We start from the raw sequence: 281,173 nt of genomic DNA, 5'->3' as shown, positions 1-281,173 counted from the left end.
CCAAAGAGAACACGGATTGTTTTATCTGTTTTGTAATATGACTCACCATTTCATCATCATCATGTCGCTGCAGCCACAGTTGTTTATCTTGAGCCAGTCTTTTCAACTCTGCGTAGGTGTTGCACTTCATCCTCAGAAGCAGGTTCTTGAAGTAAGACACTCTGAGTCATCCTCTTCCTCTTTTTCCAGCAATTCTTTCTTCAGTGATATTACAAAGGAACTCCTCATGCGGCAGAATGTGACCAATAAATTTTTTTTTCCGTTTTTCAATTTCAGTTATCAGATTCCATTCTTCCCTTATCTCTCTGAGGACTTTGGTATTGCTCTTCATTTCCGTCCAACTTATCTTCTGCATTCTTCTCCACATCAACATTTCAACTGCCTCTAGTTTTTTCTTTTCTTGCATTCCTAATGTCCAGCTTTCACAACGATACAAAAGCACGCTCCATACAAAGGTTTTTGCAAAGGCCTTCTGAGTTTGAATATCTATATGTTTGTTGGCCAGCAGATGCTTTTTATCTTGGAATGCTCTCTTTGCCATGGCTATCCTCTTCGTGACTTCTGATATGCTCCGATTATCAGTCGTGATCAGGGTTCCTAGGTAGCAAAACTGTTTCACTTGTTCTATTTTATCAGGGCCAATTTTTAAGTGTGTTACAGGTGTTTTCTTGTCTTTACATACTGTCATGGTTTTTGTTTTCCTTGTATTAATTTTGAGGTTCCATTTGCCTAAAGTTTCTGTTAATATGTTGATCATTCTCTGCATACTTTTACCTGTTTCTGCTAGCATGGCAATATCATCAGCAAATCTTATAGAGTGTACTTGTTTGCCATTAATTTTGATCCCAGTTGTTTTCTCCTTCATGACAGCGATGGCTTCTTTGATGAGCATATTGAAGAGATAAGGAGACAGTGGACATCCTTGCCTAACTCCTCTTCTTATTTTGGCATTTTCCTTTGTCCCACTGATTTCTAAATCAGTGTTCTGCATTCTGTATAAATTTAGTATGGGGCATCTATTCTTCAATCAATTCCTCCTTTTTTCATGGTAAGGAACAGTTGTTCCCAGTCTACTTGATCAAAAGCTTTCTCTAAATCGACAAAGGTCACGTATACTTTCCTATTCTCATTTCTTCTCTCCAGAATTAAACATAATGCCAGAATTGCTTCCCTAGTACCCATCCCTGATCGAAATCCAAAGTGGTCATTATCGATATAGTGTTCTAACTTCCCTTTAATTTTATTCTTGATGATGTTGAGCAGTATTTTTGAAGCATGAGACAGGAGAGTGACAGTTCGATAATCTGAACAGTCCATGGCATTCCTCTCTTTTGGTATTGCAACAGTTCTGGTTTTAGTAAAGTCAAGTGGAACTATGCCATTCTCATAGCAGTCTGACACCAGCTGATTTACCATTTAGCCACCAATTATCCCGAAACAAAAGTCTGCACTGTCATTAAAATTGCATCCATATTTCAATGTTTTCCAGGGCCAAAAATTATATATTTGTATAACTTGGAATTTTTTCTCAAAGAAGAGAGTTTCCAGGCTTCAGGATTAGCACTCCCATACATATGGAGTAATTAAGAAAGAAAGTAATACAGTTAAGAAAGTTGAAATTAATAGAAAATAGGATTATATCTGAGGACAGCCTGATAGGACAAATATGTATATACCAAGTGGATATATAGGAAAATCAAATGTCCCTCAATAAATTATGAAGGTATGAGTTACCGATATAAGACAGTGGTAACACAGGAGACATTTAGGCGCAGAGATTCTTAGGTAAACGGATAAGAAGATGACTTGTGGTGTTATTACTTAAGCTATTCGAGGACGGTTATAACCTCCAACGATATTCCGCCAATTTCCTGCAGAATGGCTGATTGACGTCTCTCTTGCTTTCTATGCAGGGAAAAAACCATAAGTTTAGAGGAATGATGGTGAAAATGGCAATACGTCACTTCCCTGCTGGCAAGCAGTCAGAGACATTGTCATGGTAACCTGTAGATTCATTTTTGGTCTGTCGGTCACTCAATGCAGAGCATAAAACCTGCAGAAAATAGTAATTTTCTTCTTCATTTGAAGAATAATATAAATTATGAACATAACAAAAGTAGTTTATAATGAAGAGACTTTTCACATGCAGTCCACGGATTTTACAGAAAATCAGTAATATAAGGAAAAATGGAAAAAAAACTGTTCTCGTTTTCCTATAAACGGAACCTTCCCCGGGATGAGTATACTCTAAATGTGACATTTGGTCGAGAACTATTGAGCCGTTTCGTCGTGATGGTGGAACAGACAAACATACACGAAAAATAAAAACCACAGATTTGGTCTTGAGTTGACTTAAAACAGATATCAGAAAAGTTGGCAAAACAAATGACATTACAGACAGTGGAACAACTTTATTTATATAAATTAAACCAACTCCTGCATTTCCCCTGTTTGATTTTGTGTTGATAATTCTGTAGTTGCCTGACCAAAAATCCTGATCTTCATGCCAACTTACTTCAATTACACCAATTACATCTAACTTTAGTCTATCCATCTCCTTTTTCAGATTCTCTAACCTACCAGAATGATTCAAACTTCTAACATTCCATGCTCTGACTCACAGAATGTCAGTATCCATCTTCCTGATGATTGCCTCCTCTCGTGTAGTCGCCACCCGGAGATCCGAATGTGGGACTATTTTACCTCTGGAATATTTTACACAGGGGGAAGCCATCATCAGTATATCATTCATACAGAGAGAGCTACAAGTCTTCGGGAGTTAGTTACGGCAGTAGTTTCCCGTTGCTTTCAGCCGTGTAGCAGTATCAACATACCTAAGCCATGTTAAGTAATATTACAAGACCATATCAGTCAAACATCTAGACTGCTGACCTTTCAACTTCCGAAAGGTTGCTACCCCCCTTTCGATGAACCATTCATTAGTCTGGTCTCTTGAGAGATACCCATCCGATATGGTTGCACCTACTGCTCGGCTACCTGCTTCATTGGGGCACGCAAGCCTCCCCACCATGGCAAGGTCACATGGTTCACAGGGGAGGACATCAGTGTTAACAAAACATATACACTGATGTAGTTCAATCATTATTTATTTATTTAAACATAATATCAGCAGATACATCCTCCATACGTCAGTCTTATGTCGGTAGATTTACTGACATGTTAAAGCTCCTGCGGGACTAAGTCCGGGACCTCGGCTTCTCCGAAAACCATAAAAGTAGTTACTGGAACGTAAAGCAAATAAGTAAGAGAAATGTAAGGGAAAAGTAAGAAAAAGAAAAATCCAAGCACAATAAATAATACAACAAGTTTGGTATGCCTGTTGATTGCACCAGCATATTTTGTGTAAATATTAATGTTATTATACAGAAATACAATTTTTCTAACATAATATTTTAACAGTCACCTATTATACCCATTTTTTATTTACACAAAATACTAAATAATGATACAATATTTTATTTTTGATGAAAGATGTTATTTATGTGAAACAGTTTCCACATGATGCATGAAGTCTAAAAGAGTGATAATAAAATAATTATCTGATTACATGCAGCAGTTATGGTAGTATGTAAAACTACTGTATTGACTACTTAAACAAAAAGTTAACATTCAATCAGCCAATCAGTACTATTTATTGCAGAAATTATTTATGCATACATGTTTTGTCCTTTGGGGTAACTGTGAAAAATGGGTGACCAGTAGCTAACATCATGAAGGTGGGCATGACCTTATGACCCTGACAGGAAAGGCAGAAGAAGTGGTGGATTTTATGGAGAAAGAGGGTATAGAAATGATGGCATTGAGCGAAGTTAAATGGAAGGGGAAAGAAAAGACGAGAATGCTTTCCTTTTTTTTTCCTAGTTGCTTTACGTCGCACCGACACAGATAGGTCTTACGGTGACGATGGGATAGGAACGGTCTAGGAGTGGGAAGGAAGTGGCCATGGCCTTAATTAAGGTACAGCCCCAGCATTTGCCTGGTGTGAAAATGGGAAATCACGGAAAACCATTTTCAGTACTGCCGACAGTGGGGTTTGAACCCACTATCTCCTGGATGCAAGCTCATAGCTGCGCGCCCCTAACAGCATGGCCAATTCGCCCAGTAAGATGAGAATGAAGAAAGGATTTACACTACACTGGAGTGGTGGCAGAGAGGCAAAAAAGGGAGTAGACCTGATCATTTCAAAACAGCTGGAAGAGAATGTGGATATGGTAGAGTACATTAGCAACAGGATAAGGAAAATTAGACAGAATGAGGAATGAAGTGAAGGACTGCATACAAGTGTATGCACTACAGACAGGGAACAAAGAGGATATTGAGGAATTTCTGGAGAAACTAGAAAAGGAGATAACTGATTTGGGAGACTTAAATACACATTTGGGAAATGAAAGACAAGGAAAGGAAGATGTAATCGGACTATATAGATACAGGAAAAGGAATGAAGAAGGAGAGAAATTAGTTGATATTTGTGAGAAGAATGGAATGATTGAAGGTAACACACGGTTTTGGAAGAAAATCAGCTGGAAAATTACAAGATGTGGCTGGGGTGACAGAAGTATCAAATCAGTAATTGCTTACTTTTTGGTGGAAAGAACAAATTGCAGACAGTTAATGGATGTAACAGCTTCACCAGTAGAAACATTTGATGGAAATCATAGAGTTGTGATAGTAAAAATGAGAGTGGGGAAAATGGAAAAATTGAAGGAGATAAATAAATTAAAAGTGTGGAAATTAAAAGATAAGAATGTACAGGGAGATTTTCTGGAGAGACTGAAACAACAAATTCCAGTTACTGAAGTAGGAAATGTGGAAGGTAAACAGTCCAACTTCAAAAGGGCATTTGTAAGTGCGACAGAGTGTGGCTGTGGTAGAACATCAATGAGAGTGAAAGAAAAGGAGACATCGTGGTGGAACAAAGTGAAAGAAAAAAGAAAGCATGGAAAAAATGGAATAGAGATAAAAAGGAAAGCTAAAAGGAAATATAAGAAATTGGTAAAAGAAGGAAAAGAAATTGGGAAAAATTTACACAAAAGATGGAAACAGATGGTGCTGGCAGTAAAAGAATGCTGTATGGAATTATACAAAGTAATAGGAAAGGAAAAATTTATACAAGGCTGTTGAAAGAGGAAGGTGGAGAGTTGATAACACATCCAAAAAGAAATAAAGAGAAGAAGGAAGGAGTATTTTGATAAACTGCTGAATGTGAGAAATTGTGCAGAGGAGACAGCAGTAATACGGTGTGATGATTTAACAGTAGATGATATAACCATATCAGAGGTGGAATTAGCAGTCTGTAAAATGAAAATGGGGAAGGCACCAGGAATGGATAAAATTAAAATTAGGTCCTGTTGGACCACAATGAGTGTACAGATTGTTAAAGTGCATATGGAGACAGAAACATGTGCCAGAAGACTGGTGAAAGGTAATAATAATACCAGTCTTTAAGAAGGGGGACAAAACAGTATGTGATAACTGTAGACCTATAAAAGAATCATACTCTTATCACAAGTGGCAAAAATACTGGAAAGAATATTAGAAAGGAGAATGAGAAGTAGGAGAGTTGCAAGGGGAACAGTACAGCTTTAGAAAAGATCTATAGTAGACCTAATAATCAGTTTGAGGCAATTAATGAAAAGAGTTGGGAATATGGAAAGGATCAGGTCATGATATTCATAGATATAACAAAGGCATATGATAGTGTTCCCAGGGAGAAGGTGTCGGAAACCATGGTCAAAAAGAGACCATGTACGCAAAATGTAGAAATGGTGCTAGAAATGTACACAAACTGCGTCAGCAACATACAGACTCTGTTTGAAAGGACAGAATGGTTTACAAATGAAACTGGACTAAGATAGGGGAGTTTGCTATCACCTTTTTTGTTTTTAATTATTATGGATGAAATTGTTAAGGAGACAAAGAAAACATATGAGAATAGGGAGATAAAGTTATTACTATTTGCAGACAATATTGTGGTCTGGGGAACAAGCAGCAAAGAAGTACAAGAACAACTTGATGCACAAGAACATTGAAAAGCATGGTGTGCAAATCAGCTCGGAGAAAAGCAAGACCATGGTGATATCAAGAGGAAAAAGACAATGGAAGGGCATTGTGAAAATTGGTGGTCAAAGCCTTGAAATCGTTGACAGTTTCAAACACCTGGGGAGCAAATTAATGCACAATACATGGCTGAACATGCAGATTAGCAAGAGGGTGGAACAGGGCAATGCATTCTACGAGAGTATAAGAAACCTGATTTGTAATTAAATGGTAAATACTAAGATACAAAATTGACATATTACAGTGGGAAAGTCAGAGAAAATATTGTTTTTCTCTTGATTTATGCCTTGAGGTAGTACTATGACTGATGATGCCCTCAAAGAAGGGCAAAACATGTCTCATATGGAAATAATAATAAATTCCTAAATGTTTAAAATTTCTAATGTATTGAATAGGTGACATAATAAACTTTTTAGCATCCTACATATAGAAATAGCCACACAAAATTATAATTAATATGTGAGGACTTATAGAAAGTAGAAGTATTCAGTCAGCAGTATGTAAAGATAGTTTGATATGAGGAAAATATCCAAGTAGAGGAGGTTACAAATATTAGCAAAGTACTCAAATTTACGTACGGCAAACTTATTTACAAAAATATACGAGAAGCTGAAAGCAATAAAGCAACTGGGTTTGGTAAGATTTCTTGGGATATATTAAAGATATATTTCAGGTACAGTGCTGTATCTGAAATATTTATTTGGTTACTGTTTTTATGAAGGAGTGTGGCTGTAGTAGCTCAAGTGTAGGAGGGAAAGGTTGACGATGATGATGCTTGTTGTTTAAAGGGGCCTAACATCGAAGTCATCGGCCCCTAATGGTACGAAATGAGACAAAATGGAATGACAAATTAAAAGTCCAAAAGTCTCCACTGACCGGAATTCAAAACACGTGGACAAAAAATGAATGGATGGACATGAATTTAAAACAATCAGTGGATGCGACCCGCAATCCCTTACATTCACAGAAACTGACGTAAAACAATAGGATTACTGCTATAGCATAACACTGAATCGATGATGTTTGCAGTATAAAGGGGGTCCAAAATCCAAGTTATCGGCTCCTCATAACGGTACTTATCGCTCAGAAAGTAGAACCATGTTATTTGTCATGTTGCAGTACTAATCAAATGTAGCAGAGACTCGTGGTTTTCCACACATTATGGTACTACTCACAGGTTATGAAATTCAACATAATACAGACCTGTGGTTTTTCTCACTTTGCAGTGCCATTTACAGGCAACGCAAACCTATGGTGTTCATCACATAAGAGTACTAACCACAGGGACCTGCACTATCCTGTAGTGTTCCTCATATAGTGGGTACTAATCATAGGCAAGGCAGAACCATGGTAGCTATCATCCCATGGTCCTGCTCATATGGTGGTACTAATCACAGGTACTGCAAAAGCCGACCGCACGGTGCTCCTGTGTGCTACTAATCACAGACCTATTTGGTACCTAATATAGGGGTACTACGCGCAAGTAAAAGCCAGCCATGATGTTCTCCACATGGTGGTACTAATCACAAGTAGTTTCATGGTTCCAACACAATCATCCCTTGGTCGCCCTTTTTAGTTGCCTCTTACGACAGGCAGGGGATACCGTGGGTGTATTCTTCGTCTGCGTCCCCCACCCACAGGGGGTTGTGTGTTTGGTCCGCGAGAGGTATTTTATTTCCCTCAAGTCCGCTGGCAACCTGGTTAGGACCCCTCTATCCGCCACCTGGGATGGGCTACGTGGGAGTATCACCTCTCCCTCTGCTATGCCAGTGTAGTAGGTTCGTAGAGGAGGGAAAGGGTGATAAACATAGTGTAGCTTGTTTCCGGCCAGTCAATTGACATGTGCTGCATGTAAGCTTTGGAGAAAGCATTCTTTCTGATTACTGTATTATCCCGAATACCACCTGCCACCAAATAAGACCCACACATCTGAATTTCTAAAAAAAAAATTTGGAAAGAATAAATTACATATTTACTTACCAATATTTTAAAATTTCCACAAACGTGTCTGAAAATTGCTAATTGAAAACATTTTACAAGTAATAAAAACACCAAAAACACCACAATGAAAAAAAACACTAGTTCAGTGTACAAATCAGTCACAATTTAACGTCATCAGAACTATCACCATTGGAACTTTGATCACCATCACCTTCCCATACATAGTTGTCCTCACTTTGATCCGTAGAATTTGAAATTCCACATTTCTTAAAACTTTTCTTACCAAGTAGTTGGTGATGTGTGATGTGATCCCATGCAGTCTTTATCCATTTGTATAGAAATTCCTCTTCAGGCCGATTCACTCGTTGAGTTGGTGTCAGTGCGTGATCACCGGCAGACGCCATCCACTCAGTGTAGAACTGTTTCAATGCAGCCTTGAAAGCTGGTTCACTCAAACATCAAATGGCTGTAGCATAGAGGTCAGCCCTCCTGGAATTATTGCCAGATCAGTTTTATCTTTCCTTATCAATTCCTTTATGGTGTCTGGAGTATGCCCGCAATAACTGTTGAGCACAAGCAGGCTCTCTTTCTGCAATAAAGCTCCCAGGCAACATTGCCAAACACACATCACCTAGTTCTCAATTAACTCACTGTCCATCCAGCCGGATTCATGGGTTCAAACAAAAATATCAGATAGCAAATTTCCTTTCGGCAGTGTTTTTCTTTTCAGAACCACATACGGAGGAAATTTGGTTATGTCAACTATCATGCATAACATTACCGTGCAGCGTTGCTTTTTGTTACCACTTGTCTTGATAGTAAACCTCTTAGCACCCTTAATTTGGACCATATTGTTTAGTGGCATTTCAAAATAAGCAGGCGACTGATTCGCATTCCCAATTTGAGAAAGCAAATAGGAATTTTGCTTCCGCAAGTGGATAACATTGCGATGAAAGGCCATCAACTTTTTTTTGTAATCAACAGGGAGGCATGAAATGTAAAGATTGTTGGTTACAAGGATAATAACAAGATAGAGGAGGTGACTAATGCTAAAGAAGTATTAACATTTATTTATGATACCAATGACATTTACAATAAGATACAAAAGTTGAAAACTAGAAAAGTGACTGGAATTGATATGATTTCTGGGGATATACTAAAGGCAATGGGTTGGGATATAGTACCATATCTGAAGTACTTTTTTGATTGTTGTTTGCATGAAAGAGCTATACCAAATGAATGGAGAGTTGTTATAGTAGACCCTGTGTACAAAGGAAAGAGTGATAGACATAAAGCTGAAAATTACAGGCCAGGCAGTTTGACATGCATTGCATGTAAGCTTTGGGAAAGCATTTTCTGATAATATTAGAAATGTTTGAAAAATTAATAACTGGTTCGATAGAAGGCAGTTCGGGTTAAGGAAAAGTTATTCCATTAAAGCTCAACTTGTAGGATTCCAGCAAGATATAGCAGATATCTTGGATTCAGGAGGTCAAATGGACTGTTTCGCTATTGGCCTCTCTAAATCATTTGATAGGGTGAAACATGGGAGAATACTGGCATAAATGAGTGAACCTGGACTAGACAAAAGAGTGACTGAATGGGTTGCTATATTTCTAGAAAACAGATTTCAGAAAATTAGAGTAGGCGAAGCTTTATCTGACCCTGTAATAATTAAGAGGGGAATTCCTCAAGGCAGTATTATTGAACCTTTATGTTTATTTATATATATACATGACATAAGTAAAGAAGTGGAATTGGGAATAAGGCTTTTTGCAGATGATGTTATTCTGTATAGCGTAATAAATTACAAGATTATGAGCAACTGCAAAAGACCTCAATAATGTGTGATATGGACAGCAGGCAATAGTATGGTGATAAACAGGGTTAAAAGTCAGGTTGTTTCACAAATAGGAAAAGTCCTCTTAGTTTTAATTACTGCATTGGTGGGGTGAAAGTTCCTTATGGGGTTCACTGTAAGTACCTAGTTGTTAATATAAGGAAAGATCTTCATTGGGGTAATCACATAAATGGGGTTGTAAATAAAGGGTATGGATCTCTGCACATGGTTATGAGGGTGTTTAGGGGTTGTGCCCTTGGTTGTGGCATCATACACAACCATTAACCCGGCTCAAGGGAGATAGGGTCACTGTCCCTATACTTCACTAATTCTTGTCTGGCGCATCCAAGTTTGGGGGGAGGGTATCCTCCACATCAGTAGGCCGCTGTAAAGGAGTGCTAAGTTCAGGCAGGGACCCAGTCTCACGGGTTATAATGTAGAACCCATGCCCAGGGTTATGGCCAAAGACATTAACAGCATCTTAGGCATAAGAGGAAACCACTGCCTTGTGGAGAAGAGGGATCTTCAAAGGTTAAGGGAGTAAACCCCAAAAGAAAATCCTCATATGCATTAGGCTTAGCAGATCAGCAGATGAGTAAATTTGTACTTGCTTTCAACTACAGTTTAATACAAGCCTCAAATGGAAGTTTAAAAATGGAAATCTAATTAACAAGTCTCTAACTACAGTTGCACAGTATGATGGTAAGGCTGATGTTCGTGCAAGTGTTAGATCAGAAAACAAAACCTGATTTGGAACAATAAATATTTTAACAATGAATGGGAAGAAAAATGAATTAATTGACCTAATGGGGAGACGAAAATTCAGCATCCTGGGATTAAGTGAAGTAAAATGGAAATGGAAAGGAATGAAGAAACTAAACCTTGTACTGGATGGGTAACAGTAAAGAGAAAAGAAATGGAGTGGGATTTACAGTGAATCAGAATGTTGAACCAATAGCTGAATTTGAGTATGTAAATGAAAAAATTATAATAATGCACATAGTACAGGTGTATGCTCCACAGACAGGATGTAGCATGGAAGGTAAATAAGATTTCCTCAATGAACTGGAAACACATATTGCTGGAGATGGGATCATGATAATGGGAGATCTGAATGCCCATGTGGGAACTGATACAATGGGAAATGAGAATGTTCTGGGCCCACATCAGTATGGCAATACAAATGAAGATGGAGAGAAACTGTTGGACTTTTGTATCAGAAATAACCTGATAATAAAGAACATACTGTTCATGAAGAGGAATAGCCATAAGATCAGCCGATATAGTTGGGATGGACAGTATAGAACACTCATCGATTTTATAATAACAGACCAAGAATAGGGAAGATACGTCATGAATATGAAGATAATCCCTAGTCCCTAGTAAAAGTATGGAAGGTGATCATAGATTATTAATTGTGGAATTTAAACAAGTAAAAATCCCTAAAATTGTACTGAAGAAGAAACCAAAGATCAGAATTTGGGAATGGGAGGAAGAGGATAAAAGAATGGCATTCCAACATTGTATAAAAAGGAAGTTGCCTAACACAGAAATATGAAGTGAAGAAGAAGAATGGGACAATTTAAGACAGACATTTGTGGAAGAAGCAATTGAAGTATGCAGGAAAACAAAAGCTGAGGTTTAGGAAAAGGAGACATGGTGGTGAACTGACAAAATAAACAAAAGGAACAAGGTGAAGAAAGAAATGGATAAGGAAAAGCAAAAATGTATCAGAGGGATGAGAATAATATAGAAAGGTTACGTGTGAAATAATAAAGAGGAAACTACAAGTAAAGAATAGTATCAAGGAAGAAAATGAGAAATGTTGGGGAGAGTTTATGAACAAAATTGAGCAAGATAGTCAAGGAAATCAGAAACGATTATACAGAATTATAAAATTGAAAAGAATAAAGCAAGAAAAAATCAAGGCATTAGAGAGAGAAAATGGGTCCATAGTACATGACGAAGAGGGTCTTCAGAAGGTGATGGCAAAATTTTTGGAAAACTTTATAATGAGGATGACTGCTCGGAGGAAGGAGGAGATAAGAAAATGGAAATAATAGATGGAGAAAAAGAAGAGAACCCGATAACATGGCTGGAACTTGAAAGGGCAGTGAAAGCAATGACCAAAGGTAAAGCAAGTGGAAAAGATGATTCAGTGCTGATATGATTAAGGCAGCAGGAAGCAGTGGATTACAGTGGCTATACCGAGCCCTCAATACAATCAATCACTATTGATCTGCATTTAGGTCAGTTGCCCAGGTGGCAAATTCCCTATCTGTTGTTTTCCTATCTTTTTCTTAAATGATTGCAAAGAAATAAATCTCCCTTGGTAGGTTATTCCAATCACTAACTCCCCTTTATAAATGAATATATGCCCCAATTTGTCCTCTTGAATTCCACTTTTATCTTCATATTGTGATCTTTCCTACTTTTAAAGACACCACTTGAACTTATTTGTGTACTGATGTCTTTCCACAACATCTCTCCACTGCCATAGGTGTGACGTACCCACTCTGCCCACAGATGTATGACAAAATTATGACGTGGTAGGTCACCTTAATATTAATATAAATAAATAATATATCATAGTTTCTCCATAAACAATATCCCATGGGCGCCAGCCTTCAAGCTTATGGCTTGAAAACGAAAGTTGATAATTAATAATAATAATAATAATAACAACATGTAATGAGACTCAAAAAACTCCCAGGGGTGGGGTGACGGTACACAAACCATTAAGTACACTAACTTGGAATTTAAGGATCATTAATAATAATTTCAGAAGATACAAATTAAAACAGCTATTTATTAGGATGAAAAATGTGATGTAATGGCATATTAACGAAATCTGAACTTACAAAAAAAAAAAAAAAAAAATTGAATGAAATAAACTGTAAGAAAATCAACTGTTGCATGAAGACTTTCAGTAATTTACGCCATTAGCTCACCATTTGTAGACTCTGTTATGTAGAAGCTGATAATTGATGGATCTCTCGTACAGGCGGCATCATCTCTTGTGGATTCCAGTCCTACTTCTGCTTTGTGCATAGTACACTAGTTGTACTATGACTTTCCTGCCTTTAACACTTCCTACTGTACTCCTTACATAAAGTCGTAATGAGTCCTAATTTTAAAAGCAAAACCACCATGGGGGGAGAGAATACACTTGTATTCTTCCATATTACGGAACAGTAGCATAACTAAATTCATAACAAAATCTCTCCTGTCCTATACCAGTCAAAACCGGTCTCCCGTTGACTTTAGCTCTCGTCATTGAGATAACAGGTCCCAATGAGAGTAACTTTTGAGTAGTATACTACTCAGATGCGAAGTGAACTAAGTTAAGATCTTCTCCGATGTGCAGGCATAGAATCATCGTAAGAGTGTCTGAGTGTCTTCTTCCAAGAGCGTGAGTGTGAATACGAGTGTGAATGTGAATGTGAATGTCCTCTCCAGCTCTTGTCGTCGAGTATATAGCCATCAAAATCTCCCTCCATCAACCATATCACATGGTCCAATAAGATTTGATGTACCATCCCTTCTCCTGTCCATTGCTATGAATCCATCACGTTGCTTCATTTCGTCCATTCACATAGGCTGAACTTTTCCATGGAAACAGAGCGTCAGGTAGCGAACTTTGAAAAGTAGGCGTTCATAAGGTTTCAACTGTCTCTTCATAGTGTGGAAGGGGTACGGTCTCTCGTAAGCTTGATGACGTACATTTCCTGGTAATGGGCTGAAATTAGCCTGCTGACTCTGGTCACTTCACTACGGCTATTGGGAAATTTACTGCAAGCTATTAATACGAATGATGTTGAAATACTTTACACACAATAAGTTGTTCGTTCAGAATACGTTATAGCCGCGATACAAAGAAATGAAATGATGATGTGAAATGGATGATTAAAACCCTATATGTATATATATATATATATATATATACATATTAATTTTAAAATGACCTACCAGTGATTAAATATATACATCTTATCAATTAATTATATAGTTCAATAATTTAATACATGCAGTGATGTCCCAAACATCACATATGGAAGAATGCAAGGATACCTGAAGAATGGATACAAAGAAGCATTGTACCATTGTTCAAAAAAGGAAATAGGAAGAAATTTAAAAATTACAGATGTATAAACCTGTTATCACATGGGCTAAAAATAATGGAGAAAGTCATAGGAAAAAGACTGAGGGATGTAATAGAAACACAGCTGTAGGAAAAACCATATGGATTTAGACCAAATAGATCAATAATATATTTACAGTGTGAATGGTAATGCAAAAACAACTGGGAAGGAACAAGGAAATCATCTTTGTACTGTAATTTTGGATGTGGAAAAAGCTTTTGATACAGTTAAGAGAAAACATGTATGGAAATGCCTATGGAAAAAGAATGTACCTAATTAATTAATTAACAAGATAAAATATAATTAACTGAGATTAATTAAGATTAATTAATTAAGATCATTAAAAGATAATTAACAAGATAAAAATGTTGTATCATGAGAGTAAAAGCAGTGTACTTGTGGGGAGTGGTGAATCTGAAACATTTTATACAAGAAAAGGTCTCAAGCAAGGAAGTGCACTGTCACCATTATTGTTTATTATATTGATGGATGAAATCATAAAACGTGTAAAGCAGAGTATCAGTAGTGATGAAGTGAATGCTTTGGTATTTGCAGATGATGTGGTGATTTGGGGAAAGGGAGAAAATGAAGTACAAAGGAGACTGGACATTTGAAATGAAAATCTGAAGGAGTTTGGAATGGTAATTAGTAAAAAGAAAACTGTAGTCATGCACTGTGGAAAAGAGAAAAAGAGAAGTCAAGTGAACATAGACGGATAATGGTTAGAGAATGTAGAATAGTTTACATGTCTGGGTAGCATTATTAATGGAAGTAATGAAAGCAACCCTGAAATTATTACTTTTTATAAAATGCTATTTGTTTATGGCGTCGATCTATAGAGATCTTTTGCTCCTACTTGCACCATGTGATATGAACTTCTGTGTAATTGGAATGGAGGAAGTGTAGAGTGTCGAATGTGAGGAAAGGAGCGTTAAGGATGACACAAACACCCAGTCTCCAGGCTAGGGATGTTAATCATTTACAATCAAAACCTCCCAACCCAGCCGGGAATCGAACCCGGGGCCGCCAGGTGACAGGCGGACGTGTTGCCCCCTACACCACGGGGGTGGACAACTCTGAAATTAATAACAGACTAAGTAAAGGTACAACATTTTATCATCAAGTCAGAGATCTTTTATGGAATGGCTAAGTACCCAAGAGAACAAAATTAACATTATATAAACAGTATTTCATACCAATTGTAACATACAGACTAGAAACGCTGGTAACTAATAACTAATAGTAAGATCCAAGTAGTAGAAATGAAATTTTTATGAATAATGGTTAAAAAGACAAGAAGAGACAGAATCCAAAATATTAAAATCAGAGAAGAACTAAATACAGAACCATTAGTACAGAACATACAGAAAGCAAGACTGAGATGGTTTGGACATGTAAAAAGAATGGGAGAGGAACGGGTAGCTAGAAGGGAATTAGAAAGAGAAGTTAAGGGAAAGAGACCAGTTGGACGACTGAGAGGAAGGTGGACAGATCAGATTTGGAAGGACATTAGAGAAGATGGATTGGATGTGGCGGAAGTAATGGAGCAGGAAAAGTGGAAGGACAGAAAGGAGTGGAGGAGGTTTGTTAACCACATCAGGGTGACTGGAGTCGGACATTGATGATGATGAAGATGATGAGTAAGGATGTGAAGGAGAGGGCATACAAGTCTCTGGTAAGACCCTAAATAGAGTGTGGTTCCAGTGTATGGAACCCTCACCACGATTACTTCATTCAAGAACTGGAAAATATCCAAAGAACAGCAACTCGATTTGTTCTGGATGATTTCCGACAAAAGAGTACTGGTAGCATTACAAAAATGTTGCAAAGTTTGGGCTGGGAAAGAAGACGAGCTGCTTGATTAAGTGATATGTTCTGAGCTGTCAGCAGAGAGATGGCGTGGAATGACATTAGTAACCGAATAAGTTTGAGTGGTGTCTTTAAAAGTAGGAAAGATCACAATATGAAGATAAAGTTGGAATTCAAGAGGACAAATTGGGGAAAAGATTTGTTTATAGGAAGGGAAGTTAGGGATTGGAATAACTTACCAAGGGAGATGTTCAATAAATTTCCGATTTTTTAAAACTCATTCAAAAAACGGCTAGGAAAACAACAGATGGGGAATCTTCCACCTGGGTAACTGCCCCAAAATGCAGATAAGGATTGATTGATTGATTGATTGATTGATTGATTGATTGATTGATTGATTGATTGATTGATTGATTGATTGATTGATTGATTGATTGATTGATTGATTGATTGACGGACCGACCGACAGACACTCTCCTTTTTAAGTTCCTTTGCGATCTCTAATGATTTTAATTGAAACATTTCAGTCGATTCACCATTACCTAGTTCATACATTTATAAAGCCATTCTTCATTTTCTGGAAACTGTGCACTCTGCCCTTGGAAAGCTTTATGATCACCATTACTTTTTAATAACATTTCCTTCTTCTTCCTCCTCCAATTGTGAATACATGATTCATCAATATCCTATTTTCTGCTGGCAGCACGATTTCCAATCATTTCAGTTCCTGCTAGAGCTTTCAGTTTCTCACTCAGTAAATAACTGCAAATACTTTTTAATTCATATCTTGTTACCACAGATGCTTCTTCACTTAGAACACAAAGTATTAATCAACTGCCACACCTGACGGGGCAAGATTTCAGGCATTGCCAAGTTGTGTGATATGAAACTGCTGTTGCTGCATTGATGAGTCTTCAGAACAATTAATATCATATATGTCATATTAGTTGTAATCTTCAGAACAATGTCTTAAGAGAGCATGATATGAAAGGCTTAGATATGACCTGCACCCAAATTTAAGGAGCAATATTTCTGAAAAAAAAGAAAAAACTGGTATTGGTATTCAGGATTATATGGTATATTAGACACATTTGTGAAATTACTAACTGGTTTGATAGAAGGCAGTTTGGGTTTCAGAACTTTATCCTAGTGAGGCTCAATTTGTAGGATTCTGGCAAGATACAGTAGATATTTTAGATTCAGGAGGTCAAATGGGCTGTATTGTTATTGACATATCTAAAGCTTTTGATATGGTAGGTCATAGGACAGAGCTAACAAAAATGAAGGCTATTGGACTAGACAAACCAGTGATTGAATGGGTGGCTACATTTTTAAAAAATAGAGCTCAGTGAATTAGAGTAGGTGATGTGTTATCTGATCCCTTAAGAGGGTAATTCCGCAGAGCAGTATGATTAGACCTTTGTTCTCTCATCTACATAAATGATGTGAGTAAAGAACTAGAATCACAAATAAGGCTTTTTGCAGGTGATGTTATACTGTATAGAATAATAATTGAGTTACAGGATTATGAGTGACTGACTGCAAAAAGGACCTCAACTGTGTTGTGAGATGGACAGTAGACAACCATATGATGGTGAACGGGATGAAAAGTCAGGTTATTAGTTTCACCATGAAGATCCCTTTGTGGATCAGCGGTAGATTGTCAGCCTTCAGACCCCAAGGTAGTGGGTTCATACCTGGCAGAGATAAGAGTTTGCTGTCAATACAGAGGGAGTCAGATTTTCAAAGGGCAGATAAAAGTCTATTCGACACTCCATATCATATGATGTCAGCAAGTAAAAGATCTCTGGTGACATATTTTATGTTCACCAAACAGAATTAATTAAAACTCAGCCATAGACTTCCAAGAGAAATTTGCTGTACTCTGCCCTATCCACTCCCTTGTTTACATGGCCTGCCTGCTTCCTCCATAAAGTCCGTGCTTGTTCTATATCAGACAGTTGATACACTGTACATTTCACTTAGAGATTTACTTCTTTGCCTGAAGTCCTAAGTCAACTTACAGACATCATATTATGACAAGAAGATCATAACCATAATTTTTTATTATATGTATTTTAATGTTCCTGCAACATTGTCTTTGTCTGGTATACATATGTTTCAGTTATCACCTATTCTGTTGAATTTTTATTTGGGTGAAAATGGCCACTAAGTGGCTGAAACAAGTCCTAAGACTGATGTAATATTATTTACCTGATATATTGTAGTGAAAATATGGACCCTCTTGTCAATTTATTTCTTATATATAGATAATAGGCATAGAGTAAAATGGAACGTCAAAAAATTGATGAGCAAGCAGCCAGATGGTATGAAATCAAAATGCTTACACATGGTAACTGAAGCCATACAATAATAATAATAATAATAATAATAATAATAATAATAATAATAATAATAATAATAATAATATAATTATTTCTGTTGTAAATATTTGTAGATATATGTACCTATAGTTTCATAATCAAGAGGGTGACTCCCTGCTTAGGCCGAGTCAGCCCATTTTGTTACCGGCACAAGCCGAGCCTTCCTAAATTGATGTAATAATAATAATAATAATAATAATAATAATAATAATAATAATAATAATAATAATAATAATAATAATAATAATAATAATAATAATAGAAAAATTATTGTAGAACAATTTCTGCTGGTCAAGCAGAACATTATCTTTGAAATAAATTGGTCTATTAATAGCTGGACTGTAATATGATAATTGAATGGATGCACGCAAAAATGGCTAACCATCAAATTTGTAAAAATGTAACTGTTAATGATATAAACTACATTTACTGAAGTGGGTTACCATCAAGGAATTACCTATAAAGAAATACAAGGCTTCAAATTTCTTGGGATATGTAAATCATCTTGACTGAATTGGAAAATTGGGGTAACTGATTTGGTAGTCCAAGATTCATGTCCGTTTTGGTACCATGTTCATTCAAAACTGAATCAAAAATGCAGATATAATTTTCATTTTAATAATGCATTGCTTTAGAAGATTATTCAATGTAATAAATTAATGTAATTTATGAAGTGCTTTATGGAAATTTATTATTTCTTACTGGCCATATTGTCTGTTTACATGGCTTCTGCTTTTCGAGGTGATGATAATTTATGTGAATGTAATCAAAGTTCTAACAGTGGAAGTTACAGACAATGTAAAAAGAATGTCTGAAAATGGGAAAGGGAAAAGCAGTAAAGAAAAAGGTTTAGTGGTGATTCTCATATTATATATAGAGATGAACTGAGGGAAAAGAAAAGCTTGGGTGGAGACTGTAAATGTGTGCAAAAGTTAATACTATCACTGAAAAATGGTAAAAGCATTTTGCGTTTTCATGTTCTAGCCCAGTATTTTGTGTTCCATTCACCTCCATAGCTGAGTGTGTTTATACACGCTCTGTGAGAGGACTGAAGTGCTGCGACATTCGGAGATCCGAGGTTTGAATCTCGGTGCTGACAGCAGCTATGCTGAGTGTGGTTTTACCCTGAATTTTTCTGCATTCCCTCCAGACAAATGCCTTGATAATACTTTATTTCAAGTCCCCCGGCACCTACTGCATGATGACAACCACCTATCATTTGAGAAACCTTTCTTCAATGGGCTGGATTATGATTAAGTGGCTGCATCTGAACATAATTTGTTCAACCCCTGTTGTTATTATCAGTAACATGGTTCAAGTTGCTTGCCAATCTTCAGATTGAAAAAAAAATATTATCCTCCAAAAATGTATTTTTTCCATCAGTGAGAGGCTCTCTTTTTTGCTAATTTAAGAAAATGATGGTTAGCCCATTTTTGTGTGCATCACTTAAATAGCGCAAACAGTGTAAGTATGTTACAACACTGTGTTACTCTAACCACAATGTTGTACATATTTATGCACGTGAATATCTGTCATGTTCCTGTGTTCTTTTCAGAGATTTGTTACGGTGTTCAATTTGTATCCCTTTCCTTTTGTGACACTAATTCATGGAACTGTCTAATGAAATTGATGATGGGTTCTGTTCTTTTCATGAAAATTGCAATGTACCCCATTCCCCTTTTCAGAAGTTGTTGGTGAAAGGTTGGTATCCCCTGTCAAGCAACACTCACATTCATATCTTTTATTCTTATCCATTAGCAGGCTTGACTGAAGACTGTTCCCTATTTTTAAACTTTGAGTTCATTGTCGGTACAGGTCCTCAGTTTCCATCCAGGTTTACAAGTGCTGAGTTGTGTAGTCTGTTCAATTAAAAATGTCCAAGGGCAAGAAAAGAAAAAAATTAATATGACAATCGAAATGAAATTGTGTGCCTTACAGTGAATGGACAAATGGAAAGAGTTAATAAAATTGCCATGAATTAAGGTTCCTCAGCAAACTATTGTAATAGGCAGGAGGTCTGAAAGATGGATGCGAGAACATGAGTGAGGTGCTTTATTTGTTTTTTGAGGCAGCAAAGGGAAAAAGGAGCACCCATTTCAGGACTTATTTTGCAAGAGAAAGCACTCAAATTCTATAAGAAATTTAAAAAAGAGAGCCTTGATTTATTGCTAGTATTGGCTAGCTTGACAGGTGGAAGAAGTGCTACAGCATCAGACAGTTAAACATTTGTGGCAAAAAACTATCTGCTGACTTGGAAAATGCTAGTAAATTCAACAAAAATGTCCACAGACTAATTGATAAGGAGTGTCTATATGGGGATCAAATTTACAACTGTAATGATTCTGGTCTGAATTTTTGAATGCTGCCTTCGACAAGCATCCAGGGAAGAAAAATCAGCTCCAGCCTATAAAAGAAGTAAGGAGAGATTCTTGGCTTTCAGCAATGCAACTGGCAGCCATAAGCTCAAACTAGCTTTCATTGAAAAATCAAAAATCCTTGAGAATTTAAAAATGTTGACGAATGGGACTGATACCTTCTGTAATCTACCTGTTTGGTACAGGAATCAGTCAAATACGTGGATGAATGGAGACATTTTTAAAAACTAGTTTTTTTACGGAGTTTGTTCCTTGAGTAGAGAAGTTTCTAAAATCAGAAAACCTGCCAAGAAAAGCAATTCTCATTCCTGATAATACCTCCTCACATTCTGATGTGGAACAGTTACGAGACAAAGATTTAAGATTATTATTATTATTATTATTATTATTATTATTATTATTATTATTATTATTATTATTATTATTATTATTATTATTATTAAAATACTGTCATATCAGCACATTATTTTTTATTCAAAACTAGTTTTATGAATCTAAAGTCCATCATCAGTGATTCAAAATTATTTTCCTTGTTTTGTTATTTGCTGTACTTTGCTCCGGCGCAGATAGATCTTATGGCGATGATGGGATAGGAAAGGCCTAGGAATGGGAAGGGAGCAGCCGTGGCCTTCACTAATGTACAGCCCTAGCATTTGCCTGGTGTGAAAATGGGGAAACCACGGAAAACCATCTTCAGAGCTGCCAACAGTGGAGTTTGAACCCACTATCCCCCAGATGCAAGCTCACAGCTGTGCACCTCTAACCTAACCGCACAGCCAACTTGGCTGGTCAAAATTACTTAAAATATGCTAATCCCTATGCATGTGTCGTTGAAATAAAATGCAACCAAGATAAAATGAGCATTAGAAAGGCTAGCTGGGTTAACAGCTTAAACAGTGTGTGTAGCTAGCCCTTAATGTTCATTTCATCTTGGCTGCATTTTATTTTGATGACACGCATATGGATTAGCATGTTTTAAATAAATTTTAATCGGTGATGATGGACCTTAGATTCTGAAAACCAGTTCTGAGGCAAAAATAGTGTGTGTGTGTGTGGATATGGCAGTATAATAATAATAATAATAATAATAATAATAATAATAATAATAATAATAATAATAATAATAATTCTGTCCTGTCGTACCTAAAATCCAGGAATAAGAATTTTGTAGTTACTTTTGTTGACTTCCAAAAAGCCTACGACTCCATAGATCGACACACACTCCTCCGCATTCTGAAGGAAATGGGCTTAGACAACAAAACAAGAGCTATCATTCAACAGACCTTAACCAGCACTACGTCCAGGGTGAAATTCAGGGGAGAAATTTTGAACGTCTTCGAAATCAAGACTGGTGTTAGGCAAGGGGATGGAATATCACCGCTTCTCTTCAACTGCGTTCTGGAGAAAATCATTTGGGAATGGTGCAAGGAGATGTGCAAGGAAGAGGTTGAGAATGGCCTTAGAATAGGATATAAGAAAGATGATCTTATCATAGACTGCCTAGCTTTTGCAGATGACCTAGCAATTTTTTCTGATTCCCTAGATACTGGTGAAAAACAAATTAACCAACTGAGAATCCAAGCAGCAAAAGCTGGCCTCCGAATCTCTTTCCAAAAAACAGAGTTTATAACCAACATCATGCCAGCTCCCAGAGAGCTCATTGTGGAACAGGGAAAAATCAAGCAGGTGGAAAAGTTTAAGTACTTAGGCGAGTGGATAGTACCTAATAACTCTGAGAAAGAAGCAATCATGTGCAGAATCAACAAGATGGAGGTGGCATATCAGCTGACTAGGAATGTCTACAACAAAAGATCAGTGTCCATCAACGCCAAGCTTAGGCATTATTGTTCGGTTGTACGCCCGGAAGCACTGTACGCAGCAGAATGCCTTGCAATGAACAGAAAAGGTCTGATGGAGAAGCTAGAAGCTAAAGAAAGAAAAATCCTGAGAAAGATTCTTGGACCAATCAAAGAAAATGGTAAGTACAGGAGATGACACAACAGCGATCTGTACCAGCATATGGAGAGGATAACGGACACGATTCGGAAAAGGAGGATTAATTTTTATGGCCATATAGCATGCATGAGCACACAGAGACAGACCAATAGGATGTTTTCCTACTTTCTTAGGAAGAAAACCAAGGGACCCTGGTTTATCGAAGTTGAAAAAGACCTTCAAAAAATAGGAATCACACTCGAAGACATCCAGAAACGTGCTCCTCTCCAGAAAAAGCTCCAGGGATACAAGAGGTTCCAAGAAAGGCCAAAGTTGAAAACAGGCAAGAAGTGGACTGATGAAAGAAAGGAGGCTCACAGAACGAGAATGCGTGAATACTGGGAAAGAATTAAATCTCAAGGATGCAAATGGTTGAAATAACGTGGTCCACAGCAGGCCGAAATGAAGAAAGAATAATAATAATAATAATAATAATAATAATAATATTAATAATAATAATAATAATAATAATAATAATAATAATAATAATAATAATAATAATAATAATAATTTTAATATAATGGCTTTGATATATTATGATGATTATAAAGATATAAGAGGGTTGTTTCTCCCTCTTAACATGACTTCAGTGTGTCAACCAGTTGACCAGAACATTTTGAAAGCCTTGACGAAGAGATACAGGCATAAACTTCTTTCCCCTATTGTCTTAGCTATGGAGGAAGGGTGTGACATGATTGATAAACTAAAGAAAATATACATGTTGGACATAGTGGGGTAGATATCTAAATCTTGGAATGAAATCTAGAATATCTTGTTTGTCCCTGTAGAAGTTTCCTGGACCATTTAGAAAACTAGTTATTTGATATTTAACAGCACATGGTATTCAGCTATCCCTAAACAGAAGTTGCCCAGTAGACGAAGCATTCCAAAGATGTCTTACAGTATGTCTTATAATCAGATCATGAATGAAATTCCTATATGTTAGTCAAAACAGTTATACAAATGATACCTCAAAATGGCAATAGAATCCTTAACAGCCAGCGAGGCTACCATGTTCGTAAGTTGATTGTCGAACCTGAACAGCTTACAGAACTGTTCCCAGAAGGGATGGTTGGGTTAACAGCTTAAACGGCTGGTTTTGCAAATACCATGAATGAAAGGTTTTTTTTTATTATTATTGAGAGTATTAGAATGTTACAGACAATTTGGTTTTGAAGAATATAAGGTGATATAAGCTGATAGTAGCAATGAATATTTGTTTCACATTAATATGTAGGTTTTAGCTGGTGAGTCCACAGTGTATATCTTGATTAGTTGAATATTCATGTGGCTCTTGCTGATTAAGGAGTAAAATAATATATAGTATTATGTAGATAAATAGTTGGGCTTGGCCTTGAACTAGGCACACGTTCCATACATTCCTAATTATTTGCACGTCCATTCAGACTTAAGTAGTATCAGTGTCGTGTCTTGCCTATTCGATCTTATGGTGTTAGATAGGAAGGCATCTGGAAGCAGTCCAACATTCTCCCACCCATTACTCCCCATGACCCCTTTACAGGCCTAAGTGGGAATGAGGTTGGGTGGAGGTATCCTGCCCACTGGTTAAACTACCAGAATATATTGGTTGGACCCTCCCAGAGCAATGGGCAGTCAGCCTGAGCTGATCTAAATCCTAGTTGACACGACGCTGCTATTACCTAACATTTGCTCGCTCATGCTAACATATAATACAAAAAAATAAAAAATAATTACAATTTATATACGTATATCATAATAGCAAACTTGTGTTCCCAATAGTAAGTTGTGCTATGACCACTCACATTCATATTCGCACATACTCCCTCATGACACTGGATCACACACCTCAAACTCTCATGCTATCACTCTATTGCAATTTACTCACATTATACTCAAGCCCATTCATACTTGCTTACATACACACATGCACACATCCTATAATATATACAATAATACTCTAATACATGAAATAATAATAATAATAATAATAATAATAATAATAATAATAATAATAATAATAATAATAATAATAATAATAATAATAATAATAATAATAATAATAATGATAATAATGATAATAATAATAATAATAATAATAATAATAATAATAATATGCAATTAAACATTATATTCAAGCACTCACTAGTACACAGCCTATCATTCAGTTGTGCATTGGCACTCTCACTTTCATATCACTGCCCTAACTCACAACACTGAGAGAACACTAGCACTTGCACTGTCAAGGCGCTACACTACAGTGCTGCCACCTAGGTGTACTGGTGGTGTCCCATCATGTGCTCTACGTAAATGTCTCTCGACCAACGTATCGTGTCCGAGACGCACAGGTTGTACGTCTACTTGGAGTAGGTCTTGCTGATGCCCAAGCTCTGCAGTGTTCTTTTGTTAACACCATCCCAGGTGCCGAGCAAGCCCACGACAATGAAGGTGTCCAAAGTCATGGTGTAGCCGGTGTCACACAGAATCCTTGCAGTTGGCTTGTACTTGGTTTTCTTCTACAGTATTTTGAGATTCCTGCTTTCATTTAGATAGATGTAACTGCAGTAATAATCAGACAGAAAATTGTGATATTGTGGTTTGAATTTTAAAACATTCCAAGCTGCAAAGATGTTATTGGTGATGATGTTATAGAATGGATGGGCCAGGATGTAAACTTTGAACTTTTAGATAGTGAAGTAATTGCACTAGTGAAAGAGAACAAAGATAAAAGTGAAGGTGAATCAGAAGACTAAGAGATGGAAGATTGGAAAACAAGAGAGTTAAAAATATGACTCACAGTGAAAGACTGCAGGAATGCTCGGTTACATTGAGGAGCATTTTTGTTTCTCCGTCATCTATGTGATGAAGCTACATGAAGACGAAATGAGTGTGAGAGACATTCAAGCATCCTTTTTTAATACATAAAAAGAGCTACTACAATCATTTCTTCAATTTTGTATGTAAGTTTTTTATTTTTAATAATTATTTTAGGGTATGTTGTACTTTACTGTGTCTTGTATTATGCTAGAACTGTTATTAGAGTATAGTGTATACAGTAAAATATTATGAGTTGTGAATAACGCACCTCTTACTCCGTAAAACTCGACATCTCAAATCTCGCCACCCTCTCAGTCCACATTAGGTCATGTTTCTGAGACTCTTCTGTATTATATAAACTATGGTGCCATTCTAAAAGTATTACCCCTGTTAAAAATCACTAGTCAATTTTTGCAATCCACTGAAGATTAGAGCACTTTGAGATTCCAGCTTGTCTTTAGAAAGACATAGACCTAACTGTAGTAATCATTAGAATGAAAAATGAGAGATTTTATTTTACAGAATGTTATATTTATTACCAACAAAACTTGATTTTCTTCCAAACATTTGTTAATATCCTTATAATTGTGAATAGCATGAACAATGACAAGAGGGTACTTAGAATGAAAAGATAAAGGCTGAGTTAGAAATAAACTTGATGGATGAAACCAGCTTTGGTAATGGAGTCTTGTGAGGTAAATAAAAAGAGGATAGGTTGACTAAGGGAATAATGTTCTTGACTATGGAGGGTAAAAGAAGTAGAGGGAGACTAAGGCAGAAATGGTATGATTCAGTTTTTAATCATTTAATAAGGAATGTGGAGGTACTTGGTTTATTCAGAGACTGAAGGGCATAACAGTCTTTAATGAAGATATATATGTATTGTATGAGAAGCAAGATATGTCCATTCTTTATTGTATGAAAAGCAAGATATGCCCATGAATATAATTTCTCATTTGCTTGCAGATCTTTGGAATGATTTTCTCCATGAGTTTGTGCAATACTCTTCGTGGCGAGACTTAACAAGCACTCTGGAATTTGTGTGACGCACAGATATGACGTTTCTACCGTCACTTTTCCTACCTAATCTACTCACAGTTATTGTAAAACTAATATTTTCTACTGTGTGCTGCAAGTTCTGTGAATTTTAAGTTCATATTTAAAACCTGTCAAATCTGTGTTGACGTGAATCACGGTAATGCAACTTAATTTGTTGTATGGAAGAACTGATCCATTCACATCGAAACTCTCCACTACTCTGAGATGGGATTTATGTACAGTGCTGAAGAACTACCATAATATACCTGGTATTTTCATATTAAACTTAATATGATAATTACCTAAAGAAGCATAATATTGTTATTATCTAATAGATGAAAAGTCTAGGCACATTTTCATTTTTCAATTGTACCGTTATGACATTTTTTTAATCAAGATATCAGAAAACTTATGATTTCTCACAGAGGCAGTCATTTTCAATTAACATCTACAGTAACTGATCGTGCAGTCTAATGATCTTCCTCAGTATTTTTGTACAAAGTTTAGAGTACGGGAAGCACTAAATTCATACTAAACTAGACAGGAGAAAAAAAACTGAACAGAGAAACATTTAGAAGAGGAAAAGATGGGATTAACTGTGTTGTTAAAGAAGATTGTAATACATGAAGATGTCTTGGAAAATGCAAATGGATTAAAAATATATTAACTTTTTCAATCTTCATTTTGTCCCCTTCTATAAAGATCTACTAAGAAGCCATCCAAAAAAGTGAAATGTGGAGACATTTTATCTATATTACTTAAACAAAATATTGAATAGGTCTAATAGTGAAGATTCTGATGAAATGAACTAATTCAAATGATTAAAGGCCAAGAAATTTCTAAGTCTAACAGAGAATGGTTTAGCTCTTAGACCTGGTGATGTAATTCTAACACTGTAAATCACGTTTAAGCTGCTAACACATCTCTGTTAATTGTTATATCACTTCTGTGAAAATGTGGAGCACAGAAATTTTGTTTACCAAATTCTTTTAGCTACAGAATTTTTAGGCTGGCTTTCCCCAGTAAGTTTTGTTCTTTAGAGGAAAAAGAAAAGTTTTTATTTTTATTCACAGAAGATATCTGTCAATTTAATGTTATGTAAAGCTCCAAAACAGTTACATTTTTATATCTCACTTCTGTAAACCTAAATATAATTCAGGTTGTATCTAACATGCACTGTTAAAGATACCTAGCAATCTGCTAAACTCAGTACCGGTAGTGGAAGTAAAAGTGAATTATGTCAAAGGTAGAAGGGCATTAAAACTGTTGTGAAAACTGATAAGAAATCTGCATGTACTTACTATTAAAGGGAATTAAGAATGAATTTGGCAATTTCTGAATCCCTAAGCTGCCAAACAGGGGACAGGTAACTTCATATACACAATATGTATTTATGACAGACCTCCATTTAACAAACCACTGGTATGAACAGTACTTGCATTATTTTCTCTTCTTGGTTTTATGTCCCACTAATTACCTTTTATGGCTTTTAGAGATTCTGAGTTGCCAGAGTTTTGTCCCACATGAGTTCTTTTATGTGCCAGTAAATCTACCAAAGCTGGCATATTTAAGCACCCTCAGATACTAGACCTAGTAGACTGAACGGGATCGATCCCAACAAGTTGGACTCAGAAGGTTAGTGCTGTACCATCTGAGCTACTCAGCCTGGCATTATTATTAAATTTATTATTAATACTTTGTAAAAAGGTGGTTCAGTTTACTCAGAGAAAATTTTGCTTTGCCATTGTAAACATGATCATCCCTAGCATAGTCCTTGTATGACAGACTACTATACAATAAAATAATCCTAATATTGGAAACTAAAATGAAATTTAAAATGTTTTTGGCTCATTGAAGCATACTTTGAAAATGTACCTCTAACATTCATAATCTAAGATGTAAATAAATAACCAAATTCACAAACATGTTTTCATGTGAAAAGATTGTATGTCAGTGGCCTAAATACATCTAGATCATTTTAAAATAATTTATGAGTACTTTATGAATCAAAGAAATTTCACCTAACCTTCAGCAAAGCCAAGTGGTACAGGCCTCTCCTCTGAATCTGTTATTTGGTCTAGATATATTTTTGAAGCTTCTATTGAAAAGTGTAGACAATACATTTAAAATTTCAATGATGGTGAAACACAGCTACCTAATAAAATTATAATCCGAATGCAGATGTTCTGTGCCCCTGTTTCCATAAAATCTCTTAAGTGTGATTAATAACCACTATTATTCTACCGTACCATATTAAATAACATAGTTTGGAGGAATATTTCTTGATACAGTGAGGAGGAGAAAAAAGGGAGTGTAGAACAATTTCAAGCCCTGAAAAAAACTATGAGCTCCCTCAAAAGTAATTTCTAAAACATGACTGACCGTTGTCAGTATTAGCTTATGGCTAATATAGTTGAAATAGTGAATTTTAACTAGATGGTACACTTAGATTATGGTTTGTATATTCATCAGTGAAAAGTGCTTCTTACCGATGCAACTATATGGTAGTTACAAATGAACTTCAGTAACTCTGTTAATGTGGAGTGGTCTGGATTGAAAATTCAGCTCACAAAACTATTCCACATTAAAGTAGAAATCAACTGTCATCTTATAATCATGTCATGAAACTTCAAACAGTGTTTGCTTACATGCACAGATATATATGAAATGTCCTCCTTCAGTATTGTTATGTCACTGACACTTCCCAAACACATTTTGTCTTCTCATGTTTTCTCGTATGATATTCAGCCTGTATATATCGTATGACAAGTTTCGAATAAATAGTTGTCCATAGATATTTAATAAAGAACAATAAAATCTTTCAATATTCTAAATATGAGTAATGGACTTCACTTCATCACCAAATGCATACAATTGGTGACTTTTAACTCCTAAGAAACACACTGTTTCAACCATTAGGTGTATAATATGGGGTTTAGATTTACAAGGGATTAGAAAGCTCATCTTATCTTGACATTAAAATGACCTAGGTTAACATGAATGGAAGTGAGGCAACAAGGGAACTATGAACAAAACTGTACAGATTATGAAGTGAAAAAGTTCATGAAACATGCCTTGAAACTGTTAAAAAATGTCATTAGATTTTGTATGTTATGTTGACAGATGTGAAAAGCATTTTGAAACTTGGAATTCTCAAACAGGTGGATAAGGAGTGATAAGTCATAAGCTTCTACTTATGAAATTTGAAATACTGTAACTTACTTGAACTTCTTATAAAGTTGGCATTCTGAGGATTCTTACCAACCCTAGGGATGTGCCAGATGGATAAAACCAGTTCCATTAACATAAAAACAAATCCTCATAGCTCTGGTAATGGTTCCATAAGAGCAATGCAGAACCATGTGTTGCTGAACAACTGGGAGTGCAAGACGTGGTAGCCTCAATACCAACATTACTCAGTTGACTAAGAATTCTATGTTAATCGCTATGGAAAGAAAACTGTTACTGAGTGTAACTTCTGTTTGAAGTAACAAAGATAGACTAAGAATTTTCCTTTGTAATTTGCTATCAGCACAATAACACTAGTTGCAAATAAGGGATTGATTGATTGATTGATTGATTGATTGATTGATTGATTGATTGATTGATTGATTTATTTATTTATTTATTTATTTATTTATTTATTTATTTATTGATTGATTGAGTGATTGATTGATTGATTGATTGATTGATTGATTGATTGATTGATTGATTGATTGATTGATTGATTGATTGATTGATTGATTGATTGATTGATTGATTGATTGATTGATTGATTGATTGATTGATTGATTGATTGATTGATTGATTGATTGATTGATTGATTGATTGATTGATTGATTGATTGATTGATTGATTGATTCATTCATTCATTCATTCATTCATTCATTCATTCATTAATGGGTGAATCAAAATGTACCTTTCATGTGAGGATTACAATACCATGTTTTCTGTTTAAGCAACTATTGTATTATCTGAATTAACTGAACAAGTAAGAGATCAGTCCCTAGCTTATTTCAGATATACACAGATGAACAAAAACTTTTACATTCTGAAGGACATACGGTAATTTAGTTCATTATTTCTTTTCATTAACTTTTTGGCAACAAAATACAGTACATCATCATTAAATGCAGAATAATTCAGAAATAATTTCAATATCTGCTGGATGCAATGAAAACTGTAAAAAGATGGATATATTTGGCTACCTTATAGGAAAATCCCCAATGCAAAGATCAAGATACACAGGTTTGCTGCTTCTTTTATTTTCTCATCTCTTTTCCAACTTTGTTACCCACTTTTGAATGATATGACTATATCAATCAATTGATCACTACTGATCTGCATTTAGGGCAGTCGCCTAGGTGGCAGATTTCCTATCTGTTGTTTTCCTAGTCTTTTCTTAAATTATTGCAAAGAAATTGGAAATTTATTGAACATTTATTGACTAGTAAAGGCACATAAATTCATAAATTAATCTTGAACTTCTCATTAAAACAGACCTCTTATACATGTAGAGTAAGTCAATAAAACGTAAGTGTTATCTTTATTTTTCCTCTCCTACTTTTCTCCTTGCTAACACATAGCTTTAGGGACCCTTTGAATGAAGAGCCAGTACAGACTTTGATTCGTGCTTCCTCATGAAGTCATCTCTGGAATCATTCTCGCTTCATACAGCCTGCTTTCACAGCAAGCGCATGATGTGTTTTGGAAACCATTTCCTCTCATCTAAACAGACTCCAACATTAGGTCCCAATAGTATCGATCCTCATGGTTTCAGGTGCCATTCACCCACATCTCTTAAATAACCCATCAGCGGTTGCTATATGAACATTTTCTTTGCACCTTTTAAAGAAATATGTGTATTTTATACTATGATTCTGAATTCTGGTTTTCTTTCTGGCTGACATATAGTCACAAGCTAGTATTAATTTCAGAGATACTGTTTATAGAGCCTGTAATTGTGACCTCATTGATTCCTAGCCCTGCCTTTGTTGGATTTTCTCACTAGGCAACCAATCATCCTGGTTTCTCCTGCCAATTGCTAGTTCATGTTATTTTCAATTCTTGTTGTATCAGTCTGCTTTGTTGTTATTGCTTGCAAGTTATTGTCATGATACTTTTTTTTCTTTTTTCTATTTCCACATTTTCTCATTTTATGAAGCCTACCTTGAATGCCACATAAAACAAGTGAAAGTTAATTTGTAAGCTTGTTGTGTGGAAATTATTGCATTTATTCTTTGTTTACGCTAACTTGTGTCCATGTGAGGAAATCTCAGGTGCATCATGAACAGTGCAATTTTCTTCCTAGCAAACTCTCTCAGTTTAAAAATACAATCAGTTGCATATGAATTTATGTTCTACATACTACAGTTTCATTACAGATTTTTTTTCTTCTTTGTTCATGTACAAGCTCCTGCAAATGAACTAGGTGCCTCTACAAACTCCATCATTCCCTTTTGCTATTTTTCATTCCAGTTTTAAGTTAGAAAATAATCATTTGTATATTCTTATCATCATCGTCTAAGTGTCTCGTAGCTTGTTTAAATATTCCTTATTACTAAAACTATTAAGGTTACTAGGATATGAGCATGTCACTTTTTACATCTTTGATAACATACATATCACACTATTTTATGTAACCTACTTCCATTTAACATAGGGGTATGAAAATCACAGCATACAATAGGTAAGTTTTCCTAAGTAAAATAATGACAAATCTGAAGTAACACAGCCTAGTTACATACAGTGTGTTTCAAAATTATCTGAATGAAAATAAATTTAACTTATATATTCTGCTATTAAGTGCACTGAGTTAACACAGTCCTCTTCACAGACCCTGCATTATTTTCTGAAATGTTAAAAATACACTACTTGACAAAATGAGCATGTCACATTTGGTGAAAAGAGCTTTAAAAAATTAACAAATATAAATTACATTTCTTTTATAAAGAAATGCTAAGTTTTTATTTTTTAAATGATAAAATCAAGGTTTTGATAAATATATATTTCTATAAAGCTTCATGGTTTTCAACACTACACCACAAATTGGATTTCAGTATCTTCTTAGAAAAGTGAAAAAATACCTGTACAAACTGCAATTTCATGAGATAAGTTTGAAACACTCTGTACAGTATGAAATTGGGGAGTATTATTTTAGATATTACAATATTCTTCAAACAATGTTACTTGGATTAGAAGGAATTTCTCATTACATATTGTGATTTTTATATCCTTCTGGCAAATGGAACTATATGAAATATAATTTTGAAGATCATGTACTCAAAGATTTAAAATATGCAATGTTCACATCCCAGTATCCTAATCTTCAAAATAATCTCTCCCCCCATCTATTTATGTAATTTAATCCCAGCTACCTGATATAGACGTCTTCCTCTAATGTATTCATTTCTAATTCAGCCTTTAGTTACTTCTGCTTGTGATCATACTTCGCTGTACAGCCTAGACGTTTCGTATCCACACCTGTAGCTATGTTGTCACATCAATTATTTAAGGTTCCTATAACATTAGGTGAAGCAAGGACATTTTATTAGGGTGTGCTCAAGCTCAATGAATCAGGATTTGAAAAGTTACATATCTTACTTTGTCATTGCAGTTATAATGTAGGGCATAGCTTAAAATCTACCATGTCCTTAAATTTGTAGATCTCACTGTTGAAATCAACTGATCTCAATTTTTTTTCTCAATCACTATTGATCTGCATTTAGGGCAGTCGCCCAGGTGGCAGATTCCCTATCTGTTATTTTCCTAGCCTTTTCTTAAACGATTTCAAAGAAATTGTATATTTTTTAACATCTCCATTGGTAAATTATTTCAATCCCTAACTCCCCTTCCTATAAACAAATATTTGCCCCAATTTGTCCTCTTGAATTCTAATTTTATCTTCATATTATGATCTTTCCTACTTTTAAAGACACCACTCAAACTTATTCATCTACTATTGTCATTCCACGCCATCTCTCCGTTGACAGCTTGGAACATACCACTTAGACGAGCAGCTCGTCTTCTTTCTCAGAAGTCTTCCCAGCCCAAACTTTGCGACATTCTTGTTACGGTACTCTCTTGTCGGTAATCACCCAGAACAAATCGAGCTGCTTTTCTTTGGATTTTTTCCACTTCTTGAATCAAGTAATCCTGGTGAGGGTCCCATGCACTGGAATCATACTCTAGTTGGGGGATTACCAGAGACTTATGTGCCCTCTCCTTTACATCCTTACTACAACCCATAAACACCCTCATAACCATGTGCACAGATCTGTACCCTTTATTTACAATCCCATTTATGTGATTACCCCAATGAAGATCTTTCCTTATCTTAACACCTAGGTACTTACAGTGAACCCCATAAGGAACTTTCACCTCATCAATGCAGTAATTAAAACTGAGAGGACTTTTCCTACTTGTGAAACTCACAACCTGACTTTTAACCCTGTTCATCATCATACCATTGCCTGCTGCCCATCTCACAACATTATTGAGGTCATTTTGCAGTTGCTCACAATCTTGTAACTTATTTATTACTCTATACAGATTAAAATCATCTGAAAAAAGCCCTATCTCTGATTCCACTTCTTTACTCATATAATTTATATATATATATAAAACATAAATGTTCAATATTACTGCCTTGAGAAATTCCCCTCTTAATTATTACAGGGTCAGATAAAGCTTTGCCTACTCTAATTCTCTGTCTAGTTCAATTATATTCATTTTTGTCAGTAGTTTTCCATGATCCACCGTATCAAATGCCTTAGACAGGTCAATTGCAATACAAAATCTCTCCCTCTAAACTCTGTTAAATTGACAACTCCAATCTTTTTTATGTTTGAGTTGCCTTACTTTGCTCTTTACAATAATCAGTTTTAAGTACATTCTTTCACATGAACAACCAGTAACTGGGATTGTAGATAATGTTAGTATAAAAACAAAGTCACCTCCATACAGGTCATGAAGGCCCTTGGAGGAGTGGAAGGTAAAGGCTTCCACCATTGTTAACCTCAGCACGTGATGGGGTAGAGTGGTTAGCTTTATGCCCAGCTGCCTTTGCCCCCAGGAATTAACCTGGTACTCATTTTTGGTGTAGGCTGAGTGAACCTCAGGGCCATATGCACCTCCGGAAGTGGAAATCTTGTTTCTTAAATTTTACGACTTCCTGACGGGGATTCGAACCCACGTCCTTCCGGGTGAACCGAGAGATAATGTTACTATAACTTATAAAAATGTTTCTAAATGTTGTGTCATTATTTTTCACCAACACACTGACAATATTCCTTTAAAGTGCTATTTCACATTTCAAGTTTTATTTCTTAATGTTACAGTTGGGCATTGCCTGGTGGCAACATTTATAATGTATACAGTATAAATTCATGGTACTGTATTTATATAACACAATTTACTATCATTAGTTGTCTTGTAAAATCTCCCACATTTTTAGAAAAGGGTACTAAGATTTCTTCACGAAGTTTGTTCCATGCTTCATCACCCCAATTTTTAAAGGAGGATTTTGTATAATTTGTCTTCGGAGCCATTTTTCTAAGTTTATGTAAATGGTCATTCTTTTCCAAGTACTCAGGATTGAGCATTCTTACTATGATTTCTGCCCAGGCTGGCTCATCTGTATATGCCCTGTACACCCCTTGATGTTGCCGTATGATCCATCTAAGCTGCAAGGAATCCCATCCCAAAGTCTTAATCATCTCCAAGACTTCTGGTTGCATTAAAACTTTCCAAGTACAAATCTTGCCACCTTTCTCTGAACCATTTGAAGTTTGTGTATTAGTTTAGCCTGATGCGTGTTCCATACATTTGTAGCATATTCAAGCACGGGCCTTACATGTGCTTTGTATGCAAGATTTTTGGCTTGCCTGCTACTGCCCTTCAGGTTACCGTACTCACTACAAAGTATAACGACTTGTCAACTCTGTTTACCACATCCTCCACTTGTTCCCCCCACCCCCAATTTAGGTTTCGGTTTACTTTTATCCCCAAGTAACAGCACGATTCTATACATTCATATGTGTATATTCAAAATTTATCCTTTTCCTTGTGACTGAAAATGTGATTCATTTACTTTTAGTTGTACTTCCATTCGATTTTTCTGTGTCTACTCTTCTAAACACTCCAAATCTCTTTGAAGTCTTTTAGTATCTGATTGCAACATAATTTTCCTATAGATGATGCAGTCGTCCATGAATAGTCAGACCTCTGACTCTATATTTTTCGGTAAAACATTTATAAATAAAAGAAACAACAAGAGCTTGCTTTCTTGTGGAACTCCTGACATGACATTTATTTCACTGGATAATTGCTTCCCTACTTTGACAATTTATGTTCTACTGCAAGGAAATTCCCTGATCCAGATTACTACCCTGTTATCAAAACCAAGATTCTCCAACTTCTTTAGTAACAGTCAATGTGGGACTTTGTCAAATGCCTTTACCATATCAATGACCATTCCGTCTACTTATCCGCTCTAATCTAAGATGTCACCTATGTTTCGGAAAAGTCCAACTAGCTACGTTTCACAAGAGTGACCAGTTAAAAATCTATGTTGCCTGCTACATAGCCAATGATTTTCCTTCCAAAATGTTGTAATATACTCCGCAATTAATTGTTCCATTTGCTTACAAACTATTGCAGTCATACTAACAGGTTGCTAATTTCCTGGAGTGGTTTTATCCCCTCTTTTGTAAACCACTATTTACCACAGGGTAGATGGGTCATTTCTCACAAGTTTTGTATCTGTTGATAAGTCATCTACTTGCACTTTCAAAACAGGAAAATCTTCACTTGTCATACTTGAAGCCAAAAGATGGGCCTTTTGAGATCACTACCTCAACAGTTTCTTGTTCATTTTTTTGCATTGACTCCATTAATCACAGAATCCAACTGAGAGTAGAATCAATCTATTCTCATTTCATTTTCTTAATTTCAAACCAAAATTGTGTACGGGAACAGTCATCCGTTTTCCGTGATGCTTTGTATCTCTAAATGGAAGGGACTGTGATTTCTTGCACATTGCAACCTAGATTGTTTCTGTTTACATCTTTAAAGTGAAAAATAATGAGATGTGCAGAAGCAAAACTGTAGTTATATCTACCCCTACAGTATATGATGTTTGTTATTTCGAATATTTCCACTGGTTCCTGGTACAGTTCCTGTTGTCTTTAAGAAAGTTGCTCTGTAGTTCATCTGTAGCATGTTCTCAAGTCCTCTACATACGCACATAATACCTGCACAATTAGATTTCCTTTCATCACTGTGGAATCAGTCTGAATAATGAATACTATAGAGATAATGTGTTAATTGAATCAACTTCTTTCTTAGAAATGACAGTCTAACTTGATTTTATTTTCTTGATTATACTGTTATTCTGCTTATACTTATTTCTGTGCTATGTTACAATGAAGTAATACCGGTATGTTTCAATTATTAAAAATCTGTTAGAAATTACTTTTTCCTACCAGACCAAGTCTACAAGGTCCTAAACTCCTAACATGAAGTAACAACTGCAGCAGCAGCAGCAGCGTCTTTACCTGCCTGTTTGAGAATATTTTCAGCATGGCTTTATTGTAATAAATTATTGCTCATGTTGTGAAATAACCTTGCCGGGAGAAGTATGGAGTCAAACAATGAATCACTGGTTGTATGGTAATAATGTTGCTGGATGTAGCTTGCTAGAATTTTAATTTTAAATGTGTGCTGGGGAAGACTAATGTCAAAGATAAATTATTACAAGTTAAAAAGTGAGTTTTATAACATAGTTATTCTATATTCTTGTACTTGATGAGGTTAATACAAGATTATGTAATAAAGAAAGGATTTACAGAATATATTGCAAACTTTCAGTATTTCCTTTTTTATTCCTTTCCATATCAAGTATTTAATATTAAGGGAAACACAAGAATCATTTTCAGGTAGTAATTAGTTCATATCATTGTTTATCTTGTTACAGGGTATTCTTGAGTTAGTGGAAGGTGAGTACTATTTGTTATATACTGTACTATAGATGTTACCAATCTAAGCACAAAATCCCATGACACTACAACACTGATTGGCTTTGGCTTACCAAGGGACTGCTGCTCAGTCTGAAGGCCTGCAGATGACAAGGTGATGTGTGTGGTTAGTACAGTTAATCCTCTCAGCTGTTATTCTTCAATTTCTGAACCAGGGCCGCTGTTTCACTGTTAGATAGGTCCTTTGTTCTTGTCATGAAGGCCGAGTGAACCCCGAACCTACCCTCAGATCTGTGTGAAAATCCCTGACCTACCTGGGAACTGAACTGTGCTTGCAGGTAAGAGACAGGCTTGCTACCCCTATGCTGTTACCACTTCTGAAATCTTCAAATAATCCTACATACTGCCTTCAATCTTGGAAATGTCAATCTACACTGGTGATGACAAATTTAATGGCAGTAGTGTCTATGGCCTTAATATTAAGTTCTTTTAAGATCGATGTATTGCAGCACGTCCAGTTATAGATGCTAGTTCTGTAGGCGAGAGATAGTTGGATTTTAATTCCCCATTGGCTATCATTCAAATAGTTGTCCGTGGCTTTCCATTTCAACCCCAAGAAAATGCTGGTATAGTACCTTTCACAAGGTGATGGCCACTTCCTTCCCATTCCTAGCCTGTACAATTACACCTACACCCACAGACAACGCCCTCACACATTGGTATATGTAGTTTACCCCTATGGGGTAAACTGGGAGAAACAGCTGCAGAATGGGTGAGCCGAATGTGTCCTTGGACACTCCCAGCACTAAAATACGATAAAAACAAAATTAAAAAATAAAAATTTAAAAGAAATATAAATAATAAATCATCAAGATCATCAAGAGAGACAACACATGGTAGGTGATCATCTCATCTGTAAAACACAAAATAATAATATAAGCCTTTATTTTTTCTCCTATTAAGTACTCCTCCCTGATTGTACAGGAGCAGTCTTCTTGCTTGGCAGTAGCATTGATGTTATACGTAGGATGCTCCGTATCGCGTATCTTCAGGATATACACAAGCGATAGATGTTACATGACATGGGATGTACAAATAAACCAAATTCACCAATAAACATGAGAAATTGAAGCACACTTACTTTAAGTCAGTCCCAATAAAATGTTGTGAAAATGAACAAAACAAACTAGGCCGAAAGAGGTCAGGCGGATTAAATTAAAACATTAAAGAGCTAATAAATGACTGAAATAAGAACACCAGTTTAAGGTAAAATATAGAAACTTTAATTAAGAGAAAAGAATTAAGTTAAAATTCATCAGTCAACCTTAGTTAATTACCAAATTTAAAATAGTGACTTTTTAAATCTTCAACATAAATTGCTTTATAATCAACCAATAAATTAAGGGAAATAAGAGTTTAAAGGAAATTATTACAGAATCAAAATTATTCAAATGAATTAATTACAAGGAATTACTTGAGTAGTAGTCTCTGTGTGACTCGCTCCAGTGCAATTAATGAGATGGATAAATTTTATACCATCGAAAGAATAAGTTGCACAACAAACAGAAGAAGGTAAGAATGTTGAAATCAAACCAACAAACAAGGCAAAGTAATGCTCCAAAAATTAATATTTTTCAAGGAGCAACTTAATTAAAATCAAGGAGTACTTCCAGATAAGCCCTAGAAAAAAATAGGAATGCTGAAATTAAACCAACAATCAAATGTAAGATAATTCTCCAAATAAATATTTTTCAAAGGAGCAATTCAATTAAAATTAAATGGCACTTCCAGATAAGTCCAAGAAATAAATAAGAATGTTGAAATTAAGTCGACGATCCAATGTAAGATAATGATCCAAAATGATTACTTTTCAAAGGAACAATTCAATAAAATCCCAACACTACACATTTCAGATAACCCCAAGAAATAAATTAGAATGTTGAAATTAAACTGACAATCAAATGTAAGAAAATGTTCCAAATAAATACTTTTCAAAGGAGCAATTCAATTAAAACCAAATATCACAATTCAGATCCGGGCATCAAGCAAAATCCCTTACCATCAGAACAGTCGAACTTAGACTCAATGGTTGAATGTCATATGTCAATACCACAAACAAAGGATTCACCCCCAAAATGTTATTAGTAGCAGTCATGTCAACAAGATCACGTGATCTGAGTAAAAGAACATGGTGGCCCATATCATGATTGAAGTTAGCCACAAGAAACGATTTTCAACTCATTCATTTAAATTAATCTTTGGTGGTATTTAAGGAGTAAAATATAAATTAAAAAGAGAGAATTAAGTAGCTTAAACCACTATCGAATCAATGTAATAAAGAAATAGACATCCCAAGATAATACAGTTACCACGAGGACAATCCATACAATATATCTTCCAAGGGAATTTTTTTATACATGTTACCAAAAAATATGATTACCTGGTTTACAATAAAGGAAGCCCAGGAAATTAATTTCTAATGATAATCAATTAATAGATTTGAATACATTTACAGTTTTCTGTCCACCATTATTTCTCGTTCACGAAGGTAATATAGCTTCAGAGTAATTTGGAATTTTAAAGTTTTTAGCACACAATCAAATCATATCCATCGCAGTTCAAGAATAATAATATGTAGACCTTACTTTAATTTTCGTCCAGACACCAAGGGAAGACTGACGACGATACTTACAAATAAGAATGCCAAATAAAATAAAAAAATTCATGATACAAACTTCACAGCATGTTGCCGGATGGTGATTTGGTCACCCAGGATCCAAATCAGGCAGCATCTCCCTCGTTTTCATCTTGAAAAGTAAGTAAAACTTCGGATCTGCAGCAAAAGCGTGATGCTTCTCCTACACAGAGGGGTCAAACAGATGAAGATCAGTTCATTGTCACAAGCAGCTGAACTCAATAAGTGACTGTATTTGAAGTAGCGCAACTAACCGCTAGATAGTGCCGAAGTACGGTGAGCGGAGAACATCCACTGTCGTTTAGCGCTCCACGTAAATTACATGTACTAATAACAGGAGTCATACAGTTTTCTTAAGTCCAGAAGATTGAAATTACAGGAAAATGAAATGGGGCCATAAGGCCAACTACATAATAATACAATTCTTAATGTTTACAGACACAAATTTCACCAATGTTTTAAGGCAAAGATATCATTTCCAAAACACGTTATACTCTGCCACTATAACATCAAAGTCCATATTTATATAAGCCTCAATCAGATTTGTAATTAACAAGCTGCTGATACTCCACCCATTCATCAGGAACAGAAGTGAATTCATGTTCTGCAGCTCCTGAGTCACATTTGAAATTCCTACTTTACAGAAGTTTACAATTCTTTCCTGCTTCACATCAGCCCACAATTTGGTCAGCACTGTTATGAACTGTAATGGACTGATGTCTGTTAATGACTCCTCAGATTCAGTTCCTCTCAGAATTCCAAGAACCCTCTTCCTATAGTCATGCTTCAAGTTTTTAATTGCTGCATGGTCCATGGACTGTAGTTTGGACGTTAAGTTTGGTAGCAAGTAGGCCATGTGTACTCCTGAGTGAGCAGCTAGGGATGAGCAGGGCAGTTGTCTATGAAAAGGAGGATATTCCTCCCTTCAAGGTGAAAATTCCTGTCAATACCATCCAGCCAAGATTCAGAAATAGAGCTCATCATCCACAACTTCTAGTCGCTTTTGTAAGTGACTGGTAATGACTTCACATCTGAGAAACAGCGAGCCTTTGCAAATTTTCTGATGAGAGTCGGGATACCAGTTGCTATGGAATGGGAGTGGGCATCTCGGACATATTCTGAGTCCTGGCCCTCCTTGTGCTCAGGTGGCTAGGACTATACAATTCACCGGTGGTCCATAACCCGTTAGAGGAGAGATCCTCACTTGGACTATGTGTAAGTAGAGTAGCATCCTGCCTCATGAATTTACCGAGCTCAGAACATTTTAAGCAAGCCTCGGACCTATGGGAGTAATGGAGTCCCACTCCCATTTGACAGGCAAGGGACTCCTTGGAAACAACTTGGCGAACGAAATGGAATTCGATGGGGAGCTATCAATATTAATGGGGCTTATGGAAGAAAGAACTGGCTGAGTCAGCAAAGAAGATGCATCTGGATGTGCTAGGAGTAAGTGATATTCGGGTCAGGGGAGATAATGAGGAAGAGATAGGAGATTATAAAGTGTACTTGACGGGTGTTAGAAAGGGAAGGGCAGAGTCTGGGGTAGGGCTCTTTATCAGGAATACCATTGCAAGCAACATAGTTTCAGTTAGGCACGTAAATGAGCAAATGATGTGGGTAGATTTGTCAGCTGGAGGAATTAGGACAAGAATTGTGTCCGTGTATTCACCATGTGAGGGTGCAGATGAGGATGAAGTTGACAAGTTTTATGAAGCATTGAGTGACATCGTGGTCAGGGTCAACAGCAAGGATAGAATAGTGCTAATGGGCGATTTCAATGCGAGAGTTGGGAATAGAACTGAAGGGTACGGAAGAGTGATTGGTAAATGTGGGGAAGATATGGAAGCTAATGGAAATGGGAAGTGTTTGCTGGACTTCTGTGCTAGTATGGGTTTAGCTGTTACGAATATATTCTTCAAGCATAAGGCTATTCACCACTACACGTGGGAGGATAGGGGTACCAGATCCATAACAGATTATATCTTAACAGACTTTGAATTCAGGAAATCTATTAGGAATGTATGAGTTTTTCGCGGATTTTTCGATGATACAGACCACTATCTGATGTGTAGTAAACTAAGTATCTCTAGGCCTAGGGTAGATAAAGTGAAATCTGTCTGCAAACGAATAAGGGTAGAAAATCTGCAGGACGAGGAAATTAGACAGAAGTACATGGATATGATTAGTGAGAAGTTTCGAACAGTAGACAGTAAGCAGGTTCAGGATATACAAAGTGAATGGGTGGCATAGAGGGATGCTGTAGTAGAAACAGCAAGGGAATGCCTAGGAACAACTGTGTGTAAAGATAGGAAAAGGCGAACATCTTGGTGGAATGATGAAGTGAGAGCAGCCTGTAAACGTAAAAAGAAGGCTTATCAGAAATGGCTCCAAACAAGGGCTGAGGCAGACAGGGATTTGTACGTAGATGAAAGAAACAGAGCGAAACGAATAGTTGTTGAATCCAAAAAGAAGTCATGGGAAGATTTTGGTAATAATCTGGAAAGGCTTGGTCAAGCAGCAGGGAAACCTTTCTGGACAGTAATAAAGAATCTTAGGAAGGGAGGCAAAAAGGAAGTGAACAGTGTTTTGAGTAATTCAGGCGAACTCATAATAGATCCCAGGGAATCGCTGGAGAGGTGGAGGGAATATTTTGAACATCATCTCAATGTAAAAGGAAATCATCCTGGTGGTGTTGCAAACAGCCAAGCTCATGGGGAGGAGGAAAATAATGTTGGTGAAATTATGCTTGAGGAAGTGGAAAGGATGGTAAAAAAACTCCATTGTCATAAGGCAGCAGGAATAGATGAAATTAGACCTGAAATGGTGAAGTATAGTGGGAAGGCAGGGATGAAATGGCTTCATAGAGTAGTAAAATTAGCGTGGGGTGTTGGTAAGGTACCTTCAGATTGGACAAAAGCAGTAATTGCACCTATCTATAAGCAAGGGAACAGGAAGGATTCCAACAACTATTGAGGTATCTCAATGATTAGTATACCAGGCAAAGTATTCACTGGCATCTTGGAAGGGAGGGTGCAATCAGTCGTTGAGAGGAATTTGGATGAAAACCAGTGTGGTTTCAGACCACAGAGAGGCTGTCAGGATCAGATTTTCAGTATGCGCCAGGTAATTGAAAAATGCTACGAGAAGAATAGGCAGTTGTGTTTATGTTTTGTAGATCTAGAGAAAGCATATGACAGGGTACCGAGGGAAAAGATGTTCACTATACTGGAGGACTATGGAATTAAAGGTAGATTATTAAAATCAATCAAAGGCATTTATGTTGACAATTGGGCTTCAGTGAGAATTGATGGTAGAATGAGTTCTTGGTTCAGGGTACGTACAGGGGTTAGACAAGGCTGTAATCTTTCACTTTTGCTGTTTGTAGTTTACATGGATCATCTGCTGAAAGGTATAAAATGGCAGGGAGGGATTCAGTTAGGTGGAAATGTAGTAAGCAGTTTGGCCTATGCTGACGACTTGGTCTTAATGGCAGACTGTGCCAAAAGCCTGCAGTCTAATATCTTGGAACTTGAAAATAGGTGCAATGAGTATTATATGAAAATTAGCCTCTCGAAAACTAAATTGATGTCAGTAGGTAAGAAATTCAACAGAATCGAATGTCACATTGGTGATACAAAGCTAGAACAGGTTAATAATTTCAAGTATTTAGGTTGTATGTTCTCCCAGGATGGTAATATAGTAAGTGAGATTGAATCAAGGTGTCGTAAAGCTAACGCAGTGAGCTCGCAGTTGCGATCAGCAGTATTCTGTAAGAAGGAAGTCAGCTCCCAGACTAAACTATCTTTAGATTGGTCTGTTTTCAGACCAACTTTGCTTTACAGGAGCGAAAGCTGGGTGGACTCAAGAAATCTTATTCATAAGTTAGAAGTAACAGACATGGAAGTAGCAAGAATAATTGCTGGTACAAACAGGTGGGAACAATGGCAGGAGGGTACTCGGAATGAGGAGACAAAAAGCTAATTTAGGAATGAACTCGATGGATGAAGCTGTACGCATAAACCAGCTTCGGTGGTGGGGTCATGTGAGGCGAATGGAGGAGGATAGGTTACCTAGGAGAATAATGGACTCTACTATGGAGGGTAAGAGAAGTAGAGGGAGACCAAGACAACGATGGTTAGACTCTGTCTCTAACGATTTAAAGATAAGAGGTATAGAACTAAATGAGGGCACAACACTAGTTGCAAATCGAGGATTGTGGCGACGTTTAGTAAATTCACAGAGGCTTGCAGACTGAACGCTGAAAGGCATAACAGTCTATAATGATAATGTATGTATGTATGTAAAAGTTTTTGATTCTCAGCTCCCATCATATTAGCTACCAGCATCACTGTAAACATCTCTTTACTTCATTTTTCCTTGAAACAATATTCACATTTAAACACCAGTGTCTTTCCAAGCAAGCATTTGTAGAAGAAAGCAGTCTCATCAGCATTAAACATATCATTAGGACTTTACTCCTGTAACAGGGCTGATAAAAGGTTTTCTTTGTAATATTTGCTGTCTGCGTCACTGACTGTAGCACTTTCACCTAACAGTAGCCTACCATTTGCACCATTCCTTTCTGAAGTTTAAATTTTTCCAACCATTCACTGCTGGCCAGAAAAGTTTCATAACCTAAGTCTTAAGCAAATTTTTTTGCTTATTTGAGAACTAAGCTACCGGTGATTGGAATGTTTTTTGTCTCTCCCATGGTTCATCCACTGAATCATAGCTTCTTCAAGCTCTGAGCAGCTTGATGTTATAACTCTCTTCCTCTGTGGTTTAAATTGTGATTTATCTTCTGCCAGGCAAATCTTGTCATTATCGTTGAGTATTGTATTTAGTGTGCTGGGAGGAATTCCATATTCAGTTGCAATATCCTTCTTCTTTTTCTGACCTTCCTCCACTTTGATTATCACTGAAACTTTCTCTCTGAAGCTTAAGCACTAAACTTTGCATTTTTCTGTGCTTTACACCTGTAGGATAGTAAGCTGACACTGATTGACTGGTCAAAAATCCACTGCAGGTGTTCACGGTATTGACATTATGCAAGGGGATGGGACATTGAGCGTTATCATACTTTCACTTCCTGTCTCAGTTGCCTTTGGTCAACGCACCAGGGGTGGGCAGGTAAGCCGCATTGCAAACAGGCTGGCTGGGAAGATGTATGGTAGTATGTTTGGGAACAATAACACAAAAACCATACCGGTAATGATGTACTGCATAGTTAATGTTGTACAGAATTCGAGTTACAGAATATATTTTGCTTCTAGGGAGGAAGCATTTGCTTAAAAAATTCAAAACATTTGTGTAACCAAATTTCCAGTTGTAGAGAAATAAATACGTGTGAAGAATAGGACAGATAGCTGGCAAATTGAGTTGTTTGAGATACTGAAAATTTGAGTAATAGAAAAAATTAAGTGGCATATGGCTTTTAGTGCCAAGAGATCCCAAGAAGGGTTTGGCTCGCCAGCTGCAGGTCCTTTGATTTGACACCTGTAGGCGACCTGCGCATTGTGATGAGGATGAAATATGATGAAGACAATACATACACCCAGCCTCCATTCCAGGGAAATTAACCAATGATGGTTAAAATTCCCGACCCTGCCAGGAATCGAACCCGGGACCCCTGTGACCAAGGGCCAACACGCTAACCATTTAGCCATGGAGCCAGACTGAGTAATAGAGGTTCAACTGTTTTAACACCTAAGTACTTAAAGTAATCCTCGTGAGGTACTTTCACCCCATCAGTGCAGTAATTAAACTGAGGGGACTTTTCCTCCTGGTGAAACTTACAACCTGCCTCTTCATCCCTTTAACCATTTCCTGCTGTCCATCTCACAACACTGTCAGGGTCTTTTTCAGTTGTTCACTATCTTGTAACTCATTTACTACTCTATACAGTATAACATCATCCACAAAAGTCCTATCTCTGGTTCCCATTTTTAACTCATATCATTTATATACACAAGGAAACAAAGGTCCAATAATACTACCTTGAGGAACTCCCCCTCATAATTATTACGGGATCAAATAATGCTTCACCTACTCTGATTCTCTGAGTTTTATTATCCAGAAATGTTGCTGCCAATTCAGTCATGTTTTTGTCTAGTCTGATTGCTCTCATTTTTGTCAGTAGTCTCCCATTATCTACCCTTGACCTTGGATAGGTCAATAGTGATACAGTCCATTTGACCTCCTGAATCTATCTTCTATAGGCCTATCTTAAAATATCATACAAGTTGAGTTTCTGTGGGATAAATTTTCCTAAACCCAAACTGCCTTCTAGCAAATCGGTTAGTAACTTAATTCTGCTAACATGTCTAATGTAATCAGAAATAATGCTTTCCCAAAGCTTACTTGCAACACTTGTCAAGCTGACTGGCCTGTAATTATCCAATTTTCTTCATCCACAGGAGCTATTATAGCAACTCTTCTTCTTCTTCTTCTTCTTCTTTTTTTTTTTGCTAGGGGCTTTACATCGCACCGACACAGATAGGTCTTATGGTGATGATGGGATAGGAAAGGCCTAGGAGTTGGAAGGAAGCGGCCGTGGCCTTAATTAAGGTACAGCCCCAGCATTTTCCTGGTGTGAAAATGGGAAACCACGGAAAACCATTTTCAGCGCTGCCGATAGTGGGATTCGAACCTACTATCTCCCGGATGCAAGCTCACAGCCGCATGCCTCTACACGTATGGCCAACTCGCCTGGTACAACTCTTCTTCATGCAAACAGTAATCAAATAAGTAGGCCTACTTCAAATATGATAGTATATCTCAAACCATCAGCATTAGTAAATCACCAAAAATCTCATCAATTCCAACTGCTTTTCTAGTTTCCAACTTTATTGTAATTATGTAGATTTCAATATTCTTTTTAGTATTAGTCACCTCCTCTACCTGGACATTATCTTGTAACCAAAAATCTTTACATACTACTGACTGAATACTTCCGCCAAGTCCTCACATATACACTCCCCTTGTTCATTAATGATTATGATTCCTGGAATGTCCTTCTGGAACCTGTTTCTCCCATAATGTACCTGTACATACCCTTCTATTTTTCACTAAAATTTGAATGATTGCCAATTATGCTTGCTGTCATGTTATCCTTAACTGACTTCTTCGCTAGATTCAATTTCTGAGTATATTTCTTCAATTTATCCTTACTTTCACAAACATTCCCTCCTGTACCTCCTTAATCTATTTCTTTGTTATAATATAGAAGGTCTTTACCATTCTTTACCACCTTTAATGGTACATGCCATTTTTTTACACTCCTAAAGACCGGACGAATTGGCCGTGTAGTTAGAGGCATGCAGCTGTGAGCTTGCATCCAGGAGATAGTTGGTACAAGCTCGCTGTTGGCAGCCCTGAAGATTGTTTTCTGTGGTTTTCCATTTCCACACCAGGCAAATGCTGGACCTGTACCTCTATTAAAACCACGGCCACTTCCTTCCCATTCCTAGCCCTTTCCTATCCCATTGTTGCCATAAGACCAATCTGTGTCGTCATTTGCCTGGTGTCAAAGTGGGAAACCATGGAGAAATCTTTTCAGAGCACCCGACTGTGGGGTTCGAACCTGTTATCTCCGAATGCAAGCTGATAGCTATGTGACCCAAATCGCACAGCTACTTGCCGAGTCATTTATTTTCAACTATGACAAATAAATCCTCTTGATCACTTATACAATCTATCACTTCAGTTTTCCTATAGAGTTCATGTGGAATTACCAGTACCACATCCAGAATATTCTTTCCTCTAGTTGGTTCCATCACTATCTGATTCAGCTCCCCTTTCCAAAAATTTACAGAAATGGTAGCCATTTCCTTAGACGCCCTAAAGAGAGTAGTATTCTCCTGAAATACTGTAGAAAGGCAGAAAAGTGACCCATAAATTGTATTGTGCACGATATTCATTTTTGCAATAACTTGTTAATAAAAGTAGACTCATTTGGGTTGGGTGATTGGTGAAAGAGTATAGATACCAAGACAGTGGTGGAATATCACTGCTTCTGTGGATCAGTGGTAGAGTGTCGGCCTCCAGATCCCGAGATAGTGGGTTCAAACCCGGCAGAGGTAGTTGGATTTTTGAAGGGCGGGAAAAAGTCCATTCGACACTCCATGTCGTATGATGTCGGCATGTAAAAGGTCTCTGATGACACATTTGGTGTTTACCCGACAAAATTAATTAAATCTCAGCCATAGACTCTCAAGAGAGCTTCAGCTTACTTGGTCTGCCATCTAATAGGCCAAGAGTATAATGGAACGTTGAAATTGACGAGCAGTCACCCAGATGGCGTCAAATCGAAATGTCTGCACACGGTACCTTTTTTATTATTATTATTATTATTATTATTAGTGATAGAAATTAAAACCAGAAGCATATATTTCCTAATCTGCTCCAATATCTCTGTACAACAGTTAAGAAATGTTACTCTCCCATGAAGGGGCAATCCACGCAAACAGATGTATCTATTAAAAGTCCTAATTGTCCGCCTCTGTGGTGTAGTGGTTAGTGTGATTAGCTGCCACTCCCGGAGGCCCAGGTTTGGTTCCAGTCTCTGCCACAAAATTTGAAAAGTGGTACAAGGGCTGGAACGGGGTCCATTCAGCCTCGGGAGCTCAACTGAGTAGAGGGGGCTCGATTCCCTCCTCAGCCATCCTGGAAGTGGTTTTCTGTGGTTTCCCACTTCTCCTCCAGGAAAATGCCAGGATGGTACCTAACTTATGGCCACGGCTGCTTCCTTCCCTCTTCCTTGTCTATCCCTTCCAAACTTCCCATCCCCACACAAGGCCCCTGTTCAGCATAGCTGATGAGGCCATATGGGCGAGGTACTGGTCATCCTCCCCAGTTTCTTCCCCCGACCCAGAGTCTGAAGCTCCAGGACACTGCCCTTGAGGCAGTAGAGGTGGGATCCCTCACTGAGTCCTAGGGAAAAACCGTCCCCAGAGGGTAAACAGATGAAGAAGAAAAGCCCTAATCAAAATATAAATATCAGTGATAAGCCTCTATGGTTAGCAGTTGAAGATAGCCCTGATGCCTCAAAGGCTACGGAAACAATTGCTTTGTTAAAGAGGAGATTGAAGAATTTGAAATTTCATTAGAACAGAATAAACTAAATGTCGCTAAAGCTGAAACACATTTGTTAGAAAAAATATTTCAGATTTAAAATCAAAGAGCAGTTTTACACAATCAAAACAATATTAAAGAAATTTCAAATGAAAAGTAAAAAAAGAAAGGAAAAATATAAAGTGAGGAATTTCTATTGGGTTCTTTTCTTTTTTTAAAATGTTTCCCAAGGGTTATCGGCACTACTTAAATCATGACTTGTTATCTATGCCTTCTGAAGCTCATTTGAGAAAATTGGTAAATGGCCTTAAATGTTCGTATGGCATAAATGGTCATGCTACTGCTGCCATAGCACAATTTTTAGTGGAAAGAAGGAGAATGAACGCCTTTGATTGCTGATATTTGATGAGATAAAGATTACAGAAAAAAAAATGGTTATAACTCGGATTCATTAAAAGTGAACGGTTTTGTTGATTTTGGAAGATTTACTTCAGAGGAAAGCAAGGATCAGTTGGCAAATCGTTCTCCAGTTTTCATGTTTTTACCCTTTCTGTACAACTGGATCCAACCCATACCAATACATGTTAGACGGAACGCCACCCCTAGTGACATAATTGCAAAATTCTCTTTCAGGTTATCATACAATTAGAGCAAGCGGGTGTAGGAATCATTGTTTTAGCGTCAGATGGTAGCCACTGGAATAAAAAGTTATGGAAATAAATTGGAATATCCGGCAACATAAAGAATATAAAATATTCAGTTTCCAATCCATCTGACTGTGGGCATTTTCAAATATGCCATATATAATTAAGTGTATAAAACATAATTTCCACGACAAAGTACAGGTTAAATACAATGGTGGTGAATGGTGATTCGACCGGGTCAAGGGTGGAATGAATGAAGGCCCCCTCTCGCGACGAGGATAGGAATTGTGCCGGATGTCGAAGCTTGTCGCACTCCTCTGGGGCAATGATTAATGACTGGCAGATGAAATGAATGAAATAATATTGGAATTATTACCGTGGTACACATCCTTACGGAGTGTACGGACCTGGTCGATCTTCGCCGTAGTCTTAACCTCCCGACTACCATCTCCCTTATCCTGCGTGATGACGAGCAGTCAGCAGACCTCGTCATCTGCTTTATGAGGGATAGTGGTCTGTTTTATCGTGTGTAATGTTGTGTTTTGTGCTAGTGTATTTGTGTCAGTTGCGCTTTTATCCTATTGACTTGATTTAGTTTGTGTTGCGCATTTTAATGTGTTATTTTAAAGTCTAACGTAAATTATCTATATATATAAAAGCAAGTCGGGCTGGAGCGATGTATATATAAATATTTAAAAATGAAAAAAGACGTGAATTAATGAGGCACTTCCAGAAATCTCAGAAATTTGAAACTTGGTACGAGGGAAACTGATGACCCCAGGATCCCTAGAAAAATCGCAAATTCTCAAAATTCCCTGAAGGGGGCACGCTGGGGGGCTCAAATTTTGGGCTCAGTATAAGAACACAGTCGTATAGTATATCTAAGACGATAACCTATAGATTTCGTGGGCTTAAACATTTTCGGGAATTTCCTCATTTTTATCCCCCATCCCCCCAAATCAAGATGGCGGCACAACCTGCGAGCCGAGGTAGAGAATTGAAATTTGGTGAAATTATAGCTTTTGGTCCCTAACCGACGGGAAAATTCCAAGATGTTCAAATTTTTCACTTTTTACCCCCAAAGATGTCGAAATATTGAGGCAATTTTAATGACTGTGCAGATATTCCTTTTGAGCTATTTTTTGGCTAAACGGTAAGTCGTATCACAAAACGGATGGCACAATGTCGTTTCAATACGGAGTGATCTACAACTTTGGTCCTGTGACATTTTGTCGTATCTCTCTCCCTTATACGTTAAATTTGGCCGTATTTCTGGATTGTTCGTAAATTTGGTGATTTTTACAAGTATATTTTATTGTTTGACACACGTATAAGAATGATAGGATCATCACGTTGTGTGCGCACATTGGCACGATTAAGGGACATATGTGTACCAAATTTCATGATTCTAGCTTATACATAAGTAGGCAAAATGTAATGTAAAATGTTAGAAATGCACCCAAATTTCACCTTATTCAAAATTTGAACTCAATTTACCCCCTTAATATGGGAGATACGAGGAAATGGTTTAGAACCAAACATGTAGAGCGATAAATGAGGCGTCTGATGGGGCAAACCGTTTCTTAATATCATAAACCCTTTAGGAGATATGAATCTCGAAGTGGAAGTCTGCACTTTTCAACGTGCTCATGCTTATCCGTCATCTATATATATAAAAGCAAGTCGGGCTGGAGCGATGTATATATAAATATTTAAAAATGAAAAAAGACGTGAATTAATGAGGCACTTCCAGAAATCTCAGAAATTTGAAACTTGGTACGAGGGAAACTGATGACCCCAGGATCCCTAGAAAAATCGCAAATTCTCAAAATTCCCTGAAGGGGGCACGCTGGGGGGGGGGCTCAAATTTTGGGCTCAGTATAAGAACACAGTCGTATAGTATATCTAGGACGATAACCTATAGATTTCGTGGGCTTAAAAATTTTCGGGAATTTCCTCATTTTTATCCCCCAACTCCCCAAATCAAGATGGCGGCACAAACTGTGAGACGAGGTAGACAATTGAAATTTGGTGAAATTATAGCTCTTGGTCCCTAACCGACGGGAAAATTCCAATATGTTCAAATTTTTCACTCTTTACCCCCAAAGATGTCGAAATATTGAGGCAATTTTAATGACTGTGCAGATATTCCTTTTGAGCTATTTTTTGGCTAAACGGTAAGTCGTATCACAAAACGGATGGCACAATGTCGTTTCAATTCGGAGTGATCTACAACTTTGGTCCTGTGACATTTTGTCGTATCTCTCTCCCTTATACGTTAAATTTGGCCGTATTTCTGGATTGTTCGTAAATTTGGTGATTTTTTCAAGTATATTTTATTGTTTGACACACGTATAAGAATGATAGGATCATCACGTTGTGTGCGCACATTGGCACGATTAAGGGACATATGTGTACCAAATTTCATGATTCTAGCTTATACATAAGTAGGCAAAATGTAATGTAAAATGTTAGAAATGCACCCAGATTTCACCTTATTCAAAATTTGAACTCAATTTACCCCCTTAATATGGGAGATACGAGGAAATGGTTTAGAACCAAACATGTAGAGCGATAAATGAGGCGTCTGATGGGGCAAACCGTTTCTTAATATCATAAACCCTTTAGGAGATATGAATCTCGAAGTGGAAGTCTGCACTTTTCAACGTGCTCATGCTTATCCGTCATCTATATATATAAAAGCAAGTCGGGCTGGAGCGATGTATATATAAATATTTAAAAATGAAAAAAGACGTGAATTAATGAGGCACTTCCAGAAATCTCAGAAATTTGAAACTTGGTACGAGGGAAACTGATGACCCCAGGATCCCTAGAAAAATCGCAAATTCTCAAAATTCCCTGAAGGGGGCACGCTGGGGGGGGCTCAAATTTTGGGCTCAGTATAAGAACACAGTCGTATAGTATATCTAAGACGATAACCTATAGATTTCGTGGGCTTAAAAATTTTCGGGAATTTCCTCATTTTTATCCCCCATCCCCCAAATCAAGATGGCGGCACAACCTGCGAGCCGAGGTAGACAATTGAAATTTGGTGAAATTATAGCTTTTGGTCCCTAACCGACGGGAAAATTCCAAGATGTTCAAATTTTTCACTTTTTACCCCCAAAGATGTCGAAATATTGAGGCAATTTTAATGACTGTGCAGATATTCCTTTTGAGCTATTTTTGGCTAAACGGTAAGTCGTATCACAAAACGGATGGCACAATGTCGTTTCAATACGGAGTGATCTACAACTTTGGTCCTGTGACATTTTGTCGTATCTCTCTCCCTTATACGTTAAATTTGGCCGTATTTCTGGATTGTTCGTAAATTTGGTGATTTTTACAAGTATATTTTATTGTTTGACACACGTATAAGAATGATAGGATCGTCACGTTGTGTGCGCACATTGGCACGATTAAGGGACATATGTGTACCAAATTTCATGATTCTAGCTTATACATAAGTAGGCAAAATGTAATGTAAAATGTTAGAAATGCACCCAAATTTCACCTTATTCAAAATTTGAACTCAATTTACCCCCTTAATATGGGAGATACGAGGAAATGGTTTAGAATCAAACATGTAGAGCGATAAATGAGGCGTCTGATGGGGCAAACCGTTTCTTAATATCATAAACCCTTTAGGAGATATGAATCTCGAAGTGGAAGTCTGCACTTTTCAACGTGCTCATGCTTATCCGTCATCTATATATATAAAAGCAAGTCGGGCTGGAGCGATGTATATATAAATATTTAAAAATGAAAAAAGACGTGAATTAATGAGGCACTTCCAGAAATCTCAGAAATTTGAAACTTGGTACGAGGGAAACTGATGACCCCAGGATCCCTAGAAAAATCGCAAATTCTCAAAATTCCCTGAAGGGGGCACGCTGGGGGGGGCTCAAATTTTGGGCTCAGTATAAGAACACAGTCGTATAGTATATCCAAAACGATAACCTATAGGTTTCGTGGGCTTAAAAATTTTCGGGAATTTCCTCATTTTTATCCCCCATCCCCCCAAATCAAGATGGCGGCACAACCTGCGAGCCGAGGTAGACAATTGAAATTTTGTAAAATTATAGCTTTTGGTCCCTAACCGACGGGAAAATTCCAAGATGTTCAAATTTTTCACTTTTTACCCCCGAAGATGTCGAAATATTGAGGCAATTTTAATGACTGTGCAGACATTCCTTTTGAGCTATTTTTTGGCTAAACGGTAAGTCGTATCACAAAACGGATGGCACAATGTCGTTTCAATTCGGAGTGATCTACAACTTTGGTCCTGTGACATTTTGTCGTATCTCTCTCCCTTATACGTTAAATTTGGCCGTATTTCTGGATTGTTCGTAAATTTGGTGATTTTTACAAGTATATTTTTATTGTTTGACACACGTATAAGAATGATAGGATCATCACGTTGTGTGCGCACATTGGCACGATTAAGGGACATATGTGTACCAAATTTCATGATTCTAGCTTATACATAAGTAGGCAAAATGTAATGTAAAATGTTAGAAATGCACCCAAATTTCACCTTATTCAAAATTTGAACTCAATTTACCCCCTTAATATAGGAGATACGTGGAATTGGTTTAGAACCAAACATGTAGAGCGATAAATGATGCGTCTGATGGGGCAAACCGTTCCTTAATATCATAACCCTTTAGGAGATATGAATCTCGAAGTGGAAGTCTGCACTTTTCAACGTGCTCATGCTTATCCGTCATCTATATATATAAAAGCGAGTCGGGCTGGAGCGATGTATATATAAATATTTAAAAATGAAAAAAGACGTGAATTAATGAGGCACTTCCAGAAATCTCAGAAATTTGAAACTTGGTACGAGGGAAACTGATGACCCCAGGATCCCTAGAAAAATCGCAAATTCTCAAAATTCCCTGAAGGGGGCACGCTGGGGGGGCTCAAATTTTGGCCTCAGTATAAGTACACAGTCGTATAGTATATCCAAAACGATAACCTATAGGTTTCGTGGGCTTAAAAATTTTCGGGAATTTCCTCATTTTTATCCCCCATCCCCCCAAATCAAGATGGCGGCACAACCTGCGAGACGAGGTAGACAATTGAAATTTGGTGAAATTATAGCTTTTGGTCCCTAACCGACGGGAAAATTCCAAGATGTTCAAATTTTTCACTCTGTACCCCCAAAGATGTCGAAATATTGAGGCAATTTTAATGACTGTGCAGATATTCCTTTTGAGCTATTTTTTGGCTAAACGGTAAGTCGTATCACAAAACGGATGGCACAATGTCGTTTCAATTCGGAGTGATCTACAACTTTGGTCCTGTGACATTTTGTCGTATCTCTCTCCCTTATACGTTAAATTTGGCCGTATTTCTGGATTGTTCGTAAATTTGGTGATTTTTACAAGTATATTTTATTGTTTGACACACGTATAAGAATGATAGGATCATCACGTTATGTGTGCATATTGGCACGATTAAGGGACATATGTGTACCAAATTTCATGATTCTAGCTTATACATAAGTAGGCAAAATGTAATGTAAAATGTTAGAAATGCACCCAAATTTCACCCTATTCAAAATTTGAACTCAATTTACCCCCTTAATATGGGAGATACGAGGAAATGAATTAGAAACAAACATGTAGAGAGATAAATGAGGCGTCTGATGGGGCAAACCGTTTCTTAATATCATAAACCGTTTAGGAGATATGAATCTCGAAGTGGAAGTCTGCACTTTTCAACGTGCTCATGCTTATCCGTCATCTATATAAATAAAATCGTAACGGCCGTGTGTCTGTACATTGATTATTTTGGCGAAATTTCCGTACAGTTATCCGTTTCAGGTGTAATAATGACCATCTGCATCATTTTTAGCTTTGGTGTCTGTTTGTCTGTTTGTTTGTCTGTTAGTCTCTTTGTCTGTTTATCTGTTTGTCTGTCCTTCTATAACTTGAAAACTACTGAATATATATTTCCACCAAACTTCACATTTAGAATCCACCTCTCCTTGGGTAGGTTTTAGCGCAAATATCGTTTCTAAATCCCTGAACTGAGTGGGGATTTTTATGAAACCGAAACCGTGATTTTGCACTCCCTCAAAGTGTACACAACCGAACTTAATGGAAATCAACCTGCCTTAATGAAAATTAATTTCTAAACCTTTTTTTCTCATGTGCATCATTTCGATAACAGGATTTAGTAAGGGAGATATCATTAACGGACCGTTTTTCGGTACAAATCCCAGCGGACTTAACGCAAGAGCGGGTGCGTGTATAGCGTACTTCTTACAAACTTGAAAACTAACAAGATATTTGAACCAAATTTTATATATAGCATCCATCTGTCCAAGGGTAGGTTTCCTTGGTGTCTGTTAGTTAGTTAGTTAGTTAGTTTGTTTCTTTGTTTCTTTGTTTGTTTGTTTGTTTGGTCTGTTTGTCTTTCTCTAACTTGAAAACTACTGGATATATTTCCACCAAACTTCATATTTAGAATCCACCTATCCTTTGGGGAGGTTTTAGGGCAAATATTGCTTCTAAATCCCTGAACTAATTGGGGGTTTATACGAAACCGAAACCGTGATTTTGCACTCCCTCAAAATACACACAACCAAACTTAATGCAAATCTACCTGCCTTAATGGAAATTAATTTCTAAACCTTTTCTTCTCATGTGCATCATTTCAATCACTTACAGGAAAGATAGTATGATCAAACTCTACACGAACATTGGCCCACCCAGTACCCATATGTGAGCCAAATGCTATGTCACATAATTATCCGAAAAGTAATGCAATGTAAGATAATCTTACACAAATTTCAACCTATTCAACGTTTCTGATTCAATCTGACCCATGAATAGATTAGATGCGAGAAAATATCATAGCACCAGCCATTTAGATCGCTAAATACTGCGCCTTACGGTACAATCCTTTGTCTATATGACGTACCGTTTAGCAGCAGTTAATTTGTAAATGAAGGTCTGCAATATTGTAAACATTCATATACTTTTGTATGTCCATCTGTATATATTCATTGATGTCGATTTGTAGCGATCGAGAAAGGATGTGTCTGCTATTGTAATCAGTACTCCCTACACCGACTTTGACTGCTGGCAGTAGGAATGGGGTCCTTCTCCAACTCCTGTGTAACTGGCATTAGTAAGGAGGGCCTACCATTTTAATGAATAATTCACTTTTCGATTTGTCTTGCAGAAGGCAAGGGATCATGCAGTTTTGTTCGAAAGTCCCCTGTGTTTGGCTCTAGGCCAGGGTGCCCGCCATTATAAACAAATGTTCCAATCTAAAATTTGACTAGCATTAGGCATAGTGGCCTGCTATTTTCATGGAAACTCACTAATTCTGTGTGACTGGCAGTAAGCTGGCTAGCAGCAATAAAAAGGGACTGTCATTATAATGATAACTGCACAACTCAATTTTGACTGGTGGTAGGGAAGTTGCCTGGTATTATAATAAAAACTCCTCAACTGTAACCTGTCTGAAAGTAGGAAATGGGTCTGCCATTGTAACTAAAACTCCCCAAATCGATTGTGACCGCGCAGTAGGCATTGGGGCCTGCAATTATAATGAAAACTTGCCAACTCGATTGTGAATGGCAGTAGGCAAGTGAGCCTGGCGTTATCATCACAACTCCGCAACCCTCACTTTACATTGGAAACAACGTATGTGGACCTCCCCATGCTATTTCTCGGATAAGGCTAAGAGACATGCAATTTTAAAACAATCTCATTTGCTGCACGCACAGTATTTACGTCGATATCCGTATACAATATAGAATACCGTAGTGTATATACATTTGTACTGCCAGGCAATGCCTTATTCCTTTGTCTCCTATATTTTCTATTATTTTATTCCAAAATGAGGCATTGCGAATTAGATCCACTGATTGTTTTAATCTCATACTCATTTTTCATCACCTTTTTTTAAACTCTAGTCAGTGGATATGTTTTAAAATTTTAACTGTCACATATCATGTCGTCTATCTCGTTTCATTAGGGGCCGATGACCTTCGATGTTAGGCCCCTTCAAACAATAAGTATCATCATCATCAATATTGGAATTAAAGATGACAGGGAAAACCGGAGTAGCCTGAGAAAAACGTGTCCCGCCTCCACTTTGTCCAGCGCAAATCCCATATGGAGTGACCGGGGTTTGAACCACAGAACTCAGAGGTGAGAGGCCGGCGCGCTGCCGCGTGAGTGACGGAGGCTTAACAATGGTGATGAAATAGCCATAAAATATGCTATACAAATGTATCTGGCCTCATCCCCGACCCCGTATTAAGAAACGACACTAAGGGGTAGACGATAAGATAGTGTAAGGTAAAGCAGGCTAACTGCAAAGCTCACAATAGCGAAATCAATATTGTCCACAAATAAAAACACTTTCCAGAGTACACGAAGCAAATTAATATTGCATTGAGGACTGTTAATCTTACGGTCATTTAAAAAAGTAAAAAAACGTGACTTTACATAATGGCATACTTTCACTATTCGCCATTATTATTATGTTCCTACTATACAGGCCACATGACTACCAAAGAGCCTATACTACGATCCAATTCTTGAAATTGTATTTCACCGCAAAATATTAGAAATCACAACCGCAAATAGCCTGTAAAGTGTACAACAGCTTACCTTTAAAACTGGCAGCGCAGCACACTGCTTGCCCCGGTGAAACACTTGTCCTAGATTGGAATAGGCTGGAATCGATGTCAATTCTGTTTACGTACTCCAGTAAGGGTAATTCACCACGCTGATATTTATCCCACAATTCGGTAGCAAAACGATGTTTTATATGGTCACGTCTAATCATTTTTCTTTTATAATGCACTGTGTTAAAGCACAGATATTTCACTTTGCAATTGCTTTAAAGCTTCCGCAAACTCGTGTTTAGAAAATGGGGTTTGTAAAACTGTTGTTTTAAATGTCGATGAAACGACTCCGCACCGTTCGTACTTCTGATTTCGTCTCTTGGTATACTGGCCCATAAATTAGGGGGAAATTTAGTATTATTAATCTTCACTTACATAGTTTTCAAGTGCGTCGTCTAGAAAGAAAAAAAAATTAACTGATTGTGGTAGGGAGCAATACAATGCAGCTCTACGAACGAATCCCCGACTGTGCTTGGAAGTAGAAATCTTTTGCGGCAATGAAAAAGTACGGTGTCCGCCTCTGTGGTGTTGCGGTTAGTGTGATCAGCTGCCACCCCCGGAGGCCCGGGTTCGACTCCCGGCTCTGCCACGAAATTTGAAAAGTGGTACGAGGGCTGGAACGGGTCCACTCAGCCTCGGGAGGTCAAATGAGTAGAGGTGGGTTCGATTCCCACCTCAGTCATCCTGGAAGTGGTTTTCTGTGGTTTCCTACTTCTCATCCAGGCAAATGCCGGGATCGTACCTAACTTAAGGCCACGGCCGCTTCCTTCCCTCTTCCTTGTCTCTCCCTTCCATTCTCCCCATTCCCCCACAAGGTCTCTGTTCAGCATAGCAGGTGAGGCCGCCTGGGCGAGGTACTGGCCATTCTCAGCAGTTGTATCCTCCGACCCAATGTCTCATGTTCCAGGACATTGCCCTTGAGGCGGTAGAGGTGGGATTCCTCGCTGAGTCCGAGGGAAAAACCAACTCTGGAGGGTAACCAGATTAAGATAGAAGAAGAAAAAGTACGGCACTTTTTGCGGTAATGAATTTTTTTTTGGTAATTTCTTTTACGATTTTGCGCATATGATACCCAGCCTATATCCATAGGATGCAAACATTTCAACCCGCCATTAATCAGTTAATTGACTTGTTTTGCGCTTTTTCATTGAGAAGAGTTACAATATACTACTCGAAAAAAGCTACCAGATGACAGCGAAACCTCATCTATGGATTTTTTCAGGATTAGCCGATTTTTTCTTCGTCTTCGTGTTACGTCGTTGAATGGAGGGGAAAGACAATGCAAGTCAATGCATTAACCGAACAGAAATGCTACGGTAAATTAAAGACAATATTCAGTACCGGCCCAATGTTCGGCTCCATGGCTAAATGGTTAGCGTGCTGGCCTTTGGTCACAGGGGTCCCGTATTCGATTCCTGGTAGGGTCGGAAATTTTAACCATCATTGGTTAATTTCGCTGACACGGGAGCTGGGTGTATGTGTCGTCTTCATCATTTCATCCTCATCACGACGCGCAGGTCACCTACGGGGGTCAAATCAAAATACCTGCACCTGGCGAACCGAACATGTCCTCGGACACTCCCGGCACTAAATCCATACGCCATTTCATTTTCACCTGCCCAATGTCTCTCCTGAAAGTGCCGATTCCAGGTAACTAGCAGAAGGCAGGAAGAAGAAGGTCCTTGGTTAGACTGAACCTGAAACAACATACATCTCAAAAAGCGAAGAAACTGGTGTTCAAAATTATACATTCAAAATCTGTGAAAATATTTTAATGTTAAGACATTGGCAATTATTGTTTGTATACTTCTTCTTCTTTTCTTGTTAGAGGCGTGCGGCTGTGAGCTTGCATCCGGGAGATAGTGGGTTCGAATCCTACTATCGGCAGCCCTGAAGATGGTTTTCTGTGGATTCCCATTTTCACACTATGCAAATGCTGGGGCTGTACCTTAATTAAGGCCACGGCCGCTTCCTTCCAACTCCTAGGCCTTTCCTATCCCATAGTAGCCATAAGACCTATCTGTGTCGGTGCGACGTAAAACCACTAGCAAAAAAACTTTTTTCCTTAATCCATTTACAGTTCAGCGTTGGTTGTTTCCTCGAACTCAGCGAGGGATCCCACTTCTACCGCCTCAAAGACAGTGTCCTGGAGCGTGGGACTTTGGGTCGGGGGGTTAGAACTGGGCAGGAGGACCAGTACCTCGCTCAGGCGGTCTCACCTGCTTTGCTGAACAGGGGCCTTGTAGGGTGACGAGAATATCGGAATGGATAGACAAGAGGGAAGGAAGCGGCCGTGGCCTTATTAGGCACCATCCCGGCATTTGTCTGGAGGAGAAAACCACTTCGAGGATGGCTGAGGAGAGAATCGTATCCCCTTCTGCTCAGATGATCTCCCGAGGCTGAGTAGGCCCGTTTCCAGTCCTCCTACCACTTTTCACATTTTGTGGCAGAGCCGGGAATCGAACCCGCCCTCCGGGGGTGGCAGCTAACCGCAATAAACACTACACCACAGAGGCGGACTGTTTTTATTACAGTTCCCTGGAGCGCGAGACTTGGGATTGGGGGATACAACTGGGAAGGAGGACCAGTACATCTCCCGGGTGGCCTCACCTGCTATACTGAACAGGGGCGTAGTGGGGGGAAAGGGAAGATTATCCAGTACTGGCAGACATCAGAACAGCACAAGTTATAAGATGTAATTCACTTATTTTGTCGATATATGTGGTTATTGACTACTTGGACGCTATCCCCTTAAAACAATTATGTCACAATAGTATTTGCAGCAGCTGTGCATGTAGCTACATTTTCTGAATTCAAGTGCCGTACGATAATTGGAAGCACTCTGCCTGCGAAGGTCAATTTTCGATGGTGTATAATTATAGCAAAATTGAGTTCAGATGTAGCAATTGTACAGTAGTGAAGATGGACAACCGTCCTGTGCTAATGATGTGTAGCTTAGCTCCTTAAAGAGGATGACTGGAAGATCTGTGAAGGTCTTCCATTGTTATTGAATGTATTATAAAGTGCTTCAGTTCACAGAACGAACGACCTCAGGCGATAATAAATTAGACAACGAGAAGGTAGACACCGTAGCTATAAAGTTGCTGATGCGGGGGAAAACCATCTGCAGATTCTGCTATATTCCAGTTTTAGCAGAAATTTATTTACGTAGAATATGTGGAGAAAACTCGTGACTACTCCAGTCCGAGCAAGTGACTGCACGCTTTAGGTCATGTAGCTATCAGCTTGCGTAGGTTCGAAACCCCGCTGTCGGCGGCCTTGAAGATGGTTTCTCGTGGTTTCCCCAATTTAACACTGTAACTTATTTAAGGTGTCTTTATTTTACACGCCTTTTTCTGATACCCTTATTCTTCGAAGGGTCGGACGACATATGATAGGCACACGCACGTAGAGAGTAAAAGCAAAGCAAAGCAAATTCATCTCCGTACAGGCCATGAAGGCCCTGGGAGGAGTGGAAGGTAAAGGCTTCCACTATTCGTAACCTCGGTACTTGATGGGGTAGAGTGGTTAGCTCTACTGCTGGCCGCTTTTCCCCAAGGAATTAACCTGGTACTCATTTTTGGTGTAGGCTGAGTGAACCTCAGGGCCATACGCACCTCCGGAAGTGGAAGTCTCATTTCTTAAATTGTACGACTTCCTGACGGGGATTCGAACCCACGTCCTTCCGGGCTAACCGAGTACGCCATTACCGCCTTGGCTAGGCAGCCCCTACGTAGAGAGTACAGCACTATTAATTTTGACACAAAGGGGTTGTGAGGTTCTCGAGGTTTTTGCTTCTGATCTCGAGGCTCCTTCAAGAGAGAGGAATGCTGATCCTTAATAAGAAGGGAGGGAAAGAGGGTGGCTCTGGGTCTACGCGAGCGACAGATAAATAAGAAATGACAATTTTGATTAGAAACAGCACGCTTAAGATTACTAAAGTCCTATGACACCACATCTCTGACGAGTCGTGACCTGTCACTACTCAGTTTGAAGGCCTGCAGATTACGAGGTGACACGTGCTCAGCTCACCGAATCCTTTTGGCCATTATTCTTGGTTTTCTCGACCGGTGCTTGAGAGTACTGCTGTTAATAATTCTTACCTCATACCTTACACCACAAGAAGCGGCAGCGCGCCGGCCTCTCACCGCTGGATACCTTGGTTCAAATCCCGGTCAAGCCATGTGAGATTTGTGCTGGACAAAGCGGCGGTGGGACAGGTTTTCCTCCTGGTACTCCGGTTTTCCCTGTCATCGTTCATTCCAGCAACACTCCCCATTAACATTTCATTTCATCTGGCAGTCATTTATCATTGCCCCAGAGGAGTGCGACAGACTTCGGCAGCCGGCACATTTCCTATCCTCGCCGCTAGATGGGGGATTCACTCATTCCATTCCTGACCTGGTCGAATGACTGGAAACAGGCTGTGGATTTTCATTTCACCTTACACCACAGCTTATCACTTCAACAGTTACGAATCGGAATTCGTGTCATTTAGAATTAAATTATTGACTCCTCCTCGTCTCCTGCCCCACCAGCTTCAACTATGAAGTCACTTAAACATCATTCGTCACCGCTTATCAGTCAGATTTATGATAATTGGCATACAATTTCATCACAGAGAGGTCTTGTTGTAGAAATCATCTGATAGTAATTGTTTCGCGTATTGAGAAAGAGTCTTTCCTCATCACTGTCTCATTGGCGTTTCTACAGCCCGCAACTGAATTTAGACATCGGGCGTGTTCCTCTGAATGGCGATATCGCACAGACTAAGGAGCAATATTGTGCTGTCTAGGATACCTATTAATGCTGGCCGGATAGAGGGATTTTCGTCGTAAATGGTTCGGGACTGAGTGTTTGTACTATTTCCCAATACTCATACAACTTACGCATTATACTCCATCACACAAACATGCACTTTTCTATCCACGGCAGCCTCCACCCCATCCACATCGGAGGATCTGCTTTAACAGAGCTGCATGAGGCTCATAATAGTCATACGAAATTCTTACAATCTCATACTTGTTTTTCCTTCTCCTGCGGGTGAGGGCATAGGAAATCCCTATTCAGATGGCGGCCCGTATGCCACATGCGGCCCGCGAGACCCCTAAGACTGGTTCTAGGAGAAAATACATCATTATGAGTATGTAAGTTAATAACTTTTATTATACGCTACCTATCAGCTGATATTTTATATTAAATGCATCATGTAGCCTACTTTTAAAGATAATTATTTAAAAAGGTGAGCTATCACCTCCGTGGATGACAGTAAGTAGGCCTACTGTCTTCTAAGAAGTGAAAGTTTGGGTAAAGAAATAATGATGTTCGTAAGGAAATCATTAAAATTCGAGAAACAACATTTTTATTATCATCATCATCATCATCATCTGTTTACCCTCCAGGTTCGGTTTTTCCCTCGGACGTAGCGAGGGATCCCACCTCTACCGCCTCTAGGGCAGTGTCCTGGAGCTTCAGACTCTCGGTCGGGGGATACAACTGGGGAGTATGACCAGTACCTCGCCCAGGCGGCCTCACCTGCTATGCTGAACAGGGGCCTTGTGGAGGGATGGGAAGATTGGAAGGGATAGGCAAGGAAGAGGGAAGGAAGCGGCCGTGGCCTTAAGTTAGGTACCATCCCGGCATTCGCCTGGAGGAGAAGTGGGAAACCACGGAAAACCACTTCCAGGATGGCTGAGGTGGGAATCGAACCCACCTCTACTCAGTTGACCTCCCGAGGCTGAGTGGACCCCGTTCCAGCCCTCGTACCACTTTTCAAATTTCGTGGCAGAGCCGGGAATCGAACCCGGACCTCCGGAGGTGGCAGCTAATCACGCTAACCACTACACCACAGAGGCGGACACATTTTTATTATGAACAATGTAAACAACTTCTACCTCAAATTAATAAAGGCTCTCTGTAGTTGAAAATTGTTATTTACATAAAGTGATCGCTTTCAAAAAATGGGAACGATTAATATTTGGATTGATATGGATTCAGACTTCTTCCCAAATGTGAAAGAGAAACGTGTATTGCTCTTAATAACTATGTTCAAGACAATATAAATACATTTGTTAATTGGCCATTTTCCCCGTGAGGAATAGAATTGTAACAGATATACGCTTGCCAGATATTGTAATACGAGTTAAATCATGGCTAAAAAGTTATATTATGGATTCGGAAATTTTTCCGGAACTGGATTGTTTATAGTGAAGGCAGAATATATTCGATTGGATGGGGAGTATGTATTTTTTTTAAAGGGTTATTCTGCCCGAAGGCAGGTCCGAACCTCCGCAGAGGTGTTCCTGAGCCGGAGTTTACGTGCGGTAGGGTGGCGAGTTCCTTTCCGCTCCTCTATTCCCTTACCCCCACCAACAGCGCGTGGCAACCCATCCATCTCTTGACCACGCCCAATGTTGCATAACTTCGGAGATCTCATGGGATCCGGTGTTTCAACACGGCTACGGCCGTTGGCGGGGAGTATGTATACAGGTGAAATAATCATTTATAAGTTACCATAGGGCTGTCGATTGTGGAATAAAGTCCTATGAAGCGTAGAGTGCTTTGTGGAGGGTAGGTATTTTGAACATATTTTGTAAATGAAATAATAATACACATTACCGACATTGCACTGTTTATTCACGATTTTTTCGTTCCATTACTCGAAGCTTTTTCCTTTAGAGTAGATCATCCAGAAAGCAGAGAGGTTGCTGTCACGTTCGGAATTTGGACTGAAAATTTACTTATCCGAAGCCCCTGTTTTTTCAGGCCACCCAACTTCCTGAACTGTATGTATTGGAATCTCGAGTTACAGGCGTGCCTAAGAAGACTAACTACCTCAAAACGATAGGGATACATCAATCATTTTGAGTAACGCTATCCTCCACCACAATAACACGCTGTTACCTACACATGACAGATGCCGCCCACACTCATCGGAGGGTCTGCTTTACAAGGGTTGGACCCGGCTAGAAATAGCCACAAGAAATTAAATTAAAGTCATCTTGAGAAAGAATACTGCAACGTATTCAGAACATCGACGACCTGTACATAAAATAACGACACAGTCCAACTTGGACAAAGAACAAAAGTAGTTAACAGACCGTAGAAACTTCAAATCTAAGATATATAGGGCGAGGAGTAAGGGGTTGTAATAAATTATCAAGGGAAATGATCTATACATTTCCAAATTTTTTGAAAATGTTTAAGAAAAAAGCTAGGTAAACAACTGATAGGGAATCTGCCATCTGGGTGACAGCCCTAAATGCAGATCATTGATGCTTGATTGATTGATTGATTGATTGATTGATTGATTGATTGATTGATTGATTGATTGATATTCATTTTATTGTGGTACCCTGCCGAGTCCACTGAATGTAGGCAGGGATGTCTCTCATACTTAGCAATTAATACACACACAGCATCCCTCGGTCATAAAAACTGAGACATTTTTTTGGTTTCGATTCCCAGCATGCCTAGGTCTAGCGCGCACAGTTACTACTCGAATTCCATTGGCGAATTCTGTCAAAGGCTGGTCAATTCTTTGATCAATTAGATCATGTTTTAATTCACTTTCAAGAATTTTGAAGACTTCTCAAGACTTTTCAAGTATTGCAAGCGATTTAACATGTACACTTGTGAAGTAAATTATTGAAAATTATTGTGAAGTCTTGAATTTAATAAAAATTTGATTGTGTACAACACGCTTATTGCTGTTCCCTTTTCGAGCTCTTCCTGAACGTATGTAGTCGGAACGGAGTCCGCTGCAGACATCGCAATGAGCCTGAAATATAAATAGGACACTTCCGGATACAATGTTTGGAAACATACCGAGATTTCTATTTCAGGTTGACATTTTTATTGATACATATGAAAAGTAACAATTCATTTCCTTTGTATAACACAACATTTAATTCAAAACAATCCACAAACTTACTTTGGGACATTTTTATTTCATTTCCTTTATTCTCAATTGCTGTAACTGTTAACGTATACATTTCTTGTAGTATTCTAGACCCTTCTGGTCATCTGCCAGGTGGCCTGCGAGCGCCGTACTTTATACTTACAGATATCCCGCACCCACTAGTGATGCATGGGATGCCTAATCACTCGTTTTCGAAGGAGCGCTACAGTGTGCTGTACTTCGGATGTTATGAACCAAATAGCAATCATTTTACTGCACACGTTCCATAAGAGGGTGCATTTGTAAATACGTCAAAGATGCAGAAAAGAAAACTTGATAACTTATTAATTTATACACGTGTAGACATTCCACTTTATAAAAAGAGTTGTTTGTATGAAACAAAAACTAATGCTGTTTGGCGAAATACGAGTATAGAAGGCAGTGTAGGCAGTCCTGTGCATACCGTCTGCGAGCTTCGGCTGCATTCCGACAAGATTTTCCACAGATTAAAATGATGTCTGTGTATTCGTCGTTGCTGAACATGCTAGCCATCGCCGATATGCAGACAGCAAATGTAGTGCTGCTGTACCATCCACCAGCCTAATTACTATGCGGTCGAAAGCGAGGTTTACTAATGGAAGGGGTTGCATTAGACTAGCGGCGCTGAGGAACATGCTGCGAGCGACTGTCCGGTTGTTATCTCTTCATATTCTGCTGGTAGTAGTGCCCCTGTGAAAATCAATTAGTAGATATCCCATTCATCATTAGTGCATGCGGGATGTATAAGTAGAAAGTACGGCGTTCTCGAGCCGTCTGGTATAATTACAGGTAGAATATACAACTTTTTAAAATAGGCCTATTATACTTCTGGATATGTAGCATGCGTTGCAACTCCGCAATGGTTGTTTCTGTTGCGAGCGATCTTGATGTAGCCTCTGTCGCCCCAACTTTCGCTCTTTGAGAACTTGAGAAGCCAGTAATCCACGCCATCTTCAACACCATAACCAACCGCAAGAGCACCGTAATTATAATTCTGGCTCATGCATTTGGTATCGTAGTATACACCTGAAAGAAATAAAGTAGAATTAATAAATATGTGACCAGATATTTCGCTGCTGAGACAATAATAATACCGCCTCTGTGGTGTAGTGGTTAGCGTGATTAGCTGCCACCCCCGGAGGCCCGGGTTCGATTCCCGGCTCTGCCACGAAATTTGAAAAGTGGTATGAGGGCTGGAACGGGGTCCACTCAGCCTCGGGAGGTCAACTGAGTAGAGGTGGGTTCGATTCCCACCTCAGCCATCCTCGAAGTGGTTTTCCGTGGTTTCCCACTTCTCCTCCAGGCGAATGCCGGGATGGTACCTAACATAAGGCCACGGCCGCTTCCTTCCCTCTTCCTTGCCTATCCCTTCCAATCTTCCCATCCCTCCACAAGGCCCCTGTTCAGCATAGCAGGTGAGGCCGCCTGGGCGAGGTACTGGTCATTCTCCCCAGTTGTATCCCCGACCAAGAGTCTGAAGCTCCAGGACACTGCCCTTGAGGCGGTAGAGGTGGGATCCCTCGCTGTGTCCGAGGGAAAAGCCGACCCTGGAGGGTAAACAGATAATAATAATAATAATAATAATAATAATAATAATAATAATAATAATAATAATTAATGGGAGCTGGAAAAACTCGAGAAGAACGAAATGAAGGTTCTGAGGAATATTCTGTGACCACAGAAGACTGCTGATGGGACTTGGAAGAAAAGGAGAAATGAGGAGCTCTACAAGTACACTAAAAACACGGACACAATGGGGAAAGGAAGGCTGAAATTCTACGAACACCTTGAAAGAATGGATGATAAACGACTGACCAAGATGATCTTCAAACACATCACTGGCTGGGCTGAGTGGCTCAGCCGGTTCAGGTGCTGGACTTCTGACACCGAACTTGGCAGGTTCGACCTTGGCTCAATCCGGTGGTATTTGAAGGTGCTCAAATACAGTACATCAACCTCGTGTCGGTAAATTTACTGGCACGTAAAGGGACTCCTGAGGGACTACATTAAGGCACCTCGGCGTCTCCAAAAACCGTAAAAGTTGTTAGTGGGACGTAAAGCCAATAACATTATTAATACATCATGGGGTTAAAGGCCACCTCCAAGTGGGTAGAAGAGGTAAACAGGGATGCAGAAGAAGTTGGAATTACATTACAGATGATCCACAATAGAAGATAGTTCAGAAGAAGAATCGACAGTCTTAAATCATTTGAAGAGAAACCATTAAAACGGAGACTCGTACGGATCATTTCCGATGAGGATAGAAAAATGAGAAGCGAAAGAATGAAGAGGTTCTGAGAAGAGAAGAGAAGAGAAGAGAAGAGAAGAGAAGAGAAGAGAAGAGAAGAGAAGAGAAGCAAGGCCAAGAAACCTTAAGTTCTATGCGGTCCATAGTTGGGCAAAGTCGTGGGGAGGGGGGAATGAATGTGCATGGAACGAGATCCACTCAGTTTCGGGAGGTCAACTGAGTAGAGTGGTGTTTGACTCCCACCTCAGCCATAATACAAGTGGTTTTCCGTGGTTCCCACTTCTCCTCCAGGAAAATGCCGGGATGATACCACGGCCGTTTCCTTCACTTTTCCTTCTCTATCCATTCCAATATTCCCATTACCCCACAACGTTCTTGTTCAGCATAGCAGGTGAGGCCGCTTGGGCGAGGTACTGGTATTCCTTCCCAGTTGTATCCCCCACCGAAAATCTCACGTTCCAGGACATTGCCCTTAAGGCGATAGAGATGGAATCCCTCTCTGAGTACGAGGGAAGAACCAACCCTGGAGTGTGAATGGATTAAGAAAGAAAATAAATTAGAAGTAAAGAACATTTTGTAAAAAGTAACGATTACAAATAAAAATGACTAAGAATATAATCGTTATAAGTAATTCGATTACTTTACTCGGTTACTTCCAACTCTGATCATGGACGTGTCACCAGGCGCAGTGGGCAGCTGGTGAGAAAGAAAAAAAATTCTCTCAAGGGATGGCGGTTCGCAAGCAAGAGATGCCACTGTAGAATGGTTCCGCTACCAACCACAGATGTGGCTTGCTCGGGCTGTCGGTCAACAAGTAGACCGCTGGGACACTGCTTGAACTAACATTTAGGCTGATCTATTACCCATGCATCACTGTTTACTTCCTGTATGTTCACGTAATTTAACAATAAGCCATTTCACAAATCAACAATTTAGACAATCCTGCCCATTGTCCTGCAAACGATATTGCTTTTTTTAACACCATAGAGTGTTTTGCTTTTGGGGTGATGTAAAATAACGTAGTGAATCGTTCTTGGAAACATTTTTAACTTTCTTTCAGTTGCTATAGATTCAAGTAGCGCCAGAGTACCGAAATACTTTTCTCTTAACATTTCCTTAACGTTCAATAAATATAGTCATGCTGACGCTTGTCTAAAAACTGCAACGATATTCGATCCCGTAACCAGAGTATGGAAAACGAGCGTAACCAGCTATGCCTAATACAAAATTGTTCTCGAATGTTTCTTTGCAGGCGCTTCATACTCTACCATTTACTTGGTACAGACTTACTTTTTAACAGAATAATTTTATATATTTTGTACAATATTTGACCTTAAGTATCAGTTTGGAACTGTAAGTTGAATTAGACCTACATTTGCAAGTGAGCAATGATAATTTCTTCTCGTAAAACGACTGAAAACGGTAAGAAAAATGATTACTAACTCAAGGTACGTGAAATAAATAATATTTCGTGTAACCATTTAAGCCTGGCTAAACACTTGTAACTCTCTAATTAGAATGGGCGCCATCAACAGTGAATAGAAAATTGCGTGTTATTATGGTGGAGGGTAGTGTTGTGAGTGATTGCAAATTGTAGTAATGTTTTGGACAGGACAAACACCCACCTCCCAAGCCAAGAACATTTACGCATTCATAATCAAAATCCCACGACCTGGGCTTGAATGGAATCCGATACTCCGACAACTTAAGGTTAACAAGGGGATGCCACAGCTGTGGGTGTTACAAAAAATAAACATTTAAGTGTCGAGGGTTTATGTCATTAGACATTATTTAACGAGGAAATTAGCTTTTAATTTTAACAACCTATACTGGCTGCATCAGATCTATACCGACGAAAAAGTCAACGATGCTCTTCGTGTTATGTTAAGAACGATGGTGGAATCGGATTGGCGGAGAAAATTTTTCTTTTCGAGAAAATGAGGTTATTTTGTCACTTCCGGGCGCGTGATTCAAACTGACGAACTTGTCGTATTTGCTATGCCAGAGAGCCAGCGCTGCCTGTTGCTATGCGTAAAGAGGAGAGAAGGGAAGGGAAGGGAAGGGAAGGGAAGTGGGAAGTGGGAAGTGGGAGACAGAGGTAATGCTCGGTGAGAATGCACAAGTTTCTAGTTCTTTTCGCTAAGTCGCTCCTCAGTCCAGTAGGCAGTGTACAGTTTGTTCTGCATAAATTCACTACAATGTCAACCCCGTAGAAAGAGAAGACGAACTTGTACCAATAATACAGGCATCTTTCCAGGTCGTTTATGACATACCACACATCCTCACAGTTGTGAACTGTGCATCGAAGTAAGGGTGGGCCATATTGAACATCTACGGTAATCAAACCGTTGGGCATATTGTTTCCGTCGTTCAGTATTTCATTTCATTTACAATGTTGTGAGTGAAGTAATACATAAGCGTGGGGTGGCCGCTTTACCTCTTCGAGCGTGTTAAATAATAGAGAACAGACGACAGAGGAAAAGATCTGGTGCATTCCTTGACTGACAAGTGTGTCTTAATTACAGTGTGTTATTGCACTGTGTGTGCGTGTGCAGTTACGGCTGTTTAATAAACGGACTGTGGATGTTGCCTGTAAGAGACAAGAACAATCCTGTGTGAGTCGAACGAGGAAGCTTGTCAGTGTTGCCAACTTATATTTTCAAGATCCGCTAAATACTACTAAAAATCCGCTAAAATTCCGCCAAGAAATCCGACCCCAAATAATGAGCAATAATAATAATAATAATAATAATAATAATAATAATAATAATAATAATAATAAAAGTAAATATCTCCACTCACCTGAACTGTACGTTTCACTGGGATTAACCCCCTGCCTGCGAGCCGGCGAGCTAAAACTTGTAGGCGTTTTAGTGCCGGGTGCAAACTAGGTGAATCCCCTATCTCAAGGGCCACACACAAAACAGGCCAGTTCATTAAACGGTCTCCCTTCATAGCATAAATATAAATGCTACTCTCTCACAGTTTCATTATCTGCCGTCATTCGTCAGTAAGAGATAAGTACCTTTTCCCCACGTATTACAAATTTATGATACCATGATCTCATAACATCAAATCCAAATGACATGTTTTCCTCCTGGTAAAAAATACGGAATAGCTCGGAGACAGACTGGAGTACAAATTTTTAAAAAATCATGAAATAGATAAAACACTAAATTCCGCTATAATAAATATAGAATTCCGCCAAAAAATCCGCTGTCCGCTAAATGATATATTTCTCCGCCGACAGTCTTCTAATTTCGCCAAATTTAGCGGAAAATCCACCAAGTTGGCAACACAAACTTGTGCATACGCTCGGAACAGTATCCCTGTCTCCATCATACACCGCACTTCCCTTCTCTTCTCTGAAGCACGGCAGCTGCTTGTGCTCTGGCATAGCAAATACGGCAAGTTAATCTGTTTGAATCGCGTGCCCGGAAGTAACAAACTAACCTCATTTTTCTCGAAAACGAAAAGTTATCTCCGCCAATCCGATTGCACCATCGTTCTTAACATAACACGAAGAACATCCTTGATTTTTTCCTCGGTATAGTTCTGATAAACCCTGTATACATACTGGGAATTTGAATGCGAGGATCTGTAACACAGCAGGATTGGATCGCTTGCTTCTTGTTTAAAGGGGACTAACATCGAAGGTCATCAGGCCCGAGGATTAGATTACAGCGTGCCCGATTTCCGTTCGGGCGTTTTAGTTTCGAGGCTTGCCACCTCCTGTTTTTTCTTTTCTCTCGTCATCTCACGTTTCTTCCTTTTTTATTTGAGTTGGAAAACACTGGTATTCATTGACGAGCACTCATTTTTGTTACAAAAATATGTTATAATATTCCACTAATTCATCATCATCATCATCATCATCTGTTTACCCTCCAGGTTCGGCTTTTCCCTTGGACTGAGCGAGGGATCCCACCTCTACCGCCTCAAGGGCAGTGTCCTGGAGCTTCAGACTCTGGGTCGGGGGATACAACTGGGGAGGATGACCAGTACCTCGCCCAGGCGGCCTCACCTGCTTTAGTGAACAGGGGCCTAGTAGGGGGATGGGAAGATTGGAAGGGATAGGCAAGGATGAGGGAAGGAAGCGGCCGTGGTCTTAAGATAGGTACCATCCCGGCATTTGCCTGGAGGTGAAGTGGGAAACCACGGAAAACCACTTCGAGGATGGCTGAGGTGGGAATCGAACCCGCCTCTACTCACTTGACCTCCCGAGGCTGAGTGGACCCCGTTCCAGCCCTCGTACCACTTTTCAAATTTCGTGGCAGAGCCGGGAATCGAACCCGGACCTCCGGGGGTGGCAGCTAATCACGCTAACCACTACACCACAGAGGCGGCATATTCCACTAATTACGAAACGAAAATGTGTCCATATTCGAATAAATGCATAATTCCGAATGTATTTGAAGATCACGCATAGATACACTATTTTTTCTTAAAAAGTTAATACGCACTGATTTAGTCTACGACAAAATATAAAAGATGTGGAAAAACTTGTACAATTAACTATAAATTACATTTTCTCAAAACATTTCGTAGCATGAGTACTTTTTTTAAAGTTAACTAATTTTTATTGTAAAATTTGTACAGATTTTCTCCATCTCTTATCATAACATATCATCATTGTTTACTTTTCTTAAAAGTAAGCAATAGAGTAGAAGTAGTACTCACCTTTTGTTCCCTGTTTAATAATCATTATCCCGATCCCTCTTTTGTAATATTTTTCGCCCACAGTCATAACATGATTACTATAACAATCCTCAATGTGAGAAATTTTGGGTATTCATCATTGAATTTTAAATCATAGTATAGTTATCTAGATTATTATTATTATTATTATTATTATTATTATTATTATTATTATTATTATTATTATTATTGTAATTTCCTGGATTTAATTACTTTGTAGGTATTATATTATTATATTTAGGCAGCAAAGTATCAATTTATTTTATATTGTGTAATATATTATATATTACAGGTACAGTAAGATGGCACAGTAACATAAAATTTTTCAGTTCTTTTTCATTTTATGTTATTCATGTATTCGCTGATTATTTTTTTACAGTTTGTTTTACGTCGCACATCTTATGGCGACGATCGGATAGGAAAGGGCTAGGAAATAGAAGAAAGTAGCTGTGGCCTTAAATGAGATATAGCCCCAGCATTTGCCTCGTATGAAAATGGGAAACCATAAAAAACCATCTTCAGGGCTGCCGAAAATGGCGTTCGAACCCACAGCTGCGCGCCCCTAACTGCATGGCCACTTCCTCAGTCACTGGTTAATTGTAAGACAGGGACGCGTGTTCCTATCTATCTATCTATCTATCTATCTATCTATCTATCTATCTATCTAACTGCAGCAGTGGTTATAAAAAACAGAAAAAGTGAAGATTTATCCATCCATGAATGGCGAGTTTATAATATAGCTTATATCTAAAATGTGCACTTCCAAGTCCATATGGACAAAGTAGAAATATATAAAGGGGAGATGAAAACAGGCGAAAAGAGATGGTGGACGTCGAACTCGAGACACCCGCACGGGTTCCACTAGAACACGGTGCTACACGCAAATTGCTAACTTGTATGCTGGCAGTCAAATTAAAAACATGTTCTCGTTAAATAAGGACCAATGTCACAAACTCGCGGGCAAGTATCTGTTTATTTTTGACACAGACCAACCTCCAAAGGATTGAATGGAATTTGTGACCCTACAGTTGTGGCCTTCTCTTTTAAGACTCTATCTAAACTGCCTCTAAGCCGGTCGTTATTGTTATATTCCTAATTACTTTCAATTTATGTGTATTGATTTTACCATTTCATTCTTCAGTGAAGGTTATTCCAAGAACAGCAGGAAATACTTGACAGCAGCCTATGATTTCAGTGTCACGGTCGTCATCAGTCACTTTTGAATCATTTCCGTTATCTACCAAGTGTGTAATAGCCTTGACGCATCAGATGAGACCTTGGTTACATGGCTGAACAAGTGAGATCGTGATTGGTGCGAAAGTACTTTCTGGGTATTTTCATTTTCAATTGAGAATACCCGTTATTAATAAAAACCTTGAAAGACAATTCCAAATATCTCGTTACAAGTGGTGTAAAACACTGATGAACTGGATAGAAGAACGCGGCGAGAGTTCTTCACTTGACAAATAATACCGAGCTACAGTATAACGTCCAAGCCATTCTTGCCACATAGTATCACCATTTATCTGTCCTTCTACGCTTTAATGCCTGCAACTTGTCTTGTTCTTTTGTGAATACGAACTCTTATGGCTGCTGGTAACTTTCCTTCATGAAAACTTTCGTAACTACGGGTAGTCTACATAGCAACAGCTAGGGAAACAACTTCTTCTTCAGCCGCACTTTCCCCCACATCGTGATGGGTTCACGGGTGTGAACTGTGTCGGATATATGGATTTGGCCCTGCTTTAAAGCCGGATTTCCTTCCTGAAACCATAATTTGTGGAGGGATGTATTCATTATTTTATTTCCTGGGGAGAAAGTAAAAAAAAAAGGAACACGGAAAACAATCTTCTGGGATTTTGATAGTAGGGTTCGAACCCACGATCTCCTGGATGCAAGCTTACAGCTACGTGTGTCGTACCGCGAAACCAACTGACTCGGTACCATATACGAATCCATTAGATTCGAGTAAATACAACACCCACTTCATTCGAGATCAGCGATGACCACAAAAAAGGCAATGAACTTTTCTGAAACTGTACAGTGCTAAAACTAAGTAGTTCGGATTCACATGAGGCAGGCAAATGGTAGAGAAAGTATGCGCAAGAAGACACTACACGTCGAATTACGTCTGTATTAGTTACGGATCGAACAAGACAATATGTCCCAACTGCATTTTTGCACTGATTTTGGGACATTTGAGCTGCGTACCTGCCCTTTAAAATCACATTTGCCTTCCCACTTAATGAGACTTAGGACTGTCCACCAAGTATAGTAGCCCTGAAACTTAGTAGGTATGTGTGACATAGTTGATCATTTACAGCAAAGAACAAAATAATAAAAAATGCGTGAAACAGCTTTGATATACTGTGATATATTTCCGAAGAACGGCCGTAGCCGTGTTGAAACACCGGATCCCGTGAGATCTGCGAAGTTAAGCGACATTGGGCGTGGTCAAGATTTGGATGGGTTACCACGCGCTGTTGGTGGGGTATAAGGGAATGAAGGAGCGGAAAGGAACTGGCCACTCTACCGCACGTAAACTCCGGCTCAGGCACACCTCTACGGAGGTTCGGACCTGCCTTCAGGCAGAATACACCCTCACCTTACCTCTTGCTTCACTTGATGTTTCTTACGTTCGTACCATTCATTTTTACGTAATGCAAGGTTTGTACCGCACTGGTGGCTTCTTATGTTAGGATGTGAACGACAGAACATTACATTCAGTAAGGAATGGAAACTTTCGCAAGCATTCGTCGTGGTATCAAAAAGCAGGAGAATGATGTTCATAGTGACGGTGAAAATTTACAATCAGGCTCGTAGAACTGAGTCGCTCATACGGTTGAGGCGTTGGCCTTCTGACCCTAAATTGGCGGGTTCGATTCTGGCTCAGTCTGGTGGTGTTTGAAGGTGCTCAAATACGGCAGCCTCGTGGTGGCACATAAAAGAACTCCTGCGGGACAAAATTTCGGCATTTCGATGTCTCTTAAAACCGTCGAAGGTAGTTAGTGGGACGTAAAAACAATAACATTAATTAACACATAACCTGACCATTTTTCCTGCAGCTTCGTCGTCTGGTTGAATGGCCTTTCGGTCGTGTTCGTCAGGGCATTCCAACTTAGTATTTCAGGGCTAGGAAGCCCTGACGATGCCCTCCCCCATTACTCTTTGTCGCTGCAGCTGTGGTGATTATATGTACTTCTTAAAACGATAGTCACCACCACCACCACCAGTGGTGATTGTAAAACCGTAAGCGCTGGGTTACTGACCCTGCATTTTCCGTTGACATTACATACCATTCGAGTGATTAAAATATTTCTCTTCAAAGCAAAATTGCGTTTACTGGAGCTACGTTGTACAGAATTCGTGCTTTTAGGATGAAATTTCATTGTTCGAAAAACAGTTTTCTTTCTTTCTGGATCCGTTTATCCTCCAGGGTTGGTTTTCCCTCGGACTTATCCAGGAATCCCACCTCCACCACCTCAAGGATAGTTTTCTAGACCGTGAGACTTTGGGTCGGGGATAAAACTGGAAAAGGACAGTTTTCTAGAGCGTGAGATTTAGGGTCGGGGATAAAACTGGGAAGGAGGACCAGTACCTCACCCAGGTGGCCTCACGTGCTATGCTGAACAGGGGCCTTGTGGGGGAGACAGGAAGATTGGAAGGCATAGAGATGTCTTAGTGTATGTCCTATTAATTTTGTCCTTCTAGCATTTATCCTCCTCCAAATAGCATCAATTCCCCCTGCCTTCTTATACACTTCATTTGTTACCCTATCTTTCGAACTGATCTTTAACATTCTTCTGTAGCACCTCTGTTCGAATGCGGTTAATCTCTTCTTATTTTCCTATTGTTCACGTTTCACACCCATATAGGGCAATACTTCACATATGCTTTTGACATTCCTTTGCTTGTAACTTAACTGATGATATTTGTGGTAAGGAGGCTTTCCTTTTTACAAAATTCAGCTTTTCCTTGGCTGTTCCTACTGCTTATCTTATTATTGTCCGACTCCTTGGCTAAATGGTTAGAGTGCTGGTCTTTGGTCACAGGGGTCCCGGGTTCGATTCCCGGCAGGCTCGGGAATTTTAACCATAATTTGTTAATTTCGCTGGCACGGAGGCTGGGTGTATGTGCTGTCATCATCATCATTTCATCCTCATCACGACACGTAAGTCGCCTACGGGTGTCAAATCATCGGATACTCCCGGCACTAAAAGCCATACGCCATTTCATTTCATCTCCTTATTACTTCTACCACTACCGAGCGAATTGGCCGTGCGTTTAGAGGCGTGCAGCTGTTATTTACATTCGGGGAATAGTGGGTTCGAACCCCATAGTTCCCCATTTTCATACCACGGCCGCTTCATTCCTACTCCTAGCCCTTTCCTGTCCCATCATCGCCATAAGACCTATTTGTAACTGTGCGACGTATAGCCAATTGTAAAAAGGAAAAAAACTTCTGCCTTTCTTGTAACTTGCTTCCAATCAACTAACGTTTCCCCTTTCATTATGATTTTTACTTTGGGTCTAGTCTTCTTCTCTGTCATAGATTATCACTTTACTTTTCTGTCTGTTGATCATATTATATTCGTCTTCCTTGATTTCTTTCATATTTTCTAGAATACACTTAAGATCTTTATGACCCTCTGTGACTGTTACAATGTCATCAACATATAAAATCATATCTATTACTCCTCTATTTACCATTACTCCCTAACTGGCTTCTTCCCTTACCCTGTTCAGTGAATCTTGAATGCAAGTATTAAAAGTTTTGGGAGACAAAGCACATCCCTGTCTCACCGCATTTTCCTTACTGCCGTTTCCTCTTACCGATTTCAGATTTTAATTACTGCGATTCCGATTTATGTATGCTGTCGACCATGGGGTTCGAACCCACCATCTTCCGAATGAAAACTGACGGGTGTGGGACTGCTTAATTTAACCGATTGTGAATATTAAACAAGTAATCAAGATTTCTGGGCTGTTTCAATCGGGAAATGACCGGCATTTGGTCCCAGTGGTGCAGCGAGCTCATCATTTGGATTGGCACACTTGCCTAACAGATACAGTTCTCCCCTAGTGCACTGTCGCTGCATCTGCTTCAAAGGAGGCATGACATGAAAAGAATGCTTGAATAAAATGAATGACATTTGCTTGATACTTATTGGTCATAACAGAGATAACTCTCAATTGAATTATATAACGTATTCCAATGTTTCTGAGAATTACAAATATTTCCACCTATTCCACCCATCGAGGAGCAGCAGAGCTAAACAGTGAGCTCGCAGTTTCGATCAATAGTATTTTTTTAAGGAAGAAGTCAGCTCCCGGACGAAAGAATATTTGCACTGATCTGTTTTGAGATCAACTTTGCTGTGAAGGCTGGGTGAACTCAAGATGACTTATAAACTATACTGCTAATAATAAGAGTTGGTGTCTGACATTTCTTAGAGGGAGGTCCGTTTACTGCCTGCCGAGGCGGGATAAAGGGAGTGGCTGTGTGGTTGCCATGGAAACGAGGGTAGGGCGACTGCGGTTGCCATGGGGATAAAACTTCTGGGAGGCTCGTCTTGCTGGGAGTTGCCAAACCTGTCACTGTTACCGATAACAACCTGATTGTTTGTATAAGAGTGATCGCAAATGGGACGACACCGCCTGGCCAGGTAGTCCACAACAGATCACAGCGGTCAGAATGAAGGAGGGAACAAGTGAGCCGGAAGCGAAGGGTAAGAGCATGTAGAAAGGAATGCTGGAATGTGGCAACATCGTGAAATGGCACGTGCAGTGCTCCTCCCTCCAACTTTAGTTAAGTCTAGTATAGTGGACCCGCGCTGCTCCACAGCATTTCCTATAAATAGGTCAGATAACTCGTCGATATGCCTGTCGTAGTCATATTGTTTTGCCTGATATTTTCAATTTTCATCATCATCATCACAATCTGTTTACCCTCCAGGTTCGGCTTTTTCCCTCGGACTCAGCGGGGGATCCCACCTCTACCGCCTCAAGGGCAGTGTCCTGGAGCTTCAGACTCTTGGTCGGGGATACAACTGGGGAGAATGACCAGTACCTCGCCCAGGCGGCCTCACCTGCTATGGTGAACAGGGGCCTAGTAGGGGGATGGGAAGATTGGAAGGAATAGGCAAGGAAGAGGGAAGGAAGCGGCCGTGGCCTTAAGTTAGGTACCATCCCGGCATTCGCCTGGAGGAGAAGTGGGAAACCACGGAAAACCACTTCCAGGATGGCTAAGGTGGGAATCGAACCCACCTCTACTCAGTTGACCTCCCGAGGCTGAGTGGACCCCGTTCCAGCCCTCGTACCACTTTTCAAATTTCGTGGCAGAGCCGGGAATCGAACCCGGACCTCCGGGGGTGGCAGCTAATTACACTAACCACTACACCACAGAGGCGGACATTTTCAATTTTACGAACATTTAATAAGAAACGCGTTATGGTATGCTGCATTTCGTAGTCAGAATTCATCCATTCCGACGTCATCATGCCGTCTATTTGGTAAAAAATCTATCCATATATTCGCTCTTCTTTATCCTGCAGCTCTTGTCGTATGGTATTTCTAATCGAAGTTCTTCTATATAGAAAGGTTGTCTTGTGAAATCATAGGTTAGGAGCGTTTTTGACCAGGCACGGAAATCATTTGATGGGTGTTCCCAGCTAATGTCTAAGTCGCATGTCATGATGAGATCTGTACCTATACTATTTTCTCTCAGTAGCATGTCAATTATTAGGAACGCTCTGTCATTTGATGAATGCACACTCATGTTCAAAAAAACCAGAACACCTTGAAAGACTAGAGATAGTAAGTTCATATCGACAGAACATGTGCATTACTATGTTCTGAACCATGAACCGTGTCGGCCCTCAGGTTCAAGGTCCACATCGATATCTCAGCGCACCACCACGACTGGTAGAATGTGCCTGCGGCTCTCGTTGTCGCTATAAACCGAAGGTAATGGATCAGTGTGACTTGAGCAGACGTGCAGGATGCCTCGCAGACATACCGGTATGCGAGAACCGTACCGTCAAATGAGTGTGTTTGAAAGAGGGCGCATTGTTCGCATGAGAGGACGTGATGCATTCATTCGGGAAATTGCTGCTCGTGTTGGACGAAATGTGTCGGCAGTGCAACGGGTGTGTACATAATGGTTCACAGAAGGCCGTAGAATACGACGAGATTGATCCGGTCGCACCACCCAGACCAACGCCTACGAGAAGATCGATACCTCATTCGAATGGCATTGCAGGACAGATCTGCGTCCTCCTTGGCTCTGGCGCAACAATGGAACAGTGCAACACGTTGTACACTGTCAGGAGTGCCAGTCCGTCGCCGTTTATTACGGTGTGGGTTACAGCCGCGTCATCCACTTCTCCGCCTACATTTCATTAATGTGCATAAACATGCTGGACTGCAATGGTGTATGGAACGACGTCACTGGGGACAGGAATGGCGGCAGATAGTGTTTTTGGACGAATCCAGGTTCTGTTTATTTGAAAATGATGGCCGTATTTTGGTTCGCCGCAGACAGGGAGGAGAGGCATCATATTGACTGCATTCGCACAATACATACAGCGCCAACTCAAGGCCTTATGGTGTAGGGTGATATTGGGTACAGCCACAAATCACAGTTGGTGCGTGCCCAGGGCACTGTGACCAGTTTGACCCACTGAATGACATCCTGCGACCCGTAGCCATACCCTTTCTGCATGACACCCCAGACGCCATATTTCAGCAGGATAATGCGCGACCACATGTTGGTGCATGAACATGTGCTTTCTTGTTGTCACAGGATGTCAGACTGTTGTCCTGGTCTGCCCATCACCGGACGTTTCGCCAATCGAAAATGTGTGGGATATGGTGAAACGACGGGTGCGGCGCTGTAACCCAATGCCAACCACCAAAGATGAACTGTGGAACAAGGTGAATGCAGCATGGATGGCTAAACCCTAGAACGCCATTCGCACCTTATACGCGTCGATGCGATCACGTATGGCACAAGTTACCAGTGCCCATGGAGGACCCAGTGCCTTCTAGGCAACAGGACATATGCTGAACCTAGGTGACTGAAACGCTAATCGTTTCTGCAGAACATACTAATGAACATGTCCTGTGAATATGAACTATGTGTCGTCTTTCAGGGTATCCTGTTTTTTTATTAACATGAGTGTATTTGGAAGCTGGAAGACGTTAGAGAATCAAGGAGTACCTAGCAGGGAATCAGAGGGAGTGTATACTGTCTGGCTTGACGGTTAGTAATCAAACACGGCTGCATACAATGGCATTACTACGATTGAACATCTCATATATCAGAATATTAATGAAAATGTTAGTCGCTTAGCAACCTGGTAAGTACAGAATGTATTGCGGGTTAGGGTAATCCTTCGCCTGCAATTATTGGAGTGACCATTTAATGATTTGATTTTATGATTACTCGAAATTGGCTGACCTTAGAGATCTATCAATGTCTCATAAATCACCGGCAGGTAATTTCGGAGAGAATACAACAAAAATAAAGCAAATCGGTCCAGTAGAACGGACGGACGGATTTGCCAAAGCATTTTTAATAAACTCTTTTGATACACTGACTGACAGAGTAAATGCAACACCAAGAAGGAGTGGTCAGAACTTTATGCCAATTGCAGGGGAGACTGACGTCACTGAGGTATGCTCATGATGTGAAATGCGCCGCTGTGCTGCGCACGTAGCGAACGATAAATGGGACACGGCGTTGGCGAATGGCCCACTTCGTACCGTGATTTCTCAGCCGACAGTCATTGTAGAACGTGTTGTCGTGTGCCACAGGACACGTGTATAGCTATGAATGCCAGGCCGCCGTCAACGGAGGCATTTCCAGCAGACAGACGACTTTACGAGGGGTATGGTGATCGGGCTGAGAAGGGCAGGTTGGTCGCTTCGTCAAATCGCAACCGATACCCATAGGGATGTGTCCGCGGTGCAGCGCCTGTGGCGAAGATGGTTGGCGCAGGGACATGTGGCACGTGCGAGGGGTCCAGGCGCAGCCCGAGTGACGTCAGCACGCGAGGATCGGCGCATCCGCCGCCAAGCGGTGGCAGCCCCGCACGCCACGTCAACCGCCATTCTTCAGCATGTGCAAGACACCCTGGCTGTTCCAATATCGACCAGAACAATTTCCCGTCGATTGGTTGAAGGAGGCCTGCACTCCCGGCGGCCGCTCAGAAGACTACCATTGACTCCACAGCATAGACGTGCACGCCTGGCATGGTGCCGGGCTAGAGCGACTTGGATGAGGGAATGGCGGAACGTCGTGTTCTCCGATGAGTCACGCTTCTGTTCTGTCAGTGATAGTCACCGCAGACGAGTGTGGCGTCGGCGTGGAGAAAGGTCAAATCCGGCAGTAACTGTGGAGCGCCCTACCGCTAGACAACGCGGCATCATGGTTTGGGGCGCTATTGCGTATGATTCCACGTCACCTCTAGTGCGTATTCAAGGCACGTTAAGTGGCCACCGCTACGTGCAGCATGTGCTGCGGCCGGTGGCACTCCCGTACCTTCAGGGGCTGCCCAATGCTCTGTTTCAGCAGGATAATGCCCGCCCACACACTGCTCGCATCTCCCAACAGGCTCTACGAGGTGTACAGATGCTTCCGTGGCCAGCGTACTCTCCGGATCTCTCACCAATCGAACACGTGTGGGATCTCATTGGACGCCGTTTGCAAACTCTGCCCCAGCCTCGTACGGACGACCAACTGTGGCAAATGGTTGACAGAGAATGGAGAACCATCCCTCAGGGCACCATCCGCACTCTTATTGACTCTGTACCTCGACGTGTTTCTGCGTGCATCGCCGCTCGCGGTGGTCCTACATCCTACTGAGTCGATGCCGTGCGCATTGTGTAACCTGCATATCGGTTTGAAATAAACATCAATTATTCGTCCGTGCCGTCTCTGTTTTTTCCCCAACTTTCATCCCTTTCGAACCACTCCTTCTTGGTGTTGCATTTGCTCTGTCAGTCAGTGTATATAAGTAACAGATATGAAAGTAGTGAAAATGATCGCTAGTACAAACAGGTGAGAACAATGGAAGGAGTGTGCTCGTAATGAGGAGATAGATGCTGTTGGGAATGAACTCGATGGATGAAGCTGTACGTATAAATCAGCTTGGCGGCATGATCATGCGGTAAATGGAGAAGAACAGATTACATAGGAGAATAATGGACTCGGTCACGGAGGGTAAAAGAAGTAGAGGGAGCCCAAGACGTCTATGGTTTGATTCATCTTCTAATGATTTAAGGATAAGGGGAATCGAACTAAACGAAGCCACAGAGCTAGTTACAAACAGAAGATTGTGGAGGTGTTTATTCAATCCACATAGGCTTGCAGACTGAATACTGAAAGATTAATAGTCTAAATGTGCAAGGAGTGGGAAGGAAGCGGCCGTGACCTTAATTAAGGTACAACCTGCTGTGATCCTATCCGACCTCCCTTGGTCAACTCTTCTTCTTTTACGACCCCGACGGTATTAGGTACCGAGGCCTAAAGAGTCTTTCATCTTCACCCCCTTCCTTGCCCTTGTTTTTCCTCGGCCGATACCTTCATTTTTGAAGTGTCGGATCCCTTCCATTTTTTCTTTCTGATTAGTGTTATATTATTATTATTAGTGTTATATTATTATTATTAGTGTTATATAGTGGATGACAACCTAGTTATACTTCCTCATAAAACAATAATCACCACCACTACCAACCTGGTGTGGTAATAGGAATCTACGGTAAACAATCCTCAGGGTTGCCGACAGTGGGGTTCAAACCACCATTTTCTGAATACAAGCTCACGGGTGTGCGACCGCTTAATTTCATCGATTGTTATTATTAAATTATTCAACATCTGTAAGCTGTTTCAGTCGTGAAATTACCAGCACTTCGTCCCAGTGGTGCAGCGAGTTCATCATTTGGATTTGCACACGTGTCTAACAGGTACAGTTCTCCCCTAATGCACTGTCACTGCATATGCTTCAAAAGGGGCATGTCACGAGTAGAATGCTTGAATAAGGTGAATGACAGTTGCTTGATAATTATTGGTCATAACGGAGATAACTCTCAAATTATATAACGGGTAACGCACATCGTTTTTGGCCTTCGAAATTAAGAAAATAGGGCCTATAGTTATATTTGCAATCCACGAACATGGATGCCTTGAGAGGGGTGCAAGGGGATACACGTGCACCCCTCTGACGTTTGAGAGGGGAGGGTTGAAGTGGGGAAATTCGCGAAAGAAGCAGATTATCTGATGTATAATGTAATTTATTCAATAGAACATAAATTCACTGCTTGAATTAATACAGTATTAATGAATAAAAATGTTAGAACATAGTGTCCATTTTTATTCAACAGGACAAAATACGCCTGGAAACCGTCTGTTTGACACAATGAGCAAGTGTCTGACTACAGAGGTTGATTAGCCCCCGTTATAGATTTCCAAGTAGTGGCATATACTAAGGTAAATACAAAACCGTAAATATAACGATACGGTTATTGAAATTCATATTAAATATCTGTCCCTAATCTCAAAACCATATTTAATATTAAATTTAGAGAAATAGCCCTTGTTACTTCGTAAAGCCGTTATAGAGGCCCAATTCTCCTTCAGATTAACAAAAAAGGAAATAAGTAAATAAATAAATTAAATAAATAAATAAATAAATAAATAAATAAATAAATAAATAAATAAATAAATAAATAAATAAATAAATAAATAAATAAATAAATAAATAAATAAATAAATAATACAGAAATTGCTTGCAGTTAACTGAAATAAACATATCATATTTTTAAACAACAAAACACGCCATTCTGACTTGAAATTTTTAAAAATATCCCGCTTCCCAAACTCTCTTCTCCAACCAGACCACGCGGAACAGTAACCCTGTGCAGGTAAGTTTGACTGTGCCAATGCCTATGAAGTTCATGAATAAATCACGCATGTTTATTAATTTTTGTCTTAGAAAGTGGAGAATGCAGGTTATTTCATCCATAGGCCTTCCTCTCAACTGGCTAAGCAGTTAAACACTACCGTACTTACTGTATGTGATCATTAACGTCATATTTCAAAGGTCAATGGTCGAAAAACTAAAGGACTCCTTATGCGGTGAGAGGGAATATTAATTATCTCTTCCCAGAAAACATCGCTTGCCTTGTGAATGTAATAAACTAGCTTACCTTCCGAATAAAATGGCAAAGACGGCTGACTAGCGTCTATGAGCACTGATACAGGCCCAACAACGGCCAGAGCTTCCTTCAACTGTACTTCATTTGCTGTCTGGATGTTGACAAAGGTCTTGATTGTAGCGCCACGGTATTCAGCAGTATATCTGCAGGCCCTAAGCTGTAATTTTGAAACAGGTGGACATAACGTATTAACTGTGTTGTATGACAGTTCTGAGATCGATTAATAGCATTAATAACAGCAAACAACCACAGTACTTAATACATATTGATTATAGTAATAATAGTAATAATAAAACAATGCAAGACGTGATTGCGAGGGGGGGAGGGGAGGGGTCAGGCGAGAAGTGACAATACTGGTGGAGCGGAGACAACGTGGGCAGGTCAGTAAGGAGAAGGACAATAATACCGGCGAATTGTTGAGGCTCGCGCTAAGGAAGCTTTTAGAAGAAGCTGGAAGCTGATTAATAATGAAGAATGAACCCAGAAAGATCTGAAATTGGAAACTACGTCACTGAGCACACTGTATTTCCATCTCCATTACGCATATTGTTTAATAAACCTGATACATTCTCTTGTTTATCTACTGTGAGTTCTCGCTTATCTCTTTCCAGAAAAATTGGAAAAGCACAGAGTGTAAGTATGCTCCTCAATAATACTAAATTTCAAACCTTACATTAAGAGACTATTCTTGAAGATAATTTTTGTTGATGTAATGGAAGTCATTGTCAACTCTAGATTCAAGCAAATCTGTCCGAGCCTTTACAAACTACCAGTGGATTAAGGTAAGGTTTTTCATGTTGATGGCTGCTTTTTAATATAGCTTTGGAGAAAGTGGCCAGAGATGTGGGTAGTCAGATGAGGGGCACAATATATTATAAATATTTTCCACTGCTAGCATATGCATACGACATCGATATTATTCGAAGAAGATCACAGAAGGACATAAAGAAAGTATTCAGGACTAATAGTGAAGCTAGAGAAAACCAAATATGTGGTGGTTCAACATAACAGAAGCTGTAGTTAGCAGGTATCGAATTTTATCTACCTAGTCTCTCTGGTGAATGGACCAATGATTTGAAAGTGAAATTAAGTAGGTGTATTCAGAATGACAACGGGTGTTATTATGATCTGATGAAGTATTTCAGATCATAACTTCTTCACTGTTAAACTAACGTTCTACATAAAATATTAATAAAATCAGTTTTGATGTATTGATGCGATACACAGTATGATGGTCCAGACTTGGATTATTTGGATGAAAAATATTGAGAAACATCTATCGTCCCATTAAGGAGGGAGAAGAATGGAGAATAAGATATTTAACAAAAGAGCTCTGCCAACAGTACAGATCACCTGATATTTCGACATCAATTAAAATAAGTTGACTAAGATGGGCATGGATTGTACAGCGAACGAACGATGAGGGATTAATGAAGATAATTATGAAATAATCCTTGAAAAGAAGATGAGATGTGGAAGACTTAAACTCCAGTAGAAAGATAGAACCTTGGAGTGGAAGAGACTCAGAGTGAAGAAATGGTGGACTGTTACCAAGGATAGGGAAGCCTGGAGGAAAGTCCTGCAGGTAACCGAGGACCACACTGGAATGTAGAACTGCTGCTGCATATGATGATGATGATGATGATGATGATGATGATGATTCTTGAAAATAGATATAGATCTCTGATCACGCATACCCCTTGTTCATATGGGTAACTCTCCTCTGTGTCGATGCCATTGTTATACATCACGTAGTTGTAAGCAGTATCCGGCCAACCCTGAGCACAGTTGTTTGGTCCTCCAACGCAGTCAATGAGGTTCTGCTCACTGAGAGAGACAAGTTTCTTATTCTTGATGAAGTACTGACCTTCTATAGCTCCTGTCTATGAAAAAAAAAATGAATATCACAATTTCATCTACAGTATATCTGACGTTATGAAAAAAATTATACTCTCCTTCAAAAATTAGGCACAGAATATATTAATTGTCTTGGTAGGCATACGACATGAATGGAGGTAGGCCTAGATCATAAATTACCATTTCTGGAAGTGTTAATGATGGAAAACAAAACGAAGCAAAATAAAACAAAACAAAACTCGAGTCGAGCGCTGTTGTTTCGGCTCAGAGCACCCCGGGCTCGATTCTCGGATGGCCCGGGGATTTTAATGACGTCTGCTTAATTGCTCAAGCTAGAGGGCTGAGTGTTCGTTCTCAACTCGACTAGTGGTTCATGCAGCTGTTTGTAAATGTTTAGAGGCATGACTTTTTCGCATTCCTTTATGTTCGATTTCGCAAAAAGGAAACATTTTTCGCGTTATTTCGCGAAATAGGGGTGACCCCATCGATTTAATTTCGCTTTAATCCTTTCCTAAAGTCACTCATAGAAAGTTTAATTCGTGAGGTATGCGAATTTATTTGTGTGAAAAAATAGATAAATTGTCGTATCCCGGCCAACAGGTGAGACGCCGAGCGGTGAGTGGAATCACCTGATGGCTAACAACAGTACTAAAAACGAAAGGGATATAAGATGGTAATTTATAGGCGTTAGGTAAGTTGGTTGTTAAGAGTTGAAACTCATATGATTTCCTATATATGTGCGTATATTGACAGATGATGTACAAAGAATATACACGTACAATTGAAGTCGGTCACGTATTGTGACGTACTGGAACTAGCCTTCCTCAGAACGGCTACTCCAAGTAAATGCAAGTGGACTCTAAAGCATTAGAGTCCCACTGAAATGCTAAGCGATGTTAAAAACAGAGTATCGTGAAATCTCACAGAGATTCCTCAAGCTTTAAGTTGCCAACTACGATAAAACCCAGAAGAACTCGGGCTTAAGTCGAGAATCAAAGTATGAATGGTGAATACCAAGTGTTAGCACCACCGTTCAACCTGATCTACTAAGAAATATTCTAAGTAGCGAGACCGCTTGGAGAATTGATCGCAACTCTCTAACGTGAGCGGAAGGCAAGGCTCCCAAAGCGAAGACTAATGCAATAAGACGCTTGTTCCTTCAATTACATACGTATTTAAAGGGACTAGCAATATGATATGAGGTTCTCCCCTCCTCTCAGATAAAGCCTTACTGGCTTACTATTGGTGCTACCACCTCCCCCATGTATCTCAAATCCCACACTATGCACGTGGCAATATTTATTAACATGAACTTGACTTCTCGCCCTTAAACCTATGCTCATAAAATAACTTCCCCATTTCTAATACTTGTCATCATAAACATGACACTGCGTCCCGTTTCACTTAATTGGGTCGCCCATTAATTTTAAGTATCGTATCCTTCAAACTACCCCCATTTTCTTGCCATCTCCAGACGACAGGACGTGACTTTTTAGATTTGTCCGTATCGACTTCCTCGTGAGACCTCTTGACCTCACACAACTCTGTTTTTAACTGTCATTCTATATCACCCCCAACACATGGCTGCTTCGACAGCAAGGCCAGTGGATTGAGTTACCAAAATAATCACTATGTATTACTTATGTGCTGCTACTTGATGAAGGTTCGTGTCCCTGGACATGACACCTCCCCCCTTAGGAAAGAAACTAGTTGCCACACATGCAACTGGTTTCCACCTGAGTACACGTACATACAGGTTTAATTACCGCATGTACCTTACATGGCACATTAGATTTTAGCAATATTACATTACATTTCATAGATACACTTCAACTTATTACATTTTGACATTAATACAATTCTCTTTACCCTTCATACAATTAATGTTCATAATACATTTCACATTACAATTAACATATTCTTTCACAGTAAACCATATTGCATTAATACATTTCAATTCATATATTCCACAGTACATGTAGTACTTAATATAACACAGTTTAGATTTAACATCTAATACATATCAATTTATATGTTTCACAGTACATATAACATTTCATTTTTTTTTTATTTCGCAGTACTGATATAACTCATTTACATATTACATTTCACATTTTTCATTTCACATTTTACAGTGATTAATACATATCAATTTATATATGTCACAGTACATATAACACTTCATTTTTTTCATTTTACAGTACTTAATATCACTCATTTACATTTCACATTTTTTTATTTCACATTTCACAGTAATTAACACATATCAATTTATATGCTTCATAGTACATACAACTTTACCTTCCAGCCTTCTCTGGTCGGTTTTTACTTCCGTACCAAACTCTTGGAATGGCCGGCTTCGAGATTGCAATAGCAACTCGGTTCCCCTGACTATACTTCTTGAGTAAGTCTTACAAACTTGTGCAGTCACTGCTGACACATTATCCGTACCAAACTCATAGGAATGGACGCTTGGACCGTGCCTCTCTCGACACGTCCGAACTGTGCCTCCTTAGGCCAGTCTCACAAATTTTTGTGCAGTCATTACTGACACATAACCCGTACCAAACTCATAGGAATGGACGCTTGGGTCTTGCCTCCCTCGACAAGCCCGAACTGTGCCTCCTTAGGCCAGTCTCACAAATTCTTGTGCAGCTATTACTGACATTACCCGTACCAAACTCATAGGAATGGACGCTTGGGTCTTGCCTCCCTCGACAAGCCCGAACTGTGCCTCCTTAGGCCAGTCTCATGAAATTTTTACCTTAACATAAGGTTGCCTGTTCGACTCTGCCCCTTGGCAAGTCTTTTTTTTCGTACTTTAACAATTTTAAAGTTACATTTGTTACATTACAGCCTTAACACTGTCTTACTAGTGATTCATTACTTATACAATGGTCATTGAAATTTTTACTTTACTAATGTGGTTACGCTCCCTCTTTATTGCCTCCTTGGCTCTCTGATGAGAGACCTTTCATTAAGCTCTATACTGGAAGTAGTAAGATCTGTCATACTTCTACCCCTGCGCTCATTTACGCGCTTACCTCTTACATACTCCTGTCTATCAAAGTGCACTGTAACGTCCTCGTCTGAACAATGTGAGTTAGGACCATTAATTATAGTTTGGCGGATACATACCTTTCCGCAACACTCATCTCCTAGCTCTGACAGTTTATGAGCAAGTCTAAATCTTTTGCAACATCTTTTGCAACAACAGCAGGAACATAATAATAACAAAATAACAGCAATTGTTCCTCCACCTATATAAGACAAAAAATTCAACTTATCCAATTTATGATTTTGCTTTAATTCATCCTCCTGTTCAAGTATTAATTTTTCAACTGCCTCTACTTTATGACTTGCTAATTTTAATTCCTCTGCATGGTGAAGTACATTTACCAACGGTATCTTTCCTTCATCCTGCAATTGACTCAATTTAGTGTTAATTCCTAAATGATCGCAACAGTCATACTGTAACAATAGATCAGGTACAAACCCTTGATCTTTGGTACTATTTGTTTTAATTACATTTGAAGATTGAATTTTTGATTTTGGCCCAAAGGCCGTACATCTATTAAACATTGTTATTATTCCTGTACCTGTTAACTTAGCATCACTTGTGTGCAGCTCTTGACATACTACTGTTATTTTTACCTCCTGTGGAGCGATATAAATCCACTTATTTTCTCTTAAGGGAAACCACATTACTTCTTGTACTCTAATTACATTTTTTTGACAATCTTGTGGCATAACCTGTGCCCCTGTCAACAATTTTACTGCACATTCCTCATGTGAATGAGCTAGTTTGATAGCAAACTCTTGTTTGCATACCTGAAGTTTATCACTCAACCTCTTACAATTATTAATTTGATTTTCAGTTAACATTACATAATTTTGCCTGTCCTGGTCCAAAAGAATAAATTCATTTTCACTATTAATAAAAACAAAGTTTTCTATCTCACCATTCACTCTTGTTGGGAATGGTATAACCTTAATAAGATCATATTTTACCTTATCTACCAAAGGTACCTTTACAATGTAACCAAGTATTTCTTTAGTAATGAACACTTCAATCTCTGCTATTCTAGTTATTAAATAGCCATAAGCCAGTCTCAACTCAACAGGTAATGTCATTCCTGGTGGGAAATTATTCTGTGCCTTTGAAAACGACTTTATTATATCACTAGGACTTATAATCTGAGGTTGTAAGACTCCCTTTTGAGCCAACATTATTCCATTTAACAGAATCTCATAATGATCTTTTAATTGCGCTAAGAATCCTTGCGTGTCAATTAAATGCCTATTGACCGCGATTTCAATCTCCGTTCCCCTAAATGCGCTTTCTATTTGCTCAGTCTCATCCTTCAGATATCCCCGTATTGTTGCTATATTATCGCTTAATTCTTTTTCGTTCTTAGCGACGTCATACAATGAGCTATTCATTGATTGTAACGTACTTTTTACTACAATCATCTGTTCTTTCGCGACTTTCAACATCGACAAATTCTCTGATTCAAGATCCTTAATGTGACTTTGATAATAGGCTGCATCTTGCGAATCTAAGGTTCCGAATAAAATTTTAGCAATACTTCCTACAAAATTAAGAACTCCTCGCTTCATTCTATTCTGATCTGAATTTTCCTTCTCCTCAGTCTTAGTTGTTTGTCTTATTAATTCACGCAAATTTTGAGTTTTATTTAATTGCATAATTAAAAGCTTTACCTCATTCTCACACGTATATGTTAAATTTACTTCCAGTTCTGAACACAATCTCATGGTTCTCTGAATGTATTTCTTACCAACATTATACGCATCATTTAACGCTTCTAAATTTACATAAGTTACTACCTTCCATTCAGTGTTATAGAGTTGAACTTCACCTAGCTTGTCGAAATAAACCCCTGGGGTGGACTCATATGGTTTGAGCTGGAAATCAATCGCATTTCCTCCTTTCGTAAATATCGCCATCACTGCGATCGCCGCTGCTATCAGCGCCATTGACCTGCAAGTAACAGATTTGTGTTACCTTGCGTTGCCTATAATTTATTACTGGTTGTTCACAATGTATTTACATACAATTTTCCTTCTCATTTAAATATATAACTTTAATCGGTTACTGTGTACTGTAACGCACTTCCCTCGCTTATTCATATTCAAAACGCAGTTCACTCCTGAAACTTCCTGTACTGTGTACGGGCCTACAAAGTTTGGACTTAATTTTTTGCTACGACCTCGCCTTACTGAATCATTTCTTAAAAGAACTTGGTCTCCTATCTTAAACGTTACTTCGTTTATTCTTGTATCATACTGGACTTTATTTTTCAACTTGGTTTCTATTAGAGTTTTACGTGCTACCTCGTGACTTTCTCTAAGCCTTCGAGCTAATTCCTCCACATAGCTTTCGTGTTCATTATAATTCTTCTCGTTTGGTTTTCTCTGCAATGTCCCTGGTATATTCGCCTTTCTTCCAAATACTAATTCAAATGGTGTGAAATTAGTTGACGTACTTTTCGTTGTATTGTATACAAAAGTTGCCATTGAAATGAACTTATCCCAATCGTCTTGGGTTCCACATACATAGTGTCTCAAAAATTCAGCTAATACTGCATGAGACCTCTCTAAACTTCCGTTTGACTGTGGCCTAAATGCGGCAGTATGAATCTTCCTAATATTTAATAATCTACATAATTTCTTCATTACTTCGCTCAAAAAGTTGCTACCTTGGTCAGTTAATATTACACTTGGTATTCCAAATGTTCGTACTACATTGTCCATCAATGCCCTTGCAATTGTCTCTGCTTCTTGATTTTTCATTGGCACTGCTACTAAGTACTTCGATAACTGATCTTGACACGTTAAAATAAATTTGTTTCCGTCGAGTGTAAGTGGAAGTGGTCCAACCACATCTAACGCTATTTTCTCAAACACAATCTGCGGTGTGTCTGTGATAACCATACTCGCCTTCGTATCTGGCTTCGTAAACTTATTAGTTTGACATGAATGACATGATCGAATGTATTGCTCTACATCTTTCTTCATTCCTGGCCACTCAATATAATCTTTTAACCTAGCATACGTGCGTGTAATGCCTTGGTGTCCTCCAACTAAAGATGCATGAAATTCTTTCATAATCTCTTTCTTTTCATCCTCTGTTAATTTCTCTATGAATTTCTCATCTGTTTCCATTTCTGAAACTTCTTCTTGTTCAACCTCATCTAATTTGTGTATTCTGCTCAGTGCGTCTGCATTTGTATTTAACTTTCCTTGTTTATAAACAACATCGAAATCGTATTCTGCTAACTTCAATCTAAATTTTAGCAATCTTGAGGTTGGATCTTGCACATTAAATACCCATTTAAGTGGTTTATGATCCGTCACTACAGTGAACTTTCGTCCTAAGACATACGGTCTAAAATACTTTACTGCAAATACAATTCCTAACATTTCCTTTTCTGTTGTTGAATAATTTCTTTCTGCCTTATTCAATACTCTAGATATGTATGCTACTGGCAAATCGCTTCCTACCTTCCCTTGCGACAATACTGCGCCTAACGCTTCGTTGCTTGCATCGGTTGTTACAATAAACGGCTTCTCGAAATCTGGATATTGTAAAATCGGATACGTTATCAACTTATTCTTTAAAGTCTGAAATGCTTCCTCTTGTTTAGTTTCCCATTTATAGTCTACTTCTTTCTTTAAAAGTTCATACAGTGGTTTAGCAATTTTGCTATAATCTGGTATAAAACGTCTGTAATATCCCGATAATCCCAAAAATCCCTTAAGTTGTTTCGTGGTCGTGGGTTGAGGAAATCTCTCTTAACTTCTCAAAAACGTCGATCATTTATTATTATTATTATTATTATTATTATTATTATTATTATTATTATTATTATTATTATTATTAGTATTATTATTTTACTGAATCTCAAAATAATCATATAATTTAATTTCATTTAATAAACATTTAATTCACTTTACTTCCGCTAATACATTTGTCATTAATCTCATGAACGTCACTGACATACGTTTTATATTCAAAATTCCGATCTAATGCTGAAAATACGTTTTTTTGTTTTTTGTAATATAATTAGCATAAACACTTAGTTCCATTTACTCCTCTAATTGATCTCATGAACGTCATTTGCATAAATTTATATCAAATGCCTATCTAATACCGAAAATGTGATCTTTTCAATATCTTTTTCTCTGCTTCAGCTTGATAATAGCTACTGGCTAAATCAATTGTCGAGAAATAATTCGCTTTCCCTATTGAGTTACTTAACTCCGTAGTACCTGGTATAGGGTACATGCTACCGATCGTAATCTCGTTTAATTTTCTATCTAAATAAAATCTATCATTACATTCTGAACATATTTCAAATATCCTTTCTCTATCACTCTTTAACATATGATCTGCCCTAATTAGTTCGATCTCTTCGAGTTCTCGATTGTGAACATTTCTGTGCGTCACTTTTTTCTACTTTCATTACGTGCGCAATTTCGTCTTTTCCTATGTCATACATAGTTTCCGTTCTCGGACATACTTTTATTACTTTAGCTTCTCTAATTTCTATTTGATGTTTATCACCATTTACTTCTATGAATTCCTCCGTGAAATTAATTACAGAATCTTTCAATAAATCTCTACCTATCAATCCGTCTTGTGACAGCTGAAATTCATCACCTACTACATGCAATTTGCATTGAGATGTACCCAAAGTTACCTTCGCGGTTCCACACGTGAATAGTGTTCCTTTGCTAACTCCTAGCAATTTTAATCTATCACTTGTATCTATCTTTATTTCCTTCGGTACGCATTGTTTCTTTATTACACTTACTTCTGAGCCTGTATCGATTAAAAATCGAAAAGGTCCGTGTACATCATTTATAGACAGTAAAACTGTCCCTTCATTGTTATTACACTTATTGTGTACTTGGCCTATGTGAACACTTTTAGGACCTATAACCGGCCTTGCGTCATGATCCTGTTCTAGTTTTCCGCCTGCTTGTTCTCGTAACCTTTACCCTTGTAATTAGTGAATTGCTGCGGTTTACTACTTTTACAATTTTTCTCTACATGCCCTGTTCTCTTACAACGTTTACAAACTATTACTCTGCACTCTCGTGAATAGTGCCCTTCCTTATTACAATTGTAACATGTTATTGCCTTAACTTCTTTTGGTCGCATTTTAAGAAAACATGAGGATGCCGAATGTCCTTTCTTATTGCAATTACTACAATATTTATCTCTCCTAACTGATTCACCGTGCTTTTCTTTACTTGAGAGTACGGCCGACTCTTCTTGGGCCGCTACCTCAACTGCTAAACCGAAATCATCCGTAATGTTCCTACTACGGACAATCGTTTGAATGCTTTTATCAATTAATCCTTGTACAAAACATGATATCCCTAACTCTCCTATTAAATTCGCTCTATGAACTTTTGCCTCCGGTTCGACTCTCGCCGTGGCAACTTCTTTAAGTTCGCTTACCATTGCATCCATTCTCGAACCCCAAGCTATTACAGATTCATCTTTATTTTGCTGTGCTTTAAACATTTTACATGCGTAATGATCAATAGTCCTTCGCTCTCCATAATTTTCAAACAAAGCTGCCTTCGCTTTTGGCCAGCTCGTAACATCCTGTCTTACTAATAACTTGCTTCTAGCTTCACCCGTTATTCTGGTAAGAACATATTTAAAAAACAGCGGATGTTCATCTGGTTGAACAAATTCTATTGCTGAATCTACATTTGCACAGAACTCTTTCAACCTACTCCGATTTCTCCCGTCAAAAGGATCTCCGATTAACTTGAACGCTTGATTGATATTAATATAATTGTTATCTGAATTATCACTGGCACTTCCCACTTCAGAATTAGACATACTGATTTTGAGTTTGGCTTACCTTACAATATTTGGTCTTCTACTGCGTGCTGATGGTGAGCTGACGACGTGCAGGTACGCCGGGTCGATTGCGTCTTCCTTCCTTGGACTCCTATGAATCCCTCTGCTACTCCGTGGGCCAGCCCTTGCGCCTTCTTGGTTCTGCTCTCTGTCTGCTTACGGACTTCTTCTTCCTCCTGCCGACCGCCCCTCAGTCTACTAGGATAGACAGCCGCTGGACTTCTTCTTTCTCCTTCGGACCGCCCCTCAGTCTACTAGGATAGACAGCCTCCGGACTTCTTCTTCTTTCTTCCGACCGCCCCTCAGTCTACTAGGATAGACAGCCGCTTAGGAAACCACCAACGCCTGGTTAAGAGTTAAACAACCCTGGATGGACGTCGAACTCAGGACCAACCCCACAAAACTGACACCAGTTTTTCTTCTCCTGTCGTATCCCGGCCAACAGGTGAGACGCCGAGCGGTGAGTGGAATCACCTGATGGCTAACAACAGTACTAAAAACGAAAGGGATATAAGATGGTAATTTATAGGCGTTAGGTAAGTTGGTTGTTAAGAGTTGAAACTCATATGATTTCCTATATATGTGCGTATATTGACAGATGATGTACAAAGAATATACACGTACAATTGAAGTCGGTCACGTATTGTGACGTACTGGAACTAGCCTTCCTCAGAACGGCTACTCCAAGTAAATGCAAGTGGACTCTAAAGCATTAGAGTCCCACTGAAATGCTAAGCGATGTTAAAAACAGAGTATCGTGAAATCTCACAGAGATTCCTCAAGCTTTAAGTTGCCAACTACGATAAAACCCAGAAGAACTCGGGCTTAAGTCGAGAATCAAAGTATGAATGGTGAATACCAAGTGTTAGCACCACCGTTCAACCTGATCTACTAAGAAATATTCTAAGTAGCGAGACCGCTTGGAGAATTGATCGCAACTCTCTAACGTGAGCGGAAGGCAAGGCTCCCAAAGCGAAGACTAATGCAATAAGACGCTTGTTCCTTCAATTACATACGTATTTAAAGGGACTAGCAATATGATATGAGGTTCTCCCCTCCTCTCAGATAAAGCCTTACTGGCTTACTATTGGTGCTACCACCTCCCCCATGTATCTCAAATCCCACACTATGCACGTGGCAATATTTATTAACATGAACTTGACTTCTCGCCCTTAAACCTATGCTCATAAAATAACTTCCCCATTTCTAATACTTGTCATCATAAACATGACACTGCGTCCCGTTTCACTTAATTGGGTCGCCCATTAATTTTAAGTATCGTATCCTTCAAACTACCCCCATTTTCTTGCCATCTCCAGACGACAGGACGTGACTTTTTAGATTTGTCCGTATCGACTTCCTCGTGAGACCTCTTGACCTCACACAACTCTGTTTTTAACTGTCATTCTATATCACCCCCAACACATGGCTGCTTCGACAGCAAGGCCAGTGGATTGAGTTACCAAAATAATCACTATGTATTACTTATGTGCTGCTACTTGATGAAGGTTCGTGTCCCTGGACATGACAAAATAAAGAGAAGCAATATTGATTATCATTAATTATTCCTTATGCAATCTTGTTTCTAACTATAATATAGCCCTAATCAAGATTACATAACAAATTACCATTTCACCCTATATGGCCATACATACCATTAAGGGATTTTATAGAATATTAATACGAAGAGATACTTGTGTCGAAATGAGAAATCCTTATTCTGTCTTCTGTTTCCCTTTACACACATGGTATTGGAGTACAATTTCAAGATCGTTATTTTCCCTGAATTTCGCTGCACTTTTCCACTTACCAAAAATGAGTAAATTTCGCTTTAAATTGATCTTTTCGCTTTAATTCACTGTAATTCGCGAAAACAAAATCACTAATTTCTTAACCAGAATCATGTGATTTATTAAGATATTTCAAAATCGCTTCAAAATATTTTTGTCGCGTTTATCGTTAATGCGAAAACATCATGCCTCTAGAAATGCTTGTCATATAGAACACTGGCGTACCAAGACATGGCTGATGCTCAGCCAGATGGCCTGTGGACATTAGAGTTCCGCGAGATAAGCGTGACATCCTCAGTCGTATTGCTTCACTCTCTCGACCAGTTCCGCTGCCTCTCTTAATCAGACAGATCCTCAGTGAGTCCCGTTTAAGCCCTCAGTCTAAAAATTCCTGAAAGAATCAGGATTTATACCAGGTAATTCGGGACAAGAAGGAGACACACTAGCTCTTCACCATAGGGCTAGGCGATTGGAACACCCACTGATCGTAATATTTCACTTTATACTGTTTGTCATGTATTTACCAACATTAATAAGCTCTGTATTAAAACATACATATGTCATAGAACGATAGCTTCCACGTAATCTTCGTCCTGGCTTTTGCAATTTATTTGGGGTCGATATTGTCCCAAAAAGTTTTAAACGAACCTCTCTTTCACCGGTATCTTGCTTGTTGTGTTCCTCATTCGCTGAATTTCGTCACTGTCTGCTTCCCTGCAATTGATCTTCAACCAGCACTTTAACTACAAGATCTTCTTTAGCATCCCCAGGTAACCCGTACTTTCCCTTGCCACCTCAATTATTTTATTTCCTCTCCCATTCTCTTCACCTTATCCCTCAAACTTGCTATTTCCTTGTTGCTTTGGACCACCAATTCTGTTACCCTTTTATCTTCTCTTTCACACAATCCTTTATTTCCCTCAATTCACTGGCTTGTTCCCGTAAGAGCTCTCTTGTTTGTTCTGCTTAGCAATTTTCCTTGAAAATTTCTCTTATCTTCTCCATCCAGCTGTACCAGCAGTACCAGGTCTAGGGTTCGTTTCCACCCGTTCAATGACCAACAACGCCACTATCATTGAAGCTGCCATCAGAACTGTAGTAAGACCCATTTACTGTCCGACACTGTATTCCATATTACGCCCCGCGAGACTGCCTCTACCGTGCCAACGACTTATCGCCGCCCGGTACTGTTGAATCGAAATCCCCATGCCAGCACTCGCTCAATGAACAACATTTCTCTTCGCTTGCACGATTGCAACTGAGGGTCGGTACTAAATGAGGATTAAGTCCAGTTTTACGGGCGGTTGACTTTCCTGACGCCAGCTCTCTGTCGAGGGATGTATTCACTATTGCATGATTCTGTGGTGATTGGTAATGTGACGTGCTGCATGCAAATGAAGACCAACACAAATACCTAACCCTAGAGCTGCAGCAATTAACCAGACGTAGTTGAATGCCCGGGTCATGCGAGAATTGAACCCGGGGGCCCCGACTATAATTTAAATTTGAATTGTATTTACTGAAATATAGGGTCTTTATTTATGCTTGGCAAGGACTTTCTCGCTCGACCTTAACCGCCGATGACAGGCCGCTACCGGCCGCTGGCGCGCGTGGTTTCCGGCACTTCCTGCAGTTGCTGAGAGCTGAGCTCCGAGATAGTAGGTTGTTCAATGAAACTACTGCGTATTGTATGTCGAATTGTATAGTGTTTAATTGTGATTATGTATAGTGCTGTAATGTATGTGAAATATTCGTTACGTGAACGGGTATATCTGCACAATATGCATAATACTTACATTAAGTACAGAAAATCGTGCGCTAGGACAAGACAAACGTTTTCGAGCGAAATTTCCAGGGAGACCCATTCCTGTCAATTGGATAATAAACCAACTGGCCAAGAGATTCAAACGTACAGGTTCAGTAAACAATAAAAATAGACGTAAAGGTCGTTATCTCCCTACTGAAGCGTATTTGGTACGAGGATCACAAGTAAAAATCTGTGGCCCCCTCGTAGCTCAGATTTAACGACATGTGATTTTTATTTGTGGGGAATGTTTATGGGAACAACCCTCATACAATAGATGAACTTAAAAGAAAATATAAGAGCTGAAATTGCATCCATCAGTGCTGAAGAACTTGGTAGAGTAACCGAAAACTTCATAAGGAGATGCCGATTATGTTCGGCAGTGCGTGGGGTTCATTTTCAGCATAAACTGTAAAAATGGTGAGAAAAATGCATGATAATGCATGATAATGATTTTGAGCATAAACTGTAAACATGGTTAATAAAATGCTTGATAATGATTTTGAGCACCGTATTCTGCCGTACATACGCACGCGCGGTAGCCGGCAACTGAACCGTCACTGGCGGCCAAGGTCGAGCGAGAAAGTCCTTGCCAAGCATAAATAAAGACCCTGTATATTGCAGTAACTGCACTGTTGGTAGGACCGCAGATGCGTTACAAAGATACTTGGACGAACTCTTGGGTTTAAGTTTCCGGAAATAAAGTATATAAATAAAGTTTCCTTTGAAAGAATCGTCGATTTCACATTGTAAATTGTAATTTTTGTAAAAAATTAAGCATTTATCCCGTTTTCAATACAGATTAAAAATTAATTTTTTATATCGTGAGAAATGAGAGTACCAATGTACACGCCCTTATACACATTTAGCATAATATCGCTATTGCGAGAAATCATTACCGGCTATTGATAATGTTTTTGTTGTTTACTTACCACGCTAAAGGCCCAGCTCGCGTGACACTCCCCCTCATTTTTAACAGAAGTGACAGCACCTAGAGTTCTCCAGTCTATTGCATCAGGAGGACTCATACTACCTTGGCTGGTAAACACCCTTCCATTTGTTACATTTGTCATTGGTAGATGCTGAGTATTGCTGGATAGACCAGACAAAACAACGAACTCTTAATGAGTCTGGAACAATGACGCATAATGCAGTGACATATTCTACAGTGATACAACGTCATTGAGATATTTGGAATGGTAGCGTATTCAGAATTTTTTTCTTTTGCTATTTTGCTTAACGTCGCACCGACACAGATATGTCTTATGGCGACGATGGGATAAGAAAGGTCTAGGATGTGGAAGGAAGCGGTCGTGGCCTTAATTAAGGTACAGTCCCGGCATTTGCCTGGTGTGAAAATGGGAAACCACGGAAAACAATCTTCAGGGCTGCTGACAGTGAGGCTCGAACCCACTATCTCCCGATTACTGCATACTGGCCGCACTTAAGCGACTGCAGCTGTCTAGCTCGGTAATTTGGGTTTCTAGTCGGTCGACATGAAATAAATTGTCAAACGTATATGGGCTTTGAGGCTTATGCAGTGTCAAGAAAACAAGGTAAAACTCTTTATGTTTCGCAGAGAAACGTTATAGTTCTCTTGTTTCCATGCGCTTTCTTTCCATTTTTTAGTTATATTCCATTCTATCCTATCCTGGATGTCCTTCGCCGCACTGTTTTCATTTTTTATTTTCTACTTATTTCTTCTACCACATTCGTTCCTGATTCGTCTGATGACCTCTCTGTTACATCTCAATTGGAGCTTAATGGTGTCGTCTGCTCCCTCTTGGAATGCTAGCGCTGTGCCTGCAAACAGCGAGAACTCTGGTGACGACTGAACGTACCACTTACAGCAACCTACGACAAAGCATTCTTTAATTCAAACCCTCATTATTGTAGAGGTCTTCCTCGTGAAGAGTCGAGATTTTCTTCTGAAGAACGGGAGCTAAGTTCTCTGCGAAACATAAAGAGCTTCACCTTGTTTTCTTGTCATGGTATAAGCCCAAAAGCCTATAAGTACGAAACGTGAAAGCATTAATGTTAACAAATCGTCAATTGAATTGGGTATGCCATCAAATTAAAAAGAAATAAACAGTTTCCATGAAAACATCAAAACATGTAAATTATTATTTTTTTAAAATAATATATTACCTGAATTTGCCTACTCTTTATTAGAAGAAATTCCACTTATCTCAACTATCAGCTACCAAGGTACTTCGGACGTTATTGTTTTATTAATATTACATAACTCTTTGTACAGTGTGTTTGTAACTATTACTTATATGACTATATTATTCTAATATGCAACTGTTATTTGCCATATCACAATATATAAACGAAACATGTTTTACACTGAATAAAAAGGCTTTTCACACTCTGAATTTAAACTTAACCATGGTTTATAGTAACTGTTGTTATTAGGCTATTGCTAACACTGTCCATGTGCCACTTTTAACCAATTAGTCCCTCCGAATAAACGTAGTCTACATGATTTCAAAGCATATGTTGGGTAAAGGAAAATATAAAATTATTCACCATAATATATTTTGGGTTTAATGTCGTGTGAAAGAGGTAAACTTCAGGCAAACTTATAGTTTGGCGAAAACTTTGCATTGCGTTCTCAGGAAAGAAACTCAACGAACACGTCCATGACAATTCCAACAATGCTGAAAGGTTTAAAATTAACTCTTTAATACTCATTGTGAATAACGTGTTATTAAACTTCTATTTCCGTTTAAAATAATTCCTGTAAACGTATTCTCGCAAGTTCAGTATTGTGCCATTTCACTGTCCGAAATTGATAGTTTATTGGAACTAAAATTGATGCAATTGCCATAACATAAGTAAATACGGTACAAAAACTCAATAACCTATGTCAATAAAATATAATATATAGCATGATCGGGGTGGCAGTGAATATAGACAAAAAAGCATAGAATTGTTATAACACTACTATTGAAAAACTGCAAATTGAAACAGCAAACCAAACCAACGATCGTATTGAGATAGAGATACATATCACGAGGAGCAAGTAAAGACTTGAAAAAGAAATTCAAGGGATTTAAGGAAGAAGATTTGCGTCACATATATTAATTGAAGAACGCAGAAATACGAGACCGTAAATAAAGTGGCAAGTCAAGAAGGAAGATAGCGAGAAAGGCTTACATCGCATCTTCAAATCAGCAAGGGTAACCATTGATACAATTATCAAGAAAGAAATATTTAGGTTACGGGAAATAGCTGAATTGACATATAAAATAGCAATTATAAAACAAATATTTTAAATAAGAGCAGACATTCTGGTAGTCCACAAGCGTTATTAGAATTAAAGATAAAACGTCAGACTTGATATTGAAGTTACCATGTTAGAAGGCTATGGGATCCATATCGTGACGAAATTGACTTCATCTGTATTTCTGTTGCATTTTCTCAAGATATGGCTGTCAAGATGTTCTAAGAAGACGATGGCCCGATGTCCGGGGGAGACTAACTTGACGTGACGGCAAAGAAACCTTACCTATCCCAGAGCATCCTAATGACCAGCGAGAGGATGTAGTTGACGTGCCTGATCTACAGATGTCCTGGAGCATTCAATGCAATCCCGTTGGAGCGGATGTAAAGACTTATTTATTAGTGCAGTAAGTACAACAAATCGTACAGATTTCAATGATATCGTATTTTGTTGATGAATAAATGGTGAGGCGTTGTGATCTTCAAAGTAGCTCAGATATGGTAGATTTTCGCGAATTATTAATATATTTGTGTCGAAAAGCAGGGATAATAGGTAGTCATCTGTATAACATAACCAATTCTCGTCTAGGATATATGTGAATTATATATGGAAGGATATATGTAAGTGCTATCGCAGTGACATTTAAGCAAATGATGAGGTTATTATATATGAATTGTATGATCTATAACGACATTATTTAAGATTATAAGTGGGTAAGGGTTAATATATTTTAAAATGGAGATCGTACAGTGCCGTATAAAGATCATAATTGGATTATATGAGGATATGAGAGTAATATGAAGTGAAACAGAGATTGATTGAGAAGAAATGGATTAATCAAGTGGATAAATGATGGTGAGAGAATTCCATGTGTCAAGTTAAGGTATATATGAAGGTTATTTGCAAAATAAAGAAGAAATTTGATATTGAGATATGAAGAAAGTGATGTATGAATATTGAATGAATGAATGAATATGAATAATAATGAATAATAATGAATGTGACATGTATTGTTTCGTAGGTAAGGAAGAACATAATTTGTTGTGAAGATAAGAAGGTTGACGCAATCCAGGTTTAGTACTCTACTTGATACCATGATGTGTGACAGTTGATAGGTAGTCCATATCCAACATGTATGAAAACGTATTATGAGGTTTATAGAGAGTTAAGGCACTAGTAAATCATCGAGATAATTCACTGTAGGGAAAGTCGAGTAGGATATTGATCAGAAATTAACCCATATCTCTACCATAATGATGATTATTTGCTGAACAAGTTCGTGGCACTTATTTAATCCTATGCACAAGTATGACAAGTTTTTCATGTATAATTCCAGAAGGTTATGATTGATAGAGTCTTCATGAATAATACTCTATAGCTATTTTAGTAAATAACAGTATGTGAGTTGTTGGAATTTAATTAATTACCTGATGACAGGTTTCATGAGACACATTTATATAATTAATCTAATTTGTAAGATTTATGAGAGGAATGATATCCATTTGAGTTGTTAAGTCATAGTAGAGATTAATATGGAAAATAGCGCATGATGTGGCTGACTTAATGTTTATATTTTTCCTGATGCATCCGTGAACCAGAATTCCTGAGTAATAAATTTTATCCTCATCCTAAATACCTAAATAACTAAATAACTAGAAGGGAATATATCATTACAGGAAGAAACGTAATTGATGCTGAAATGTACGATTTCCCAAGAAGATCTGTAAATATATTGAGAAACTTTAACTGAATTTAGGGATATTTTCTTTCACACAGATAACTAATGATATAACAATGTGATTTCATTTACATGAGTTGAACCTTACAGAATTATTTCAATTTTCTATTGTACATAATTATTATTTCAACTTAATCAAAGATCTTTGATACAACGATGGAAGATAATTAATGAATTTTAAATGAAGATAATAATTATTTTCAACAATATTTCATTCTTTTCTTTGATTTTCTATATTTTGAATAACTAGATCTAATAAAACGTTATTGGTATTTATGTTCAAATTTTAGCATAAGCAGCTTAGTCACATAGTCATCCTTAAGTTAAGATTTTTCGGAATTATTTTAACAATAACTGATAGCTGGTGCGGTGGAGACGTCCATCAGCATTGGCGATAGATGAGATATCCGTAGGTCAGAATATCCTTCGCAATTTCTCCGAATCCACGAGAAGAAGATAAACTTTGATTGGAAAGTGGACCTGAGTAAGCTAGTCTGGATTTCTTCGCGACCCGCCCTGGAAGCTGGACCGGCGCAGTATATAATTTCCAGTACTGTTCGCATCATTTCATTTCATTTTTATCGGAGTGATTTAGTACGGCATAGGAATTAGTGCATATAAAAGTAACATTCTTTCATGACTTCATTAACAAAACATAAATTCACACACTGTTGCTTATTTACATTTGACACAAGAGAAACTGAAATAAAAATTTCACGTGTCTGAAAATAAATATTTCAGAGTTACAGAAGTTGGGCCGTTTCACATGTTTTCTATAACTGGAAGTTACAGTATATGAATTAATTCTTTCGGTATCTCGAAGGATATATAAGATCAGATGTAAAATATTACTCCGTAGCTCGAAGTTATACAGAACGTTACGCCTATCCGTACTCATTATCCTAACATATAGGCGTAACTAGTTTCTGTGGGAGGAACCTGAACTTGTCTCCGTTTAAATACAAGAATGAGCATTCTCCAGTTTCTAGTCAGAGTAGTCTATATTGCTTTACTAGCCGCATGTTATAGCATCTTCGCAATCTTGAGCAGCCGCATATCACAGCAGCTTAAAACCCTACTTTACGCTACTGTCCAACACTCAGCAAGCTGTTTACAGTACGGGGTGATATGTTGAATTAGCATTTCGACACACTAGATTACTCAAGCCCTGCTGAGGACAGTAACATCAGGGCCATGGAGAGAAACGTGCCCTGATAAATGATTTTGAAAACACAAACTTTTAAAACAATATCTAATAATATTAAAACTGTACATGTAGAAAAAAGAGCCATTGGTGAAAAATATTAAATAAATGATGGTGCAGCTGATTTTCTGTTTGTAGAACTGAAATACTCGTAGTATCAACTTTTTTCTATACCTGGAATTTTCGATACGAAGTATTTTCAGCCTCCGCATGAGCTTTAAGATATCAAAGTTCTACTGCATTTTATTTACATAAATAACTTTTCTAGGCTATTTTGTTCGAAACAAGCACTTTTACATAAAAAATATAATTAGTAGTGGATAAAAAGACAAAAATTGGTATGATAGGTTACGATGAATAAAAAGATAAACTATTGTCTGAAGGAAGATCTAAGAGATTCTTGAGTACACTGTTGATAAAATTCGAAATTTACACTCACACAGTCTAAATGGCATCAAATCAAAATGCTTGTTTAAGGTATCTGAGGTCATACAATTATTATTATTATTATTATTATTATTATTATTATTATTATTGACGAAAACCAATATTAGAAGGACGTTATAAGATACACATCTGTTGTTAGTCGACAGGTCGAAGGCTTGTTAGATCCTCAAAAGCTGCAGTGTCACCGTCCGCTATCATGGAGATCCCAGATGACACTGAAGAGGTTTACCAAGGATATGAAATGTGAGGTAATTTCCATTGATTTATTCACCGAGCTAGATAGTACTACTACATTTAAATTTCTCAAACCTACTGAAATTTAAACACAAACTGACTCTAACTTTCACGTCACTCATCACACGGACTGGCTACATTGTTAGTAGAATCACTCATCCCTCTGTCACTTTCATATCGTCAAAGCCAGTTACACTGGTCGACAAGGTTTTCTTCACAAGAAATCTGATTAGTGAATCTAATGCATTTTATCATACTGAATTTAGATATGTAGTCAGAATTTTTCCATCAGGCACAGTCTTTTTGCGACAGCAACTTTTTAAAGTTTCATTTTAGCATTATCTTTTACCTGTCATAGAAACCTTTCTCTCATTTGTTTCCATTTATTTCTAGGTACATTTAAGGCAATTATATGGAATATCATGCTGAAGTACCAAAATACAATACACAGGTTCATTCCTGTTTTGACACACACAGGCATGTGTTGACCTGTTAATCTGGCATTGTGATGTGTCAGTATTGTGTAGACTGTGAGCGCGTTAGCACGAATATCGCTAGTGAAATATTGCCTTCTTTTCTGTTTACAGTGTATTGTGTATGTCGTGTTTTAGTGCTTTGCTTTTCCGTCATGCCAGGAAAATGTGTAGGCATAAATCATGCAGCTATTTTCTGCTATATTTGTTGTGAGCTGACCTTCAAGTCTTAGAGGCGATATTTCACGCAACTTGTGAAAGAGTGAACTTCACTTTGACTGTCGAGTGGGTGATTCTGATAAGATCTGGGCCCCAAATGTGTACTGTGTTTCCTGTGTTAGACTGTTGACTGTAGGGAATAATGGTACACATCATATGCCATTTGTATTTCCCATTATTTGGAAGGAACCGAAGGATCATCGAAGCGATTTTATTTTTGTTTAACAAAGATTAAAGGAATCACATCTAAATCAAAATATACAGTTATGTATTCGAATTTGCCATCTGCAATGAAGAGTTCCTGCACAAATTATCAAAAAATTTACGAAACTCCTGTCTGGTGGGGAAAAACTGAAATGATATTTGAATTCAGCATGAAAAGTACTTGTAGAACCTCTTGTTTTTATTCTTGTGAAAGGAAAAGGGTTCATTTTTGTCGACCAGTGTTATCAGACTGAGATAGGCTGATGAAAGTAATTGTTGTATCCCGTACCAAAAGATACAGCGCGCTCTAAGCTCTATACCTCACCAGATATGGATCTGGGCCTTTTAAACACAATATGAAAATAGCTATTTACATTACAAGTGTCGAAAGTGCGGTTTTTCATATGAGTTGAAATATCTATCGCCACGCCGTAAATAAAAACGTGATGCACTCCCGTGTAATGTGCCACAATATTTTATTTCATTCTAAGTGTAATTTCCTTAATTTTATTTAAATAATATGAAGAAGAACATATTGAGCACAGTTCAGAGTCAGAGTCAAACAGTTGACGTTATCCATGAAAAAATCGATTACACAAGAATCAGTGGGCGATAAGTACAAATAACCTTACGAAATGCAGGGATGAGTGTCCGCAGTTCATATTTTTTTAATTTGTCGAATAGTTTGTCCGGGGGAGGAGTTTGAAATAGAGTGCGATGCTTGTAAGGTTGGTAGTAGCTTCGTTTGCCTCACGGCTTATATCATCCGCCGTACCATGCTTCAGACAGTGTACATGCGTTAAGAAGCAATTCTAAGTACATCTGTGCATTGCGGCTTCAGGACGTATTCTGCATGCATAATGTATAAGAAACAATTCTAAGTACATCACTTCACTGCAGCTTCAGTCGTAATCTGCGTACGTAATGTATAAGAAGCAATTCTAAGTACATCACTTCACTGCATCTTCAGTCGTAATCTGCGTACGTAATATATAAGAAGCAATTATAAGTACATCACTTCACTGCAGCTTCAGTCGTAATCTGCGAACGTAATATATAAGAAGCAATTATAAGTACATCACTTCACTGCAGCTTCAGTCGTAATCTGCGTACGTAAGTAATGTGTAAGAAGCAATTCTAAGTACATCACTTCACTGGTACGTAATGTGTAAGATGCAGTTCTAAGTATATCACTTCACTTCAGCTTCAGTCGTAATCTGCGTACGTAATGTATAAGAAGCAATTATAAGTACATCACTTCACTGGTACGTAATGTGTAAGATGCAGTTCTAAGTATATCACTTCACTTCAGCTTCAGTCGTAATCTGCGTACGTAATGTATAAGAAGCAATTATAAGTACATCACTTCACTGCAGCTTCAGTCGTAATCTGCGTACGTAATGTATAATAAGCAATTATAAGTACATCACTTCACTGGTACGTAATGTGTAAGATGCAGTTCTAAGTACATCACTTCACTGCAGCTTCAGTCGTAATCTGCGTACGTAATGTGTAAGAAACAATTCTATGTACATCACTCCACTGCAACTTCAGTCGTAATCTGCGTACGTAATGTGTAAGAAGCAATTCTAAGTACATCACTTCACTGCACCTTCAGTCGTAATCCGCGTACGTAATGTGTAAAAAGCAATTCTAAGTACATTACTTCACTGCAGCTTCAGTCGTAATCTGCTTACGTAACGTGTAAGAAGCAATTCTAAGTACATCACTTCACTGCAGCTTCAGTCGTAATCTGAGTACGTGACGTGTAAGAAACAATTCTAAGCACATCACTTCTCTGCAGCTTCATTTTTTTAATTTTTGAAATAGGACATTATTTTGACGAGATATATATATTCAGCAGCAAAAATATATGTGGTTATCTCCTAAACATCCTGTACTTCAAAAGTATTTCTAATAGTATGTTTTTATGGTGGTCTAAATTTAGTGCTGTAAGTAACTGCAGTTCGCTTAAGTGCGGTCAGTATTAAGTATTCGGGAGATAGTCGGTTCGAACCCCACTGTCGGCAGCCCTGAAAATGGTTTTCCGTGGTTTCCCATTTTCACACCAGGCAAATGCTGGGGCTGTACCTTAATTAAGGCCACGGCCGCTTCCTTCCCACTCCTAGCCCTTTCCTGTCCCATCGTCGCCGTAAGACCTATCTGTGTCGGCGCGACGTAAAACAACTAGCAAAAAAGTAACTGCAGTACCTATCGTAAAGTTCCACTTTACACATTGTTTTCAAGAACGTAAACATACGAAATTCGACATAGTATGAAATAAAAGACACTTACCAGGTCTCCAAACTTATTCATCTTCATCTTGTACGAAACTTCTCCTCTATCGTGCTTAGCATTGTGTTGTGCTATGAATTCTCTGTTTTCAATGTAGACGTTCAGGCGGTAGTAATCTTCATTGGGGTCGGAATACTGCTTCCCATAACGAATCTGTGGGAAATAATATACAGTATCAGAAAGATAAAATAATTCAAAACACATCTTGATAAACAGGGTGTTCCCAAAAATGTGGGAGGTACGCCCCAGAATACACAAAACGTCCCTGTGGACACACAGTACGTCCTATGGTCGTACTGTCCGCGCTCCGATTACCTACCATGTTTTTGAGAACACTTTGTACATTATTCTGTGTTTAACAACTTCAGAATTATTGTATACAGTACGAAAGTGGTGATCAAATTGCAATCATCACTGCGCTGTAGAATTACTTTCTCAACGAACTGAATATTTTGCAACGGAGTCGTGTGGCCCAATATCAAACTTTGGGCATGGTGATTGACAGATTCTGTGTACATTGTGGCAAATTTATTCAAAATTGATCCAATAACGAAGTGACCAAACTGAATGGCATAAAGGGCATACTATTCAGTCTAATGAGTCCCCATCTGGATAGGGGTATAAGAATGTATGCGCCGTATCCTCTGCCTTGATAAGAGGTGACTAAAAAAGGTAACCCTCAGGAATCTCAATTTGGGAGCATTGTTTTATGAGGACAGGTCCCCTAGGTGATGATTATTGGTTTAAGAGGCTAAGCTCTGTGGTTAAAAGTCCCAGATCCCCTACCTGAGCCTGACATTACTTCGACTAACTTGTGTCAGACTGCTGAGTTATATTTTTCATCTCCAACCTCCCTTTATCGGCGCTTGTTCTTGCCAGACCTTGATGGCATTGGGATTTCGAGTCCTAGGGCGTCTTTCATTTTCACGCCCTTCCCTTTCGTTTGCCGACATCGTCCTTCACTACGTTTTCCGCCGTTTTCCCCTAATTAGTGCAATGAGAGGATGGTTGTCTCACTGTATTTTGTCTCATATAATAGCAATCACCACTAGCACAGTAGAGCAACAGTTTAGAGAGAGTCAGTCGGAGCCACACGTCTACTAAGTAGACAAAAAAATTGAAGGACTATTCGTCTTTAATGGTTACTTCCAAACGAACATGTCGCGATTAAACTTTTATGCAGTGTTTTATCGTAAAACTGCCACGAAGTGTACTTGCGCTCCACGGCAGTGCACGTCAATACTCAGTCAACGCAACAATGGCTCTTCGGCGCTGTTTTGGCTAGGGTCCTACAGATCACCCACCGTACAACCAAAATCTCTCGCCCCTGCGACAGTCACGTCTTTGGGCTTCTGAAGGAAGCTCTGAAGGGGAAAGATGTCACAGCATCGGTTCCTGATGCTGCAGAAGAATAGTTCAACCAGAAAACAGCGTCCTTCATTGTGGAGGGTAAATACAGAGAATCTTGTTCAGCGTTGGGACGACTGTTACTAACTACTGGGAGTTGTTCTAGCATCATCAGATGCGGGCCTGGAGATAAGCAATTGTTATCTTAGCAGCATGTAGTTCTAGTATAAATGTTGTAGTGAACTGTAGTGGATTTGACGATATATCTTGGATTTGTTACCTTTCTTATCACCTCCCGAATCACCTCATTTCATGTTACCATTGAAGACAGACTCGCCCTGCATGCACGCGCACACACACACACACACATACATCTAATACAGGATACAAGAGTTAATGAAAGTCCGTGGTCAATACGTCTGACTGCTAACTTGTGGATTTCCCAGAAAACATACCAATGAAGGTAATCCCCGCAAATTAAAAACGTCTAGAGCACTAAGTGGTAGTTCACGTATTCCTTCATACACTTTACCCTCGTTACTTCCTTATGTCTACCAGCCAATGCATGCGGAATTTTAAAAATAAGTCGCCTTCCTGGATTTTTTATTCCAGAGGTTGGAGATATCGTGGCCATGATTCCGATACCTACAACTTCAAGCTTTCTTTTTACCACACTCTTACCTTGTAACTCTCCCATTCTTGCCTCAGCATTTCAGCGGAGTTGGTGGCCTCACTCGCCACCAACAATGCACATAGTAGAGCAAAAAGCATCATTTTCTGGAACAAAACAGGAGATAAAACTTTAAATTAAACCAGTTACAAGACCACAACGTGCATTTCTACAAAGGAGGGTTGTAGAAAAAAGGCCAGTGGGAAGACTTTAGGAAGAGATGGCTACACCAGCTGAGAGAGGATGTGGAGAGAAGAAGAGGGAATTGGAAGTCAGTGGTGAGAGAGAAGTTATTTCTGGACAGACAACGATGGTCTTTCTCGTTCAACACCACCCTACCCGGCACGATGGAGGGGTTCGATGATGACATTGCGAATGTATGGTACAGTACAATATCATTCAAGTGAATATGAAACTAACGAAAATATGAGGCATTATATTCAACTAGTAAATGTACCCATTCTTCGCTACGGTATTCTACAATGTATACGGATTTCTCCGTAAATTACTGTTAAGGCAGTGAGTAAGATTACATTAAATTGCATGTCTCTCAGCGCTATCTGAGAAACAAAGAAAGGAGGACACCATACGTTGTTTCCAATGTAAGGTAGGCATTGAGGACGTTTCGTTGATAACGGCAGGCCAAATTTCCTCCTGCCAATCACAATCGAGTTCCGGAGTTTCTACTATAACGGCAGGCTCACTAGGCAACTGCCACTCACAGTAGAGATGGAGAGTTTTCATTATAAAAGGAGGCCCATTTTCCTAACGCCAGTCACAATCGAGCTGGAGAGATTTTATTATAATGGAGAAATGCAGGGCTATCAAAGTATCAACAATCGAGACACGACAATATAAGACAATTGTAGATCAATCCAAATTTAACGGCGATTGTGCTATTCCTTTAGTAATACTACCTACCGTTTAGCCACCTACTACACCGAAGCGAAGGTCTGCACCGTCATTAAAACGCATCCATATTTCGATACTTTCCGGGGCCAAAAGTTATACATTTGAAGAGATTATAATTTTTCCCAAATGTAAAGTGTCCACGTTTCGGGATTAGCACTCGCATACATACGGAGTAATTAAGGAAGAAAGTAATACATTTAGGAAGTTGAAATTACTAGAAAATAGGATTATAACTGAGGACAGCCGGATAGGACAAACATGTAAATACCAGGTGGATGTACTGGAAAATGAAATGTCCCTCAATGAATTAAGATGGTATGAGTTACGGATATAAGAACGCGGTAACAGAGGAGAAACTTAGGCGCAGGGATTCTTAGGTAAACAGATAAGAAGATGATTTACGGTGTTATTTCTTAAGCCTAAAGAGGCAAGGAAGAATCAAGAAATTAAAGCGGAAAACAGAAGTAGAATAGAAATACAGTATACATCATAGCAAATGCCAGAAAACACATTACGATGTGAATAATGGGCTACACTCCGCGATACTGTTCAAATATTAACAACGCCCCTTAGTGCTATTCGAGGATGATTGTAACTGTGCCAATATCCCGCAGAATGGCCGATTGACGTCTCTCTTGCTTTCTACCCAGGGAAAAACCACGAGTTTACAGGAATGATGACGAAAATGGCGATATGTTACTTCCCTGCTGGCAAGCAGTCAGATACGTTGCAGTGTTAACCAATAGGTTCGTTGTCGGTCTGTCAGTCACTCATGAGACCCGCAGAAAATAGTAATTTCCTCCGTCTTTTGAAGAGTAAGTGAAATTATGTACGTAAGAAAAGTTTCTTTTATAATGAAGGGACGTTTCACATATAGTCCAAGAATCTTACAGAAAATCAATAGTATGGGAGAAAATGGGAGAAAACTGTTCTTCTTTTCCTATAACCCCTCTTTCCCGGAATGAGTATACTCTAAATGTAAAGCCGTGTTGCCGTGATGGTGGAACAAACAAAAAAAGAGAAAAACACTCATACGGTCTTGAGTTGACCTAAAAAGGATAAATATCTGAAAAATTGGCAAAACAAACGCAATTACAGACAGCGGACCCCCTACAACTTTATTTATATAGATACAATGTCATGCTGGGTAAACATGTCAAGTCCTAACATTCGGAAAATTCAGGAAAGTAGCTCAATTTGCTCACATCTTCCAATATGAAAAATGCCTTCTGCTACAACCTATCGTAGAAAGGGAAGCGTGGACTTGGGCGGAGAAGATTTTCCCGAGAGCGGAATCACCAGTCGTTCGACAACCACAATACGGCAAACCATATACGAAAAGCAAATACTTACTCCATAATAGTCATATATGTTGGATCGGCTCCTTCTCTCAATGGTCAGCGTAGTAAACTTGGGTTCAGAAGGCCCCGAGTTCGATTGACGGTCGATACGGAGATCTTAACAAGGTATGGTTAATTTCTCCGGCTCGGGGACTGGGTGTTTGTTTTCGTCTTAATACACTTCTTCTCATATTCATACAACACATCACACCATCAACCACTACAGTTACACGCAATTGTGAATATTTCCCTCCACATAGGGTTGGTGAAAGGAAGGGTAATCAGGCATATAACTGGGACAAATCCACAGCACGTGCCGACTTCAATTAGGAAAATACCAGGAAAGTAATAATAATAATAATAATAATAATAATAATAATAATAATAATAATAATAATTGTACCGGGCGGTACACCTCCACGCCGCTAATTCAAAATGTGCGCCAGTTGAAACTCCTCTGCTGGAGGAAGTCTGAACTTTATCGACGGAATTAATTTTCTACTTTCTCAGAAGATGTCACTACCTGGAAATTTTGGAGTTTTTTAACTGTGTCATTTTCGAAGAATTTTTGTTTTGCTTGTAGTAAGAAGTGTGAACTCTCTCTTCTAGAGGACCCTACTGAAGATCAAAAATAGTGCACCCTAGTGCGGAGTGAAAGAACTGTTTTTGGAGAAAATTTAATTTCAAAAGTTTGTTCTTTGCTAAATTTCTTTCTGTTATTGTTTAAGTTGGCTGTATACCCCTCTCTTTCCCCTTGTTTTGTATTTAGCCAATCCCGAATTTCTTTAATTAATTTCTGACCAATCTGATGTATCTTCCCCCAACTTGAATATGCTGCTTATCCCTAACCAATAAAGTGATTGTGGGCGGGTGTTTTCTTCCCTGAAACGCCTCGAACTTTCCGCGAGAGTATATAAACTGCTGATTTTAGGGTCTCGGTGCCACTTCTGTTCCATCTTTCAGTGTGTAAAGTACATAGCAGGGGGCGGGAAGCGACTCTTTCTTCGGCAGCGGTCAACAACAAGGTAATGGCCTTTTAATAACTTCTTTTCTTGCTAGCTCAGAAGTTTAACTCTCGGGGCGGGTCCGAAGCGTTTCTATCATGTAACCTTTTCCTAAAATGTAACTACTCTTAGCATCTGTTATCTTTTAAAACTGCATTTCGGGATAGAGAGTGCTTAACCCTCTCGAGCTCCCAATCATATTGTTTTGAGGTGAACTTATTTTTCTCAACCTATTCTTCGTTAACGTAAAGCAAATTGTTCTCTTCTAAAGTCACCTCAGTAGTATGGGATTAGCCCTTGCATTAGTGGCCTAGAGCCAAATTAGGTTTTGAAACAAATACATTAGGAGTGCAGATCGCCTCCTCTCAAACTGTTATTTTAGAGGTCATGTAATTAACCTTTTTCATTTAATAGAACTCAATAGGTTGGGTAGGTTACCCCTGTGTCTATGTCCTGAGAGGACAACTTGAAGGTGGAGTTTGGTGTGGCCTTTGAGAGGCCTAAAGGTTGACAGCGTGTGGCTCTTTCTTGAAAATTGAGTGTTGTATGCCTCGAGGAGGCTTTTCTGTGTAATTTGGAGCAAGTGCTCCTGAACATGAATGGGGTTTTCTGCCCCTCTGGTAAAACTTATTTTTGGAGTAAAATTGGGCTAATTGCCCTAGAAGTGTGAATTCAGGGCTCGAAGCCCAAATACAATAAATACTGTAATTGCTCCTTTTGTTGCCTTGCTACTCTGTGCCTGCCATACTTGTTTTATTTCTTAATTTTGAAAAGAAAATATAACCTTGTTAAATTTTACATTAACTTTGATTCCGTAGTTTGAGACCCGTTCAAGCCCGCACCTTCTTTCACCCCTACCTACCGCTAAAACACGGTAACAAGTGGTAGCAGAGCGTGGTTGAATGGGTCTCAATTTAGCCCCTTTTGACGGCTAAACATTGCTTTGATTCAAACTCTAACAATTTTCTCAGTTGCTGGAATTTTCTGATTTTTTCAAAATTGTTCTGTCATCATGCCCGGCCCTCGCGATGTTCTCCATCTTAACTATTTGCGCAAGGAGGAGTTGATCTATGAGTTAACTATCAGAAATGTGCAATCTGGACGCACGGTTGCGATAGACACCAACAAGCTTAGAGAGTCCCTTGATTTGCCCATTTCCATCCCCAATTTGGGAGAGAAAGAAATTGACGACTCTCTTTCCACGATCACCGAGAATACTACTGGGCTAGCATCGGTAGTTAGTTTTTTGATGAAAATGATCCTTCTCCTAATCAAATTAAGCGTGTGCAAGCCAGGCAATATCATTTTTCAAATAGAGTTAACGATCTGTTGTCTCTGAAATTGAATGACGTTCAGAGGAAGGAAGCTAGTACGTTGCTTGAAAGTATTTCTGAATTATCTAGCAAGGTCACTCAATTGTTGACTGGGGAAGTTCCTCCCAAAATCGATCAAACAACCCCGATGAATGCAGGTAGCGAGGAAGAGCCTCCTAAGGGAGAAGTCAATAGGATAACCGTTGCTGCTCAAACTATCTCTGCCCCATTGGACAACGAGTCTGAACGCCGTAACTCATTGAATAATGCACGTTCTGAATTAACTTCCTTGCCATTGAAACCTTTACCTACTATGTCACCAGGGTTTAGCAGCTTGCCTCATCCATTGGCAATGTTGCTCAGAGGTATCTCTAAGTTTTCCGTTAATACCACCAGTGACGTAATTTCATTTTTAAGATTTTTAGTTGAATTTCAGGATCATGCCCTTGTTTTTTCTCTTTCCCCATGTCAGATTTTGCAAATCATCTATCCCTATGCAATAGGTATTCTCTCAGACAAAATAGTTAGAGCCATTGCCGAGCAATCATCAATTGAAGACTTCCACGCCCACTTGCTAGCTAACTTAGTCCCGGCCAGGGCAAGGTCCTCCCTTATTCAGAAGTACTATTATCGTGTACAGCGTTTGGATGAAAACTTGGCAGACTTTATCCAAGATATTAAAATCTATACTAGGGTGTTTGCTCTTCATTTTCCGGAAGACCAGATTGTACAAGCTATTGTGGAAGGAATTTCACCATCCTATAGGTCATATTTGTGTTTCGCGGCGTGCCCGCAAACCTTCTCTGAACTTGAAGCATTGGCCGTCTCAGCGGAAGGAGTTAGATACGCCGACTCTTTGCGTGTCGCGAAAGAACCCCCTCCCTCTTTTAGTAATCTTCGGCCTCCACCTCGCCGACCAGTCACACCCCGTAAATGTTATGCTTGCGGGTCGCCCGACCATCTGCGCAATAAGTGTCCACTGATCAAGTCGAGTGGGACAAGGAATGGGGCTGGTTCATCACAAGGCTGTTTTAAATGTGGGGCTTTCTCACATATCGCCAAAAATTGCCCAAATTCAAATAGCACCCCCTCCTGCTCAACTTCTGGTGCAAACTCCACCAATGCCAATAATAAAAAATGACTAGTGGCTTCGGCTGAATCGACTAATCCCTCTTCCCGAGGCTCAGCCCCTGGTAAACAGGTCGAAAATTCAGGGAATGTTCTATCTTCAAATTCATCTTTCGAATGCCCCAAAGAATGTCTTAGGATTGCGGCGGATACCTATTCCTTTTCTTAAGATTGAGTTAAATAACGAGCCTATAACAGCTCTATTAGATACAGGCAGTGTTTGTTCAATTATTTCGGACCAATGGTATTCAAAATTGAAGTCTGTTTGTAAATTACCTGACTATGGCTCATCTACTGTTCAATATGTTTCGGCTAATTCATCTCCATTAGAAATTCTAGGTTCTGTACAGGTTAAAATTCGTATTTTTAAATTTACATGGAAAACCAAACTGTTTGTGGCTAAGCACTTGTCTTGCCCCATTATATTGGGAGCTGACTTCATTTCTTACACTGGTCTTGTGCTCGATCTCCAGAGTAGGTCGTGCACATTCAAATTTGCGTCCAATTGTAAAATTCCCTTGTTAAAGTGTAATTCTGTATCATGTTCATCTATTTCGCCTACCCAGGATGAGATGTTGTTAGACCTTAGACATCTACCTGAGGAGCAGGCTGATAGTATTCGTAAATTATGTCAGTCATTTCCAGAGGTGTTTTCTGATACTCTTGGTGTCACTGACCTTATTGAATACAAAATTGAGGTCACGGATTCGATTCCTGTCCGTTTTCCACCTTATAGGCTATCTCCACCAAAAATGAAGGCTCTGAAAGAAATCATCGATCAGATGTTGAAGGATGGTATTATTAGACCCTCTAAGTCGGCGTATTCTTCGCCTATTTTTCTAGTCTCGAAACCCCAAGGTGGCTTCAGGCCTGTCATTGATTATAGGGCTCTCAATCGGAAGGTGGTGTTACAATCTGTGCCCCTTCCTGACCTTCATTCTTGTTTTTCATGGTTTCGTAAGGCCAAGTTCTTTACTATCTTGGACTTGAATCAGGCCTATAATCAAATTCCCCTAGCGGAAGAGTCTAAACATCTTACAGCGTTTGCCACGGACTGGAATTTATACGAATACAACCGCGTGCCTTTCGGGCTCCCCACGGGAGCAGATGTACTCACTAGGCTGCTAGATAGGGTCTTCTCCGACATCAAATTTGAGTACTTGTATCACTACTTGGATGATGTCGTCGTATTTTCGGAGACCTTTGAAGAACATCTAGATCATCTGCGAGAAGTTCTCAATCGCCTTCGTAAAGCTGGGTTAACTGTCAAGTTGTCCAAGGTAGGCCTTCTGTCTTCGCATCAAGCGTCGCGCCCCATGGAACGCCTGTATATTGATTATGTAGGACCCTTCCCCCAGTCAAAGGGAAATGCCAACAAGTTCATCTTTGTATGCGTAGATGGTTTCACAAGATTTTCCTGGTTATTTCCGACTAAGCTGGCTACCGCTCAGTCCACCATTACTTGCTTAAATTCTATTTTTGCTTCTTTCGGTCCGTGCCAATATATTGTGTCTGATAATGCTAAGGCGTTCACATCAAATCTTTTTCGTAAATTCTGTTTTGACTTGTCCATCTCTCATGTAACTACTTCTGCTTATTACCCTCAACCATCTCTGGCTGAACGGGTTAACCGTAATCTTAGGTCCGCGCTTATTGCCTATCATCATGAAGATCATTCCAGGTGGGACACGTCCCTGCATTGGTTAGCTTTTGCTTTGAATTCGGCGGTTCATGAATCACATAAATTTACTCCAGCCTCTTTGATGTTCAAGTTTGTTCCCAACACGCCGCTCTCTAACCTCTGGTCTCTGAGTGACATTCTACCTGAGACAATAGATCCGGACAACATTAAAGATCTTTGGAAGAAGGCTAAAGCCAATCTTAAAGTGTCTCATGAAAAGGTTAGGGAAAGGTATGATCGTGGACGGAGACCCACCCCTTTGAAGGTAGGTGACCAAGTAATGGTCAAGAATTTTGTTCCCGCGGGCAAGCTTGCACCCAGATTCCATGGGCCGTGTGTCATTCTCGATTTCCTTACGCCGGTTACGTTGTTATTAAGCAATCCAGCCACCGAGAGGATATTTAGGGTTCACCTGTCCCAGGTGAAACCGGTGTAATTTCTGTGTTTAACTTGCTTCATATTATTTTGAAAGGAATATGAAGGTTATATTTTTTTGAGTTTTCACTTTTAAGGCATTCTGCCCCTTCTATAAGATTTTGTTTTATATGTAAGCATTTTTGTGAAACCTGCCCCGAACCATTAAACTGCCATCCTGTCCTTGCCACGGCCATTACCACGCTCCCGTCTCCTGCTCCACTCTACACAGTGGCTTAATTAATGCCATGGATATCTGCACGCCGCTGGCCCCTCAACCTCTCCACAAGCCGGTGCCCTCAAAAAAGATGATGGTCCAACAAATTCTGCCGCCTAGTTTTAATGTTTCAGTGCCCCCGCAGCCGCGCGGCGCCGGGCCGCGACTGGGCTAGAGGAAGGGCCCCCTCGACCCCAGCGAGGACGACATGTGCACGGCGAGCCGGAGCTCTCCTCCCGGCCAAGGCTGATGTGCGGCGCACGACCTGCTACTTGCCCGCAGCCTGTATATGTTCACCGCGGGCGCGGCGTGCTTCAACACCTCTGCTCCCCTCATAGTGCGGGCGAGCGGTATCTCAGGGTACTTGCGGGGTCCGAGCGGCCGCCTTTGGACGCAAGCTGCAACGGCCGGTCTGGCCACCCAATTTAATCAACATCAACTACATGGACAGTTACTATCAGCAATTACTACACTTGGGAATTCAACAGCAATATTTGGTGGACCTTGCAAAATTTTTCATCACTTTCAAGTATTAAAAGTTTATCTTCTGAATTCAACTTCTACAAACATAAAGACTTTACTTCACCAGTCACAACAAAATTTTGAAACTGAATCAAACCACATTAAGAAAATCTTATAAATACTTCTGCAATTAATCTCCATATCAACATCAAAACTTGGACCTTGTTTCCAAACTATTGCATGTGTCACCCCTGGAGGAACTTTTGGGGGGGGGGGGAGGTCTGTACCGGGCGGTACACCTCCACGCCGCTAATTCAAAATGTGCGCCAGTTGAAACTCCTCTGCTGGAGGAAGTCTGAACTTTATCGACGGAATTAATTTTCTACTTTCTCAGAAGATGTCACTACCTGGAAATTTTGGAGTTTTTTAACTGTGTCATTTTCGAAGAATTTTTGTTTTGCTTGTAGTAAGAAGTGTGAACTCTCTCTTCTAGAGGACACTACTGAAGATCAACAATAGTGCACACTAGTGCGGAGTGAAAGAACTGTTTTTGGAGAAAATTTAATTTCAAAAGTTTGTTCTTTGCTAAATTTCTTTCTGTTATTGTTTAAGTTGGCTGTATACCCCTCTCTTTCCCCTTGTTTTGTATTTAGCCAATCCCGAATTTCTTTAATTAATTTCTGACCAATCTGATGTATCTTACCCAACTTGAATATGCTGCTTATCCCTAACCAATAAAGTGATTGTGGGCGGGTGTTTTCTTCCCTGAAACGCCTCGAACTTTCCGCGAGAGTATATAAATTGCTGATTTTAGGGTCTCGGTGCCACTTCTGTTCCATCTTTCAGTGTGTAAAGTACATAGCAGGGGGCGGGAAGCGACTCTTTCTTCGGCAGCGGTCAACAACAAGGTAATGGCCTTTTAATAACTTCTTTTCTTGCTAGCTCAGAAGTTTAACTCTCGGGGCGGGTCCGAAGCGTTTCTATCATGTAACCTTTTCCTAAAATGTAACTACTCTTAGCATCTGTTATCTTTTAAAACTGCATTTCGGGATAGAGAGTGCTTAACCCTCTCGAGCTCCCAATCATATTGTTTTGAGGTGAACTTATTTTTCTCAACCTATTCTTCGTTAACGTAAAGCAAATTGTTCTCTTCTAAAGTCACCTCAGTAGTATGGGATTAGCCCTTGCATTAGTGGCCTAGAGCCAAATTAGGTTTTGAAACAAATACATTAGGAGTGCAGATCGCCTCCTTTCAAATTGTTATTTTAGAGGTCATGTAATTAACCTTTTTCATTTAATAGACCTCAGTAGGTTGGGTAGGTTACCCCTGTGTCTATGTCCTGAGAGGACAACTTGAAGGTGGAGTTTGGTGTGGCCTTTGAGAGGCCTAAAGGTTGACAGCGTGTGGCTCTTTCTTGAAAATTGAGTGTTGTATGCCTCGAGGAGGCTTTTCTGTGTAATTTGGAGCAAGTGCTCCTGAACATGAATGGGGTTTTCTGCCCCTCTGGTAAAACTTATTTTTGGAGTAAAATTGGGCTAATTGCCCTAGAAGTGTGAATTCAGGGCTCGAAGCCCAAATACTGTAAATACTGTAATTGCTCCTTTTGTTGCCTTGCTACTCTGTGCCTGCCGTACTTGTTTTATTTCTTAATTTTGAAAAGAAAATATAACCTTGTTAAATTTTACATTAACTTTGATTCCGTAGTTTGAGACCCGTTCAAGCCCGCACCTTCTTTCACCCCTACCTATCGCTAAAACACGGTAACAATAATAATAATAATAATAATAATAATAATAATAATAATAATAATAATAATAATAATAATAATAATAATAATAATAATAATAATAATAATAATATGGATCAGAAAACTTGATAATCGGAGGCAGATCACTAACTAAAACTTTAGAAAAGAAAGAAAAATCCTCAGAAAAATATTTGGCCCAGTATGCAGAGAAGGAGAGTGGATGAAAATAAGGTCTCCGGAATTATAATAGCATTATGATAAAATATCAGATACTATTAGAAAAAGGCGACTGGAATTTAATGGCCATATTCAAACAATGGACAATGGAAGACTGACTAAAAGATATTTAATTATGCCTCCCCACTAAAATGATACGGATGTTGATTCCCATAGGGAACCTGAAATATTTGTCCCGAATGAGTAAATTCATAATACCAATATAAATGGTCCGTTATTGGACATTATAAATTTTCCAGCTAAATCATTCCTGCTTGCCAGCGTTTCGCCCCCGTGTGCTATTTGGGCTCATCAGTTGGTACAAATGACCATGCTTGGTGAGTTTGCTAAGTACCAAGCACACGGGGGCGAAACGCTGGCAACCAGGAATGATTTAGCTGGAAAATTTATAATGTCCAATAACGGATCATTTATATTGGTATCCTCACTAAAAGTCAAGAATAATTGGATAATCGAAATTGAAAACTACCTCCAAGAAATCAGCATAACAGGGACAGGCCTAGCTTTGGCGAACAAAAATAATTTTGCTGAAAAACCCAAGATAAAAATCACCACTGCTTGGACGGAGGAAAGAAAGAAAAAACACAGCGAGAGGATGAATAAATTCGGGGAAGAGAAGAAAGCAAAATCATCTACTAAACAAGTTATTATTAATAATAATAATAATAATAATAATAATAATAATAATAATAATAATAATAATAATAATAATGTTAATAATAACAATAAGCCTAAGTGAATGAGACTGATGAACTTGTAGATTGTATAAAAACAAGAGTATTATTAAGCATAACATTATTTCTAGGGTACAGAGATCGTTGTTAATATTCATAATGACGGAGGAACCTCATAAACCGCCGGTATAGTGAAAGTAAAACCTAATAAAGGCGATGTGAACTGAAGTATACTTGACTTAAATTCTGTTGTTTCTCGTAGAACAAAGAGCATTAACAAAGCATCCTAATCTGGTCCTGTTGACAGCCAGTCTTTTTATTCAGTCCAGGTTTTCCTTCCTCCTTCCTTCTGGCGTTGTTTCTTACCGGATTCAGTCGTACAAAAGCAAGGTAGGAATAGGACAGCTGTGAAACTTTAAAATAATTTCATTATGAAAAGACTGGGCACTGGTTTATGTTTGTGGTCTGAAAGTAAATTGTGTGTTGTGAAGATGAGAACTTCATGAAACTCGGTTAAAGGAAGAAAATTAGAATAATCATGATGTGGAATAAATCGAGATAGTATGTGTAATAAGTAGAATCGTTTGGTCAAGGTTAGCTACTACTAGTGTGAGAAAGGTTGCCAGATGAAGTTATATGAACGCGAAACAAACTACATGAGATTGTAATATGTGCAACTGTCCTACTCCCTGATCAATGTCGCGGCCTTCTGTTCACAGGATCCCAGGTTCGAGAATTTTAGCTGCTTATGGTTTGTCTTACTCGGGGACTGGGTTTATATACACACAACACTGGGAACGTTCTGTTTGATTTAGAATGTCTACAGACTATGATTTCATTTGTACCTTGCCCTGAATTGTTGACATGTGGTAGTTTAGTTATAAACGAAGTGGGTAATAAGAGATTGGGCTGGACCATTTCTATATTATTATAATTAAAATGTGTGGCTATCAAACGCAAGACATTTTGGTCCTAAGAAAGGAAAAGTTCCTGATGTAAACAGGAGATTGGTGTACAGCATGCGCGCTATCGTTAGTGGTCAGGCAGATGCCAAGAAATTCTCTTATTTAATGAGTATGCCTCCCCACAGACCACAAATTTATTTCAGAGACATGTCAATTTTTTAGTGACATCGTTATCGAAGTAGCTGAAGAAAGTATGCAGTCAGCTGCACAGAAAGAGAAATCATTGGTGGGGAATGTGGAGTGTCAGTTGATGGATCATGGCATCGTCGTGGATTTACATCGCCTTTAGGTGCGGCGACAGCTATATCAATAGACATTGGTAAGGTAATTGATACTGAAATATTAACAACGAATTGTGCTGGCTGCAAGAAACCCATGAAGTGTGATAAAAATTCTCCTGCTTTCCAGGCTGGGGAAGTGGAACAAAAACATAAATGTGATGCTAACTACGAGGGTTCTTCTCCTAGTATGGAACCTGTGGGTGCTGCTAGAGTCTTCCTTCGTTCCAAGGCAAATAGGAATTTGGAATATCTGAAGTACTTGAGTGATGGGGATTCTAAAAGTTTTAAAAGTGTCCATGGTGTGAATCCATATAATGGTAAAGAGATGGTGAAGCTGGAGTGTGTAGGACACTATCAGAATAGACTCGGTACTGCACTCCGAAAACTAGCTTCTGAGAGAAGCTTGGTGGCAAGCGAAAGCTCACGGGTGTAATTATTGATTAACTGCAAAATGATTTTGGCATTGCACTGAGGTCGAACACCAGAAGCATACAGGCTATATCAAAGGCAATTTGGGCAACACTGTTTCATCTAAGTGCCAGTGATAGTCTCAATCTTCACGGCAAGTGCCCGGCTGGTCCAGAAAGCTGGTGTTCATTTCAGAGGGCAGTGGCTAATGGTAAGCGTGATTCCTATAAATAAAAGCATGGTTTGCCATTAGAAATTGTACGCATTATAAAGCCTGTATATGAGAAACTTACTACTCCTGACATGCTGGCAAATTGCTTACATGGGAAAACAGAATCACAATGAATCGTTCAACGGTACGATTTGGCAACGTCCTAAGGATGTGTACATAGTACGAGAAAACCTACAACTTAGAGTAATGGACAGTATTTGCCACTTTAAAAACGGCTGTACGTCAGAACTGGGCATCGTCAAGAAGGCTGGGATCAATCCAGGCAAGTATCCAGTGTTCGGCGTAGGAGCCGCAGATAATAGGAGCACCGTACTGTGGCTCTGAAGCAGAGTACTCCGGAACAAAAACAACGTCGGTAGACACTTACGGGCGAGGAGGAAGCACAAGATTGACCTAAAATCCCAAGAAGAAGGCACCAACTTTGCATCAGGAGACTTTTAGGAGCATAGAAGTAAGCTACTTTACTCTAAATGTGTATCTCAACTTTAAGTGACTTTTTTCTCACGTTTCATTTTTTTTTCAGATTTGTCATTACTTTGGCAAATGAAATCTACAATTATAATGGAGATATTAACTTCATTTAAAAACTAAATTGTAGCTAAATAATGCAGCTATGTTGTTTAGCAGAATAATACAATTACATTGAAATTAAGTGTCCGGACCCCTGCAATTAAATTATTTTCTCTATGAGAATAAATACATTTATAGAAAAACATTAATAAAATTGGCCCTATGAAAGCTACGAAAACTATTCTGCTGTACGACACTCAGAACGTATTGCAAAGCAATCTGAAGCAACAATGAGTCTTTTATGTTGAATAGGGGCAGGGATATTACGTCCCAAAAATACTTGTTATTCTTTCAAAATTTCTTTGAAAAAACAGAAATTCATTGTGGATTATTTTATGCCAGAAATTCACTAGTTAATACCCTTAGAATCCGTCATATCAGTTTCAAGAAAGAAGAATAACTCTGCTGAAATTTCATCACTAGTGTATTAGAACACCTTTTACAATATTATGAGTTATGACTGACTGGAACCAAGTATTTCTGATATGCCTGAAATATGATCAGTGAAAATAAATGATTTCTATTTGACAATTTTCAGATTTAAAAAAATGTTAGACTTTCTGTGAAGAGGCTAAATTTTCAATCTGCATACGATAAATCTACATCTCTACATATAGGAATGACACCAGGAGGGGTATACAGTTGGGAAATAAGGACAAGTACACATATGTGACAAGGGGGCATCTACAACTCCTGAAGGGTTTGGGGCAATAAGACGGAAGAAGAAGAAATAGAGCAATTTGGTTACACAGAATGGTTGGTGTAACTATACAGTTGTGTTCAGCAGATTGTGGGTACAAATACCACCGTTAACACCTCTTTACATGGTTTCCTATTTTCATACCAAGCAGTTTCTGAAAATGTACGATACTTTAGTTAAGGCAACGGACGCTACGTTACCGGTCCTGGACTTTTATTGCACTAGCGTCGCTGAAAGCTTTCATCATTCTCCTCTCGGAGAGCTTTACCTCTTTTTTCATGTCTTACTCTCTCTATAAACCATAAGCTACAAAGTGAATCAATCGATTTTACTTCGTTATTGTCCTCTCCAAATTTCTAGTGGTTTATGTTACTAGGTAAAATGTAAATGTACTTTACCTCTAATTCCTGTGAGGAGTGACCATTTCCCTCCAGCTCACCCAGTGAATTTATACTCTTCGCTATCACCTATAATTTTTCACCTTGGAACATGTTGCAACGTCCTCACGTAACGAAAAAAAATCATCATGATAAGAAATTAAGCAATATTATTGCTCATCAAATGTCATTAATTATGTCTTGCGTAAATAAATACATGCTTATCTGCACTTCTTCATTAACCTCTGCTGATTAGAGCAGGTGATCTTATTCATTCATTCATTCATTCATTCATTCATTCATTCATTCATTCATTCATTCATTCATTCATTCATTCATTTTTGCATTCGTATGATAGTAATAGTAGTAATAACTACTATTTTAGCTGCGTAGCATGGTTTATCAGGTGCTCATTACCTGAGTTCATTGTTGCTGAATCGACTCCCGTCAGAAACGGATGCCATTTGTGCTGGGTGGTCTTAATGGGTCAAATAATTTAACTTTGCTATTAAATTCTCCTTTACAGAATGTATGTTCCTATTCAATCTGGTGAAAAAATCAGTCATCTCCGTTACTTCAAAATACATGTTTATAAACGTCCATGTTCATTGTGCTGTCCATCTCTCATTTTCCGTAACTTTCAATTTTACACGAAATTTTCACGATAAATAAAAATTTGTTGAAGATATTCGCATTAAATATTGCATTATAGTTTTGTTTGGAAACAATACGCTCTATGATTGTTTATTTTACACAAGTAATATGTTTTTAAGAAATATATTAGTAATCCAAAAATTATAAAATATATCTTAAAGGTTGTAGAATATGTTGCTGATAGAATACGTTAAATAATTTCAGCAAACAATTCATACATATAATCAATGATTGTCAGCATTTATAATGAAAACCCCCTTTAGCTGAAAATCATATAGATATTCTTAGGCCAAGGTTAAAAATAATTACAAAATACAGTTTTTTGGTTACTATCCATTCATTTAAGGATGATTTATTGCAAATACAAAGGAATTTAAAAAATAGTTGAGAGTGTAATATTTACACCAAGGGTCATTTTTTACGCCAGCATTCAGTTTGACGTTTAACGACATAACTATGCGTTAAATATCACTTCCAAAGCACTGTTCCAAAGTTTTTCGATAATTCGTCTGTACTCAAAAGCAATAATAAAAGTTAGCATTTTATCCTAACTGGAATTAATTTCAAAACTCTGTCTTCAGTTAACCTCAAAATAGATTTTATACAGCACTTCTCAAAGCCTACATGCTTGGCAATATTTCTTGAAAGTAATTATATCTATTCCGAAATGCCCCTTTTGTATTAATGAGTGATCGTTAATGTGAAAAAAATGGTATTATACGAGAAGAATAGAATACAAGCACTATGGATCGTATATGACCCATTCGCCTAAGATGGGCAGTGCAGACAAATATCCCTCAGCTGAAAGCGAATCATATTACTATTCAATGAAATTTAGTATTTAAAGTGCAAACAAACCTCACTTAGCTGGAAAATCATAAAAACATTCAGTGAGTTGTAGTATTGATCCCCCTCATTCTCTTTGAAAAAGATTCGAATCAGGGTCTGGATGTGGACCACGAAAAGCAAGCTATTTATGTACCGTGCTTGCCTTACATGGCAGCAAAGTATAAAATACTTATTGATCGGTTGATTGTTAGAGGGCTGCTATTGGGAACAAGAGGCACTCTTCCTAGTCAGACATCGACTTTACTATAAAATTTGAAATTTCCATGCTTCGAAATAGAAAAAAAAAAAGAGTAATGCAGATTCTGACGGACTCTCTACAAATCATTCATTTCCATCTATACCTGAGAATGTGATTAACATTCCTCTCCCACCCCCTGGAAGAAAATAAGACAATAACAAATTTAACAATTATAAATTTCCACTTTTTTGACGTTTTAAAATTCTACCTTAATTGTATCCTTGACTGTATTTGGAATCCGAATTAGACCCTCTTTGGAGGACAGACGATTTGTTATATCTTCAACAAATTTCTCTCTCTCTCTCTCTCTCTTTCTCTAGTGCATACAAAACTCACTTAGAATTGAAATTGATAAAGAATTCTAATTAATGATAATGATAACAATAGTTACTCTGAATATCGGTATGATTAATTTGCAGCTAAGTGGGGTTTTCTGTATAAATACTTCAATACCTTAAACATCTGTATGATTATTTTGCAGTTGAGTGGTGATTTTACTATCGGTGCCGTGCGCAATCCTTCTAGTTGTTGAGGTATAAAAAACTGAATTTTTCTAAAATTTAGCTATAGAAAGGTGTAGTTCAACAATCCACACTTAAGAATGTCTAAAGGAAAGAGATAAGGTTCGTTGATTTACTGAAATATTAAAACATCCCCTTCAGTGCAAAATTGTGGCATTACAGCGTATAATTATTTGGACTTCTACGTGGCTTATTGTTATTTAGACTGGAAGTTACGATGATTGCAGTTCAAGGTGGAAAACCAACCACAGAAATATGACTTTTCATTTCGAAATACTCGCACGGGTTGAAAGAGATTCGAATCGTAGTCACAACTGTGAGAGAGTAGCGACGATTAGCTATCACACTCGGAGTTACCATCTATCATCATTATTCACTAAAATGGATGCATTTCTAAACCCATCCAGTGTGTGTGAATAAAAAATAAAAAACAACGTTCTACCGTTAGGATTCCTTGTAAAACAGATCATGTAGTTATGATCAGAATATAGACAGTCGAGTAAAATTACAATCTTGCACTTTAACTTGGAAATAATGCACTAGTGATAATTTACTTACCAGTCTTGCAGAGTACTTGAGTAAAGAATTTCAACATTACCTATAACATTATTTACGTGTGTGATTTTCGCTTATAATCATAACTGTATACTGCATGTAATTTACTTGTAATCATGCACGTTATACATTCATTTTCCTTATACATTCTTACGTCCTTTGCAGTTCTTTCTAAAAGCATCTGTGATATTATGTAAATGTTTCCAAGAACCCCTATTCGCAATTGGAACTGTGACTGCTTCTACTTCTATGTTTCTTACCTTGAATAACATTGAATCTAATCCTCGTCTCCCTGCTTATGCTACCTACTAGAGCCCTGCATGGCCGAGTATGAAGACCATAGGTTAAATGAAATAATCTGACGCCTGGCTATATCGGCAAACCACCAAACGTTTCTGTGAAGCAAAATTGTATTCTACAACCGACTATGAAAAATCTAGCCGAGTCTGTTTATTTTCGGTCCTTTCTGTCATGTAAAATGTGTCCCATTATGCAATTCCTTTATTTTCCGTACCAAAATGCCACCACCACCCTCACCACCACTAGCACTCCCAACACCACCACCACCACCACCACCACCACCACCACCACCACCACCACCACCACCACCACCACCACAATAGTAATATGGTATGGTGATTATATCTGTTTTTATTCCTATTACGAGTGAGGAAATAATTTTGTTTCAATTGTCATTAAGTAATACAATTATTTTTATGAAAGCAGTGCGACTTTAGAGAGAACATAAGAAGTGCATTATTTATTTAGATCAAGAATAGGTACTCCCAGTTATAACATTACTTTTAGAGTGACGAGTTAGAAATGGTAAATTCCTACGGACGCTAAAGAACCAGTACTATGGAATAACAAAAGTGTAATATTACACCAGAAGGAAAGAAACATATAAAAGTATACAAATGGTTATACAACCTAGGAATTGACCTTATAATGAAGTAGCTCAACTATTTTCTTAAGTAAGAGGACAAACATATTTCTGTACGTATTGGTCCACTTTAGTTATACGATACGGTTTTTTTTTTGCTATTGGATTTACGTCGCACCGACACAGATAGGTCTTATGGCGACGATGGGACAGGAAAGGGCTAGGACTGGGAAGGAATCGGCCGTGGCCTTAATTAAGGTACAGCCCCAGCATTTGGCTGGTGTGAAAACGGGAAACCACGGAAAACCATCTTCAGGGCTGCCGACAGTGGGGTTCGAACCCACTATCTCCCGAATACTGAATACTGGCCGCACTTAAGTGACTGCCGATACGCTTCTGGCTGTATTCTGAAGTGCAGTGTTTTTCCTTAAGCGGTGGTGTTCTCGGAGGCAAGCTGGTCTGGTATGAAATGTTTGGCTGACTACAAACGTCGTATTATGTCGCCGACAGAAGTTGAACTGAATTTAAACCAGTTTATGAAGACATCTACTGCCTACCATGGTCGAGTTTATCACGATCCTACAGAAGTTTACCTGTCCTCATATGACACACTACCGAAGCTGGTTTATGTGTAGTTTCATCCAACATGTTTATTCCTAAATGACCTTTATCCCTTCACTGAAAATGCCTTCCTGCTACTGTTTCCACCTGTTTATAGCAACAGTTATTGTCATTACTTTGACGTCTATTACTTCTCAGTCTACGAATAGGATATGCTATATTCACTCAACTTTCATACCGTACAGCAAAATTTGTCTGAGTAGAGAACAATAAAAGTTAGATTCTTCTGTGAATTCGCTTCCTTCTTCCAAAATAACGCAGATCACAGCTGCAAACTACAGTACCTGTATTAGATTTCCTATACCTTGTTTCATTTGGCCATATGGTACGTGTTGTGTAGCTGTAGGCTTGGATTCGAGAAATAGTAGGTTCGAATCCCACGGTCGACAGCCCTAAAGACAGTTTTCCGTAGTTCTCATTTTAACAGCAGGAAAATGCCTGGGTTGTATCTAATTTAAGGTCAAATTCCCAGTCCCAGGACCCCCCCCACACACACACTAATCGCCGAAAATCTGTGTTTGTAAGTACGACGTTAAAGAGAAGGGAATCCTTCACTATACAATCATCCTGCCAGGAAGGATACACGCATAATCATAATTTCTTACAATTATAAATTGGTTTACCTTTCTGCACATTGTATCCTTATCTGGCGTTCATTCCTCAGAAGCTTACTGCCAAGTGACGTGAATAATAATAATAATAATAATAATAATAATAATAATAATAATAATAATAATAATAATAATAATAATAATAATAATAATAATAATAATAATAATAATAATAATAATACCGGGCGAGTTGGCCGTGCGGTTAGGGGCGCGCAGCTGTGAGCTGGCATCCGGAAGATAGTGGGTTCGAACCCCACTGTCAGCAGCCCTGAAGATGGTTTTCCGTGTTTTCCAATTTTCACACCAGGCAAATGCTGGGGCTGTACCTTAATTAAGACCACGGCCGCTTCCTTCCCATTCCTAGGCCTTTCCTCTCTCATCGTCGCCATAAGACCTATCTGTGTCGGTGCGACGTGAAGCAAATAATAATAATAATAATAATAATAATAATAATAATAATAATAATAATAATAATAATAATAATAATAATAATAATAATCTAGCTATTCTCTCTAACAACAGACAAGAAGCAGTTCAGGCCCTTGAAAAACATAAAATTGCAGCTAAGACTGGGATCCAAATATCATATGAAAATATCAGTACATGGAAGGATCCGCTCGTTATGTAGATGAGAAACCTCTTAAGATTAAATTCGGCAAAATTAATCGAGTGAATAAATTCAAGTATCTAGGAGAAGTGATTCAGCCATCAGGCTTGAATTATGAAGCAAATAAGGAGAGGATCTCAAAATTATAGAAAGCCTATAGACTCACCTGAAACAGATATAACAGAAAAATCAATATCCAGGAACGTAACATTAAGACTTTACAACTCAGTTATCAATCCTGAAGCACAATACGCCTCGGAAACCTTGATCACTGGAGGCAGACCACTTAATAAACACATAGAGAAACAGGAGAGGAAAATCTTTGGTCCAGTGTGCTCAGAGGGAATCTGGATGAAACGGAAGTCTCAGGAGCTTTATTAGCATTCTGAAATGATCACTGACAACATCAGAAAAAGGCGATTAAAGTTCTATGGTCACATTCTCAGAATTAACAATGACAGGCTCACCAAAAGGATCCTCAACCTTGCACTTTCAATGAAAGTCAAGAACAACTGGCTTAGTGAAATAGAAGAACACCTTCAGGAAATTGGCATCCCACAGGAAATTGTTCAAGATCGACTCCAGTTCAAAAAAGGCAGTAAATAATAATAATATAATAATAATATTAATAATAATATTTTTACACTACATGTAAGTATGTTTTTAAATTTTCATGTTTTCACTTATTCTTCTTTTGACGTGGAATTATAGTACTGGGTCCGTGGGTAAAAATTCGTGTCTCCCAAAAAATGTGCACAAACTTCCTACATTAATTTCAAAACTACTTAAACTGAAAAAAAGAAACAATAACTGAGTTGGAAAGATGAAGGTCCAAAGAGTCTTTCAAAGCCAAATTATGTAATAGTAAGCCGTGCGCGTATCCGTCAATTTTGCAGTGAAATCGGAGCCCAACGTGTGCGGTAAAATTAGTATAACTTAGGACCGTTAGTGATATGTGCCGAGAGTCTACGCGAGATCTACTCGAGTAATATTCGTAAGAAAGCTTAACTAGGTGCGAGAAAATTGTGCAAAAGTGAGAAGTTCCGAAATGTCTTAGTATTTTAATGTAAAGAAGGAAGAAGTATATCACGACTGAATACAAGTAGAGATAATGATCTGAAGTGAATTGAATAAGTACAGATTGTCCGAAGGTGAGCCTAATTGTTCAAGATCGACTCCAGTTCAAAAAAGCAGGAAACAATAATAATCATATTTTTACACTACATGTAAAAAAGAGTAAAACAGGGTAAAAAGGTGCGATTGTAGGAACCAACTAAAGTTAATTTTAATTCAGTGTAGGAGAATAGAAATGCAAGAAATGTTAATCGAAGATAGTAAAATAGTGTTACTAAAGTTATAATTACTATACTTTTAGAAGCATGAGTATATTTTCTTTTTATTTATTTTTTGAAAGTAGATTAATCCCTACTTTGTTTTTGATTTTAGGTTGAGGGTATCCCGAGGGTATACCGAGCGCCTCTACCCGCAAGCAGTTCGTCTACAGCTACAGTCTTGCTGCATTCGAGACCACTCAAGAAGATGTCTTCGAATTGTTGGAGATTGTGAATAGTATGGTTTCATAACATTCGCAGGAAGTAGAGAAACAACTCTCTAACACTAAGCTCTGCCCATTCACTTAATTTAAGCGAACCACCCAAAACCTATGCGACTCATTCTACGCCTGAAAGATTTCCTGCTGTGGCTTTGACAGACCCCCACTCATTTATCTTGGTTAAATTTTGGGTTATTTTATTTCCCGCCTTTATGGATCGACATCGGAGGTAAGGCTTTTTGCGGATGATGTTATTCTCTATAGAGTGATAAATAAGTTACAAGATTGTCAGCAACTACAACGTGACCTCGAAAATATTGTGAGATGGACAGCAGGCAATGGTATGTTGATAAACGGGGCTAAAAGTCAGGTTGTGAGTTTCACAAATAGGAAAAGTCCTCTCTGTTTTAATTACTGCGTTGATGGGGTGAAAGTTCCTTTTGGGGATCATTGTAAGTATCTAGGTGTTAATATAAGGAAAGATCTTCACTGGGGTAATCACATAAATGGGATTGTAAATAAAGGGTACCGATCTCTGCACATGGTTATGAGGGTGTTTAGGGGTTGTAGTAAGGATGTAAAGGAGAGTGCATATAAGTCTCTGGTAAGACCCCAACTAGAGTATGGTTCCAGTGTATGGGACCCTCACCAGGATTACCTGATTCAAGAACTGGAAAAAAATCCAAAGAAAAGCAGCTCGATTTGTTCTGGGTGATTTCCGACAAAAGAGTAGCGTTACAAAAATGTTGCAATGTTTGGGTTGGGAAGAATTGAGAGAAAGAAGAAGAGCTGCTCGACTAAGTGGTATGTTCCGAGCTATCAGTGGAGAGATGGCGTGGAATGACATTAGTAGACGAATAGGTTTGAATGGCGTCTATAAAAGTAGGAAAGATCACAATATGAAGATAAAGTTGGAATTCAAGAGGACAAACTGGGGCAAATATTCATTTATAGGAAGGGGAGTTAGGGATTGGAATAACTTACCAAGGGAGATGTTCAATAAATTTCCAATTTCTTTGAAATCATTTCGGAAAAGGCTAGGAAAGCAACAGATAGGGAATCTGCCACCTGGGCGACTGCCCTAAATGCAGATCAGTATTGATTGATTGATTGATTGATTGATTGATTGATTGACATCGAGGTGACGCGAGGATGGCATAATTGAGCACCGTCAAATACTGCCGGACAGAGCTAGGATCGAAGAACCCACCACTTTGGGCTAGGAAAGTCAGTGCCCTACCGTTTTGAGCCACTCAATCTGGCTGGTGTAAAGTAGAATGATACTTGACTTGCAATATTCACCGAGGCACTTCATTGAAACTACCGAACTTTTACAATTGGCGTGCTTTATGTTAGCATGGAATTCTTTTTCCTTTATCTACCTCACTTGCCGTCCCATATTCCGTTGTTCCACAGGTCATTAACGGTTGTAACGTGGAACGAAATGAAAGCCAGACTTTTCTTACGGTAAACTATATATGTACTGCAATACTTTGCCAAGCGGCTTGATGTCGCTGTAGGCAGTGTGGCTAAAGCGATGATTGGTCTCGTAAAGGTCGTTGCCCTTTCACCTCGCTACACCAAGAGGAGTATTTTGAATATGTGACTCAGGAGCGAACAACGTTGACTGCCAGCTCCCTTGCATTTGTTTTTTCCTGAGTAAGATATATTGGTATTGGTATTATAAAGAAAGTGTGTGAACCGGGCGAGTTGGCCGTGCGCGTAGAGGCGCGCGGCTGCTAGCTTGCATCCGGGAGATAGTAGGTTCGAATCTCACTATCGGCAGCCCTGAAGATGGTTTTCCGTGGTTTCCCATTTTCACACCAGGCAAATGCTGGGGCTGTACCTTAATTAAGGCCACGGCCGCTTCCTTGCAACTCCTAGGCCTTTCTTATCCTATCGTCGCCATAAGACCTAACTGTGTCGGTGCGACGTAAAGCCCCTAGCAAAAAAAAAAAAAAAAAAAAAAAAAAAGAAAGTGTGTGTGTTTGCATATGGGAGATAATCTCTCGAGCCACTCAAGAGATTTCAGTAATTATTTCACCATGAAAAAGCTCATTTCTTACAGATTATTATAGGCTATTGAGGTCGACTGCACGGTCTTGGGATAGTGAACCTGCATCTTGCCTGCTGGCCCTGGGTTCGTTTCACGGTCAGGTCAGGGATATTTCACTGGATATGAGAGCTGCTACGCAAGACCACTTGAGGAGCTATCTAACGGTGAGGTAGAGTCTCCGCTCTAGAAATTCAAGAATAATGACGATTCGTCGCGCTGACCACGTGTTACCTCGCAATCTGCATGTCTTCAGGCTGAGAAGCGTTTACTTGTTAGGCTGAAGCCAAACACTGCTGTATCGCCATGGGATATATTTGTTTTTATATATAAAACTGGTTGAACATACCCGTAGTTGACGGGTCGGTAGTTGGTGATGTCACTGATTTCTGCTTGTACCCTTCGCTGACGGACAGTTGTCAAGCAGGAGCCTTGGCACACTCCGGTGTCCAGTTTGAATTAGCAGAACTTCACCAAAGATCGTCAAAGTACCCAGCTGAACAATCCTCGGCTTGCTAGTGCTCTGGAATGCGTGCTTTAACACGTAAAAGCCGAAGTTCCTGGAGAACAATCATATGGCCTGTTTTGTGTTGTTGGTGAACTGAATTTTAAGTACACTTGTCCGGCTTTTATTTGCTAATTATTTTGGTTTTCAGCGGTTAAAACTTACGCATGTTCAGTAAATACCTACGTATTAATGCCCGTCATTAACAATTTTAGAATATGTATATATCTATATATATACAATTTGCTTTACGTCTCATCGACACAGATAGGTTTTATGGCGACGATGGGATAGGAAAGGGAGGAAGCGACCACGGCCTTGATTAAGGTAAATCGCAGCATTATCTGGTGTGAAAATAGGAAACCACGGAAAACCATCTTCATGGCTGCCGACAGTGTGGTCCCAAACGAAAGCTGACAGCCACGTCACACAAACCGAGTAGCCACTCACTCGGTGGTTGAAACATTCGAATAGGCTTTATTTGAACTGAACAGCCATAGCAAATTTCTGCTCAGTTGGTCCAGTAGTTTAGACGTGATTGGACAGGAAAGGAAGATGCACCATCTCATTTTAAACTCTTACTCGATTTTAAAAAAAATAGCAAATATAATATTTTCATCTTGGAACAAACATAGCAGAATGAATCCGTCGTTTAGTTCTACACCTTTTATAATCAGATAATTAAAAACTCAGTCTAACCTTTGTCGCCTTGGTTGACATAGCACCTGCGGCTCCGTCAGGGTGTGGTAAAGGATGTGGAATATTTTTGGGCTTGTCGGTGGTCAATTGAATTTTAAACTTGCTTGTTTTATTATCCACCAAACTCTTGTCATTTCCGAAGAGGATATACTCTTATTTTAAATTTATTTTTCAAAATAATTTACTTCTTTGATAGAATATGCATACACAATTAGTAAAAGACATAATATTCTTTCCTGGATACATACAGAAGAATAACCTATTTCTCATCCTTGAAAGCGTAAAGTCTATAAGAATGAAGATATTGATAAATACGGTGTCATTCATAAATGTTCTCTCTCTTATCATATCTACTGTAAATATTATGTCTTACTCTGATAATGAATCATTCATATCGATAGACCGTCACGTGCTAATCATTACGCAGTTACGAAATCTAATCACATTAACTTTGCATTCGCGTGCAACTAATTTTAGGCATTTATTATTCGTTTCAATGACATGTATTTTAGTGAATTTAAAAATTATTTCTAGAGAAAAATATTTAATATCGATTCCCCTTCCTAATTATACTCTGCATAATAGCCCAAGCATTAATTATTTCATACCTAAAATATACGTTTTGTTTGTTCATTGTGGTCATGGGTTATTTTCTTTAAGAAAGATTCCATTCCTTAGAAACCACCATACAGATGTATATATGTATGTATGTATGTATGTATGTATGTATGTATGTATGTATGTATGTATGTATGTATGTATGTATGTATGTATGTATGTATGTACAGTGAGAGTTTATTTGAGTTCCGGGTCGGCAGAGTGGCAGTCGAACTCAGGAAACCTCACTGTATGCAGTATGATTCCATAATGATGAAACACACCTTCAGGGATGCTGAAAAAGGGCACATGTTTGAATTTATAATATAGAATCAAGGTCCAGAAATGCCTCGGTCACACGTTATACGCCAAAGCGCTTTATGAAGTTTACGGAAGTAGGTTCCTGTGGGAACTCAGCCAACGTGTAGGCATACAGGGTCTCTCATATAAATCCAGACCTTACGCACGGTGTTCGTACTCTGCGCTACGGCAGCTGCAGTATCGGAAGCGCGCGCATAGTTCTTGACCTTGCAAGCAGCCTGCACGTGTTCGACCTGACAAGCATGAGTCGCCAGTCTGAATCTCAGCTGTTAACATGGTGAGCCAGTTATCAATGCAACACCGTATTTTCGTATGAAGTAAAATGGCGTATGGCTTTTAGTGCTGGGAGTGTCCGAGGACAAGTTCTGCTCGGCAGGTGCAGATCTTTTGACTTGACGCTCATAGGCGATTGCTCAAGAAGTAACATGCATTTTCAGTTATTTTATAAAGAAATGCTTACACAGTTTACGTTATACATCAACATCTCATTTTATCATATTCATTTTCTATTTATAGAATTGATCGTAATTCTATATCCCAGATGGTAAATTATGATGATATAACTTCAGTGAAGTCCAGAACAAAGTTACGAACCAGTAAATGATATTTTTAAATTACGACCCAATATAATGCAGCTACAAAACATTCCTAACTAGTATAAAGTACGTTTCGCTTAAAAACCCCGTTTAGCTCTTGATACCTAATATTGTACTTCAATACATCTGCCACTGTGCCCACTTCAACCACAACAAAGAATTGTAGCGGGCTGGCTACATGCAGCAATGCGTTAAAGAGAGAAGGTGGGTCACTGCACCTTCCGTACTACCCCTTCACTCCCTTCCCTCCTGTTTTTGTACTGGAGTGGCCTTCTACACTACCCCCTCACTCCCTCCCCTTCATTTCAGTACTGGAGTGGGGCAGTGTTGATTGTTTATGTCGGGGCACCATTTATGTGCACGCGTGTACACAGACCCTCGGCGCGCGCGCGCGCGCGCGCGCGCGCGCAGCACGTATTCACCTCTGTCTGCTTGATCAGTAAACATGGAGTTGGCCGAGCAGAATACACTGCATTTTATTGAAATGTACAGAGGTAAGGAAATTCTGTGGCTAGCTGGCCATCCCAGGCATTTCAACAAAATTTTAAGAAAATATATGATGCTTGGGAGAGCTGGCGACGGAACTAAACATAACGGTTCAGGAATGCCGGAAGAATGACGTCGTTGCTTTCTAAGGGAGAAAGGAAAAATAAATAAGAACATGGGAACAGGGTCGGGTATGTATAAATAAAACTATGTAAAGTTACGTATAAAATATGTCATCAGGCTGTAGGTGACATTCGGATGAAAATGTTATAATGCCCACTAACTGTCTGAAACTTCTGTCAGCCAGCATATGTGCACCCCCATGTGTAGTTCTACGTGTATATAATTGAGTTTGCCATCATTGTCTGTGTTTCTGTCTCAGCTTCCTTGCACAATGCAAATAAATATAGTCCGCTGCAGCTATCTCCATGTTTGAAAGCTGTACTAGCTCAACTGACGGAACGCTAGTATGTTACGCGTTACGGGTTGCAGTGCGCGGTGGAAAAGTTTACGTCGCAACCGCGGTGCGTAACATTGCCCCGTTTAACCTTGGTACGCGACGAGGTTACGTTACAGAGTTGGGCGCGCATTTCTGTACCCGCTGTATCTGGATGCGTCTCTATTCACACAGATAAACGGTTGAGTTACCGAGAGATCCGGGTTCCCAGTCACACACGCAGACTCCGCTTCCTCATTCCAGTGCGGAAGGGGCCTAAGGTGAAACTTAGGAACGTAGAGTCAGTGTCATGTGAACGCATAATTAGCGGTAAGGTCATGACGTATGTCGTGTATGGACATCTACGTGTTATTATGGTGCAGGATAGTATCGTGTGTAATATGTGAATTGAGCAGGAATATTGGTGTAGTACGAACACCCAGTCCCTAAATCGAGGGAATTAACCATTGAAGATCAAGATCCAATGACCCAGCCGGGAATCAAACCTGATGCAGCGAGGACCGAATGCTAAGTCACTGATCAATTAGCTGTGGATGCGGACGAAATAAAAACAATGTACAGATCGTTGCCTACGTTATAATACAAGGCCATGAAATGCACTAAGGAAAACGGGTGCCATCTTAGTTCACCATTCAGCCACTAGGATCGCGTTCTTGCCCCCTTGTGTTCGCATGGCCGTGTATGTCTATAAGTAAATTATATCCCAAATAAAGAGAGCTGAATGTTGTAGGTGTCTAAAGTTTTAAAACTTTCCTTTTCAGGGGCTTCTTATCAAGTTTCAAAACGTTCTGACTTCTACTTGAGTGGCTCAAAGCAATGCTGTCTAATAGAGGTCTCAGACATTTTTGGAGTAGAAAAAGAGGGAGTTTGTTATCTTTACACTCTCTACACTTAATTTCACTGATTAACCTGGCTTTCAAAAAAAAACGCACACATTTTTAGTAACTGTCGTCGGGGTAAATACTGCACAGCAGACGTGACAAAATCCGTTATGCGCTGCAGAAGAGCCACAAACGATGATTCCGGGTATCTGAGGGCTCCTCGATCTTGAAAGCGAATAAGATACAATGTTGGACTTTCACTAGCTGGAGAAGAAATATGTTCTGAACAGCCTTCACAGACTGTTTGTTCTTCTGCCACACGCACTAAGTATCCTGCTACCATAGCTAGAGAAATACCAGGTATTGTAGCTGTTGAATCTTAAACAAATTAATCATATTTATGTACTAGCGAACACTTAATAATAAAGTATTGTTCACACAGATCTGATGTAATTTACCTCGCAAGGGTTTTGTAATGACAGACATTATGTGTTCAGGAAGCTGCGGAATTTACACATCATCGCGACTTTCATTCCTTCTATATTTTTCATCCATCTGGCACATTCTTGATTGTAGTAAACTGGTTTGAACATTGCGGATCTTATCTTCATCCCTCAGCTCAACATTGCCATGTTTTGATGCCGTAATAAATTCCTGTATGGAGCGTTGTTTCGATTGCGTTAAGGCATGACCTTGCGTCGATTGTGACATTGTATCCCGCTTTGCGTCGTAGGTGGCTAAAGAAAAGCTCGATATCATCGCTTGTTAGGTTTCTCGTCAAGACATAATGAAAATGTATACTTATGAGGTATTTTACGCAGGCCACAGTGGATTGGGTAGTCAAGACCAACGCCTGATAAGTTTCCCTCGTGAATTTTTTCTCTTTCTCTGGATGCATTTGAATGTTCTTGATATATGACTGGAAATCATTTATTAACCAACTGAGGCGTTCATCTTCAATGCTGAAAAATGCCAGTTTGTTCTCTTTCCTGGAATATGTCCCATACGAGGTGTTGCGGTCATCATGGGCATCGAACCACTTCATAAAATGCTTCATAAAACAAATTGTTTCTTTTAAACTGTCCCTGTCTTTAATGTTCTCGGGACAAACCACCTCCATTCTCTTCAAACCAACGATTGTTTCAGGGGAAAATACAATTTTGGCTCTTGCTACATTCATTTTCTCCAAATTTGTAGGGTAAATTACTTTTCTGGTTAGTTTCCCCACCGGCTTCATAATTGAAGATTTCTGAAGTTTGAAAAGACTTCTCAAATGATCGCCGGTCGTGATAGCATTATTTACAAAAACGTCTTGTGACAAATGTTGGGATCGCACGTTTTTTATGACGTGACTGGGATCAAAACTGAGGAACAGAGGCCTAGTTTCATCAGCTGGATGTCGTATCTCATGCGTAATGCTTCCTCCACATAATGTTTCGAGCATCGACACATTTATGTTGAGGAAGCATTGTCGGTCACAATTCTGATCACTCTGAAGCCACACTCTTCAACAGCATTTAACGCATCCAAGGTTAATTTTGCAAGTTGTGAGCCCGTAACGGATGAAGTGAAATAGAAAGACACCGGTATTCTGTAATATGTAGAGAGTCCCTTGAACAAAATGCAGAGTAGTTTATTGGCCAACCTATCTTCGATTCCAAGAGCGTCAATGTCAATATCATTCAGTCCAATAAACATATCTAATTTCCTGTCATACATAAGTCTCGGCTTTATGGGCATTTCATCTATTATAAAGGAACCAACCTTTTCGTTATCGTTCACTAACGACAGTTTTTCTGCCAGTAATTGGGCTTTACTTAAAGAAGTTTGTCCGTTTCCCCTTTTGAGAATTCAACATACGATTTCAACGTTCTTGGATGAGGAAGATGCAAAATATCGAGTGTTCTGAGAAGCCGATAACCAGTTGGCGACCTTGAAGATAATAGCACACAAATTTTAACTGTAGTCTCCTGGTAAGATATTTACAATTCTTTTTTCCAAAGCTCTGAATTTGCTCTAACAAAACGTTTGCTTTCATATTACCTCCCTCAGCTTCCTTCTGAATTTTAGAAACTCGACTTGCAAGATTACCGGGATCTTTCTTTACCTTACTAAGTTCTGCTTCCAAGTCACGAATTTTTTACGCGCAACTTCTTAATAATGGTCACGTGCTTTCTATTTCTTCTGATCTCCTTCCTTAATTTCCTGGTAATGTATTTTGGTACTGTTGATTTTAGGACGAGAGAAAACTGTGTACCTACTGTTGTGGTGCCTACATTTATCAGGTCAGATTCTCCAGTATTACCAGGCGAAGGATAATCCGATTGTTCCACACATTTTCTCTTATTTCTTATATTCTCATTTTCACTGTCCGCGTTTTCAAGCTGTCTTTTCTTGGGAGCTTTCCTACATTTTTAAGTGACTTGTTTGTGTTTGGGGAAATCTGTAAAAAACTGAAGGGACTTTATTAGGCACGAGTGTCTTTTTAGATGTACTTATACTAAAGTCTTTTTCTCTGAAGTGTTCACTGCACACCCTCGATTTTTCGGTAGGAACCCAGAGAGATCCCGGTTTGTTTCCTCCGCGAGATATAGCAACAAGCCACCGTTCTTTTAAAGCACTAATCACTGGAAACTTGTGAAATGAAATTCCACTACCTTTAATTTCTCGTGAATGACAATAAGGAACACAGCGTCCGACTCGTTGGCTGAACGGTCAGCGTACTGGCCTTCGGTTCAGAGGGTCCCGGGTTCGATTCCCGGCCAGGTCGGAGATTTTAACCTTAATTGGTTAATTCCAATGGCACGGGGGCTGGGTGTATGTGTTGTCTTCATCATCATTTTATCCTCACCACGACGCGCAGGTCGCCTACGGGTGTCAAATAGAAAGACCTGCACCTGGCGAGCCGAACCCGTCCTGGGATATCCCGGCACTAAAAACCATACGATATTTCACATTTCATTTCAGGAACACAGCAATAAATCATGATTGAAACTGCGAGTGCTTATTATCACAAGAATACACACATTCATAACCAACTCAATACACACGTTTGAAGACGCGAACCTGGTAAACAGGGGGCAAGAAAGCGATCCTAGCAGCCCGGCAATGAACTGCAATGTGACTACTTCGACAGCATTTTACGGGCTCTATTTCCAGACCTTGTATTATAACGTAGGCAACGGAACAGATATAGGTGATATAAACTTTATTTGTAAAATTCAGTTCTACACAAACAAAATTAAGAAACCAAGTATGAATGATTTCTTTATGACACCAAGCATTAACTTATTTCCAACAAAAGTAAAAATTTAAGAGTTTTAAAGTAATACATAAGAAATTTTATAAATGACGTTTTAGGTTGTATTGGCATTTACCAATTAATACTATGTGATCATGTTTCACTTTTTGAATTATTCTCATTTGAAGTAGTCCGGACAATGCAATGGTTGACAGACTCTGTCTCGTACTTTCTTGACGACTGAAGAATGGTCTGCTCACATTGAGGGAAAGCATGGCCAATAAGCAATGCCACAATGATTGTTCTTGTTACGAGCAAGTTTCATGTATCCATTTTCTCCCCATTTCGTACCCCAGGAGTTCTTGATCAGCCAGTAATCACGGCCATTCTCCGTACCATATCCTACGACCAGTACAGCATGAGTTGGATAGTTGTTCTTGCACTTAGGTTCTTCGTAGATACCTAAAAGAGTAAAATGCATGTTATTTTAGACAGATCAGTGATTAGAGGCATTTGCGCCATGGGCATGACCAAATTGGCACCCCTTCTTATTGTATTACAACTGAAACCCACAATATAGTAATGAAAATAAATATTTGAGGATTAAATGTAGTTGACTGAAAATCAGTATTTGTAAAGTCATATTATGAAGTGAATTGTCACAAAAATGTTTGGTATAATAATAAATTATTTATATAAGTAAAACTATTAATTATGACATGAATATTTAATTAAATCATAGACTTGAAAAGATCTGGGATCTATGTAAGATTAGGAATAGTGTTTGTGTATTCATGTCACCACTTGAAAAGCACTGATGGGCGTCATCGCATCGCTTATGTATGTCATGAATAGGGAGTGGACTTTATGCAATTACATATTTTGTTTGCGCATGTTCTAACACAATTTGAAACTTTTATTATTCCTATTGTGTATCCCCAAGCGTTAAAGCCTAATATTTTTCACATAAAAATACATATTTTCACAAAACATTTGTGTAAAACATTATTCCCTACAGTAAAATGGTTATAAATCTCGGTGTAATTATGAATGAAACACTTGATTTGTCTGATCACACGAAAGAAACCCATAAAAAGATTTTTGGAGCGCTTCAACCTCTTAAAACGGCAGAGAGTTGTATTTGCATTTGAGGTAAAGGCCAGACTAATACAGACACTGGTTCTCCCTATTCTTGTTTATTGTGACGTTGTTTTAGTTGACACGACAAGAGAAGAAACACTTAACGTTCAACGAGCACTGAATTCCTGCTTGCGATTTATTGACAATATCGGGTATGCTGTTCATATCGCCCCATAATATCAGACTCTCTCATGGCTGACGTCTGATAGACGTAGGCAGGTACACATTTTAACGATGGTGTTCAGAGTGTTAGCTGAAAATGAGCCACTGTATATTTCTTCTAAATCCACCTTTTTATCATCATTGCACAACTTAAATACACGTTCGAGATCCTTTCTTTCTATCCCAGTGCAACGCACAAATAAAATTAATAGATCATTTGTGGTGATCGGCGCCAGGTTATGGAATTCCCTGCCAGCTCAGGTCAGAGAGACTAGCTCTTTTAAGATTTAAGGTCACCTGCCGAGACCGCCTGCTGAGGACAGCTGACTAAATGTTTGAAGTATAAATGTGTGCATGCCTGAGGATTAGTCAGTTGTAAGAGTTTAGTTAGTAACTTATTTTAATGCTATTAATTTATGTAGCTTTAACTATTTTTAGTATCTTTAATTTATTTCAAAAGAGGCACCTGAGCCAAGGCTCATAATGGTGCAGTACAATTAATTACATTTGGCAATAAAAATGAGATTTGAGAACATCAGCTTCTAGGACAAATTTATAATATACTGTACAATGAATAATAATAATAATAATAATAATAATAATAATAATAATAATAATAATAATAATAATAATAATAATAATAAAGTATCATAGTGATAGAAACCAAATATGAACAGCAGTGATATAGTATACTAAATAAGAACTTTTACTTTTAGAAAATTAACAAGCTTGGTTTTAAAGATGAGTAATTTAGCAGCTTCTCGAAGGATATTGAAAAACTTACAGATATGCCATAAAGAATTAGTGCCATATTTAGTAGACTTTGATGATTTACAGTGAATTTTAGCAGATCCTCATGTATTTTATGAATGTATATCAGAATTCAAGTTGCAAAGTGTGTTCGAATGAGCCTGTCCATTTTTCAATTTATACAATATAATAGCTGAAGCTTTTTTACGAAGATCATCTAGTGACAGCACATTACAATACTGGTCGGTGTTAAGGTGGGTAAGTTGAAGATTTTTTTCAGTGCTCTTTTCTGCAAGATACTGATCTTTTCAAATTGTTCTTTACTGCAACACGCCCAGATATGGATCATGTAATTCAGGTGGCTTTCAATTAGTGCATGATAAATACTCTTTAACAGTCCACGAGAAACTTTGTATTTTAATTAGTCTGGGCATTACAGGGTTAATTTGTGTCTGTTTATTGATATTGTTGGTGTTTTGAGGTATACCGTGTGTATTTCTTTTTCCATACTTTTCCTGACTCTCGAAGTGTGTCTCTTAGAGCCGATGTTGACTGTCGAGTCCTGCATTTCAGTGAGAGTGGCATACTGGTAGGCCTGTGTATTATCAACTACAGTCGAACCTCGATATCTTGAACCTCCAATAATCGAATTTTCAGTATCTCGAAGTAACTCAAATTTCCCAGCCGTTTGTCCTGTTCTTCACGTGTACTTATTTCTCTATTAGTCGAAATTCTGTTACACGAATTTATCGATTTCTCGAAGCAAACATTTTCTCTCTTGAAGCAAAAAAATACTTTGTAACTCGAATTTTGTGCAACATTAACTGTGCAATACGGCATTTGTCGTTTGTGAGGAACAGGTAACAAGTAAAGAAAGGTTTACAGCGATGCTGGGAGTTGAAATGAAATGGCGTATGGCTTTTAGTGCCGGGAGCGGCTCGCCAGAAGCAGGTCTTTTGATTTGACTCCCGCAGGTGACCTGCGCGTCGTGATGAGGATGAAATGATGATGAAGACGACACATACACCCAGTCGCCGTGTCAGCGAAATTAACCATTGATGGTTAAAATTCCCGACCCCGTCGGGAATCGAACCCGGGACCCCTTTGACCAAAGGCCAGCACGCTAACCATTTATCCATGGAGCCGGACATGCTGGGAGTTAATATGACGGGAACCGAAAAACTAAAACTTCTAGTGATCGGAAAATCGACGAAGCCTCGCTGTTTTTCGGGTGTGAATTAATTACCGGTCACGTACGAAAGCAACCCCCGAAGTGGCGGATGACAAGCTCCATTTACGAATCTCGGCTGCGTGGTATTGACGAGAAATTTCAATGTGAAGGGAGGAAAGCTTAACCGTAACAAACAGAAGAGACTATTGGATTTTTTCCAAAGGTGTTAACCGAAGTATGTTTCTTGTTTCGCTACTGTATGTACTGTATCGTGTCTTCTAAGAAGTTACTACAATAATTGTTATAATTAAAGTGATGCCGTAAAGTAGAGTTTGTTTGTATATATTTAAGTACTGTTAAAAAATAATAATGTATTCGGTATAAGCCCGTAGATACATATGATTCAGTTATGTGCTATACAACCTCAAGAACGACATTCTCTATATCTGGAAAATTCGATAACTCGAAATAAAATTTAGCTCCCAAGGTGATTAGAGATATCAAGGTTCCACTCACTGTACCTCACTCCTCATTTTCCCATTACGCCTGTTCAGTGAGTACATACGACAGCTGATGGTGGATCTGTTGAGGATTCAGCCACTCTTTTGGCTGAGGATTCTACTTACGTATACTTGTAAGTGAATATTTTAAGTATAGGGTCTCCTTTATAAATCCAGACCGAGCGCATGGTGTTTGTAATCTGCGCTACGGCAGCTGCCTCAGCCCAACTTACGTCGCGCGCGGCCGCCCTGCTTTAAGCGTGTGTACAATCTTATATGAAATCTTACCTTATAAAAGATTCTGGAAGGGTTATCCTTCATAATGAGGGTCTTCATAAACACAATTAGGATTTTTTGTACACCAATAGCGAGATTTTTTACTGTTCACACGACCATTAAGATGAAACCAGGTTTCATCCGAAAAGAACACAGGATGTGGGTCGAATAAACGATCATTCAATGTTGCAAGATACCACTCATAATATCTCACTCATGTGGATCGATAAGCAGGTTTTAAACAATAGGCCCGTGCAAACCTCTACGGTTTGATATGTAACAACTTTGTAGCTCTGTGTGCAGAAGAAACCGAACCCCTACTTGTTGTGCTAATTTTGTGAGTGATTTATTCGGTGGCCGTTCAAGATTCGCACCGATGTCATCTAGCTTTCCCTCTGTTAAAACTGTTCGTGTGCGCGTATGTTCTTTATTTTTTTTTTTTTTGCTAGTTGCTTTACGTCGCACCGACACAGATAGGTCTTTTGGCGACGATGGGATAGGAAAGGCCTAGGAGTTGGAAGGAAGCGGCCGTGGCCTTAATTAAGGTACAGCCCCAGCATTTGCCTGGTGTGAAAATGTGAAACCACGGAAAACCATCTTCAGGGCTGCCGATAGTGGGATTCGAACCTACTATCTCCCGGATGCAAGCTCACAGCCACGCGCCTCTACGCGCACGGCCAACTCGCCCGGTTATGTTCTTTATTGAGCACTGAGCCAGTAGTTTCAAATGTATTTACAATTACGTGAATCTGTGCTCATGAAGGTGGCACTTCACCAGGAAATTGCTGAACAGATGCATGACGTACCCGTCGAGCTGACTCGTACTTAAAATAACTTTTACATATGAAAATACAGTGTTGCAATGATAACTCTCACCATGTTAACAGCTGAGATTTAGACTGGCTATTGATGCTAGGTCGAATACGTGTACGCTCCTTGCAAGGTCAAGAACTACAGCTGTTTAAGTCTCGGAGAGTAAAATCTCCGCTGGACGGTCTGGGTTTATAACAGAAACCCTGTATACTCTGTAGTTTATAAGATAATGTTAACGTTCTGTCTTATTCTCACCTTCAGAGTAAAACTGGAAAGATGGAACTGAAGCATCCAGAGTAACTGAAACCGGTCCAATAGTTCCCACAGCCTCCTTTAAAAGCTCCTCATTACCAGAAGGCATGTTGATGTAACCATTGACAGAAGCTCCTTGCTTGCCATCATCATGTTGACATGTATCCACCTAAATTTGGAGGTAAGCAGAAAGTAACAAAAATTAATAGCTTGAATGAAATCTTCAATTACATTCATATCAAAAAATATATAGTTGCAGATGAAACGAAAGTAATCTAGAATGTTGTTTATGATTGAACCTCCGTCTTGCAGTTAATACGTCGTGACTCTCACCTGCCCTACACGACATAAGCTACTACCGCTGACGTGAGCGACATATAACACATGCGGCACTTTTGAAATATACTAGTTTGGAACACTAATTTGCTTTCTAAGAAATAATGAAGTAAGCCACTAGAGCCTCCATGGCTCAGTCGGCAGCGCGCTGGCCTCTCACCGCTGGGTTCCCTGGTTCAAATCCCGGTCACTCCATGTGAGATTTGTGCTGGAAAAAGTGGAGGCGGGACAAGTTTTTCTCCGAATACTCCGGTATTTCCTGTCATACTTCATTCTAGCAACACTCTCCAGTATCATTTCATTTCATCTGTCATTCATCAATCATTGTCCCAGAGGAGTGCGAAAGGCTCTGGCAGCCGGCACAATTCCTATCCTCGCCGCTAGATAGGGGCTTCATTAATTCCATTCCTTACCCGATCGAATTACTGGAAACAGGCTGTGAATTTTCATTTTCAAGTAAACCACTGAAATCACCTAATTTAACACTGCTCTTTTGGCGGATGAAGCATGCATAGTTTCATTTAAAAACGAGTTGGTATCGATCTCCATTATTAATAACCTCACAGAAAAGGGAAGCATACTGTTTCATGAACCCTTTAATTTAAAAATATGTTATTTTAACGGAACTCCAGATATTTGAGATGGATAATATTATTAACTCACTCTTTACAATATTATTATTTCCGTGTGAGTTGGCCGTGGGGTTAAGGGCGCGCAGCTGTGAGCTTGCATCCGGGAGACTGTGGGTTCGAACCCCACTGTTGGTAGGGCTGAATATGATTTTCCGTCGTCTCCCATTTTCACACCAGGCAAATGCTGGGGCTGTGCCTTAATTAAGATCACGGCCGCTTCCTTCCCACTCCTAAACCTTCCCTACCCCATCGTCGCCATAAGACCTCTCTGTGTCGGTGCGGCGTAAAGCAAATTCTAAAAAATAAAGTAGAAAAATACAATCTACCGGTGATGACTAGGCGTAAATTATAATTAACTCATTTAAGTTGCTTCATACCGCTCTACTTGCCTTGTAGGAAACTGTTCCTTGGTATAGACGTAGCTATAACAACACCGAATACTTTGAATACACTTCCAGGCACAAATCCAGGCGCAGCCATTTCACAAAATTGTTCAAAATTTGAGCGTTATTTTAAAGGGACGCGGGAAGGGTTTATAAGTAATGTAATAAGACTAATAAGCAATGCCAAGCTTTGATGTTCTTCCGGGATATAACGCCGTGTTGACATATTAAGTTCGCTGACGCTTCATCTGGTCTATTTTTTTTAGACATTTACAGCATTACATTACATTACAATAAGCAACATTTACACATTTTTAGAAGCCTTCTTTGCAGCCCAGTATCGTTGCATTCTATTTCTGGTAGTCTGTCTCCTTTCTGCTGCCCATCCGCTGTTCTGCTGTTCTTCACGAAAGCCCTTCAAGTTATAGGTTGAAAGTCAGTTTCGAAGACCTATGAAGTTGAGAGGCCTCCGTGGCTCAGGTGGCAGCGCGCCGGCCTCTCACCGTTGGATACCGTAGTTCAAATCCCGGTCACTCCATGTGAGATTTGTGCTGGACAAAGCGGAGGCAGGACAGGATTTCTCCGGGTACTCCGGTTTTCCCTGTCACATTTCATTCCAGCAACACTCCCGAATATCATGTCATTTTATCTGTTAGTCAGTAATCATTGCCCCAGAGGAGTGCGACAGGCCGCGGAAGCCGGCACAATTCCTATCCTCGCCGCAAGATAGGGGTTTCTTTCATTCCATACCTGGCCCGGTCACTGACTGGGAAACAGGTTGTAGATTTTCATATGAAGTTGACATACACTTTTGACTTAGGGTTCGTTTACATTGGATGATGCATGCTTGCACGAGTAACTGGTGATGCGGGCTTGCACAAGTGGTTTGCGTGAAGTCTGTTAGGCCCCATTAAACAACAACCATCATCATCATCATCATCATGTGCGTGAAGTGGTTATACTGTATGCAACACGATCGCGAGTAGGCTTCCAAAATAGATACCGGTACATCGGACGACGAGAGTTTTGTACTGAAAAACTGAGTTTTATTTTAACGATTTTGGCTATGGATTCAGTTGTAATAAGAACATTATGGGTGAATTGATATTTTACTGTGAGAAGAAGGAGAATACAACGTATTTTTCCTGATCTATTCAAACAACCAGAAATGTTCTTTCGGTATTTCCGAATGATGCCTTTGACTTTTTATTACATCCTGGAAAAAAATATCTCTGTTAATCTTCAGACAATCAAACTTTAGGATCTGTATGTCTGCAGAAGAAAAGTTCGTTGTTACATTAAGGTAAAGCTTTAAAAAATTACCTATCACCTTTAAGTAAGCTGTTTTCTTAAATTACTATATAAGTAATTTCATTTAACTTTCAAGTATATACCGCACTATACATGTAATACTATATATATATGACTATACAAATTGTAAATAGCGTGCGAAATTTAAAGATTGTACAAAACTCAAATATCCAAGTGTTTTAATGAATTTATTATCACTTTAATAACTGCAGAGTTTATTAAAATTGGTACTTTTTAAAACAACTTAAATGGTGATAAACGACCATCATGGACGTATAATACATCTTTCAGACTGTTCGGTGCAAAATGCGCTTTAAGTAATTAAAAATGTGTAACTAGTATTGTCATCTTTCCTTAGATATCATAAATATTACATGTTTTTGCACTAGAATCAAATATTCATAAAGCTATTAAATTTGGATAAATATTTAAATGTTATTATTATTCATTAGTTTTAATGTTAAAATCATGTGGATAAAAATTATGTTACAAATGCCATGTTTACCATTTTCGTGTGACATTAATTAATTGCACTTGTAAGATGCTTCTATTTTTAACCTGAACTCTTATAAAAGATCAATCATAAAGTTACATGAAATATTTATAAAACTAATGCATAACATTTACCTTAGGTCATGGCATATCTGCACGGTTAAACTCAGTAGGACAATATTAAATGTTTGTAATTCTTACAGGTATTTATTATTATTATTAAATAAAATTTGAACTTATTTTTCATTCCACATTAAGTCACAATTTCAAGCCACAGTTTCTTAATGTAGCTATTACTGTGCTTTCTTTATCCTTAGCATCCGAAATTGCCGGTTTTTCATGTACACTGGTAACCAACATTTTAACATCCATTGTTAAGCTCTTGAAAAAAAAACATTTAAAAAGATAAAAGCACTTCACAGCTTCAATCGATGTGAAGCACGCTTAAGTCTAAAAACAAATTATTTTGTTTCATAAATTTGGTGGTGCAACCACGAGCACGCGCGCGCATCCAACGTGCGCACAGTGTAACTGTCCGACTCGTTGGCTGAATCGTCAGCGTACTGGCCTTCGGTTCAGAGGGTCCCGGGTTCGATTCCCAGCCGGGTCGGGGATTTTAACCTTCATTGGTTAATTCCAATGGCCCGGGGGCTGGGTGTTTGTGCTGTCCCCAACATCCCTGCAACTCACACACCACACATAACACTATCCTCCACCACAATAACACGCAGTTACCTACACATGGCAGATGCCGCCCACCCTCAAGGATCTGCCTTACAAGGGCTGCGCTCGGCTGTGATGTTTGTGTTCATATCATTCCCCTGGAAAACCTCTTTTTCTTCCATGAGTGATCTGAAACCGGTCATAAGCCACGTTCAGATTTAACAACACCGCCTCGCAAAACCCATTTGAATTCGCCTGCGAAGCGATGTGATTGGCTAACTTCAGCAGCTGACAAAATTACAACGGCGCGAGATATCGAATTATTTTTTTAAATTATTTATCAGTAGGACCAACCGTCTAAGGCTCAGATACCCGGTTCACGTCGTTTCCGACCACTCATGCATACACTCATACTCATACATTAATTTGTCTTTTTAATGAACTACTTATGGCAGGTAAAACACATTACGTCATTAGTCAGTGACAAGTTTTGATAAACTGTTTGTTAAACCTGTTTAACTAAGATAAGTAACACAACACTATTCTATATACTCTAACGCACCCATTGCATAATTTTAAGGAGAGTTATTCCTGTTCTGAGATCAGATATGGACAATGAAAACTTTTGAACCTTTCTTTCTTAAATGTAGGATTTTTGACTTAATGTGTGTGTGTTTTTGTTGTTGTTTTTCTTTTTTTTTTTGCTTTACGTCGCACCGACACCGATAGGTCTTACGGCGACGATGGGACAGGAAAGGTTTAGGAATGGGAAGAAAGCGACCCTGGCCTTAATTAAGGTACAGCCTCCAGCATTTGCCTGGTGTGAAAATGGGAAGCCTCGGAAAACCATCTTCAGGGCTGCCGACAGTGGGGATCGAACCCACTATCTCCCGGATGCGAGCTCATGCCTGCGCGCCCCTAACCACACTGCCAACTCACCCGGTCATAATGTGTTTTGCCTGTAACCTAATGATATTGGAAGACTTCAGTATCCAGCTATGTGATAAATACGCTCTGTCGTTTCAGTGTCAACTTAGTATGACCATAAATATTTTTACACAATATAGGCTAATAACAATATGTAGAATCTTCTTCCCACACTTCTGTGGGGTCGCGAGTGCCAACTGTGTCGCAAATGGCGATTTGGCCACGTCTTACGGCCGGGTGCACTTCCTGACGCCAACCCTATATGAAGGGATGTAATCACTATTGCATGTTTCTGTGGTGGTTGGCAGTGTAGTATGTTGTAGGAATATGAAATGGAAAGTGTTGGGAAAAACACAAATACCCAGTCCTGAGCCAGAAGAATTAATCAGGTGCGATTACAAATCCAGACCCTGCCGCGAATCGAACCCGGTGCCCTCCGAACCGAAGTCTTCAACGCTGACCATTCACCCAAGGAGTCGGACAATAACAATATGTAGAATACATATTGTAATAGGATATGTAATTTCAGTAAGAATTTAGGAATTCTATGAAAAAGTGTTTGTGACACTTGCACGGAATGGTCATTGTCTGTGGAAATCCACGGTTTGGATGATTAAAACCGTGATATTTGTACGAGAGTAAAGGAGAGGTGGGGTTGCTCTTGTTTGGGTTTGAGATAATGGAAAAATCCTTTCGACTGTCGTACTGTCAAGTAGAAGGGAAAGGGTAGGTAAAATTCCGCTTAATGTTACTGTTTGCTTAATTTTTCGTTGACGTTTGTCTGTAGGTCAATTAAGGGCAGGTGGACGACATTACAGGAAAAAGTGACATAAAAACTGGTAAGATTTGAACTGGAATATCTTACTCCTTTTTTGCAATATAAATTAAAACTCTCAGAACAGATACATTTCTACTTGTTCTTAACTGTCAGCATCCTAAATGTTTTTAATATTACTAGTAAAAAGAGTTCATCTATATTTTTTTAAATATAGTACAGTATAATTTTTAGTATTCATCCCAAATTTGAGGTGCACTTTACTAAGGAACTATTAAATATACAGAGCTAAAATTAAATATTATCTTTATGTGTATTGTCGCCTGTAAGATATATTTTTAAAAATTTCTTTAGTGACCCACAGGGCTTATTTTTGGAAAAATATAATTTTGTCATTTTCATGACCAGACTTTTAAAGTGTCTGAAAATAAAAAGTATCATCATCATCATCATCATCATCATCATCATCATCATCATCATCATCTGTTTACCCTCCAGGTTCGGTTTTTCCCTCGGACTTAGCGAGGGATCCCACCTCTACCGCCTCAAGGGCAGTGTCCTGGAGCTTCAGACTCTTGGTCGGGGGATACAACTGGGGAGTATGACCAGTACCTCGCCCAGGCGGCCTCACCTGCTATGCTGAACAGGGGCCTTGTGGAGGGATGGGAAGATTGGTAGAGATAGGCAAGGAAGAGGCAAGGAAGCGGCCGTGGCCTTAAGTTAGGTACCAACCCGGCATTCGCCTGGAGGAGAAGTGGGAAACCACGGAAAACCACTTCCAGGATGGCTGAGGTGGGAATCGAACCCACCTCTACTCAGTTGACCTCCCGAGGCTGAGTGGACCCCGTTTCAGCCCTCGTGCCACTTTTAAAATTTCGTGGCAGAGCCGGGAATCGAACCCGGGCCTCCGGGGGTGGCAGCTAATCACGCTAACCACTACACCACAGAGGCGGACAAAATTAAAAGTAAGCATAATTTTTGGTCTAACCGAAGTCTATTATCACACACCAAACCTATTAGGCATGTTTCCGAAATTTTACTTCATGAAGTATAGCCATTAGCTAGAAAAGCGTACCTAAAATTCGGATTGCATACGAAAAATTAAATTGCACTATATTTTAAAAAATATAGAATAACACTATTTTCTAGAACCATTGAAAACTTCTACGATGCAAACAGTTAAGAAGAAGTATAACTTTACCTATCCTGAGAGTTTTGAAGTTATACTGCAAAATGGGAGTAATATATTCTAGTTCAAATCTTATCTATATGTATGTCACTTTTCCACATAATGTCGCCCACTTCCCCTTAAATGGCCTTGGGAGATTTGTTCAGTTGCTTGATCCTGATAAGGAAACCGTTCCAACTATAAGTCTCCAATCTGGTTGAGATTTGGAACGACTTCAGTAGTAATGCTCTATTCAACCATGTCAGAATTAGGTGCCCATTCGTACATTTAGCACCTCTTTTGGGTTGCCAAAGTTTGCTCATTTTTAGCACCGCGTAGGCAGAATTGAGCGGCGTTAAGTAGGTAGAGGTGGGGAAGTAATGCGTGTGCGAAAGAGAGAGAGAGTGATACATGAACTGGCCGATCGCCCTGCCTCTACCTGCTTCCCGCTGCTCACTCCTGTCTACAGTGAAAATGAAAAACTACAACATGTTTTCCACTCATTGACCGGGTCAGGGATGGAATGAATGAAGCAGATATAGGCTGTTAGTACGATGGGGTCGCCACTCCCAAAGTGATTTATTAATGACTGATAGATGCTATGAGTCCGCCTCTGTGGTGTAGTGGCTAGCGTGATTAGCTGCCACCCCCGGAGGTCCGGGTTCGATTCCCGGCTCTGCCACGAAATTTGAAAAGTGGTACGAGGGCTGGAACGGGGTCCACTCAGCCTCGGGAGGTCAACTGAGTAGAGGTGGGTTCGATTCCCACCTCAGCCATCCTGGAAGTGGTTTTCCGTGGTTTCCCACTTCTCCTCCAGGCGAATGCCGGGATGGTACTTAAGGCCACGGCCGCTTCCTTCCCTCTTCCTTGCCTATCCCTTCCAATCTTCCCATCCCTCCACAAGGCCCCTGTTCAGCATAGCAGGTGAGGCTGCCTGGGCGAGGTACTGGTCATACTCCCCAGTTGTATCCCCCGACCAAGAGTATGAAGCTCCAGGACACTGCCCCTGAGGCGGTAGAGGTGGGATCCCTCGCTGAGTCCGAGGGAAAAACCGAACCTGGAGGGTAAACAGATGATGATGATGATGAGATGCTATGAAATGAGAATGGAGAGTGTTGCTGGAATGAAAGATGACAGGGAAAACCGGAGTACCCGGAGAAAAACCTGTCCCGCCTCCGCTTTGTCCAGCACAAATCTCACATTGAGTGACCGGAATTTGAACCACGGTATCCAGCGGTGAGAGGCCGACGCGCTGCCGTCTGAGCCACGGAGGTTCCTGTCTACAGTATGCAGTGCTTAAATGAGCAAACTTTGACACCCCAAAACAGGTGCTAGATATACGACTGAGCATCTAATTTTGATATGGCTGAATAAAGCATTCCTACTGAAGTCGTACCAAATTTCAGTCAGATCGGAGACATACAGATGAAAGGGTTTCCTGGTGAGTTGCATTCATCGTGGATTTCATCGAGGTAAATTAAACCAGCAAGGGGAAACTTTTCCTAATTTCCAACGGATAAAAGAAAAAGATTACACGAACAAGAATAATGTCACTTTCTAGTGCTGTGTGAGTTTTAAGAAGAAGAATTGCAAAGAATAGGTTTCAACCACAATAATACAGTTTTAGGAGAGTAATTCCATATTTGTGACCCAGATGTTGCAGCAAGTGAAATTAGAACCTAAACTAAATTAACCTAATTACATAGCTCCCCTTCATTACAGAGAGAGTTCAAATATCTTGTATTTACTCTGCCCCACGTTATTCGGGGCTAATGTCAACCCGATCTCTGTCAAGGTCGCTCGGTGTGGAGCTAGTTCCGTGCAAGTGTCACTCCTTACAAGTGTTTCGAACCCATGCAAAAATTCACTTTTCCGAACACAGGACTTCGATCGTCGTTGCCACACATTAGCTGTTCTATACACTATGTAAGGGGAATATTGGTTCGAGTGGTCTACAAAAGTCTCTTTAGGTTGCTCTTGTAGACTATTTGCTCAAGGACTGGCCAATATTTGCAATTCGAAGGATTGAGATCTAGACTCTTAGATGGCCAATCAGCAATGGTAATGAATTCTTAGGGGGTATAAAAGATATCTGAAGGCGTCCATTAATACGAGACATCTAATGTAAGAGAGTCACTTTGGAAATTAATGCAGACTGTTTACAGAAGGATTCTCCTATATGCGGTCAGATTGTGTCGCGGGTGAATCCTGGAATTTGGCGGGCAGTTTGTAACAATATTTATGGCAATACTAGATATAAAAGAAACTTTACTGTACTGTACATTTTTTAATGATTTCTGACTTACATGAGACCTGAGAGAATTATTTTGAAGATGCATTGTCCTGGATTAACCATATTAACTGTAATTGTAATTAATTGTAACTAGTTCTCTCTTATGATGATATTTTTAATATATTAACCTCATCGACGGATGTTTTGCGGATGTATACTTACCATTCCTTTGTAAGGGTAAGATTCTTCCTTGTCGATGCCATTGTCTTTCACATAATTGTAGGCTTGATACATCCAGCCTCCTTCACAGCCCAGCGTGCCATAAGTTTTGGAGCAGTCGATAAGACTCTGCTCACTGAGAGGTATCAGATTTCCATTCTTTATAGCATGGTGACTTTCTATAGCTCCTGCCTGCGAATTAAAGAGAAACATAACAGTCAAGTATTCAGCACGTCATTTCTCAACAGGGTAAAGGAATTATCCGCATGAGACACCATCAACTTTATCTGTATTTATGCAGATAACCGACCGTAAGATACACGTTGGTGAGCAATGGTTAATAATATGTGGCAGCCCTCTTTGCCATGATATCAGTGACTATGCGGCGTGGCATTAATTTCATAAGATTATGGAAGGCCGGAGAGTTATACTGATCCATGACCACTACAAATCCGATCATAATACATGGAGAGTTGTTGGAGCAGGATCAGGGCATGAACATTCCTCTCGACAGCATGCCGATATGCTCAAGAATATTGACATTGGAGGCCAGAGAAGCATCATATCCATCGAGTGTTCTTCGAACAAATGGGCTACAATTCGGGAGTAATAGTCTGATGCATTGTTTTTCGACCTCTTTCATCAACACATCCTCCCATAGACTTGGAATGCTTCACAGAATAGGTCAGCTAGATGCAGCCAAATACACTCACATTATGAGTGATTGCGGCAGATGCATCTTGAGGAATAAATTTACTTTCAGTAGAAGTGATCTCCCATACACACATCAGCGATGGTCCAGAGATGGTTCGCCGATCAGGATGAAATCAGTCTTATAGACTGGCCTCCTTGCATCCTAGATCTCAGCTCAATCGACAACGTGTGTACTCTGACAAAGCGCGTCATGAGGAAGAACAGGCCCGACCTTGCACTAAGATCCCACAATGGCCTTCGGGATCTAGCCCTTGATGAGAGGAGGTTGCCGACAGCGAGCAGTGTACAGCTCGTCTCATGGCTTCTGTTCCTCATAGACTTCAAGCGGTAATCGAAGCCCAAGTCCTTTATATGAATTATTAGACAAGTTCGCGGGTTGAATTAGATTCCACGTAACATATGTTCCGGCTGCTCAAAAAGTATCGTCAACAGTCGTTAACCCATTACGGTGAGATATTCTTATTCTATTAGGGGTCAGTGAACGACCTTCTCCACGGCGGCTAGTAATACCAAACATAATAATAACATCGAACACACAAGAGACTAGGATTCGAACCTCAATTTAAACTATATCTGACACTATCCATCCGCTTTACAGACCGAGATATTATTTCACTGATCAGCCCGTCTATTATCGACTTACGGCTACTAAAACACAACAATCCTCCTTATATGTCCACTGCTTTCAAGTATAGGATTTATAGACGAGGTCATTTTATGTTATGATTAATGTAACAAGGAACTAACATGTTTTGTGGATTAAGGTATGTTTTAACGTTTCGAAGGAAAATCCAAAATTCTTAACCGATTTTTTTGAGTTTCGAACCATAAAACAAAAAATATTAGACTAACAGTTTCGTATAATGCAATCAAAATTTTGTGTCTTATCTTCACCCAAAAATTTAGTTTAATGAAAAAAACACATACATTTTCAAAATGTCATAAAATTTCCAAAAATGTTATTATCTTGAAATTGTTTTCACCAAGTTGAAGTATTTCATTCATAGAATGTTGTGAACTAGGATCTTCTAATTATCAAAAAACAGAAAGGGAGCTAGACATAATTTTTGACAAAATTTTAAAAATAATTAAAAACCCGTGTTACAATGGCTATAAAAATAATAATAACAATAACAATATTCACAATATTAAGAAAGTACTAGTTTACAACATTCCCACATTCATTAGCTTTAATTTAATCTATCATTTATTTTTCTATCTCAATTTTAAGGATCTTTAAATTTATTTGAAATGTGGGAAGGTGTGCAAAAAATTACATTCAAGAAAAACAGCACTGAAGTTTTAGGACTAAGTTATGAACATAATCCACTTATTTGGGCACCTAGAAACTTGCCTGTTCCATAGGTTGGACCCTCTTTTAGAAGTTTCTTGTCTTCTTTTAGTTTTCTTCTGCCTCTCAAGTACTGCCTCCTCTGCTTTTGTTCTGCAGTACTTTGATTTGCACCTTTGTGCAACCATACTGCATCAGCTTCAAGTATACCAGATGATGTGTACTTGCCAGAAGCAATTCCCACCCTCTTCAGTATTTCAATTTCCACTCCGTTCTCCCAGTTGAAATGGCAAACAGCATCCATCACTCCTTATTTTAAGGTATCAAGCCCCACCTTTATGTCTCATTAGGACACCTTCTCCATACCATGGCATCGAATGACTCATTATTTTGAGTCAATCCATGCAAAGACTTAGCATTTCTGGGTCGGTGAGTTGCTCATATATAGGCTTCACAGCTTGAAGAATGCCAAAGGACAGGCCTGGTTTGAATTAAAATTGTTCAATCTCATTATTTGCTTTAGCTCACTGAGAGTTCCTACAGGACACCAATGGTGGGTGGGACGGACCTTTGTTGCTGTCAAATGGTACAATGTGGCCCATATGCCATTTGACATGGCGTGAGTACTGCTTGTGTTGGAACGTAAAGCAATTCCAAATAATTTTGCATCTTATCGATGAGTGCTCCTGTCAGTTGCGGAATTCATAATCACAGTTGCTGCAAAACAATGCAAGGGACATTTCCCAACCAAATCTCAGAATTTCTAGGTTTTTTTACAAAAACTGTATTACAGCTGAAGCAACTAGGGCAAGCTAATGCAGATAATATATGTGTAAAGCACTCTATGTCAATAATGATATTGTAAATGTCACTAACACTATCAGATTCAATATTTACAGACGGAAGTTTGGACTGAGAATCACTAGCAAATGATTCCCTTACATTAGGCCTACCTTCCGTCTCACTATTTATACTGATAGCACAAGTAACACTGACATTCACCTTGCTATGTCTGTTTCCATGGAATTTTCTCTTTTTTCTTTGCTCTACATCGGCTTTTAGAACCCATTTTATACATACTCACAGAGAAACAAACTCTTTGGTCACAATGTGAAAGACCACTTGGCCACAAGGATGCAAACATATTTGTTTATATCCGTTGCCTAGCAATGGAATAAAAGTCTTTGGAATATACAAGTATTGACATCTGTTTGTCAGAACTATAAACTATGTACTCAGGAGGCATGTCACACCAAAGAGATAAATTTGAATAAGAAAATCTGACACGATGTTTACATGTAAGCAGGACACTGCAGCCACGCCCCTTATCACGCGCGCAAGTGGCTATTTAAATCTTATTTTCGGATACTTGCAGTTGGAATATATGTGTGAATTATATCTCATTTTGAAGTAGAGACTTCAAGCTTTCATTTCCAGTGAAAAAATTAAAATGGCATTTTTGGGCGAAAAAGGCGATTTCGAACGTTAATACATACCTTAAGCCAAAAGTAATGTGTCTAATTAAGCACACGAAGGTAATAGCAAAGTTCGCCTCTGGAAGAGGTACTGGTCCTCCTTCCACGTTGTATCCGCCGACCCAAAGTCTCACGCTTCAGGACACTGCCCTTGAGGTCGTAGAGGTAGGATCCCTCACTGAGTCCACGGGAGAAACCAACGGATTAAGAAAGAAAGAAAGGAAGGAAGAAAATAACAAAAATAAAAGTATATAATGCGCCTTCTCTCCATGTTTGCTGTACAGATATATGGGGTTGTCTAGACATATTTTCAGCAATTTTTCCTTTCAACTGAGGTGCTGTCTATATTCAGATACATGAAGCTCATTTTGCTCGTCTTATTTTCCTGTTCTTGAATCAGCTGATTACAACAACGAGCCTAACAAGGGAGGTCTGTAGTGTTACAGACGCCGATATATTTCAATCTTTCGTGAGTTTAATCTGTGTGAGTTCAAAATCAATGCCTATTTGTCAACGTTTAAATTTTAAAACATAAGGCATAAGCCGTCATATAAACCAGCTTTTTGAAAACATTGTCGTAGAATAGTGTTCAAAGATGAACATTCTGTTTGCAGACTTGTGTGAATTAAATAAATGCCACCGCCATCCTCCATTTTAAACTAGTTATGTGGCCTCGTTTACTTCTGTTACATGCTTCCTTTCATTGATAATGTGTTTTATGCTAATGTTTAATCATAGCACCATTTTCCGTAAGTAGATATTATAAAGCATTTATCTAATATGTATAATATTGTAATTAAACGTCTGAATAAAATATATTATCAATAAAAGGACGTGTTGAAAAGGGCATGCAGATGAATTCACCAACTAATTATAAAAAATGGCGGTAGATTGTGACTATTGTAACGGCCACAGAGTTTTGAGAATTTCGTCGACTTACTTGTTAGAGGATGGCCGATGCGGTAAAGGCGTGCTCGGTTCACCGTCAGTAAGTCGAAAAATTTAAGAAACGAGATTTCCACTTCCGGAGGTGCATATGGCCCTGAGGTTCACTCAGCCTACACCAAAACTGAATATCAGGTTAATTCCTGGGGGCAAAAGCGGCCTGGCGTAGAGCTAACCACTCTACCACATCAAGTGCCGGGGTTACGGATAGTGGAAGCCTTTACCTTCCACCACTCCAAGGGCCTTCATGGCCTGTACGGAGATGACTTTGCTTTGATTTATTTATTAGAAATAAAGAACAAATATTATGTGGATAATAAATGTTATTCAGTGTCCGAATCCATGGCTAAATGGTTAGCGTGCTGGCCTTTGGTGACAGGGGTCCCGGTTCGATTCCGTCAGGGTCGGGAATTTTAACTATAATTGATTGATTTTTTTGCTAGTTGCTTTACGTCGCACCGACACAGATAGGTCTTATGGCGACGATGGGACAGGGAAGGGCTAGGAGTGGGAAGGAAGCGGCCGTGGCCTTAATTAAGGCACAGCCCCAGCATTTGCCTGGTGTGAAAATGGGAAACCACGGAAAACCATCTTCAGGGCTGCCGACAGTGGGGTTCGAACCTAATATCTCCCGAATACTGGATACTGGCCGCACTTAAGCGACTGCAGCTATCGAGCTCGGTAACCATAATTGGTTAATTTCTCTGGCACAGGGGCTGGGTGTACGTGTCGTCTTCATTATCATTTCATCCTCATCACGACGCGCAGGTCGCCTACGGGAGTCAAATCAAAAGACCTGCATCTGTCGAGCCGAACATGTCCTCGGACATTACCGGCACTAAAAGCCATACGCTATTTCATCTTTTCAATGTTATTCAGTAGAACGTGGTACTCTTGGAATGTGGGTGGTGTGACGTCACTCTTTCTTTTTCATTATTAAATTTGTTATTATATACAACTGACCACGATGTATTCATAACGACAGCTAACCTCCAACTGAGCGCGTGAGTCAACACAGCTCCATCTTGACACAGTGTATACATGTGACGGCACGTATTTAGCACAAAGTTTGTCTTACTCTGAAGAGCTATTTCATGAAAACTGACTTGATTTTTCTTTTTGCAACAGGTAGCCTCCTTTTTTATCTGTCAATTGAGACGTTAAACATAATCGTAAGTTAATACTGTCGGCGATATAAGTGTTCTACCCAAACACTAAAAGCGTCTTACCGGGCGAGTTGGCCGTGCGCGCAGAGGCGCGCGGCTGTGAGCTTGCATCCAGGAGATAGTAGGTTCGAATCCCACTATCGGCAGCCCTGAAAATTGTTTTCCGTGGTTTCCCATTTTCACACCAGGCAAATGCTGGGGCTGTACCGGCCACGGCCGCTTCCTTCCAACTACTAAGCCTTTCCTATCCCATCGTCGCCATAAGACCTATCTGTGTCGGTGCGACGTAAAGCCCCTAGCAAAAAAAAAAGCGTCTTAACATTTCTCTTTCCATGTACCCGTTCTCGAGGAGCGAAAGTCTAAGTTAAAAATAAATAAAAAAATATGACTTCATAGGGACTCGAATCTGTTCCTTAGACATTATGCTATTAGAAGGCTTCCCTAAACGGTGCCGTGTATAACAACTTACAACAAATGAAAAATTAAAGAAAATTAGTGTCCAGTCAAGGTAATTTCCAATTAAGTTTTGAGATTTTACCAATGTTCATTTACCTGGGTGTCCTCCACACTGTAGCCGCGAGAGAGCGATGTGACTGTAACAACTCAAGGGACGCAACCTGCAACACGATACCGATCACAGTTACGGTATCTTTTTTTCTGAGCTAATTTAAGTTGTAGCCTATGTCACAAAAATACAGCTAAAAACTTGCCAGGCAATTCAAATCTTATCTAACGCTCGAAGTGACCGATAATAATAATAATAATAATAATTTCGTGTGGCTATTTTTAGCCGAATGCATCCCTTGTAAGACAGATCCTCCGATGAGGGTGGGTGGCATCTGCCATGTGAAGGTAACTGCGTGTTATTGTGGTGGAGGATAGTGTTATGTGTGGTGTGTGAGTTGCAGGGATGTTGGGGACAGCACAAACACCAAGCCCCCGAGCCAATGAAATTAACCAATGAAGGTTAAAATCCCCGACCCGGCCGGGAATCGAACCCGGGACACTCTGAACTCCAGTACGCTGACCATTCTGCCAACGAGTTGGACACCGATAATAATTACGCGCCGGGTAACTACGGTTTACGTTGCCGATAGCGCTACCTGAGAATGGTCGAAGGGATATAAACTTGTATGCGGAGGTCAAGTTATGCATTACTTTAATCGTAGGTGGTAGAACCAGTAGCGTAGCCAGGATCGACCTATGTTGGGGAGGGGGCGGGGTTATATTTTAAAAATGATGATAGAATACAATGAAGGTGCTAATGCGTTTGTGGTGCCCGCATGCAAGACTTGCCATTATGAGGACACTGATTCATGAGAATTATGTTGATATTGCAGTGCGCTGCAAAATCTTAGATTAAAATACAGAACAAGAACAATACAATCAAGGCCAACAGTTTTACAGTCAATGATATGTTCAGATTACCATCTAAAATCCAACTTTGGAGGCATCTTAGAAAATAGATTCGACAGATCTGTTGGTTCTGCAATTATGTCTCCCAATGTTTATTTAGTTTATTGCCAGTTTCTGTTTATTTTGTGAAATGTACATAGGGAGAGGGTTCTAACTCCCCAGGGGCCCCTTTTGGCTACGCCCCTGAGTAGAACCGGCCATGAGTGTACATCATATGCAAAACCAATGGACATTGTGATGCCTAAAAGCAGTAATGAAGTAATACCCATGCATTAATTAGGATAATAGAAGTATTGAGGATGATAATAATAATAATAACTTAGATAACCATACTACAGTAAGCATTTGAACGATTCACTTTATTGAGGGTCGTAGTTGTTGTTAATTGAGTCATCAGTGAAAGTAAATGCAGTATGGCTTTTAGTGCCGGGAGGTGTCCGAGGACTTCGGCTCACCAGGTGCAGGTCTTTTGATTTGACGTCCGTAGGCGACCTGCACTTAGTGTTGAGGATGAAATGATGAAGATGACACATACACCCAGTCCCCGTACCAGGGGAATAGCCAATTATGCTTAAAATTCTCAACCCTACCGGCAATCGAACCCGGGACCCCTGTGACCAAAGGCCAACACAGTAACCATTTAGCCATGGAGAATCATCAGTGCATAGACTGGTTTGATGCAGCTGTCCATTTATTAGTGTGAACAGATATACTGTTATTATTAGCATATGGCAAGGAAATTATATACATAATAAACAATACACACACACACACACACACACACACACACACAAGAAACTGATTCACTTCAGGCATTAGTGTTATCTGTTATCATATCTGAATCTCCAACTTTTGAATCCACTGTAGTGCCTCAATGCTTTCGAGAAGTGGGAAAGCCGCTCGAATAACTCTACTGACTTGCGCCTGCATAACATCTTCAGAGGGGGAAAAATTGCTAATGGATCCCAATTGCCACGTGCAACTTGGTCCGGACTGAACAGGAACAAGACAGGTCGTTACCATCTCCAGAACGTGATTGTGGAGCCCCTCGCCAGACCATCCCCCACATTTTAAGCGAGTGTCAACTACGGTATAATCCAGGTAGATTGGAAGACTTCCTACCACTAACAACAGATATACTGTAATATCTCGTTAAGAGGAGAAGACACAGTTATCTGTTTCAATTCCCAAGTGATATCTTCAGATCCAGAGATTTTAATTCCAATGTTAATTATGAAGAAATGAGTCGAATGCTTATCTTTAAAATGATACTCACAGAGCTGAAAGTCCAACAGGATGCACAGTTCCCTTGGTTCTTGACCGGAGTGACAACCCCTTTCTTCCTCCAGTCTATTTCATCAGGGACCTTCACGTTCTCTGGACTGACGTAATTAGCTTCTCTCACAGACTGCTGCGGCTGCGGTTCCGATATGTTGTGTAACAAAATCGTGTTGAGGAACTCTTCATGGCTCTGGAATTAAGAATATAAAGATCAATGCCGGTAATCTGTTACAGTTTATCAGTCAGTATCACGCACTCTCAACCATAATCTACCATATATAGTCTTGACGTCACTAAAGAGGAGTGCTAAAGAAATAAGAAATGAAGCAATTTCCCGTTGCATTCCTCCACTAGCCAGATGGTATCTAACATATATCAGCATACTAAGCTCACTGAAATGTACACACCAACCGACCGTATGAACGAAACTTTCACAACTACATCACAGGGACTTGCTGCGGAAAGAATGGCATGTTGGCTTCGCTCATACCTCAGTGACTTTCATATTGCCAAATCCAAGGATGACAATGAGACCGATGTATGAAAGTTCTAGCTCATACCGGAAGATATAGTGTATAACGGTCCATCAGAAATTGATTTGTAAGCGCACTCAACTATGGTCATAATAACAATAGCAAATTGTCTGGGAACTTCACGGTGCCTGACAGGGATGCCTACTGTTACCGTGCTCTTTAATATTCATGGTGAGTACATATCCTCACTGCTGTGCCAAAACGGCGAATGTGACAATGCTCTTCCTCTCAATTATTTCCCTTAAGACTGGTCACACCTCCCAGCCACAGTCCATCAGAACAACTTTTGTTGAGTTAAATTTTTCTATGCGCGTGTATAAAGGAAAATGAATCTTACCGTACCGTACTGTAGGAATGCTTTCTTTTTTTTTTACTAGTTGCTTTACGTCGCACCGACACAGATAGGTCTTATGGCGACGATGGGACAGGAAAGGCCTAGGAATGGAAAGGAAGCGGCCGTGGCCCTAATTAAGGTACAACCCCAGCATTTGCCTGGTGTGAAAATGGGAAACACGGAAAACCATCGTCAGGGTTGCCGACAGTGTGGTTCGAACCCACTATCTTCCGGATGCGAGCTCACAGCTGCGCGCTCCTAACCGCACGGCCAACTCGCTCGGTTACTGTAGGAATATACAGAGTGTATCTGTGATGATGTTACAAAGTTTGAGGGATGGCGGAGGACCGCAAATGGATCAATTTGAGATAAGGAACCGTAGTCCAGAAACTTTAGAGTCAAAGGTTATTAATAATCCAAGTTGTTTAACGTCCGTCCGTTCTTAACAGACGCCGTGGTGTCGGAATTTCGTCCCGCAGTAGTTCTTTAAAGTGCCGGAAGCCAACGGCATGGGATTGTCACCTTTAAACACCCTTACAAGCCACCGATCTCAGTCGGGTTTACCGGGCGAGTTGGCCGTGCGGTTAGGAGCGCGCAGCTATGAGTTCACATCCGGGAGATAGTAGGTTCGAACCGCATTGTCGGCGGCCCTGAAGATGATTTTCCGTAGTTTCCCATTTTCACACCAGGCAAATGCTGGGGCTATAACTTAATTAAGGGCACGGTAGCTTCCTTCCCATTTCCAAGCCTTTAATGTCCCATCGTCGCCATAAGACCTATCTGTGTCGGAGCGACGTAAAACAAATAGCTCAGTCGGGTTTGAACCCGTTAACGTGACGCTGTTCGAACGGGTACGGTAGCACTTTGTGCGACGATCCAATGCCTGCATTGATGCAGGAAGACGCTATTTCGAACATTTATTGCAAATGGAGCAGTTTGTAAAACTTATGCGGGTAAGCGGACTTAAATGAGTAGAATTTTGCTTAAACTTTTGACTCGATCTTTTCCGGTCTATGATTCCTTATCTCAAATTGATCCATTCACCGTCCTCCATCAACCCTGAAACTTTGTAACATCTTCACGGATACACTCTGTATTTGCATGACATATTTACCCACTCCTGGAGTATGATGTATTTAAGACTGAGAGCCGCGGCCAGTCTTAAGGAAAATAATGGATAGAAAGAGCATTGTCAGATTCGCGGTTTTGGTACACCAGCGGCGATATTAGAGCGGCATTTGAGGAATGAGATTGTAGATTTCCCCTTGAACTCTCCAAGGTACCTAACCTGTTTTATGATGACGATACTATATTCGTCGCTAGATATGAAATGGACATAACTGAGCTGATTACTCGTGTCAAAAATGTGAGCGCTCGAATGAGATTGTATATTATAATCAAAATAATGATTAAGTCAAGAAATTATCCAGAACAGAATCAGAAATCGTCTCATAAATGTTCTACCTTGGTTCGGTCATTTTCAATTCAGATAGCTGAGCTCCTGGGTATTCCACCATATCAAAGAATGATAACTGATGTAACAACAGAAGAATAAAAATCAACAAACGTTGACACATTTACATATGTAGGGTATTGCTCCCTGATAATGGTACCATACATAAGTATGTCACTCACCGAAAAAATACAGCTCGGGGCAAATGGCGCAGTCTTTATGGGGTGCTATGTGATAAAAATGTGTCCATAAGAACAAGCTCTGGTCCCGATATCACTCCATGAAGTTCATTCATCACATTAAATATTTCCTGAACATTCAAGTAAATATATAAAACTGTTGTTCGAACGGCCATGTTCTTCAGAAGTTAATGCTGGGTAGTTGAGAAAACACAATAGTCTAACTACTGTGATGCGAGCATGCTGCGCTGCTTAGGAGGAATCTCATTAAAGGGCAGTAGCGGCAATTGGGGCGAGATACCTTCAGAATGTTATGGAGAAAACATTATATTTTTATTCCATTTTAGCAGGATAAACTATGAATGATAAGAATTATTTAAAAATTAATTTGTCTAGGCCCTGTTGTCTTATCAGCTATTTTTTGCTTTATTTTCTTTAATTATAAAAAAATTATTAAAGTAAATAACCTCATAATGTCGTTCGTCATGGTTAACAGATTTATATACAGTAGCACCACAGCAAGTATTGGAAACTCTTCCTTTGCTGTGAGGTGGGGTAGCAGGGGTATATTTTTTGCCAAGATCAGGAACACTATGGTATGATTCACCTACTTGCCGCGCCCATTCTTCAGTCTGGCCATCGCCTTCTGCTATGCGCTACACGCCCTTTTCACTCCGGCTGAGAGCACGTACATTGAACTAGTGTACATTTTCTCCACCACTCAACTCTCAACGCTACTAGGTTGTCTGTTGGATGGCGCGCTGGCAGACACTAATTTCTTCTTCCCCGTTGTGCACAATATTTTCTAAAAGTGATATCCTGACGTTTTATATGAATGTAACACAGATCGAAGGCTAGGAATGGAGGTAGGTCTTTTTTGGTAGGGTGAAGAATCAGAGACTTCAATACTTATCCATTGGGCAGTCGTCTCATCATATTCGCATTTGCCTTGTGGTCATCTGAAACAAACCTTAAAATTACGAAACCAATAGTTTCAACCTATCTGATGATTGACAGTGTGAGATTGTACACTTTAATACCAGGCAGCCTCTTCGAAAAGAAATAGACAAGAAATATACTACATAAAAGAAAGCATAACAAACTATTGGCAAGAGCTGGTTCTTATCCCTTGCTCCTTATTGGAAAAATATGCCACCTGAAAGAAAGCATAATAAACTATTGGCAAGAGCTGGTTCTTATCCCTTGCTCCTTATTGAAATGGACATACTGCCAGAACTGTCTGCACTTCGACTAGCCTCGGCATGTGTTGATGTAGCCTTATGACGAAAAGAATATCTGCCCAACACTTCTCATATAACAATTGCTGCTTTTTTTTGCTATTTCATCAATAATGAGAGAGAACTTTTTTTTTTTTCGGCCTCATTCCTTCTTTCAATTTCTACGGTAAGTCTTTCTTTGAGAAGATCTGCCACTCCTGTCTGGCACGACATGTCTCCTTGGTAACGATCCAATGTGCTCCTAGGAGGCAAGTTGGATAAATGATTTCGTGCGCAAGCATAACATTTCGGAGAAGTAAATTGCCAGATAATGCAGTTTTATTCAGTTTTCTGAACAACAGCTGGTTGTAATTTAAAAAAATCCAGTATGAATGAGGTCTTCGAGTCCTCAGGATTGCGCTCATTGGTGTCTATTATTGTTTTCATAATGTATGGTACTAATTCCTGAAATCATCCATCTTCACTTTCTCTATTTCAAAATCAGCTTACAGCTAATTATTTCCTTATTGGTACGCCACAATTTTAATCTCAAACGGTTTTGTCTTTGCCGGCTTCAAAACACTTGTTGGTTGTGCGTACTCCAACAAACTTACTGGCAGTATCTGCCAGCTGACCGGCATAAGCATTGTTATCGTAAACTCCTGATTCATCATCGAAATTCTCGTCTCTCTTCCTCTTATTTCCAGGGTTTTGCCCTTGTTCATGTTTCTTTATTGGTCGTCTTTCTAGTGCTGATTTTAATTTTGGCATCTTACGCTTGGGATAATCTCTAAATACAAAAGGAACATCATTTTTTTCTATTTACTTATTTTTAGTCCAGGACGGTAATCTGCTTCAACAAAAATGCAGAATATACACTAGAGATGTTCTGATTTCAAAATTTGGAACGAAACTGTCCTGTGACAACTTTGTCAGCCATTTATTTCTTAGGTCTGCATCACATGGGAATCCGTGAAACGAAATGCCTTTACTTTTCTCGCTCTGGCTTTTGCACTACGGCACACAGCAATAAACGACTGTAAATAATATGCCGATACCGGTACCTACAAGTAGTAAAAAATTATACTTTAATTAGATGATTGCCATTTTTCAGTTTATAAGTAGGCTATGCATTGTAATAACCAAATACAAAATATTCTACAATGTGGCCTGGTTATTTTTCTGGGTCTTAATTCGATTAAAGTAAAAGTCGAGTGAATTAATCACGAACTTAAGCGGGCATGCAGTTGTGGATACACACGAATATTATAACATTTTAAATTTACATACCGGTATATGTAGACTACTATACGTACCGGTACCTTTCACTATTTCCAGAATTATGCTAAATTCTCGTACATACCACTCTGAAGATAACTAGTACTGCAGAATTTCACACCAAAACGCACGCAATACGTACTATTACAGTATGAAACACCAGCTAATTTCAATTTATAACGATGGTCTCAGCGTTATGAAATAGGTTTTCTGGATCCTATACACGCGGAGAGATGACATCCTGCTGGCGCCTCTGCGGGAAGTACGGTAACCATGAAGCGTTCGCTCGAAAGTACAGGAAGCGTGGAGAGTGAAGAAGCGTGTAATGCAGAGCAGAAGGTGATAGTCTGGCAATCTCTTTAGTGTCTGTTAGCTTCTTAGTGTGTAGTCAAATACTAAACAATTTTTAATTGTATAATCACGCCGTACTTATATTTAATTGTAATACATTTGTAATATTGTTCCTTTGGTGAAAGTTTTATTGTAAGGTATTGAATTAAAATCTCAGTAAAGTATTTTAACGCACTTAAGTTAGTAAACTGTCAGTCCTTACTTTTCTGCCAAAATTCGCTCGGATAGCATAAACATTTTTTCATTTTGTAGCTTTCTTTTTCTTGCAGTTTTGATGTATATGTATGTATATAAACCCCCTCCCCTTCCCACTCCTAATTCCCAATCACCGCTACTGTTAAGGATTCAATTAAAGAACGAGTATGTGTGGGGAAGTTTCAAGGTTACACCCATAAGAGAAATGCTAACTGAGGCGGGTTTAAGTTGGTACGGTCATGTAATACGCCGCCCAGAAGATTGTATAATCTAGAAGTGCCTTCCCATTGCCAACAGCAAAAGAAGAGAGATATGAAAATCTTTGGGCTTGAAGAATAAAAAGAAACGGACAGGAAACAATATCTCCTCATGAGGTACTTAACTAATTACTGTTTGCATGAAGAAGCAATACCAAATGAATGGAAAGTTGCTATTGTAGTCCCTGTGTACAAAGGAAAAGGTGATACACATTAAGAGGAGTCATGGCCGAAGTTAGGAACTTCTCCAATTTACCACTTATCACAACGAAATTTAAAACACAAGCATATATTAATAAGAGCACCATACAAAATTTGAAGTTGATTAGTTAAATTGTTGCAAGCTTATTAATAATTTTTTTTATGTTGCCTGGGAAATGGTCCCTGCGGCACAGTTTTCATCATTTGTGGGTTATAATTTTTTTACAATTTGTCTTTTACGTCACACCGACACAAATAGGTCTTACGGTGACGATAGGATGGGAACGGCCTAGGAGTGGGAAGAAAGCTGTCGTGGCCTTAATTAAGGTACAGTCCCAGTATTTGCCTGGTGTGAAAATGGGAAACCACGGAAAACCATCTTCAGAGCTGCTGACAGTGGGGTTCGAACCCACTATCTCCCGGATGCAAGCTCACAGCTGCGTGGCCCTAGCCGCACGGCCAACTCGCCCGGTGGGTTATAATTTGACGGACTTGTCAATGATACTCATATACTTAATAACAACCGTGGGTTTTGCAATCAGGTATAAACTATGGCAGACATAAGTTTTTCAACTTGTCCTTATTCATACAACAGACAAAAGAAAAATTTGAAGGCAATATTCAACTGATAATAAAATGCAGAACTGCTTTTAATTCCTGTAAATTTTGAAACTTTATCAGAAAATTTCAGATGAATCTGATGAGAACTCTGTTGCATTGAGCAGTTTATACATTGCAAAGAGCTGATAATATTTTGGGCTAGAAAAATGAAATAGAAGGTTTCGAGAAAGATACTTGCATTAAAACTGCTCTGGACTGTAAGTTGCTCCCACAGACTTCTGTCTCCTCTTGTGCACAGCCTATGCCTCCTAAAGGTAAATATATCCCAGCGGGATTATTGAAATGGTAGTCCGAAAGAACTTTGAAACCAATGTTGTCTGACAGCATGAAAGAAAGAGGCGGATGTTTGCTCTACATACGCCGTGCCACTACCCTTTAAATCCAGTATTTAGAGATTTGAAATGGCATTAGGGCAAATGTGATAACGGGATTTGAAAGAGAAAAAATGGGGGATTTTTAAGGTTAAAATTGAAAATACGATTTTTTGGGGTAAAAAATCACAACACTTGAGTTATGACTCCCCTCAAGGAGGTAAAAACACGCCAGTAAGCTCTGAGAAAGCATTATTTCTGATTATATTAGACACATTTTCGAAATTACTAACTGGTTTGATAGAAGGCAGTTCGGGTTTAGGAAAGGTCCAGGGAGGCTCAACTGGTAGGATTCCGGCAAGATGTAGCGGAAAGTTAAATGAACTGTACCGCTATTCACCTATTCAAGACTTTTAATAGGGTACATTATGGGAGATTACAGACGAAAGTTAAGGCTATTGAACTAGACAGAAGAGCGGCTGAATGGGCGGCTAAATTTCTACAACATATAACTCAGAGAATTAGAGAAGGTGAAGCATTATCCGATCCTATAATGATTAAGCGGGGGAGGGGGGTTCAGATCAGTATTATTGGACCTTTATGTTTTCTTGTATATATATAAATGATGTAAATAAAGGACTGGAAACCGAGATACGGCTTTTTGGGGATTATGTTATACTGTCTAGGCTAATAAATAAGTTACAGGATTTGTGAGATGGACAGCAAGTAATGTATGATGGTAAACGCGACGAAAAGTCAGGTTGTAAATTTCACCAAGAGGGAACGTCCTCACAGTTTTAATAACTTTCTTGCTTTGGCGATAGTACTTCATGAGAATCACTATAAGTACCTAGGTGTTAATATGAGGAAAGATCTTCATTGGGGTAATGACATTGACTGGATTGTAAATAAATGTTACAGATGTCTTCATATGGTTACTGGAATATTTAGGTTTTACAGTAAGGATGTAAAGGAGAAGGTGTATAAGTGTCTAATAAGACCCCAATTAGAGTATGGTTCAAGTATATGGGACTCACACAAGGATCACTTGATATGAGAACTGGAAAATATCTAAAGGAAAACAGCACGATTTGTTCTGGGTTATTTCCTGTCTCACAGAGCTGAATCCAGGTAACTTCGGAACACTAACGACAAGTAATTTTGGATTTGATGTCTAAATCTTGGACGATATTATTCCTGCGAACAATAAAATAGGCTGTCAGTATGTAAAGAACATAAACACTTACCAGATCTGCAAATGGATTCAGTTTCAGCTTGAAGGGTATTGCTCCACTTTCATACAATTTGTCATATTCGTCGACGAACAGCTTATTCGTCTTGAAGATATTCAGACGAATTTGTTCTTCTACGGCGCTGTACGTCTTTCCAGCTACATTCTGTGAAGAGCGATCACACAAATGAATTAGCAATTTTGCCTGAGTTTTAGAACTACTGCTTTTTATACAAAGAATGGAGGAGGTTAGTATGTCATATATTGTTTCAGAATTCGGATGCTTTGCCTCATTGTTGTTGTTGATTGCAAATTATATTGCAGACGTGAAATGTTTTGCTTAACAGTTTCGCGTACCTTGTAGGTGCGAAGTCTGTACTTATATGTGCATTCACAGGTAACTGGAGCTAAATATGAGGAGGAATCGGCAATAGCCAATGCAGTAATACGATACATAACAAAATTTAATAGAATGGCAATGGACTATAGGTAATAAATTTGACCTAGGGGTACCTTTTCGTAGTTATCATTTTCACCTAACATATTTTTTTTTCAAAAATAATGGTCAGCATCGGGAGAGATTGAGAATAACTCCACAGAAAGAACATCGACGTTAAATAAGTCCAGTGACACTTACGCTTTTCGGAAACTTAAAGCCCCGTAGGCCCTAATTATTGTTTAATTTAATTGTTTAGTCTCTTTATATATTTCTATTTCTCTATTTTTCTTGTTTCATTGCTAATTGTCAGATAATTATTCATTTTTATAATTGTTTATTATTATGGCCCTATCATTGCGGCAAATGAACCTTGAGGAATTAATTCACTTTCAGTAGGACTAATCTCCCATACACACATCAGCGATGGTCCAGAGATGGTTCGTCGCTCAGGATGAAATCAGTCTTATAGACTGGCGTCTTTGCGTCCCAGATCTCAGCTCAATCGAAAACGTGTGGACTTGAACAAAGCGCGTCATGAGGAAGAACTGGCCCGACCTTGCATCTGTGCAATTTCTATAAGTAATAACTGGCAAAGATTTGTGCTCTTTTGATATAACTTAGTTCTATACATGCTCATAGTGTTAAGTTATTTATTCATATTACTGTTTGTGTTCGTATCATTAATATCATTGGAATTAATAATATTATTATTATTTGTATAAAAAGTATGTAGCAATAATTGATCTATCATCGGCTATTATAATTAGCGAAATATCCCTGTTACAGACGCAAATAAATAAATAAATAAATAAATAAATAAATAAAATAAATAAATGCCGCATTTGTATTTGGCTGGAAATGAAGTAGGGAAAATATAAGGCAAGATATTTGTATCGTGGTACAAAACGGGGTTTTAATATAATTATATATGTACGTAAGGCTGAGTGCACCCCATTCCAGTCTCTCTAAGCAGTTTTCAATACGCAGAACGGCCAGAAGTCGAAGCCATACTAACCGAACAGAAAAATTAGTTGGCTAGAGGTAAAGTAATAATGAAAGCGTTACAGCCAATCAGCACGTTTTGAAACCCCAATTACTTTCGACAGATAATGAAACTAGCCCTCCTACACCACTTTTTTGATACAGAATAGTCTGAATTTTCGGAACATACTTGTATCGGTGAGAGTTACAAAAAAAGCATGAAAGTCTTCTTTTTGACATTCATCCGTTCGGGCAGACGGCAGATTGGTCGCATTTTTGTTTTCTGTCGCACATTTCTCGCCCGAGAGTTGATAAAACCCTGGGAGGGGCAGGTAATCCTTAGTTAGTCATCTCGTCGCTAGCCCGAGTTCTATTTCAGGCCGTCAACCACTTCCTACCATTTCTGTACAGTCCGAAAGCTGACGGTGACGGCCAAGCCGCCGTCTTGCGAGCGGAAGAGACAGTTAATTTTCCATCCCTCAACAGAAGGTGTAAGTAAATATTTAATTACTTTGGCTAGCATTTCGGAATTATATTCATCTTACGGTAAGCTAGTGTGGCAAAACGTTTTTCCTGTTCATTTCTGCGTTTAAATATAGCTTCTTTTTGCCAAAAAATAGGCTAGTAACGATGAGTTTACCGACCTAGTTACCTATCTTTTGTTCAGGGCTCAACAATATAGCGATTCTGAAGATATTCTTCGAATTCTGGCGAAGGAAGAAGAAGCAGTAACAGTTCTAGATTTGTGTTATTAAAAGAAAAATGTGAAAATTGTAAATAGATGACTCCTTTTTATTTTATATATTTTTCTATAAAACCTATCTTTTGGTTGAAATAGTAAAGAAAGAAATAAACTTGAAGGACTGAAAATGTGTTATCATTTTACTAACTAAAATATAAGAAGAAGTAGATTCAATTTGAAGATGTCTGTGGTGTACGTAATAAATATTTCTCTGAATTATTTAATAAATATGTGTGGTCAAAACTGTGCTTGTGAAGTTTTCTCAGAATTTTAGTCCTCATTATTTGGAACCTGTGCGGGTGAAGTTGAGAAAATTTGATGAATATGATCAAACATGATGGATGGCCAAGTTGCCGTCCACGCGAGCGCGAGATTTTTTTCTATTTGTTTTACGTCGCACCGACACAGATAGGTCTTATGGCGACGATGGGACAGGAAAGGCCTAGGGATGGGAAGGAAGCGGCCGTGGCCTTAATTAAGGTACAGCCCCAGCATTTGCCTGGTGTGAAAATGGGAAACCACGGGAAACCATCTTCAGGGCTGCCGACAGTGGGGTTCGAACCCACTATCTCCCGAATGCGAGCTCACAGCTGAGCGCTCCTCACCGCACGGCCAACTCGCCCGGAGCGAGCGCGAGCGGATGAAGGTTAAATCAAAATAATTTCTAGAGAACATGTGCGATTACAGTGTTCAATATCACATTGTAAAGAAGAAGGACCAGTGTATCCATTAACAAGTGATGCGTAGTCAGCGCGATGAATACTCTTGGCCATTATCCTTGGCCTTCAAGACCATGACCTCATCGCCATATAGCTCCTATTGTGCTCCCGTAGGTTGATTGGACTTCGGACCAGCTCTCAGATTCAGGTAACAGTCCCTGCCCAGCTCCTAGACGGCGGAGGCGGCTGTTGTATTTTCCCTTCTGAGTAGAGTTACAAGGGAATGGTTTCCTAGTTGTATTTCTCAGTAGAACAGTAATTGCCATCACCACCATATTTTACTTCTTTGCCATACATAGTGATTTTAATCCTTAAATGCGCAATTCATTATTTCTTCAAAATATTATGGTTTTTCAATCCAAGAGTAATACATTATTATCAGAATATATTGTATTTTTAAATACTTGTCAAAATACATATTTTTTATTTTCGATCAGTCGCAATGTTAGAGTTTTGAAGGTTTTACGTACCGGTATATGCAAAACTGTACGATTACTGAGGATACTGCGAAAAATTAGTCTTATTGATGTCCTTGCTCATGAATTCCCTGAGATAAACAGCATTTTAATTATTTTACCTTAGCTGTTTCAGGTTTACACCACTCCAGCTGGTTAGCAAGAAAAATCACTAAAAATAAAATATTGTTCATTTCTTGCTACGCTAGCGACACCTACGGAGTTCGTCTGCAAGGTAGAGGTAAATGCACACTTGTAAAATCGTAAATCAGATTTAACAAGCAAATAAATTATCCTTTGCACATATACAATGCTGTGAATTTAAATGTTAAAAACATTTGGATCTTCATCCTGTTTGTACACTTTTTTGTTAGAGAATCCATAGATACATCCAATGTGTTTATGTCTTCCTCTTTTTCCTTCAATTCCCCCTTCAAGTATTACTTGCAGCTGACGATACTTTTGATTATTCCTCACAATTTAACCCATGTAATCCAGTTCCCCGTTTTAATTGTTCAGAGTTCAGAGCGACTGGTCTGGAGTGCTTCTTCATTTCTCACGTGATCTTTTCACGAGATAATTTTTTTTTTTTTTACATTTTGCCGGTATATTCATGTCTGGAAAGCTGGATTCTCTGTTTTGTGGATTCTATCAACGTCCAGGCCTCTATACCATATAGCAGGTTGGAGTGGAGATAACACTTTACTTTTGTCTTTTGAGCTTTAGACTTAGATCACGACAGCATATACTTGATCATATTAGACTTAGATCACTACAGCATAGAGTTGATGTTAGTAGACTTAGATCAATACAGCATAGAGTTGATCCTAGCAGACTTAGATCAATACAGCATAGAGTTGATCCTAGTAGACTTTGATCATTACAGCGTACAGTTGATCCTAGTAGACTTAGATCACTACAGCATAGTGTTGATCCTAGTAGACTTAGATCACTACAGCATAGAGTTGATCCTTGTAGACTTTGATCATTACAGCGTAGAGTTGATCCTAGTAGACTTAGATCACTACAGCATAGAGTTGATCCCAGTAGACCTTGATCATTACAGCGTAGAGTTGATCCTAGTAGACTTATATCACTACAGCATAGTGTTGATCCTAGTAGACTTAGATCACTACAGCATAGAGTTTATCTTAGTAGACTTAGATCAGTACAGCATAGAGTTGATCCTAGCAGACGTAGATCACTACAGCATAGAGTTGATCCTTGTAGACTTTGAGCATTACAGCGTAGAGGTGATCCTCGTAGACTTAGATCACTACAGCATAGTGTTGATCCTAGTAGACTTAGGTCACTACAGCATTGAGATGATCTCAGTAGACTTAGATCATTACAGCGTAGAGTTGATCCTAGTAGACTTAGATCACTACAGCATAGAGTTGATCCTAGTAGACTTTGATCATTACAGCGTAGAGTTGATCCTGGTAGACTTAGATCCTAGTTTTCTCTATCCGGCAGTTGATTTCGACAAAAAGATCCCAGTTCTCGTTAATGTTAAATGCGAGATAGACTAAATGTCAGGTGGTTCAAATTCGCAGAAGAGACATACTCTCGAGGCTGTTTAGTTTGCGTTTAGTGTCTGTATGCATGTTATGCAAAACCAAAATATGATGTTAAGTCAACCAAATTTGAACGCAACACTTGTGCTCTAACGCCTCTCAGCTCAGCAAAACTTTAATAATAATAATAATAATAATAATAATAATAATAATAATAATAATAATAATAATAATAATAATAATAATAATAATAATAATAATAATAATAATGTAGAATCAGCTACTCTGTGCCGGCATTTTTGTTTGGCACCGTTTAGGCTGCCTGTGTGTCTCTTTCGACGTAGTATTTTGGTCTCCCAGATGAATGAAAATAAGATCCATGGCAGCGTATTAATTAATGAATTCATTTTGGCAAGTAAATACTAATTGTGTCTCCAGGAATTTTTTTACATACTAACATCCTCCGATATGAAGTGCCGCACTTCAAACATCCGACAACCTCTGTCGGGCTTAAACCCGCGATCGTGGGATCCGGAGGCCGACACACTGCCACAGATCCATGCCGGAAGCTAAATTATCCCCTAAAAGAAATACACTTATTAAGCATACTTTTCGTCTCATTTACATTTATCTTCATTTCCATGCTTTTCTTTTTTCCGCGTATTTATTAGACATAATATTATATGTATTTCTTATTATCCTGACACCGTATTCATAACACCTTCAACACACCCTTTGTTCACAAATCTTCCACTTAACTACATTCATTTTCTTGCAATGTTAATGTCTCGAAATACGTTTCATGCGTACCTATTCATAAAATATGAATTAAAACGTACAATCCAATGTATTTCCAAGCCTATTACGCTTTTATATCTTAATACGTAAGTGAGCCGCCTAAGTTGGCACGTTCGATCCTGGTTCAGTCCGTTTGTATTTGATGGTGCCAACTTCGCGTCGGTAGATTTTAAGGCACGTACTTAAACTCCTGTGGGACAACATTTCGTCAAGAGGGCGTCTCTGAAAACGTTGAAGTACTTAGTTAGAGAGATTAATATGTAGGAATATGAGGGGTTTGATCTCAACTCAGTGCGGTGGGTGTAGATGGATTTACAGGTCACAGATAAATATTTATGGCACGTCAGGGTCTCCTAAAATTGTAAAAGTAGTGTATGGGACGTAAAATGATAATAGCTAAATATATTATTATTACTATTATTATTATTTCCTTTTTTATGACAGGGTCACATTTTCTAGTCCCCGTTAACTTGTCTGTTAGGTCATCACTCCGGAGGCTGGTTGGATCCTGAAATAGCATCACCTAAGCTTATGCGGTTGTAGAGAAACCGGGAAAACCGATGGCAGTGTCAAAATGAGACGTACTAGGCAACATGAGCAGTGAAGTAGTTTTCCATTGCTTTCTTCACTGGACCAGAAAGTGTTATTACAGCACGACTGACACCTCAGTATTACTTTAATATCATCCAGACGGACTTACCTTGAAAGAATCCCAGTCGTTCTTCAATGCATCTGGTATCAGTTTGTCACTGGCCATTAAAAGTGATGTCACCGCTGTAAAGAGCTTCATGGTCTGAAATAAAGCAATATAATGTATTACTTCAAGTCTGTTTAAACTTTGTTAATGGCTAGGTAAGCAATAAGTAAAGCGAGGTGACCCTCCAGCCTCATATTTTCTACGTATAAGTGTCCCGCATGCACTGATGATGAATTAAATATTATTCATTCCTGTCCATCAGGCTTTAGTGCTCACCTACAAACAAGATAACATAACACGAGAAACAATGAAAAAATATTATTGTATGCAATAATACTGATAACATAATCTATACTAATATTTTAAAGAGATAAAGTTTGTGAGTTCATCTGTATATGGGAGGTACACTCGAGAAACACTCAATTTTTTTAATAACTCGTTCACAATTAGAAAGTTTTTCTTCCAGATTATTATAGGCCATTGTTTCCCAACCCTTTCCCTGAAGTACAACGTTTCCTTTTCCAAGTTTTCAAGTACCTCTAAATCTAAATGCTAAAGACAAAACCATATTACGTATTATTTGTTAATGGCTAGGTAAGTAATTAGTAAAGCGAGGTGACCCTCCAGCCTCATATTTTCTACGTATAGGTGTCCCGCACGCACTAATGATGAATGGGATGCATAATCGTTTGGTTTACAAAGGGGCGCTACAAGGTTACAATATTTCAGATGTGAAACATCCAGCATTCATTTTAGTACATACGTTCTGTACCAGGGTGCATTTGTAAACACGAAGAAGATGCAGAAATTAAAATTTAATAACTCACTGATTTATACACGTACGGACATTCCACTCTACCAAAGAGTTGCTTGTCTGTGGTGTGTGTCTTGAACGATCCCTTAGCTCTTAACTACAACTCCGTTCGGTGAAATACTGTAGGTATAGAAGGCAGGAGGTTATTTGGAAACTCCTGCGCATATCATCTGCGAGCTTCGGCTGTATTCCGACCACATTGTCCATAGATTAAAATTATGCCCGTATATTCGTCGTTGTTGAACACACCAGCCATTGTCGATATGTTGACAGCAACTCTAGTGCTACTGTACCAAATACCAGCCTTCTACTGAGCATTCGAAAACGAAGCTTACTAACCGCAAGGGGCTGAGAAACATGCAGCTAGCGGCCGTCCAATTATTTCTTCGTATTCTGACGCATCCTACCTAAAGCCAGGCAGTAATATCACTGTGAAAATCAGTTGTTACACATCCCATTCATGACTAGTGCATGCGGAACACTTATAAGTATACAGTAAGGCGCTGGCGGGCCACCTCATATTTGTATATTGGAATTTCAAAACGTGAGTAAAACAGATGTATCAAAGAGTGATGCTAACGAGATGCTTGAGCTTGCAACACTGAAACTAATTTACCTGTTAGGCTGAATTTTGCCTACATCGGTAGTCTGTTACGATATTTGTCTGCGATGAAAATACTTTGTAACAGAAATATGTCGTCGGAAAAGGCATCAAAATCGCTAGACAAAGATGGGAAATAAGTCGCTACAATATAGGCTATACACGCTGAGAAAAATGGTAGTTTAGGGAAAGGCCTCAAATTTAATTATCAAATATTTATTTTATTATATTTGATTAGTGGTCGTATCTTCACGAAAATCGGTATGCAATGTCGCGGAATAGGTCGCTATAATCTAGGCTATCAATACTGTTATTCACACGGAGTGAAATGGTAGTTTAGGGGAAGGCCTGAAATGTAATCTATCTGTATAAAATAAGAGTTTTGTCTGTACATTGCTCAGAATTCGAAAAGAATGGTATTTCTGTATTAGTCATGTCCACAGTAACAAGAAGATGCATTTTTTACTTTTCCGTAATTTATGTCTGTATCTGTCTGTCTGTCCGTATGTATGTACACGCATCACGAGAAAACGGCTGAAGAGAATTTAATGAAAATCGGAATGTAATGTCGGGTGATGAACCGCTACAATCTAGGCTATAAATTATTTTAATCACGCTGAATGAAATAGTAGTTTAGAGGAAGGCCTGAAATTAAATTCTCAAATATTTATGTTATTAGTGGTCGTGTCTTAATGAAAATCACTAGACAAAGATGGGAAATAAGTCGCTACAATATAGGCTATACACGCTGAGAAAATCGGTAATTTAGGTGAAGGCCTAAAATTTAATTATCAAATATTTATTATATTAATGGTCGTATCTTCACGAAAATTGGTATGCAAAGTCGGGGAATAGGTCGCTATAATCTAGGCTATCAATACTGTTATTCACACCACGGAATACCATCTTTTTGTTTTGCTTAACGTCGCACCGACACAGATATGTCTTATGGCGACGATGGGATAGGAAAGATCTAGGAAGTTGAAGGAAGCGACCGTGGCTTTAATTAAGGTACAGTCCCGGCATTTGCCTGGTGTGAAAATGGGAAAAAACGGAAAACCATCGTCAGGGCTGCCGACAGTGGGGCTCGAACCCACTATCTCCCGAATACCATATTCAGGGTTGCCGGCAGTGGGGTTTGAATCCACTATATCCCGGATGCAAGCTCACAGCTGCGCGCCCCTAACCACACGGCCAACTCGCCTGGTCGTACCGACTGTAACAGCCTGGCTGTATATTGGTGGGAAGTAGTTGGGGAGTAAGATAACTTTCTTCTTTAGCATGCCATTCCTCTGGTTCATACATTTTCTAATATACTGCATCTGGTACGTAACACACTGATTCATCATAGTATTCGAACTATACAATCCCTACTCTGAGCATCTGATTGGAATGAGTAGTGTGCATATTTAACCGAATAATGACAGAGGAGTGTTCACGGCAGTCTGCGACCTGGTTATTCCAGCTCTGGAACTTTGGACTGTTAGATCGGCACCGTAGTACTCTTCGTTGAAAGTGAGAAAGTGTGCGGTTTTTCATTTGATCGAGTATTTTATATGATAACATTGCTTTCAATCGCTACATTCCTACTGACGTTTTTGTTATGACATATGTTGAATTCAGTTAGGAAAACCACCAAGTCAGTCTTTCTGAGAATCCCGTAGCGAAGCAAGGGGGCATCAGCTCGTTCATGTATAAGATTCATGTATCCTCTAAATTACTCTGCTCACGTAACATCCTATTTTGAAAGTCTAGGCCCTTCGAGGGCTGTAGTGCCATGGAGTTAGGTTAGTTAGGCTGTTTAAAATTCGACGAACTATGTAAAGTAGGCCTAAACACCGCTACTCTAGTGTACATACTGTTGAATGAATCACAACCCCACTACCTTTCATTTTTGTTTAACTCACTTTCCTCCTTTCATGAGCGTAATGCATGTTCCAGTTCTCATACCGTTGCCTTTCCCAACAACAAAACAACTATTTTCAATCGGTCGTTCCAAGTGCCACATGCCAGGCTCTGGAATTCTTTATTCCAGTTAACACTAGAAAATCTACAAATTTAAAGACCTTTAAATCTACTTGCCAAAGTTATTTCCTAAACTATAGAACTACCCGAGTGAATGATGATTAATTGTGTGAGTTAATGGCTATAGTTGTTTCTGAAATTTTAAGTTATCATGTATAGATACACTTACAGTAGTTAAATTAATTATACTCGTATTCTGTCATTACCTGTTAGCTCCTGTTAGACAAGATGGTCCTAATGCGCTTGGCTTAAATAGATCCCCAGGGAAAAATACTAGACTATATTAGAATCCAGAGTGCTGATACGCTAAATTTCCATTCACTAACCTGAAGTTCCGATTGCTTAGAAAATTTCATTACCGGCGTGTGATAGGCAGGTTTCATTAGAGGAGATACCAGAAGTAGAGTTGACAAGTTCAGCACATAAAAAATAACAAGAAAAAAGGTTTACCAACTATAATAAATTAAATTTTTCAGTAGATCCAATGGGGCTTAGCCCACCAGAGATCGCTAGAAAATAGATGCCAGAGCCATCTAACCATCGGAGAAATACGTTTTACAAAATCTTAAGAGTTCTTAATCACTCTCAGAGATGGCCATAGTGGAGAAGGCGCACAGTTTAAATAGCTGGGGAAGGTGTTCCCCTGGTACAATGATTATTATTATTATTATTATTATTATTATTATTATTATTATTATTATTATTATTATTATTATTATTATTATTATTATTATTATTATTATTTTTATGTGAGGCGTGACTAACGCAGTGGCTCAGATGCTGGCGTAATAATTACAAACACATAACATCTGCGCTTAATCCCTTTGCGAAATTCTGTACACGTCGTCGATGATGTCTGGGAGGTTTGGTTTACTGTAATAGAATCTTTGAATGACACCGCTAGTTGTAATGAAAGTTTCTACATCACAAGTTTTATTAAATACTAGCAGTAGTACTCGTCGTTGATAGGCCAATCATAGGTCTATAGCATATCCAAAGTTATCTAACTCCCCAGCTCTTTTCCGCCAATATTCAGGCTGTTTCATTCGAGACGCAGCAGTAATCCTATCTATCGGAGATGAGTGGCAGCAGAGGAGACAAATCACATCACAACAGTGTTCAATTTAATGTTATAGTTGATCAGTTTTATGAGCTTTTGATATTGTTGGCCTTCACATTTAGTTTTCTTCCGACTTTGTGATATTAGAGCATGAAATGTAAAGGGAGTCCTTCCTTCTTTCATAACACCCTCGTGGCTTATTTTTCAAGCGATGGTTCCTTTACGATATTTTCTCATTTTTGTAATAATCTTCACAATTTTCCTTGTCGATACGAACCAGTGACCACGAGATTTTACACCTTAGGAATATTATAACAAAAGCCATCGCCAGTTAACACCATTAAACAATATTTCCACGTTAGCAATCTAACCATCAAAAGTCTAATACATGAATTCTATTATTATAGTCGGTACGGTAAAACTGTACAATACGTAAATGATTGGAACTTGTATTCTCTATAATTTGTTATGGTATGTAATCGTTTTTGATAGAATCATTAACATAACTATTTAAAAATATAAATTTTAGGCACCTTTCTCTGAAATACCATTTCATCCAGCGTTAATAAAAATTATTTATAACCTAGATTGTAGCAACTCGTTCCCAGATTTTACAAATATATTTTCATTAAATTCTATTCACCCATTTGTCTCTTGGCTCGGCGTTGATATGAACTTAAAAACAAAAGTCGAAATTCATGAATATCTGTTATCATAACTGGTACGGTAAAAATGTATGTCATAAATGATCGGAAATCGCTCTAGCTGTTAGGATTATACATAAAACTATACGCTTCATATCTTAAGCCTTATGAGTAATCTATCTATATATATATATATATATATTACTAATTACGCTTTCTGTACAGCTGTGGGTGTCTGTCCGAGGGTCATTATGACATTCCAACGATCTAAACTATGCATAAGTATTCCCTCCATGTTGTACTTTTGCCCAACAATCTGAGACGTTCCGAAAGCTGGAACGAAATTATATGATCTGCCAGATCACTGTTCACCTATAGTTCAGCCTAATTTAATTGAGTGCGGAGTTTTACAGTTGACTTTTACACAACAGAAATCCGACTTTTGAGAATTATATTTTTTTCTGAAATAATAATTCATCCATGAAATATGTTTTTGCTGCAACCATGATGAACGTACAACACATTCACTAGAAGATACTCCTGAGACAGTTATTTGTTTACCGCAAGACTAGGTCAGAAGACGAGAACTCAGGTTCACTGGAGCCTACAACAACAAAACAAGAAAGATTCCCCTTAACTATGAAACGGAATGAAACACCCGATATCTACAGTAGAGTGCCGTCAAAGTTTAAATCTTTAACGGATCAAATCAAGGTGTTTTTCTTAGTGGAAATCAAAGTTATTTACTAAGAATATAGGATACGAAGAGATGATACAGTAAAGCATTGATTCTCCACGGTTAAAATATGTTTCAAACTGGTTTCGCAAATTAAGTTATAGATCCTACTTCAAATGATCATATTATTTCAGACACTAATTTACTAAGGTGTTATAATCCAGCGAGTTGGCCATGCGGTTATGGGCGCGCAGCTTTGTGCTTGCATTCGAGAGATAGCGGGTTCGAGCCCTACTGCCGGCAGCTCTGAAGATGGTTTTCCTTGGTTTCCCCATTTTTACACCAGGCAAATTTAGGGGCTGTACTTAAATAAGGCCACGGCTGCTTCCTTCCCACTCTTAGACCTTCCCTCACTCATTATCGTCATAAGACCTATCTGTGTGAGTGCGGACGTAAAGCAACTTGTACAAATGAAAAATCTAAGGTGTTAATGCTGTTCCTGTCCACGGCACATCCTCACATAACCGTAATGTAAAGAGAAACATGAAGTATGAATGCATTTACGCCGTTATCGACAGGCTTACAACTAACAATCAGGTAAATCTCCAAGTTCGCTTACTTCGTTGATTAACTATTTATTTCATTTACCCCGATGAGAAACGAGAGATTTAATTACAACTTTATAGCTCGCTTTAATACGAAAAAAGGAAAGATTTTACCTAATTCTAATTAGTGGGAAGGGGAGGTTACTAAGATTCTGACTCAGAAAATGAGATATTGTATTAGTGTGTTAATTCTTTAGCTCAGAGGCTGGTTGGATCCTCAAATAGCACCACCAAAGGATATACTGCTATACGAAAACAGCAAACGTACGGAGGCACGAACTCTCCACCTCTTGTACCGGGATTCAGTGCACAGCTGGTTTATGCATGTAACATTGCTATCGGGGGACATTTTAAACATTTTCCGTAAGGAAGAGTTTCACCTGGCATGCTGGTACGTCCTGTTCTTATGTGCTTCTCGGGTTAATGTAGGCCTACTATATAGAGCAGTAGAAAATGAGTTCTAAGAGGAAAATAAAGCGTCACCAGAACCACGTCCTTATAACAAATTGTCCTCTACGTGTGAGGAATGCGTCGTGATAGTTTGACCGAACCTTATTGCTACAGCCTGTATGTTACTTGCTGCATCTCATTCAATGGTATACTTTTATCATTTTCCGTAACTTTCATTTTTACACATGATTTTCATCATTACTCCGAAATTTGTATGAAATTAATTATTGTAGTGAATTTAAATTTTAGAAACAGCATGCTCTATGCTCCTTTCTTTGTCATGAATAATTAACTTTCAAAATAATTCGTATTGCAAAAGAATAGAAAAAAGTTGACTTAATGTTACGATTAAGAAAAATTAATTTTTCTGAATGAATATCCCAGAGTTTATAGAGTATGTTGCTGGCACAAGACTTTAAATCATATCAGCAAAAGAATCATGAAAATATGCATTGTATAATAGTGCAAACCACAATTAGTTGCAAAAACTTAATATGCAAATTTGAGTTTTTAAAATTACAAGTAATTACTATGCTTTTAAAATATTTGAACATTATTTCATAAATGCTATCAAATGTGTTTTAAGCGTGAAAATATTATTTAAGTGCACTGGTGGTTGCTGAACAGTACAATAATTTTATTAAATTTTAGCTACCGGAAGTGTAAATCCCCCACCTCTTAAGTCACACTTGTAGTACGAATGCTAAAATGCGACAAAGCCAAACAGAATCTAGGTGATATGATCCATGTCGTAATCGCTAAAAACGTCGAGGAGCAGGTAAAGAAAAATGCTTGTTTAGAAATTGAGAAACTATGAGGTGAAGCATCTAAGGTCAGTAATCTTAATCCTGAATCAGAAACAAATATTAATGTGGGACCTTCATTCAGTGTAAATTAATCGAAAGTATCTTATTTTTAATATATTATTCACGTCGCAACGACACAGCTAGGTATTAAGGAGATGGCGGGATAAGAAAGGGCTATGAGAAGGAAGTGATCGTGGCTTTAATTAAGCCCCAGCATTTTCCGGGTGTGAAAATAGGAAACCACGAAAATCATCTTCAGGGTTGCCGACAGTGAGGTTCGAACCCACTATCCTCCGAATTCAAGCTGACAGCTAAGTGAACCAATTCTTGCAGCCACTAGCTTGGTTTTTTAACATCTAAAGTGATCCCTGTGTAACTGTTTTAATGTTATTGCCTTCAGATTTTGCACACATTCCTAGGCTTGCTGTGACGCAAGGTTTGCTTCTAGACCACAAGTTCCTATCCAGAATTTCTGTACTTCCGTACTTCGTCCACTCTACAAGCTACCTCTTTGAACCATCCCGGGTAAGTCAATTTCAAAATAAAACATCAAAAACTATTGTACCTGGAACATTTTGAAGATGAGAAAAAATGCTTTTAAAGTATGACATTATTTCGGAATTGCTCGTTAATATTTAGGCAAAATGTTATTTTCTTACTTAGAACCATATCAATGAACTCTTAAAATTTCCAGTAAATAAAATCTTCAAGAGGGTTGTGCCTTAATATACAGTTGCTTACCGTTACTTTGTGGAAACCCTCTGAGATAAATGAGCTGGTCTCTGAGACGACCGCTCAAGAAGCTGGCCAAGTGAAGACAGTTACTGCAGACGAGTTAAGCGCTGTATAAGTATGCAAGGAAAATAAACTAAAACTCTGGCAACCTGTCATCTTAGTCCTTGAGCATGAAGCTACAATCACCAAACAGAATGTAATTCTTCCACAATGATCGACCATGACTGTGACGTTTTGACTAAGGATTCGCAAAGGGACTTGATGTTATAAGTGAGTCATCTGACAAGAGATTTAACTTTGTCGGAAGCGAAGACTGAGTGAAGGGAATTCCTGTGACGTTCTTCCACGATGCTCGTTAATGGTAGTGGTAATGATTTTTAAAAGGAAGTGCTGCTGAGCAACCATCTTCTCTTAACTCTAATCAGAAGGGGAAAAAGGGGAGAGGTTCTAATCTTTGAAAAATGAAGGTTTCGCAATGTACGTGAATAGCAACGGAGGGCGTTAAAATGAAAGACACCCTAGACCAGGGATGGCGAACCTATGACACGCGTGCCGCTAGGTGACACGCGAGCACGACTTCTATGACTCGTCAGACAACATATTGACATATTTAAATGTTTTTAACATGTAATAAATAGGTCGAAACTCTAGCAACATAGCAGATTTTAACATTACGCTTTAAAAAAGAAGTATGTCAAATTAATTTTATGGCCATATTTTTTACAAATTTTATTAGGTTAAAGCAAAAATATGCCCTATTCTTAAAGTATACCTCTTTTTTGAAATGTGGTTTTAGGGGGTGTTTGAAAAATAAAATCACGAAACACTCAGTCGAACTAATTTATATGCAATCTAATACAGAAATTAAGTATAATTTTGGAGGGTTTTCGTGATTATTTAAAAGGAAAATAACTGACAGCACACTGTATGTATGTTGGGTATTCAGCCCAAAGGCTGGTTTGATCCTCTGCAGCTCCACCAACAGCTTTTACGGATACCCTAGGTGTCACTGAAGGGGCATACTAGGTAAATCAGGAGTGAGGTAGTTGCTTTCCTCACTGAGCCAGAAGTTGCTATTACATATCAGTCCGCCAAGCCCACTGAAATGCATGTACCAACCGACCCTATGAGCGATATTTTCAGACCATTCATAACAGGAACTGGCTACATAAGGAACGGTATTTCTAGAATCGCTCATACCTCAATCACTTTCATATTGTCAAAACCAAGGAAGAGACTGAGACAGGTCAATGAAAGTAACAAATTTATTCTAGTCCATACCAGAAGACATAATGCACTGTAAACACTACTTCCTGCCAGCAAAGGCATGATGACACTAGGCAGTAAACAGTAATAAACAAGACCTTACTTGACACGCTAGTCGGAAAAAGTTTGCCATCCCTGCCCTAAGGTCATTCAAACCCAATAGCGTCGAAGTCCGAAGATAATTAGAGTTGATTAAGCAGGATCAGAAAGGGAACATAAAACACGGAGTCTGACGCAAGTAAGTGGAAGAACTAAGAGACCGTGGTCACCAACCTACACTTAAAAGTTGAAAGCACATGGTCTCCCTTTTAGTCGCCTCTTACGAAAGGCATGGTATGCCGCGGAAGTATCCTACCACTCCCACCCACGGAGAATGATCCCCACTATTAACTACTTTTCTTCTTTTCCTTCTTGGTCCATTTACTATTTCATTGAGATAGAAATTCCATGTAGGTTTAGCCAAGTCTTACGGCCAGAAGATCTTCCCGACGTCAGCCCTAAATGGATTCAATATTCCATGCTTCTATGATGGTTGGTAGTGTGATGTGCTGTGTATTAAGGTAAACACAACTGAGTGGTTGTATACGGGAGATGGTGGGTTCGAATTACACCTTCGGCAGCCCTGAAAATGGTTTTCCGTGGTTTCCCATTTTTCACCAGGCAAGTGTTGGGGCTGTACCTTAATCGTCTTGTCCTCTCTACTGTCGCCGAAAAGCTTAAGACGTTACTACGACGTCGAACAGGTGGCAAAAACTGATGATGATGCTTGTTTTTAAATGGGCCTAACATCTAAGGTCATCGTCCCCACAATAATAATAATAATAATAATAATTATGATATTACATAAATTTGGAACTTTAATCAAAAGATGTCACCACTGATGTATTAAGTAATTGTGTTACTGTGAAGTTTCCTAAACTGATTGGATTTTTCTTGGTTTTGTTTTTGCTGTACATCAAGAAGTTGGACTTTTTTCCACATATGTCACTACCAAAAAACTATGGTTATGTACTCTGGTGCAAGGTAAAGGAAGTTGTTATTGACAGAAATATTGTGTTTATTGGTTTTCTCAACTTTGTTTTTTATGTAATTCTAGGTTTGCAACACTTCTTTCTCATTCTGCTAGTTTTGAATCTGGCCAATGAAAATTTTCTGTAATGAATTTTCAGCCTATCACAGGCTTCTTGTTCGGTTTTGAGTGTAACTTTTGGGTTCAGCCAATTAAAATGAGAGGGTGTGTCCGGATTAGCCCAGAATCCTCTAGAACCTTCCCTGAGGGTATATAAGTTGCGACTTTTCAAGTTTCCTTGCCTCTTGATCGTCGTCTTTCTGAGTGTGTGTGTTAAGAGAGGAGGCGGGGAGCCTCTTTCTTCGGCAGGCAGTACATCAGCCAGGTAATGGCCACCTAAATTCTCTTTTTCTGTAGCTTCCTCCGCAGACTTGTCCGAGGGGAAGGTCCGAATTTTTAACTATGTAACAAACGTTTCTAAAATGTAAATTTTCTTTCGGCTAATGTAAAATTTCATAAAGTCTTTAACTGTAAATCGGGGATAGAGAGTGAGTTACGCTCTCAAGCTCCCCTTCATCTTGGTTTGAGGTGACTACGATTTCGTAACTGTTCTCTTTCCTGTAATATATTAAATTTATTTCCATGCGAGCCACCTCAGTAGCTTGGAACTAGCCCCTGTTTCATCGAGCCGAGAGCCCTGTTAGGTTTTTAATACTTCATTATCTGGGAGAGCAAGTGTACGCCTCCATTCAGTTTGTGTTCGGGCCATTTATTTAACCTGTTCTTTTTCGCAAAGGCCCATTAGGTTGGGTACTGGATACCCCTGTGTAAAACTATTTCCATTTGTAAATCGTGCCTTGTGAGGCCAGAGAGTGTAAGATTTTGATGTAATGTTGCCTTGAGTGGACTGTAAGAAATCGAGAGTTTGTAAGCTCTTTTCAAAGTTTTGTAATTGTGAGGGTGCCTCTTGGAAGGCTGAATATGGTAACTTCTGGAGCAAGTGCTCTTAAATCGGGATATGTCCGTCCCTGTCTAAACATTGATATTTCGCAAGTCTTGTAAACTGGATCCGGTATCTCAAAATTTATAAACTAAGGGCTTGAAGCCCCAAAGCTGTAAAATTCACTAATGTTGGGTTTTTTCCAAGTCTGGTTTCAAGATTGCTAATTGTACCTGTCATGTTGTTATGTTCACTCAGTGAACCAGGCTTTTCTGGACGCCATACTTATTATTATTATTATTATTATTATTATTATTATTATTATACCATACAAACATGACAATATAAACAATTTTTAAATGTTCGGGTGATACGGACCATCAAGAAGGGAATTTAATTAATTAATCTACTTACGATTTTCATCTTCATCTGTGTACAGCACATTACACTACGAACAACACAAAAAAACACGCAGTAGTGAGTACATTCCTCCACATAGGATTGGCAACAGGAAAGAGATTCGGCTGTAAATCAAGGTCAAATCTGCGTCAAATGATAAATTAGGAAAAAAGACTAGAAATAATAATAAGAAGAATTATCTCTTTCTCCGTAAGACGAGTATGACTTTCAGTCATCCTAGGGAAAATGTATCTCCATAAATTTTTATTCCGGACAGCTTCTTTCACATCAACGATCATCATGTCAGTATGTCCTCTAACGCCGTCTTCTTCCTATTATTATTCTTCTACCGCTTTTCCTACACACTTGTGTTCGCGGGTCTAAACTATGTCTCACATGTGGATTTGGCCCTGTTTTACGGCCGGATACCCTTCCTGACGCCAACCCTACGTGGAGGGCTGCATTCACTATTCGTCTTTCTGTGATAGTTGGTGGTGTGTTGTCTGAATATGAACAGTAGAGCATTGGGACAAACACAACCACCGAGCCAGATCAATTAATTAGACGTGGTGAAAATTCTCAACCTGGCCTGGAATCGAACCCGGAGCCCTCTGAACCGAAGGCCTCAAAGCTGACCATTCAGCCAAACCATCTAACTGAAGTTATTTTAGTTTTCAGTTTCTTTTTTTTTTTTTTTTTTTTGCCTCCCGCCATTCCAAGCATGCCATCACTTTCCAGAGAGGTATTTTTCATTATCTAAGGTAGTATTTGGCACACTATACTCTCTTGAAAGGAGATTTTTGGTTTGATCTCGTCCTAGATTTCCGTATTAATAATTCTGGCTGTCCACAGTATTCTCAGCAGACTTCACCAACTTCAAACCTCAATTGCATCGATCCTTCTCAAATCCGCTTTATTTCGCAACCATTTTGTATGTCACTGTAGGGAAAATGATTATTCTCATCAGCCTGCATTTGATTCTCTTAATGATGTCCCTACTTTTCCAGACTTTTCCAAACTTATCATTGCGTTCGTTCCATGTGCCAGCAGCCACTTGACTTCAAGAGTGCACTCACCTTCGGGATTAATTTTGGAAACAAGGAAGCTTAAATCCTTCACTACTTCCCGTTTTCATTGTTAATTTTATTAAACAGAAAGCGTATGGCTTTTAGTGCCAGGAGTGTCCGAGGACATGCTCGGCTCGCCAGGTGCGAGTCTTTTGATTTGACGTCCGTAGGCGACCCGCGCGTCGTGATGAGGATGAAATGATTGATGAAGACAACACATAAACCCAGCCCCCGAAAACCAATGACGGCTAAAATTCCGAAGCCTTCCGGGAATCGAACCCGGGACCCCTGTGACCAAAGGCCAGCACGCTAACCATTTAGCCATGAAGCCGGACATTCATCCAACTCTTTACACTTCCCCTCTCTTCATCTCCAAGATAGCAGACTTTGCTCGCCAAAAATAACATGATGCTCATTTTTGCTGTAGGCTGAGAGAACCTGAGTCCATGTGCCTCTCTAGAAGGGGAAATGCTGTTTCTAAATGTTCAACTTCCTAGCGGGAAATCGATTCCACGTCCTTCCAAATAAACCGAGCACGCATTTGCCGCTTCGAATAGGGAGCCCCTTTCTGTTCATGTGTTCTAATATAGTTTGCTCTTTGCTTCTTATTTCCTTCTTTTGTCACACATTTCTTATAATACAAAAGAATTGCGCTTAATTTCCCGGCGTGTATTTTGAAAATAATGTGTAATACGTTTTTTACAGACCGTATTAGGCTGAATATGATTAACAGACCACTAAACAACGCCATGTTTTCAAATCTCCATATATTTTTACAATTTGCTTTACGTCGCACCGACACAGATAAGTCTTATGGCGACGATGGGATAGGAAAGGGATAGGTGTGGGAAGGTAGTGGGCGTTGCCTTAATTAAGGTAAAGCCCCAGCATTTGCCTGGTGTGAAAATGGGAAACCACGGAAAACCATCTTCAGGGCTGCAGGCAGTGAGTTCGAACGCACTATCTCCCGAATGCAAGCTCACACCTGCGCGCCCCTAACCAAATGGCCAACTCGCTCTGTTTCAAACTTCCATGATGCGTCGCAGACCTCCAATTGGACAAACTTTCCATAAGGAACGGTGTTTTTTGGGTCTGCAGCCCAGAGGTTAGTTGATGCTCAAATAGCACGACCAAAGGTTATGCAGTTACAGGGAAACAGCAAAAAGCAACAGCAGCGCCAAAATGAGGCGTGCTAGGAAAGCTGAGGAGTGAGGTAGTTTGTTGTTTAGCGTTCTGATAATCATGTTTTGTCTTATCAGGTCTGTAAAATTTATTTGGGTCTACAGTGGATAGACAGGTTTGATGCAGCCTTCCATGCCACCCTATCTAGTGGTAACATTTTGATTTCTACTTAACTACGTACTACATTGTACATCTGCTCTGATCTGTTCGTCATATCCATACCTTGGTCTACCCCTGCTGTTTATACCACCTACACTTCCCTCAAAATCTAACTGAACAAGACCTGGGTGTCTTAAGATGTGTCCTCTCATTCTGTCCCTTCCTGTCGTCAAATTTCACCAAATCGTTCTCCTCTCACCAATTCGATTCAGTATCTCTTCATTTGTTATCGGTATTTGATCTATCCAAGTCACCTTCTGTAACACCACATTTCAAAAGCTTCTATTCTCTTTTTTTTTTGAGATCGTTATCGCCCATGTTTCACTTCCATACAATGCCACACTCCAGACGAAAGTCTTCAAAAACGTCTTTCGAATTCCTATATTAACTCTCGAAGTGAGCAAATTTCTCTTCTTAAGAAAGCTCTTCCTTGCTTGTGCTAGTCTGCATTTTACGTCCTCCTTACTTCTACCATCATTAATTATTCTTCTACCCAAGTAACATTATTAATTTATTTCCCTTAATACTACATTTCCTAATCTACTATTTCCTGCATCACCTGACTTTGTTCGACTGCAATCCATTACTTTTATTTTCGACATTTATTTTCTTCTTGTACTCCTCCGAGATTGTGTCCATACCATTCAGCAATTTCTCCAGATCTTCTGCATACTCAGATAGAATAACAATATCATTGGAAAATCTCAGAGTTTTGATTTCCTCGCCTTGGATAGTAATTTATTTTCCAAATTCCTCTTTGACTTCCTTTGTCGCCTCTTCTATGAAAATATTGAAAAGGAGAGGCGACAAATTGCAGCATTGCCTCACTCCTTTGTAGATTACTGCTGCTTTTTCGCAGACTTCGATTCCTATTACTACAGACTGTAGATAATTCTTTTTTCTCGGTATTTAACTCCGATCACCTTCAGTATCTCAAATCACTTGGTCCAACCAACTTAAAGCAAAATAAAGAAAATAGAGACGGTCGCATTATTTCGCTTTTACTGTATGCTGTTTCTACTTTATTCAATTGCTTTCAATATATTCTGTGTGTTCTTAATGTTCAAACGTATTCTTCATTATGCTCATTCCGGGATATTTTTTTTCTTTATTTATTTCTTTATTTCTTTCTTTCATTCTTTCTTAGTCTGTTTACCCTCCAGGGTGGGTTTTTCCCTCGGACTCACCGAAGGATCCCACCTCTATCGCCTCAAGGGCAGTGTCCTCGAGCGTGAGACTACGGGTCGGGAGGGATACAACCGGGGAGGAGGACCAGTACCTCGCCCAGGCAGCCTCACCTGCTATGCTGAACAGGGGCCTTGTGGGGGATGGGAAGTTTGGAAGGGATAGACAAGGAAGAGGGAAGGAAGTGTCCGTGGCCTTTAGGTACCATCCCGGAACTTGCCCGGAGGAGAAGTGGGAAACCACGGAAAACCACTTCAAGGATGGCTGAGGTGGGAATCGAACACCTTCTACTCAGTTGACCTCCCGAGGCTGATTTGACCCAGTTCCAGCCCTCGTACCACATTTCAAATTTTGTGGCAGAGTCGTGAATCGAACCCGGGAACCCAGTCCTCCGGGGAAATGGCAGCAAATCATGCTAACCGCTACGCCACAGAGGTGGACCCGGTCTATTCCGCCGTGGTCTATTCCTCTCATTCCTGCTAGACGTTTCAACTACTGGTGCGGTAGTCATCTTCTTTCTCTCTTTTTTTAATTACAAATGGCTTTACGTCGCACCGACACAGATAGATTTTACGGCAAAACATCTTCTGTGGTATCGTCTAAGTACTCTCTCCTGTATCCCGCCAGCAGTAGTCGACAAATCTGGCAGGAATGAGAGGAGTAGACTACGGCAGAATAACCCGGAAGACGTTGATTATATTGACTCCGGCCTTGAAAGCCTTCATACTTTTTATTCCTCATTGGTAATAACGGAAGTTTCAGAGAGGAAGAATCTTAAGCTCGAGTTATATTATGTGTAACTATCTAGTGATTAACTACGATGAATAATGATAATAAAAGTGCGTATATATAAAATATATAAAATAGGTCTTCAAAACCAGTACATACAACAGAACTTTCAGCAGAGAAATATATTATTTCATTTTTGCATTTAATCTCTTGGGACCGAGCTCGATAGCTGCAGTCGCTTAAGTGCGGCCAGTATCCAGTATTCGGGAGATAGTAGGTTCGAACCCCACTGTCGGCAGCCCTGAAGATGGTTTTCCATGGTTTCCCATTTTCACACCAGGCAAATGCTGGGGCTGTACCTTAAACAAGGCCACGGCCGCTTGCTTCCCACTCCTAGCCCTTTCCTGTCCCATTGTCGCAAGACCTATCTGTGTCGGTGCGACGTAAAGCAACTAGCAATAATCTCTTGGGCTAGAATCTACATATTCATCGTCTGTTGGCTTCACCAGAATAACGCAGTTATGTAGCCTGCAATGAAGGCAACTGAAGCACAATATTAATTTCAAATCAATTCAATTCAATTCAATTCAATTCAATTCAGTACAATTCAGTTCAGTTCATTTCAGTTAAATTCAATTCAATTCAGTTCAGTTCAATTCAAAGCAATTATAAATTAAACACAATTACATAGCAGAAAAGGATATGAGTTTTAATTTTAAAAGTTCCTACCGATAGAAACATCACCGATGCAGCTGATTTAACACATAAGTCCAATTTTCACATGTGTGGCTCAAATACTTTCTAGAAATATAAAATCAGGTACTCGTCTAGCATTACGTTGGAAATCCGTGTCTTCTAGAAAGCTTGATATACGGATGAGTTTTCTACAAATGCATTTCATAACTTCACAGTAATATCCGGTCGTAAAATTTAATGTGCATGCATTACTTCCTTCCAGCTTTCATGTGCGACTTACAGTATGCGCCATGTCCCTTGACCTTTGAGGAATAGAACTGGTAGAGGAAGGCCATTCATTTAAACTATTAGAATGATTCAAACGGTCTTCACTTCTTCAAGGTTGCTCACATTTCTCTAATGACTGTGGAAGTATCATCATCAGTCAGTTATATGTGTGGGCCCTAGGACTCGTAAGTTAAAGCATCTCTTCCGAAGTTTTTCCCACACGGAACGGTTTTGGGCGATTCTCTGCCAGTAAACTCCAGCAGGGCTAGGTAAAATGAGTTCCTGTGAATTTACTATCCTTTTTTGCTAGGAAAATAGGCCGGCAAATTAGGTCCTGATTTTTCAGGTAAAAAGCTACCTTCTTTGTGGCATTTTTGCAATTTATTGAGGTCGGAACAGGATATGGATTTAGCCCGGTTTTACGGATGAATGCCCTTCCTCATGTCAACCTTATATGTGTAGGGATATTTTCACTATCGCATGTTTCTATGGTAGTTAGTAGTGTGATGTACTGTGTGTACACGAGGAGAAGTGTATTTAGACGAACAGAAAATGTAAGTCCTCGAATCAGAGAAATTAACCGTAGAAAGTTAAAGTCCTAGGTCCGGTCGGTATTCGAATCCGAAGGCCTTTGAACCGAAGAGCAGTTCGCAAACCATTTAGCCAGGAAGCAGTATACTGGTAATATGCTACCTATGCCAAAATATATTGTTCTTTAAGTTATATTCGTAGGTGACGTCACAAAATATGCTACAACTCGCTCCCTGTCAGGGTATTTGCAAAATATATTTTGTAAACACTTGTATGCCCTGGCCTAGGATTACTTACACCGGAGAGAAGAAGAGTACCTGTACTAGCAAGATGGAAGTATTACGACGCTCATCGTCGATTTTTAATTCCATTGGTATATTGAAAGTTCTTTCTTTCTCCTTTATTTCTTTCTTAATCCGTTTACCCTCAAGCGATAGTTTTTCTCTCGGACTCAGGGAGGGATCCCACCTCTACCATATTAATGGCAGTGTCCTGGAGCGTGAGACTTTGTTTCGAGGGGGTACAACTGGGAAGGAGGACCAGTACCTCGGCAGGCGGCCTTGCCTGCTATGCTGAACAAGGGCCTTGTGGGGGGGGATGGGATGATCGGAAGGGATAGACATGGGGGAGTAAAGGAAGCGGCCGTGGCTGAAGTTAGGTATTTAGGCTTTTGCCTGGAAGAGAAGTGGGAAACCACGGAAAACCACTTCGAGAATGGCTGAGGTGGGAATCGAACCCCCTCTACTCAGCTGACCTCCCGAGGATGACTGGACCCCATTCCAGCCCTCGTAATACTTTTCGAATTTCGTAGCAGAGCCGGCAATCGAACCCGGGTCTCCGGGGATGGCAGCTAATCACACTAACCCCTACACACACAGGCGGATTTCTTCTTGTTCTTCTTCTTCTTCCTGGTCTTTTATCAGAGTTTGTTGGAGTCAAGACTTGACGTGGATTTCGACTAGTTTTTCGGCCGGATGCCTTTCCTTACGCCAGCCCTATGTTGAGGGCGTGTTTCTGTGGTGGTTGGTAGTGTGGTGTGTTGTGTTGTGTTTATATGAAGAGAAGTGCGTTAGGACAAACATAAACACCCAGTCTCCGAGCCAGAGGAATTAAACAAAACGCAATTAAAAATCTCAACCCGGTCGGGAATCGAGTCCTAGGCCCTCTGAACCGAGGGCCAGTAGCCAAGGAGCTGTATTGAAATAATGTATTTCATTTTATTTAGGAGTACAGGAAATTGACTAAAACAGTGGTATTCAAAGTGTGGTACGCGTACCACTAGAGGTATTTGGCGTCGTCCCAAATTCTTCATAGCTTCTGTTTCCAGTGAGCAGTTCAGAAAAGAGTTGAGCCTGCTCATTTTCAATAAAATCTTGTTTTGATTTAGTTTATTTGTCCAACACTAGACAGAGTCCCCTTTCCGAACTATTCATTCCAAAATATATGCCGATTTGTAGGCCTACCTCCCATTGACTAAGTGTGTAAAAATGCTTACTTAAACTGCATTGCCTTTTTTTAATTCTTGTTTCTAAATCCACTCATTCACTTCAAATTTGTTCAGTAGCAGTGTAAATAATACAATATTAATTGTTGTGATAATAATTATATTCGTATAAATATGTTGTTAAGCAATCAAAACCTCGTAATTCCACTCACGAGAAAACCACGTTTTTCCATGTGACTTACGAAGGCTTGCCACGATGCCTGAGAATAATGACTGGGTTATCATTAAGCACTGAAAATGCCAGGAACAGTTCTCCAGCTATTGCTCACCATTCAATTTTGGGCTTCTTCCGTAAACTTTACTCCGAAAGAGTTACGGGGTTTCCTTTGCCCAGTGGAAATATACAGGATGGCGCAATAGTCACTGGACACTGATTCAAACAAAAGATTGAATTTATGTTTCATTACGAACACAAACAACGCTTACAATTATATTTTATGTTCAAACTGTTTTCCGTTTGCATGAATACATCTTTCAAGTCTTTTTGGAACGCTGTTACATACTCTATGGCATAGTGTGGTATCACTGTCCAAATCGTGAAATGCGTCGTGTGTGTAGTATTTTATTTCAGCAATGGTTCGAGGCGTTTTAGAATAAACAGAGTCCTTGACGACAGCCCATTGAAAAAATCTGGGCGTGATATCTGACGAACGTGGAGGCATGTCAGTATCTGCCCTTAGACCAATGACTTTCCTTTGGAAAGTTTCGTTTAAATAATCACGGACGACAGTAGCATAATGTGGTGGTGCCACATCGTGTTGAAAGTAAATTTCTTGAAAGTTTTCAGCACACGTCGTAAGTCCTGGTACCACGTAATTCTGAAGCATATCCAAATACTTATCCCCTGTCACCAAATTGACAAAGCGTAATCATCCCCATTTGGTAATAACAACTTCACGGGTTAAGACTTCCTACTGTACTACGTCTTGCTGTTAGTTTTAGTTTTTTTAACCACCTCTCCAGTGTTTTTTTCACCACCCTGTATACAATACATTATTGTTATTATTGGGGAACATGGTGGTGTAGCGGCTTAGCCCCTTCAGAAACGTTATTGGCCCGCTGGCGACTTCTAAGAAGAGAAAGAGAAAAGAGAGAGTAAGAGAAAACGGAAAAAGTACTATTCCACTTTTCGTATAAACCCCCAGTCTATTCAGTGATTTTTAAATTTGGATACCGAAACCTGCTCCTGTATGAGTAAACTCTAAATATGATGTTTGCTTGAGATCTATTCAGCCGTTTATCCGTTATGGTGGAACAAACACACAAACAGACACGAAAGCTAAAAAGTACTGATGATCTCGGGTTGACCTAAAACGGATAAATATATCAAAATGTGGAGAAATAAATAACCTTACAGACAGCGGACACCTTAGAAGTTTATTTATAAGGTTTAATTTAAATTTATGCGAATGTGCTTGAAAAATAAAAGGACAGACGATCGTATCGCAACATTCAATATATTCTTATATGAGTGCAATCTAAGCTTCCTGCAACACCAGGAAAATGTGATAATTGGTGAGTCTTAAATGATTTTCAGGCATTCTTTTGGTGCGGGAAAAATAATGTAATGCATTGCCAATGCCGCAAATGCAGCAGAAACTCTTTTCACAATTCGATACACTCTTGTCCTGCACTCATGAACATAGTCTCCTACAATTACATGAAAAGAGTCTGAAGCATAGTATTGAAGAATAATTAGCAACTGCTGCTGTGGAGACACTGATAGGTTTCAATCTGTGCGAAAATATAACCTATTTTCAATTTCTTCTAGTATCTTGTTCATTATGACTTTGGCAATTAGACATCTTAGCAAAAAACTTTCTGAAACTGTAAAAATTATTTTTTCTAAGTATGTGTCGTCCGTTTCCTTCTTTACTTTATAGATAGTCTTCATAGAGCAACAGATTCAAACTTACGACTTCTAGGTGCTATCATTTGAAATTTTAGCATCTGTTAAGTGGTTTAACGCAGGGCTAGTGTCATGTTCATTTAACACCCAAGTATGAACAGTTCGCTAGTGTTAATAATTCTTGATAAGACGGCCATTTTGTTAAATTGTGTGCTAGTCTTCTTAACAGCAGTGTTAAAACTTAACATTCGTTGAAGAAACTGGGCCTGAGATTTTTGGTGAGGTCGCGAACAGCCTTCAAGGAAAAATTAAAAGAGACATTAAAATATGGAAAGAAATGCGAATAAATTTAAATACGTTCACTTAAAAATTCCTCATCTCACTGAATGTACCATTAAGTTTAAGGTTCGTTTAAAAAAAATTACGTATCTATGCAGGAGCGGGTTTTCATCCATGGTGTACCAAATCTAAATAAGTACGGTACCACAGTGAATTTGTGACACTTGCACGGAGATGGAATGTGTTGGCATTTGCACAGAAGGCCAAACATTCAGGAAATTACTAAGCGTGGATATGTCAAAAAGTGACACTTGCACGGAGGCCCATGGAGGGGTTGGATGCAGAAGCAGGGGAGGAAAAGTCCCACCGGGTTAAGTAAAGCTCATTGCTACATTTGATACCTGTTCGACAACTAGTTCCGCGTTGAACTGGTGATTGGTGATAATTGTTCTAAATCAGAAAGCTAAACGCTATGGCGCATCAGCCCCGGGGGGCCATGGCCTATCAAGCGACTGCTGCTCAGCTCGAAGGCCTTCAGATTGTGAGGTGTCGTGTGGTTAGCACGGCGAATCCTCTCGGCCGTTATTCTTGGCTCTCTAGACCGGGAGCACCATTTCACCGTCAGATAGCTCCTCAATTGTAATCACGTAGGATGAGTGTACCTCGAACCAACCCTCAGGTACAGGTAAAAATCCCTGACCTGGCCGGGAATCGAAACCGGGGATCCGGGTAAGAGGCAGGTACACTATCTCTACACCGTTGGGCTGGTGACACACAGCGATGAATTTAACCGAGACCATCACCAAGGGGAAGCCTTTGTTGATTTACAATGGACACGAGTATAGTATGCACTATACCAATAAGTATCAGCAGATTTATTGGTGATGCGTATATTTAAAGAAGAGTATGTGTAAAGGAAGAATAATAACAAAAGCGAATACAGTTTTAAGCGAAGCAAGTTATGTTTGCATTCCGAATGAAGTGAAGAAAATATAGTGAATGAAAAAGAAAGTGCAAGGGAAACGGACAGTATGTTTTCAACAACTTCAACCGAAGAAGTAGACCAGCTCTTCAATCAAAGCCATTTATTTATTTATTTAGCGTATGATGCGTACATGACAACCTTCAGAAATCACTAAATGACAATAACTAAAATACTAGTAGACTATAAGTATAATTGACTAACCAAAGTAATAGAAAGTAACTAATTATGAAGAAAAATGAGGAAATTACTACAAGATATGTTGCGTCTAGAAGTAAAAAATATAATCATAAAACTATTAGATTAAATATATTACGGCAAATATATATATACAGCAACAGGAGATACGAATAACTTCCCATTACTATCAGTATTTACATCACTTCGGGCTGAACTGTAGAAGAAGATTCAGATTTTGTATCCATTGAACTGCTTCAGGCGTTGCAGAATGAAAGTCTTCCACAATCGATGACCTTGTGACATCGCTACCATCACATAGCAGTGCCAAACAATCATTACATCGCATCCGACGGAAAAGGATGGGATCTACAAGAGACTCCATTGATTCTACAGGAAAACTACATAGCTATGAACGACGATGGAAAATTCATTCTTGAAGACGACAGCAGGGAGCCTCAAGACAGAATATTAGTGTATGCCAGAGATAAAGGAAAATCTGCGTTATCAGGTTGTTCTTCATTCTTCGTTAATGGAACATTATAAGTTCAAAAAGCAGTTTGGACAGATATTTATCATCCATGTCGATCTTGGAAGTTCGTCGGAAGAAACCAACACAATCCAGCTGTCTACAACAACAAGCACTGTTACCAAACCAAAAACGGGAAAATCTGATCGTTTCTCCAAAGCTGTCAAGATGTACCAGGATGGAACTCTGTGGCACTTATTATGGACATCGAATTCGCCATCGTCCAATCGCATAAAAAGCTGTTTTCTGGATCTGAATTGTTTGGTTGTAACTTCCATTTTAATCAGTGTCTATGGAGGAAAGTGCAATATTGTGGCCTTTATATTGTGTACAGAGAAAATGAACAAATTGGGACTTCATATTCGAAACTGTTCAGCACTAGCGTACGTTCCCCTAGAAAGGATTGATGATGGATGGGTATGTTTTCAAGTGTTTTCCGACTATGTTGTCAATCAATGGCTGAATAAGGAGTGTATGCCAAGAAATACATGGAACTGTATTAGAAGTCGCCAGCGGGCCAATAACGTTTCTGAAGGGGCTAAGCCGCTACACCACCCTGTTCCCCAATAATAACAATAATGTATTGTATACAGGGTGGTGAAAAAACACTGGAGAGGTGGTTAAAAAAACTAAAACTAACAGCAAGACGTAGTACAGTAGGAAGTCTTAACCCGTGAAGTTGTTATTACCAAATGGGGATGATTACGCTTTGTCAATTTGGTGACAGGGGATAAGTATTTGGATATGCTTCAGAATTACGTGGTACCAGGACTTATGACGTGTGCTGAAAACTTTCAAGAAACAACTTCATATTTAGAGTCTGCTCATTCAGGATCATGTTTTAATTTGCATATCTTTTAAAAATCACCTAACAGACTGGGGGTTTATACGAAGACCAGAAGAGATTTCTTCAATTTTCTATTACACTATTGATTATATCTCAACCAAACTTGACATTTAGAGTCTAATCATTTAGGAGCATGTTTCAGTATGCATATCTTTTGCAAATCTCCTAACAGACCAGGGGTTTATAGGAAGACCAGAAGAGGTTTTTTCAATTTTCTCTTACACTATTGACTATATTTGTACCAAACTTTATATTTAAAGTCTATTCATCCAGGAGCAGGTTTCAATATGCATATCGTTTAAGAATCACTGAATAGACTGTGGGTTTAGTGGGTTTATAGGAAGACCAGAAGATACTTTTTCAGTTTTCTCTTACACTATTGACTATATCTGTACCTAACTTTATATGTAGAGTCTAATCATCCAGAAGGAGTTTTCGACATGCATATTATTTAAAAATCAGTGAATAGACCGGGGTTTAGTAGGAATAAAAGAATTATTTTTGAATTTTTTTTTACTCTGTTGATTATATCTCGACCAAACTTCACATTTACATTCTAATCGTTCAGGAGCAAATTTGATATGAATATCATTTAAAAACTACTGAATAGACTGGGGTTTATAGGAAGACCATAAGAGGCTTTTCTAAATTTCCTCTTACACTATTGTTTGTATGTAAAATCTGTGTACGATATGTGAAACGTCCCTTCATTTTAAATTATTATGTACATAATTTCGCTTACTCTTCAAATGACGGAGAAAGATACAATTTTCTACTGGCTTCATGCTCTGCAGTAAGTGACGACACCCTCGCACACCTACAGGTATTTGAAGGAACCATAACAGAAGAAAATCAGAGGATGCATAATATTTCTCTCGGCTTGAAAATTAACCCCACCTAATGTAAATGAACACCGAGGAAACATGAGGTAAAACTTTTCCTCTTGGTATCTGTTGTCTATCCGTTTGTATATTCCTAAATGTGGAAAATTGGTGGACTTATTTCAACCAAATCTACTCACTCCGGATTGTGTTTCAGGTGCATATGAAGATTATGCATAGGAAGATTATTCTCAAATATTTTCGTTCACGTTAGGTCTATCAAAAGACTGTATATAACAAACGTTTAAGAAAATGATATTTCCATTGATTTATGCCATGCTCGTATTTATCGTACGAGAGATAATAACGCAGATGGTTACGAAAAACTGGATTTTTAGTCCAAGGCCCGTGGGGCTTATCGTGCATGTCACTTCAAGGTGGGTAGCGGGAAAACTAAACAGCCATTCTCCTCCTTTCGGTAGGGCAGATATTAAGAGAGGCATCAACAACATCAGAGCGCCACGCAAGTGGTCAGAGATACAATATGCAACCGGAAAACCACGGAGAATTTCGCACAACTCCGAACCAGGAACTGTACCGTGTAATAAATTCGGAAATCGTTCTCATTATCTCTCGAATATGTTCAGCTTCATATTTCACGTTACTGCCACGCGCATTCGTACGAAAATATTGTTTTAGCATGTCGCATTGAAGGTGTGAATAGAGCCATGTTACTTCTCATAAATTCCTGAAGGGAACATGTAATCCACTGCAAATCCCGTGCGAAGAACAGGTACTGTATAACAACGTTTGTCCCGTAATCATTATAATAACCCTTTCTTGCCTCTTACTGCACATGTTTACGTCTTAGCAGTATCCGCTAACCATAATCTATAATAAAGTGTTCATGAAACAATTGATAGTTAATATCTGTTTGTTAACACAGAGTTGGAGATACCGGGCCTCAGGCGTACTCTTAGGGGCACGCGTACCACAATCTGACAACCACTGCATTGTAGCACAGTCGAGGTCAAGGGAGTTAATCATTTCCTTTTCTTTCATGTCTCCCTTTTCTTTTCTTTTTCTTCTTAATGGTTTCCTGTCCGTTTTGATGGTCACATTCATTATCTTCCTCATCAGTATGATCGGATGACTATGCCGTTTTGCACTTCATAAAAGCAGAGATCATCATTGCCAAAACTCGTCACAATGACGATTGAACAATATTCTCCTGTCAGCGATGTTTGGTGTTCATGGACCTTTTTGTTACCACTAAAAATGTTGAAGCAGAAGTCAATCATCATTAGTCTGCATTTAGGTCTGCGTCCAGGTGGCAAATTCCCTAACAATTGTTTATCTAGTCTTTACTTAAATGATTTGAAATCTTGGACATGTATAGAACATTTACGTTCATAAATTATTCCATCCTCTAATTCCTCTTCCTTTAAATGAATATTTGTTCCCATTTTTCCTCTTGAATTCCATCTTTATGTTCATATTATGATATTTCTTGCCTTTATTAATCTAATTTACGGTATACATATAACAAAACACAAAGGTCCAATAATACTGGCCTGCGGGACTCCCCTCTTAACCTTTACAGGATCAGCTAATTATTTAGCTACTAGCAAATGTACCCGTGCTTCGCTACGGTATTCTACATCGTATACAGATATCGAAGTAAATGACTGTACTTGAAGAGAATAAGAATTTTTAAATTGCATGTCTCTTGGTGTTAATCCGAGAAAAAGCATAGGGAGGTCCGCAGACGTTGTTTCCAATGTAAAGTGCGAGTTGCGGAGTTGTGATGATAAAGACAGGTCCACTTGTCTACCGCAATTCACTATGCGTAACGTCAGTTACATTTTGGTGGGTAAATTGTTTATAATCGGGGGCACCGTTGCAAGGGGGCACATATACCTAATGATAAAGAGAATCAGGTAAAAGAGTTTTGAAAAAAATGCACGCTCCCTTGCCTTCCGCTAGTCAAATCGAGAAGGGAATTATTTATTACAATGGTACACAGGCGTTGGAGGAGGACCCTATTCCTACTGCCAGTTAAAGTCGGTGTGGGGAGTACTGATTACAACAGCAGACACCCTCCTGCTGACAGTCACTATTTATTCGTAAAGTATTAATTACAATGTCAGACACCCCCCTTCTAGATTGATACAAATCGACTTAAATGAATACATGTAGATCGACATCCGGAAGTATATGCATGTTCACCTTCATTTACAGAATAACTGCTGCTAAACGGTGCATCATATCGAAAAACGGATTGTACGAAAAGACGCATCTGGCCTCATTTAGCGATCTAAATGGCTGGCCCTATGATATTTCCTCGTATCTCATCTATTTAAAGGTAAACGTTGAATATAGTGAAATTTGTGTAAGGTTTTCACACAGTGAATTACTTTTCAGATACTTACGCGACAGCTTCAAACATAGAATTTGGCTCACATATGACTACTGGGTGGGCCAATATTCGTGCAGAATTTGATGATTCCATCTTTCCTATAAGTGAATCAAACCATCAATCATAGTGTACAAAGTGCAAAATTTACGTAAATCCAGAAATAGAGCCAAATTTGACGTATGAGGGATAGAGATACGACAGAAAGTCATAAGACCAAAGTTGTAGATCACTCCAAATTGAACCAAGGTTGTGCCATCCGTTTTGTGATACGGCTTACCGTTTAGCCACCAAATACCTCGAAAGGAAGGTCTGCACCGTCATTAAAATTGTCCCCATATTTCGATATTTTTGGGACGTAGAAATAACATTTTTATACGTCTCGTAAATTTTCCGTCGGTTACGGGCAAAACGTTATAATTTTGCCAAATTTCTATTTTCTAACTCGTCTGGGGGATTGTGCTGCCATCTTGATATGGGGGAGGTGGTTAAAAATTAGGACTTTCAGGAAACTTTTAAAGCCATGTAACCTGTAGGTTATCGTTTTGAATAAATATCACCGACTGTGTTCTTATGCAGATTTGAAACTTCCAGCATGTCCCCCTCAGTGAATTTTGAGAATTTTAGATTTGTCTAGGGATCCTGAAGTCATCAGCTTGTCTGGTACCAAGTTTTAAGATTCCAAGATGCCTAGAATGGTCTCATTAACTCACGTCTGTTCTCATTTTTATGCTTTAATTTATATATAGTACAGTATATAGCCTATAGATCTCGCCAAAATGACTACATTTTATTAGTATGGATTATATTTCACCCACTTCCCTAGTGGTTCTAGGGGCGTCTTACTTCCACAGTATGCTTTCCAGGTAGTAAGTAATACTTGAACGTCATACTGGAACATACACACGTCCATTATCTAGGACATTTTGACAATTTATTTTTTCATCCTTCTCACCCCCTATGCCAAAGGGGGCTGGAGTTGAACTTTAAAAACCGGAATGTCACTATTCATCTCAGTGACCCGGAAAACTATGGATTCGGCAGTATATTCGATTATTATTATTATTATTATTATTATTATTATTATTATTATTATTATTATTATTATTATTATTATTATTATTATTATATCTCACTTCCCCTCCTCCGCCCTAAAGGGGCTAAACTTCGAGTTTTAAAAAATAGTGAGTGTTACTATTCATCTCAGCGACACCGAAAAGTATGGATTCGACACTATTTTCGATTATTTTTATATCTCAATCCCCTCTCGCCCCCCACCACAAACGGGGATGAACTTGGACTTAGAAAATATCCGGAGTCTCACTATTCATCTCAGCGACCCCGACAACTATGGATTCAACACTTTTCGTTTAATTTTATGTATCACTCCTCCATCGCCAACCCATCACGAAGAGGGCTGAACTTGGGCATTAATAAATTCTGGAGTGTTGCTATTCATTTCAGCGAGCCCGAAAAGTATGGATTCGACACTACTTTCGATTATATTTTTATCTCACCCCCTCGCCCCACCCCGCCCCTAAGCGTCCTTGGGGTGTTCTACTCCAACGTGGTTTGTCTCCTGATACTAAATATCCGAAGTGTACAATTCACCTCGGCGACTCCGAAAACTTTGTATTCGACACTATTTTCGATTAATTTTATATATCACTTCCCCCTCGCCCCCCACCCCAAAGTAAGGTGAACTTGGACTTAATATCCGAAGTCTCACAATTCATCTCAGCGACCCTGACAACTATGGATTCGACACTATTTTCGATTGTTTTTATATATCCCTCTCCCATCGCCCCCACCATGAAGGGGGCTGAATTTAGACCTTAAAAAATTCCGGAGTGTCACTATTCATCTCAGCGACCACGAAAAGTTTGGATTCAACACTACTTTCGATGATTTTTATATCTCAGCCCCTACCCCCTTCCCCTAAGGGTTCCTGGGATGTATTAGCCCTACGTGGTTTGTCTTCTGATACTAAAAATCCGGAGTGTACAATTCACCTTGGCGACCCCGAAAACTATGCATTCGACATTATTCTCGTTTGATTTTATATATCACTCCCCTTCGCCCCCCCCCCAAAGGGGGCTTAATTTGGACTTTAAAAAATCCGGAGTGTCACCATTCATCTCAGCGACCCCGAAAAGTACGGATTCGACAATATTTTCGTTAATTTGTATATCTGACCCCCCTCCCCCGCCCCTAAGGGTTTCTGGGCTGTCTTAACCCCACATGGTTTGTCTCCTGATACTAAAAATCCGGAGTGTACAATTCACCTCGGCGACCCCGAAAACACTATTTTCGTTTAATTTCATATATCACTCCCCCGTCACCCCCACCCCAAAGGGGGCTGAACTTGACTTTAAAAAATCCGGAGTGTCACTATTCGTCTCAGCGACTCGGAAAAGTATGGATTCGACGCTATTTTCGTTAATTTGTATATCTTACCCCGCTCGCCCCCCCCCCCCCGCCCCTAAGGGTTCCTAGGCTGTCTTACCCCCACGTGGTTTATCTCCTGATACTAAAAGTCCGGAGTGTGCAATTCACCTCGGCGACCCCGAAAACTATGCATTCAACACTATTTTCGTTTACTTTTATATATCACTCCCCCCTCGCCCCCCACCCCGCCACCCAAAAGGGTGCTGAACTTTGACTTTTAAAAAATCGGGAGTGTTATTATTCATCTCAGCAACCCCAAAAACTGTGGATTCGACACATTTTTCCATTACTTTTATACATTGACCCCCTGACCCCCCCTAAGCGAGCTACGGATGGCTTACCCCCACAGTGCTCGTCTCCAGATAGTAAGTCATAAGTGTACCAAGTATGGTTGAAATTGCTCCAGTGGTTTAGGAGGAGATGTGACATTTACACACATACATTCATTTTTATATATAGAAGATAGAAGATAAAAGATTCTAATTCTCTGAGTTCTATTTCCTAGAAATATAACTATCCATTCAACCATGCTTTGTCTATTTTAATATCCTTCAGCTTCCTCAAATCTCCCATGATCTACTCTATCAAAAGCCTTGGATAAGTCAGTAGCGATAAAGTCCATTAGATCTCCTGAATCTTATTTATCTGCTATATCTTGCTGGAATCCTACAAGATGAACCTCACTGGAATAACCTTACCGAAACCCGAACTGCCTTCTATCAAACCAGTTATTAATTTCGGAAACGAATCTAAAAGAGTCGTAAAGAATACTTTCCTAAAGAGCTTACACGCAGCACATCGACGGCTTACTTCTAAAACATCGTATGTCCTGATGCTCCTCTTACGCATTATCTTCCTTAAGGCTGGTCACGCCTCCCAGCCACATATTGATATGCAGTCCATCAGAACAATTTTCATTGTGTTCATTTTCCTATGCTGATGTGTTGCTGTCAACATATCGACAATGGCTGATGTGTTCAGTAACAACGAATACACATACATAATTTTACTCTACGGATAATTTGGTAGGGATGCAGCCGAAGCTGGCAGACGGTTTGCGCAGGAGTTTCCAAATATCAGCATGCCTTCTATACACGTAATTTACCGAACAGAGTTGCAAACAAGAGGTAATGGATCGTTTAAGGCACACACAAGCAACTCTTTGGTAGAGTGGAATGTCTGTATGTGTACAAATTAATGAGATATTAAACTCTATTTTCTGCAGCTTTGGTGTATTTACAAATGCACCCTGTTGCATAACGTGTGTAGTAAAATGAATGTTATTTGTTTCACATCCAAAATATACAGCACGTTGTAGTGCTCATTTGTAAAACAGCGATTAGGCATGCGGGACACTTGTACTTAGAAAGTACGGGGCTGGTGGGCCACCTGTAATTTCTCACATCCATATAATTAATTGAAAACTGAGTATAATCATTTTAATCTTTGCTTCCCTTGTCCTCTATTACTCTTCTAGGTAACCTATACTCTACCATTGTTCTCACATGACCCCCACCATCGAATCAGATTTGTACGCACAGCTATCCTATATTTTTAACTAACTCTGTAACGTTGTAGAGTTGCACATCTCCTACCTTGAGATTATAAAAATTGAGTCTAACCATCGTGGCCTTGGTTTCACTCTGCTTCTCTTACCGTTCATACTCTCGCTAAAACCCAAACGAATATCAAGTATTTTGTTCTGGACTGTGAATTCATGAATGGTAACATTATCATTTCTTGTTTATAGGTGTTTTCTACGATCCCTCGTGCACCCAAAACTCAGCAAACCATGCAGGGCTGGTAGTAGGATATGGCTCAGACAATGGGCATGACTATTGGCTGGTGAAGAATTCGTGGGGTACGGAGTGGGGAGAAGAAGGATACATCAAGATCGCTCGTAACAAGCACAATCACTGCGGTGTGGCATCATTTGCGAGCTATCCGATTATGTAATAAGCAAAACTAAGAGTATAAAATATGCTTTATGTCCTTGTCCTTTGAACATAATTGAACTTCACTGAATAAATGACTAAATTGGCATTAATTATGTCAATAAATATTTAAACAATGTAGGTGCAAGTGAGACATTGTCCACTTTTTAAACATGTACGGAAATTCATAAAAGATAATAATTACTAAAATACTGATGTTATATGCACCGGCTCATTAATCTTCAATAGAAATTTGTTAATAGACTTGAGTATTTAAATTGATTAGAACTATGTATTATTCGTAGTTCGTATCCCTAGGATGTTTTCAACACTGAGTTGCTTGCTTGAAGTGATATTACTGTGGACATGACCGATACAGAAATACCATTCTTTTCAAATTCTGAGCAATGTACAGACAAAACTCTTATTTTATATATAGAGATTTATTTATTTATTTATTTATTTATTTATTTATTTATTTATTTATTTATTTATTTATTTATTTATTTATTTATTTATTTATTTATTTCCTAGTCCGTTTTCCGTCCAGGGTTAGTTTTCCCTCGGATTCAAAGAGGATTCCATCTCTACCGCCTCAAGGGCAGTGTCCTGGAGCGTGAGACTTTGGGTCGGGGGATACAACTGGGAACGAGAACCGGTACCTCGTCCAGTCAGCCTCACCTGCTATGCTGAACAGGGGCCTGGTGGAGAATGGAAAGATCGGAAGGGATAGACAAGGAAGAGGGAAGGAATCGGCCGTGGCCTTAAGTTAGGTACCATCCCGGCATTTGCCTGGAAGAGAAGTGGGAAACCACGGAAAACCACTTCCAGGATGGCTGAGGGGGGAATCGAACCCCCTTCTACTCAGTTGAGCTCCCGAGGCTAAGTGGACCCCGTTCCAGCCCTCGTACCACTTTTCAAATTTCGTGACAGAGCCGGGAATCGAGCCCGAGCCTCCGGGGGTGGCAGCTAATCACACTAACCACTACACCACAGAGGCGGATCCACAGGTTCTTCAAAGCGGTAAAAGATCCAGGCTTTACGTCGATAGTGTTCAAATTCCTACAGTTTGGTACACCATGAGATTTTTAAACTTTGTAACTGGAAACGCTCTGGGTTAGTCGTCGTCGTCAATAACATTGCCGTAAAGATAAAATCAGTTTGTATTGGACTGACTATCTAACCTGTCTTTCATTTCACCCGTTTTCTAGTTTGCATCGCGCGTCGTTGCCATGGAAACAGTCCCACCTGCCCCATCAATGTCGTTTTTAATTCTGTTTCACAAGTGTGCTAACGTGTGCATTGACTTTTACCTTGCAGATAAACTCGCTAAATACCTCTAATGTAGGCAAGCTTTGCCATGCTAATTAGTGGCTAAATGGTTAGCGTGTTGGCTTTTGGTCCAGAAGTCTCCGGTTCGATTCCCGGTCGGGTGTAGGATTGTACCCTTCATTGGCTTGTTCCGATGGTTCGGGGGCTCAGTGTATGTATCATTTTCAATATTAGAATTCATCTTAGGTAAGGCCACATTCTCACAGACACGCAGATCGCTTATCAGGCGTCAACTCGGGGCAGTCCGGTTTGAGCTGTGGCGGAGAGCAGTTCGCTGTACTCTGCATTCATTGCGTGTGACGTGGGTGCGTTAATATTTTCCAGTAAAGTACAGTAAAGTGACAATGGCAACCAATAGCATTAGGAAAAATACAATAAAATGTGCATTTACAGACAAGACAAATAAACCGGGGCCAGCAGAAATTCATGAGTGGATTCAGCAAACTTTAAAACTTACCGTGGATCAACTGGATCAACTCGACAATCTGGAAACCGCTGTTTACATCAAGCTAACCAGTAAACTACTGATGGAGAAGATATTACTAACTACAAACGGAAAATCACACGTACGAAGATTTAATGGTTCCTTCTTTGATGTTGTTATTACATGTGCAGATGTTGATAGTAAGTTGGTCCAAATAATGAACCTACCAATAGAAATGCCGAACGAGAAAATACTGTAATTGTTTAACAAGTATGGGAAAGTCAGGGAAATGAAAGATGTCTTCAACTTACACCTATTACATTTACAGTGGTATCAGAGCTATGCGAATAGAACTTAAAACTGCCATACCACCAATCGTGGCCATAGAAGGATATAAGGCGCAGGTAATATATGAAGGGCAACCTATTTTGCTTTTACTGCAACGCTACGGATCACTTTAGACAAGATTGCCCCATACGGCGAGGTGGGAACGACAACAAAACAGGGCCAAGGTTACTCAGTGATATCGTTGCGGAAAGGGAACATCACACTAACTCACCCGCTGTGTTAGATATGGATACTATACCCACAAGCATACCTCACACGGACAAACCTGCCCCAGTAAAAACACAGGCTGAAGAACAACCCGAAGTGGATGAATCACTTACTCACTCCAATGCTTTATCGCCAACACAAGTCAGCCAGACAGCCTCACCGGAAGACATATCCACACAGCAACAAATACAGCTATCACCACAAGATGAACAAGAACAACAGCAAACATCCGATAGTAGTCAACACAAGAATGAAGGTCATGTCGGAACAGAACTTTCTCTAATACACAACCACGAACAGGAAATTTTAAACACACCAGTCAACACTGAAGCGGAGAATACAATAAATGCTAGGACACTAGAGAAACCAGGAGAGAGGGACATAAGTATTCAACCAGTGAACAAGAGCGTTATTCAAGACACTACGACTAATAGCATGCAATGGGTCGATGAGATCGAAGCGGAAACCTCGAATCTTGTGGAAATACAAGAGACCAGATCAGGGAATCAAGACAGTTTGAAGACAAATGAAAAACCAACCCAAGAAGTTGCAATTTCTAAAAGCAAAACAAAAGTAAAAACACATAGACCCTCGAGGGAGGAAACACAGAAGCCATACAACAGCAGAAACCTGCGGCTACAGGGGAGTAGAGTAGGAGATAGACGATAGACTCCCTCCCCCCATCCCCGTTGAATTTATTAGGAGAAGAAAGATGTATATTTTCACGATTATGCTATTAACATACACACTGATGACACTAAATATGAATTGTATTCAAACTGCAAGTAAACAGTCCCTTCTTAAACAGCATATTCGTGACCAGGACGTGGATATAGTTATGTTGCAAGAAGTGGCAACCGAAGACCTTGCTCCCATTCCCGGATACGATAAAATTATTAATGTTAACGAGCACAAACGCGGTACAGCCATATACATTAAGGACAATATACCATACTCGGACACAGCACTCCTGCAAAATTCTCGAGGAATCAGCATACGTATTCGGGACTTACTAATTGTAAACATCTGTGTCCCATCCGGCGCACAAGCAAGGACGCAAAGACGGTTGTTCTATACCACAGACATCCTTCCACTTATTTACAGACATAGAGACAATATGATCCTTGGAGGTGATTTTAACGCAGTATTATCACCCAAATACCAAAGAGGACAGTTCAAGGGATGTCCCGCGCTATCTGATTTAATACAAGGGCTACGTCTGAAAAGATACATGGGAAGTGAAGCAACAGAGGTCAGCTGGATATACGTATTATTACCAAGGTGGCGCTTCTCGACTAGATAGAATATATGTCAGTGGGGGACTGAAAGAACACGTGAGGGAAACAGATGTCTGCCCAGAGGAACTTTCAAACCATTGTGCGTTTATCTGTAGGATCCGACAACCTGATTGGGGACCAAGACGCGGACGAGGAATTTGGAGGTCAAATGAATCTATTTTGAAGCACATGGACTTAAAAGAAAGATTTTTCGCTGAATGGCAAAAATGGAAAACATACATACCCAGATATAGAGATACTCTTGATTGGTGGCTGTTATACGCTAAACCTCGCACGATCTGGCTATTGAAGTCATACAGTACTGAAAGGAGAAGGCAGTTAAACCGAACGACGGAATTCTATTATAAGTGCTAAAGACATCTATATAAGGAGGATCCTACCAACCTTGATACCTATCGAAGAATAAAGAAAACAAGAGCGCAGCTACTAACGATAAAGCGAATAGAAATGGAAGGTTTGAAAATTCAAGCGCAAGATCATCAAATTCTTGGCAACGAGTCTCCTTCCAGTTACCACCTTATAAGGAATTTCAGGAAAGGACGTCAAAAATACATCCATGACATCGAAACAACTAATGGACAAATAACGAATGGCTCCGAAATAATAAAGGAAAAGGCGGGAAGTTTTTCCAGTCCTTGTATAATGACGAGTCGCCCACCATCATAAATTATCAACAACCCCTCTTTGATGGTATACGAGGAAGAATTCATCATAGGGAACAAGAAAGTTTGAACCAAGGCATCACCTTAGTAGAAATACAGCAGGAAATACCACAAAGCGCACCGAACAAATCTCCTGATCCCGATGGTCTAGGAAGAGCCTTTTTTTTTTTTTTTTTTTTTTTGCTAGGGGCTTTACGTCGCACCGACACAGATAGGTCTTATGGCGACGATGGGATAGGAAGGGCCTAGGAGTTGGAAGGAAGCGGCCGTGGCCTTAATTAAGGTACAGCCCCAGCATTTGCCTGGTGCGAAAATGGGAAACCACGGAAAACCATCTTCAGGGCTGCCGATAGTGGGATTCGAACCTACTATCTACCGGATGCAAGCTCACAGCCGCGCGCCTCTACGCGCACGGCCAACTCGCCCGGTGAAGAGCCTTTTACATGACATACTGGTCCATCATTAGAGATGAACTTGTTGCATCAATGAATGATGCCTGTAATCCAGAAAGGAACATCGACAAGATGAAAGAAGGCCTTGTGGTCCTTCTTACCAAGATGACAAATCTAACCAAGTTATCTGACTTTCGGCCCATAACGCTCTTAAATTTTGACTATAAACTATTAACTAAATGTGTGAAAAAGAGAGACTAACTGCGTTTATGGAGGGCGCCACATCCGAACACGAGTCTGGTACGATACCAGGAAGATATGTAATAAATTATCTGTGTGTCATTCGGGATATTATAGGCTAGTCATTGGTCAACAATAAAAAGAAACTGCTAATATCACTAGATTTTGACCACGCATTTGACAGGGTAAACCACAAATATATAATTGAAACACTCAATGCCCTTGGCTTTGACACTCAATTCACGACTCTCATGGGCAAAATTCTTAATGGAGGCTCTTTAAAGATTAACATAAATGGTTATTTAACACGGCCAATCCACATCCACAGAGGAGTACGGCAAGGGTGTCCGCTGTCTATGTTGTTCTTCGTTGTCTCCCTAGAACCCCTTCTTAGCAAACTTTCAGTCCTAGCAATCTAGATGTTGTCGCATTCACAGATGACGTTACTCTAATATTCGATCAAACCCTTGATATCCAGCATTAGTTCAAGGTAATCGAGGATTATGGGAGATATTCCGGGGCTCAGCTGAACCCAAGGAAGACAAAGACGATGTGGATTGGGAAAATGGGCCGTGTCCAATGGGCACTTCCAGAGTGTGTAACATTAACACAAGAAATTAAAATTCTGGGAATAATCTCCTTTAACAGTGTGCACAAAATGATCAAAAAGAACTGGGCCGATGCTTTGCATTCAGTCAGGGGATTATTGCAACGGTTAGGTATCGATCTTTCCTCTTGCAACAAAGAATAATGTATGTGAATATGTACTGCTTAAGCAAAATATGGTATCTGAGCCAAATTCTTCCCATGCCAAGGATGATTGGTAAACGTATAATTTCGGTTGTTGGTTGGCTCATTTGGCAAGGATCATTAATACGTCTTGCCAGAAGTACACTCACCTTACCTAAATCCCAGGGTCGGCTGGGACTAATTGACGTCAAAGGGAAAGCAAAAACCTTGTTTCTAACAAGAAACTTAAAGCTCTTTCACAAAGCAGGGGATCATAAATCGAAGAACTTCCTCACGAGGTGGTGCAGTCTTCAACAGTGTATTAACCCACCAGCTTATTATGATATCCATCATCATGTACCTCACGCAAGATATCTGAGAGTCGAGCTATATGCCAAAGGACATCGTCACATCTCCAGATGTCTCAACGAAAAAGGTTTATAGCTGTATACTCTCTCAACAGTATTTAGTCGCTAACATAACGAAAGCAGCTATGATAATCAACTGAAATCGAGTATGGAGGAATATCTCCAATCGCATACTTCCAGACGCAGTAAAAGAAAGTTGGTATAAAGTAATCCATGACATTATACCGACAAACAGCAGACTTCATCACATTCATATGATGGAGATGGATTTGTGCAACTTCTGTCAACATAAAGATACAATCCAACACCGACTTACAACTTGTACGCAGATTCGACCGACATGGAATAAATTTAAACAGAAGCTGAAGTGTATCATCGGACGTCCGAACACATGTATCGCACCTGAATGGGTGATCCGCCCTGTATTTAGTTCACAACTACCGCAACTGAACAGTGCTGTCGTGTTACTGTTAGGCTGTTGTGTCGACTGTGTGCTTAAATCTTCTGAGCCTTACAGTGACCTCGAAACAATGTCCGAGATAAGTGACTATGTTTTAATGTAAATTCAGTGTCCGCAAAGGAAGCGATGGTTGGGAGAATATGTAGAGCAGCTAAGTAGTGTTCTGTAAGTGTGAGGTGCTGGAAGTGCCAAGGGTAAATTTAAATTTTTTAAAAAAAATCAAGATGGACTGTACACAAATGTGATATACGTTTGTGTGATTCATTCGTTTGTTACTTGTTAATTCTTGTCAAGTAGTACAGATGGGCATTACTGTGATATTCTGAGACTTCAAATAATCAATGAACATTAGGCAATAAGAAGTTGTAAAGACGGTTCATGTTGTGTTTTTCTATAATTGTGTGTTCATTTGTTAAACAGTTGAAATAATTTTCTGTATTACCTATTATATGTAAATAAATCAGATGTGAAAAAAAAATAAAAAATAAAAAATCAGCAAAAAAGAAGAAAAACTCGGAAGACCTGCACCAGGCCTCTCCGGAAGCCACACGCCATTATTATTATTATTATTATTATTATTATTATTATTATTATTATTATTATTATTATTATTATTATTATTGGGAGTGAAGCCTAAACCTGGAACTGTGTCAAATTAGCATTAAAATGTTGTGGTAAGTTTCAGATGTAGTGTTTACCACAATTTAAATCCAATTCAGGAAATTAAGATCATAATTTGAAGGTAAAGTTGAAATTCACGAAGACAAATTGAGGCAAGTATTCATTTATAGGAAGACTTGTCCTGACTGACTGACTGACTGACTGACTGACTGACTGATTCATCATCGCCGAGCCAAAACTACTGGACATAAAGAAATGAAATTTTGGGGATACATTCATATTAACATGTAGGTGCTCGCTAAGGGAGGATTTTTGGATATTACGTCGCTAAGGGGCTTAATATGGGGGTTAATTTTTAAAATGAGTGTATCTATATCTCAAAACTTTAAAGGTTTACAGATGTAAAAATTGGCATTTAGAATCTCCTTTAAAAATTAAGAAACACGTACCTTTTTGTGTTCGGAAAATCCCAATACGAGGGGTAATGAAATGTCGTATGGCTTTTAGTGTCGGGATATCCCAGGACGGGTTCGGCTCGCCAGGTGCAGGTCTTTCTATTTGACTCCCGTAGGCGACCTGCGCGTCGTGATGAGGATGAAATGATGATGAAGACAACACATACACCCAGCCCCCGTGCCATTAGAATTAACCAATTAAGGTTAAAACCCCCGACCCGGCCGGGAATCGAACCCGGGACCCTCTGAACCGAAGGCCAGTACGCTGACCGTTCAGGCAACGAGTCGGACAATAGGAGGGGTGGAAAAGGGTGAAAAAAAGGTCAAATGCCTTTAATGAGGCTACTTATATTTCAGAAACTGAAAATATTACAGACCTGAAAATTGGTATTTGGGATCTCCTTTAAAAATAAAGAAACGCGTATTTTTTTGTTTTTGGAAAATCCAAATAAAGGGGGGGTGAAAAGGGGTGAATTTTGAAAATGAGTGTATCTATACCTCATAATTTAAAAAATTTACAGATGTAAAAATTGGTATCGACATCTCCTTTAAAAACAAAGAAATACGTATTTTTTGTTTTCGGAAATTCCTAATAGGAAGGGTGAAAAGGGGTGAAAAATGGTTGAATGCATTTAATGATGATACTTATATCTCAGAAACTGAAGATATTATACACCTGAAAATTGGTATTTGGGATCCCCTTTAAAAATAAAGGAACATGTACTTTTTGTTTTAGGAAAATCCAAATAGTGGGGGGTGAAAAAGGGGGTGAATTTTTAAAATGAGTGTATCTATATCTCAAAACTTTAAAAGTTTACAGATTTAAAAATTGACATTTAGAATCTCCTTTAAAAATAAAGAAAAATGTTTTTTTGTTTTTGTTTTCTGAAAATCCCTATAGGAGGGGTGAAAAGGGTGAATAAGGGGTTGAATGCTCTTAATGTGGATACTTATATCTCAGAAACTGAAGATATTAAAGACCTGAAAATTGGTATATGGGATCTCCTTTAAAAATAAAGAAACACGTATTTTTTGTTTTAGGAAAATCCAATTAATGGAGGTTAAACAGGAGTGACAAATTGGGGTTAATTTTTAAAAAGAATATATCTGCACTATATCTCAGAAACGTAAAATTTTACAGACGTAAAAATTGATATTTTGAATCTCCTCTAAAAGTAAAGAAACATAGGTCATTTGTATTTGGAAACTCCACTTAAGGGAAACTAAAAAGGGGGTGAAATTTTAAAATGAGAATTTCTACAGTATATACAGTATAAAAATCACTTGGATGGGGGTTAAAATAACTGAAAATGGGGTTGAATTCTTTTAATTAGGATACTGATATCTCAAAACTGAATATCTTACAGACGTGAACGTTGGTATTTGGAATTTTCTTTAAAAGTAAAGAAACACGTATTCTGGAAAAATCCAATGAAGGTGGGGGAGTGATAGAATTGAAAAGTTAATTGAATTAATTGTATGAGGATACTTACATCTATTAAAAACTAAAGTTGTTACAGACAAGAAAATTGATACTTGGATCTCCTTTAAAAACAAAGAAAAGCGCGTTTTTTTGGTGGGGGGAGAATCATCTTGGGGGGCGGGAGTGAAAAGGAGTTAAACTCATTTCATGAGGACACATACCTCAAAAACTGAAGATGTTAGAGTCGTGATAATTGGTATTTAGAATATCCTTTACTATTAAAGAAACAAATATTGTTGCCGGAAAATTCACTTAAGGGGGGTAGTGTGAAAGGAAGTGAATAAAATGTAATTATGTTTATGGGGATACTTATATCGCAAAACTGAAAGTAACAGACGTGAACATTGGTATTTGGAATATCCTTTAAACAAAAAGAAACGCGCCTCCTTTTCGGGGGGCTGGGGGTAAATCAACTTAACGGCGGTGAGGTGAAAAAAGAGGTGAGACGAATTGATTTTACCGTTCATAATGTACTTATAAGGAGCCTCCGTGGATCACGCGGCAGCGCGCCGGCTCTCACCGCTGGGTTCTGTGGTTCAAATCCCGGTCACTCCATGTGATATTTGTGCTGGACAAAGCGGAGGCGGGACAGGTTTTTCTCCAGGTACTCCGGTTTTCCCTGTCATCATTCATTCCGGCAACACTCTCCAATATCATTTCATTTCATTTGTCATTCATTAATCACTGCCCCAGAGGCGTGCGACAGGCCTCGGCAGCCGGCACAATTCCTATCCTTTATTCATTCCATTCCTTACCCGGTCGAATGACTGGAAACAGGCTGTGGATTTTCAATGTACTTATTCTGATCATAAACCGATCATTTTTAACCTTTCCTGGGTTCGTTTTCAAGAGCCATCTTTTCCTTTGGAGAATGTTCTTAGAATACAGTGGATTCTCGTGGCATATAAATAAAAATTTAAACACATTTGAAATAAACGATAGGAATGAGATTGACTGTGCAATTGTTCACCTCTATAGTAAGGTCAGTAATGCACGGAAGTATGTCATTCGTATCGCCAGAAATCCCGCACAGTTGCCTAACCTCGACAATGGTGCTGGTCACATTTTCAGCAATGACAATGGCAGCAGATGTGATTTACCGCCAAGTAGCCGTCTTGCATCTTACTGTGGGGTTCATAATAATAATAATAATAATAATAATAATAATAATGTCTTGGACCGTCGTCAAAATGTGCGGACCGCGCTGGAAATGTGCCCTGGACGGGTAATGACTACGAATGCAGTCCGGCCGCGGGTTCAGTACCGCCAAGGCACCCAAGACGACACCACGCCGGATCTCCTCAAGGATTTGATCCATATTAAAAATGCTTATGGGAAAATATGGCAAAGATTTAGGGATCCAACTCACCGGGTGGAATACCTGGGCGTAGCCCGGGAAGTACGAAATCGATTGCTGGAAAGAAAGATTGAAAAATGGGAGGAACTTTGATGTAATCTCTCAGAAAACGAGTCAGATAGCAAATTTTGGCGAATTCTCTCAGAAAACGAGTCAGATCGCGAATTTAAGTGGATTATATATAAAACGTAAAGCATCCAATTGAGGAGCTAGATGCAATAACAGCGTAAGTCTACTTACGCTGTTATTGCATGAATACTGTTTTCAGATTTCCTGGTCCCTTCACTACAACCCAGTCCAGGTCTTAGTTCGCTAGGATGCCGCTAGAGGTCAGGAGCTCACTAAAACTGGTACCATGCGCTACGCTGTTATTGCATGATGCATGCTTCACGAGTGGCACGTTCAGTTGCCGCCAGTTCTCTGGCTGGAGAAGATGTCACCGAGTGGAAGAAAAGGTTTTGTGGCGTCACATTTAATAAAAGACTGGGTATCAGCACTTTGACCTATGTTTCTAAGAATGCCCTCTGCTAAAAGCAACAATTTCATGATACAGAAGTTTGTGTGACTTTATTACCAAAATGGTGTTGTATCAGAGTCATAGGCCTACACTCCTATGTGCCATTTATCTTCTTAAAGAGGAATGATAGCTTTCTCAGTTTTAATGATTTGAGGCTACATGATGTAAGAAAGTGTAGTGTAAAAGCAGACAAAAGGGTTGATGTTATTTCACTGATGAAATACTTAAAAACTGAATACTGAGGGGTATGTGAAAGTCATGTCTGTGTGTAATGATTCCCTAGAGTCTGCTAATGCAGCATGTGAAGATGAATCATCATGATTTTGATCAATGATGCATTTGAGTATTTCAAACAAGTAAGACTCACAATGTCTAAATACCAATTATATACTTTGTGATCTGTTTTTTATTCCTTTTCTTTTCTTTTAGGTTTAGAGAATCATTTTGTAAATGAATATAGGAATAAAAGTTGTTCAGAAAGGAATGTTACTAATTTTATAACATTTCAACTATTTGTTGGGGGGGGGGGCAATTACCGTAGCCTAATACCATAGTTGGAGAGAGTGCTGTAACAAATTCCTCTCGACCCTTCACGCAAAAGAACGAAAAAGGTGAATATTAAATAAAGAATAAACTTAATGGTTTTACATTTCTTAGTTAATTTTTTTTTAGGAATCTGTTCTTAATTTTGGTAAGTTTAGACATTTTGGAGAACTGAGGTGGGATAAACTGCCACTTCTGTTCCTCTATAGTGGTCGATCATGCTTTCCTAACTCCCTGATCAATACCGGTGTATGGCAAAATATAATATTCCTGCTCTTCATGCAATAACAGCGTATAAAATGAAACTTTAAATAACTCTGTCTTTCTTATTAGCTAACAGATCAATAAAATTCTTTGGGAAATACATTTCCTGGCTCTTTTAAATGTCCCTAAATGAAATTCATGTTGATTCTTAATAATACTTTTAACTCAGAACATTTATAAACTTCAAGCTTCTGTTTGTCAAAATAACGTAAGTCTACTTACGCTGTTATTGCATCCAACTCCTCAATTATAAATTTCAGTATAATACCGTAGCGAAGCACGTGTATCTTGCTGGTATGCTATATATTTACGAGTTCTTTGAAATCATGTAAGGAATCAGTAAATAATCTGTTGATAGGAAATCTTTCACCTGAGCGATTGATTGATTGATTGATTGATTGATTGATTGATTGATTGATTGATTGATTGATTGATTGATTGATTGATTGATTGATTGATTGATTGATTGATTGATTGGTTGATTGATTGATTGATTGATTGATTGATTGATTGATTGATTGATTGATTGATTGATTGATTGATTGATTGATTGATTGATTGATTGATTGATTGATTGATTGATTGATTGATTGATTGATTGATTGATTGATTGATTGATTGATTGATTGATTGATTGATTGATTGATTGATTGATTGATTGATTGATTTTACTCAAAGTTATCATCAGCTTACAAATACAACAGTGAAACAAGTTAAGTTTTTGTTACATCAGTACAGACTCCATGCATCCAATCTTACAAATGAAGTTACATTAAAATGTCAAAACATAAAATTAAAAAATTAAACGTACCTTCTGTAGAGTGAAGGTTTGGCGTCACAACAAGGTATGGACAAAGGAAATCGGGCATTAGAATTAAGCTAAGGGCTCGAACTTCACAGTCTATTAATCACAGAGTGGATACGAAAGGAAGTTTGTACATTTATACATGTTTCTTGGTTGTTCTTTTCTTTTTTCTTGTTCTAAATAATTACATATGGGGCCCTTGATTTCAATATGAAGAATTTTAAAATGCTAAAACTTATCATAATGAGTAAATACGACAACGTCTCTGCTATAACCATTAAATACTGAAATGTTCGTTTCTCCCAAAGCATTCATGAGTCGAGTGCAGAGTTGAATGTAAGCAGGGGCTGAAGGCACCAGCGACTACGGTGGTAAAATTTACCATATCCATAAAGAATTTTGCAGGTGTTGCTAAAACCTTGACCGCAGATCGTTTGGGCGTTGCATGGATGTTGGGTGCAGGGGCGTATGCAAGGGGTAGTTACTGCTGGTTAGAATCCTCTGAACCCCCTGGAATTTTTACAAAAGAAACTGTCAATAAATAATTGGAAGTCGACTCAATGCTTTGGTTCTTTTGATCACTCATAGAGCCATAATTGTAAAACCAACAGACCACGAACTTACTACGCTGTCGTAGCAGGGGGTGATACTCCCACGTGGCGCGTCCCAGGTGGCGGATAGGGGGTTCCTAACCGGCTTGCCGGCGGACTTGAGGGAAATAAAATACCTCTCGCGGACCAAACACACTACCCCCTGCGGGTGGGGGACGCACATGTAGAATACACCCGCGGTATCCCCTGCCTGTCGTAAGAGGCGACTACAAGGGGCGACCAAGGGATGCTGGTATTAGAACCATGAAACTACTCTTGATTCGTACCATCATGCGGAGAACACCATGGGTCGCATTTACTTGCGAGTAGTACCACTCTGTTAGGTACTGAATAGTTTTGTGATTCGTAGCACTCAAGCGAGGTTCAGTGTGGTTTTCTAGTACCCGTGAGTCGTACCCATGTGAGCAACACCACGGGTCTACGCGTTGCCTGTGAGTTGTACGCTATATGAGCGACACCGTGGGTCTGCGTTGCCGGTGATCAGTACTCACTATGTGAGGAACACCACGGGAATGCCGACGCCCGTGCTTAGTACACCTAGGTGAGGAACCTCATCGGATTGCGTTGGCCATGAGTGGCGCCATTGTGTGAGAAACACCATAGGTCTGCATTACCTATACGAAGTACAATACTTGTGAGTAGTACCTTAATGTTTGGAACACCGTGAGTTTACGCTACCTTTGATTATTACCGCAGCTTGAGAAATATCATGGTTCTACTTTACTCGCGACATGTGCCATACTGAGGGGCCTTAGACCTGGTTTTTGGACCCCTTTAGACATCGAGCATAAACGATTCAGGACTGTGCTTTATAAGTGGTCCCTTGGTCAGTAATACTATTATTTATGACCGTTTTTGAGTCGGATTCACTGTTTTTTGTTTGTTTGTTTCTTGTTTTTTTTGGGTTCATGTCCATCCATTCATTTTTCATGACATATTTATTTATTTTGGTCAGTGGATTTTTTGAACCTTTTGTTGTCATTTCATTTCGTACCATTAGGGGACGATGACCTCGATGTTAGGCCCCTTTAAACAACAAGCATCATCATCATCATCAAAACCAACAGATCTCTTGGATCTATTTTCCAAGAAACCTTGAAAGTTGGATTGAACACACCATTCACCGTAAAACTATTCATATTGATCATATTGTTCTTGTTCTGTGTTTTAATGCTGAAAACATTTCTAAGCAAAGTAGAGGTCCCCACACCAGGAAAAATTAAAATTAAGCAATTTCCTTAATTGTGCCGATATTTGAAGGATAAAGGGCCCGGAAAAGTTTGAAATTGTGGGTCTTGGATAGCTTTATCAAAATAAAAAGAACAAATTTCGAAAATCACTTCTGGCCTAAATGCAGTTCCGAAACAACAGCCTAAAAACGCTTGTTTCTTTGCTCGTATTCCTTGTTATTCAAATCCTAGCCAAATTAACTTATTTACATAATTCTTTCGTCCGCCTCTCTGGTGTAGTGGTTAGTGTGATTAGCTGTCACCCCCGGAGGCCCGGGTTCGATTTCCGGCTCTGTCATGAATTTTGAAAAAGTGGTACGGGGTCCACTCAGCCTCGGAAGATCAATTGAGTAGAGATGGGTTCGATTCCCAAGGATGTTTTCCAAGGATGTTTTCGTGGTTTCCCACTTCTCCTCCAGGCAAATGCCGGGATGGTACCTAGCTTAAGGCCATAGCCGCTTCCTTCCCTCTTCCTTGCCTATCCCTTCCAATCTTCCCATCCCCCCGCAGGACTCCTGTTCCGCCCAGCAAATGAGACCACCTGGGCAAGGTACTGCTCATCCTCCCCAGTTGTATTCCCCGACCCAGAGTCTGTTGCTCCAGGACACTGCCCTTGAGGCGGTAGAGGTGGGATTCCTCGCTGAGTCAGAGGGGAAAACCGACCCTGGAGGGCAAACAGATAAAGAAGAAGAAGATTAATTCTTTCTGTAATGCGTTCCTCGTAGTGGTGGAAAAAGGCAAACTGCTAATCTAATCGACCGGATAACGATAATTAAGAAAATTATTGTAATTTTTAGGAATAAGTAAAGTATATGTTCCCATGCTTTATTATATTTATCTAAAATTCGTAGCTCACATCCTTAGGATGTTTTCAACATTGAGTTGCTTGCCTGAAGGGGTACAACTGGGGACTTTTATGTAAGATGTCGTGTACCGGTACTACAATCTGAATATCAGCACAATTTACTTGTAACAGTGTCCTTGTGACACTCATGCACGCGCGCACCACACACGCACAGACACGTATAACCTCACAACTACCCCGCCCTCCCCCCCCCCCCCCCCCCCCCGTCGATCCTGGCTACGATACTTATTTGGAAGGTGTTCATAATAAGTGAATGTGCATGATTAAGGTTTAGGGAGATTTATTTCTGCTTGAGATCTATTTTAAGATTCTTTCGACTTGATTACACGTCCTTGAGTGTTATCGGACATACAGTATCTGTCTCCATAGGCTAGACGGGAGCAATTGAAGTATTGCTTGCAACTCGCAAATGCTCGACTCTCTCACATGCAGCCTCGAACATGTTGAACTTACTTTTATTTTGCGGTAGGCTTGGACTTTCCTTAAATTATGCTATTAATATAGTTGTGAAATATTCTCAAAATTTGGGACTATCACATTTTTTCATGAATATTGTTACACTTTTAAATATATCTCGCTCTGAGGAAACGAACGACACCCCTCATAACGTGTTGTCATGTCGTGCACCCGAGTTAAACTCACTCGACCGCACACTCAAAATTGGTATTTCACCACAAAATGGCGGATATACGAGCTTATCACAAGTGCGCCATCTGAGAATGAAAGCTGTTTGGGTAGACTTTTCCATTTTTCAAGTCAGTTAGGGCTATTATACGTTCGCTACTTTTGACATTTTTGAAAGTATTGAAGAAAGGCTGCTATTCCCTTCTTTGGAACACAAGGATTTTTATCGAGGGACCCAGGACTGGAACGAAACGATGGATGTATTCTACGCCAAAACTTTTGAAACGAGTTTTGAAATCATTCAGAAAGGGATATTTTACGACACGAATGAGGAAAGCTCCATACTGCGTTGAGCTACGGTCACCATTGGTTGTACTGCTCAAAATTTTGGTTCCAGGGAAGATGATCGCCATAAATGGGTATCATTCGTCTCCTAAGCTGTTCATAGTGGTTTTTAACTGTTAATTAGTTATTGTCTGTGTTCGTATCATCGCGTATTTCACAAACTTTCAAATATCTCTGGTTACATTACTTCTATCTTGAAAATGCACAAAATAATAATTATAGAAAACCTTGTACCGGGCGAGTTGGCCCTGCGGTTAGGGGCGCTTAGCTTACATCCAGGAGATAGCGGGATTGAACCCCATCGTCGGCAGCCATGCAGACGGTTTTCGGTGGTTTCCCATCTCAAACCAGGCAAATGCTGGGGTTGTACCTTAATTAAGGCCACGGCCGCTTCCTTCCCGCCGTATCCCTATTTCCTTCTATGGGACACAGGGATTTTTACCGAGGGACCCAGGACTGGAACGAAACGGTGGATGTGTTCCACGCCAAAACTTCTACCTATCTGTGTCAGTGCGACGAAAAACAAATTGTAAAGAAAAACTTCGTTTTTTCGGTACCTTTGTATGTTGAGTAATGAGCCCGATGGGTGGTTTGATCCTCAACAGCTCCAACATCAGCTGTTATAGATGGCCTAGGTGTCAGTGACGGGGTGCACGAGTGAAATGAGTAATGAGGTAGTTTCCCACTGCTTTCCTCAGCGAGCCAGAAGTTGCTATTACATACCAGTCAGCCAAACCCACTGAAATGCACGCGCCTACCAACCCGATAAGCGACGTTTTCACACCATTCATTACAGGGACTGGCTGCATAAGGAATGTCACTACTAGCATCGCTCATACCTCAGTCAATCTCATATTGTCAAAGCCAAGGATAAGACTGTGGCAGGTCAGTGTTCTAGCGCAGTGGTATTCAAACATTTTGCTATTTGCTTTACGTCGCACTGACACAGATAGGTCTTAATGCGACGATGGGTTAGGAAAGGTCTAGGAATGAGAAGGAAGCGGCCGTGGCCTTAAGGTGTGAAAATGGGAAACCACGGAAAACCATCTTCAGGGCTGCCGACTGTGGGATTCGAAAACACTATCTTCCGGATGTAAGCTAACAGCCACGCGCCCCTGACCGCACGGCCAACTCGCCCGGTATTCAAACTTTTTGGTTGTCGTACCCCGAAAATCCAATTGTTTTATTTTCGTACCCCCGAAGTACTAGTATATTGCGATTATACCAGAAACAACAAATTATTGTTGTTGGATGTCAAATAATATTAAATATCATCGTCATCTTTCGGGGACTTAAGGTTGCATGCCCTTCCTGACATCAGGGGATTGTTAACTGAAAAACCCACCCCAGCAACACTGGAAATCAAACCAAGGTCGCCGAGATGAAGGCAAGCAGCTCAGCCGCTTCACCACCCTGTTCCTCAATAATAACAAAAATGTATTGTATACATATCGTCAATGGGCGAAGGAAAGCTCGCAGGAGCAGTCCAAACCTGAGCGGTCAGCAATGGCCGGAAAACTATTCCTGGCAGTGGCGTATACTGAGGGCTACCAAGGCTATCGGTGAAGCTCAAACCTCAACTGAGAACGATGGAAGTCTACAGCATATTATAATGTAAGCATCTGACACATCGTTCCATATACAAAACTTGAAAGCAGTGAGAGAAAACGTCGCACGTATTTCCGGGAGCTAAGCATCGGAGACTGATATCGCAGCCCAGACTCTCGTCCCTCTCCCCTCTACACGCCCCGCGCGGCTAGGCTTCGCTCCGTCAGATCCCCACTGCTATCAACAATGCGTTACTCATCGTATATACTTCCTCACCTTATACTTCTGACTTGAACATATAGATAACAGAGTGCTGATATTTCACACCCGTTTCCTTCTACATCCTTGTAGGAAGACACTGCAGGGCTGCTGTTATAGGGGCAATATATTTTGATTTTTATAGGTGCAACTTCTAAAACGAAATGCAGTCTTTCAGGTTTTCCTATTGTACCCGATGCATTTACTGGACGTATTCAAAATGGCGCCTACGGAAGGTAGAGGCCAGCCAAGGCAAAGAAATGTATAACAAGATATCGATATTGATGTATGCTAGGAGGCCTTGACTAACTTAAACCTACCACTATGAAGGCGGTGTACAATGGTGCAGAATCGATAGAATTGTTTTTTTAAAAAAATAAGAAGGATAAAACAGATTATTACAAAAACTGACTTGAAAAATTGACGCGGTGAGAACAAGACGTATCGAACTTCGCACTCTAAAATAAGCAATATTGGCAACATTTAGCGAGAAGTATTACGCTGAGAACAAGGAAGTATTGAGCGAATTGAATAAATAAGCGTTAAAATACTGGAAGGAGCAAGTAAAATACTGAAGCTTAGAATAATACGTCCAGATACTCAGACGCAAAGCCGTTTGAAAATAGGAACTTGATTGAGACGAGAGAGCTCGAGATTAAGCCACGCTGAGTGAAAATAATCACTAGGAAAACCAAATAAGGAAGCAATCACCATAAAATATATATTCTACGCAGAACTATGATGAGCTTATATTTTTCAGAATCATCGCATTTTGTCTACTGTCTTGCTGAGCAGATGATGGCTTGCTAAATCGGCATAGACCAACCTGGAGGGAGATGTCGTCCTGGCCGTTAAAACCACCCGACCCGTGCGGAGGAGATCATTCTACCTGACATCCCACTGGTGGAATTTCTACCTAGTTCCTGAACCAAGGACTACGACCGCACCGAGAAGCAACTAAGGCCCGAGATATTGAATGGCGAGCTAAGTAATAGTATTAAGTAATATAATTTCTTATGTGGAGTATTACCAGTAGCCTATATACAGTAGATCTGAATAGCCTAAGCATGAGATAATTAAGTGTGCTTATGAATATAAGAAAGTGCAATGTGAAATATTTAAGTTGACATCTCGTTATGAGGTGATAGCGTGTTACTACATTACTTTATCCAAGGATGAAGGAATACCATTTAAAAATACGACATAGTGCAACAGCTATTTTCAAGGAATCCCGGTTAGTTAGGAAGGTCCATGCGTGATGTAGTAATAGTCAAACCCGGTTACGTCACAGAGGGACGCACGTTGAATTGGTTAAGACTAGTTACCATACTCTTTGCTGTATGATTTATTGAAAGGAAAGATACTGAATTTGGGGTTATATACGGAATTGCAAGATTAAAAATGCGTTCTGAGGAACGAATTCTGCGCTATTCATGGGATACATATCGTTGTATAATTAAGTTTTGGAGGTTAAACGCGCTAGTTGTGAATGCTAAAGGAGTTAAATATGAATTGAATTGGAGGTTAATGGTGAGATATAGGAAGTGTGTATAGTATTTGAAATGATATATTGCGCAGAGTAATAGGAAGTAAAGCATATTTGATATGTTTAATATGTGATGTTGGAGCACATGCAGTGCCATTACAGAATATAAGTATGCCCCAGCGAGGAACTACAGCAAGGTACGAACAATAATATTTCGTATATTTTAATGATGTGTGAAAGTGGTTTGACTGGAATAACAACCGGTGATGAATAAATGAATACGTGATTATGTCATATTCTGAATGAATGGTTAATGCATGGAAGAATAAGCTTGTATGCAAGTAGTAACGTAATGTAGTATTGAAATATCTTTGTGTTGGCATTAGCACACATATATATGATAAATGCTTACTGGCTGTATGTATATCGAGCTGGTATACGATACATAAGAAATTATTTTGCTAGAATAGGGAATTTATTTGACATTTACGTAGGATATCATCGATGTTTTGTTTATATGGAATATTATTAGAGTGAATACTTAGTTAGGAGCCGTAATTTATGTGGCAATAGGACCGAGGAACTTAGTGCGTCATTCAATATTTCATTTTCTTCACACTAACCTGCACCAACGAACTCTGATACTTTTCAACATAATATAGGTCACTGATATTTGTACTCAGGACATATTATTCAAATTCAATTCATTTTCGCAGAGACTTGAACAACGTGATGGTTGTATTTCAATGAGGTATATAATTATACCGTGACTGATGGAATAATTTATTGAAATAACGAATTTCGACCGTGGCCAAAAGACTGTGAAGTAATATATTCTTGTGACCAAATGTAATTTTTTAAATGGAAGATAATTCATTTCAGGAATACGTTACTCAATGTATTAAGATGAAAGCTTAGTTTAGGAAATAGGCAGCGCTGACCTAAGATATTTGACTCATTGATTAAAATATTTATTTATTAAGTTGATAATCGAAGCTAATGAGACATACCTGATATTAACCATTTCTTTTGCGAAACTTGACAATATAATAAATGTGTTTCTTGATTAGTTTCTTATATAATGAAGTGAGTTTTCATTTATATTGGTAGTTAATAGTTTTATTTGGTATGTAAGGTTCTCGTTGTGCGAATATATATATATTTTTTATTATTTATTTCTAAAAGGATGACTGAAGTTTGCGTTCTCGAAACAATTACTGAGCGTATGGTATCGTTACTGTCTCTGCACCGCGCATGGCATCGTTACTTTCTTTGAACTGCGTATGGTACCGGTATTTCTCCTCGGACACACGTAAAACCAAACATAGAAAAATTAACCATTTTTCTGGAGGCAAGGATACCCTGAGATCTGTTTAACTGACTAGTTGGGAATTACTGTGGTTACCCTGACCCGTAGGGTGCAGTAATTTTTGGCGCCTCAACGTGATGCAAATGGAGAAAGACGCCGTGGGAACTGTTGGTTGCCAAAGGAAGTAATTTTTGACACCGCAACGTGTTGCGATTGAAGAGAAAGACACCGCGGGAACATCGAATAATGGACCGCCAAAAGTAATTTTTGGCTGCCCAATCGGGGGGCCATTGAAGAGAAAGATACCGGGGAGAGAAACGTATCAATCACCAAGAATAAGGAAGTAAAAGTTGTCGCACAACAGTGAGGAAGTTGAAGAGAAAGACACCGCGGGATCGAATATTTAATTGAGAGTTAGACCCGAGGAAATAGCCCGATAACTTACTGCTGAACCAACATGCAGGTCAAAAGAGAATGACATTGCGGAACGTTGTGGGAAGCAAAGGAACCCAACGTGCAGTTGATGAAAGAAATACTTGGAGATTTCTCAAGAAATTAGGCTCGGATGAGAAACTGATAATTAAGTATTGAGAGAATGATGGGTAAATATGAATATTTTCCAGAAGTAGATTATTAGATGGAGTGATAGGAGGATATTTTATCATTTTTATTGAAATAATTGTAGCTCTTCATATTTCATTTTATTTTAAAGTATGATTGAATTTACTTTTGATATTTCAATTAATAATTAATATGTAAGTAAATGATGAATACCACATGGTGGATAACCATTTTTCTCTTTTTGGGAAACTATTTCTGAAATGAATTCAAAGGAAAATGATCTGAGTTCGTTGGGAAGTTGCTCATATTTTAACGGGTAGGATGATATCGATCTTCAGGAAGGTCTATATTTCAAATAATTTTGAGAAACTAACTGAACATTTAGTATATAAGACTTGATTGCTAGCTTTAAGGATATTTTAGATTTAGTAATTGAATATTTCACATATCCATTGACACTGTGTGATATTAGAGTACCTAAAAACTTAAAGTTGGTTAGGAAATTAAGGAATTATTCGAAATATTACTGAAATTGATGAGAAAATGGCAACTCAGGGAAGAGTGCAAACCAGAAGGGAACAAGAAGAAGAAATGGAAAGAGCACAGGAAGAATATGAAGGAATGCCGTGGTGGTTCCGAGAATATATAAAGAAACAAGAAGAGAAAGAAAAGAAACGAGAAGAAGAAAGACGGAAAGAAAAACAAGAACAGGAGGAGAAAGAAAGGAAACGAGAGGAAGAAAAGAGGAAAGAAAAACAAGAGCGTGAAGAAAAAGAAAAGAAACGAGAAGAAGAAAGACGGAAAGAAAAACAAGAACGAGAGGACGAAAAGAAGAAAGAAAAACAAGAAAGAGAGGACGAAAAGAAGAAAGAAAAACAAGAACAAGAGGACGAAAGGAAGAAAGAAAAACAGGAACGAGAGGACGAAAAGAGAAAAGAAAAACAAGAACGTGAAGACAAAGAAAAGAAACAGGAAGAAGAGAAGAATAGGAGACGGGCAGAGAAAGAACAAAAGCAACGTGAAGAAAGAAGGAAAGAACAGGAAGAATGGCAACAAAAGCAACAAGAATTCTTAAAGGAGTTCCGGAAAGAACAAGAAGAAAAACAGGAGGAGTGGCAACAAAAACAACGTGAAGAAAGGAGAAAGCAACTGGAGGAAATAAAGGAAGACAACAGAAAAATTCGATTGACAGTACTGAATGGGCTAGCTAAAATGATGCAGAGTATGGAGTATAGAAACAAGCCGATACACGAAGAAATGGACAGAAATGAAGGACAGGTAACAGAGAGCCAAGAAGTCATTCAAACTCCAAGAGAAGAAGAAATGGAGGAAAACCAGGAACTGGACGCAGAAACAGAAAAAGAAGAGAAGTTTATGGAACAACAAGAAGACACTCAGGAGATGAAAAATGAAGAAAATGAGGAGGATCAGCAAAAATTCACCAAAGAGACGGATAGAAAAGAGTGTCATGAGAATCAAACGGAGTTAACACAAGAGATAAAAAAGAAAGCAGAATTATTACAAGAAAAATTTGATAATCAGGGATTATCACAGGAAATATTGAATAAACAAGAACTACTGCAAAAGATAATTCATCAACCGGAACTGTCAGATAAAATAACCAATAAACCGGACTTAACTCAGAGAAACCAGAGAAAGAAGAAGAAGCGAAGAGAAGTAGTTAAGAATGAGGGAAAAGAGTTACGGAGGAAGACCAAGAAACAAGTAGGAAAACTGCAAACATTGCTTGAACTAGAAAAGAGAAGAGCAAAATTGGAAGAACGGAGTATTCAAAATGAATGGCAACATAATCAGCTAAATCAGATGAAAAGGATGGAAAAGAAGTTGCGGAAACTGAGAAAGATAAAGATTAAAATAATGCAAACAGAAATATTGAAAATGAACGATGACATAAACCTACATCAGGGTGATATGCAAGAACAAGGAGATTTCCGTATACTCGAGATGATAGGAACATTGACAAAGCAAGTTAGAACTAGGTTAAAATACATCGTGGAAACATGTCAAGAAAATTATTACGAAAACGGTAGATTGATTCCGGAAGGCGGAATAAAGTCGAAACAAATACGGGCAACATCCAAACCACCAAGGAAGAGAAGGAAATTACTAAACGTCAATTAAATTGGACTCTAAAGTAGCAAAAGAAATGGAAAGATTGGCAAAATTCATAGTGGAATAATTACACAGGTAGGCCACGGGAATATTCGACATGATAACCAGCGAAAGAATAGTTAGGCGGATGTTTTACACATGAAAGAAATAGCAAAATTCTGTAGGATATACTGCAATCATTGTCACTGGAAATGGATTGATGTAATAGAGACAATAGAGGAATGCCTAAATAACACCATAAATGAATCAACTGCTCAGGTCCCAAACTTGGTACATCACAATAGAGAATCACGAAGAACATGGGACAATATATTAAACATATCACTTGAAGAGAAACCAGACATCCAGCAGATTAATAAAATGGTCCAAGAGAGGCTAAAACAACAGTCTGAGAAGAGACTAAGAAGGTTACGAAAGACAAGATTTCGCGCACCATTCAAGAAAAACGATCTCGTTTTAATTAAAAAGGCACCAGTAACGAACGCACCAGCCAAAATATGCGCTAAGTTCAACCATTTATATGAAGGACCGTATAGAATTGAACATGCTTACGGAAATAACGCATATCGTATTATGAGCATGGATGGAAAATACAAAAACGTTCACAATGCGTGTAATATGAAGTTATATTTCCCAGAAAATAAGGCTGGAGAAACGATAATATAAGTCCCACAGAAGTGCAAACCAAGTCTAGAGTAAACATATTTGTGAGTCAGCTGATATGCAAAGAGATAGGCTTATAGAAGCTAAAAAAACATCAATCGTAATAACAGAATAATCGATACGATTCCATAGAGAAATAAAATCCATTAATCGATCAAAGAACCATGGAGAAATACCAGAAATGCATCGTCACATTCGTCAATCATAATTCAAGAGAATAAATATATCGCAAGCAATATATTTAATCTGTACTGGGGGAATAAAATGTACCCGATGCATTTACTGGACGTATTCAAAATGGCGCCTACGGAAGGTAGAGGCCAGCCAAGGCAAAGAAATGTATAACAAGATATCGATATTGATGTATGCTAGGAGGCCTTGACTAACTTAAACCTACCACTATGAAGGCGGTGTACAATGGTGCAGAATCGATAGAATTGTTTTTTTAAAAAAATAAGAAGGATAAAACAGATTATTACAAAAACTGACTTGAAAAATTGACGCGGTGAGAACAAGACGTATCGAACTTCGCACTCTAAAATAAGCAATATTGGCAACATTTAGCGAGAAGTATTACGCTGAGAACAAGGAAGTATTGAGCGAATTGAATAAATAAGCGTTAAAATACTGGAAGGAGCAAGTAAAATACTGAAGCTTAGAATAATACGTCCAGATACTCAGACGCAAAGCCGTTTGAAAATAGGAACTTGATTGAGACGAGAGAGCTCGAGATTAAGCCACGCTGAGTGAAAATAATCACTAGGAAAACCAAATAAGGAAGCAATCACCATAAAATATATATTCTACGCAGAACTATGATGAGCTTATATTTTTCAGAATCATCGCATTTTGTCTACTGTCTTGCTGAGCAGATGATGGCTTGCTAAATCGGCATAGACCAACCTGGAGGGAGATGTCGTCCTGGCCGTTAAAACCACCCGACCCGTGCGGAGGAGATCATTCTACCTGACATCCCACTGGTGGAATTTCTACCTAGTTCCTGAACCAAGGACTACGACCGCACCGAGAAGCAACTAAGGCCCGAGATATTGAATGGCGAGCTAAGTAATAGTATTAAGTAATATAATTTCTTATGTGGAGTATTACCAGTAGCCTATATACAGTAGATCTGAATAGCCTAAGCATGAGATAATTAAGTGTGCTTATGAATATAAGAAAGTGCAATGTGAAATATTTAAGTTGACATCTCGTTATGAGGTGATAGCGTGTTACTACATTACTTTATCCAAGGATGAAGGAATACCATTTAAAAATACGACATAGTGCAACAGCTATTTTCAAGGAATCCCGGTTAGTTAGGAAGGTCCATGCGTGATGTAGTAATAGTCAAACCCGGTTACGTCACAGAGGGACGCACGTTGAATTGGTTAAGACTAGTTACCATACTCTTTGCTGTATGATTTATTGAAAGGAAAGATACTGAATTTGGGGTTATATACGGAATTGCAAGATTAAAAATGCGTTCTGAGGAACGAATTCTGCGCTATTCATGGGATACATATCGTTGTATAATTAAGTTTTGGAGGTTAAACGCGCTAGTTGTGAATGCTAAAGGAGTTAAATATGAATTGAATTGGAGGTTAATGGTGAGATATAGGAAGTGTGTATAGTATTTGAAATGATATATTGCGCAGAGTAATAGGAAGTAAAGCATATTTGATATGTTTAATATGTGATGTTGGAGCACATGCAGTGCCATTACAGAATATAAGTATGCCCCAGCGAGGAACTACAGCAAGGTACGAACAATAATATTTCGTATATTTTAATGATGTGTGAAAGTGGTTTGACTGGAATAACAACCGGTGATGAATAAATGAATACGTGATTATGTCATATTCTGAATGAATGGTTAATGCATGGAAGAATAAGCTTGTATGCAAGTAGTAACGTAATGTAGTATTGAAATATCTTTGTGTTGGCATTAGCACACATATATATGATAAATGCTTACTGGCTGTATGTATATCGAGCTGGTATACGATACATAAGAAATTATTTTGCTAGAATAGGGAATTTATTTGACATTTACGTAGGATATCATCGATGTTTTGTTTATATGGAATATTATTAGAGTGAATACTTAGTTAGGAGCCGTAATTTATGTGGCAATAGGACCGAGGAACTTAGTGCGTCATTCAATATTTCATTTTCTTCACACTAACCTGCACCAACGAACTCAGATACTTTTCAACATAATATAGGTCACTGATATTTGTACTCAGGACATATTATTCAAATTCAATTCATTTTCGTAGAGACTTGAACAACGTGATGGTTGTATTTCAATGAGGTATATAATTATACCGTGACTGATGGAATAATTTATTGAAATAACGAATTTCGACCGTGGCCAAAAGACTGTGAAGTAATATATTCTTGTGACCAAATGTAATTTTTTAAATGGAAGATAATTCATTTCAGGAATACGTTACTCAATGTATTAAGATGAAAGCTTAGTTTAGGAAATAGGCAGCGCTGACCTAAGATATTTGACTCATTGATTAAAATATTTATTTATTAAGTTGATAAACGAAGCTAATGAGACATACCTGATATTAACCATTTCTTTTGCGAAACTTGACAATATAATAAATGTGTTTCTTGATTAGTTTCTTATATAATGAAGTGAGTTTTCATTTATATTGGTAGTTAATAGTTTTATTTGGTATGTAAGGTTCTCGTTGTGCGAATATATATATATTTTTTATTATTTATTTCTAAAAGGATGACTGAAGTTTGCGTTCTCGAAACAATTACTGAGCGTATGGTATCGTTACTGTCTCTGCACCGCGCATGGCATCGTTACTTTCTTTGAACTGCGTATGGTACCGGTATTTCTCCTCGGACACACGTAAAACCAAACATAGAAAAATTAACCATTTTTCTGGAGGCAAGGATACCCTGAGATCTGTTTAACTGACTAGTTGGGAATTACTGTGGTTACCCTGACCCGTAGGGTGCACTATGGTGGTTGGAACCGAACCCGTGATCATGGGTCAGACACCACCACTGATCTCCCGAGGAAGCAAATAAACCAGTGAACGATGGGTACGACCGCTGTAAAATTCAGCATTTGTATTTAATAATAATAATAATAATAATAATAATAATAATAATAATAATAATAATAATAATAATGGTGCATGACATCTGTGTAGGGTTGGTGGTGTCCTAATGAGAATAAAATGAATGGCGAAGACGTCATAAACACCCAGTCCCCAAGTCAGGGGAATTAAAAGTATGAGGAGGTTGATTCTGAAAATTGATCCGGGGACATCGGACCGAAGGCGAGCATTATATCCATTTAGCCACAAAGCTGGACTTTAATTTGCTAAACCTTCGGCTACCATCTCCACTGATCAGGGGTTGAGCATTAGCAGCAGCAGAGGCCAGGGTAGTAGCTTGTGAAGCAGCCTTGACAACACCGCGGGCTTCTCTGTTGGCTATTGGCTGCAGCTCCAAACGCTGAAGGCTTGACGTTCAGTAAACCTACCATCGAAAAGGGGTAACCTAAGTCTACTGGTAGCCTACGTCTTGTTCCCAGCATATGCCACGATCAATCAGTCAATCAATTGATCGATCTCCTGGGTGGGTGCAGTAGAATAACACCCACGATACCTCCTGCCTGTCAATCAATCAATCAATCAATCAATCAATCAATCAATCAATCAATCAATCAATCAATCAATCAATCAATCAATCAATCACATCTGCTTTTAGGTTAGTCGTCGAGGTGGCACAACCCCTAGTCTTTTCTTAAATAATTGCAAAGAATTTGGAAATTCATTGAACATCTCCCCTGGTAAATTATTCCAATCCCTAACTCCTCCTACTATAAACGAATATTTTTCCTCTTGAATTCCAACTTTATCTTCATACTTCTTTCCTACTTTGAAAACTCCACTCAAGCTTATTTGTCTGCTTATGTCATTGTACACCAACTTACCACTGACAGCTCGAGACATACCACATAGTCGAGCATCTCGTCTCCTTACTCCCAAGTCTTCCCAGCCCAAAGTTTGTAACATTTTCGTAACACTACACCTTTGTCGGAAAACATCCATCCAAACATCCTTTGCATTATTTCCAGTTCTCGTATCAAGTAGTCCTGGTGAGGTTCCCATACACTGGGGTCTTACCAGAGACTTATACGCCCTCTCCTTTACATCCTTACTACACCCCCTAAATACTCTCATAACCATGTGGAGAGATCTGTAACCTTTCTTGACAACCTACTTAATATGATTTCCGCAATATACTGTACCTTGCCCTGTACTATTCGTTAATTTCTAGTCAAACAATCAGCAGTAACAACGTTAATATTACGGCGAATTACCTCCAGAAGACCAGAGATGAATGTTAGTCGAGATGTGATGCTCGCACTGTCAGGGTATTTCTCTTCTACCAGACGTAACGTTTGTGGGAGTGCTTTAATATACTTTAACTTGCCTTGTGAGCGGGGGCAGTAGATGAACACCCACGATATCTCATGCCTGTCGTAAGAGGCGACTAAAAGGGGATCCAGGGACTCTTAACTTGGGAGTGTGGGGTGGCTACCACGGAGTCTTTAACTGAGCCCTGACATTGCTTGTGCCAGGCTCCTCACTTTCATCTGTCCTACCCGAACTCAGTTGATCATCTCTTGTTCATTTCAGACCCCGGCGGATTTGGTCACTAGGTCTAGGGAGTCTTTCATTTTCATGCCCTTGGTGGACTTCGCCTTTCTTTGGCCGATACCTTCATTTTTCTAATTGTCGGATCCCCTCAACCCCCCCCCCCCCACCCACTGATTAGTGTTATCGGAGGATGATTGCCCAGTTGTACGTGCACTTAAAACAATATTCACCACCACCACCGCTGTGACAACAATGGTGCGGCACCTCATTCACTATGCGGTCCGTCCTTATTATGATAAGTGGCGGCTGAAATAATATCCTAATTTGAAGGGGGTATGCGAAGTAGCTCCTCTGGGAAGAGCTTTCGCATTACTGGCCATCCGCATGGTCGTTTGCAAGACTACATTTTATTTATTTATTCTCTCTCGACCGCGCGTCAAAATGTCTTTTTTTTTATTTTATTATCTTCTCCATTTTCTAATTTGAAGCCTTGCAGGCGGCCATGGGGGTGACAGTGGCTCTTGAGCGGCAGTGGTCTAGCGCCGGGGATGTCTTGGTATGACCGCGACAGGGTAACCAGTGCCGAAAGGAGATATGGGATTGCCTGGTGGGTTTAGGGAGGTTTCTCATAACTTCTCCTTTACGGAGGGGTGGAAGTAGCTAGCAGAAGACTAGCCTTTGCACCTCAAGTTATTCTGTACTCTTGTACTAGGCTATGTTCCTGCGTTAGTACTCGCTTGTCGGTCATTTGTCCAAACAGGTAGGTCACCACTGGCTGTGAGGCGGGGCGGAGCCTCACGGTACCTCCCCCCCCCCCCCAGAAAAAAGAAACATACTAACACAGCTCTATTCTCTTTATCTCACCTAGAAAAAGGCAAACCTTGTCGAGCTGGGCTAAGCGATGACCGTCCGACCACGCCTCCAATGATTTCCATCTCTTCGGATCGTTGATGAAGCACGAGGATGAACGTCATGACGTGGCTTCAGAAACTGGAAGCAGATTTCTGTCTTAACCAACATCGATGTCTTGATGTACAGGAACAAAAGCTTGGATAATAATAGTGAGTATGTTGAATAGCAATATGTACTATTATGTATTCTTTTATCTGCCGTAAAATAAAGTTTATCCGTGCAAGACCTAGTTTCCTTATTTTTTTTAAAGGTACATTGTACTTATAACACATGGTGCCCGTCATCGTTGTATACTGTATACTGTAATTCAAGGAAAGTGTGGCCACGGCTGATCCATGGTCAAAACAGCTCTGCACTCTGACCGGCCAACCGAGGAGAGGAGGGGTGGCCACGGCTCTACCGTGGCTCTCCGCCGCTGCATTCGGGAGACGGGACAGGGCTGGACCTCACGGCTGGCTCCAACCGTCGGTTGTCCTGAGAATGGTTTCCCGTAGTTTTCCATTCTCCTGTACAAATGCGAATGCCAAGACAGTTCCTATTATAGGCCACGGCCGCCAATCCCCTCATCTTCTCCGAACATCTCCTTCACCGAACAAATCTCCCGGTCTGAGAGACGGCGTCACAGTCTCAGAGGCCCGTCTCTCCCTTAACGCGAGGAATGAAAATATTTTTAGTACTAGTAATAGGAAAGTGTGTGTTTGGTGGTTACTTACACTAATGCCTGTATTTCATGTACATCATCCTTTAATTGGTCAGTTTCATTTGTAAATGGTCTGAAGGAATGCAGTTTATCAAGTTTCTATTGACTCAAGGAAAAGTAATTTCTTAAACAAAATATGAAAAGTTCCAACAATGCTTAGAATGAATGTATTGGCCAAAGAAATACAAGCATCATAAAGGGCTTGCAACTCCCCAGGCCTCGGAAACCTAATACCGTCGGGACGGAAAAAGAACAACAGTTGAAAAAGGGAGATCGGATAAGAAATATGAACGCGAGTAGCCTGACACAAATAAGTGGTAGCAATGTCAGGCTCAAATATGCTACAAAAATGAAAGCCTCTGGGACCCCTTTTAGTCGCCTTTTACAGCAGGCTAGAGATACCGTGAGTGTAATCTAGCGGCCCCACCAACAGAGAGAAAGTAACATTATTACTGCTATTATTATTACTGTCCTATTACTAAATTCATTAGTCAGCCCGTACCGTAGTTAGGTCTAGTTCTCGGCTGAATATCCTTCCTGACGCCAACGTTGTGTGGTGGGACGTCATCAGTATTACGTATTTCTGTGGTGGATGGTTGTGTGATGTGTTTTCTGTATACGAAGATGATAATAATAATAATAATAGACTAATAATAGTACCAGGGGTTCCCGACTATTTAAACTGCGCGCCTTGTCTACGGCCATCTATGCCAACGGAACTGAACTTGTAAACTCCCAAAGAATTTCGTCTTCTACAGTTAAATGGCTCTAACATCGATTTGCTAGCTCACTCCCACGCAATAAAAACGAACCTAGAAAGGAAATTTCATTTTTGTTAATAGTAAACCTTTTTCTGAAGACTGTTTATTTTTTAATTTACCGAAGTTGTCAACACTTCAGCTGGTTCCTCCTCTACTGTAATCTAACTAGCAGATGCTTGTAAATATGTTCTCTAGCCAATCAAAATCGGGGTTGTGTACAGGAATCCAACCTATAAGCAAAGTGTGGTTCAATTTAATCGGGAAGCTTCCCCTAACGGAACTACACAAGCAGGGCACTTTAGGGCCGTCTAGTCTGAATTGCTCCAGTACCTGGGAGTGTGACTTGACGGAGGCCTAGAAGGCAGGGGCGCGGCTTGCTTGAAGAATATCCAGCGATGCAAGGTAATAGCAGAATTTTCCTAAACATGTGATAGCGCCTGCGGGTAGTTTAAGGGGGAGGTTTTAGCCGTTTTATTTCAATGTAATTTTGTGAACTGGTGGTTTAAATGTAGGATTCTAGGCGAAGTCTGAGGACTCTGTTTCTACTCCCTGCCGGGAAATATGTAATGTAAGGGAAAGAAGAGTGGTGACCCTCTGCCGTCTCCCATTCAACGTTGCAATTGGGTGACTAAGGTTTTCAAACTCTAAATTTTGTAAATCTCGTCTTGGCTTTAAAGGTACCTCCTTTAGTCACCTCCTTGTAGTATGGGATTGCCGGCTCCATGGGTAAATGGTTAGCGTGCTGGCCTTTGGTCACAGGGGTCCCGGATATCCATTCCCGGCAGAATCTGGAATGTTAACCATAATTGGTTAATTTCGCTGGGACGGGGGCTGGGTGTATGTGTTGTCTTCATCATCATGTCATCCTCATCACGACGCGCAGGTCGCCTACGGGAGTTAAATCAAAAACCTGCACCTGGCGAGCCGAACATGTCATCGGACACTCCCGGCACTAAAAGCCGTACGCCATTTCATTTCAGTACGGGATTAACCTCTGTATCTTTGGGCCGTAAGCCTACTTAGGTTTTTAGTAATTTCTATAAGGAGTGTTGGAGTTTCCCTCTTTGCCTTTTGTTAATGGCCACTTATGTGCAACCTTTTCCCTTTTAATCTTAAGACCATGTAGTATAGGTAACTATGCCCCTGTTTATCCTGTATTATCCATAAGGCAATTGTTCTTCGTTGCAACTCAAAACGCTTAAAAGGCTTGACATTCACTAAACCAACCATCGCAAAGAGATAACCTGTCTAGTGGTAGCCCACGTCTTGGACTCAGCATACGCCACTGTTTCTGGCATTTTCATTGCTTAACAATAGCCCAATTGTTCAGCTATCGGTTCCCTTCTGAGGCAACGCGGCAAGCCTTCACAAGGTAGATGGAGAAACGTGATTTTCTCAAGAGTGGAAATGCTTAGGAACGATATAGGCCTATATATCATATACAGAGTATAATTATTAATAAAATAATTACTATTGTTCGGTATACATTGCTACTGAAATAATTGAAGTGTAAGAGTGGATTTTGAAACAAAAATTTAAAAAACAGCAATGCAACATGAATAAACATTTTTACTTACCTAGACAATAGGAAGTACAAAATGACACATATTTTAGAATGACTCTGTGTAGTGGTAGATAAAAACAGTAAATCAAAACCCGATTTTATTGAAAACTAGCTGATGTACCCGTGCTTCGCTACGGAATTCTACATTGTATACAGAATTCTATGTTAAGTAGTGTACACCTTGTGAGCAAGATTGTATTACACTGGCTGACAGTGACAATGCAACACCAAGGAGGAGTGGTTCGAAAGGGATGAAAATTGGGGAAAAAACAGAGACGGCACGGACGAATAATTGATGTTTATTTCAAACCGATATGCAGGTTACACAATGCGCACGGCATCGACTCAGTAGGATGTAGGACAACCGCGAGCGGCGATGCACGCAGAAACACGTCGAGGTACAGAGTCAAAAAGAGTGCGGATGGTGTCCTGAGGGATGGTTCTCCATTCTCTGTCAACCATTTGCCACAGTTGGTCGTCTGTACGAGGCTGGGGCAGAGTTTTCAAACGGCGTCCAATGAGATCCCACACGTGTTCGATTGGTGAGAGATCCGGAGAGTACGCTGGCCACGGAAGCATCTGTACACCTCGTAGAGCCTGTTGGGAGATGCGAGCAGTGTGTGGGCGGGCATTATCCTGCTGAAACAGAGCATTGGGCAGCCCCTGAAGGTACGGGAGTGCCACCGGCCGCAGCACATGCTGCACGTAGCGGTGGGCATTTAACGTGCCTTGAATACGCACTAGAGGTGACGTGGAATCATACGCAATAGCGCCCCAAACCATGATGCCGCGTTGTCTAGCGGTAGGGCGCTCCACAGTTACTGCCGGATTTGACCTTTCTCCACGCCGACGCCACACTCGTCTGCGGTGACTATCACTGACACAACAGAAGCGTGACTCATCGGAGAACACGACGTTCCGCCATTCCCTCATCCAAGTCGCTCTAGCCCGGCACCATGCCAGGCGTGCACGTCTATGCTGTGGAGTCAATGGTAGTCTTCTGAGCGGACGCCGGGAGTGCAGGCCTCCTTCAACCAATCGACGGGAAATTGTTCTGGTCGATATTGGAACAGCCAGGGTGTCTTGCACATGCTGAAGAATGGCGGTTGACGTGGCGTGCGGGGCTGCCACCGCTTGGCGGCGGATGCGCCGATCCTCGCGTGCTGACGTCACTCGGGCTGCGCCTGGACCCCTCGCACGTGCCACATGTCCCTGCGCCAACCATCTTCGCCACAGGCGCTGCACCGTGGACACATCCCTATGGGTATCGGCTGCGATTTGACGAAGCGACCAACCTGCCCTTCTCAGCCCGATCACCATACCCCTCGTAAAGTCGTCTGTCTGCTGGAAATGCCTCCGTTGACGGCGGCCTGGCATTCTTAGCTATACACGTGTCCTGTGGCACACGACAACACGTTCTACAATGACTGTCGGCTGAGAAATCACGGTACGAAGTGGGCCATTCGCCAACGCCGTGTCCCATTTATCGTTCGCTACGTGCGCAGCACAGCGGCGCATTTCACATCATGAGCATACCTCAGTGACGTCAGTCTACCCTGCAATTGGCATAAAGTTCTGACCACTCCTTCTTGGTGTTGCATTTGCTCTGTCAGTCAGTGTATATTGCATAGCAACGTTACCCTAGACACGCGACGGGGAAGTCGCCAAACGTCTCTTCTCATATGAAGACTGGGTTAGGGAATTTTCATTGTGATGGCAGGTCTGCTTGCCTACTCTGTCACAATCAGGCTGGAGAGTTTTCATTATAATGGTAGACACTCACTCTCCACTCCTTTTTTACATTCTCAGAAAGACTGCCTTAGTGGTTTTCCCAAGTGAAATGAACATAGGTCATTACAATGACGTCGGTAGGAATGGCGCGATTAAAAGCAATATGAAATACTCCATAAAATGAAAAACAACACATTTTCTCATTAACGAACAATACTACGCTGCCGATCTAACAGTCCAAAGTTCCAGAGCTAGAATGGCCAAGCCGCAGAGCCTTGATCCGTGAACACTCTTCGTCTCTTTCCGTCGGGGGGGGGGGGTCGAATAGCGGGGAGTCCCAGGAGGACAAATCTATGCCCTTTTACTAATCTCTTTCCTAGTAGTACCCGATGAGTCGGAAAATCTCATTTCACTACACTGGTGGCGGAAAAATCTATCTGACTTGGAGGCAAATTTTTCCTCCAAGCCAGAGGAGAAAACCCCTCTTCACTGATAATTTCCAACAAAATGAATGTAGAATTTAATAAAAGTGAAGAGGAAGACGCTTTTCTTAAGTAACGTCTCTTTTCAGGGTTGAATTTTGAATTATTAATGAATTGTAGTGCTGTAATTTGGAATAGGCTTAAATTGTAATTCTAGACCAGGTCATACTACTATTACTAAGTGAGTCTCTGCCAAATCTGCACACTGCTCATTCAAAACAGCGCGTCAGAGTAGGAAGTGAATAGCTGGAATACTGATGAACCAGTGTGTTACGTACCAGCAGTATCAGACAATGTATGAACCAGAGAAATGGCATGCTAAAGAAAATATTTTCTTTTTTAACTCCCCAGCTCTTTCCCGCCAATATTGAGTCAGGCTGTTATACTCGGTATGCAACAGCAATCCCATCTATCAGAGTTGAGGGCACGATAAGAGGCAAAGAACATCATAACAAACAATGGTCAATGTAATATTATTGTTGATCAATGTTATGCGCTTTCCATATTGTAGGCCTTCGCATTTAGTTTTCTTCCGCCTCTTAAATACTACTCTTATCACAGTCGGTACGGTAAAACAATGAAACATAAATGATCGGAAATTGTATTCTCTATAACTTTTGTTATGTAGTACTTTTCTATAGGAGGAATAACGAGGGTATTTAAAAATTAAATTTTAGGCGCCTGCCCCTAAACTACCATTTCACCCAGGTTCAGTAAAATTGTTTATAGCTTAGACTACAGTTCTTTCTTCCCCGACTCTATATACCGATTTTCATTAAATTCTGTTCACCCATTTTCTCGTGACTCGGCATTGATGTGGACTTAGCAACAAAAATCGAAATTCATGAATATCAGTGTTATCATAGCCGGTACGGTAAAATTGTATAAGACATAAATATTCGGAAATTTAATTCTATGTAACTTTAGTTATGTAGTATTTATCGACAGGACCACTTAAAATATAAATATTTGAGAATTGAATTTTAGGCCTTTCCCTAAACTACCATTTTACTCAGCATGGATGAAATGATTTATGGCCTAGATTGTAGTGGCTCATCCCCCGACTTTACATACCGATTTTCATTAAATTCGCTTCAGCCGTTTTCAAGTGATGCGTGTACATACATACAGACAGACAGACAGAAATTACGGAAAAGAAAAAAAGTGCGTTTCCTTGTTACTGTGGACATCAACGATACAGAAATACCATTTTTTTTCAAATTCTGAGCAATGTACAGACAAAACTATTATTATATATATATATAGATAGATAGATGAGCGGGCTCAACTCTTTTCAGAACTGCTCACTTAAAACAGATAGAAGGAACGATAAATTTGCGTACCCCTTGAGACGACCCCGCGTACCCGTAGTGGTACGCGTACCACAATCTGAACACCACTGTTCTAGCCCATGCCAGAAGACATAGTGCACTGTAAACGCTAGGTCTCGCCAGCAAGGGTAGACAGCTATAATAACGGAGATATTCACGAATTTAAATTTGTGCTTCGCTGGCAAGAACATTTTTCCAGTCATAATAATTAAGCATTTAACTATGGTGGTGGTTGTTGTGATTGTTTTAAGATAAAAAGTAATGTGGTAATTGTTGGCCAGGAAGACTATGAAGAAGAAGAAATGAGTAGAAAAACATGATAATCGAGCGATTGGGTGATTTAGCTGTCAGCTTGTATTCGGGAGATAGTGGGTTCGAACCCAACTGTCGGCAGCGCTGAAGTTGGCTTTACATGATTTTCCAATTTCACTCTAGGCAAATACTAGAGCTGAACCTTAACCAAGGCCATGGTCGCTTCCTTCCCTCTGCTATCCCTTTCCTATCACATCGTCGCCATAAGACCTATCTGTGTCTGTGATACGTAAAGCTAATTGTAAAAAAAAGTTGTGAAAGAGCGATCTTTCGAAGTGTGAGGGGAAAAGGAATCATACAAGAAAGATTTGCAAACCTAGACTTCGAATGCTTTGTTATCACTGAACCGAAAGAAAACCAAATGGGATAGCCTACACTTACTATTATTGTTAGTTAAGGTGAGCTTTACCTCATCTGCTGCGATACAAAGATAAGACCTATCTGTGTAGATGCTACGTAAAGCAAAGTTTTAAAAAAAAAAGGAAAAAGAAAAATGTGAAGGAACGATCGCTCGAAGAGTGAGGGGGAAATAATCATAGAAGAAGGTTTTGGAAGCCCAGACCTACTACCTCCATAATCAATGGGTACAATACATACAGTTGTGAAACAAGAAAGGTACCTCGGTTAACACCTTTGGAAAAAAAATCCGTTCGTCTCTTTTGTTTGTTAAATAAATAGATAAATAAATAAAAAGAAAACGAATTAAACGCAGGATGAAATAAAATATACAGTCGAACCTCGAAATCTCGAACCTCCTTGACTCGAATTTTCAGTATCTCGAAGTAACTTAAATTTCCCGGTCGTTTGTCCTATTCTTCGTGTGTACTTATTTTCTCTGTTACACGAAATTCGGTTACACGAATTTCTCGAAGCAAACATTGCCCTGTAACTCGAATTTTGTGCAACATTAACTGTACAATACGGCATGTGTGCTTTGTGAGGAACAGGTAACAAGTAAAGAAAGTTTTACAGTGATGCTGGGAGCTAATATGACGGAACAGAAAAACTAAAACTTCTGATGATCGAAAATTCGGCGAAGCCTTGCTGTTTCTCGGATGTGAATTAATTACTGGTCACGTACGAAAGCAGTCCACCGGCCCATACTTTGCAACATTTTTGTAACGCTACTCTTTGGTCAAAAATCACCCAGAACAAATCGAGCTGTTTTTTAAAATACTTTTTCCAGTTCTTGAATCAACTAATCCTGGTGAGGATCCCATACACTGGAATCATACTCTAGTTGGGTCTTAACTGAGACCCCTCTCATTTACATCCTTACTACAATCCCTAAACACCCTCATAACGGTGTGCAGGAATCTGTTCCATTTATTTACAATCACATTTATGTGATTATCCCAATGAAAATGTGTATTTACATTAACACCTGAGTACTTACAATGTTACCCAAAAGGAACTTTCACCACCATCAACGCAGTAATTACAACTCAGAGGACTTTCCTTATTTGTGAAAGTCACAATCTATACAGAGTAACATCATCCCAAATAGCCTTATTTATGATTCCACTTCTTCACTGCCAATTAAAGAATATGAAACTGGAACGGGTGAATCATTTCAAGTACTTAAGGTGTATACCATCCTAGGATGGTAGTATATAAGTGAAATAGAATCAAGGTGCTGCAAAACCAATGAAGTGAGCTCGCAGTTGCGATCAACGGTATTCTGTAAGAATTCTAGGACGAAACTATCTTTACATCGTTCTGTGTAGACTCGGGATAATAAGTTAGAATGAACAGGAGAATTCCTCAAGGCGGTATAATTGGATCGCGAAGCAGTGAAGATGATCCGTCACCTTGTCTGAGGCAGTTTTATCACTGAAGTTAGGACCTACTTATAAATTTTGTTTGTTTAATAATCCTCACTGGACATAGCTGCTCTGTGACCAAGAGGAATTACTGCCAGGCACTGTCAGAAGTCTCACTAAGTAAGGTCATTTCTACCAAAAGGTGTTTTGTTGTTTGATATATTTTGCAGTAGCTGATCTACCGCTGAAAGAGTTTGGTGGCGAACCATGATTGCCTCCTTCAGTAACAATAACTTGGCCTGTCTTATTTTATCTGCAACTTATCATCCCATTTTCCCATTAGAATAGAGGTCTACGAACTTAGAATCTCTCTCTTTCTTTCCTGTGACTTAACTTTACTCAATTAAGCTTTCTCATTGTAACCACGCGTTTTCTTTGTCACTTTTACCTTATGTACTCCTTTTGGTCTCTTTTGTGGAATTCTAGTACGTTGGATGAGAGGATTATATACCGTTTGCTAAATTTAACAATCAAAATTCATACAAAATGCGATGATCGAAGATTCTTTTCAAGTTAGATCTTATGCCTTGTTCTTCCAACGGATTGCCGCCGAAGATGACAGATGTCGAAAAGATTATGGCGTAAGGTTTACGATCTACCATGTTTAGCTAACAATCTAACTGATAATAAACAATTTGCAGAAAAGTCGCGAATAGCCTAGATATAAAATCCTGCTGATATGACAACAAAGTACAATATTATGGTTTAAACTGTCGTTAATTTTTGTAGTGAAGCCATTATTATAAACACGTATCCAGTGTCTGACAGTAACAGTGATTTTGACATTGCCACTGTATGTGTGGAGGAATAGGCAGTTGAACGAGGTCCAGATCTCGAATGAAAAATGAAAAATAAAAGTGAAAAATCATGCAGCATAAAATGTGTTTCTCTTGAAACAATATCGTGAAACAAATTAACATGATCTCCCAACAAATACAGATTCGAATTCACTCATTGAATCGATCATTGTAGTACGAATAAATACTACGCAGCGACTTAAAGCACAGAACATTGAATATTGTCATTTGATAGTATCGCTCTCTATACGCGAACACTTCAAAGCAGGCAGTAGGTACTATGTTTAACGATTGTCATTTGTTACTTATCGCTTTCTATGCGCGGAAACGTCAAAGCCGATTTCTTATGAAAATAGGTGCTATTAATGTTGCTACGATCATCAAGATGATAAGATCACCTTGTTGAATGAGAGGAACTTTATCTAGGAACAACCAAACATGCCGAATTCCACCTCATCCGAATCATACCTTTACCATGGAAACACCTATAACGAAGCATCCATGATGAAATTTGTTAGATGTAACTTCCCAAACTCAATGGTAGGGTAGTACTTCTGTCTCGTAGTTATAGATGGAGTTAATGTCTTTGCAGAATGGCGATCATTAGTTAAAGGATGTTAACGTACAGCACCTTTCCAAAAATTAGGTACGTTCATACAGGTAGTTTAATGTATGTATTTGGGTACCTTAAGTGAAATAAACACATGTTGTTGCACCATTTGCACACTTTTTGTGAGATTACTACATTTTGCCACCTTATCCCTTCTATTTCATGCTTCAGCACCTTTTACTCCCACTTTTATCTGCGTTCTTAAAGAATTAGACAAATCTTTTTTTCTCTCTTTGAACAGATTTTTAAAATTGCATTTAATCAGAAAACAACAACAGTCAATAAATAAATATTAAAATATAATTTGTGGACACCACAAGTAATTCATATCCCAGAAAAAATAGCCAACCTTCAGCTGTGAAATGAAATTAAAATTTAAACAATGCTGCTTGAACAGTTCACACTAAGTTCAGTTCGTACTCGTATAAATAAATTTAATGGTTCCACCCATCGACTGAGTACTTTCTTGTTGGCCGTGTTAGTGTTTTACCAGTCCGAACCAGAACGTATTTTTCACAACGCAAAATCATGCCGAAGGTTAAGAAGAAAACAGAGGAGTTTCGTGCACCTTCAGAAGAATTCAAGATGCAATTTATCGAAACTGATGACATTATTCTTCAATATTCCGTCTGCGAAGTAAATATTTCAATCGATGACAAGCATCACATTCAGTACAACAGACATGTAAAAAATATTGAACTTCGCAAGTCGAAATCCAAAAAATTAACTCCGGCACACGCCTTCGCTTCAGTATCCAGAAAGCAGCGATCATCGGATGAATTCATAGCGGATCTTACCATGGCATTAATCCAGTCCACAAGGTTCAAATCATTCCTTGAGAAGTGCACGCAAAGGTCAATACTAGATGCGAGCACATTGAGAAAAAATTAAATACAGCCAATTTATGAGAACGTCTTCGAGAAAATACAAGAGTCGATCGGCAAACATGAAGTGAAATTCATTTTAGATGAAATTACTGATGCCCCACAAAATATATATTGAATGTGTTGGTATTTCCAGTATCTGGTGAATATGTGAAACTTATGCTTCTTTGAATGTATAAACTCCAGAAGACACATGCCATGCAATAATTAAATGACTTATGTATGAATCTATGGCCAAGCGGCGTACAATAGGAAAACGTCAGGCTTGTGGTGACTGATCAATCACGCTACATGCTTTTAGATTTCCAGCAACTAAAGGGCAAGTACCCCAATCTCAGCCATGTGACATATGTTGCACATAGACTACAAGGTGTTTGTAAAAATATCAGGGAGAATTACAGCAGGGTAAATGGGCTACTCCGAAGAATATTCTCGTAAGGCTCTTAGTCGTCTAGTTTTGTACCAAGAAGTGACTGGGCTTCACATTCTACGGTTTCCTGTCATCACAAGACGGGGTTCTTGGAAAAGATGTGCAGTTTTCTTGGGTGAAAACTTTGATAAAACCAAATTCGTCGTATGTACCCTAAATTCAACGGACACAGCAGTCATCAAGCAGGCCCAACAATTACTCAACAGCAAAGACCTAGAGTTCGAACTGTATGCAATGAATGGTTACTAGTATTTGCCTGATGTGATTCAGAGTTTGGAAGAATTTGATGAGTGTTAGGAGGAAACTTGATGGATTTGCTAAAGACAAATTCGAATTAAATTTGAAGAACAACCCAGATATGGAAACATTTAACTTTGACTGAACTCCCTTTACGAGTGCTGACCAGATATGCTCCATTGGCTTCTGTAGATGTCAAGCAGAGTTTCTCTATATATAAGCGCCAGCGACTTACTGTCAAAGACATTGAAATGTCGTAGGCAATCTAATATGACAAGTTCATTAATTATTAGAATCCAGTAAATGGGGTAAGGAAAGTTCATGTAACTGGTTTTTAAACCTTAATAACGTGATTTCATCAATATATTTTTTGCAACTTTTTGTACGTATTTTCAGAATATTTTCACCTTTTTCTGACCATACTTTACACCTTAAAATCCTTTCCCTAGTGGTGAAATATTCACTTCACTAAACAGTTTGATTGTCACCAATGCAGTGTTTTTGTAACCTACATGTGATATCAATTTCAGCCTTCCAAATGTTTCAGTTTTCCTAGTGTCTCTGTGGACTTTGCAGAACTGACAATGTATGTAGTTCGAACACTGCCGATATATATAGCTGAGCACGTCATCTTGGCGAATATCATGCAAACACTTCGCTGAAAGGTACAAAAGTCATGGCCTTGTGAGGTTCATGGAATTTTTCTTAAGAGGAGAGATAACAACCAATTACTGACACTAAATTTGATTGATGAAACACTTTCGCTCTCTCAGTATCACTGTGAAAGTCAAACAGAGTAGGGATTTTACAGAGAGAGAAAGTGAGTGAGAGAGTCAGCAGTCTTTATATCCTAATTTCGAGTTATCTTCCCGTATTCTACCCACCTGTTTGTACCACCAATCTTTCTCGCTACCTTCATGTATGTTATTCTAACTTATAAATAAATATCCTGAATCCACCCAACTTTCATTCCCTTACAGCAAAATCGGCCTGAAAAATGTGTAAAAATAAATACATCTAATTGCTCGGCAGATACGTGCTTACTATACTGTTATACAAAACGACAAGCCATAGTTTTTAACACTTTTATGCAACGTTGTTTTTGTATGGTTTTAAATCGGGGTTACTTTAAATCCTACATGTATGTATTTTATAATATTATTATTTACATTTACACTAGTTCAGTTGTGGTTCGAATTTCAAATTACTATCGCATTTTAAAGTTATGTGGGTCACTGTAGTAACGTCCCATTTCGTGAAGCACGGCCAATGGTTGTGTGGCCCACTAAGTGGTCCTCATAGTCTGGATATCAGTTGTTATGGAATGGGAGTGGTTTTCTCGGGCATATTCTAAGTCTAAGTCATGACCCTTTTTGCGCTCGGGTGGCTAGGACTGTACAATCCACCTGAGTTCCCTAACCCATCAGAGGAAAGACTCTCACTGGGACTATGCGTAAGTAGGGTGGCATCTTCCTTCACAGGAGCTCAGAACATTCTAAGCAAGCCTCGAACCTATGGGAGTAACAGAGTCCCATTTACATTTCACATGCGAGGGACTCTTTGGAACAACTAGGCGAACGAAATGGAATTCGATGAGGAGATATTAATATTAATGGGGCTTATGGAAGAAACAAAGTAGAACTGGCCGAGTCAACAAAGAGAATGCGTCTGGATGTGTTAGAATTTAATGATATTCGCGTCAGAGGAGATGACGAGGAAGTAGGCATTAGGACGAGAACTGTTTCAGTCTACTCACCATATGAGGGTGCAGATAAGGGTGAAGCACTTAGTGGTATCGTAGCCATGGTCAACAGCAAGGATAGGAAAGTGCAGTGGGTGATTTCAGTGCGAGAGTTGGAAATAAAACTGAAGGATACGAAAAAGTTAGTGTGGGGAAGATAAGGATGTTAATAGGACGTATGTGCTAATATGGAATTAGCAGTTACGAATACATTCTTCAGTATATGTATGTTCAGTCCGTCAGCGCTAACGCTGGTGGGATCCTCAACAGCTCTGCCATCAGCTGTCATAGATGGTCTAGGTATCACTGAAGAGATGTACTAGGGAAATGAGAGTGAGGTAGTTTCCCGTTGCTTTCCTCATCGAGCCAGAGTTGCTATTACATATCAGTCTGCCAAGCCCACTGAAATGCATACGCCAACCGACCCTATGAGCAACATTTTCACACCATTCATAGCAGGGACTGGCTGCATAAGGATTGGTATTATTAGCATCGCTCATACCTCAGTCATTCTCATATTGTCAAAGCCAAGGGTAAGATAGAGACAGATCTATGAAAGTAACAAAATTGCTCTAGCCTATACCAGAAGACATAGTGCACTGTAAACACTAGGTCCTGCCAGCAAATGCATACATTCTTCAGGCATAAGGCTATTCACCCCGCTACACATGGGAAGGTAAGGGCACCAGATTTATAATAGACTATATTATAACCGACTTTGAATTCAGGAAATCTGTTAGAAATGTGGAGATATTACTGGGATTTTCTAATGATTCAGAGCACTATCTGATCTAAAGTGAGCTAAGTATCTCTAGGTCTAGGATAATTAAATCTGTCTGCAGACGAATAAGGGTAGAGAATCCCCAGAACTAGGAAATTAGACTGAAGTGCATGGATATGAGTAGTGAAAAGTTCTAAACAATAGACAGTAAGCAGGTACGGGGTAAACTAGAAAAGAGAATGGGTGGCGTACATGGAGACTGTAACAGAAACAGAAAGGGAATGCCTAAGAACAACTGTGTGCAAAGATGGAAAAAAAGGCTCACATCTTGGTGGAGTAATGAATGAGAGCAGCTTGTAAACGTAAAAGGAAGGCGTATCAGAAATGTCCCCAAAAAGGACTGATGCTGACAGGAAATTGTATGTAGATGAAAGAAACAGAGCGAAACAAATAATCGTTGAATCCAAGAAGAAGTTGTGGGGAGATTTTGTTGATGGCCTGGTAAAGATAGGTCAAGTGGCAGGGAAAAACCTCTTTGGATTGTAAAAGTGAATTAGAAAGAGAGGTAAAAAGGAAATAAATAGTGTTCTGGGTAAATCATGTGAACTCATAACAGATCCCAGGGAATCCCTGGGAGGTGGAAGGAATATTTGGAAACATTTTCTCAACGTGAAAGGAAATCTTTCTGGTGACGTCGCGAACAACTGAGCTCATGGGGAGGAGGACAGTGATGCTGGTGAAATTACGTTGAAGAAGTGGAGATGATTGTAAATAGACTCCATAGTCATAAAGCTGCTGGTACAGGTGAAATTATGCCTAAAATGTTGAAGTATAATGGGGAGGCAGGGTTGAAATGGCATCATAGAATAGTAAGATTTCGTTGGTTGAATGGTCAGCGTGCTGACCTTCAGTTCAGTGGGTCCCGGGTTCGATTCCCGGCAGTGTCGGGAATTTTAACCATCATCGGTTAATTTCGGTGGCATGGGGGTTGGGTGTATATGTCGTCTTCATCATCATTTCATCCTCATCATAAATCACAGGTCGCCTACGGGAGTCAAATCAAAAGACCTGCACCTGGCGAGCCGAACATGTCCTTGGACACTCCCGGCACTAAAAGTCATACGCCATTTCATTTTATTGAGCAGTTTACCAGGCAAGTTTTCACTGGCATTTTGGAAGGGAGGGTGCGATCAGTGGTTGAGAGTAAGTTGGATTCAGACCACTAAGGGGCTGTCAGGATCAGAATTTCAGTGTGCGCCAGGTACTTGGAAAATTGCTAAGAACTTAGATCAAGAGGATGTATAAGACAGAATACCGAGATAAAAGGTGTTCGCCGCTCCGTGGGATAATGGGATTAAGGGTAGAGTATTAAAATCAATCAAAGCCCTATATGTTGACAATTGGGCTGTGTTGAGAATTTATGTTTAGAATATTTTTTTTTAATTTCAAGGTACTTACAATGGTTGCCTGAGGTTTAAATAAAATACATATCAATAAAACATCCAATTCACCAAGGCCATATAATTACATCAACATGACTGAAATCCAGATACACTCCTCAAAAACTGATGGAAGAAAATTACTCTGGTTGGCGACCCTGGAATGAGAAATTAACTGCTAAAGCCATTGATGAATGGATATCGATCTTCGACCATATGTATCCCGTGCCTCGATTTCATTTTTCCCGGAGTGTATGGGCCCCACTAAACAGAGTGCACACTGGACACGGAGGAAGTCGCTCTGCGATTCATTCTTGGGGCCTACGACCTTCTTCAAGCTGTGACTGTAGAGAATAATTCCAGACAATGCAACACATCCATTTCCGTAACTATCGACGACCTTCTGACACCCTATATCGGCTATTCAGTGGCTGCAACAACAAGATATCCTAGTTTAGTTCACGTTTATCATTTGTTAATTTAAGTTTGTTCTTGTATTGCTTTCGTTTTGTTTTTTCTATTTTATGCATTGTGCACATCTCCTTCCATTTTGTGTATTTTTCACTTCTATATCGTTGATACCGGGAAGAAACCTCCTATGCGTAAAACGTTCAATTTTACAGAAAAGATAAACAGCTTTCATTTTTAAGAGATGTAATTAAAGACCAAAATGATTAACACTTCTTGCTTAGCATTATCCCTTAGCTTCTATTTGGTGCTTAAATATCTGCAGGACGTTGATATTCGCCACGAAATCAATATAATTTTGTTAGATGTTGCACATAATAGATTTAGATTTATGCAAAATGACACATAGGAGATTTGTTTCATTGAATTACAACGATAATTATTTTTAAATGTTTACCAAATTAACAGTTCAGATTATTATAATAGGAGGAATAATAGTACAGTACATAAATGCATGATCTCACACTCTCACACACACGTACACACTAGCGCTCTTGCAGATTCGTACATGTAAACCCGCATTCTCACTCAGCAGGTTACTTGTACAATACAGAGTTTCTCTTCTTTTATGTAAGCATGAATTAACGTTATAACCTGTCAGGTAGGAGGTAGAATATTTTCTGGTATAGCAGCTATACCTTTCAAATACCGCATAGGATGTTTTGGTCATACTGTAGAGCGTGGTCTGGGGTTTCCAGTAGTACTAAAATCTCATTTTCACCCATTGCTATTCAAAGGAGGTTCTTTTCTAGGCAGCAACAATATATTTATTTTCTTCTTTCTTTCTTTCTTTCTTTCTTTCTTTCTTTCTTTCATTCTTTCTTAATCTGTTTACCCTCCAGGGTTGTTTCTTCCCACGGACTCAGCGAGGTATCCCACCTCTACCGCATCAAGGACAGTGTCCTGGATCGTGATACTTTGGGTCAGGGTATACTGTATAACTGGGAAGGAGGATCAGTACCTCGCCCAGGCGACCTCACATGCTATGCTGAACAGGGGCTTTTGGTGGGGGGGGATATGGGAAGATCAATAGGGATAGACAAGGAAGAAGGAATGAAGCAGCCGTGGCATTAAGTTAGGGACCATCCCGGCATTTGCCTAGAGGATAAGTTGGAAACCACGGAAAACCACTCCCATGATGGCTGAGGAGGTAATCTAACCCGCTCCCCCTACTCAGTTGACCTCCCGAGGCTGTGTGGACCCCGTTCCAGCCTTCGTACCACTTTGCAAATTTCGTGGAAGAGCCGGGAATCGAACCCGCGCCTCCGGGGGTGGCAGCTAATCACACTAACCACTACACCACAGAAGCGGAACCTCATATAATTACAATACAGAACAAAAATATTTATTTATTTATTTATCTTTTTGAAAATACACAGGCAGTAGGCCCAATACAGTACCTTCTTAACAAAACAGTACTTATAATGCATACATGTAAGTAAAGATAATACATAATAATAATGCTGACGATAATAAAGACAAGGAATAAGAATGAATGGAAAACACATATACAGAGAAAATGACAATCCAAAGTACATCAATGATTATTTCTAAACTATGAAAAATACTGGAACTGAAACAAGGATATAACTAGAGTAGTAAGTGACTATAATAATAAATACGTTAAAGAGCACCTATTATATAGAAAAAGGGAGTCTGAATTAACAAATTAGAAAATAGAAACACAGGCCTTTAAATGTGTATTTATGACAGTGTGTGATTCAAAAAATAAATCTATTCCTGCAGCAAATGTGTTGTAAAATCGTAGCATTTTAATAAATGGCGAGTTCAAGTGATGAGATGTTCTAGATCTTGGAACTTGAAATACTGTGTTCATGCGAGCTCCACCTCGTGGAACATGAAAGGAGATAACAATGAGTAGTTCTATGGAATTAAATTTATTTCTTACGATTTTATTTAACGTTTTAGAGAAATAATGATTCTTCTGTTGCGCAACGACGTGAGGTTAAAGTTACTTCTTAAATGCCGTGTTGATGCATCAAAAGGGCAAAATGTCTTATTTCTCTTATAAAAACTTGTTTTGAACAACTTCAATAGTATGTATTTGTTCTTTAGAACTCGGGTCCCAAATTACAGATGCATATTCTAATTTACTCCTAACAAGGCTAGTAAATAACTGAATAACAATCGATGATTGAGTAAATAATTTAGAACTCCTTATTATAAACCCGAGCATACGGTTGGCATCGTTCGTTATTTTTGTAATATGGGCGTTGAATGTTAATTTTTCATCAAATATTACTCCTAAGTCTCTTATTGCCGGAACTGTTTCTAGTTCGGTATCTTTTATATAGTACGACGCAATCTTACCTTTCTTTTTCCTGGTAAAAGTTACTGATTTACATTTCTTTACATTAAGAGACATATGATTCATATCGCACCATTGTACAACACGATCCATGTCCTGCTGTAGTTCATCCTCATCCTTCTTGTTATGTATAACTTTAAACAGTTTTACATCGTCAGCAAACAGCAAACAACTGGCATGACGAAGATTATTCGGCAAGTCGTTAATCAAAATTAAAAATAGAAGGGGACCCAAATTAGATCCTTGAGGAATACCGGAGTAACTAATGAAGTTGTCTGATATTTCGCCTTTAAAAGACACAAACTGACGTCGATCTTTCAGGTAAGTACATAACATTCGAAGTAGTGGTTCCGAGAACACAAACTGGTGCATTTTTTGTACAAGAATTTTATGATCTACTTTGTCGAATGCTTTTTCGAAGTCTGTATAGACAACATCCGTTCTTCCGTTGTTATCCAATACATCATACAGTGCCTGAGTAAATCCTACAAGATTTGTAATAACAGATCTATTAGGTAAAATCCATGCTGAAATTCTGAAATACCTGCCTTAATATGATTATAGATCTTAAAATATAGTATATGCTCGTATAACTTTGCAAAGGCGTCAATAATGGAAACAGGGCGGTAGTTAGATATATTTTCATGAGCGCCTGCCTCGGAACTGGTGTAATTTTTTATATTTTCCACCTTTCAGGGAGCAAGACATTTTTAATGAAAGGTTGAAAATGAAGGTTAGCTGTGGAACAAGCATTTCTGCACACCCTTTAATTATATAAGTGGGATGTTATCTGGACCGCTAGCCTTTTTAGGTTTAAGTTTTCCATTTAAGACTCTTTTTACCTCCTCTTCTGATATAGAAGTAATATTGAGCACATCCATAGTTGGTAATATAGGAATCTCATCCAAATCCATGTTATCAATATTATAATTAAAGTCTGGGATGGTATACACCGATGAGAAATATTGCGCAAATCCTTGCGCATTATTTCCAGTTTCATACCTATTGTCGTTATATAAATAGGCATTATCACCTATTCGCGTTACTCTTTTACTACTAGTAAACGTCCAGAAATTATTAATATTGTGTTTTATATTGATAATGTAGAGAAAACAATACCTAGTCACAAGGAAGCAGCAGATAAATTGCTTCAATTGATTTAATTAAGTGGGTGGAGCGTAGAGGTAATGCCTCAAGATCGATTGTATGCCAGATTGACTAATGAAAGTAATGATCTTTAACCACATTAATGTCAACCTTTAAACAAGGCTAATTGTAGACTAGCACGTGGAAAATTTTTATAATGACATACTCTAATGAGCTTATTGAAAATGATAATGCATAGTTTCAATACACGTCTTATCAGCTTTATATAATGTCGTAAATTCCAAAGGTGCATAAGTACTGCACTCGAGTATTTGAAAGGGTATAAATTTAAAAGGTAATTAGTTGACTTTACCAGTGTTCCATCGCTCACACGTTCACAATAATTCAACAACTGATTGGCAAATCGCGGTAAGCAAACAGTTCTCGTAATTTAATAATATTTCGATACTGGTAATAAAGTAAGTCCCTCTCTGGATCAGTGCTAGAATGTTGGCCTCCGGAAGCCTAAGACCGTGGGTTCAACCCAACAGATACAGTAGTCGGATTTTTACAGGTAAGGAAAGTGTCCGTTCGGCATTGTATATCGTACGATGTAGGAATGTAAGAGATTTCTAGTGACGCATTTGATATTTACCAAAAACCAATCTAAACACTCACTCACAGATTGCCCAACAGAAAATTGTTTCCCTACCATCTGATAGAGTAAAACGGAACGTCGAAATTTACATTAATGCAGAGTAAATGTTGTCAAATTCAAATGAATGATACGGTAACTGAGATTATGCAGTTATACGTGCACCTGAGGAAATGCATGTTTAGGTAGGATAGAGGGAAGTTCATACGCGTTATAAATTTATTAGCAGTAACTCTTTGATATTATGGACGGATGTGGGTTAAACGAATTTCTTACAATGGCCGCTTATGACATCGGTGCACCACTGCGGTTTTTCAAAGTTTTGGGTGTATTAAACACTTAATGTAAATTATCCTGAAATAATATATTAAGTGACTTACCATACTTGAAGACTCCATCCAACGACATCCGTAATGGAAATCAATATTGTTTAAGTCCTGTTTATCCTGCTGCTTCACATTTTTGAAAACTTGCATGTATTACTTTCAAAATTTAACATTAACTTATATTTCACATTAAAATATCAAGACTTCTGGTTTTTTAATAGACACCTTCACCACACTATAAGAATGAAACTACCTTGCTTGCCAAAGCTGACAAACAATTCAAGCCCATTGTAGAATGTAAATATGATTTTTAGTTTTAACCTTTAATGTCATGACGTAATAAGATCGTTGTATGAACATGGAGACCACACACAGTCTGGTGGTTATAATGTTAATAATTTCAATCATCAATGAAAGAAACTATCGCTTATTATTCACCTTCAAACACTTTTCGAATTTAGTCAACAAAAATTTGGTAGACAACAATGAAATGAAAAAGTACGAAATTATTACTTCTATCACCTAAACCATGGCACTACAAGCCATGAAGGGCCTTGGCCTACAAAGCGGCCGCTGCTCAGCCCGAAGGCTGGTCAGCACGACGTATCCTATCGACCGTTATTCTTGGCTTTCTAGACCTGGGCCGCTATCTCACCGCCAGATAGCTCCTCAATTCTAATCACGTAGGCTGAGTGGACCTCAAACCAGCCCTCAGCCCTGACCTAGCCGGGAATCGAACCTGAGGCCTCCAGGTAAGAGGCAGCCACGCTACCCCTACACCAAGGGGCCAACATATTACTCCTATGCCTTCTCAATAAACTAAAAATTCATAAAATAATGCCATAAAAAAAGCTGAGACCTTCCACGAACTTACATCTTCCAAAGATACTCTTTTCAATGTAAGTTTCATATGTTTTTACAGTATTTCTTACAGATCTGCAAACAATACTGAATACTGAAAACTTGCATGAAAACCTTCCTTCTTTACTTGCTGGAAAGTTCCGCATTGTTCCAGCTATTAGGGACAACTTCGACTACTTCTTCGAGTGTAGCGTCATATCTAAGAATGCGATAACTTGTAACCCATAACTCCCACGGAAGTGTTGCATTTTGTGCCCTTCTGTCCAACCAAAGAACTCCTTCACCATCGGATTTTATGGTTGCGCAAAGGAAAAATAAAGTTTCATACGACATTCATCAAAAGCACTAGAATCACATTCATCCAATCAGCTGAGCAGAGCTCCTCAAATTTCTAAACTCGAACATTCACTTTTTATTCTCCTCGGTACAGAATTATCTTTGTATTTACTGAGAGATAGCTTTTACTACGTAAATACCTGGGCGCTCCATACAGTCAGCTTAATTCTTAAAAATGACATCAATAGTAGCGATCATGACGACGGATGCAGATGCAGCTAAAATCGAGCAAAGCACAAGTCTGTGACTTCCACCTCAACAACAGGGAAGCGTGGCGACAACTGCATATCTCGCGGTGAAATGACAGACTCCACTGACCGATGCCAAAATAGTTTCGTGCCACGCTAGATTGTACTCTTCCCTTCAAGCAGGTAAAGACTGGTTTAGGAGAAACATCATCACGAAGCTGACAAACAATGCCTGGAGAGCAGACCCACGCACCTGTTAAACATCTTCCCTAGAAAAATGCACATCTGCCCTAAAGTACGTTGCTCCGGTATGAAACGCATCTGTTCAAGCGAAGCAGTTGCTGTTAATAAAACTGCACAGATCGTGACTGGGTCCAGAACAGAAACTGTACCACTGTCGAGATTTTCCCACCCCACATCTGAAGGGACATGGCTGCAGACATGAAGAGTACGAAGCAGAAGATAGATATCCCCGCAGGACGACACGACGGCTCACGTCCAAGAAAAGTTTCTTGTGAAATGAAATGGCGTATAGATTTGAGTGCCGGGAGTGTCCGAGGACACGTTCGGCTAGCGAGGTGCAGGTCTTTTGATTTGACGCCCGCTGGAGACCTGCGCGTCGTGATGAGGATGAAATGATGAAGACGACACATACACCCAGCCCCGTGCCAGCGAAATTAACCAATGATGGTTAAAATTCCCGACCCCGCTGGGAATCAAACCCGAGACCCCTGTGACCAAAGGTCAGCACACTAACCATTTAGCCATGGAGCAGGACAGAGTTTCTTGTGTCGAACATGGATCCTCGTGAGATCGTAGGAAGCTAACCTCATGTATACCCAACAGACACCGCACACTTTTAACAGAGTGTCTACTTTTCAAGAACTGCACCACGCTAGAAATAGCCACTCAAAACAGTTTTTATTTATTTATTTATTTATTTATTTATTTATTTATTTATTTATTTATTTATTTATTTATTTATTTATTTATTTATTTATTTATCTATTTATTTTTCTTCTACAGGTTGCCATTAGCAGACCATGAAGCTCATCGTAGTGTTATGCACCATCCTCGCTGTCAGCCAGGCTCTCTCGTACTCTGAACTTGTGAAACAGGAATGGAACACATTCAAAGTAAGTCAACAGTTTGCTTCATATAAACATGCGTAATAAATATGGCTAAATCGTCCTTTATTTTTTTCTTTCTTTCTTTCTTTCATATTCCATAGATAGCCAGTGTATGGATGCAACATTCTGCACCTGTGTCTAGGCACACACTAGGGCAATGTGTATCTTTCAATGTAGTTTCTACTGTTATTTATGGCTATCACAGTAAGGAGGCTACTGCTCCTGAGTACTAACATTCAGACCACGACTATTTAGTCTGTGTCCAAAGGGAAGCTAGTTTCTTTGCAGCACATTTTACGAAATAGAAATATTTTGGTCGAGCTCAATTATTATTTAACGCAGTGAAACTTTCCACGCATTGAAGCGCAGTGAGAGGGTGGGACAACACGACAATGTTGGACGCTTGGTTGGACATCGCCGAGAACTTTCACCATTTGACACAGATTGTAGCGCACTTGTATGCCATGAAATATGTTGCTCAAAGCGTGAGTAGCAATGATTACCTCATTGAGGAATGCAGTGGAAAACTACTATTATTTTTTTTTTTGCTTTACGTCTCATCGACACAGGTAGGTCTTATGGCGACGATGGGACAGGAAGGAACTAGGAGTGAGAAGGAAGTGGCCGTGGCCTTAATTAAGGTACAGCCCCAGCATTTGCCTGGTGTGAAAATGAGAAACCATGGAAAACCATCTTCAGGGCTGCCGACAGTGGGGTTCGAACGCACTATCTCCCGAATACTGGATACTGGTCGTAATTAAGCGACTGCAGCTATCGAGTTCGGTGGAAAACTACTGAAATATCTAAAATATACTGTAGGTCGGTATAAGTAACTCAGTTATACATATTGGACATAGGAGTGTAATCAAATGAATAATGCAAAAATGTTGTAAATTATGGAGAGATTTCAACAGACACTTTTGTAAACATGTAATATGGTCTGTCAAGAATGATATTGGTTCAAAGGGAGTTGAAATGTCCAGTCTGGCCGCCGTTAAAACTGATACGGTGCCATTATCTCCGAGACAACTTTAGAAAAACTTTTGGATGTTTATTTCTTTATTTAACATCTACTTTATGGTCACTGAACCGGAATTGCCTTATTGACTGAATATTATTTATGATTTTACGTACTGTACCAGGAAATTATCAGGAGGCCAGGGCATGGGAAGGATCTCAAGAAGTGTTCGGTTCCTTATTGGAGCAGGTACAGAGATGGATAGTATCGCAGGGCGAATAATAGATGGTAGAATCTTTTTGACAATATTTATTAAAAATATTCATGAAAATCACCCTGCAATTGAAACTTCAAACTCAAATTTCCAGCCAATATTTTCAAAAATGCAAAATAAAATATCGATGATGTTGTATTGTGAGACATCCAATGGATTAAAATGTCCAAAATAAATATCACTTTCTTAGAGATCGTAAACACACTGCAGCTCATCTAATATGGATCTAAATACCAAAATAACACTTTGCACCTTGAATTTCATTAAGTCCATCACTCGTGATGCAAGCCTACAGTTTTTCTAATATTTTTGAACATAATATTAACACACACTTTCATGAATAAGTTGATAGTTCAAATAAAAAATATTTGATCACTTGCTGTATACTCTTACAGTTTAAAATAGAGCGCTTGCAAACCCTAGAGTTCTTCTACGTGAAATTATTTCAAGTTATAGAAGATTTTAGAAAGGAATTTACAGCTCAAGAACAAGATATGAAGCCTTCTTGAATTATTATGAATAGCAAGCTGAAATTCATACGAAGCACTTTTCCGTTCTTGTTGGAGCACTATGATTAACTGAGTGCTTTATTAAAAATCAGTTAGTGGAATTACTCACTCAAAATATGAGATCACCTGGAATATGCTTGTAAGTGTTGGTGTTGTGCTGTCCTGCGGCTTGGTGGCTGGTACTTTCTGCAGCGTGCAGCTAAGGCTCGAACTCAGCACCAGCAGCGTGACAAGTCCATTCAGTGAAGATACCGCGTTAATATCCCTCGTCGACGTCCCTCGAGGGGTACCATGATCGAAGAAACCACGTTAATCCCACGCTGGAAATGACGTTCAATGCAGCAGAATCTCTCAACGCTTTGCGAAGATTTCCGATGTTCTTTGAGATAATGTCGGAACACGGAAAGTTCAATTGGCACTATAGAGCTCTCAATTATCATTAAGATTAGTATCATACACTGACACAAGTCTTAATGCACAGTTCGTATTCTCACGTTTGTTTTACGGTGCTGAATACTTAGAATATCACAGTCTATGCTACAGTATGATTTGTAAGTCAGGTTAATGAAGTAATGGCTGACAATCGTTTTCAACATGGAAAACACAGTTTTCACACACACAGTTTATAGAATTAGGATATAACACTGTCACAGTTCATAAAAGTCTCTTATTATGTCTGAGGTTCGACCTAGAAATATCATCACAGTCCATAAAACACTTGAAAAAATGTCATTAACACCAGTCTCTACAACAGTCTCTGGAATAATACTGTTTATAGATTAAGAAGATTTTATGACTGAATTTGCATAACACGAGTCCGTACGACTTAATATTGTCATAAAAAGTTCCTAATATTCATTTAGTTTCTCGTAGTGGTGATCGAAAGTTCGAGAAAATGCACGAAAAAACAGTCACATTTAGCCTTGTTATTTGGTGAATGTTTAGTGGAATAGTACCTCACACAGTCCACAACTGTACTATAATAGGAGAAATTTGTCTCTGAATCGTTAAAATGGTCACAAAATAGAAGTTAAGTTTATCACACGCAATGTCTTAGAATATTGTCACGGTCAATGATACAATTCAGAATTACGTGAAAATGACAACGTCCACAAAATCGTTTACTGATAAATGTAATACTTGACACTTCAATTCACAATTTCTATTATAACTTCACTCGGTTAACACACTCCTAAATATTATATAACGACGATTTAGTCGGAGAAAATTTTAGAACATTTCCTTCGTCGCGACGCGTCAGAAACTTTACTTGCGACGTCTTCGCACAATTTCAAAGTGGTCGAGTGTGACTTCCACGTCCTCGCGAATCGCGACGGAGCATACTGTCCTTCTGTCATAATCGCAGAATACATACTGGCTATAACCTCGGTTCGTTGACCTATTTATACCTGGCTGCGAGCAGCGCTCGGAATCAAGTGATGAAGGGGTGATAATACTTTCCAAACTTTAACATGTTATATCTTGGAAACCACTGGACGGATTGAGCTCAAATTTTCAGGGATAACCGGGCGAGTTGGCCGTGCGCGTAGAGGCGCGCGGCTGTGAGCTTGCATCCGGGAGATAGTAGGTTCGAATCCCACTATCGGCAGCCCTGAAAATGGTTTTCCGTGGTTTCCCATTTTCACACCAGGCAAATGCTGTGGCTGTACCTTAATTAAGGCCACGGCCGCTTCCTTCCAACTCCTAGGCCTTTCCTATCCCATCGTCGCCATAAGACCTATCTGTGTCGGCGCGACGTAAAGCCCCTAGCAAAAAAAATTTCAGGGATGTATTTTCAGAATATGGGCTACAATTTAGTGTTGTCTCATGTTAATTGATCCAGGTGTTAAAATGTTCAAAAATGGTTTCGAGATAATTCTGAGGGGAGGGAAGCTACAGGCAGTGCTGACGTCACTTGACCTTGTTCCACTCATGCGGTCTCCCTCACGCAGTGCAGTGAGAACGAGAACCTTCTCACACACAGCTGTTTGTGCATCAGAACTTAGCTGTTCGCTCATGAATAAATATTTATAACTCGTATGTTCCAGAGCCTATGCCTTCCTGATACAATACATTTTTACATACAAAATGAAAATTAATCTAATTCAGGTACAAAGAATGTTTATCTACAAGTGTTGCTTAGTAATCTTAAAATGTGAAAAATGGCGATACCAACCAATCAATAGTTCGTTCTTTAGAGGTGTACAGAAAATCTGGCCCATACCCTCAGATCCCAATAGTGTATTTCACTCCGTAAGGTTTCTGGATTTACCTACCTAACGCCAGAATAAAGCCAGTCGTTACTGTTGACTGGCTTGGTGAAAACACGGAGGAACAAATATGAACCAATGAACGATGTTATACTGAGAGGGAGCTGGGCCCGTCGTGAAAATTCTAGGAATGGAGATAATAAAGAAAGGTATGATAAGAGAATCGATCTTCCAGTGGGAGGGGTGTGTTTTACTCTCCACGCAAAATTCGGATGGAGACAAGTAATTTATCACTCACGTTGCTAGAGAAATCAAAAGGGGAAATGATGCTGACAATGGAAGATATGGGGCAGTGAGACATGTCATTACCTACATCACTGTTTCCATATGGGCCGGATATTTTGCTAGCAAGTATATATATATAATATTGGAAATGTCATATGTTGAGAATAAATCGTTATGATTTTTAATATAACGAAATAATTATAAAAAGGCCACATTCTAGGCGGCTCTGCTAGTTATGACAATGCTATCACCGTAAAAAATGAAGCTATCTTAGAAAATACGTCGAACCTATCTTCAAAAATTCTTGGCATCTACGGTCCTCTACAACAATTAGTCTTCAAGAGAACCATATGAAATCTCTATTTATATTTAATTATAACTTAGGAAATGGCTTCGATACAGGGTTTCTTAATAACTGCTTCAACAATTTTTGTAACATCGAAACTGAAAAAAGTCATACTACTTGTTTCTTACACTTGTAACTCCCCTCATCAATCACCTGTAGAATTCATTTTAGATGGTACAGTATGTACGGATTACATGCTGGAGAGGTATTTTGTTAAGAGTTCATGAAGTAAAAAGGCTGGAAACTTTCACATTAAGATATTTTTGCGTATTATAAATTTATGAAATGTCCCTTCCCAATGTAAGTACTTTAAAAAAAGTCATAAGTAAAATATGTCAAGCATGACTGCATGGAGGACGGCTAAAATACCACAGATCACCAAAACTATGCCTCTTGTTGTATAAAGTGTAATTTTCCATTGCATTTTTGAAGAGATGTCTCCATGAGCAAGTGCAAAATCGATATATGGCGTTTCCGATATAGTATGTACACTTGCTAGCAAAATATCCATCCCACATGGAAACAAGTGATGTAGGTAGGTAATAAAATGTCTCACTGCCCAGTTTTTTCCCAGCATTCCAGTAAACATATTTGAGACTAGAAACATTCATGTTGCTGAATACAACGTCACTGTAAATTTCAAAAATTGTATCGCACCAAGATATGAAAGCTCAAAAGGATCGGGATAAAATGACGAATTTAACATGGTACAGTCACTGATAACGACAGTCAAGGAAAGTGTTAGGGCTGCTGATCGGAAAATTAGGAGCATAGAAATGTCGGCAAGACCGAGGAGAAAAGTGGAAGGAGAAAACTTGAGGGGGAGTTCTCAGAAGTTGGAGATAACTAATCATACGCAGCTGGAACGTGTTAAAGTTGCTTCATTACCCAAAATATAAGTTTTTGAATAATGTTTACTTTTTCTCCGGATCTACTCAATGGCTTAGTTTCGAAACATTAGGGTATATTAACAAATAACCTCTGATAACTAAGACAAATTATTATTAAGACAATGACTTATTGTAAATTACTTTTAATTTGTGTAAAAATCACTTTTAGAGAAAAACTATTGTTTACAAAATGAATTGAAAAATATGGAAATCTTATCTTAATATTTGTACAAAATGAATCATTCCCCAACACCAGTACTTTCCAAACAAACTACGGGTGGCCCATAAGTCAGCTGGCGCTAGCAGTATGTAGACGCTCGATTGAGTAGTCTAGTAGTTACTTGACTACAGGGTCGTCATGTAACATTTTGATATTATAGAACATTTCGAAGCCCATTAAATAAGACACAGCGATCTGGGATTGACTCCAGATCTGTTTTTTATAGAACAACCCATCCAATGCATATTTAAAATTAATTTTCCTGTATTTCAGCTACAACATCGTAAGAAGTATGCCAGTCCAAGGGAGGAGGAGTATCGTATGCAGATCTTCATGGAAACTGCAAACAAGATTGCAAAACACAATGAAGCATTCGCGAGAGGAGAAGTTTCTTACAAGATGGGGCTCAACAAATTTGCAGACATGGTAAGATCACGCACGCAGAGTTGTCAGTCAGCTCGTGACCTTGACATGCCTGAAGTAGATCCTACCAAGACACGAATTCCACCTTAATAAAATATTTGCCTTATTTATTATCAATTTCAGACTAACGAGGAATTCATCAACACAATGACTGGATATCGTCCCAATAAGCTCGTGAGATCCAGAGGACTGAACTATACAAGACAAAACAACGTGCGGTTACCCAGCTCAGTGGACTGGAGGCAACAAGGAGCAGTAACTTCCGTCAAGAACCAGGGACGATGTGGAGGATGCTGGGCTTTCAGTTCTGTAAATATTATTGTATCTTGTTTATAGAGTTTGATTCACTTAAAAAGTCATCAAAATTCAATTCTTTGTTTCTTGAATTACAATGGACTCGATTCACTGAAAACGCATACCATATGCATATATCAACTTGAGGGAATATTTCCTTGTGAACTGCATACTTACAAGGAAAGGGCGCGAACCGGGGAATCACGGATCTTACGTAAATTTTGCACACACGTTAAATTAGCCAAGAATAACACAACGGCCAAAACACTTATCTTATAGACCTATCATACTACAATAGGAGGGGGAGTCAAAATGGGCAGTGTCCAGCATGTCAAGTACCCTAAATCCCGACCTGATTATTGGTAGTGATATTTAAGTGGATTTTCCTACGACTCTTGGACTAAAGTTGGCTCAGGATTTAGAGATACTATTCATTATGAGATAAGCCCATCGCCACCAAATCAAATTTTTAAATGTGTTCTGTGACCAGTTTTAGAAATTACATCAATGTATCGAACCTCTTAAAACAGAAGGAGCAAACAGAGGATACCGTGTTCCATCAAGACAGCACGAGTCATCACGTGCCTTCGACGACTAGTTGATTGTCGGAATACGAAAGAGGGACGGACGAATGAACACTGACCTACCGTAATGCTATCTCTTGTAATTTGCGCCGAGGTCATAAACACACGCGTGCTATAAACCAGTAAATCCCAATGCATATTGTAAGATAAACCATATGACGTTATATGCATGTATGTATGAACGAATCGTATCCGTGAAATTTCATTGTAAGTTTTGTCCTAAATGGAGGATAATAATTGCTTTAACGCAAGTCAACAGTAACATTAGCTGCAAATTAATAAATACTATTATTACTAGAGAAATATACATACGTACCTACGGCGACTATTTCGCTGTAGACACGACACTCTTCTGTGTCATTCCGCTTCATCGTGCAGTCTTATGCTTCTTTCCTGAGGTTCAGGGCTAGCACCGACAAAAATGACTTTTTTGAAAGAAAAGCAGCATGATACCTAGACCAATAATTATATTAATTAATGAGTTATAGGCACAAGTCAACAACTCGCCCCACCAAGTAGCAAAGCAAAACAAATCAAAGCAGATCAAAGAAGTAAGTGAGCAAAGACATCACACACAAAAATGTTACATGAACATAAGACATATTGAAGCGCTGTGGCGTAGTACAATATTCATAGTCGTAACGTAGCAAAATATATATACGTATATTTCTCTAGTAATAAAGGTATGTATTAGTTTACTGCTAATTTTACCCTTGATATGCGTAAAAGCGATTATTATCTTCTGTTCAGAACAAAAATTATAATAAAATTTCACGGATACGATTCCTCCATGTAACCCTTCCCTTCAAAAGCCACGTACGGTCATAAGGACTTCGATCGGAAGTTGTCAAAGGTAACCCATACAAGCTATACTACGGCATATCGTTGTATCTTTCAACATAAATCATCATATCATCATCATCATTACTTGGCTCGTTGCACAGAAGGAACTCTCGCTTCTGATGTAGAAACAAGAATTTTGTTGATAACTTTTATTATATTCTCCACGAATTTGCTGTTGTTGTTTCCTTCAACGAATTCCACAAAATCGTTAGTGAATTTTCGCTTCTCAAGTAAATGAATCATTTTCACACTAGTTACTTACACGTGTTCCGCCGTTTTACGCTGAACAACTTCTTTATATTTTCAAACAGAACTTCCAGCCTACGATATTTCCTGGCTCAAGAACTTAATAAGATGCCCCAGTAACATCCTTACTAAAAAGCTGAAGATGCAGCAGCCATCAAATTGAATGATTATTTTGGATTTTTAAAAATATGTTATTGTTTATTATCCTCATCTCCTGAGCGAATATACTTAGAAAATTTCCAGTGATGCTAATATTTTCCGGTAAACTAAAGCAGAAATACTTTTCCCAATGCCGCGCACCGTTCCATACCGGCTCAACTAAATCACATGACATAACTAAGGTTATATTTCCATGTCTGGTGGAACAGTACATATTCACACATTTACCAAGAATATTCCCTTGTCATTACCAACAAAAAAATTACTAGTACAGAGATATTTCCGAGTAATCCCGAATTCATACACTACATTCCTTTTAGCTGTCAACATCTACCAGGTCTCCGTGTTCGCAGTGCATTTTGCCACTTCGACTGTCATGTAATTGGACGCTATCTTAACAGCGTATTGCTGATCGTTGCCTAAGGTCAACTTTAATTTACAGTAGTCCTTTTGGTTGCCCACGTTACACTTATTAACAATTATTAAAGTGGTGGTGGGGAATATTGCTTTTTAAGAGGAACTAAAACTGGACAACCATCCTCTCTTAATACTAATCAAAAGGAAAATGGAGAAGGACCGTCACTCCGAAAAAGGATAAAAGAAAGAGAAGGAAAACGAAGGGTGTGAACATCAAAGACTCCCTTGGCCACGTAAACCCAATACTGTACCTTCGGTGACGGAAACTAACAACAGTTGACCAAGGAAGGTCAGGGAGGAGAGATGAAATCGAGGAGACTGGCACAATTAAGTGGAAGAAGTGGCAGACTCAACTAGAATAACCGGCGTAGTTTACCCGCGTTTCCAAGTTCAGAGCTCCTGGCCCCTCTTTTAGTCGCCTCTTTCGACAGGCATTGGATGTTTTAAGTAATATAATTATAAGTATGCTAAGAATCAGATTTTACCGGACGAGTTGGCCGTGCGGTTAGGAGCACGCAGCTGTGAGCTTGCATCCGGGAGATAGTGGGTTCGAACCCCACTGTCAGCAGCCCTGAAGATGGTTTTCCGTGGTTTCCCATTTTCACACCAGGCAAATGCTGGGGCTGTTCCTTAATTAAGGCCACGGCCGCTTCCTTCCCATTCCTAAGCCTTTCCTCTCCCATCGTCGCCATAAGACCTATCTGTGTCGGTGCGACGTAAAGCAAAGAGCAAGAAAAAAAAGAATCAGATTTTACATTTGTATTGCTCTAACATTCTTATGTAGGATACGACCAAGTATGCAAAAGTGATATGCACGGCTAGATTATTAAACAGTCGTCAGCTAAGTAGGTATAACGTAACTATATTATTGATCACATGTATAGTTACGTCTTATCGAGCAAACCACTAAAGATAGGTTACGTAAGTAGCCCAGAAAAAAAGTATCGCAAAAAATCACAGCGAAAAACAAATCATAATTTAATTTGGTTATTATTATGAAACTTAGCTATCAGTTTTTAAAAAGGAAACTATAAAATAAGTAGAATACAATCAAGCAAAGATGAAGTCCTCTTACAGTAAGATACTCCGTACACGATGAGAACAAATACAATAAACATTATCGTTCAAAATCATACATATTTAACATAATCCGATTGTCGTCCCACCCCATGGCACTACAGCCCTTGAAGGGCCTTGGCCTACCAAGCAACCGCTGCTCAGCCCGAAGGCCTGCATATTACGAGGTGTCGTGTGGTCAGCACGACGGATCCTCTCAGCCGTTATTCTTGGCTTTCTAGACCACAGTACAAAAATTCTTTAATTTACCTTCTTTTCCACTCTGATTCATTCCCAGTAACTGGAAACTGCGTTTAAAGTGGGTACGCAGATGCCCCATATGACAGTAAAGATAACATAAAGGGACTTTTGCTTCGCTGTTAGTGTTAATGTCTCCGATTTTTGTGGACAGCGCTTAGTAACGTATTGGTTAATCTTCCGCCTTTTATAACTGTAATGTCAGACCAAATATTAATCACTTGCAATGTCAGAAATCATCCCTGCACAGTGTTTCTAAGTTCTTCTTCAAAAGACAGTCTCTTCCTACCTGCACCTAGATACAGAATTGTTAAAAGAATAAAACATGTTTCTTTTCCTGAAGTAAGCGTGAAACCAAATAATTCCTGCTTTATTCCACAGACCGGAGCCATAGAAGGACAGCACTTCAGGAAGACTGGAAAACTCGTATCTCTGAGTGAACAAAACCTCTTGGACTGTGCCATTGATTACCCTAACGACGGTTGTTATGGTGGAGACATGGGGGCGGCATTCCAGTACGTCATTGACAATGGTGGCATAGATACTGAGGATTCCTATCCATTTGAAGAGCGGGTAAGTTCCAAATATTAATTTGAAAAAAGTAGCAGGAATGAAACAGACAGCAGTTGCAAAACTCCAGATTTCCATAATCTATGGCAACATTTTGAATTGTTGAGAGAAACAGAATAGACTCGGTTTGCTGGAGGTTCTCTTACAAAGGAACAGTTAACTCCTTCTAAATCCTTAATATATTTCTTACAAGGCTATCAAGAGTCAAAAAAATCAAACACAGGTACGGGTTTTTCACCATAAAACAGACAAGCGGAACAACAATCTCTTCCAGAGTCATTCTGCACCGTAGGAAATCTTTTACCGTGTATGGTGGGCTTTGACTCAACTGCTGCTAGTTTTTTCACTTTTCAGCCCTTCAGACACCGACAGCAGACATTAAAATGATTTTCAATTGTTTTCCCTTCTCCTGCATTAAGGCGAATGCCGTAGAGATCCTGTTATAGGCCACGGCCGAATCTGCCTCACTTTCTTCGCAAATCACCTCACCGACACAAATCTCCCGGGCCTCTCCCGCCCCATCAGGGTACGAAATGAAAACTTTTAAACTATTACGTATTTAGTTATATTCTAGTAAACACCTGTTACCAGCTCCATTCCCGTCTTTTCTCATTTTCCTATTTAATTGCAATGTTCGTCTTAAACGCTACAGTGCGTAAGCAGATTATTTTTATTTTGAATATTTTTGCTTGTATACTAGTAGGTACACAGTATTCTACATGAAATTTCCTATTTTATTTTCAGTACATCCTCACACCTTCATTAATAACGATTCGAGGTACAGTATATAATATGATCAACAGCCTGTAAGTTGTTCATCATTGTAGTGGTCTGACCGTGTTTTTGTCTGTTAATAATCATTATTTCACAATGGCTTTATCCCTATTTACATTTAGACCCACATACATTGAACTCTCGATAGCTGCAGTCGCTTAAGTGCGGCCAATGTCCAGTATTCGGGAGATAGTGGGTTCGAACCCCACTGTCGGCAGCCCGAAGATGGCTTTCCGTGGTTTCCCATTTTCACACCAGAAAAATGCTGGGGCTGTACCTTAACTAAGGCCACGGCCGCTTCCTTCCCAGTCCTAGCCCTTTCCTGTCCCATCGTCGCCATAAAACCTGTCTGTGTCGGTGCGACGTAAAGCCAATACCAAAAAAAAAAACATTGAATTTACCGCTGAAAACGAACGTTCGCGCGCAGTTCGCGCGTGCCATACACAGATCTCACACGTATATACACACATTCTTATAGCCTAAGAAATATATTTATGAAATCATCTGTTTTAGCAACAAGAAGGTAGTATATGATTTAATTTAGAGTTATATGTCGTTTTCAGAACGGTAGGTGCAGATACAATGCCCAAAACATCGGAGCTACCATATCCAATTACGTGTCTATTTCAAGTGGAGACCAGGCAGCTTTGAAGGAAGCTGTAGCTAATGTGGGGCCAGTGTCAGTTGCTATGAACGCCGGTCTCGACTCCTTCGGGTATTACGCCTCAGGTATGAACTTAATAATTTTTTTTTGTGCCTCTGTCTTAATAAGCTGTGTCTCTATAAATTTCAAAACTGTGTTTAGCTCCGAGTTATCACATAACCAGTTGAGAATCGAAGACAAATATCTTAACTGCAGAGATATACAAGAGACAAACAAAATGGAAATCCTTAAGGGAAACATTCTTTTTACCATTACTTGAAGATTCCTATGAAAAAAAGACACATACACGATTTGAATTTACAATGGTTAGTTTGACGTTTCTTTTACTAGAACTTTAGTCCTCACGTATTCGTAGGGAAGCAGCTTCCAGACATACTACGTGCTGGACTTCATGTCCACAGGGGTCGTTACGTTACTTAGTGCTTTATTGGATAAATGCTAATCGTTACATGCAAACGTTTTTTATTAATTTTCAGTGTCCGAAGCGTACTGGCCTTCGGTTCAGAACGTCCCGGGTTCGATTCCCGGTCGGGCTGGATATTTTAACCTTTATTGGTTAACACCAGTGGCTCGGGGGCTAGGTGTTTGTGCTGTCCTCAACACTCCTGCAACTCACACACCACACACAACACTATCCTCCACCACAACAACATGCAGTTACCTACACATGGTAGATGCCGCCCGCCCTCATCGGAGGGTCTGCCTTACAAGAGCTGCAACCGGCTAGAAATAGCCACACGAAATTATTATATTAATTTTCAGTTTTAAAAATTTGGCGCTATTTGTTTTATAAAGTTAAGTATATAATATGATTCGGTAAAACTGCATCTAAGGGGGTCTAATAGGTTATTTTTGGTTAGGATTTGTGATTGCTGGGCAAGGGTCCCTTCTAGACACTCTTAGGGAGACGATTTTGTACTATGTATGTGGGTAGATTCGTGATATCTCACAAATAAATTCGTTTTGGTAGATGATTTTGATAGCAGTGAAATTGCTGGAATGAACAAGTGTAAACAATATCGTCTGAAGTCATCAATTATGAAAAGATAAGGATGTACGAAGAATTAACCGTGCGTACAATGGGCAGAATCCTATGGGGCAAGTGAAGAAGGGTGGATGGACAGAGGCCGTTTTAGCATGAGCCCATTCCTTTTACCGGGCTGAGTAGCTAGGACGGTAAAGCACTGGCCTTCTAAGCTCAACTTGTTAGGTTCGATCCTGGCTCAATTTGGTGGTATTTGAATGTATTGAAATACATCTCCTTGTTTCGGTATATTTAGTGGAACGTAAAATACGTCCTGCAGGACGAACTTCCGGCAACTCGGCGTCTGCAGAAACAAAAAAAAACAGTGGCACGTAAAACCAATAACACCACTCGCCTACTTACGCATTACTTACTTATTTATTACTTACTTAAAAATATGAAATAGCGTATGGCTTTTACGCCGGGAGTGTCCGAGGACAAGTTCGGCTCACCTGATGCAGGTCTTTGGATTAGACTGCCATAGGCGACCTCCACATCGTGATGAGGATGAAATGATGATGAAGACGACACATACACTAAGCCCCCGTGTCAGCGAAATTAACCAATTATGGTTAAAATTCCCGACCCTGCCGGGAATCGAACCCGGAACCAATGTGACAAAAGGCCAGCACGCTAACCATGTAGAAATGGAGCCGGACTCTCTCTCTTTCTTTTTCTTTCTTTCTTTCTTTCTTTCTTTCTTTCTTTCTTTCTTTCTTATTTACTTACTTTTACTTGTACTTTTACTTTTCAAGGTTCAATGTAGTAGATATTTTGGTTTGAATAAGAGTACATTTTATCGTGCTTTGTGGAGATCGATTTTAATTTGGCGAAATGTGCATAATTCATTGTTTGTGAGGGAAAGATAAAGATGCCTTACTGTATGATATTTGTATGCGTATAATTCTATTTTTTTTTTCAATATTTTCTAGGTATTTATTACGACGCCGATTGCAAAGGTCAGTATTGGTACCTTAACCACGCAGTTCTGGTGGTAGGATATGGTACTGAAGATGGTTCTGACTACTGGATAGTGAAGAACTCCTGGGGAGACGACTGGGGTGAGTCTGGTTACTTCAGGATATCTACTAAGAACAACAACTGTGGTATTGCTACGGAGCCAGTCTACCCTCTGGTATAATAGTCTACTGTACTACCCATACATTTCCAAGATAATTATTGTACGTCTAAATATGTAATTTTTTAACAACTCGGTTCAATAAAAACAGATTTTTCCCTATACAACAATATGGTTTAGCTATGGTTCCTCTACCACTACTAAGGCTCTATAAGATGGGTATGCTTAGCCGCCATTTTGGTTCATACATGTGCAATGGGCCATGTGATCAAACTCTAGTTTCTCCTACGAGCGCTCGCTTCGTCACATCGAACGTATTGCTTTAATCACCACGTGCAGGGACAGAATACTGCTATATCTGAGTGGATATTTATTACATAATGGTGGGTTGTTCTGCACCTAATTGCAGTAATATCTGTACTCGGGACAGGTTGTTTAGATTCATTTCTGGTCTGCATTATGCCTCCACTGCCTCTGCTACACCTTCTACTTCAACTGTTGACTTAAACCTGCATCCAGTTCCCACTGATATTATAGACTACAGCCCTTAATTCAGTCACATTGGTCATTTAATATTCAGTTCTGCCCCCAAAGTCCGGCAACAGGAGTTCAACATTCAAACAATATTTGTCAAAACTAACTTCATATGACAGAAATAATTTGTTTAACGTTGGTGGCATTACAGCACATGCATTATCGAAAACCAAGATCTGTGGTAGGCCTATAAGTTATGCAGACAGAACTATGAGCTTTCTGACTCAAGCTCCGAAACATTCGTATTTTTTATTTGGCTGGTCTAAAGAAACCCAATTGTGAAGTTATGAAATTAATTTGCAACTATGAGCTCTTTATAGGGACTATGAGCATTATATAATGCAAAGTGGTGCTAATCCTGTACAGGATATAATTGTGAATGATAAATGTACCAGTACATGTTCTCCAACGTGCTGTAATTGAAAAGAAAAATTGTTAGTTCTTCAAAATTCGATCCTATGCTGTTGTGGACTTTAATAAGAATGTACGTAATGGAATATTATTGTTTTGTAAATACTGTAATAAAAGGTCGTTTATAGGAAGGAGAGTTAGGGATTGGAAAAACTTACCAAGGAAGATGTTCAATAAATTTACAATTTCTTTACAATCGTTTAAGAAAAGGCTAGGAAAACAACAGATAGGGAATCTGCTACCTGAGCGACTGCCCAAAATTCAGATCAGTATTGATTGATTGATTGATTGATTGATTGATTGATTGATTGATTGATTGATTGATTGATTGATTGATTGATTGATTGATTGATTGATTGATTGATTGATTGATTGATTGATTGATTGATTGATTGATTGATTGATTGATTGATTGATTGATTGATTGATTGATTGATTGATTGATTGATTGATTGATTCCCAGTTACTTGGGTGTGTTCGTCTTCGTACATCACATTTCAGCGTTATTTTGTTCGAAGAATATTTTTCTTATTATTTCGATAACATTGAAAATAGCACTGAATCAATTTCACGCAAGTATGAAATACCGATCATATGGTATCAAAATCTCATATCACAATTTATACATCTTCGACACTGACCAATTACCACGTCAGATTCCACGATTTAAGAATGGCAGTAGCCTATATCAATACCACGGTGTACCTAATTTCATTTGACGGTACCGCAGCGCATAGCTTACGAACAGCTTATCCTACTTATCGATAATATAATAATAACAAAAACCGATTTATTAGTAATCTATTTTTCTAATATTTCTCCAGTAAGAGTACATGCCTCGTTTGTTTGTTTATTAAAAGGCAAATTATCAACGACCTTGCTTTTACAATCACCGTACAAGTAAAAATTACACAATAATCCACGAAATATACTAATATTTATGTTGAGTAACCGTTTGAGTAATACTGAGAATGAGTATTTTTACAATATGTTAGTTTAGACTTTCTAGCGCGGGGAACAGTAAAAAAGAGGGATATACAAGGCTGGGGTGGTCAACTGCCTTACCAACGCAATGCAGGAATGAACCATAATGGCGGGCGAGCATACCTAGTCTTTAGAGAGCCCTAACTACAACTACTACAAAACGTTTTCATTCCTCCCCTGAAGGGGGAGGCGGACCTCTTAGACGGTTACGCCGTCTCTCAGGCCGGGAGATTTGTTGCGGTGAAGGAGATGTGTGGAGAAGGTGAGTGGTAGGCGGCCGTGGCCTATACTACGAACTGTCCCGGCATTCGCCTTAGTGCTGGAGAATGGTAAACCACGGAAAACCATTCTCAGGACAGCCAACGGGCAGCACTGTGCCCCAGGCTCGTCTCCTGAATGCAGAGGCGT

The 281,173-nt window shown here is 39.3% G+C and overlaps 3 protein-coding genes across 4 annotated transcripts; 1 reads left to right on the top strand and 2 right to left on the bottom strand.

Annotated features, from left to right (window-relative positions):
* Positions 1-66,273: 66,273 nt before the first annotated feature.
* LOC136857747 (procathepsin L) lies at positions 66,274-126,670 on the bottom strand. Its single transcript, XM_067136642.2, has 7 exons — positions 126,646-126,670; positions 111,973-112,068; positions 109,945-110,097; positions 100,834-101,031; positions 87,243-87,428; positions 85,537-85,702; positions 66,274-67,406 (listed from the first exon to the last, which is right to left on the bottom strand). Exons 4-7 carry the CDS (start codon positions 100,972-100,974, stop codon positions 67,201-67,203), a joined length of 699 nt encoding a protein of 232 aa, XP_066992743.2. The 5' UTR covers positions 100,975-101,031; positions 109,945-110,097; positions 111,973-112,068; positions 126,646-126,670; the 3' UTR covers positions 66,274-67,200.
* Positions 126,671-143,443: 16,773 nt separating this feature from the next.
* On the bottom strand, positions 143,444-262,326 carry LOC136857745 (cathepsin L). 2 transcript variants are annotated; one of them, XM_067136640.2, is made up of 7 exons: positions 262,294-262,326; positions 180,495-180,587; positions 174,160-174,309; positions 165,978-166,172; positions 157,698-157,886; positions 148,559-148,724; positions 143,444-143,953 (listed from the first exon to the last, which is right to left on the bottom strand). In XM_067136640.2, exons 1-7 carry the CDS (start codon positions 262,309-262,311, stop codon positions 143,748-143,750), a joined length of 1,017 nt encoding a protein of 338 aa, XP_066992741.2. In that variant the 5' UTR covers positions 262,312-262,326; the 3' UTR covers positions 143,444-143,747. The 2 variants fall into 2 exon arrangements, with proteins under 2 accessions (XP_066992741.2, XP_066992742.2); XM_067136641.2 differs by lacking the exon at positions 262,294-262,326 and adding an exon at positions 188,914-188,982.
* A 2,320-nt stretch (positions 262,327-264,646) lies between these two features.
* On the top strand, positions 264,647-278,965 carry LOC136857748 (cathepsin L). Its single transcript, XM_067136643.2, has 6 exons — positions 264,647-264,760; positions 270,720-270,872; positions 270,993-271,178; positions 275,108-275,299; positions 276,634-276,799; positions 278,691-278,965. Exons 1-6 carry the CDS (start codon positions 264,668-264,670, stop codon positions 278,897-278,899), a joined length of 999 nt encoding a protein of 332 aa, XP_066992744.2. The 5' UTR covers positions 264,647-264,667; the 3' UTR covers positions 278,900-278,965.
* Positions 278,966-281,173: the final 2,208 nt, after the last annotated feature.

The sequence above is a fragment of the Anabrus simplex genome, chromosome 1, assembly GCF_040414725.1.
Source record: "Anabrus simplex isolate iqAnaSimp1 chromosome 1, ASM4041472v1, whole genome shotgun sequence".
In the NCBI taxonomy this organism is placed as follows: domain Eukaryota; kingdom Metazoa; phylum Arthropoda; class Insecta; order Orthoptera; family Tettigoniidae; genus Anabrus; species Anabrus simplex.
Note: the sequence above shows the minus strand (reverse complement) of the source record. Positions and strands in the feature narration are given on the sequence as shown.

What these genes read in the sequence shown, in the direction of transcription:
- LOC136857747 (XM_067136642.2), bottom strand. Translation starts at nt 100,974, where the DNA reads ATGACAAATGTAACAAATGGAAGGGTGTTTACCAGCCAAGGTAGTATG. An exon ending in GTTACCCATATGAACAAGGG is followed by an intron (nt 85,703 to 87,242) that starts GTATGCGTGATC and finishes TCAAAATTACAG; the next exon opens with CTTAGGGCCTGCAGATATAC. An exon ending in TTTGCCATTTTATTCGGAAG is followed by an intron (nt 67,407 to 85,536) that starts GTAAGCTAGTTT and finishes TATTTCTTTCAG; the next exon opens with GTGTATACTACGATACCAAA.
- LOC136857745 (XM_067136640.2), bottom strand. An exon ending in CTTACCCTTACAAAGGAATG is followed by an intron (nt 148,725 to 157,697) that starts GTAAGTATACAT and finishes CTCCAAATTTAG; the next exon opens with GTGGATACATGTCAACATGA. An exon ending in TTTCCAGTTTTACTCTGAAG is followed by an intron (nt 143,954 to 148,558) that starts GTGAGAATAAGA and finishes TTACTCTTTTAG; the next exon opens with GTATCTACGAAGAACCTAAG.
- LOC136857748 (XM_067136643.2), top strand. Translation starts at nt 264,668, where the DNA reads ATGAAGCTCATCGTAGTGTTATGCACCATCCTCGCTGTCAGCCAGGCT. An exon ending in GATGCTGGGCTTTCAGTTCT is followed by an intron (nt 271,179 to 275,107) that starts GTAAATATTATT and finishes TTTATTCCACAG; the next exon opens with ACCGGAGCCATAGAAGGACA. An exon ending in CCTATCCATTTGAAGAGCGG is followed by an intron (nt 275,300 to 276,633) that starts GTAAGTTCCAAA and finishes TGTCGTTTTCAG; the next exon opens with AACGGTAGGTGCAGATACAA.